Source organism: Oenanthe melanoleuca, chromosome Z (assembly GCF_029582105.1).
Source record: "Oenanthe melanoleuca isolate GR-GAL-2019-014 chromosome Z, OMel1.0, whole genome shotgun sequence".
Lineage (NCBI taxonomy): Eukaryota > Metazoa > Chordata > Aves > Passeriformes > Muscicapidae > Oenanthe > Oenanthe melanoleuca.
In genome coordinates, this window is record NC_079362.1 from 26,265,574 (window position 1) to 26,550,380 (window position 284,807).

Sequence of the window (284,807 nt, forward strand, 5' to 3'; positions counted from 1 at the left end):
GATTTATGTGTTGAGAAATCTGGTATTTTGCCAACAAGCCGCTTTCTAAACCATTTGGGTGGAGATCCAGCTTGCACCACGGTTAAATGCCATGCACTAGCATGTTTCCTCTTGCTGTCAGAAACTAAACTACACCAGCAAAAGCAAAAGGAGGAGCGTGAAGAGGAGTAAAAAAAGATTTTTTACAAAAAAAAGGCTAAAAAGCATGAAGCAGCAAGCTGCCCAGGATAGATGATCCAGGCCTTGCATGGGATCTGCTTGTAATAAAATAATAGAAATCCTAAGCCATTGGCCATGTTAGAGTGCCCAGTGGAACAGGGCTATTTGCCCTTTCAGAGTCTTTTTGTTCCATGTATTTTCAATATGTTGCCTCTCTGCTTTTATCTCTGAATTTCACTTTGCTCCTTTTGTTTCATTTTCGTGTTGTGCAGGAGAAGCAGAGTGCAAAGCAAAGGGAGTAGAAGAGTGGCTGTGACATTCCTGTGCAGCCTTGGTGCAAAGCATACAGGTGGCAATAAAGATGCTGGCTTCCATGAAGGAAGATATGTGTCTTTTTAGTTTGCCTTTGAAAGCATATGGTGAGTGCCTGAGTGGAGTTTGCAGGTTCTGCATTTTCTCAATGTGTTTAATACATTAATTATTTTGATTATTTACTTTTAATTATTTGATTATTTTGAAACACAGTCTTCAAAAACTGTCCTGGTTGGCTTATTTTTTAAGTCAGACATCTGAATAAAGATGCCTGTGGTTTTTGTCACTGTGAGACAGCAGGGATCTGCTTGTTAGTTGGATCATTGAATTATTTTGGCCTTGGGCAAGAGGTGGTGAAGAGGCTAAAGAAGATATTAATTTGATATGTGCACACAGACTTTCAGCCATTTTCCATTTTCACCAGGAAATTATCCTGTTATTTTTCACCTCTCTTGGCACTTCTGCCATGAAGTCACCTGCTTGCTCTTGATAAATAGTAGACACAGGTTTGGGCCCAAGGACCTTAAAGTCACGTCTTGACCAGTCCCTTTTGCTGAAATAAGGTACCTTCTGGCATGGCACCAATATTTTCAGCATCTCCAGATCTTCATTACATTCAGAATAAAAAATAGTCCATTTCTTTTTTATTAATATTTTTTAATTGATGGAATGAAATAAATTGAAACAGTAGGTCTCTGTGATATTCCCAGCTTGCTAAAAATGACACACATATCAGAGATCAAGCACACTCATTTCTGCACCATTCTGGAAAGAACAAAGTTTCAGTCCTTCAGGGTTTTCTCCAATAGCCCTAGGGACTTCTTTCATACTTTCTGCTTTTTACTTTTGTTTCATTTTAACACAATCATGCTATGTAAATCCAGCAATTCAGGTTGCCATTGAGCATGTGACCTTGTTACATCCTTTAAAATCATATATAATATTTAATTTTGACATTAACTTAATTTCTGATTCACTCAATCATCTGATAAGAAAATGAATGCATATATAAATACTTTTTCTGTTCTTCACAAAGTAGTTATGTCACCTCTTTTATTTGGGTCTTTGGCAGCCTCTTTCTTCAGCATTTTGTAATTTCATATAGATGGCTGTTTTGACATAACTATTTGTGTTTAATGAAATATTGTGTAACAGTATATTCAAACCATGAGATGGAGTGAGGGAATATGTGGAGACATTAAAAATCTATGATGTGAAAGTTGGCATTAAAACCATGTGGTGTACAGCTGTGTCTCTAGTTGTGATGGGCAGCACAACCTCTGAGCAGCAGAATGTTCTTGTTACATATTGTTTGAAGGCCCGTGAATGAGTGCATTGCTTTGGCACCAAAGCTTAGCAATAGCTCTAGACTCAAACATCTAGAAGTTGTGGCATTGCATCAGAAGCTACTTATAGTTTAAAACAATGCCTTTAGGGCACTTTTGCTTGTCCCTCCTCTAGAATTTTCCCAGCATATTCCTATCAGCTACAGAAAGGTTCAGAGCGTATGTCCAGACTCAGACTTGAAACCAGCATTTGCAGAATTTGTCATCTGAAATTGAAAAAACAGGGACGCTTATGTTTGAAACCAGATGTTGCTTTGTGCTACTCTTTCACCTGCTTTTTGCCCTATCACAATTAATCTCTGATCACTCAGGTCCCCTGTAGCCTGCTGAACTGAGTGGCCACATTTCACAAGGAGCCTTGAAAAGGCCCAATCTGTGTTTTTAAACCACCTCTTTGCACTTTCCTGCATCAATGGCACCTCTGTGGTAGTCTGCAGTGTCAAATAGAAGTCTCCCTGACAGAACTCATACCTTTGCAGAATTGTTTGTGAACAGACTATCTTTGCCCTCATATTCAGAGGATTTGCAATGGAGTAGCAGAGAGTTTTCCTAAGGTGCTGGCTTGAGACACTCTCTACAGCTTGCAGAGGAGGCATTTACTACTTATTTTCTTAAGGTAACAGCTGCAAAGTTTTGAAGTTTGTAGCTAGCAGCGTCGCCAGAGTTTCCTCTCCTCTCTTTGGAGGCATGCCCATAACTTGCAGTAGTGTGTGGTCCAGAACACTATGAGAGGTGAAGAGGTGTCTACTACTTTTGTAGAATCTTTTCTGACCTCTGGTCTGAGAGAATGCTTTCTTCAGGACTTTGACACTAAAGCACTAACAATACAGGAGTGGATAATCTGAAGGAAACTCTTGTTTGGAATGGAAGTTGATGACTTATTGCTGCCCCTTGGGATTTATTTTGGCTCAGCTCAAGTTCAGTGGTCTGAAGTCCTGAACATCTCCTGCCAGGGATTGGGCCTTGTTTTGTTTTCAACTGACCACAGTGTTTTATGGAACTCCTAGAAAATTCACCCCAGCAATATTGTTTAATTGTTTATTCATAAGTCTCCCTTGGCTGGGGAGCTGAGGACTAGAGGGCATCCAGAGCTGCAAACACGAGCACTTCCACAGCCAAAGCTCTGTAACAGCTTCCATCTTCTATGGCAAGAGACACAGTTCTCCCTTGGGGAGATGTGCTTCCTCTGCTCAAAAGACACTGCCCCTTTTTCGAGGCATGCAATGTCACGAAGGCTGTGACCCTTCTCTGGCATGACAGCCACCTCTTGGCCACAGATGGGACCTGCCAAACAAGAACTGTGAGACCTTGTTCTCTTCACAGTGCTGACTGCAGGAGCTCCAGAGCTTTATGAGCTGGACAGGGAAAGGCACCTTTTTTTTGCACTGAATAATGCAGGAAGATCACGTCTTTAGGGGAGAGTTTCTCTCCCACCTGTAGCAGGATCTCAGCCAGAAATTTATGTGGGATCTTCACTGAAAAAAAAAGGAGTTGGAAAGAGCTTGACCAGGTACATGAGAATGAAAGGGTAGGCAGGCACATGTATCTTCCTGAGTTTTTGCCTGCTGACAAAGTGGGAGACTTCATAAATTACATACACACAACCTGTAATGAAAGCATTTCAGAAATGCAGCACAGGCCTTTGGAAATTATATTTCTGAAAAAAAGTCCTACAATGCCTCTACATTCTATAGATTTAATTAGAGAAAAGCATTGGCTGAAGACCAGGTCATTCTCTTTTGGGAAGTCAGTGCCCATTACTGCTGCAGAATGAAGATATGAGGCTTAAGTGACACCAGATTGTCATCTAAGGACCCTTACCTCTCCCCATTATTTCTTAAGTTTTTTAATAAAAAGTATCCTCTTACCAATGAAGCCTTAAATAGAACCTATATTGCCACCCCTGACTCTTGCTGTTTCCTGTAGAAGTTTTACATTCCCTCTGCAGCATGCATTCTTCCTGTGACTATTGGACAAGGAAGCATTTGAGAAGTCCAGGGATGTAATATCACGAAGAGGTTCATGGACCTACAGCTTTGCTGAGAGAAAAGAAGAAAATCTGGCAAAGGATACACAAAAAGAATACACAAAAGCTTCCTGGGAGTGCTCAGGAAACAAATGGGCAGAGAGCCACATTTCAGCTCCCATTTGCTATTGAAGAGAAGAGCTTGACCCTCACATACAGAAAGAGTCCAACGGGTTAACTGAGCAAATTCCTGTCTCTGCAAAAACCTGTGGGCTAGAGATTTGACAGCTTCCCAAGTACTGGGGTGTCACAGCAGCCCCTGCAAAGGTCAGCTTCTACCATGAGGCAAGGCTCTGTACTGCTCCAGCAAAGCATCTGAGCACAGGGTTGAAATCAAACATGCATTTATTTGTTTTGCTGTGTAGAATTGAGGCCAGTGATAAGGAAAAGGTTATTTTGAAAGGATATTTTGAAGTATAATATAAAGTCATTGAGTATAATATTAAGTCATTGAGTCATATACTTTTTTCAGCCTGTCAGAAAAGCGCTTAGAGAAATTATTTTCTATGTCTTGAAGAAAGTGCATATCTTGCTTACAGATGCTTCTTATTTTTGCAAAACACCTGTTGCATTCACTGTAGTTTTTCCTCAGATATCTAGTTTTATCATCACATATATGGTTTCATATTTCTCTGCCACTGCAAGAATTCTGCAAAAGAAGATACTCTATCATACATACTGATCATATCGTACATACTGATCTCTATCCAGGAAAAAACCTTAAAATGCCTCTATCTCTATTTCAGAAGACTGAGTCTGACTAAAACTAGTGGTATTTTTTTCTTCTGTTCCTCATCAAAGAAGGAGTAGCACTCTAGAGAGTCCTTTCATTCTGTGGCATTGATTTTTGCAGAACAGGTCAGGAGTTTTTTTATCATAAAGATTTTCCATCATTTGTTCTACTTTTAAATTTATGAACAAATCAAATTTGTGGTCTCAGTCCCCCACTTCTGTATTTTATGTATATTATGTTATTATTACGTCAAATAATTTGTATTTTGTAGTATAAGACAAATCAAGAGATGTGAAAAGAACATGCTGGAGTCTGTTTCTTTATTCAGCATCTTCATAGAACCTCATGACCACACATAGGACAGTCATGGGTAGTCTCTATAATTTACCATGAGATTAGAGTATGCAGAGTGTGCACATAGCTTTGAAACACAAGATTTCAGTGGAGATGCCAGTGACTGTCATGCTCTTAGGACTCAGTCCAGCCTTGAGGGTTTAAAACCATGGGAGATAGGGAACTGCATGCCATTACCTCAGCTATGTTATGAATAGGCCCTGCAGATGTTCACCTCTGCAGCATCTGGTAGGATAATAGAGCTGCCAGTGCCGTGATTTTGAGAGTAGCCTCAGGGGTAGACAGTATGGGCAGCATCAAGTAAACTATTGTCATCTTTGGTAAAAATCTGAGCTTTTGTATTGCCTACCTCCATTCCTGTTGCATGAAAGGCTCTGGAAACACCCGGCCTGTCTCTCATGTTGTCTCATCTCACTGGACATCAGAGCACCTCATGTGGTCACTAGTGAAATGTGTGTGTCGTTCTCTCACAGCAGGTTGCAGGTAGGAAGTGTAGTGAGGTTTCAAAAATTCCCCAGAGTGCATGTGGCAGAAAAAATTAAGCAGGACTCATGATTTTCAGTTTCTATTGGCATGGTCTTTTTGTTCGCAGTGCACCTTAAAAGGCGTACAACACCTTGAATTTCTGTGTCTTGCAAGAGCCACAGAAAAGTTAACAAAATTGCTTCTTTTCACACCTTTTCATGTATCCATGAAGAGAGTTGAGTGCCAAATCAACCAGCAAAAAGAGTGGAATTTCAGAATCTTTCCACACAGATCCAAAGATGTGCAGAAGTACTGACCAAAAAACTTGAACATGAGCCATGGCTTAAGACACATAATTACTATACCTAGTGGATAAAATATGCCAATAATGCTCTCTTGCCATTGCTTCTTGACTCCTGTTCCCACACTTTACTGAGGTCACAGATACACAAAGTATGAATGCTGGAAAATAAGAGGCAGGCTCTCTCCAAAAAAGCTTGCCTTTAAGACCTAATCCCAAAGTTAAGTCTATGTGGATAGAGTTTTAGTCCTATTTCCAGCCAGGACAGCGTTAATTTTCTGCAGTAGCCAAGAGGAGGCATGGATAGGACCTGGAGATTATTCTATATTGCTTCACATCATTGCCAGGCAAGAGGGTTTGGGGGTCTGTTCCCAGGAGAAGGGGTCCCTGCCAGGTGGGTGCAGGGAGTGGTCAGGTATTGCTGAGATGTTTCCCTTTGGGTCATTTGCCTCTTTCTTGCACCCTCTGCTATTAGTATTGTTGCCATTGTGGTTTATTTTCCTATCTCACTGCTATTTCCAGTAAATTGTTTTTATCTCAACCTATGACCTTTTGTGCCTCCAGTTCTCAATATAGTCACCTGTAGAGGGAGAGAGAATGGGAGGGAGAACAAACAAGTAGGTCATAGTTTGGAGAGTCTCAGTGAGAGAGCTTAATTAGCAAATACTATTGCTAAATCATTATAGCCTTCTGTGCTCCTGGGATATAATCAGAGCATTGCCCCAAAATATGCCAGTTAGAAAAAGGCCTAAGCTGATGCCACATGCTGGGCCAAAAGGAAGGAGCAGAAGAGAAGGAAGAAGCAGAAGAGAAATAACCAGAAATATAATTGTATATAATATAACCAGAATATAATTTAGCTCTGTGCATTATAGACAGGCTTCAGGCTTTGTCTCACAAAGATGTGGACTTCTCAGCAAACTAGATGATCCAAATTTTGTTCAATCCCTGTTGCTGAGCTTGCTGCAGGCCAATCTAGCCCATACTCCCAGATCATTTGAGTTCTGTTTGTGGCTCATGTGACTTGGATTTGGGAAAAAATGATCATCATATCAACCCTGTAATTTCCTTGTATGCTACAGTCTCACACCTATCCACTGAGGCTCATCTTTTCCTTTCTATGCCCTGGTGGTGCTCAAAACATTGTGCTAAGCCTTCACATCTTTTACCAGGGTCCATTTAAAATAGAAAAATCCTAACCAAAAGAACACCCTAACACCAACAGCTTCCTGTCTATCAACACTATATTACTACTAAAAAATCCCTGACCTTGTAAGAAAATCTCTTTAAATTATTATGAAGACATTACATTTTCCAAGAGTCTGTCTTCCAAGAGTGCCGGTTGGTTCCTTCAGACAAGGATGGGTGCCAGTTTGCAGCAGTGGATTTCTGTTTTGGCAAATGCCAGCATAGCCTCCACAGGTTTCATTAAGTGTCTGCAGATGTGATAGGGCTGCAGGAGCTCCAAGGGAGATTAGGACCAAGCACTCATCCACAGGCAGCAGCACCTTGCTGGTACATCCCTGGACTCCACTACCAAGAGAAGGGAGAGAGCAGCGTGTACCCCTGCAGGAGACCCTAGACATGGCTGGAGTGATGTTCAGCTCTCTCCTGTGGGCACTGGCCTGAGTGGGGCCAGGACTGTGTGAACTGGAACTCTAGCTCATGATCAAGTTGATGTATGAAGGTTTGGCTTCCAAAAGCATGTGAGATTATGGGGAGAAGTTATTTAGTTTCTCTGAAAAAAAAAAGTATACTTGCTAATGGATTAAAAAATACAGCCTTGAGGGTCATGTTTTGAGCAGAACTGGATTTTGCAGCCATCCTGCAATGTACACTAGTATTTTGTGAGGCAGGGGGAGGAAAACTGCTTCACTTATGCTCAAAAAAAATTTTGCAGGGCAACTACCAGACTAGATTAGTCAGGCATGCCGAAGCCCCGTCTCCCCTATTCCAATCAGAACTGTTTTGCTAATAGTTCTGTTACTGACAGCCTTGTAAATATTTATGAGCTAATTCACTGCCCTGAAGTGCAAAGGCTGTTGTTTCTTAGAGTCCATAGATGTTGTGTGTGGCCTGAGACTGCTTGAGATGGCAGACCTTGCCACTGGTTTGAAGGCACACACAGAGACACCCTAAATGTGCAGGCAAAGAGAACTGTGGTCCAGAAACAAAGCATGAAGTAAAAGCTGGAAACCTTTCCTATTCATGTCCTGGAAGCAATATCAGCCAGCCAAGAGTCAGTTTTATCTCCCTTATGGAGCGTGCAAGGAGAACTGAACTGAAGGAGCTGTTAAATGACCTTCAGCCTGGTCTTCCTCATGACTGTTGCTTTTCACAGAATGCTAATTTGGAAGGGACTCACAAGGATCATCAATCTCCTGGCCATCACCAATGGCACAGCACCATCCCCAAGTCACACAACGTACACAAGTGCATTGTCCAAACACCACTGTGACAATTTCCCTGGGAGCCTGTCCCAGTGCCCAACCACCCTCTGGGGAAAGAATTTTTTCCCTAAACCTTCCTGACAGGCCATTTCCCCGGGTCCTGTCCCTGTCCCCACAGAGCAGGGATCAGTGCCTGCCCCTCCTGCTCCCTCACAAGAAGCTGTGACTGCAGTGAGGTCTCCCCTCAGTCTCCTCCAGGCTGAACAGACCAAGTGCCCTCAGCCCCTCCTCACACGGCTTCCCCTCCAAACCCTTCACACCCTCACGGCTCCTTTGGACACTCTCTGACAGCTCAGTGTCTTTGTGTTGTGGCACCCAGAGCTGCCCCAGCACTGGAGGTGAGGCTGCCCCAGCTCAGAGCAGAGCAGGACAATCCCCTCCCTTGCCCGGCTGTGATGCTGTGCCTGATGCTCCCAGGACAGGCTTGTTCCTCCTGGTGCCAGGGCACTGCTGGCTCATGGTAAACTTCAACCAGGACCCCCAGGTCCCTTTCCTGTACTCATTTCTGCTTCCAGCCTCTTGTTCCCAATTCTCTCTGTAAATCCAGGGTTGCCCCATTTCAGGTACAGAATATGGCACTGTGCCTTGTTGAACTTCATACAGCTGATGATTGCCCAGCCCTCTAATTTCTCAAGGTCTCTCTGCAAGGCCTCCCTGCTTTCAAGAGAGTCAACAGATTTTCTGATTTTATCTTCCTCCCCAAAAAAATATTCTGTGCTGTTGTCTGTGCTGTGGCAGCATATTCTTTAGGTGTGACTCGTGTGTGCATCATATTTTGGCAGTCCAGCATCCCCTAAAATACACACACACTTCCTGAACTCTACGAATTGTTATCACATTCCCAGCCCTTTACTCTTTACACCTGTATAACTTGCTGTTGTGCAACCCGACCCCTCCTCACTCCGCTGCACAAGCCGTGGAACTCAGCAATTATAGCTCCTATAGGGTTTTTCTTTTCAAGGGAGAAACTTATTTCTCACAGAAATTTCTTAACTCTATTTGGATAGAAGACCACAGGTGATTTTTATTTGGTCTTTTTTCTTTCCATCCATGAGTTTCTAACTTTCTGTGTTTCCATTTGATGAAGATGCAACCTGTAGCTTTTTAGGTAGCCCAGACCTACTCACTACTCATGTGTTAGCCTCTACATAACTCAGTGCTACTGAGTGCAATGCTTAGTCTTATCTTGAACTCAATTTGCTTCTTTACTGAGGGGGAGGAGAGTAAAGCAACCTGACTTGAACAGTCGTGAGTTATTGCCTTATTTTCTCAGGTTCAGAAAGGAGGATTGGGAAGAAGGTCTCCATTAGCCAGGACTGTGAATATTTTGGGCAATCACTGTGAGAGCTGATTCATCCAGCTCTTCTCTTCCCTTTGCACAGCCAACACTGGAACACAGGCAGCATGAAGTTACCCAGTCAGGACCACTGTTAGTGATCCTGAAACCTGTGTGATCAAAACCATTTCCAACTGTGCAGCAGTATTAATTTTTTTCCATTAATGCTTTGTGTCCCAGAACAACTGCTTTTCACTGCTTTATCAGAGAAAGCCAGGGAACAGCCATTAAAGTGATAAATGTTAGAATGAAAGAAAGGAATGTATATCTTCACCCCCTGCCTCAGTTTCCCAAATACTGTTTTAGCACAGTTTCAGTTTAACTGATTTATAAAGTATCTCTCTGGACAAAGTTTGTTTATTGCTGGAAAAAGGAGCCCATGAAAGGGCTTTCTAAGGGCTATTTTTTTATTAAATAAATTCTCAAAGAAAGGTTCAGGTACATTTTTTGTCTTGACCCCCAGGAATGCAAATACCAGGGAAAAGCAACTATTACAGCACTCCTTATTGCTTTCGGAATGTTTGGATTTGTCTTTAACTTAACTAGAGCTGGCTGCAAAGTGTAGCCATCTCCTAAGTGAGGTCAATGGGAATTGTTCAACTGTCTTGAATGAAAGCTGGATAGATGCACTACACCAAATGTAACAGTTGTAATGATACATAAAGTATTTTTGTCTGTATTTTACCCAAAGAACATGGCTGAGCCTGTTTCAGAGAACTGTCCTGTTTGGCAATAAGGTTTTGGTTCCTAGTCAGATGTTTATAGGCAAGTCACTGTCAAATAATGAACTTTTGTGCTCAGAAAGGGATAAACTGCACACACCCTTAGGGCAAGCTTGCTTAAGTATTCTCACCTATTGACTTCATGGCAGCTCTCAGAAGCTCATACAAAATACACAATAGGGATTAATTATTATCTTGATCTCAATCCATTCACAACAGGAGCAGAGAGTCTCTCCTTGATCACCAACAGGCAGACTATCTCATTTTGTATGAGCCTAAAACAATCAGTTGGATGTGGTGGGTCTCAAAAAATTTCCATTATGCTACTGTTGCTGTACATTTGATGCCTTTGTTTGGACAGAATTAGGAAAACGATTTCTAGACAGAAGAGTGCTTCACTGAGCATTGCTGAGCAGCTCACCATGGCTCTAAGGCCACCCATTTGCTTGTTCAGGAATGCCGGTAAAACTAAGGGTAAAATAAGTGGAGCTCCATGATCTTAGAGGTCTTTTCCAACCTTGGCAATGCTATGATCTCAATGGCCCCAGCACCTGTTGTCAGCTGGGTCTCCCATGGGACTGGGCTGGCATTATACCTCTGGCTGCCCTTGGACTGGCCTTCAGTTAAGTCCTGGGGCTGATGTTTGGCCTGATTGGAGCCACAAGTTACAGCATTCCCCTTCCCAACACTGCAGGTTTGGGTGACAGCTATGGAACCTAGCAAGGAGTTTTGTCTCTTTGTTTTTCCCCTTCGCTCTCCTTCCCCTGCTCTGATTGAGGGGGAAAAACAAAGAGGCATAAAACAAGCTGTGCTGCAAACAACAGGAGGACTTCCAATGCCCTCCTCTCATTTTGGCTTGGGAGACTCATAGCATGAATTTGTACTGCTGTAGGTGGCAAATGGCCAAATGGCCACATTTTTGCCTTATTGAAACATGCATTTAATTTTTAAAGAGGCAAACTTCATAGGAAGGGCACTTCCAGAGCTTGCTGTAAGCTATTAATTTAGCCAGGCAGGGGATACCAGAAGGCTTTTTTTAATGAAAGTACCTCTGAAACAAGTGGAAAGAGAAAAGAGGGAGAAAGGAAATTTTCCTTGTCTGTCTGCCACCAAAATTGTACATCTGGAAGATGTGCCTGGGGCAGCATCAGGCTGTTTGGAGTCTCAGCTTACCAGAAATTTCTATATCTGGAATCTGCCAAATTGTTTGGATCCAATCATATGTTTGTCACCAGAAGATCTCTAATTGCATGTGGGAAACTGCCAGGGGAGGTCAAGTACAGGTCATTCTTATATAACTCCAGCATGAACTTGCAGCAACTCAAAAAACTGTGTTATGCGATCAAAACTGTCCTTATTTACAGCAGCATAGGTGTTATAAATCTTTGCCTTGCATAACTGTTGATATTACAAAAACTTTGCTGTCATAAGCAAGGCTGGCATTTTCAAGCGTGCTCTGAACCAGCCAGTTTCTCCTGATAGTGCCAAAATCATGGGAAGTTCAACTTCAAGAGCCAGCAAGCAGCACTAACAATGCAGGGAAGGGTGAAGAATGAGTCTTATACTTCTGCCCCACTTTTCCTGCCCCAGGAAATGGAGCAGATCAGGAAACGATCCCTGCTGCATCCCACCATGTCTGTTACTCAGTAACAGCATCAACATGCTTGCTGCTGCCTGGCTAGGACAAATTGTGTTCATCAGAAGGACAGAAAAGCCATCCCAGAAGTAGTCACACCCATCCTGGGGTGCCTTGTGGATGTTGTCCTGCAGTATCACAGTGTCTCTGCAACACAAACTCCCACCATGGTGAACAGTGCGTCCCATAAGTCTTTCTCCTTCCTGCCACTCAGCCAAGCATTGAGCCTGAAACAAACAGCAAGAAGTTTCTAAAAATGCAGAGAGGTTAATGCCAGCCCCGGGGTTCACATCCTTGCTGGGGCAGCAAGCACTGGGATTGTGAGTTTTCTTGGCTGTGGGTGGAGCTGCCTGCTGATTCAGGGAGCCATCTGCAGATGAATCACGGGTTTCTTTGGAAAAAGACCGCCCCAGGAGACACAAGGCAGCCAGCTGCTTAGGTCAATGGTTTCAGGGTTTGGAACTGAAGGAACTGCATTTGGCTGCGATCATTTAAAGCCGGGAACTAAGGGCTGCTAGTGACTAGACAGAAAGAGCACTTGCTAAGAAGTACTGCTGCTGATATTGTGCTGGTGTTTTACAAGTTATGGCGTTGCCAAATCTGCAGGAAGAATATTACGTGATCCTGTGATGTGTGCAACCAAATCAGGTCAGTGGAGGCATTGCCTTAGGGACAGAGATGGACTTCAAAATCCAATGGAGTGTTCACCTGTCAGCACACTTTTCCCCATGGCTTGCTCAGAGACAAGAGCTCCAAACGCAGGTGTTCGTGATTTTAACTTGTAAAATGTCTGTGTGCAATCCCAGCTGCCACCATGGGATCTCAGGGTTAGCAATCCCATCTAAAGTGCAGCTGTAGAGGCTTCAGTCTCTGGAAGCTTCCTCTGCAGATGAGCTTGACTTCTTACTCTGCAACATCTGGTCTATTTTTCCTTATGCCTTTCAGTTATTTCCCTTCAATGTTCGATACTGTTCATCTCTGTCAGCTGCAAACATGGTCAGAAGTCATTGACACAGTCAGTGGATAGCAATACTCTGAGCTGTGCAGGGAGTTTGTTCTGATTCTTTTAGCCCTGCAGGTGCACACAGGCAATTGTCCATCGAAGGATGCTCGGGTTTTGGTTCAGAAGGTGTTGTAAGCACTATCCAAGAGAAACTAAAACTCAGTACAAGAAAATAGAAAGTTAACTCTTTTTTTATCCAGTTACAGCCAATGCCAAGGCCAGACCAAAGAGCAATCCTTTGATTTCGTTGATCCTTTGATTTTTATTTACCAAAGAGTAAGAGATAGCTGTCATCTGAGTCCAGATTTTACAGGCCAGGGCCTTCTGCAAAGGAATCTTAGAATAGGATCAGTAAACCAGGTATCAGAAGGATGGATATTTGGTATCATGACTCTAGCTGTTGCCAGCAGATGGTTTAAGGGAAGCACCAGTTTAGGTTATACCTACACCCATAAAGTAGTTTGTTTTGCTCTTTATTCCTCAAAAATGCTCTAGAAAACAGCAGTGCAAAGCACTGAAATCACCAAATGTGATGACAGGCCTCTCCCATATGAATTAACATAATCTGTTTTGTTTTCTTTCTCTTTAAATGTGTTCATACTTTGGCATCTGTAGCCTCATGTGAATGTAATTTTGCCCTGTGTATGATTTTTTGCATCCTTGTTTTGAAGATCGTTGGAAGCCCCTTCATTTCAGCAGAAGCAGGGAATAATTATCAGTCCCACTAATCTCTGAGTAAAGTTAAAGTTGCCAGTGAAGGCAAAGAGGATCTCAGAGTTTTAAAAGGATGAACTGTGCATATTTTTATTGTAGCTAGAGATACTTTTATCTCATGTGTAAGAATTTAATCTAACATTTTATCTCAAGTTATTTTTAAAAACTTCTTGCTAACAGATAATCCTTTGTCTAGATTGGCATAAAAGGGCAAATGTGTAGTAGCAGCTACTTGACTGTGTGGTAACTGTCCAAGGAAAATATTTGTGCAAGTCTTGCTGAGTCAGGGTATGCTTCCAAATAGGCAGAGTATCCCTCTCATTGACAGGATTTATCTCACTCAAGCTAAATCAAATACTCTTCTGTCCCATAGACGTGGGGCAATAGTGCATATTGTTAGCAAAAGACAGCAATCCTCTTCAGCTCAATGTATAAGTATCCTGGTGTTGTGTCTGTATGTGGTGCAGTACACAGTAAAATAGATTAGCCAAAAAATTTATTGTTTTGTCTAGACAGGTGTCACCTGGTTCTCAGACAGTCACAGTTTTTCACGTCTGAGATTAATGAGAGGACAGATCATTAAAATGCTTTGCTGTTGACTTGAGGATCACACATGTAAGACATACCAATACCAAGTCGTCTTGTCCATTCCCCTGCCAGTCCACAGCTGCTGGACTGCAATGTGCTACTGACACTGAGCTATAAATCAGAGCAGTTTCTCTTGAAATGCAGCCGTTCAGCAGCCTAGCGGCATGCAGATCCTCCTGGCACACATCATCAGGGCTGGTAATGACACCCAAACCTGGGCAGCCTTTCATTGCTGGAAGTTTTGATCTGAACATTTTGTACAGTCCTCTCCAGGAGCTCTTTCCAAACAAAATGCAGCCTCCCAGCCCCAGCCCAAAGACTTGCACCTGTATTGCAGGTCAGGTACCCATCCGGGGTGGGGATAGTGCTGCTCTGTGCAAGGGTCAAACAGAGGTGTGGAAACATTCTTGTTTGCTAGTGCTGCCCTGCTCCACAAACAGGCACCTACCTGGACCCTGTGATCTGATGAAAATGGTGCATTGCTGGGAGAAAGGGAAAGGGAGTAGGGCTGTCCTGCTGCTTGCCTTGAGAAGAGCACAAGGTATGGAGAGTTCACAGTCTTATAGAGCAAGCATCAAGAGATCTAATTGTGTTCCAGAAAAAATAACAAAATACTGCAAATAAATCTCAACCAAATCTGAGTGAATCTGGCATGGGACAGAATACATGTGGTATTATATCCCTCAGGCAAATGGTGTGCTCCTCGGCTGAGGAATGCCCTGCTCCTTGCTGCACTTTCCATGTAGCAATCCCGCATTATCCCATCTGTTCACAGCCAGCCACGGGAAGTTCCTCATCTTCACAATAACCAAAGCCCTCCTGTTCTTCAGTGTTGCTGCTTTGAAGTTAGCACTGCTTTAAATAAGAAGTCAAATTTAGCACAGCATGATCTCAACATCCAGAGGGTGAATAACCACCATTCATTCATCTGGCGCTCCTCATTTCTGCACAGATCCCCTCTTCCATCAAGTTTTTTGTTTACATAAAAGTTAGCTAGCCTATATAAACTCTCAAAGTGTAACATCTCTTTTATATGAGAGCCATGGGGGAGGGCAGATAAACATACAAGTGCTTCCACATGTTCACTCATGCCCAGTAGAAATGTGTAGTGTGGTTATCTCACAGTCAAAGTAAGCACACTGACCTATAAATGGCACAAGATTTAAAGCATCCCAGCAGACAGAAGAAAAATATTTCTTCAATAAATATAATTAATAAATTGATTGCTTTTTGGTCCAAATTTCTCATAAAACCTTCTCTATATCAGTTACTGATGAAACTCTTATTTATTCAATACTAAATTTGTGGGATATTATAAGATGCTATGTTAGCACATGAATATGTCAGTGGTATAAAGTATGACCTTTGCTAAGGGCTACCACTCCAGCACTGAAGAAAATTGCTAGTTCTGGTTTTAAGGGCAGCTTCAAACTCCTCATATGTTCCTCATTCTACAGTTACAACTGGCCACTGTACCACTAAGTATGGACAGAGGTGTCCAGGGAATGCTCCTGGCTATGCACAGCAAGACTGTATAAAAAGGTGAGTTTCTAAAGATTTGTCAATGAATGAGTACATAATTTTTCTCCCGAGGCTGGGAAACTTGTAAAACACATTATTACTATAGGTTCGGTGGTTTTGGTGGAATTGGTAATTTTTTTTTTCTTTTTTCTTCCTTTTCAATAATAAAATTATCCTAGTCCTGCATTTGAACACTTCTGAAAGCCTCTGAATTCTTCAAGAAATATGAAAAGCTGCTTCATGTTACTTCAGGGCTCCACACTAGCAGCAGAGGGGCAGCAACTCCCACATCACTGCAATGACAGAAACTTAGCAAAATCCTCTTAGGGGCTAAAGTTTCCTATGCGGAAATGAGATGTCATTACATTCAGCTGAAGAATGCAACGTTCTAGAATGAAAGACACAACAAGGAATTTATATAGAAGGCTGAGTGAAACCTCTTTTGCCCTCCCCACAAAGCAAATTTCCTCACCTTTTTTCCATACACCCATACATATGCACGAGCATATGCATTTACAAAATCACATATAAAAGCCAAGGAAAATTAAATAATCTATTACATGCTTCTGCTTTTCCCAGCCACAAGTTACTCTCATTATTTCCTGCAGGATGGCTGAATTACCCAAAGTACTCAGGGCAACTCAAAGCACTGTGGACATCTCATTGTGCTGTCTGGTTCAGGTGATCTCAGAAGGGAGCTGAAAGGAGGGAAGCCTGGCAAAGACTGTACTGCTGAAGACAACAGGTTCTGTCATAGGGTCAGCTTTTTAGCCAGGCTAGAAGAATGTTCCTCTACAGATTCAAAAGTCTGTTAATTTTGTGGTGGGAAATGAGTGCACCACTTCTTGTACCTTGAAAAACTTGGCTTGTAACAGTCAACCCTTTAATATGATTCAATCTGATGGAGAGGATGAAAAAACAACTCCTTTCCTAATTCATTAATAACTTTCTCATCAAGGACAATATTTACAAAACACTTCTTTCCCTAAGGTTTCTAGCAAGAAGATTTGCAGAAAACTTTAGATTCTAAGGCGGGGGAAGGGGGGACACGAAGGAAGGAAGGATTCCAGGAAAGATTCCAGGAAGGAAGGAAGGAAAAGAAAGAAAAAGAAAGGAAAGAATAAAAGAAAGAGAGAAACAAGGAAAGGGAGAAAGAAAGGGAGAAAGAAAGGGAGAAAGAAAGGGAGAAAGAAAGAAAGGGAGAAAGAAAGGGAGAAAGAAAGAAAGGGAGAAAGAAAGGGAGAAAGAAAGGGAGAAAGAAAGAAAGAAAGGGAGAAAGAAAGAAAGAAAGAAAGAAAGGGAGAAAGAAAGAAAGAAAGAAAGAAAGAAAGGGAGAAAGGGAGAAAGGGAGAAAGGGAGAAAGGGAGAAAGGAGAAAGAAAGAAAGAAAGAAAGAAAGAAAGAAAGAAAGAAAGAAAGAAAGAAAGAAAGAAAGAAAGAAAGAAAGAGAGAGAGAAAGAAAAGAAAGAGAGAAAGGGAGAAAGGGAGAAAGAGAGAAAGAGAGAAAGAGAGAGAGAAAGAGAGAAAGAGAGAAAGAGAGAAAGAGAGAAAGAGAGAAAGAGAGAAAGAAAGAAAGAAAGAAAGAAAGAAAGAAAGAAAGAAAGAAAGAAAGAAAGAAAGAAAGAAAGAAAAGAGAGTATGTGCTGGCTTGCCTGACTAATTGTAGTCAGAAAGTTTTGCTCTATTCCCCATTTCTGATTGTTAAATATTTTCAATTAACTTTGAAATAGTTAAAATTCCCATAGACTTACTGGTTGAGTTAATCTTCAAGGATCATATGCAGAAAAAAGTAGTTGTAGCCTTTTAAGTACACCCATCAGCATGAAACTTTGCTCAGCTGTAATTCTACAGATAGCAAACTCAGTTCCCTATTGATTTTATATCACAGTTTAATTCCACACATCTAGATGTGAGGCCAGAATCCAGGCACAAATACCAGCAGATCTTGGGAGGGGGACAGATGTCATTCCCATCTATGTGAGACATCTTACACCTTGGGATAGTGGTCAAGGAACTCCAATCCACATGGCTGTAAAAACATTCTCATTTCCCTTGTCCAGTCCTTAATGTGTTCTCATAATGTAAAGTTTCTTAATGTGTTCCTACAGCACCCAATTTAATCCACCAAAACAACATGCCTTTGAGCACACATAATAAGTTGACTTATTACTGCAATTGCCTGCAGTATAACCACCATTATATTAAAGCTGTAACAAAGATGTTTTAATAAAATGAAATACATCCATTTCCAGAAAAAAAAAAAAAAAAAAAAACAAACACAAAAACATAAAATGAGAATGAAACAAAGCTAAAACCAAAACCAAAATGAAACAAACATAAAAGGCCCTCAAAACAAAAACAAAAGCAAGAAATCCCAAAACCATACTGGAGCAGGTAGAGAACAGAGAGAACAGAATTAGTATTATCCTTTTCAATGTCTCTTTATTTTATAAAATATTGCACACATTACTTACTTACACAGGTTGAGATAATGAGAAATGTACATCTCTGCTAGGGATGTCTTTCAAAGCCATCATTCATGAAGGTATAACAAACAATCACAGAATAATAATTAGTATATTCCCTTGGGTAAATGAGACAAGACAGTTACGTTTAGCCCACAGAGTGTTTGAGAGGAAGTTCCTCTGAACCAAATTTGATCATGTTGCAAACAGTGTTCAATCAATTATGGACTTTATGCTTATAAAAATGCATTTTAAGTGCAACTGTCAAATAAAGGCACAGGAACATGAGAGGATTTCTGTGCTGTTTGGTTGGTCAGAGTTCACAGTATGTCACCCAGGATAAAGATGTATACGTGCTGCCAGTGCTGGAGGCAGGAGACTTGCAAAGGGAATGGGTACACCAAATGTGCTGCAAATCTTCTTTTTGGGGTTCTCATCCAGTACCCCAGACTGCTGGCTCCCTCTGCTATCAGTGGGAATGGGAACTGAAGCACCAAAAAGGTTAATTTTAAATTCATTTATTACTATGGTCCCTACACAAGGGCAACATGCAAATTCATGAAGCATTCCATATTTTTGGGGCCAGTATGGACAGAATTGAATGTAGAAAAGTGCTCTACATTGCAGCACACAAATATTCTAAAATGAACACAAAAATGGTAATTTTTGATTCATCCTCTCTCTCCACATGAATTATAAGTCCAAACTAGAGAAGCAAAATATTTTTGCTTCCAAGCAACTTTTTTAGTAACAAACTTTTCTTGCTCTTCTACTCTCTCATAATCCCTTTGTTTACTCCCATTCAAAATAATTTATATTGCATGATAATTGTGCAGAAAGTCTAGAAGAGTCTGGCCTAGCACACCGTATGACATAGAATGAAGACACAGAATCTTAAAAATAAGGAGGAGAAAAAAAATCTGTGAAAGAAGGCATGTCATGAAAGCAGTTAACCCCCAGTTCCTAGCAAGCTGGAAAGCATACAGCAGAAGGAAACGGTAAAATCCAGCTGCACACTAAGACAGCAGAAGTCCTGCTACAGTTTAATCCTCAAAGGACAGCACCATTTAGGTGCTAAGCCCTCCTGCTGGATCGGTACGCAGGATGGATTACCATCCCTGGAGAGCATGCTGCTGAGAGCTTCTCTGACTCTGCCTTGAAATCATCTCTTTCCTCCTGCAAGAAAGCAAGATTTTTCCCTCCAGACCTGCAGACACTGACTACCTCACACTTCAGTACATACTTATAAAGCAAAGGCTGGAATGCTGGACAAGGAAGACCAAATTTGCCACTCTTATCCTAAATATGGGGCCACTGAGAGAAGCATTTGGACTAGGAAAATTAGATGAGAAGTGCTACACTTCCAAGTTTATGGAAGTCCTTCTTTCACAAAGAAAGTGAGTGAAAATTTAAAGCGTGTGTACAGGCAGCTAACAAGAAGAAAACTGTGATTATGGTTTTAAAATCATTTTCCTGGGGGAATGGGAGTATGAACAACTGAAGCCAGCACTAGGATCCTAGAAGGCAGAAAGGTAGACTGTCCTCCACACTGTAAGTGGGTGTGTTTGTTTACATTTAATACATGGTGCAGGTTTTACTGTGAGCTTTGCTTAGCGTAAGAATCATTCCAGCTTCAGAGGAGGGACTGGGTACCTGGGCCCACACACAGCTTCTGACTCTGCCCTCTAAAGAGGGTGACAAAATGCCTGATGCCTTGACTACCATTCAAGTATTTTGAATGTGCATCCTCCCTTACAGAGATGATGCAAGTCCTGGGGTGTGTATTTGGGCTTCGCTCAGCATCACCCCCCATCCCTCCAGGCCTGCCTCCTTATCTCTGCCTCCTCAGAGCAGGGAAAACAGACAGGGAACTGGTACAACCTAACAGAAATTTAACAGTGCACACTGCAGGATGGTCAGAATTAAATAATAGGAGCTATATACGGAACTCCAGTTAGTTTTTATTGAAATTGAGGGCTTTGGGATTTTTGAGGGTATTTTTCTTTAGCATCCAAACCTCAGTAAAATGTTGTGTCATAGCAGCATGATGGTAGGACTGCTAAATGGGAAAGACAGCACTGGCCATTTTGTGCTCACTGTGTAGGTATCATTTTAGCACTTCAACATTTTGCAGCCCAAACCTCTTTTCTTGCCACTGTCTTTGGTAATTGCAAGCTCTTTGCTCCAAGTGAAAGTGACACCAGTGGCCAGAAAATATTAAAATATGCAGTTGTGCCACCAACTGTGGTTATATGAAAAAATCCCAACAAAACCAACAAAATAAAAACCCAAACAAACAGGAGAACATCAGAGGAAAGGATGGTCTTTCTAGTTCTGCTCTTTAAGATGGCTCACAGACATTTTCAAGTTTAACTTTCAGAAACCATAGATAGCTGCTCTCTGCAACTGCTTTCTGGGTAAACTAAAGCAGTGTGTCCTGGTTACAGAAGCCACAATAAACACTCATTCAGTCACATTCCTGTTTTTCAGACATAATGCACATCCCTGCCTCAGGCTTTTTTTTGTATCAGCAATGAGGCTCTGCTCATCACTTCACAAGGAGCTAAAAGGTTACACCTGCCACCAGAGGAATAAAATTTTCTCTGGCATTGAAGTATCCATTACAATTTGGAGAACTTTTAGCAGGGAAACCTTTGGTGTGTGGAGATGGGCTGCAGGCTATGTGCAATAGAGGCAGTCTCATCTTTGCCCTGCAGATGGTCAGTTTGCAATTCTTGTCTGAACCCACTTTCTCCACCTTCTCCTAACTGACAGATTGTCTCTGGAGGACACTGGTGGTAGACATCCACCTTGCTTACTTCTCTGTCTCTAAACTGCAGCACAAGGAAAGGTAGCCAGTCAATATTGTCGTGGGACTTAGAAGACTCTGTCAGGAGAGGAAAACCAGGAACAGGAGGCAAAGATTGTTATGGAAAAGGAAATAAACAATACGACCTGCCCCACTTCTGCAAAAACAGGATGTATTTTTTCCTACTTTTGGCACGGTGAGGACCACACAGTAGTAAATAGATACACCTTGGATGCCTACAAGGTCCAGCATCAGGCCTTTGGGATTAATTTCTCCTTTAGCACCAAATTTCTTTGTTGCTTCAGGGCAAGGCAGGAGAGATGTGCTGCAATGCTTAAGGATAGCTTTTAGATGGGATTTTAACAAACATCAAGTGAACATGACTCTGGATTTCCCACATTGGAAAATGGAAAGTGTCATGCTTGACAGGAGTTTGCCTGTCTCTGCAGCATACGATGCAGGTGGCTGCTCATGGTCCAGCAGGCTCCTATTTTGACTCTGTCAGTGTTATTGTAATGAGAGAGAGTGGAAGTTAAAAGGAAGACGAAAGTGGCCTATGGCTTCAGAAACATCCTTTTTCTGCATAAAGGACTGAGTATGCAAAAACAAAATAGTAAACAGTATGCAAAAATAAAATAATAAACAGTATCCCCAAAAGAAGATTGAACTCTGCAATCTTTTTTTTTTTTTTGCTTAAATAATACCTGAAAACATAAGAGAAAGGGGAAACAGAGGTAAAAGACAAGAGTGTAAATGCAGAAGGGTGTGATGGGATCTGTTAGGAAGGGAAGAAAGAGTGGTTAGGAAGAAACGTTGGTTTGCCTTCCCTGGGTAACTGTGCTCCTGGAAATGCTAAATATAAATACTGAGTTAGCATGACCAGCACTCTCACCAACCTGAGGAGTCCTGTCTCAGTGGCTAAGGATCAGCCCTGCTGTTTGGTAGGCACAGTCCCACTCAAGGAAACCATCAGACGGTACAGTCTGTATTTCTTGCTTGGAACAAGCTGTTTCTCCTCTCCCAGTGGGACATTGTGTGAAGCCACCACCAGTCAGGAGTCCGTGGGCTGATCCAAGTCAGTCTGGACAGGTGGCACAGGAGACAAGGAAGGAAATGCATCGGTCAGACAGACATGTTGGCCACGGCCCTGTCGTACATGCGCTCCAGGATGCGGTGGATGCTGGCAAAGCCCGGCCGGTCGGCAGGCAGCTTGCTCCAGCAGAGACGCATCAGGTTGTAGAGCTCCAGGGGACAGTTGTCTGGGCAGGAGAGGACGTTCCCATCCCTCACGTAGTAGATGACCTCCTCGTGAGCCATCCCGTAGTAAGGCTGCATGCCGTAGGAGAAGATCTCCCACAGCACCACTCCATAGGCCCACACATCAGACTCGGTGGTGTAGCGGTTGTAGAAAATGGACTCAGGGGGCATCCAGCGGATGGGGATGGCATCGTTCTCATTTGCCTTGTAATAGTCGGCCGAATACATGTTCCTCGAGAGACCAAAATCGGCAATTTTGACCACCATGTTCTCCCCCACCAGGCAGTTCCGGGTGGCCAAATCCCGGTGGACGAACTTGCGCTCGGAGAGGTAGGCCATGCCGGCAGCCACCTGCTTGGCGATGCAGAGCTGGCTGGTGCAGCCCAGCGCCAGCGGGTTCGCGCGGCGAGGCCTGGCCTCGGGGCTGCCCTGCGCCAGGCTGCACAGGCTGCGCGGCGAGCGGTCGCGCAGGTACTCGTTCAGATCCCCGTAGGCCATGTACTCGAACAGCAGGCACATGGGCTTCCCGACCGCACACACGCCTGCGGAGCACAGAGCACACAGGTCACCCGGGGAGCAGGGAGACTGGGCTGTGCAGAACCCACAGAGTCCAAAACACTTATGCAATTTCAACAATGCCGAGAGACAGGTGACCGTAGCGCCCACTTTGTACGCACCCATCATGCATGCTGCCTCTCTTGTAGCTCCTTCAAGAGGGATATAATGCTGAGCTCTGTGGGTAATGCTAACAAATCACACACATGCCTGCATGCACAGTTTATCTCGACATCACAGGTAAAACACAGACTTTTGAAGCTGTGCTTGATTAGGAGCCCAGTCCTGCTGAAGTTAGTATGAACAAAGGTATTGCCTCTTCCCAGATGCAACTGCAAGGAGCTTCAAGAAGTAACTGTTAAAGTTCTGATAATGTTATTTTTAATTCTTTTATTTGTTGTGATTATTGTATTATTACAATAGTATTGTTGTAGGGATGACACATAAGCAGGAAGACTTCAAAAGCATTCACAAGGCGCATGTTCAAGGGTTCAATGGAACACTTGAATTGCAAGGAAACTCCTGCCCTTATCGATTTTTCTTTTTTTTAGACAACTCATGCAAAAAATGTTGATTGAGGAATTACTTTTGGCATGACAGATATTCAAAAAGGAAAGAAAGACAAATCAAAAAGAGCAGAAAGGAGACATTTACCATATCTGTTAGATGCAGAATGCAGTCCCACTGAAGGGCACATGCTTGGCTCTTCATCAGCTTTATTGGTGGGCCAGCATTAGCCACAGTTTCATGAGTCTTACAGATCATACATTGATATGGTACTATTTGTGCTCCTGTCATTAAGCTGCTAACCAGCAAGGGCCAACATTTAAAATGTATGTGTTTTGCCTTCTTAGAGCTATCATTTAGCAATTGGTGATGCAACTTCTTGTGAAATCTGGAATTCTGATTGATGACCTAGTATTTGAATCTTTGAGGAAAAACAAACGGTTGTTCCCAATCTGATGACATCAGGATCTGACAAGCATGGCAAGTGTATGTGAGAGATTTATCATCTAAGCTGTCTCCAACAATGGGGCTGTTTCTCCACCTCCCCATGATGAGATACTAGTTTGTGCCTGTACCTTTTTTGGCCTAAAATGTGTTAACAATTATCACAAAGTTTAGTTGAGCTTGGTGAATTTCCCGCTTTTCTGTAGCCAAAGTACCTGTGTCAACCCACCTTTCCCAAAACTGTGATTTATCCATTTCAAAATGTTGTGGAGCTTCCTACTGAAATAAATTAAGATCTCAGATGCTCCTGAGAATCAGATCTGCACATAGAAACTTAGAGCAGGATTGCTAGATAAGGGTCACCAGCAGTATTTACTTCAGACAAAAAATGACAGTTCTCTAAAATAATATTTGTCAGCAGCATTCTTCTTAGAAAATGTCTTAACAGCCAAGCTGCAGAGGCAAGATTTTTAAAAAGAATCCAACAAAGAAGGATGTTCTTTCAGATGAGAAAAGGAAGAGACTGTTTTTGTGGCTGGCTATTTTAGTTCATTTGATTTTGGTTTTTTAAATGCTATTAAGACTTCAGACACCACAGAAGTAAGTGGGACCTATAAAACTAGCAAGAATTGTGCTGTTTCTTTTCAGTATCCACAAAATAAATCACAGTTCCAGGAAGTTCACGTCTTCCCTGTAAGACATCTGTGTCAATGTTATTAGACTGGAAGCAGAGCTAGGTAGCAAGATGGCCAGCAGTACACATAGTGCAGCATGGGGAGGTTTTGATGTGGTGCACCATCCTTTAAGGCAACAGGATGCCTCACTGAGATACCTAAAAGCTTGACGATGTTTGGGTTGTCAAACTCTGCCATGAGAGCTGCTTCCCTCTGAAAGTCAGCCTGCATGTCTGCAGATGCTTCCTCCTTCAGCATTTTCACTGCTACCATGGTGAAAGGTTCATATGGCAGCAGCCCTGGGGCCCTGCAAGGAGAGGGAAGACAGGAAACCATCAGTGATGAATACATGCACACTAAATATAGGTTCTGTTTCTGGTACAAAAGGAGGGGCTGACTAAAAAACAATTAAAAAAGGTGGAAGGCCCCAGAATGAACAGAAGGAACCTTAAAGCCCAGTTTCATCTCTTAGGTCTGCAATATGCATTGCATATTATAGAAATGTTTAATTTGTTTCAGACAAGACTAAACTCAATATAAATTTTTTGTCTACTGCAGCTTACAGACTCATTACCATGTCTGGTAAAGACATAAATAAGTACCAGGTTGGTAAGAAGCAGTCTCTCTCTAGGCTGGAGATCACATCATAAACTTAATGGAGGGCAGAGTGGACTCTTCAGTCCAAACAATTCACTTTTGAGGTGTAATGGTTGAGTTAAAATTAAACCTATTTTCCGTGAATGAATGGAATAGCTTCCTTTCACACACAGTGATGACTTTGCTATATCTGCCTACTGTTAGAGTGAAAGTAACAATTACAGTGTTCCCTTGGTTTTGTAAGGAAAATAGCCTTTTGTTACTGCTCTCTGTGAATGTATGTATGGCACGTGTATGCACCTTTAATTCAACAGGTTATAAAAACATTATCTAATTTCAGCTCGATTTAATGTGGTGTAGCTGAGGTCTAGAAAACAATTAATATTCTGACAAGGTTTGTGGAAATACAACAGGACAGAAGGGACAAAGCAAACTGATGCTTTGTCTGAAGAACAAGTTAATATGTAAATACACATATTTTGACACTGGCAAATCTTCAACTAAAGCTTATAGACACAAATACTTAGGAAACCGAATCCTGACATGGAGCAACAAACTTGTTTTCTTATCTACAGGTCCCTGCACCCTTAATTAGATGGGCTTGCCAAAGATTTAGGAGTAGCTGTTGTTGGAGAAGAGTAATTTTCCACTCTTCAAACATGGACTGAACCTCAGACATACATTTTGTTTCCTGGGTGAATTCTTCCCTGGGGCCTTGCAGGTAAAACACATTCCATACAGGTAGCCAGCCAGAGCCCACGGAGGGTGGTGCCCATTTATGTATCATGTTTACTACACCAGCCTGACTGCCATCCCATTGCTCAAATGCCAGGTTATTTTATTGCTCTGTAGCTCCTAGAGGAGACTCCAATTCCCAAAGCAAACTTCCAGCTTCCTTGTCTTTGACTTCAGACACATGGCAGTTGGAACAGTTGCACTTGGATGATGTAAATGTCAAGTGTCACTCGATGGCAGGGTGTCCATCAAGAAAGGAATCACAGGTGGCTGGATCACAGCTGAGACACTCAGGCAAGGAGGTCTGGCATGCCAGAGCAGAGGATCAGACCTCACACTTGTCTGCTACTGCCTCCATTACAGCACAATATCTTCCTTCTTTTCCCCTGTGCTGGCAGCTGTTTCCAGCCTAGTAGGAGGGGAAGAGTATGAGCACCTACCACCTGCTGTCAATTCTCAGCACTAGAGCCAGCAGTAGCAGCTTGAACAAAGCAACAGAGAATTTAAAAGTAAAAATAGGATCCCTTTATGTCTTCCAAATAGTCTCATGGATTGCCACTCATCCCTGACTAGCAGACCTCTCAGTGCCAAAGTGGGTAGGCAGAGCTCAGTCCTGTCTGCTTTGGAGACAGAAGCTCACCCCTGCTGATGTACACCCAATCACCAATTTCACTGAATCCTGTAATGTAAACTAACCTAAATGTAACCGAGTGAGGTTAAGCTGCACAAAGTCTTTTAACTGGTCTTCAGGCAAAAGCCAGAAATATCACCTTTGGTAGCTCATGGTGACTATTCAGTGCAGCTCTTAGCAGACCTGGAAAACTCACTGACCTAGCACAGAGGCAGAGATTTTCTTGGCAGACAGCTATCAAAGTTGACCCCTTTCATGCCCTAAAGACAGTCCTTGAACAAATGATAGGGGCACATCTGCAGGGTAGCAGTGAGAAACCACTGCCTCTGAACCTGGAGAATTCAGGTGGAGGGTCAGAAAGGGCACTGTTTTTCAAAAAGTAGGTTAATTGGAAGCATCAAAATAAATTACCTTAGGTAATCTCTCTTGCAGTTAATTGAAAGCTGAAGAGAAATTTACACTGTTTGTGGACAGGGTGGACAGCAACAGCCCTTTGCCTGCTTCACCACCAATGGATTTGTGCACCAGAGGCATCAATTGGCATTTAAGTACATGCTTGTTCAAAGAACTAACCAGCAGTGCAGTTAGGAATTTCACCCTGAGCCTGTCTAGAGAATGTCTGACTTAAGTTCCCAGTCAGGTTTTCTTTTCAAAGCAATAAATATGTAAAAAAATGAGGAACAGTCTGAATTTGTATTTGGGACTATGTCCTGTCCCCATCTTGCTCACCATAACAGCTTCTCTTAGATCATTAAAAAATGAAATTAACATCTATTGAGTCTGGTGGAAACCTGTTTTTGCCCTATCCTTTGGTTTAGTTAATATGTGAGCAGGAGACTGTTCTGAATCAGCAGGGGCCACTTTTTGAGGAGAAAGGGAAGGTTGGGGAAGGGAAGGTTTTAATGAACACCCACATTATTTTTCAGCAATATATGAGACAGCAGGTCAAAGAAATACCCTTTGCAGATGGAGAGAACATGAGGAGACTTTTGTCAAGAAACTCCTACCTTAGGAACAGCCCTGTCCCTAAGGAGAGACAACAAGTTGTGCATTTGTACTGTAGATCTACCAGCCTACTAGTGAAGACTCCACATCCAGGCTTTTAGGTAGTCCAGAGCTTCAGTCTTAGCCTGGACCATACAACTCCAGCTCTGGGAGAAAACTTGCATGCTGGTCTGCACTGAACTGCACCAGTGCTCTGGTGGCTTGTGGGGCCAGCATGGTCCTCCCAGGAGGAGAATCAGCCACAAGGACCCAGCTGGAACAGACCTGAGCCAGGTCCTGAATTTTGCTTTAAGCGTGGTTACTTCCTTATCCTTCCAAGTGTGAAGTTGTTCCTGGTGAAGACAGCAGCCTTTCAGGAGAAGCTAGTAAAGGATAGCTAGACACTTCCTGTCCTAACATGTTGCTTGACCCAGGAGTGAGTAAACACTGAATCAGAGCTCGCAGAGGCCAACTGGCAAAGGCATCGCTGGCACTGAGTGCAGAGCTGTGTTTACAGAAGAGCAAGAAACATGAGAGCAGGAGAAGTAAGAGGATTGCTAAACTTAGCTCAAGATGTCCGTTTAACACACACTGGAAAGTACATTTTATCCTCTGAGATGGGAAGGCAATAATTTGAGTTTTGATAGTTTCAGTGACCTGGATGGACACACAGCTTGTACTAGTGGATCAGCAGCCTGCCAGCAGTGCATAGAAATGTCCATAGCTTATTATAAGGAATTATAAAGCCCTGGAGGCACTTTTGATAGAGATGGTAAAAAAAGGAGGTCCCTCAGAAGCAATATTTCTGTGGCTCCTTCCTTGAGGCACAGAGAAAAATCATCTCTCAGGATGTGATACTCATCACTTTGCAAATGCTAAGTAAGATGTGATGCCTTTTTTTATCCCAGGTCTTTTTCTCTCAGTTTCCACTGACAATTAAGACAAAAAGTCTTAAATGAAAGACATTGCAGTGCTGAAGTGGATGAAATCCACATAAAAGATTTTAACACCACTTTGGCACTTGCTTAACTAGCACTTTAGTGACATTTGAATGCCCCTTAAGTCTTGCTTGATATCTGTGAAAGTCGTTTTGAGCTCAGCACTCAAATTGTACTAAAGCTCCCAGAGCAGGGCCAAAGCAGGGCTTGGAAAGAAGAATGCTTACCCTGCTCACACACAGGTGAAGACTCCTGCAGATGACCAGGAAGGTGATGCTCAGGGCACCCTGAGCACAGTGCTGAGGCTGGGGCAAGAGCTGCCCTGTGCCCCTGGTGTGCAGTGCCACCAGCACAGCTGCTGTGCAGTTTCAATAGCTTTATTCTTGTTTCAAGCCCAGATGCATTTGGCCATCCAGGCTAACAATTCGTCACAGGCTAGGCATCTGTGATGATCCCAGTGCACACCCTTTGAATTTTGTTAATTTTAGTTCTGTCTGTAATAAAGAAAAGTTTACCTGCTTTTCTTCCATTAGAAATAATTATCTCTCATTAGGAAAAAAAAAAAAAAATATCCATCGCAGTTATTGAAACTGTTTCCCAGCTGTAACACATTTAACCTGAATGGAACTTATTTTCTAGCAGGTACATCAACAGCTTAACTAGAAACATTACAAATTCTTGCATTATGACTACTTTTTGCAAGGATAGTCCTTTGCTTTGACAACAGAAACATTTCACCAAGCAGATCTTGGCCCATGGTAGGACTCTGATCCTTCCCTGGGTTTCTGTGAGGTTATCATAACACTACTCAGATACAGGTACAAAATCAGCCATGCCCCATACTTGTTAACTGCAAAGGACAAAGATAACTGCCCTGACTAAGCAGAGAACTATACAGCCTCTACACCTTCTTCTAGGAATTTGGAGATGGGACTTTAGGAGGAAACCATTATGCCCAAAGGTTGTCTTGCAGAAATTATGGATTCTATCTAGAAAAACTAGACACCTTCCATCCTCTTCATTTTTGGGGTTGTCAGTTAAATATTTTTCAAATCTGCACAATCTTACCTCCCGTGATATTATCAGAAATGGGCTGTCATCTACTATCTTAAAACAGGCAACGATGGCTGAAAATTCCAAAAAATAAAAAGTGACAAACTAACTAAATGGGACACTGTAGAAGTCTAGAGATAAGGAAATTTATGTGTGTTACTCAAACACTGATATTCAGATAGCCATGGAGCCAACCAAAAATTGTTATGCCTGGAGAAATGGACCATGGAGAGGCAGGGCAACATTTTTCTGAGGCAAGTGCCCTTGTTCTGTCTCCTGGAGATAAGCACAATACTGTACATGAGGTGCAGGAATGAGGCCATGAAACAGGCAGGAATGGACTGCAAGGGAGGATCAAGAGCACCCAAGACCCCCAGAGCCCCCAAACAATTTCCAGAAAGGTCAGGGAGAAGGGGCTGCCCTTGATAACTCACTTTTATAGAAAGTAAGATACTTAGCTCCACAGCACAGAAATTTTACCATAAAAAGGTAGTCTCACAAAGCCCCAGGACCCTAAATTTCCTGTCAGCTGAATTGATGGTGGAGGCACGACCACTGATCTCTCACTGATCTTTCTTTCTTTCTTTCTCTCCTTCCATTTTTAATCCATCTTTCTGTCTCCCTTCCTTTTCCCACTACCCTGTTATTCAAAACCCACTGCCCTGTGATTATACAGGAAGTCAGGGCCTATAAAATAGCTATTTCCATGGCAGGTGTGTAATTTACTAATAAAGATTTGCACACTTTTGCAGATACCCGGACTTTTGCTGTTCCTTTCACCCATGAGCATCTACAAATCCTGGGTGTGCATTTCCCGTTAAGGTTGGGACATCACAGACACACAAGAACCCCCCTCCCCCCAACACCCCATTGGCCTATGTGGGGAAGGTTTTTAGGGGACTTTTGGTTTGGTTTTGCCACTGAATCAAACTGAAATTCGGTTGGGACTGAACTGTGGCATGATACAATGTCTTCTGTGGTAATACACAGATGAGTATTGGTGTTATAATGGAGATCACCACACACTGACAATTCATAAATATTGGGAAATGCAAGAACTTCATAATAGGTCATGTCATAGGCAGTACTCTTGGCAAAATTTAGCTGAACTTTTACACCAGACTTTAGTATGTGAGCAAGGCATTACACCTACTAGAGAGTAGAAAAGAGTAATTTGTGGCAAAAGTTAAACAAATATTGACAGATAGCAGTGGAAAACTGCTATAAAACAATTATTCAAATCTGAGTGTTGTGTACCACTTGGTACACATGCCTTTGAGTGGATGGATGGATGGATGGATGGATGGATGGATGGATGGATGGATGGATGATTTCCAGTGCCAACTTTTCACAAGTACCTTCAGATAAGACTCACAAAAAGGCTGCTTACCTGGCTTGGAAGACTCTCCCAAATGCTCCCTCCCCAATATCTCTCACATATTCAATATTGTTCCTGGGATACTCCAGGCTAAGCAATTTTGGATTGAGGAGAAGAGGCATGCGCTGGTACATTGGGTTGGGGTGCAGCCGGTCCAGGAGCAGTTCGGAGGGCAGAGTGGTGAGAGTTGGGGTCTCTGACTCTCTGAAACAGCAGAGCAATTTGGTCAGCGTGTGCTCAGCCTTCAACTGGGAGAAAACTAGCTACAGCTCCTCCTGAGCTTATTTCTTTCAGGATGGAAGAGGAAGGTGCAGCAGGGGTACTGAAGACACCTTGCAGCAAGGTCATGCCATGTCCCTAGTCACCAGGCCACCTTCTGCTCTGGCACAGGAGTTTGACAGAACTTACACTGGGCTGCTGCAGGCAAAGGGAAGGCTGCTGTCCCCTACCAGGTGTTCACAGGACTTCACCCTCAGAAAGAAGAAAGCCCTTTTTTCAAAGCAGCATTTCTTGCACTGAATTAAGTTCCAAGCTTTACCTTTTTTTGTTTTTCCACTGTTTTCGACGACGGCAGCAAACCAGGGTGATAATGCCAAAGATCACAACCAGAGCGAAGCTGGAGATGATTGAGATGATAACAGTCATGGAGTATGTAGGGGAAAATGGAGGAGGAGGGGGAAGATTTAGAGTCTCTTCATTTCTTGTTCCCAGTGATAACAATGCTGTAATGCAAATAAAATCAGAGGGTTATGCCTCTGCTAGTTTATAGAGCTTTCTCTAAGAGGAATTTACAGATCTAACCTGTCATCCTGGGAATTACTGACATTACAGATGCAACCATATGACCACATGAGTGGACTGTACTAGGGAAGTTTGGTTTGCAGGAAGCAAAACCCGTTTTTGCTGGCCACATGTGAAAATCCAACATCTGGTAAGTCTGATACATAGTTCCCACTAATCTGGGAACACAGTTTTGATATAGAATATTTGAAGGAGTTACAAATGGGAGGTCACATCTGATAGTCTCAACAGTATTCAAATATAGTAATGTCTGCAGTGGGAAATATCAATGGTGCACAGTGTAAACCACAATGTATCATGTGTCCCAAAACAAATCTGCAAGGAGGAGTCTAAGACCAAGTAAGTACAGAACGATACTTTCCCAAAATATCCTCTTGCCCCCAACAATTTGCATCTCAGTGTGTTTGTGGGGCAAATATGAAAAACTAGTTTAAAGCACACTTGGTTGTATTATTAGGAAAAAAAAAACCTATGTAACTATCTGTGGAGTAGGTAGAGACATTCTAGAAAATGCTACTATCTGCATGCAATGAGTGAGAACAGAAAGAAATTTAAACTCTTCTTCTTCTTAATTGAAAATTACTTGTGTTTCCTTAAGTCCATACAACTCCTGTTCCCCATGCAGGAAGTTTCCAAATACAGTCTTATTTCCCAGAACTGAAATCCAGAAACAGGGAATCTTGGATAAAATATTTTTCAAAAATTAGTCTGTTCTTTGAACAAGAGGTAGAGAAGGAAAAGGAACAAGAATAGCTAAGGAAGACTTAGCTTCTACATGAAAGAACAAAGATGTTTCCACCTTTTTAGGCTTATTTTTGGTTTGGGGAGGTTTATTATTGAAAAAAAAAAAATCACCCTAAATTAAATTAATTTGGAAAACAAATCCTGCCTTCTAAATAGTGTGACAAATTAATTTTTCAGAATACCACAGAACATTTCACTTCATCTTTGGCATTTATATAAGCTAGGGCAAGGTGCTTGATTTGCCTGTCTTCATTTTCCCCTCTTCATGTGGCACATTAAACCTGCTGGTTAAAGATACTGAGTGGATCTGTGAGAAGACCCAGAATCAGCTGAATCCAGAATGCAAAACAGATTGGTGTGCTCAGGATGCAAACACCTTGCATGGCCACAAAACAAACCACAGTGGCAGAAAGTGTAAAGTGCAGTTGCCTACCGTCTCCACAGGGAGACACGCTGCAGTATTCCCAGGTCACAGCTGGATCCTTTGTGTAGCACCAGGGACGCTCGTTCTCACCTCCTGGATTGCGGCAGTAATTCTCAGCATCAGACAGCTCAGGGAAAACCTGAGGAGTCCTCCTGTGCAAATGGGGAGCCTTGGGGAGGAAGCAAATTGTGTTAGTGTTTCAGCATGATTTTCCCTATTACTATTATTAAAACAAAATGGGGAAAAAAAAAAAAAAAAAAAAAAAAAAGGAGTGAAGCAAGACAGAGCCTTTCTTGAAATAGCCTTTCAGAAATGACAGAGGACGCATCTTGACACAGTAAGGGGAACTTGCAGACTGAAATATGATGAGATTGTAAAACACCAGTGAGTTCAAGAATGAAGGCAGCCTGGTTCCTGCTCATCTCTTTTACTGAGATTGGGCTGCCTGACTGTGAGAACCTCCTTAGAAAAGTAAACCTTGAGCACAGCTCTCCAGGACTCACGCTGACACGCACCTGCTCACTCCACTTCTGGCAGGGAATGCCAGATGCTGTGACATTGGCAGTGCCCTGGTAAAACTGGCCATTGCCGCTGTAGCATGTCCCTGGGAGAGAAAAAAAACATGGGGTCAAGGCATTCCAGACCATGTCCTGCAGCAGAGACTCACAGGAATAAAGTTCGTATCGTTACATGAGACCATCTGACAGCATCAGATCTGAAGCACACAGAAGGACTAGACAACACAGGAAGGGTACTGCTTAGCCTCCTGTTTACACTCTAATGGATTTTGCACTCAATAGAAAGAAATCTGATGAAACTTCAAAGCGGGCCCTGCAGCTCTCAGATGGAGAAAACAGGCCATGTGCCTGTGATAGTTGGGCTGCAACACAGTTCATAATGCAGAAAGTGCAGGGCAGAACCACACTGTACCCACCTGAGCCAAACCAAGGCAGAAAGCAAATCATAGCACTGGTTACATGATTCACAGCCTGCATTCTTACTGGGGCACTAATAAGAAGACACTCACATTCCTCAGGCTGGTAGCAGGGAGCTGGGATTCATAAAGCTGCCCTCCTGCTTCTGTACAGTGCTTATCCCCTTAGATTATTTGGAAACAGCCTACGGCTTTCAGCATGCATGGAAACCATACCCTGAAGTATGATCTGAACTATAATCTAAGGAATGGTATCAGTATAAAACAATGTTCTTTATAATGAAGATAGCCTAGTCACTAGCATACACAGATGCTTGTTCCAGATGCAGAAAAATTAGGCAGAAAATATTGAGATTTTACTGCAGGAATATGCATTAATGTCCTCATAGGATATGTGTCCTCACATACATCTGTCCTAATAGGAGACTTTAATGCTGGTATAATCTAGGAAGCAGAAAGACAGCAGAGGAGATGTAGCCTTACACATTTCTATACATAGTAGCTAATCTCTAAACTCAGCTGAGCCAAGGCTAACATTGTGATAGATGGCATATATTGGGGTCTACTGTATTATTAGCCTTGGTAGAAAAATTAACAAACCAGCAAATTCTTTTGTCATAATTTTGTTTTCTATTATGTTCATAAACTCGCAGCTCAGGAAAAAAGAAGAAGAAACATGATGTGTTCTAAAATAATGACTTTTAAAGCAAATATTTTTCATCTTCCTGAAAGTTTTGCATAAGGGTTGACCTAGATTTGACACAAGGCTATGTGTCTTTGTGGATTGTACTCTTTCTCATGTACAAGGACTATAGTGAACACACCATCATGACTATCCACTGTTTTCTTCTTGCATCACACACTGCACTCAGGATTGCAGCTCTAAATTGTGATAGGCTCAACTCTCTGAAGTTTCACCAGGTAGCACACACCATATACACATAGGTAGACACACTGCCTTTAAAGTGTTAACTCCAGGAGAGTGAGCTTAAACAAAGGATCGAGTTCCTGTAGCCCTGAGGCATCCAAATACTTCAGCAGAGGAATGATTGTGGACTTTATGGGAACATTTAAACCCATCACAAATGAAAAGTAAAATACTCTAATGTGGGTTTCTTTGACTAATTCATAGACGCCATTTATGACTCACATCTGCAATAAGATAGCAGCCTCCAAATGACCAGCACCTGCTGCTCTGCAGAGGTGAAAAAAATCTTGTTAAGCTGTCCTGGAACATACTTGTGTACCTGAACCCAGAATTTTGCTTGTTTCACATTCAAAGGCAAGAAAAGCAGTGCCTAAAACATGCCTCATGACACAGCTAGTAATAAACATAAAAATTATTTCTGCCTGAAATAAATGTCAGTGGAATACCTTAAAAGATGAATGTGGAGAGCTTTAGGGGCAAGGACAACACTAAGAAAGAACTTCTGAATCCTTCATACTCTGGGAATGCAGATGCTTTCATAGATTGTCTTGCTACAATGAGGACAGAGGGAATTATATAGCTGGTCCTTCTGGGCATTAATGAATAATTTGATAGCAAACTAGAAAACAGTTCAGTTCTTTCTCAACAAACCCTTGCGCACATAACAGTGGGTCTGAAGTAAAAAAGGGGGCCAATATTACTAAAATGTTACTGTTATATCTTCCTGGTTCATGATCTTAATATTGCACATCTGGGCAATGCCACTCTGGGAAAATGCTGTGGAAGGTGAACAAGGAAGGTCATGTAAACACAGAAGACAGAGGATACATCCTGAAACATCTGTGGGGAGCCTGCAGCCATCCCATAAATGCTCCACTCACATGCTGACACCCCTCTCTTGTGTTGCCTCCACCAGGGCAGGGATGGCTGTGCTTGCAGGCTGTAAGCACTGGCCCAGAGGGTGCTGAAGCCCTTGTCTCCATAGATGCATCACCAGTCCCCCAGGTCCACAAAATTCTTGATTTCCTTTTTTTTTACTTTCCCTGTCTCTCCGTATAGAAGCTGCCTAGGTGCCTGCCACTGCCAAATCTGCAGACCTCACCTGCTTAGATGCCTGGCAGGAGAGAGATTCTTCCTTTTTCCAATGAGGCGAGTTCATTGGCTAAGCTTGAAACTGCAATTGCACATGAGTGGAAGAGTTGGGTGTGCATGTTTCAACCACAACCAGCAGTGGGGTGGGGAGCCTGACAGAAGTCAAAGCAGCACTGCAGGGGATGTCTGGCTCTCACCACTGGTCATGGGAGGCTCATACAAGGAACAGACTTCAGAGGTGAGGAGAGTGCCGGGAGCTTAAGGTCTTGCAAAGCCAGCCTGACACAGGTAACCATATATTAACATATAAGGCTGGGACAACCTCAGAATCAGAAATACAAATATGGGAAGAGGGGAACGAGAAGCAATGGGTAGAAACAAAAGGAAACAGCTGGAGGGAAGGGCACCATCTAGAACCACCATGCCTCTCTCATAAAAGGTTACCAGCCCATGGTCTCCCCAACCTCCAAAGAGCTGAAAATGTGTTTCCCCATGCCTTGGATGTGGAAACTCAGACATCCCTCAGTAATAAATACAGCCAGCCAGTGCCAGCAGAAAACACAAAAATACTGTGCAAATGGCAACTTCAAGGAAGAATAACATGCCCATCTCTAAAAACATAGAGTCTGGAGCAGTCTACTTACTGGTTATGTTCTCCTTCTTAAAATCTGTAAAAAGACAAGACAAGATGTAAGGAGGGATCGTCCAGGATGCAATATCACTGGATGGTCACTTACAAGCACATTACAGGAAAAAGTTCCCTCCCCAGCAGTGCTAAAACAGCTTGTTTGTTTGCAAAGGCACCTGAGTTGCAACTTTGCTACTATTAAGACTGGTTCATGAGATTGTTATGATGTTTTTAATAAAGATCCAGGCTTTATTTATTTGAGGGATTTTTCCCACACCCCAGTTGCATGAGAGAGACAAACAGCCAAAGCAGCTGTCACAATTCCATGCACAGGTGTTGACAGGACAGAACCCACCATTGGCTTTTACTTTAGCTGTAAATTATGGATCATGCCTTTCCCCTCTCCCTTACCAAGAACACAGCTCTCTGGACAATAAGCAGCATGTGCCACCTTACCAAAGAAAGGGATGCGGGTGCAGGAGCTGGGATTCTGGTGCAGGCTGGGCAACCTGTTGCATTCAGGAAGAGTGAGCAGCATCAGCCCTGGCTTGTAAATCCCCTTCTGAGAGTTCTCCTCCATTGAGAGCCATTCCTTAAAGCAGTAGAGATCCTTTACAGCAAGGCAATTCTCTCTACATTTTTTTGCAAAAAACAGTGAAATACAGTTGTCAATGGCTTGAAAAGAACGGCTGCACTTAGCAGTGATGTGCAGGAGTTTTGCAGGCTGACAGAAATCTATTAACAGGGTGACACTTTTTAAAGCCAGTCTATCTGGCTTACAAACCATGAAGGAATCTGTATGAAATGCAACAGCTTCCTTTTTAAGAAACATACAAACCTACATTATTAAAGAAGCAAGGTTATTCTCAAAACACACCAAGCTATGAGGAGTCCATTCCTATCTTTTTCTACAGATTTTTTGACATCTTCTACTAATAAACATCATAGAATCATAGAATGGTTTGTGTTGGAAGAGACATGAAGGATCATCTAGCTCCAACTCTCTGCCATAAACAGGTGCATCTTCTGCTGGACCAGGTTGCTCAAAGCCCCATCCAACCTGGCCTTGGACACTTCCAGAGATGGGGCATCCAGAGCTTATATGTGCAACCTGTGCCAGTGTCCCACCACCTCACTGCAAAGGATTTCTTCCTAATATCTAATCTAAACCTACTCTCTTTCAGTTGAAGATATTCCCCCTTGTCCTGTCACTACATGCTCTTATAAATGGTCTCCCTCTCATTTCTAGAGTCAAAATTTTTCGGTTCTAAAAATTCTATTCTAAAAATCTCACTTAGCTTCTATAAATTGTACATTGTCATCTACTAAAAGAAAGAGGTGAACTTCAATTCTTAATCTTATATTAAACATTTTGCATACTTTTAATCTCACTGAATAAAAAAATAGTATTTTTTATTGGCTCGACAGACAACTTTAAATCCATTTTTTTCCACTGTAGATGCCTGCAGTAAGAGCTTTAGGTTGCCTGGTAAAAAAGTGACCTGTCTCCCATCTAAGGTATAACTCCATAAAAATGTGAAACATTCACTAACAAAAAAATGGATGCTTTGGATGTTTAAATGGGCTTTATATGAGAACCTTTTTTGTGTAGAAGTCCAAGGCAGAAATACCTGCACTAGAAAAAAAAATTAAAAGAAACAAAAAAAGAAAGCACACCATACTGGGGATTTTGTGGATTTGTTATATTGGCCAATTTATTAGTGATTTGCTTATTCATGTAGTCATTCTTGAGAGCCTGAGTTGCAAAATCAGCGTTAGGATCATGTGCAAAGATTTATTTTGCACAGCTCAACTGAAGTCTTTCTCAGATCCACAACCTTTCCAAACATCACACAATGATGGAGAAAGGTACTTCTGGGGTCTGTAGTGAGGAATACAGCAAAATTCACCACCTGGTGGTTTGACGCAATCTTTTTAATTACACAATGGTTTTGGCAAGAGCAGATGGTCATGAGTTTCAGCAGTGGCTAACAACTGCAAACACTCTAGAACACCTGAAGGATGGAGGTTATTGGGAATTCTCCCAGAGCAACAGCTTTTCTGTGACAGTAATGGATGTCTTTTAATCCAGCACACTGAAGTTATCAATGCCAGCTGCTCTGTGCTTGGTTTTAGCCAGTCCTGGTTTATTCCTTCCTCCCTTCAATGGAAGCCAGAATGCAGCCAGATGGCAAATTTATCTTTTTTACATTAAACAACATGTGGAACAGGAATGACCTTGTGAAGTAAAGAAATACTTAGATAAAGAAATGAGAAAAACTTTTGCATTTGAAGCACTGGCTTGGGAGATCTGGATTGAATTAACTCTGTTCATTCCTGCATACTGGGCATCCTTAAATAAGCCCTTTATTCGATGTTCAATTCCAAAATGCAAAAGACCATTCTTCTGCAATGCTGTCTGCTCCAGGGTTAGAGGAAGGTTATCTGCCCCCTGGAAGAATGGCAAAGCAGCCAGAGGGAGGGATGATCAGTCACCTCTAGCTGGGTTCATAGCATTGGTGTAGCACCTGTGCTGAGCAGGGAGAGTTTGCTGAGGTCACATGCAAAGATTACTTCAGGCTATTATTAGAAATGTTATGTCATGTAAATGACAGATGGACAAAGAACAGTAATGGCAGAAGACAGCAAGTGTGCTAGTAGTGTTTCTAGAGAAATGCAAGAGACTGTGTAAGAGGAAGTGGGGACACACAGAGCCAAACAAAGAGAGACTTTCCCCAACACAAGAGTGTTCCCTACAGCCTGATCACTTCCTATCAGCAGTGATTGAAACAGAAACAGGGGGTACTTCTACTATTCCAATAGCAGCCAGCAACAAGAGGCAGACTTAATCAGACTTAAGAATTATGAGACAAGACATCACTTTCCCTTAAGAACTCTCATTTTAATCAATTTGCATCTAAATTTACATTAAGTGAACTTTTCCCATGTTTTCTTCTCATGCGTCCTTCTGTTTAATTTCATTTTATTTTACCCCCTGATTACTTTTATAAAATGTTTACTTAGCCTATCAGTTGTTATTCTTGCTAGCTAGCTTCCAAACCAAATGAATATTGAAAACCAACGTGGAAAGAGAAAAATTGGTGCAGAAAATAAATAACAACATAAAAATACATGGACACACATTGAGGGCAGTATGTCCCTCAAAAACTGGGAGAACTCCACGACATCTGAGAGAGTTAAATTCTTACACATGAAATATTTCACCTGAAAACTTGTGTAGTCTAGCCAGCTTCTGCAGAAAGCTATAAAGTTGTCAGTAAAAAGTAGTTAAGAGAGTTGAAAAGTAACCAAGACCATGTGAGATGTGTTCAAGAGCCCCCAGACCTCTCTCAGCCATTAAGAAGGATATATTAGATGTCTGAGTTATCAAAAGGAATACTGGGCTCTGGAAGAGCTGCTGTCCAGCTGATGTTCTCTGAGGAATTGGAAAGGATGTTATTCCAGGACTTTTCTTATGAAGAAAGCTACATTAAAATCAGATGGGGGGAGGGGGTAAAGGAGGGAGAGATAATTAATAGAAACCAACATTGACTCATGGATTCAAAGAAAAATGGTTCCAGGCAAGCCCATTGACATTCTGACATATTTGCAAATGTTGTAACTGTTAGCTCAGCTGCATCAAGATCAAGTGCATATTTATGTTGACTGACTTTAGAAGTGCCCCAGAAGTACAGGTCTTCAGTCAAATCACTGAGAGTTCTGGTCCTGCAGGGCCACTCACGAGCAGGGGTAAATGAAGCAAGGCCAAGATCTAACTAAAATAACTTGCAGAGCAATATGCAAAACCCTCAGCTGACTAATGTGCTGCGCATGTGTGGCTGAGATATAAATACTGTCACAGATCTTGAAAAAAGGCACCACGTTCATGTGTTTAAGGGCACAATGACAAAGAGCAGAATATTGAAGTGTCAGGGAGGAGCCTGCCAGGAAAAAGCAAATTGTAGTACTTGGTTGCATGATTATCTCTGGATATTGCACATAACCTTTTATAGGATATATGCTACCCCTGTGTTGATGGTAGAATATTAGGCAGCATAGATATCAAATAGAGACCTAAGGCATGGTCAATATTCAACTGTGGTTTTCCCCTGCGCCTTTGCTTTAGAGATATTAAAGGAGGAGCAAAAAAAAGGTCCCAATTACAAAAACAACATGCTGCTAGTCATCCTAAAAAACCCCTACATAACTGGAGAAATTATTGCCATTAGATATCTGGCCCAAGTCCAGCAAGCAGTGTGCTTGCCATGTCTGTAGAAAAGATTTGATTTGAGACACTAGGGTTGTGGTGACTCTTCCAATAAATGCAAATCTGAATAGTATTTTAAAATGTGTTTCAAGGCAGACAGGAACAAAGCAGTGCACTTTAGTCAGGGATGTCAGCTGCCAAAATGTGAAACTGGTAATGACTAGTTTTTAGGGACTGAATATGTCAGGAAAAAGAAAGCTTCACCCTGATGTATGTGTGAGGGAGGCCGTCCTATGCAAAGCACACCAAGCAATCACAATTCCATTATAGTTAAAAGTAACAAAACTTGCACTGGCCAGAAGAGGAAAAGCTGTGTAGAGAGCTTGGAAAAACCTCTTTTATCTAGTCAGATAATCTGGGAAAGATGCCAAATTTCACTGCAAAGAGAAGAAGAAACTCGCCTCCGTGGCCATGGTGGGAGGACAAGGAACAACGAGGGAAGGACTGCTCAGGAGGTTGCATAGGGAGGGAGAAGCGTCTGTCACTGGGATGTGTTTACAAATACCTGTCAACAGTAGATTAGCTACAGTAAGAGATGCTTTGGACTCCTCAGGATCCCTGTCAGCCCAATTTCTCTGCATATAGAAGGATACAATAACCACATTGGAGTTTTGATATATCAGGTACAATTACACAGGCAACGTCTCTGGTCTCATCATTTTTGTCACATTTTTGTCATAGCAGGAAGTGCTAAATGATTGGTGTATTGCCTAGGCTGGATTTTTTGCATCTTCTGGAGCTGCATTTAGTCAAGATTCCAAAGAAGCAATTACTCTTTTTAGTAATGAAGCATATACATACTGGCCTAGTAAGACTTAACAGAGAAAAATATGTTAATTATTGAAACTACTTCTGTAATTCAAATGGATACTCCTTTCCAGCACTGTCCTCCAAACACCTGATATAATGTAGAGGTCAGGACTTCAAATTCAGACCATATGCTAGCAATGGGCACAGTGAGAGCTGAATCAGTCTGGGTGTACAGAGGAGAGAGGAAAGGGAAAACCTGTGCAAACCTAGAGGGCCCAGCTTCACTCAGTGTCACTTTCTACTGCAAGCCTGGACAGTCCCTCACCACTCCCCTGCTGCATACACATCCCCATGAAATGAAAGTGAAATATGAACATGTTTTTCTTCATTTACCTGCACACTGGTTTTGGAGCTGGCCCAGCTCCCGAGGGATTGCACTCCTGGAAGATGTAGTTACACAGCAGAGACTCAGCAGCCGGTTGGCAGAATGAACTCACCATTTTCAGTTCAGTCCAGGCAGTGTGCACAAGCAGCTCTTGGGTCTCCTCTGGGTCAGCATACGAGGAGTTGAAGAAAACAAGAGCATTCTTCGCCAAGAGAGCACTACACACCTCACCTCTGTATGTGCTGCAGTAGCCTGTGTCACCCTTGTACAGCTTGCTGTCAAGGACAAGAGTACACACACAGTAAGATCACAGATCTAAATAGCTGCATGAGCACAATGGCCCTATTTCTGAATAAAGTGGCATGTGTAAGGCTAACAGAGTGCAGAGGAGATGCTAGATGTTTAAAACCACTAAAACCAGCTAATGTAATCCAAGAACGAAACTTCTGCAAAGTGCCAGCCCAGGTGAGCTCCAGGGATGAGACTCTGGCCAAGGGTTTTAACATAATAAGTGGGCTAAGGATCACATAGAACAATGACCTAGCATGGCCCCTCACCCTGCCCCTAGCCTCTGATGGGAAAATATTTTACTTTCCTACTTCCTTGCAGTAGGGATCAGTCAGGCTGCTTGTTGCAGTCCTGTGATTACTCAGGATTTTTCACTCTGCTGTCTAACAAGAGTTCAATTTAAGATAGACTTGATGAGCAGGAGCCAGGTAAGATCATAATGTACTGGAATTTTTCGCAAGATCAGACCAACTTCCTCCCTGCCCTCCTCAGCTCCTGCAGCACTCCTGACCCTGCCTCTCTTCCACACCTTTAGGTGGGGGTCTCAGACACAAAGAAGGCACAAGTCTCTGTTTTTCTTCCTGGTGTTTCTCTGCAAGGCACATCTTCTCTCTTCACCACATCTCCCATTTTGCAAAGTCCTGTCACATAGCATGGAGACAAAGCTATGCAGGAGCAATAAAAATCACATTAGGGTCAACTTCTTTGAGAGCCATTTATTTATCTTTCCCATGCTATTTGCATCTAGAAGGACATCTCTCCCCCTTTCCCTTCATCCCTTCTTCCCTGTGGCCATCAACAGGCAGCAGAAAGGTAAGGGCAATGCACAGGTCAGCCAACAGCAGCAAGGTCTGTGGGTGAGGAGGTGCCCTCTGCCTGGGCAGCCCGTGGGGTGCAGTGTCCTTGGTATGGGAGGCAAAGCTGGGAAAACAGACTCCCTGTGTGTGGGGGATGGCAAAATCAGGGCAGGGAGGAGGGCTGGGTGCAGCTGTCCCCACTGCTCATTCGGTCAGTGTAACTGGGGTCAGAGAGTTCAATTCACAACATGCCAACCATTTGCAGCAGTCAACAGAGCTATTTGTATCTTTGCCTTTTATTTCTTTCCCCTGTCCAAATAATCACCCATTGTTAACTCTGGGGATTCTTGCTATTTTTTCTTCAGAAATCTGGAGGTACATGGAGAAGGGATTACACAGGATGCTCACATTTCTGTCCTTCAGATGATGTTCTCTGCAGATGACACTCCCTGACCCTGTTTCAGCTGCTCTGTTTTAGGGTTCATGTGAATTTTTTCTTTAATTTCTTTTTCTGCATCACATTGGATAAAATAATACAGGAAGGCACCAATCCCTTGAGGTTTACCAAAAAGGCAGTGGTGCTTTGAACTGCATCATCCCAGGCTTCATGGACACACCTTCATGGGACACAGGAATCCCTCAGCATGCTGCACTGGTCTCACAGCCCATGACATCTCCTGCACACAGCCGGTTTCCCCAAAGCAATGCACCGACCCCAGAACCCTCATAAAACTGTTCTTGGCATGGCAGGGGTCATGGTGTTTACATTTTCCTGATGGTTCCCATGGTGCTTAATCTGAAAGTTGCATCCTTCCTGGGCCCAGGGGCAAAAGCAGGGACATGTGTGTATGGGGCAGCTGTGCTGCTGGCTTCAGGGGGCTGCAGATGCAGACCGAGAAGAGCTAACAGTGTTAACATTAAGTTTCCTTGCTTTTCTAAAATATGTAAGGAGATAGGGACCAAGTTGCAATACAGAGGTAGCAAAAACATGTTTCTCACAATGGTTTGTCACAGAGAGGGAATGTCAGGCAGCAAATGTTAAGAACAGCTATAGGACAGATGGGGTGAGCACTTGATCTCTGTCCCCATGCCTGTCATACCTGCATGGGTGCAGGTGTAAGGCATAAGCCTGCCATCATCATTGGGTGGTCACTTAATCACTTACAAACTTCCTGAATCAATCTAGCAAGCTCCTGTGATGGAGGCAATAGCCTTTCCAGGGAGTCTGTGTCAGCAGACTGGCAAAGCCATCTGCTCAGACTTTCCCAGGCTCTGCTCTTTTCTATAAATGCCAGAAGCCCCCAGCCCATCTCCCAGGCTAACATTCTCATTTTCCTTCCAGACTGATCAGCCAGTGCAGCCTGTAGAAATATGGAAGGATTCTAAAGATAAAAAGCCAGCTAAATAGTCCAGTCTTAAAAATTACTAAGCAGGAGTTAATCTCTCATCACATGTATATGGCTTTACTCATCCATAACTCTGCTTGGAAAAAATATAACCTTCTCTTGCCCTAGTCTGGTGAGCACTAAACCAAATTATGTTTATTAACCATGAACAGGGAGGAGTCAAACTTGCAGTTGAGCTTTGCTGTGAAAATTTACAAGGTCAAGGGAAACTGTGGATCTGTAAGCCAATAGAATTTCCTTCAGAATATTCTCCCCACAGCTGTTTTTCACACACCCTGACTGCTGGTTTGACTCAAAGCTATTGTTATCTACCCCAGCTTAGTCTCCAATTATGCCTCTGTAAAGGAGCTCAGTGATCCCTTTGGGTGAACTTCATCTGCACAGTTGGCATGCAGAAACCCTACTCCTTCATTTAAGCCAAATTAACCAAAGCCTCTTGGTTCATCATTCTTCTTCCTAGCCCAGAAAGAGCCTCCACAAAACCACAGAAAGTCATTCTTACCTCCATTCTGCCAAGTGGCACCAGATCCAGGAATTGTGATGAACCAGGAGAAAGAAGAAATGGAAAACACATCAGTGACACTTCATTGTTCCCTCTGAGATGCATAAGTCAAGATTTCCATGCTAGGAAATGTGTCTGACAAATGTAAGCTGTATGAAAAAAAATGCACCTAAATTCTGTTCCTTTTTTTGTATCTTCTGATGGGGAAGAAAAGTAGGCCAACACTGAACACTGTAAAGTGAGAAAGAATGAGGAGGAGGAATTGGATTGTTGAGGTAGTGCCAGCTGAAGTGGACTGCTTTTTATGCCTTTTATGCTGATCCTTTGGGTCCTATGTAACCAGCAGGTAGCATCCTCTGTTTAAGCCACATAGATATCCATTACTTCAGGCAGCAGCTGTAACAAGTAGGAGAAGCCAGTGCTGGAGATGCAGCACTGGCACAGAGCAGGAGCCACAGGGAGTTGGGCAGTGCCAGCATCGGGAGGAGGCACTGGCCATCAGCCAAGAGCCAGGGCATCTCTGTCCTGGGAGCCTTGTGAGCTGGGCAAGGCCAAGGCAGACTCCTGTTCAGGTCTAGGGTGGTGTTCTCCTCCTGCTGAGCACACACAGCAGCCCAAAGTACCTGTCTGCTCCACTGCAGCTGGAGACAGACTTGCCTGGGCTAAAAGAAGGATGGAAAATACAGTACCAAGTGCTGAGTACCTTGTGGGACGGTTTCCTGTTATTCCTTTGAATGCCCTTCTTTTAAAGGGCATTAATATTTTCTCAAGAAAGCAGAAGCTAAGGCAGAAAGACGAACAAGTGCCTGCCTGGTTAAAAGCAGGACCAGGGCTACTATCCTGTGTCCTGTGTGATTCCTCTTTCCTCTGACTAAATCCTCATGACTATCAAAAGAGTCCCAAGCTGCCACCTTTTTCTATGCTGCTAGTTAGCTCTGACAGAGGCTCTTTGGAGGTTCATTTTCACATTTGAGAGATGTCTCTGAGAGAAGAGACAACTCCAGGCAAGGCAGGGTACTACTCTGACAGCAGCCATCCTGCTTTCTGGATGCCAACCCCTTGTGAAGCTGAACTGCTTGAAGCTATTTTCACTTTGCTGTTAGATGATACCAGCGCTGGGTCACGACCACAACTTCCTCCACATGGATGAACTTACCAAGTGTGCTTCTGGGACACAAAGTACAAGACAGCATCAAACATGCAGGAAATGACAGCTATGCCCGTCTCCAAAGTGTAAGAGTATATGAGGAAATAGCCTGGTGGAGGATGTACTTGTACTCAAATTTAGGCCTCTGGACACTATCATCTCTCCAAGGCTTCCCCTCTTCCTCCAGAGTACTCCACACCCCTTTCCTCTTCCCCAGCAGGAAAGGCTGAAAAAATTGACGGCCTCTTCTTTCCCTGCATACCTGAAATGCTGATGGTTGCTGCTGCTTTTGCGGCTCCAAAGGTTTTGCTGTGCTTGTTTGTGGCAAGACAAGTGAACAGGCCAGGCCGGGTGACATACACCTGCAGTCTGGAATCAACCACTCTGTCCTTGACAGTTTCTGCTACCGACTCTGCCGAAACCTAAGAGAGTGAAAGCCAGTGCAGTAATATTTCCAACAAAGACAAAAAAACAAGCAAACCAAGGAAAAATCTAAGAGACAGAGTCCCAAGCATTTAAATTAGCAGAGGAAGATGTGGTAAGGAGACAAAAGTGATGGAGAGCTAAATCTTCTGGCATTACTTTGGTGCTTTCATACCAGCTGACCTCACACACAAAAACAAATGTTAAAAGATCTCTCCTATATCACACTTCAGCAATACTTTTGCAATTAGATTTCTGTTCAAGAGGGTCATAATCACAATTTGATTTATGTAATTGAGCTGGCTAATTACTACAGGGTTTCTTATGGTAGATTTCCTCTTCACGCCTTAGCAAGGAATGGCACAAGATGACTTTGTGAACATCCATTATACAGAAGAAGAAAAGAAAATAATTTTGAAGTCATTGATTCTGGATTAATATAACCTCTGCTATACTCTCAAAGCAGTCATGAGCAAAGAAAGTGCTCTGGTCCAACACTTCAGCAGATACATGGTAGATTTTCTTACCTCACAATTGGAAATATGAAAGAGGCTGCAAATATGATGATTTTAGCCAGCTCTTTTTCCCAGATCAGTAATTCCCAGTTAAATGAGCATGAAGCCTGCTGATTTTGACCAGTTGGGCTTGATTTACCATCAAGTCTTTCCTGCCAACATGGCATTCATTAAAGTAGGAGACTGTGGTACATACACACTCTGTCTTGCCCAGGCAGTAGGAAGGAGAACATTGCCTACTCTAACCTTATACTGAAAGGAAGCATCAAATGTAATTCAAGTGAGGTATGTTCCTTGTGGATCCCATAGGTGTGGTGTGACTCTAAGGATATTGCAGATTGTCTCCCTGGATCCATCCCAGCGAAGCTCTCTACTCACACATGTAACTAAGACAGAGATATCAATCTGACCTCCCTGGAGGCTGGTAAAAATGTGCTTTCAATGAGATCTTTCAGTAAAATTAAATACCCATAGGTATTGACAGCAATAATTGAAAAAGCAAGAAGGAACTCATCAGTATCATAACATGTCTTGTAAGCAGATTGGATTCTCTATGAAGAGAAAATGCTGAAAAGAATATATTTGTTTTGCCTCACTCAGAGACAGCTTGGAGCTGTGGTGAGAGAATGTTCATGGAAAGAAATCACTAAATAATCAGACCAGCACAGTTTGTAAGTACTGTACCAGGTAGGTCAGTCACTGTGCAAATGGAGGGACCAGGGATATTTTTGGCCTCATAACAAGAAATCAGTTCAAGAGGGATATATGTTCACAGATATCTCTTTGTTACAGAGCTGCTCAAATTTAGTTTTAGAATCCTTTTCTCTCCAGAAACCACTCAGCACTAAAATGGTGCAGGGATATTCTCAGAAGGAAGGAGGTATTTCCTACAGGCCGCCCCTGCCTCCCACATCTTGGTGGGATAGCTGCTTGCCATGAGCAGCTTGTGCTAACCAGTCTTCTCTCCCTGCTCAGGCCTCAGGTGTACCACATAGAGCAGCACTGGACTGTGCCTGCCGAGCACAGAAAACTGGGATTGTTCCTTCCGGCTTGGGGTGCAGGAGGAAGAGGGTGCTCAGGTAACTGCAAGCAGTACAAGCAGTGTGCAGCATGTCCAGTGGAAAACCACAGACAGGACTGTGGAACTAGGACTTCCACACTGGCCATCTCTTGTTTTCTTTACTGGAAACTTCAAGATGTTCCCTTGTGTTAATTGATTCCCCTTCCTTTTCAAGCACATTTCCTAAGATTTTGTTTCCAGGAGTCATCTTTTTAGCCTCCAAAATATCACTTCAGCTACCAGGAAATTAGAGACCTCTTCATATCTTCACACCTGGCTCATTAATTCCTGGATGTGAGGAAAACTACATTATAAGATCCATGATGCCCTGTGGTGCCTAGCAGGAGGAAAATGAATTGTGTTTCTATTTAGGTAAGCCAGGCAGCTGCTGCACAGAGGAGTTTCCCTCTGAGGGCAGCTCAGTAAGCTCAGCAGACTCCTGTTCTTTGAGCCTCAGGACAATTACAAGTCGATGTTCAGAGACCATAATGCCACAGGCATGTTGAATCTTCAAATGATTCACCACTGCTGTGAACCAACTCTCAAATTCACCATCTCCAGTCCACTGGCTTCCTGTTGACTCTCCCAGAGGGCTCTCATTAAGGTTTCCTTGCCATGCTTAAAGTGAGGCAATCTGGAGCACTACCCTGCTGTGACTGGGCTATGCCTTTCAGACACGAGTGGGGCAGAGCAGATGTGACCAGTCAGGCAGTGAGTGGCCCAGGCAGGGGCTGAGCATCATCTCATGTTTCACCTCACCTTTCTGTGGGACCCACCCATCGGGATCTCGGCAAAGCACAAGTCTGTGCTCTGGAAATATACTGCTCTTGCCAGGCACCTCAGACTCCTGCAAAAGGTTTCATTCCCAGTGGGAAACAAGTCTTAAATAAACACTTGCAGTATTCTCAAAATAAATATCATTTGAAACCACCAAGCACCCATGGGTCTCGGCAGAGGCTGATCTGATTCCTTTTCTGCTCTGCCTAGCAACATTGATGGAATATAGAAAAATAGCCCTAATCAGACTGGTGGACACAATAAAGTACCAAGGAGGCAAGAAAGGCAAAACAGCCTTCAGAGTAGCCATAGGGTCTTACTAATGTGTTTTAATGTATGGGAAGAGGATATACAAACCAGGATGATGACAGCCCCCTGAAGTAAGGACCAAAGAGATTTATTGGTCCTCTGGAAGGCAAATCCACAGGAATGGTCAGGATCAGCCTGTGCTCAGAAGGATTGAGGTCAATGAAGGAGGTCAATGAGGAAAAGCAGAGGCAAATTGCCAGCCTGCACTCAGCAGACACTCCACCTGCCTCCACAGAATCACACCCTGGAGCTCACATCCTCTAAAAAGTTGTCAAAAGACCAAAGAGAGTATAAAACGTTTTCATCTTAAGCTCATGAAGACTAGAGGGACCCCATGGCAGGCTTGGGCTGCAGAGCTGCCATGACTGTGGTGTCCTACTCAGTCCCACACAGGCAATACTAGACTCCAAGCAGGTCTTCAGCTCACTGAAATGAAGGTGTTGCAATAGCCTACACACAGGCATGAAAGCCAGGCAAATTGAAAGCAAGCACCCATATTAAATGGTCAGGATCATTAGACCACGGAATCTTTCCTATGAGACACAGTTGATTTGCATCCCTTAGTGCCTGCCACTGAGGAGGGTGTGCCTTTCTTAAGAACATGCTTCTGGCCAGGGATAAATTGATGACATATTTCACATCACCTAGGTCAGCCTAGAAAATTTCAGATCTATTCTCTTCTTCAAGTATGCTGTTCCACGGGTATTTGACCTCAAGACAGTTTGCTTTACGGAACTCCTTGGTTTGTGTTACTTTGCCAAATACACAATTTTGCCTTGTTATTGTTACCACATTATTAAAAAAGGAAAGGAAAGATAGATGCAGAAATACACAGCAAAGTCCTAGAAATTCTGGAAGAATTTCCTCCAAGACATTGGAGGAAGGACATTGGGCTTTCCAGATCCTATCAAATGAAGTCATACAACACCCTGGAGAAGGGGGACAGTGCTTTTTTCAGAGGAGAAAACTGCAGCAGTGAGATGAGCTGGACTCAACCAGTTTGAAAAACAAGGTGCTAAGTTAGGAAGGAATAGAAACCACTGGTGCTGTGTTGTGGTTCCAGCTGATAGCAGTCCTGCAGTGCCAAAAGCAGGAAGAAGAGGCACTTACAGCTTTTCCATTTTCCAGCCAGGTGACAGTAGGGACTGGAAGACCGGTTGCTGTGCACCGCAACGTCACCACGGACCCAAAGGTGATGTTTTGGGATTCAGGAGCCTTCAGGATTCTGGCAAACACTGTAAGAGAAGACAAAGATGCTATTTGAATGATAATGCAAAGCTGAGGCTGGTGCTGACATGGGGTACTCCCTGCCCAGTGAGTCTTGATGTAAGTCACAGATCCATGAATAAAAGCAGAGCACAGAACAGGCTTCCCAATGAGTGACAGTGTTGGGAGAGAGAGGAGTAGGAGAAAAAAGGTGTTTGGAAAGAAAGTATTCATTCTGCACCTTATAGACCAAAAATTTACCTCTGGAAATTTCTGTGTCAAGTCCAAAGCCTCAGAGGAGGTAATGTGCAAGAAAACCAAGAGCAAACTCTTCAGTAGCTTGCAGATGGAACAGCTTACAGCAAAAAAGCAGCAAGCTACCATGTTGCCCTGCCCAGGATGACCTCCTGTGAAACTTTTTCCAAACCATTAAGGACCACCAGTATGGACAAGTGCCATGAAGGTCAAGGGTCAGATAAACTCAGTTTGATTGCAGTGATTAAGACTTGCCACAGAGTGCTGCAAACACTGGCATTTTCCACACCACAACAAGCTGCCCTAAGGGGAAAATGTCTAACATCAAGCATTAAGGTATGAGAGAAAGACTGGCAAAAACTTTAGGAAGACAAGATTGAAGTGGAAAAGTAGCTTTTAAAAGTGGCTTTTCATTTCTACAGCTCCTGCTTCTTTTGTGGAAATAAGGTTACTGGGCACTTTGCAGATAAGCAGAATAAGCATTCCCTTAGCTCCCTCCCGACTTTCTTTCTTTTTCTTTTTTTTTTTTTTTTTTTTTTTTTGTTGTTGTTGTTGTTTTTTGTTGTTGGGGGGTGGGGAGGGGACTGTTGGCCAGAAATAATAACTGAAGTATTCTTGCTGAAAACTTGTTTTGATCCAGAAACGCAGCCCTGATGGTCTTCACAAGCTGCTGTACTTGGACCACATAGAGAAAAGCACAAAAGAGAAATTTCCCACCTGGAACATTTGAGTTTTGACCTAAAATTTTTAATGGAAAATCCAGAATGTCTGTACAGAAACAGGCTCAATAGCACTGCCATTTCTTACTCAAATTTCTCATGCTTAGTGAGTAACACCTTCTGGACCACACAGCAGTGTCTAAAAGTCTCCATCAGAAACTTTACTAAGCAGGGAAGTTTCTCTTGCAGTTGTCAGAAAAGCCTGAGATCTTGTTTGCCACATTTATCTGTATATTTCTCCTTATCAACATACCTCACAGTGTTGCCACCTTCTGTTTGCCCTGCTCAGAATTAGAATATCTGTCCCCCCTATTTGGGGTGGCTAGGCTTTGTCTACAAAATTTCAGCTGAACTGAAAAAACGTTTATGCTTTCCACATAGTCCTACCACCCAGTTCTGAGCTTGTATGCAGCTGAGATTTGTTGACAAAGAGCCTGAGAACAGCTTTTGCTCATAGATAAGTAGCAGTAGGAGTTAATTTCAGCATGGAAATCCCTTTGGTCATTCAATAAACTCTTGGGCAGGGACTTTCAGGAAGATTAATGTCAGTGAAGTGAAAATGGTGAGTGGATAAATACTATATTGAGCTTCTTAATTCTTCTGTGTGCTCCAGGCAATCCCACCTGCCTGAAGTCAAAGCAGAGCAGCATCAGGCTTATGCACCCCTTACCCCTCAGCAAGGCAGCAGGTATGAAACTCCATCAGTAGTAAGCAAAGCTTCAGTGACTGGCCAGAGGCGTTTCTCATGAATAATAAGTAAAATGAAACCTTTGTCTGAAATTTCACTTCAGGCCATTAACACCAGATGGTTATGAATTTAGACCCAAGTTTTGCAGGCTAAGCTCATAATTATTTTTATACTTCATTTGGAGAAATACTAAACTTTGGGACCTGTCCTCTGGCAGCAGTTACTTTCACAAGGCTCCTGCTGAAGCCAGCACATGAGCTTCCAGAGTCAGAATACTGCCCTTAGTGCTTTTCCTGTGCTGCTCAGTGTGCTGCTGGGACCCTTGCCCACCTGATGCTGCTCTCTGACTCTGCTGCTCAGATCCTGCCCAGTTAAGTTAATATCAAAATGAGAAATTACCAGCATCCAGTTAGCTGATGCTGGACGGTGGCACATATTTCCTCCCCTGTACTAGCTGCTCTCCCAAAATCTGCTAGGATCTTTCAGCCAGGAGGAAAAAAGGCACACTTTGAAAATGGCAATAGCACAGGCAGGGTGCAAAGCCACAGAAAGCACTATGGCTGGCCCAGCTCATGCCTGGCAGGGTGCCTATGGGGAGGTCAGAAAGCTGCATTCCTCTTCCCAGGGTCCAACCATCTGCACTGATCACTGCACTTGCTTTAGTAGCCCAGCACACTGCTAGGTAAGCAGTTGTCTCCTAGCATAGGAAAGGTAAAACATCAGGCCATTCTTAAAATCCTAAAACGCCAAATACAGAGAGAAAAAAAAATCCAGCCACAGCTCCTAAACATTCGTGTTTCTGGTGGCAAGTACTGCAGGGAGGGATGGCTAAAGCAAAATTTGGCCTATAAGGAACTAATCTGATTTCCAAAGTGTGGAATAATTGAAATTTCTTCTATTCCCAGTGCTATCATGTGCATTCTTCAAGACCTTCAAATTTGAGGTTATAGATTTAATTCTTTAACATTTCAGGTAATTACATTTGCATACTTTCAAATATTTTATTTAACTATCTTACATACATAGCTGTAGATAGTATTACTGGAATAAACTGGGAAGGGGGAATTATGCTATTTTATTTTTAAATGAGAAATTTCCTGGGACAAGGGCCGATTTTCCCACAGGTTTTGGAGCATGGCTGATTGGCCAATCCAGGGACATATTTTCCAAAGGGCTTTTAATCACTTTGGAAACAGTATTTAAAAAATAGCATCAGCTATTTCTCAACTACCTAATCTATGGGTAGATGATCGACACACTGACATTGCTGTCAGACTTGGGCACTGTGGGAAAGTTAGGAAAGTGCAGCCAGTGTCACCATCCACCTGTGCAAAGCAGGACAAGAACACCAGGATGAGTGCCCACACCTGTGATTTTTCTCCCACTCCCTCATCTCCCCCACTCCCAAATTCCACAAGTAAAAAAGGGGCAAAGGCAAGGAAGAAATGGCAAACCTAGTGGTGGTATAGCTGGCAGGAAGAGTAGGGTGAAAAGCAAGAAGAGGAAGGATCAGGAAACAGCCATAAATGTTTGTAAAGTTCACTTTTTTTCTGTGGGCTCAGGACCTTGTCTTGTTTGCAATTTTTCTCAGAGTGAAAATTTCCAACAATCAGGCGATTCCTAATACTTCATTGCTTGTCTGCCTTTCTCCACATCCTCCTAAATGTGGATTTTGCTCTTGCTTGTTACATTGCCATTACAAGGTTAGCAAAATTCTCATCAATACCCCTGGGCTCTCTGCACTGGATTTACCCACTGGCATGCCAAAAAGTAGTTAGGGAGAGTGGGCAAAGATGGCTTAATTTATTTATTTATTTTAGTGGAAAATAAAACAGAGGAGCTGTAAATGAAATCCAGACAGCTAAAAGCCAAGCCAGCATGTCAAATATCACTCCCAAGCTCCTTAATAAATGTACTTTTTTACAGCCTTGGTAAATGATGGTCTGTGCACTGCAGGACTTGCTAGGAGGTATCTGTACTGTGGCCAGCTGCTCTCGTTTCTGAGAATTACGTAACATCATCCAGTCCAAACAGTAGGGCTTTAATTCAGTCACAAACTTTTTATACTATAAAAAGATTAAAGCAGCATGCCCTCCCCCCTGCCTCCATGCTGAATAGCTAACTCTTTCCAGGTGACTTTTTTTTTCCCCATTGCCTTTGATTGAGCTATGTTTCATTTCCCAGGTTTGGGGTCTGGTCCTGCAGTCCTGGCAGATATCTGCCCTCAGTCTGGGTAAGGCCAATTTTCTTGTTAAAGGAGGCTGGATTTGGCCAGTCACAGCTGTGTAAGTGGCCTGGGGCCATGCTGCTGTTTTGGGGAAAGGACAAAGTGATGTCCAAGCACCAATGATGCAGTTTGCTTTTTGCCTTTTTTCTTTTATATGTTTTCAGTATTCTTCACGCATATATTTGTAGCTCTGTAGCCTATGGTACTAGTGGCTAGTTTTCCCAGCAATTTTCCATGCCCTTTCCCCAGGAAGAAAGACAAAACAAATTCCAGAACTCGAAGCCCCGGGCCCCAGGGCTATCTTGGTTCCTCCTGGAACCAAGGCTGAGAACAACTCTTGGAGATCCATTCTCATGGACAAAGTAAAGCCAGGCTGGAGGGGCTCCAGAGAAGGGGCTTGACCTGGGGGGGAATTACATCACCACTCATCCTCCCAACTGGAGCTTTTTGTGTATTATGTTAATTTCCTAAAACCTACAAAAATGCACTCATCCTTGGGAGGATGGGATTTTGTGGGTGTCTTTCATACTGACCCTGAAAGCCTCCAGATAAAGATCTGCTCTTATATTACCTCCTTACTAAAATGATCTCAAATTTCATCTCCAGGTTGGGAAAAGGGCAACACCAGGACCAGTTTTGGGGTGTGGAGTAGGTTGCTCTTTATCCAGAGGCCACTGTTGCTTTGGTGAACCCTGTATTTAAGAGAATATGAGCAACACTTTCCCATGTACGTCAATTAACCTGGCCTGTCAACATCCACAGGTTTCACAACCAAGAGTCTGTTGCTAGTCCCAGCATACTGTAAAGCACTTGCATCCCCAGTGGTCCAAAGCAAGGCAAGGCCACCAGGAGCTCTGTTTGTGTTGGCAACCACCTGGCAGAGTTCCCATCCCACTGCGGCCAAAGCCTGTCCTGACACATGAGCCAGACCCAGTGTGCCCATCCTGCCAGATCTGATGTTCCAACCTGCATCACTTTTCCAACTGCTTTGTATTTATCAATGAAACCAATAGCTTATTGGGTGATTGAAACCCAGTCTTACGCATAATTTGGTTTTTTGCAGCTAAGCTGCAGAGCACAATACGTAAAGGCAAACCCTGTGTGGACAATGTGTTTTCCTTTGCATGTATTGTTGTGTTGAGATCCAATGTGTCTACATTGCTGCAGCAGCTGGTAAACTACCTATTGTCATGCAAGGTTTCCTGATATAAATACCCTAACAAAGACTTTACACTGTGCAAAATTCATGTGTAAGTACTTAGCTAAATTGCAAGCATTTTTGTTTCTGTTTGTCAGTATTCCCATAGCTCTTTTGTACCCAAAGCGTGAAAGGTCAGAATTATTTCTTGTCTGCAGAGGTGTCTCTGGGCTTGGATTTTGTTTACTAAGCCATAAAAAAAACATTTCTGCTTGCCAGGTCTGAAGAGCCATGAACCTACGTCACTGTGATTTTTGCCAGTGAGAAGTCCATTTGTCTCACTCCCCATTCAGATTTATCGAGCTCATAATCATTCACTCTTCCTGACAAGCCTAAAGCAGGCAGTCAAGGAAAGGTAAAAAGTGGAGTGACTCCATTTTCCTTCCTACTGGTGAGAGACAAGGGGAAGATCTGAAATTTTTAAGTACACAGAAACCTGCAGCATTTGTGTTTTCTAATATTACTTGAATAAAATCAAAAAGATCTTGAAATACCAGGGCCAAGAACAGGCCACACACCATGCTCATGGACCAGCAGTCAGAGACAGCCACACCAGGCTGCGTGCTGCAGATAATCACATTCCAGGAGCCACGGCTGACCAGCCTCTGCAGAACCAAATACCACCTTGGAGAACAAACAAATTCTCCAGCAAGGACAGTCAAACACTCCTATCACAGCAGCAGCAGGTTCTGCATGTGGCTTAGCACATCCAAAATGGGGATTGGTTAATAATTAAATCTCAAAATAAGGTCAGTTTCACTTCAATCTCCAAGTATTTATTACCAAAGTTGCAGTATTTATCTTTTTTGTAAGCCTACCAAGTAAATACAAAGAGAAGCAAAACAGGTCAGGCAAAGCTGATATGAGACACTTCTTGTTTATCTATCAAGTTGCTTACCTATTTTTATTTAATGTGTGTACAAACATGCTTATTGCTAGGGAGCCATATGTATACAAGTTATCCAAACCAAAAAAAAATTAAAAATGTAGTAAGAAATCCATATAATCACTGTATTATTTCTCAAGGAGCAGCATTATTATGTATGGGGCCCAAGAGAGCAAGGTGAGGAAGAGCTGTAAGCAAGCTGTAAGCAAACAGTATTTCATCATTCACTGACCCTCACCCTGTTATTAACCCAGGAGATTAAGCTTCCAGTGCATCTGAAATATCTGCATTTTGTACAAAATCACAAGATGCAAGCTCTTCTGTCTCCTGATATATTAATTGGGAGGCTTTGGTTTTGTCATAATCCTTAAAACACCATGCAGCACAGGCTAGACTCCACAACGATGGAGACATAGACACTCAGTCTGGAGCCTGATATGGACACCAGGGACAATTCACAATCTCTGTGGAAGGAAGATGGAGCAAAGCACATCATCTCCATCCTGAATCATTTGCCTTCAGATTCAAAGCCCTAGTGTCTGATATCAAAGCAAATTTTTCTTAGCAAGGCAATAGCTTTTCAAGGTAACTTTATTTTAGGGTGTACTCCCAGCTTTATAGGTGGTAGAACAATTTGCATTAGTAGAAGGACTCATGCAATGGTAAACGTATCAGCCACTAACTTCTCAGCTGTGAAGGACTTTACACTGCATGTGGATGTCTCTGGAATCCTTAGAGGAAACACCACAAATACGCAAAGATGTAATAACCAGGAGTAAAATGTAAATAGATAGCTTATATCCTGTGTAACTATATAAAACCTGTTCTGTGCAAGTGTTCATCTCTATATACAGAGAACACTAGATTCAAGGACAAGTGAGGATAATGTGTTCAAATTACTTCCCAAGGAAATGAATGAGGACATTCTTTTCATGTCAGTACTGGTCTTATATATGTGCTTGGTTTCTTTGAAGGAAAGACCCTTTTAAGCCTCCCCGTGCTCTGTCTCGTCTACAGTACAGAGTCATATCAGGTGCATTTATGTCTGTCTCTACCCACTACTGCACTTGAAATTGGAAAGGAAGCTCCCAGCCTCCCAAAGTCAAGGAGCAATTCCTTTTCTTGTTCCATTCATGATCACGACCCATCACGACTGACGCCAAGGCTACCAGTTTGTGTATTGAAATCTTCATGGCTATGAGCAATGCCACCCTAAGGAATTGAACAAACAATTATGGGGAATCACTAGGATACCCAAAAATGAGATCATTTATGCATCATCCTGACCTCTGGTCTCCACCACTGGGTAACACAATGCCAGAAATTTAATTGCATGTCATGTGAAAAGTTATTTCTTTCATCTACTTTGAAGTGCTGCTAGCAGTAGCTGCTAGGTTGTTCCTTTGTTTCAGGGATAGCAAGGAGCCTGCTCCTGACTCACCTTATTGATCATGCATGTTTGACTTTTAGTGTTGAAAGCTCATGTAGTTCCTTCCACGTCAGAGATCCATCTTTGTTCCAAATTCTCAACTCACTGTTTGGTATGCCCTTTCCATGAGGGTCTATGAGGAGCTCCAGCCACTTCAGAATACTTGTCTCAGTTTGTTCTGGTCTCCTTTATCTGATAGATATGGGTATTCTCTGTCCTCCACTCCCTGCATTGTTCTGTGGGAAGCTCATGATTTCCAGCTAGCCAAGAGAGGGATTTTAACAGCCATATCTTTTTTCTCCTAAAACCACAATTCATGCAATGCTGTGAGAAGGCCATAAATTTTTCAAGTGTCTTCCCAAGGTCTTTGGACCTCTTGCCCTAAGAGGTGAAAGAGGTTTTTATGAAAGGAAATAGCAGGCTCAGATGCTTCTTAAAGAATAATTTTGTGTATATGCCTTGTCTGAATCCTCATGCTCCCAGGAGGCCTTCACTGCAGCTCCTCTGTGCTAGAGGCTACCTGGGATAACAACCCAAAGGCAGCATCAACCCCCTGCCAATGCCACTGCAGAGCAAGCCTCGGGACTAAATTGAGCAGCTCACACCTATTTGTCATTTGCTGAAGATCTGAAGCTGTTTTCCTCCTCCTGCAGCTTGCCCTGTTGCCCTGTAATTAGGGCCATGGTTGTTTCTGCAATGTCTGAGAGCCTTGGGATGATTCTGGTGAATGCCACAGGTAGGAGGAGATTTAATGAGATATTCTGGGGTTTCAGTTACACCCACGCCACCCCACTGAGGTCAGTCAAATACTTTGGTGTAATTACAGGCAGACTTGTTCTTTCCCAGTAATGCTTCCTCCCCCCAAACCTTTCGTAATTTTAAAATCAAGCTGCTGTATTCACCCTTTACTGTCACAAGACACTGCCTGCAGGTCCTACATACACCAGCACCAACATAAACAGGAAAGTCATCCTTTCCCAGAGTTTCTGTCTCTGCTCAAGGCTGAGCCAAAGACTCTTCTTCAGTGTTGGTATTAGAACTTCTATGAAGAAATTTCACCCAATACTTAAATTAGTACTGCAAACTTCCTTGTCAGTTTGCTCTTTTGCAATTCACCTGACCCAAAACACTCTGCCTCAAAAGGTGATAGAGATAAAAATGCAGATTTCACACTGAAATCTAATCCATGGGAAATGCAAGGTAACAGTGCTGACTGGCTGCTTCAGTGGTCTCCTGGTATCTCCCTTTCCTACAGAATCTATGCCAAGTGCAGGCAAGTCAACACAAAAGTCTGAAAAGCTTTCTGGATGACATATCAGGAGTCAGCTGTCATTTGAAATACAGACCATCTCTGGAATGTGGTTTGTCCAAATTGCTGGAATTTTCTGCACTAAATACATGCTTTATTTCTTTTACTTGAATTTTGGTGTGACTTCCCAGGCTATTGATTTGTCTGTGATGCAAATTTGTCCCAACACTATATAAGGCATCCAAAAAACAGTTGAAGGAGGCTAGTGCTTTTACACTTTACAGGGACAGTCTCTTAACTAAATATCAATGGCATTGCTTTCTATTGTCAGGTAGTCTGCCATCCCCTCAGTGACACAAGATTTAGACTAAATTAATAAAATAAAAATCCAGACCAAATCTGACAGGTCCTTTCTTCTGAAGGGATGATTCTCCAAGGAAAACCTTCTTATTTTTAAGGCTAAGTCAATTTTCAGAAGTGGCTTACAGGGGAACATTTTTGTGGCCTGTGGCAGGGTATTATTTTAGAAGTTAGTAATAAGCAATAAAATGTGGCCAGGAAAAGACTTCTATCTACCAGGGCTGGAAGGCAAAACCAAACAACATCTAAGTCAGGGGAGTGCAAGGAGCCTTGCTCCGGCCCTTGTTTTGATTTGACTGTTTTATGTGCTGCTGCAGAGTAGCACAGATGGAGCGGAGCAGCAACACTTCAGCAGAGAGCTGAATGAAATGGTCTAGTTTAAGAAAGGGTCAGTAGTCCTCAGCTGATGCCTCTTCAGACAGATGGAAACTGCAGAGATTCGAATCAAAAATGTCAATAAATCCACGGAGAATACAAGTAGTTTTTTGTTAACCACAATGCACATTTGCCCGGGCTAATTTGTTTGTTGGTTTCCTTGTAGATCTGTGATTGCTAACTTCTAGACATGTCTGTAGAGTGACGACTTCAAACTAAATGTTATCACACAGTGTACTCCTGAACTCTGCAAGTTTCTGGTGCCACAGGCTGGAGATCGAGCTCAGTTTCATATAAATCATAAGATGGAGTTGCATCTAATTCAGTATACAGCAAACAAGACCATCAACGTGCTCTCGCCTCTCACAGAGCAGTCACTGTACTTTTTGCCTTTTTCTGTACTTTTCAACATTAAAAATGCATCACTGAGCAAACTATAACTTTAGAGGTTTACTAGCTGGATACAACTAGAAAGACAGGAAGTTTGTTTTTTATCCACAGGGTAAGAAAAACCTTTCGCACACCACATTCCAGCAGACTGGAATTCACACCGTATTCCTGTATCAGAAGACTGCCATTCACATGCTGCTGTCAGATTGGAAGGACACCTCTCAGAAGAATATTTTACCTCTGTTGTATTAGTGCCTAATCTGTCACAACCCTGTACATTTCAGGGACAAGAACTCCATTAATTTCCAGAAAATGCTCTTTCAATAATTGAAGCTAAATATAAGGCTAGAGCTGAAACGAGGTTTATGGCATTGTTTAATTTTCAATTTATTTTGTAATTTTTTTTGTTTTGAAGAATGAAGAAGGACAAGAGCCCTTCTTCATGTGAATTCTACCACAAAGTGGCACTATCTTTCCCCCAAGGACAGAAGAAACATTATCCAAAACAAAGAAAACAAACATTGCCCGCGTCAGGCAATGACACTTGTAAATCATCACAAAATTTACTGGTTTGTGGCTGTTCTGCAATAGACTTCTTATTTAATGGTGGAATTACATACAATTTGAATGCTGGCTATAAGGACAATATCTGAAAAATAGAGTGAGAGATTAAATCAGAATCATCCAATGAAATTTGTTTTACATATTAAGAAAAAAATTAACAAGGCAGCTTCACTCTATGTCTGAGTGATAAGCATGCTCATACAAGGAATATTCCCATGCCTCTCACCACACAAGATCTCATGGCTTTAAATATATTCTTTTAACATTACACAGTTCATACATAATGGATATGGAGAATACCATTCTTAATTCACATCAAACCTTGAAGGCTGTGCAGTTTTAGGCAGCAAGGCCCAGAAGCTGAACCTGAAAAGCTCTTGTGTGGCTTTTGTAGAACTGGGCCTGTTAATGGACTGGTTTGATGTCACTGCAAATACCAACAAAAATTAAAATTCCTCCCTTTCTGTGGACTGTGTACGTAAACAGCTATCCAATGGATAAAGAAAAAAACAGACAAAGATCTTACAGACCCTAAAGATTTCAGATTCTCAGAGGAGGCCCAAAAAATACCTTCTTGGCACAGCTTACAGTTTTATACCCTGCCCCAAGTTTTCACTTCTATCAATGGGAATTTCTTCATTTGATGATAAAGCTCAACACTGTTGATCGCAATAGCTGCTTCTTTATTTCCAAAGGAATGATTTCAGATTTCAGATAAAACTGGAACATCTTAGCCATCTCAGTGAACATCTTGTCAATAAACTCCAGCAATCAGAGATCTACGTGAACCACAGATTGGGTAAGCAAGAAAATACTTCTATTCCACCATAGTCCTGAATCTTGGATTTATCCAGGAACCTTTCAGCCAGAGATTCACTTTGAGAGTCAATACAGCAAACATGAAATCTCTGGAAATCCTTTGGCAATGTACTTATTCCCTGAGTTTCCCTACTCTTCTAGGCTTTGCAGAAGTGTACCAAAATTGATAATGCAGTTATTAAAAAGCTGGTTAGAAAAATGCTTAAGATAATAGAAAATGAATACAAAACTTTGGGTCAGAAATGTTGCCTCCAGGAAATTAAAAACTCATTTCTTGACAAACAGACAAGATTATAATATTGTTCCTTTATCTCAATGCACGTGTTACCTTCTGTAGACATCTGTAGATGCAGAGGAACAAGAGGAAATCATCTTCACATGCTAATTTTAGCAGACCAAACAAACTTAGCATTTCTTTTGTTTGGTTCTGCAGAGTAGTGTAGAAAATGCTTGTTTCTGCCTATTGCACTTCTGCTTTCTATCAGTACTTTCCCTAGTCCTTTTTTCATAAGTTTAGTGGCTGTAACTAGAAGAACCAAGTGAGGAAAATACCATACAGCTTCTCCACAGCTGTGAACCAGCTCACTAATGGAGAACCAATTTATAATGACCCCAGCAGATGTCAGAAAGAAGCAACCCTACTCCTCCAAGACATTCCTCAGAACTAAAACAAAGACATGTATCATTTTACTGCTGCAGGATGCACGAAGATCATGAAAATGTGTGTAACACTTCTTCAGGAATGATGCTTATCTTGCCTAGTCACTCATATAGCTCACTTGGCCCATGCCTCCCTCTTGTATCCATCCCTCATCTCCAGAGCCTGTTCCCTGATGTGAAATCAAGGGAGTGCTCCATGGTCTCTTTCTTCTCCTAATACCCTCCAGGCACCCCAGACAGACTTCCATAGACTTTTCAAACAGTTTCCAGTAGAGAACCCTTCCCACTAAAGCTTTTCACACAAACCCAACAATTAGGACCATTATGATCATGTATCTACCACTTGTGGATTATGCATCTTAAGAAAAAAATCTATTTCACCGTCACTTGTCCAAATTCATCTGGATTTGCCCCAGACTTGGAGAAAAGATGCAAAACGGCAGACTTTTTAATGTTTTTAATTAAAATCCTCACCAAGGATTAATTTATTATAATTCATGACCTAAGCCCTGGTGCCTGAAACACGCCTTGGGAAAGCAAACAGTCCTAACTTGGGACAGATCGGTGAAGGGTGAAGAACCCACAGAATCCTTATCTACTTCACCACATTCACTTATGAGAATCAGGAACTGAAAAGTCAGTTCCACTAAGAAAAGCCTTCAGTGCTTTCTTTTTCCTGCACCTGAATTTTCCTACTGCTCAAATTATTTCAACTTTGCTTTAAAGATAATAAAGCTTTAAAAATACTACAGCTGTGCTTTAAAAGTAATAAACAGAGGCCAGTGTTATGAATGTTGTAGAAAGCTGACAAGGAATAGAATAAAAAAATATTGGGAATATTGAAATAGCAGCATTTTTCAAACAGTTCTACCTTGGACCACTGAAACTAGAGATATAGTACTGTAAGGTACCTCAGAAGTCTAAACATTTTGGCCAAGACTGTTAGTTTGAATAAATGGATCCTGCACAGTTCACTCTATGTATTTTGCGACTTGCTGTAATTTCTGGGCCAGCTTGAGAAAGTCATTTAATCGTGTGCCTGACTAAAAGTACATCAAGGAGCCTGATTGCCTGCAGAAGGCAAAGAGTCAGTCTTTCAAGAACACCTCTGCCCTTTGAACAATGCCTTAAGCTAACTGCAGGATGTGGAAGCCCAGAAGATAAGGAGCTAATGTGTGTGTCTCAAACACTGATAGCCACGTAGCTGTGGAGCCAGCCAAGGACTGTTGGCAGCAATGGCCAATCACCAACCATGAAGAAAGGGGCCATATGGAAGTAGGGAAGTACTTTTCTGGGACAATGTCCTTGTTCTGGCCCCAAAGCTAAGCACCACAGAGTGCAGCTGAGGCACAGGAGTGAGGGTGTTGAGCAGGCCTGGAATGTAAGGGGGGATCAAGAGCACCCAAGATCCCTGAAGCCCTACACCCATTTCCAGAAAGGTCTACACATGGGCTGCACATGGTAACTCAATAGAGAGTGAGAAACTTGGCTCCAGGACATGGAGCTTCACTGTGGACTAGGAAGCCTGGGCACACATGCATTCCAGGGGCCTGTATACACCCTCAGTTGGATTGATACTCCAGCCAGGACTGGTGATATCTCCCTCTCCCTTTCTTCTTTTCTTTCTCTCTCCTCTTTAATCCATCTCAGTCCATCTCCTCTCATCCTAGCCCTTCATTCAAAACCCACCGCCCCATGCTTATGCGGGAAATCAGGGATTACCACACACGTTTCCATGCCAAATGTGTAATTTGGTGTAATTTGGTAAGCTTTTGCAGGCCCTCTTACTTTTTTAATTCCTTTCAACCACAAGGACCCGTGATCCTTGGGTGTTCCCTTCCATGTAAGGGCGGGATGCCACACAGGACTAATGCTGAGCCCATTAAAATGGAAGTGCACAACAAATCAGGATCCAGATCATCTCGATCTAGCTACACATAAATATTTACACTTCTCTTTGAATGGGCACTTGCCTTGAATTGAATATTCATAGTTAATCAACCATGCTTATTCAATTTATTTTAATATTAAACCACACTATGCAGGCTGGGGACTCCAGCAAATACTAGGACCAAATTTTTTTTTAAAATATTGTGATGTTATTACAGAGAAACAATAAACAACAATTTGTATAAATTTCCTGAACACAATGAATGCTTAAAGAATACTGGAGTAATTTTCCTGCTTTGAGTAATTTTAGTATATTATTTACTTGGAGTTAATTTAAAATGCAGATACTAATGGGGTGGGAGAGTCAGGAGGGGAGGAATACTAAAAATAGTAAAAGAAGTGTATGAGGGTGATGTGTGCACATACCTACTTGCAGGCTTACACAGGTATGTGCACATGTAGTTATGCTAAATATCCATGAAAATTAATCTGAAATACCATGAGGGGAAGGGATTTGTATGCACACCAAACAGCTGTGTCAGAATTGTGAATGTTGTTGTCAGTTTGAACAAATCCCTCACAGTTCACTCTATGTACTAATTCAGGATTAATACTGGATTTTGGAAGCCAAAAATGTAAACCAAACGTGGGTCTGTCTAACTTGGGTGGCCACCTGAAATTAGGTATATTATGCAGGTGTCCTACCAGGGAAACCAAGGTGAGCCTGGAGGAGAGGATTAATTTGTTCACCCAACATATGAATGGAATGTGAGGGGTTCATTTGTGCGGGAATATTGACCTGCCAGTAATCAATTAGGAAATTATCCTTTTCATTTTAAAAAGAGCACACTTACACACCCCTGATGGGGTATTTGTGATTTATTTTGCCAGTCCTTGAATTAACTGACCACTGTGTAATTCTGGAGATGGAGAAAAACCAAGATATCAACTTTAGTAGCCTGGATTTTTGGTGCAATTCCAGCTTGCTTTTAGATTCCCTAACTCTGGCTCTGGCAGATCTGGAGCAAAGAATTTTAGTGCTGGAGGCCCTTCAGCATTTGTGTGCGTGGCACCAAGTATCTACCATTCACAATTTAGCTCTCAACAAGCCTTTGCCCATTGTCACAATGACAGGGGTCAAATTAAACCCAGGATCTATGCTGTTCACATCAAGATCCAACTGTTTTCAGTTTACTTCATAGCTTTTAGCCTGGGAGAAGCACAGTTCTGAATCTCAGTTAAGAATAGCTGTCTTCCTGTTATAAAGCTATTTAAGGAATTTCTAGTATACATGGTCTCTATGTATAAATATTAAGAAAGGACAAAAAAATCCCTGAAAAATTAATGAAATTTTTAGGAAAATGGCAGATGTGTAATGTTTAGTTGGATTTAATATACCTGCTTCCAGAAGGAAGTTCCTCTTAGAAATGGGATTGCACACTAATTAACCTCTGATAGTTCCAGGCAAAATGTAACTTACAATTGCATTTTGAAGCTTACTAAGCAACCAAAAACCCTTCTCTACTTTCTGCATTACAGTAATCCTGAATTATAAATAAAAATTAGTTCATTCACTAAATCTGTCATTGCCCCACTTACTCCACAAGCCCTTGCCACCAAATTTTCTTACAGCATGCAGGAAGACAGAATGCCTTGTTGCATTCCAGCATTTAGGGACCCCTGTCTACTGTTCTCAGCGCTCTGAATCTAGTGGTGGTTCACACCACAAAGCAAATATCTTCTGTACATAAGAATTGGACACAGAGTACATAAGGACCAGGAACTGAAAAATCAATCTGGTGTTCATTTAGAGGGCAGAAAATGCTCAAGTCTACGAAGGCATAAAACTCCTCTCCTCTCCTCTCCTCTCCTCTCCTCTCCTCTCCTCTCCTCTCCTCTCCTCTCCTCTCCTCTCCTCTCCTCTCCTCTCCTCTCCTCTCCTCTCCTCTCCTCTCCTCTCCTCTCCTCTCCTCTCCTCTCCTCTCCTCTCCTCTCCTCTCCTCTCCTCTCCTCTCCTCTCCTCTCCTCTCCTCTCCTCTCCTCTCAATGGTTTAGATAACGTCACCACAATACTTCAGTTAACTGGATTTGCAAGAGGGGCTGGCATGGAGCTTCAAAAACCACTCACCTTCCACCACCACAGTTGCAGGTTTCGAATAGGCTGTGCCCAAACTGTTCTTGGCTACACAACGATACTGTCCTGCATCTTCTCTCTGAACATTGTGTATCCTTAAATTCCCAGAATCAAGGACAGCAATGCGAGCAGTCTCCTGCCAGAGGAAGGAGCAACTGAGGTGAGGACTCTACATGCAGGCTGCACACAAACAGCATCAAAAATCTGTTTACAAAGTCTGGGCTTATATGCATGAACATTATACATATTATCCTACAGCTCAAGGATTTGAGGCCTGCTCTTCCTGCTCAGTATTGTCACATACTCACCCACTGCTATTTTTGTAGATCAGTGAATTATAGCTTCAAAGGGGCTCTTACTTAAGGGAACACTCAAGAGTGCTTTCCTCAGTATTTGGCCATACTTCGTAGTAACAAGCATATATCACATAAAACATAGATATTCAGAGATTTAGTTTGTATAAAGAATTATTGCAAATGAAGATATTTATGAGATAAGCCCTGGATTTTCTAAATCTTCCTTTCTAGCTACCAGGATTCACAAATATTATAACTAACATTAATACTTAACACGCTACCTTTAGCAAACAATTAGCATTAGTGAAAAACATTCTCTACTCACCTTTACAACTGTTTCTCCTTTGACCCATGAAACAGAAGGTTTTGGATTCCCCATCGTAGTGCACGGAAGAACAGCCTTTAACCCTTCTATTATTTCCACATTTATAGGTGGACGGGTTATTTTGGGTCCTAAAATTTTAAAAATCAAAAATTAAAGTTGAAACAAAGGTAAAAGGTAATATTCAGAAGACAAATTCAGAAATTACATTTAAAAATCTGCTCCTGTGTATTGCTGAAAGATAGCGCAGTCTTTCTTGGTTATGGAGTGCTTTGGTAAGAAAGAACTTTCTTCAGTGCAGCATTCAGTTTCAGTTTATGGATGCAAAAACTTGCAAGGGTTATTTGTTTTCCTGAGTGGAGTATGACAGTCATTTGAATTAGGGCCTGGGCTAAAATCCAAATTCAGATAAGAGCATTTCCAGTATTGAAGAATGTTAGCATTCCAGGTTCTGACATTTTTCACTGTGTAAACACTGTCTTGTCTCAAAGCTCAGATCTGGACTAAATTGAGTTTGAAAGAGTTTTAACCCAGGCTTGCCTCTAGCTAAACAAGAAGGACATGTAACTGCAATTAATATCCTTAAATTAAGGATTTATAACTATGCTAGTGAAAAGGACAATTGAGCCTTAAAGAAAAAGCAAACTCCCTTAAAGTTAATGAGGGATACATTTAAATTCAGTTTACTGAAAGAACTTGGCGTTAGTCTGAGCTTAGTCTGAGAGTATAAAAGATCATCACCTCAGTATTTTGGGCGATCTGACATTTTGAGGCCCTTGCATGATAATGAACAGCAGAAAAACAAGCTTCAGAGAGCATCGCTTCCTGGCCACCACCTGCAAGTGACTGGGATGATGCAGAGTTCCAGAATTACCAGACCCTGAGGGTGATGTCATTAGCACAGACAAATCCTTTCCTACAAACATGCTTTAGCCATAATATACCTCCGCTGCCCTTTAAAGTGTTTGTGTAAATAACTCTGGCCATGTGAGTCCAGCTGTACTGACACCAGTAAAGTTTTGGCACATAGGTAGCTCTCTGCAAGAACAAGTCTTTTGCCTTCTGTGTGGGACGATGAGATTTACAGCATGGTGCTCCAAGCCATTCAACACTGCTATTGACAGCATCTGAACATAATTTATTTGATTTTGCCATCCTCAGGAAGAAACCTGATTGGTGGAATTTTACATTTAAAATTCACCAGGGATGTATGCAGTATTGCCACAGAGATCTAACCTATCAAACTGTGCGTCTGTTACAGAGTTTTGCACAAAGGGCATTCTTCAAAGCATCAGGTTTTGTCTTCTGATAGTAGAACAAGTGTGTTATAAAGTAAATAATCACAGCTGCATTAAATTGTTGTCCCATATGCCATGTCTCTGGCCCAAAGGACTGCACCCAGCTTCACCAGAACATGGGCCCTGCCCTGTACGTGGATCCCCAGGCGCCGTAGGTGGGACACTGCTCAGGCTTTTGATTAAACCCTCACGTGGTGTCAGGGAGCAATTGCGTTCCCACTTACGCATTTTCACCTGGAGAGCCCCACAGCTCTGCGCAGCCGCCCCAACTCCGTTGTCCGCTGTGCAGCAGTACACCCCATCGTCACTGTCCTCCACGCTCAGGATGGTCAGCAGCTGCCCGTTCCTCTGGATGCTGTACCGCGTGTCAAACAGCCTGCAGGGCACAGCGCAGACTGTCAGGGACAGCAGGGACAGGGAAAGGGGGCTGCCTTTGAATACGCTCACTGCTGATGTCACTACAGATGGCAATGAGCTTTACCTCTGATTTTCAGCCCACAAGCAGAAGGGAGGTGCTTGAAATGCTGAGCTCAGCCTTAAGATTCAGGCTCTCACTAGACCATGGAGTTTCTGACTGTCACTAGTGTAGTGGCAATTCTTCCTCCACCCAGACATTGGTAAAATTAGTTATCGTGTTTGACTGTCAAGGGCTGGCATGAGCACCATTAATCTTTTCCAGCCAGGTCCTGTTTTAGGTATAATTGCTCAATGTAAGAGAAAGATGCTTATATAGGAGCGAGAGCTGGATGAAATTGTTTAAAGAAACTTTCTTCAGGGTAAACAAAACAAAACAAAACCCACAAGATTTTTTTTTTAATTAAAGAGATGAAGTTATGGAAATATTTTTGCAGTTGTGAAAAAAGACACAAACCAAAAACCATGAACATTTGTGTCTACATCCTGGAGTGGTTTTGTCTATTTTTCTTGTAAAAAGGAAAAAACAAACCAACAAACAAGCAAAGAAGTGTGCTGAAGCCATCTGAAAGTCAGAGGATTCAAGGATAGTTGTAGTTTAATGACAGCAGGCTTTAACCTGGAAACTGAAGAAAGCCCTGAAGCTGGAGCAACAAAAATATAGGATATTGTATGAAAGTATGTGGAGCAAAGACCAATCTCATATGTGAGCATGACCAAAGTGTGGTATGTGAGTAGAGGGAATTGGTGTGTATCCAAGTGTGAGAGGCAGGAAAAGAAGAAAGAAAGATGGTGAGAAATCTGAGGGCTGAGCTATTGAATTTCATTGCAAAACTGCAAAACTATAATAAATATAAATAAATAGTATAAATAGGCACTACAAATAGTAAATTTCTTTGTGCTTTATTTTCACACATTTGTTGATGCTTTTAGGAAGTACCTTCATGCAATTGGACACTGATTCCAATGAACAGTGGCAAAGGAGTTCTGGCCTGAGTATTTTGTCCCAAGCAGTAACAAATATCTGACCACTACACATGCCAGGTTTTATCCTTTACTGTTAAAACTTGTACAGTAGTCATTGACTAATCTGAATGTTCCATTTATGATGTTTTAGGCATGTATTTCCTTTCAACAGCATTTTGCCATCCCTCCTCTTTTCCAAGGTGGGAAGAAACAGTGCCATGAAGTCACCTGCAGTGTAAAAGACATGCTGACTCTCCCCCTTCTTGTCCTAAGGAAGGTTCATTGTGGGCAGCCCTGCTCTGGAATATGGCACAGGTAACCATTTCTCTCAGCACAGGGTACCTGCTGGTTTACTTGCACAAGTTTTGGTGTCAAAAGTAAAGGCACACATCCAGAAGACTAGTCCTGACTGTATTCCTTGCCCTAGCTCTATTCCCATTGAAGTTGAAAGTTTAATGTTTTGTTTTGGAGGTTAATCTTGCTATCTGTCCAGGATGCTGAGACCTTGACAAAAGAAGAAAATTTTGGAAATTAAATAGCTGATATTTATTGCTTTAACTAGTAGCTAGGCCCTTTGAAGTTCGATACACACACACACAGAGCAACAGAAATACATTTGGGGTTTTTTCAGAAACAAGAGTTTTCTGATCAAATGTTTTTTCATTGTGCAAATATTTTTATCTGAGTTTTTAGAAAGTAACAAATACATTCAGCTTATCTTTCCCACTGTCTTTGGTCTGAGCTTTTGTATCCAGCAGTAATGAATATTAATACCTTGTGAAAGTGAAACACTTGCTGTTATTAAAGCTGCTTCAGAAGTCCCAGTAAAGCAATGAAGTGCATGAGCTCTATGGCCTTACCAGAAGAGGTGTTTTAATATTTATTTCCCATTTTGGTCAAGCACTGTGTCTCAGAGAGAGAGTAGAATGGCTTTAATAAAGATATGTTGGGCTTCTGGAAGAGGGGATTGAGGTGATAAATGATCTGGATTTCAATTTATCTTAGAACACATGGAGAATTATCATTTTAAAGACATGGGGGGAGAAAGACATAGTCCTTCATAGATAGCTTTCTCTCCCTGCCTTGATTTTCAGTCATAGTCACTGATGGGGAGGGGATTAGAAGAAAGGTGACCTGATTTGGAAATAACATCCATGGATGTTCAGACCTCCATGCTAGAACAAATCCAGAAGATTGGGGCCAAATTTTGCTGAGATTGCAGACAATGAAAAAAACCATTCTGAACGCCTATTTTCATAAATGCAACTTTCTGTTTTGTCCTGCTCTAAAGCAGTTTTCCAAGCAGTGAGACCCCCTTCTGCTGCTGACTTATTTGGAGCCTCCTATGCCAGTGGTTCAAAGGTTTTTTGGATGTTTGACCACAACAGAGAGAACCATGCTTCAGGTGACCATCTGCCCAACATGGACATCTCCAGTGGAGGACAGGTATTGGCTGTGTTACACAAAGATTGTGCCACATTTTCCCCCACAGAGGAAGTCACTTACAGCCATTTAGAATGAGAAACTGCTGCAAAGCCATGTAGCAGATGTAATATGATTTTAGAGCTGAATCAAGTACAGTTTACTTTGTAGAAATCCTTTTACAACAAAAGAGAAAAAGCAATGGTAGCAACTTCCACAATACATTTCCACACTTCTAGAAAGCTGCCTTCTTTGTTGACATCTTAATGCCTGATGGTTAATGTCTGTCAGTGCATAACAATGAGAAGAGAATTTCCAGATCCAGAACTAGAAGCAAACAAGAATGGCACAGCACAACCCCTTCCATGCAAAGTTCCCAAGTACAAGACAACAAGTCCTGCTAAGCTCCCTTTAAAAATTATACAGAATTCTCCTTCATAAATTCATAAATTGAGGAAGAGAGCAAATTGAATTGTCTGAAGCTAGAGGGACAACTCCTTGCATAGCTTGCAACAGAAACCAACTCTCTGCAAGCTGAGGAGTGTGAAGGTGCAAGAGCAACCCCCAATTGCTCTTAGCACTCCCCCAGAAATACAGAATCCTATATAATTGCAGTCCCTCAATCTCTTTCCTGCCACAGACCCATTTTTATATTTCCAGATATCACCTGTATCATGAAAGGAAACACTGACAATTTTGGCAGAAGGTGTAGGTAAGGGCTGCTCTGTACCTGATGGGAATGCTGTTGCGTGTCCATGTAATCTCTGGCTCAGGATACGACTCCACTACACAGACGAACTTGGCAACGTCTTCTACCAGGGCATCCACTGTTTCCAGAGGAGTGCTGATCAAGGGAGCTATGTAAAGAGAAAACAAGAACAACTCCTGATGCCTACTGGGGAGAGTTACAGAGCCTGCCAAGCACCTTTGGTGGAGGGAGCCATGTCCCTGCAGGGTCACTCAATGGCATTTTCCCTTGAGGTCTCTCCAAAAGGTGCCAAACAGAGCAAACCAAGCTCCAAAAAGCTCAGTGCATCCTGTGTTTCTGACCCACCTCTTCCTTGAGACTCACAGCAATAGGTGAGCATACTGCAAGGACACAGGAGAGGCTGTCCCACTGCTACCAGGGTGGTGTTGAATAGGCTGGAAGTGCAAGGGGCAGCACACAAATTGAGGCTAAGCTGACCTGTCCCTGGAGTGGGAAGAGTGACTCCTTAATAGTGAGATTTGGGCTTTTTTGTCATTATTACAGGATTTATTCACTCAACTATTTATCTTTAAAAATATATATATATTAAAAAAGAAGAAAAAAAAACCCAAACAAAAAACCAAAACTGATAAAAATACCCAACAAAACAAACAACAAAAAGAAAAAACACCAAACCCATTATAGAGCACTATATTTTTCTAAGCCAGGCTCAAAGACCATGCAGGTCATTCAGATTTGTGTCATGACTAGGCCACATTCTCTTTTTCTCACAATTTCTAACCAAGTAGCATGAGGGTTAGAAGTTGAATAGCTACATCTAATGCTTATCACAGACATGTTGTCCTACATTACTTGAATGTATCTTTAGAAACATTTGCCATTGCTCTGGTGAAAGACTTGAATCACAGCTGGAGGGGATCAAAGCATAAGCCTAGCCACTCACTTTCCCTGCTCATGGTATTCATTGCAGTCACTGCCTCCAAAAACACTTAAGTGTCTTGATCAATGGCTGCAAGAGATACAAATCCATATTGCTTAGACTGGATTTCACTGACAACTGTGCTGAGGTAAACTAGATTTTACCATATTCCTTAAATACTACCTTGAAAATATATCATGGGTTCAGGAGTCTTCCTGTTCCCCACAGAGTGTAGCACTATCTGACCCACTATTTTTTCAGAGAATCCCAGCTGCTGTGTATCTACTGGCCCTCCTTAGTACAATGATATTCAAATTCAGGCAAAAAATAAACTATATCTGCTTTGCCCTTCACCACCTAAGGAATGGGAGAGAGAAAAGACATTTAGATTTAATTGACTGTGAATAATAGTCAATACCTTAATCCTTTTTCAATTTACATGGAAGTCAAAATTAGAATGTCTTTGGAGTTCTGCTGCAATGAAGTTAGAGGAAGAAAGGATCAGTTTCCACTATCAGGTTTATGTAAAACTCTAAACGCTTTTGACGTTTCATTAGAATGAATCTGCCTCAATAATATTTCTAGATTATATGACTTCGGATTGTATCATTGATTAACAATGATTTACTTACATAAATCTCAAAACTACATCTAAGATAGCTCTAAAGATCATGTGGATGAAACTTCAATTAGAACAAGACTGTGACTGCTTCAAATTGTATCATGCATCACTTTATTAGGTCATTTTGGGTCTTATTAAACAGAGATAATCATCTGTATTATTCCCCACATGAATCCCATGCCAGTGAAACTTCTCTAGAGTCTTCATTTTTGCTACTACTGAAGGTTATCTTAGGAGAACAACCCCCACAGATGGTTATCCTATCTACTTTAAATGTGATGTTTCTATTTCGTGACAGTTTATTGGGGTTTGATGGCATTAACCCCAGAGGTTTGCAATCTAATTATATAGTATGTTTTGTTGCTGCTGTCCACATTCCTTGATCTCTGGAGGAATGTTTTTCTAACCCTGAGAAATGTAAATTTTTACAGTAACAATAATTCAAAGCAACCAGTTTTATAACATTTGTAACAATAAACACAGCCACTTCCACGAGTAATGAAGTTACGTTTGTACCACGAGCCGGTATGCCTAATGATAGTATTTTGTTCTTAGGGCAAACAAGACCTGTTCTATATTAAATAAATTTTCTAGAAACAGTTACATACTTTTAAGTGTGTCCTTTATTCAACAGATGGCAGAATATTGCATAGACATGACCTGACCTGGTACCTTTCGAAAGCCGGCCTACAGCTTTTGGGGCAGAATCAGCCTCATGGTTGCAAGAAAATAGTGTCCAAACCGACAGCACAACAGTAACAAGAAAAGAAATTATTTTAAAGCTGCCTTCCCAAATTCTACACCCTCAGAGAGCAACCCTGACAGCAGCAGGGATGTATAATTTCCCCATATGCTCTTTTCTCCTTTGTGATATTTAACCCAAGTAAGGAGAGTGGAACATGCCGCCATTTTCTGAGGCGGCAACAATGTCCCAAAATGGCTGAGGTGGCACTTACATCTAAAACCCAGACTAACAGCTTGGGGCTGGTGTCAGTCCGTGCTTTCACTAGAAGGAACTCTAAACTTATGATGCGTGCTTTACCAAATTTTAACATGGGAAAATAAAATCTGAACAATGTATGGACATATCATCACATAGGAATGGAGCCAGGCCTTTCCATGTACGTATACTGGGGCTTTCTGATCTTTTCAAGGTATCTTTGTGGCTTTAAATAAACTGAAAATTAATTAAAACTGAAAATTAATTAATTCATGTATGTGTAAGGCCACACAGGTGCCATTTTTCTGGATGTCAGCTGTAGTTTCCCGAGATAGAAAAATGACCCAAGGCTGGTCATGGGACCATGAGAAAGCCAAATCACTCTTCTATCCCTAGCCCACCAGAAACTTCCAAATGTCTTGGCTTTGGATTTGGATTCACACTTTTGAAACCAGGCAAACAAAACAGTGCACTAAACAGAATCTGTCCTCTGCAATATTGCAAACACCTGGAGAAAATGCAGTTCCTATGGTAAAATGCAGCTCAGCTGTGATGTCCTTGAAAAGGGAAAGTATCTGTTCATTACACTGTGACACCAGGAAAAAATCTATCCCTATCCTCTTTGTTTTTCTTGTCTTTCCAATACCACTTGTCTTACCACAACATTCAAAAAGCGTAAAGGCCACAAACTTACTTTAGTGCCTTAAGAAAACACTAATATTTTTATTTCAGAACATTTTTATAAAGAAGATACATTATTTCTTTTTTACCTTGTTGGGAATAACCTGACTAACAATCATAAAAGTATAGCCCTGCAAGAGCAGCAATGTTTGCCTAATGTGAATTCTTAAGAGAATTCCCCTTAAGATTTCATTTTATTTTTCTGAAGCTGCTAAGTTTCTAGTATACGTTGAACTTCTCCGGACCATCACCATTCAGCAAAAATTGTTGTCCACAGGTTTACCATCCAGAATGGCATCACAGTTTGTTTTGTACCTCAAAACTTTCCTCAACAGAGTTTTTTACCAATTCTTTTGTTGGCTAAAAGTACATGTGTGTGCATATGTCCATACACACGCGTGCACTCAAGATAGGAAAGGGTAAGATAACTTCTATGTTACATACTATAACAAACACTGCATGTTTGTACTTATATATATATTCCTTGTAAAGACATCATAGATATTTATTCCCTTTGAAGATTTATACACTTACAAACCTACACAGGTGTGCTGAACACAACAAATCTTGGACTCCGCAGCGACTGGTTCTTCCAGCCATTAAGGCTTCTGAGCTTTCTTCCACATGAGAAATTTACATCCCGCCCAGACTGAGCCCAAAGGTCTCCCCTGCCTATTCAATGCGCTCTTCAAGATCCTTCAATTCCCAACACAAATATGAGAATATTGTCACTGCTAAAATCCTTCTAAAAGCAGAGAAATGACTGTTGAAAGCAGACTGGTTTTGTCTTTTTTGGGAATGCTGCAGCACCCACCCCACCATTAGCAGAGACACCTTCCCCTTTGCAGAAAAGTGGGGGAAAAGCCCCTCCAAGCAAACCTTTCAGAAGTGTCTCAGCCAAGCCCAGGGCTGCCAGGGTGAGGACGTGCACCAGGGGCACCTTCAGCAGGTCATTCATGTTTGATCCAGAAGGCATCCAGCTCCTTCAGGCACGGCGTGCGGACTTCCCAGCCGGCTGCATTTCGGAAGCAGTGTGCAAGCAGAGCCTCTCTGCGAGTGACAGAGTGGGGTCCGAGGGATCTAAGTATAATCAGGAATTCTCCCACCCAGTGGTGGTGATGGACATGGCCAGCTGGTGTGTATCCACTTTGGTCAGTGTGAAAGCGTGGGGCTCATGAAACAAGAGAAAGCAAATCCCTTCTGAATTCCTTCTAAGCAAACAGAGAACAGCACAATGGGCAAATGCGTTTCCAACACAGTGCCCTAACCCAGTGTTGCAAAGTCACCAGACCTTTATTACAGCTCACTATAAATGCAGTAGGAGGAAAAAATGCTTGCCACTACCTTTTCCTTCATCTTGGTCACCCTCTTTTCCAGTTTTTCTCCTCTCACTCACACACATTCCCTCTTATTATAACCTTTCAAGTTTGGCTGTAATATGCCACCTGTCGCCCTGCTGATAGTATTTCTTTTCTTAACAGATGCATTTGCTGGAGCAGAAGAAGTCGGTGTTGGTGACTAAAAGTGCCTTTCTGTAGGGAAACATGACAGTGGGGTTTCATCTCCAGAAATATCTTGTTAACCAGCAGGTCTCTGTCTAAGATGAAAGACAAACAGTCAACACTCATTTCCTAGGAAGACTTAAAGAAACATCAGAATCAAGGTATCTTGATTCACTCTGTGTTGCCCCATCCTACCACAAGGGCCTACACCACAGTTTCCAAAAATGTCAAGTCATTTGTACTGCCTGTTTTTTCAACATAAATATTTATATGAAGAGCAAAGAGGCTTACCACTGTGGAAAGGCTGATGCAGGGGCAATATCTCCATGAGCAGGGAAAAAGATGAATAATTAGTTCAGGAAGAACCTAATTGATGATGATCCTCTTGGAACATGACTCCATACACTTTTCATCATTTTATCAGCAGAGTGGAGAAGAGCTTTGCACTAAACCACATAGTTGGAGGAAAGCAAATATATATTGTGGTCACAATATATCACAGTAAAAGGTGCTTCAAGATCTCTACAATTTCCTTTATTTGCTGAAACTCTTGACTTAAACTATTTCTTAACAGTAATTTCTGCAATTAACATGGTTCAGCAGTGCTTCTTCTGAGGTGCAGATGGAGTAAAGCTGTCCAGTGCTGGGAATGTGTAAATCCCCATGGTTTGGCACGGCTTTATAACATGAATGTTACTTTGGGGACATGCCATTTTTGATTAGGAACAAGAATCTCTAGACAAGTGTTCCTCTGAAGATTAATAAAGGCAAAAACACTCATGTTAAAAGAAGACATTAAAAGATGTTCCAAAATTCTGGAGCTAGTAATGACAACAAAGCAAAACAAGAAGACAGCAACAAAACAACAATAATCTTATCAGAGAAATACTGATTCGTGGCTGAATTTACAAGTATTTCTTTTATGTCCAGATGTATCCAATTAAACTGCTTCACAGAAACGTGACTTGCTCTGTTAGAGGAAAATTCTGTTCATGGAGGGACTTGACCAAAGACCTCTACATTGGTGGATTCCTGTTTGGAATGTTTACAAGGGCTTTGAAACTGCACCATTCATATGAGTGCAGAAACTAATATTTCCCTTTTATTTGCCAATTGCAGCATTTAGAAATTACTCAGCCAGCAATGGCTGTTAAATGCTGATAATGCCTTTGCATTTTGGGGATTACCAAAGTACTCTAAATCTCTCATTTCCTCTATTCTGTATATTTTTTATTAAGGATCATAATGAGCTTCACTGCTCTAAATGGAAAATATGTAAATTTGCACAGTAAATGAGAGCAGAGAAGATATACAGGCAAAGGTGCACAAGCTCCAGCTACACATGCCACACAACTAACATAGAATACATGTGGGAAGCTGGTGGTCATCTGTGCCCATCATGGAAAGATGTTTCTATACACAGTGAAACCAGTGAAAATCAAATACTGGTGACACCAAACCTTCTTTGATTCCAAGTATTTTCCAGGCTTATCTTATAAAAGTAAAACATGTCTTTAATTTTTACTCATGGGGTTATGAGCTTGCTGCTTGTTGGCTGTTGTGTTTAGGATTTTTCCTAACAAAGCTGAGATTCATGCAGTTTGCAGATCAGTATATTTACATCTGTTGTTACTTATAGTCATGCCCCAAGGTTTCTGCTGAGATGAGATCCCAGCATCCTACACAATAATGAGAATAAATCCAGTACCCAGCTTTCAGAAGTTGCTGGTGAAGTTTTGATGCCACATCTTTCTGCTTATCTCTCTGCACATCAAACACCCCAAAGAAGTCAGATCATGAAGTTCAGTATACAAGACAAGATGTGGAGTGTCCATTCACCTGGCTACCATTTTTCTCACTGCAAACTTTGTGAAGTGACAAATACAGTATTTTGAAATAAATGCATAAATACAAAGAAAGTAGTAACTTGTTAGAGTTGGCAGAAGAGATAATTGTCTTGCTGTCAATGAATTGCTTGTAATTTCACCACTATGATTACTGGAAACTGTTTGCAGGACAGAACCATGCTGGATCTTTTTCCTGTGCACCTCTGTACACCTCCCTCCTTCTTCCAAGTGTTCTTCTGGACGCTGACAGTTTTGCATGCTAATGTGACATAATTCGACCACTGAATTATTTGAAAACTGCCTTTTCTCCCACATCACCCTCTGGGATGCCTTCTCCCCAAGTAGTCCAAGATGTTCATGCAAGTAGACAAGCTAGGACAGGTATTACCAGCAGAAACTGTCCAGACAGAGAACAAAAGCATCCTACAGAACGATTTAATTAAATTGCTTTGGCAATGTCCCTAATCACCCAAGAATCTGGTGATTCACACAGAAATTATCCAAGTCAGCAATAATCCAGCCTGAGTAGTGATTGGCTTCGCTGACCTCAGGTTGAGGTGAGGCTGACTGACCTGCAGATCCCTGGATCCTCCTTCTTGCCCTTTGACTGGGTGATACTTGCTTTGTTCCAGCTCTCAGGCACCTCTTCTGGTTACCACAACCTTTCAAAGATTTGTTGTTGGTATGAGGTGCAGCACCACACCTTTGTCATTGGCTTCTCCACCTCTTGTACGAGAAAGTCATCATCAACACTTTCCAAGAACCTCCTAGACTGTTTGTGCTTTACTGAAGGCAAGCCAGAAAGTGAGCGTGCCCTAACCTGCCAAGATAGCAGATGTGTACAGACACAGAAGACAAGTGGTTTTCAAATCCCAAGCTGCCATGTCGTGGCTCCAAGCTTTTTCCAGCCAGCAGAGAGATTGAAAAGGATGTGTGGTCTTCCCTTCAGATGGATGCATGCACATGTCCCATGCACTAACTCCTGGGTGTCTGGTATGGAAAAAGCATCTTTGACAATGCATGCCAGCATTAGGGGAGGGGATGAACATCATTTTAGTTCTTTTATTGCACACTGAAAGTCACTTCTTTTACTGTAATCCTGAGTGGAAGCAGCTCATGTAGCCACCAGCTCCAAAGGATTCAACCTCCAAGACACATGTGGCCAGGAAGGTTTTGTTGCTTAGAACAATAAGAGAACAGATATGTCTATGTGTCAGAACAGCAAAACAGTACACTACACTCAGTGTAACATGGAAAGAAATGAGCTGTACTGCTGCTGTTCTTTGCCCTGGACTTGAGACTTTTTCTTTAGTGTGTTAATTTTTTAATTGTCAAGATGAAAAGAAGGCTTTTTTCTAAAGTCCTTTAAGAAACACAGACCCTTCCCAAAGCCCCACTTAGTGTTTAAATTGAGGGTTTGAGACACACTTGACTTGGCCTCTACCCTCAGCTGTGTGGACCAGTCTCTGGTCGCCTACTAATACTTCAGAACTTGTTAAGCTCTGACACCTGAATAAAAAATAATTCTTTTTTCTTTTCTTGAGTTTTTGTGGCAATTGGGAAACCTAAAATTTGCATTAATTTCTTATCTTGCTATAGGCTTCCCTGTAATTTTTCAGCTCACAGAATCTGATGCTACTGACTAAGGACAATCTAAGATGTTGTACCATGTTTTGTGGTGGGGCAAAATTATGTAGAATTCTGAGATGTAATTAGTGAAGCAAAATAATGCAAACACTGTAAAGAAAGGGAAATAACCCTTGTTGTGCATCTAGCTAGCTATACACAGTATATATAGCACAGAGGGTGAGCTGAATGCAGTTATTTTATAACATATAAAGCTAATTCCTCTGCTGAGAGATCTGCCTCCTATTTCATTTGCTGCCAGTGTTATCCAGCCTTACACCATAACACAGGGAAACCCTCAATAACCCTCTCATCTCAGAGGATAATGCTGTCATGGTGCTGAGTTGGAGTGGGACAGAGATTTCCTCTTTCCTCAAAGAGGGTTGCCTTAAAAAATATACTACCCTTGTTCCCCAGCTCCTCATTTCAGTCTTTTATCCTGTGCTTGACAGGAAGAGTGCAATCTGGGGACCAGGATGGCTGCTGACACACAAAACCTGCTCTCCATGACATGGTACCAGAACCCAGCAAGTGAGAAACAAGACCTGCATTTAGATACAATTATAGCAGAGCTCTTACTAACCCCCCCCCCCCAGGGAACTGGGAAAGGAGGGACTCACTGTGGATTTCCAGTCTGTGGGAGCCACATAAAGGAGAGCAAGATTCTACCTACAGAATCTTTTTTTTCAGAAATAAGGAGGTGTTTCACCACAAGAACACATTGGGGATTTAATATATCTCATTGATTTTAATCCCAGAATACTGCACCTTATAATATCTCACTCTCACCAAGAAATAAATAAAACCTCAGCTTGATCTGACAATAATATTGGTAGTCACTGCACAAATACAGTCACTACAAAATAAAATTTGGCTGTTTTATGTCAGAAATCCTGTGAGTAATGTTTTAATTATTATCAACATCTCTTTAAAACAATCAAAGCTAAACCCAAGAAAAGCACAATGAAAAAAACATATACAATATCTTATGCATCAAATGGATAAATTTTCAATTTTCAGGTTTTGTCTGTTATTATTTGCTGCTCTTGATTCTGTTTTAGATATGGGAGGAGCAAAAGGCAAGCAGTGGGAGTTTATAGACATGCCAAAAGCAAACAACCAGCTTGGTTTCAAACATACAGCCTCTAGCACAGCTAGATTTAAGTGAAAGATTGTGGTGCTGTAGACAATGTAGAAATCAACTGTCCTGAGTGATCATAGAATCATAGGCCTGTAAAAATCTTTTCCTTCCATGACTATGACACCTCTGAAACTCATAGCATCTCTCTGCAGCCAGCTGGGACCCAAGAGGTGTTACAACACAGGGGTGTGATATGGGGAAACACTCAGGTTTCAGAAGTACCTGCACCCATGCAATAGCTCTGCCAGAGGAACAGGACACTTGAAATGGAGCTGCTGCATCCTGCCAGCTGCTGGCAGGCTGCCACGAGTGGCTGCGGGAGGTGTGCAGCACTCAGGTCCCAGGGGCATCCTATCCCCTTTCCTTCCTCTGGATGTGGGCAACGTGCAGCAACATGTGAAACAGCTCCAACCTCTCTTGCCAGACACGACTGCTTTTTCCTGTTGCTCTGACAGGAAGAAGAACTTCACAGCACATGTAGCTGAGGAGGTTTTAGACACTATGCTATATGCTGAAAGTAATTTTGGGGAGATATGGCTCTACATATTAAAAATGAGAAATTAAATTCTGCTGTGAGTTCACCCCAGGAAACCCCATTGACGTCAATGGAGTGTAACTGAGAGCAGAATGTTGCCTGTGATCTATTTTACTTAGAGTTCACCTGCTGCTCATTTGAAGCCATAATCCTTGGTGACATCCCAGTCAGAGAGAGGCTTGCAGAGCCGAGATCAGGTCCCAGTGTGAATTTCACTCAATGAGAAATTCTTGTCTATGGTGTTTTGAATCACCTCAATATCTACCTGCTACAGCAGTCACATTGGCAGCTATTTAAACATTGCTGTGTGTTATTTGGGAGCACCATAATTAGCACAGCAGTATTTGTGAGTATGCCTCCTTAATCAAATGGCACCTCGTGGCCCAAAGATGCATCCAACACATCAGCACATTTAAGAGCAAACACTGCAAAAGTGATATGCAGATGACATGAGGCAAGAAAGGCAAGGAGAACCAAAGACAGAAGCCTCAAGGAAACATCCTTAGCAACACACAGTTCTCCATGGGCAATACTTCAGGTTTGTTTAATATTGAGAAAGAACTAGGAAATAGAAAACCTCATCTGTTGGAGTCAGTGAGTCAGGGGTCTCTCTGAATTCTTCAGAGAGTAATCAGAGTGCAGGGATTGAATTAAAGCCTTTGGATGGATTTAAGTATATTAAGCCATTGACACATAATGTAGACGTTTAAGTAGAAGTAAGTTAGTAAGTGTTAGTGTGAGCTCTAATGCTTTTAGTGAGTGAAAGGTTTCAAATGCCAGAGTAGCAGTGTGAGCTCTAGTGAAGGTTGAAACATACTGATATCTTCAGCAAGAGGCTCCAGGCCCACAGTTGTAGACAGGATGTAGACAAAATAGAGCTATAGTAAGAATATTGCTTACAGTTTTCAGAAGAACAAGATAGGTTGTGTCAGTAGTTGTATATGTAACTCAGCATGCTAAGAAACTAGAATTCTAATAAGCTAAGGAGTGTTGATCCGAGCTTGCATATTGGCTTGTTGGAAAAATCCTCTATAAGAGTATGTATTGGAGAGAGTTTTTGCTTTTAGCCATTTGCTTATTGCCACTGCATTTGCCATTGCTTTTTGCTATTACCTGTTGAGACTGATGTGCTTTGTAATAAGATGTGCTTTGCAATAAATGGCCTTTTTAACTAGTAGCTGCTTTGCTTATTTAAGATAACCCAATGAAGTAGGAGCCAAGAGCTCAGAGTAGGAGCCTAAGAGCTCTGAAGTTGGTGCCGTAGAGCACTGGAGATCTGAGAAACTCCTTACTCATCCAAAGTACTGGCATACCCATGACATTAGTCCGTAAACTCCACTGGACTTGACCTGGGTCCTGTCCCTGCATGCAGTGAGAGTAGCATCATTAAATATGTTTGGAGTGAAGGCAGTGTTCACAGTTTGTGTGCCTACCCCTGTAGCCCAGGTTGTGCTTCTGCCATTTCCTATATTGTGGGTAAATAATGAATTGTGCATCAGCTGTATAGCTGGTCAGGAGATGACACAGATGGGGGCCAAGGACTTGCACCTAAACAGAAATTGTCTTGTGACTAACTAAAGTGAAACACTTTCACTTGAAAATCACACTGGACAGAAGACATTTTGAGTAACTCTGCAAGAAGCTAAGACTCAGAAGGTAGGCTTAGAGCCCTTTCCAAGGGCTGTAGCTACTACTGCCAAGTGGCAGTGATTTGTCCTGCATACACCTGCCCTGACAATTTGTCCCCAGATGGCATCTAGAGAGGGAGGCTAGCCTGGGTGAAGGCCTTTTCTCCCCTCCCTCTCTCCCTCTTCTCCATCCTACTCCAGGCGGAGAGGGGGATTCTGGTCACTGCTTCAGCACATCTCCAGCTTGGACCTTCTTCCCTCCCTAGATTGGCTGTGGACTGAGGGTCACTGGAGAGGTCATGTTGGGAAACCTGCATGGACGCAGGGATACATATGTTCCCTAGGAGTAGTAAGGTACCTGAGCATCCTTGCAGCAGTGGCCAAGGTTTCACCCTGTCTTAGAAATCATACTTGGCAAGCAGCACTGAGTTTCTGCCCCCAGAATAGCTTACAGCCTAATCAGCCAATTCTTCCAGTCAGTGCTTCCGTGGAGAGCTTTTGCCTTGGACATTTTCATAGCATTTGCCTTTTTTCTCTGAGTAGCAGTAGCAGCACTGGAGCATCTGGATGAATAAAAAATCTGCTGGGTCAATTTCATCTGCTCTGACCAGTGCAACAGGCATGCAGCAGGGTTGGATTTCCCCCTGCCCAACACAGTTTAATGCAGTGCAGCTGCTGAGCAGTGCCTGGAGCAGGCGGGGCTTTCCCATGGCAGGATCCTCGTGGGGCTGCAGAGCAGCCTGCCAAGCTGCAGAGTCACCCACACAGCAATCCTCTGTGCCCTGCAGCCCTCTCTGTCCCACATCAAGGGATGGACCAGGGCTCCCCAGCTTGAGGACTCTTCCCCATCCATCTGGAGACACAGGGGATGTCCGAGAGGTGTGCAGGGAGATGCTCCTCCCTTAGCAGGAGCTGGAAATTCTGCTTTCATTGACACCAGTGGCCCAGTTTCTAAAGGTGTTGGCAAGATAGCTGAAGATGCAAGACAGAAAAAGCAGGATGGACTTGAATTTCAGCAAAATGTCTGCAAATTTCCAAGTGGTGTAAACTGTTATCATTCCTTTGGCAAAAGTGAAACTGTGCCAGTCTGCCTTTCCTTGAGAACTTCATATTTGATTGCTATCATTGACAATTCAGCTCTTTATCTTATCTGTACATCAGAGTTTCTCTGTGCAGCTGCTCTGCTCTGTGAACTACTCTCTCCCACACCCTACCTTCAGCTGAAAAAGAAGTTGTTTAGCCCATGGACACATTTTAAATACATTCTCTATGAAGATTTGTGACACAGAGGTTGTACAGAATCTAAATTAAAACTTCAGTGGATATATCTTCCTACTTGAAGCCAAATCAGGGCAGAAGCCATACTCTGCATTTTAAATGTGAAGTTTCTGCTAGAGGTCTGAATTGCTCACTTGGTTAGAGCATGGTGTCAACAATGCCACAGCTGTGGTTTGATCCCCATGCAGGCCATTAACTTAAGATTTGGACTTGATGATCCCTGTGGGTCCCTTCCAACACAGAATATTCTGTAACTCCTGTTAATTTTTTTATAATGCACCATGTGTAAGGCAAAGTGCAGCTTCTTTTTACCTGGGTGAAGATGAGAAGGCTTTATACAGCAACCACCATCCACCAGTCTACATCCATACTGTTGAACCACTCAAGACAGACAGCCTTCCCATCACCTTCTGGCAAGGGCTTGTTCTAACATCCAAGCCATCTCTATGAATTGTTTTAACCTAGCCCAAAACTGCATCAGAGAGTTCATAAGCTGCTGATTAGGATGCACCTGTTGGAGTCAGTGACTTAGGGGATTCTCTGAATTCCTCAGGGAGGAATCAAGGTGCAGGGATTGAATTAAAGCCTTTGGATGGATCGAAGTGCATTAAGCCACTCACACATAGAGTAGAGGTGAGTTAGTAATTTTAATGCTTTTAGTGAGTGAAAGGTTTCAAATGCAGAGCAAGTTCTACTGAAGGTTGAAACATACTGATACCTTCAGCAAGAGGCTCCAGGCCCACAGTTGTAGACAGGACATAGACATAATAGAGCCATAGTAGGAATATTGCTTACAGTTTTCAGAAGAACAAGATAGGTTGTATGAGTAGTTGTATATGTAACCCAGCGTGCTAAGGAACTAGAATTCTAATAGTTTAAGGAGTGGTGGTCCGAGCTTGTTGGAATTGTCTTGGCTTGTTGGAATAATCCTATATAAGAGTCTGTACTGGGGAGAGTTGTTGCTTTTAGCCATTGGCCTTTGCCAGGGCTTTTAGCCATTTGCTCTTGCCATTTGCCATTGCTTTGCCACTGCTTTCCTATTGCTTTTCTGTGTGCTTTTGAGAATGATGTGCTTTGTAATAACCTTTTTAACTATTAGCTGCTTTGCTTATTTAAGGTAACCCAACGAAGTAGGAGCCTAAGAGCTCTGGAGTTGGTGCCCTGAGCACCAGAGCCTGAGAACCTCCACATTTTGGTGCCCTGTGTGAGACACTGCATTGGGACCATCTACTGCTACAATCTGCATGCATATATGGAGCTATGACACCCAACCACAGTCAGGGATCCCTTTTCTAAAAGAGCCTAGAATTTTAGTTTAGTCCAAACAAAATTCATGCAGTGTGCTTTCCACACCAGCAGGACTACTCTGGACAGGCCCTTCACAAATGATCATCACTTTCCTTTCCTCACCCATCTGAGCTGGGCAGTTATTGGGCAGCTGTCTACAGCTCTCCTGTAGAAACCACAGCCCTAGCTCTGGTAGCTGTTGTCACCAGTGCCAGCTGGTGATGCTTGTCCCATGTGCTTATCTCAATAAACTCCTTTAAAATACTGTTGCCTATCCTCTTTCTCCAGAGCTACAGCACAAAAATTCAGCTACACTTTAGTGGAGGCATTGTTTCCTTCCCACTCAGTTCTCTCCTTCGCCTTCTGTGAGCAAGGAAAAGCCTTGCACAGTCATGCAAGAGGCAAAATCTCTCACTTTGTCAAGGGTCAGACAATACAAGATGCATTTCCTCCAGGAGTCCCCTCAGGGGGATGAGAGCATGTGTCTGGGTAATACATAACTTCACCTCCCCAGATACTGGGCCAGAAAGAGAAGGAACTAGTTGTGTCTGTAAAGTGACAAAAGCATGTGGGATGGCTGCACAAACAGTCATGGTGCAAACACTGGTGCTGTACAGCACTTGCATGTCTGCTTTCAGCATTGGAAAAGGAAAGATATCTGCTTTCCCTGATGAAATTTACATCCTGAAGAAAGCATCATCACAGAATGATGTCAAAAAGGGACATTCCTATCTGTAAATGACTGTTTTGTTGGGTCTTTTTGTTCTGGTTTGCTTTGTTTAGATTTGGGGTTTTTTGGGTTGCTTTTTTTTGTTGTTTTTTTCCACTTGAGTTTTTGTTTTCTTTTTTGTGGACAAGAATGATTTTGGATCTATTAATGTGTGGTATCACACTTGTCAGGGCACCTCCAACAACAGATGCATGACAGGCTCTCCTGGGGGCTTGCTTCTGGAATGTCAGAAATGCAGTACAGAGCTACAGGGTTCAAAACATCCAGAGAAAAAAAAATCCCCGAATTAGGCAATTCTGTCAGGCTGAGGAAATAAGATAACAAGCTGTAAAACTGAAGAATAGTTGTATTTTTTGAAAATACACTGGTGTCCCTCAGGCATTCAAAAATCATGAGTCAGATCTGAAAAAAACCTTGTTGGCTTAAAAATGAGAGTTGTGGGGGTTAGTAACCTTGCATTGTCTGCACTATTAATGGTCACATTCCTAAACTCTTCTGGAAAAAATGGAAATTGAACTTTATTTTGGAGTAAAAGCAGAGATTCTTACATAATCTACCAGCCCCAGGGGCTGATGCATTTAGCAGAACATCGGATAAAACCCCAGCAGTTGACAATGCTGGAGCTAAAGGAATTTGTGTAGCCCTGGCAGTAGATTTCAGGGCTGGTTCAAGAACCCACATCCACAGGAATGGTGTGCTTTGGCGGAGTCATTCACAAACATAATTTTTCTAGGATGCAATTTTTTGGATACTGACTGTCAGAAATTACATGATATCTCTGTTTCATTCAATGGAAAAAAAAGGTTCTCTGAATAAGAGAAAAGAAAACCCCTGGAGGGACAGACCTTTGCAGTGGCAAATTAACTAAGAGAACAAAGCACAACATTTCAGAGGACCTTCTGAGGTTTTAGAAGCTTTACTCAAGGCAAATGTCTCCTGTTGTACTTCAATAAATGCACTCTGTTGCTCTAAAACTTGTCCCTTGTATATTACATTGTGATGACATTCCTGTGCAGCATTAGGTTTGGCTATAACAGACTTTTTTTATTTGCTAACAACTTAACTTTTAAGAGGATCTAAGGTTTGATTCAAAAGGAAGAAAAACTCAAAAAACTTCCAGAAGTCTTTGCAGATCCCTGGCATCTCCTAGCATAAATCAAAGCTCTTTCAATTTTCAAGCTCCCCATGCTGGGAGGTCATTTGGGGCCCTTGGGTCTCCCCCATCACACTGAGAATGGATCTGGCATGGTTTCCTAGTCTTTAAGGATGTCATCATGCACTTTGCACTGGGAAAAGAACTTCCCATATTTGACTGGGGACAATTCTATATTTAGAAAAAATTCCAGAATCACAGACTTACACTAAATGTCATCTCCTTCATATGTTGGGGTTTTTCCTGGAACACAGGTGATATAATCCTCTGCCACACCTTTCATTTTCCCTTAAGATTCACCCAGCCTTGGTTGTTGCCATACATCACTCAGTGACCAAAATGTTTTTCAGAAAACATGGATCAACATTTCCAGCAAGAACGCTTCATCACAATTTCTTTGCCAAGTGATGCCACATCTGGCCTGGTTCTGTTACAAAAGGCAGAGCACCACATGTATTTGCTATGAAAAGCAATGAGGCTCCCTCATCAGCTGCTGTCCTCAAGAGCAAAGGTGCTGCCAGAATAGCTCTGTGCTCCAGCAATCCTCACAGGCTGCTCCCTGCCTGTCAGAAGCACAAAATTACACAATCCTTTCTGTGCAGCTGCTATTTGAGCAACTGTGGTAATGTCTAGACTCTCTTCTCCCTTGCATGAGCTCAGAGGCATCGCTTTGCCCCAGTTAAAGCTCCTACAAGGCTTGATAAAAGAGCTGTGACCCTTCCTGTGTGCCAGCCAAGAACAAATCCGTCAATGTGGTTCTCCAGCACACGAGGATTTAGAGTCTCTCATGCAGTGCCTCAAGTTGAATTAGGTAAGAGATGCTAGGGTTAATCAAGACCTGCTGTTTTGTGGCAATGACTCTGCTGCTCCCTCTGAGGCTGTGGTACCTGTCTTTGATAACACACAGCCTCTTTTGATGTCTGTGTGGGATGAGACACATTCCTTCACCTCCACCCTGCAACTACCTGGCCTCAACACCAGAGCTGGTGGAAAGGAAGAGGGACATGAAGCCAGAGATGAAACCAGGTGTGTCACTGGTATAGCACAAATTACATGTGGTAAGAAAGAAAGCAACACTAAAAAAAGAAAGTGAGAAATGAGCCTATTCACAGCAGAGAAGGGGAAAGAACCTGAAAGATGTGGAGTTGACCAGGGATGTGGGGAGAAGCCAAGTTTGGCCTTGAAAGATGAAGGCACTACATATGTGGAATGAGGTCTCAGAAAAAGGGGATTGTGCTAATGGAAAAAAAAATCTGTGCTTGATGGTGTTTGGCTCAAAGACATTTGGTATGGTTAGCCCAACCTCACCAGCATATGCAACCAACATGCCTGCTCTGTTAGGAATGGCATTGTACAACCAAAGCAGGGTCACCTAAACTTCTGCACTGAGAGGCTGCACATCTTGTATTTGTGATGCTGCCTACACTAGGTGAGGTCAGGCACCGACTCTGAACACCACTGAAAATATGAGCAGCTTAATTTATTCTCAGCAAGAGTTCAGAGCGTGGTGTTTGCAGGACAATTAAAAAGCATAACCTGGAGGTCTCAAACTGAGGAACTAAGGACCAATCAAGAGTTCCTAAAGTCAGAGGAAAGTCTGCTGGGACAGAATTTACAGTACAACTTGTGACTTTCTTGCTATCTTTGTGCAGACAGTCTGAGTCCACTTCCAGTCTGCTGGTTTAGAAACACTCTTTAACCCCTTGTATGGGGTTAAATTTATAATATGAAAGTATTAATCAATAAATATCCACATCATTCACTGGGCACCAGCAGCAACAAAGAAACTGTGCAACCAGTTTAAGAGGCAAGGAGTAAAATTTGCCAGAGTAGTGGATTCTCTCTATTAGCTGCTGTTCTGTAAGTTATCATGTTAGTCCTAGATCAAGAGTGTGGAAAAAGAAATCTAGCCAGAAAATCCCTGATTGCTGTGGCTCAAGGTGGCATCATTTCCCTAGTGGTACCCAGCACCATGGGACAGCAGAACCAGAGGGCACAGGGCTCACAGAGTGCAGGGTGGGACAGTAGAACAGCAAGGAACATATCTAGTAGAGCTTCATCCTGCAGTAGGTAACTCGTGACCTGGGAGCCAACATGTAGGGCTGGTGCCTCTGGCAGGGTATGAGGCTCTCCAGGGCTACCCTATATCACACACAGAGTCCTCACAGGGAACAAATCCTGACACCCAAGCAAAAGGAGAGTTTTAAAATGTCTGCCAAGGTACCAGAAATTTTTTTTTAGTGATACACCTTAATTTTGAATTTTATATGCATTACAAGCATATTAAACAAGTAAAGTAACATCTGAAATAATTTTTAAAATATATAAACTGTTGATCAGGAGTGGATTGCAAAGATGTGTTCCCCTTCTTTGCATATATATGGATTAATTTCACAAGATTTTGTATTACTACCAGGAGTCATCTACAGAAGCCTCTTCTATGCAGGTTTTGCCCTGCATCAAATTATGATTCTACAGAACCTCATATAAAAAAGCAGCAATGAATGAAAATTTAAGGAAAGTCTCCTGATTTTAAGCTGGATTCTCATTCAATCATTAGCTAATCATTCTATAATACTGTGTTATGCACTTGATTTTATCTAAAAGCTATTACTTTTTTAAAGTCAGTTAATAGAGATCACTGGACATAGCCAAGTTAAACTCTTCCAAATGCTAAGAAAAATAAGGGAGGCCTCAAAATCAAAATGCAGCCTGGGACTTATTCCCAGGAGATTTTTTTAATACAAGACCTCTGTTATATTAAAAGTATTGATAATTCACAGGAATAGAGCATGAATAATCTTCTTCTTTAACTGCACTTATATTTAAAGTAGGTCAAGTCTAGCCTAGTTTGGACTACCAAAACATCTGCAGGAAGTTTTCAGGTTTGAGGAAAGACAAATAGGAGTGCAATGAGCACTAGCCCATCTGAAAGATAACCTCACTTGGAACAAAATGCAACATTCCTTTCAAAGCAAAGTCCCTGGTAATGGTGAGTACAAAGGTTGAAGTGACTTACTCTGTATGAGAATGAGGCACTTCAGGCACATATCTGAAATTGTGCAGCTTATTTACCCCCAGTGAACTCACTCTTTCAGCAAGACATTTCTGCAGGCCATGGCATTAGAATTTCCAGGAAGAGAGGCTCATAAGAGCAGTAGATTGGATATGTGCATGTTACTGGACTAGAGTTTTAAGAAAGGTTGAGGATGAGCTTGGGAGATAATAATCAAGTCAAAAGCAGATAAGAAGTTCATTTATGTTATAAGGTCATTTTGAAATGTAAATTCTATATTGAAAAAGAGTTATTACTGTGTGGGTTGCCTTCTGAGCCACTATACTGGCTAAGGACACATATGCAGAATTACCTGCTACCTTTGCCCATGTTCTCCACTAAAAGGACAGGACTAGGTCTCAGATGTTATTTACTATTAAACTCCCAGAGACTAAGGCATCCATTTCCAATGGAATCAAGCCTGCACTGGCAAAAAACATTTCATGGAGAAGACTAAGAATTAGCCTCATTTTTGTCTCATGTGGAGGATCACAGCCCCTAAGAAATATTGTCACGTGGTATGAAATTCATTACATGCTTTAAATATCTATTTTGAACATGTGGTCTTAAGACCCATCCATAGCTCAAGAAACTAGTATCTGCCAACTGGATAATACTGGGCATTCTCAAAAAAAGGATTAAATCAACATCTAGGGCCTTTTTGTTTCATCATTATGAAGTTTCACCTAGAAAAGTGTTTTCCTGCAACATTTTTTTTGTCAAGGCATGCTCTCCATGAGTTTTTATAATGCATGATCCTGAATGATCTGGTATGAAGGCACGAGGCCATCTAGCCACAGGCTCTGGCAGATAATTCTGTTCCTCAGAGCTGAAGAACCAGAGCACTGATAGCAAAAGAAAAAAGTGAAAAAATTAATGCAGTTCAACATGTCTAACAGGAGAAATAAAATGCTGACAGTAGGGACACTAGGTCCTACCTGTCTGACATTTTAGAGGCATAAAGGAACTTGCAGAGTTGACCTGGACAGAATGAGTCCTACTCCTGTAGTCTTCACCTGTGGTGCCTCTGACAATCAAAGACCACAGCCTTTTTGATGGCTGAATATAATGCTGCTGAAAGCCTTGTGCAGCTCCTCCCTGGGATTTTTCATGGGCTGTTTTCATGCCTCCACCTCTGACTTCCTTTGCAAGGCATGATCCTGTAAAGGGCAGAGATAGAGAAAAAGTCCATTCTTACAAAAGCAGTGAATCTGGTTTGTTTCTATATTACTGTTTATTTTATGACAGTGTAACAAAGCCTGTAAATGTTGTTAAGCCAGAGTCAGTATTAGCAATGGAAATAATTACTACCAATTTAACTGATGTTTTGTTAATGTTACTGTAGAGCTGTCTCATGAGTCATGACAGGATGGAAATTAATTTTTCACTGCTGTAGGTCTCTTTCTTTACTATAAAGCAAGTTTCTCCTCTTATATTCATCTGCTCTAGTGCCTGTAATAGAACTAATAAACCAAAAACATGCTTGCACATCCTTTTTCATGCTGCATTCTCCGTGGCCAAAGCATTTCAAGTGTTGTTTTGCTTAGGTAATGGAACAGTCATGTGAAATTTAGACCCTGGAGAAGGCATCTCTGAAAGTCACATAAAGGCTTTGGACTTCTTCAGCCTTTGAAAAAGTATATTTTAGTGTCTTCACAAAAAAAAAAAAAAAAAAATTTGCTTCTGAGGACTTCAGGGTATAAATTTGTGCCTCCTATCAATCCACAGTGCAGCCAGCTGCTCTCTGTCCCAACTCAGTGGACAGCATGGCAGTGCATGGAGTGCTGTCCCCTTGGCAGCCAGCAGGGGATCTTCATTTTCCAGAAGGCACACAGTAACCTGTTCTAATGGGTCCTGCTTCATGCACCTGAGTTATTCCATGAGTTAATGAAGTCTTTGGAAAGTTTTTTGTTTTGTTTCTTTGTCTGAAGAACAGGCTTCTAATCCCTGTTAAGTTTCCCTACCTTGGATTTAGCAAACCTCCTATGTTTCAAGCAAAATCTTAGAAGAGCTTTCCACATAAGCATTTTTATTTTAAAAACTCCAGTAGGAAAGAAGAGGTAGATTCTGATACAAAAATATAAAAGAAAACTCCTCTCCACTTTTTCATTGCCTGTTAAAGCAGGAGTTTGTTCCATTTGTAGAATAATTTTGCCTTTATTTCTGGATATGTTCAGCTATTCTTCAATACACCAAGGCTGCAGCAGCCTGATCAGTTTTTAGGTGGTGGCTTAACCTGCATTTCCCAGTGTGGATTGTGACTGAGACAGCTGCAAATTTAGCTGACTTCATCTGGCACTCTTCAGATCTTCTTCCAAACTCTCTGAAGAGTGGATAAATAAGAGTCCTAATGCTAAACTATTTCTACTGAGGAGCTTTTTCTCATTTGCAGTGTTCAAAGAAGCCTTTCTCCATTGTTAAGGGATTTTTATTTTAAAAATTAAATTTAGCATTTACTGAAATTTAAATCTGTTGTAAGTTGGAGGCATGTACTTTGGCGTGTTTTGTGATATTTTAATGTCTGAAAGTGATGCAGTCAGAAAAGCTGTAAGAAATTAAGACTTAAAATGTAAAACAACTTTTCTTGGAAACAGACTCCAGCAGTAAGGAAGCCTAAGGCTTTCATCCACATACACAGGAATCCAGCTTTGTCCCTGGGAAGGCATGCTTACTTTCTGTGACCAATGAGGAATCAACCATTAGCTTACCTGCCTTGTGCTTCAGGAGTCCACTGCACACCTCCACCTGCTCCCTTCACCCAGGCTGGTGCACTGCTCCCTGCCCCCAGCACCTTTGAGGAGGTGACAGCTCCCCCTCAGCCCCATCCTTATGCTCTCACAGTACATGCAGCCAACTGGGAAAGGATCTGTGGACAAAGGAAATGTCAGTCTCTTTTCAGAGACTCCAAACATGTAGTTTAACACTCGAATGTTTCATTATGGCAAGATGTGCTTTGACAATACACAGAGGAAGTAACTGTGGGATTTCCATCTGCAAACTCCACTTTTTCAGGTGAAATTTCAGCTCTTGAAACCAAATCCTATTGTGAAACTCATTCCAGAGGGCTTTCTGTGAGACTGATGCATATTCCATAAGCTCTAAAACAATACAACACCCTCTTCATGACACAGTTAAACTGCACCATTTTCCTCATTTCACCATGTCTGGTTTTAAGCACTGCAGAAATACAGATGCATATTTTCAGACTTGAGAAAATACAGGACTCTAATAGTCTACATGATGTATTGGTCTACAACATGGCTCTCTCTTGAGTCAGGCAAAAAAGTCTTATCAAAGAAGGACCTGAGGAGGGAAACAGCTGCTCATCTTAGGGGTTGGGAGGGGTTGGCATGACTTTTTTCAACCTCACTAGCAGTTTCACTTAATGCAGTACTAGTAGAAGATGTTTGGATCTAAGGGCTTGTTCCCAAAATGCATCAAGTTTCTCTAATCATCATGCCAGTATGCTAGCCACAGTATTCAGAGTGCTTACAAGTTAAGACCTGAAGGGCATTTTCTCAGATTTACTGTACAAGACCCCAAAGACTCAGCAGAAAACTTGAAAATATATCATATCCTGTCTATTTCGTGTTTCTTCCTCCTTGTCTTTAATCTTCAATCTCTTGAGCCATGACTTTCACAGTATATCTTTTCCTAACTGAATGGGTCACATTCAACGTGGGTTATTCAAAACAACACAGAACAGAAGCGAAGTAAAGCTACAATTCTCTTTCAGAAGGTATTGCATTTAACATCTGCACTCACCATATGTTGAATGCTACATTGCAATGCTGATGGAAACTGACAGTGCACCTACATAACACATGAAAATTTGCTCAGCTAAGTAAAGAGAGAAAACCTGGATTCTTTTTGTAGATCATACATGATCTCTAGGAATTTGGTATGAATAGCAACAAAGAGCTTTAAAACAAGCAGAATTTGGCTCCTGATAGGTTATTCAGGAATACATTATCTTGTCTCCTTCAAATACAGAGAGAGATCTTTATCCAGCCTTACAGACTGAACAAGTAGAGCTGACCACATGCAGCCTCAGACAGTTCCTAAAGCTCTTGAGACATTTGTTTTTCAGAGTTGCTTTCCTTTTTCATGGGTGTGTAGATTCCATCACTGAGTGACATATTGAAGCCTGTCCAATGTGTGGTTCAGCTTGAGGAGAGCTCTTCTGCTAGTTTGACAGGCAAATAATTAAATTCTATTGTCACCTTTGACCGTATCAACTTAGTAAATATTCTTCTGGGTGGGAGAGAATGGATTGACTGCCTGAGATATAAATAAGGTCTGAGATAGTTCCTGTTGCTTCCTCAAGTTGTCTGTACACAAGCAGTACACCCTTTTTGAGTATCACTTCTTGGTTTCTTTGACATATTTACTTTGTGTGTTTAGCAGCATTGATTTATGAGATGGAGAAAGTCTGTTCATGAGCAATTCCATGGAGGTCATTAAATCAAAGCACAAAACATTTGTCAAATGTTATCACTATTCAACCAATAAAATCTGATACATGGCCATGACTCAGCAATCTAGATTTCATGAGAATTTTCAGTAAACACAGCCCTGATTTTCATCTCTTTTTCCTCTTTACTTGGAGCACTTTCATGAAATATATTATACAGAGGGCAGGAAAAATGCTAAATTCTAAAAATAATGTGGTCACTGCTTGATTCTGCCCATGAGTAAAACACAGATGCATTCATGCTAGTGGCTTTCCCATGTGAATATTTAATTCTCCAGGACGAATCGTTCTCCTAACCCATGTTGCACAAGTGAGGAGTGGCTGGGCTCATTTGGCCTGGTCTGCCTGGAGAAGAGAGGACATCATTGCAGTTATAACTTCCTTGTGAGGGAACAGGAGGGGCAGGCACTGATCCCTGCTCTGGGGTGACAGGGACAGGACCTGAGGGAATGGCCTGAAGCTGTGTCAGGGGAGGGTTAGGCTGGGTATGAGGAAATGGTTCTTCACCCAGAGGTGTTTGGGCACTGGAACAGGCTCCCCAGGGAAGTGGTCACAGCACCAGCCTGACAGAGATGAATAAGAGTTTGGGCAATTTCTCAGGCACATGGTGTCACTCATGGGCATGGTGCTCTGCAGGGCGTGGAGTGGACTCAATGAACCTTGTGAGTCCTTTCCTACCCAGCATAATCTTTGATTTTGTGTAAATATTAACTTCTGATGGGAAAATAAGCAAACTAAGATGGTCTTCTGCACAGTTTTAAACCATCTCCAGTGGTTTGTTCTTTGGGAACATACTGACATCTTGTGGTTCCACCTGAAACTGTGACTGACTCACATTCAGAAGAGAAATTTCTGCAAGGGATAGTCTAATTTTTTACATAATTTACATTATGTTATATTTGCTGATTCCAGGAATATAGGAGGGAAAATAGATGTTAAACTTAAAAATAAGGATTTTTTTTTTAAATCAGCTGTTTCTAAAGTGGGTGAATAGACTCTGAAACTTAAAACACTGAAGTGCAGGAATTCATTGTTGCTAGCAGAACAGCCAATGGTGAGACTCAGCTGTGTGTCCATCATTCACTGCACTGTCTTCAGATAGAGGAAGGTGAAGTGATTTTCAGGGGATGTTGACTCAGGGGGACTCAGCCTTGTCCTTCACCCCAGGCCCCTGGGTCAGTGCACATATGCTTACCTAGAAGATCTATTCTATTCATGCCAGATAGCATTTCCAAAGTTTGGCTAAATCAAAAATGAGGACAGCTGAGTAACACTTGGCATTCAGGCCACAAAACATCACGTTTTTCACTAAAAATCTCAACTTCTCCATACAAGGAGATTCAACAAAATCTATGTTATGGCATTGATGGAAGTTGTAAAGGAAGGGAATAGACAACATGTGGAGAATAAAGGCAGCAGATACATGTTTGGCTCTACATGTAAGAATACTTAGATTATTAATTTGTCATGAAGTTACTCCAATGCAGCCATGCAAGTTGTTTCTTCTGGGCTGCATGAAAAAAGACCTTTTTCCCATGAAAGTGGTAGTCACAGTGAGTGGGGGATACAAGTAACAGGAATGCTCTTAAAACCCACAAAGATTACATGTCAACTTCTACCTCTGTCAAGCAGTGAAAAGTGGGCCAGGTGTTCACAGAACAGTCATACATTATGCAGCAAACTACATGTGACAAGAGCTGCTGTGTCCTTGCGTGGAGCTGGTGGCTGATCAGCAGTACTTGGCAAAGGCAAAGCCCAGGGAGCTACAGTCCCTCCCCACGGGGCACAGAGAGCCCCTCAAGGGCAGTGCGCCCCTGCACACCAGCAGACTGCCACACAGGCAGCTGCTCTGCCCCTGGCCTCCCTCCATCACCAGCCCCAGGGACATTTCCTCCAAAACATGCACAGCCAGAACCTGCTCATCTAGACAGATTGGCATTTCTAAACCCTCTCTGCACTTGAGACAGGAGGAAGATAACCATGTTAGGAAGGTAAGCATCTCAGCATGCGAAGAATTGCTGAGACAGGAAAGGTTTGTCCCTTACAGTCTTTGTTTGGACACTCAGTTTTTCCTTTGCTTTAGAGCAATCATGCTGATTTCTCTTTGGAACAAATTCTCTAGATTAGTTTCTCTGTTGATTCAGCATCACTTCTTTCTTTCTCATGTGATGTCTAACTGATTCTATGAAGGCACTGAGACTAGTCAGTGTGCTGGGAAGCACATCCAGTATTTATCCCCAGCCATCAAAACATGCAGGAATGTCTTGCCTGAAGCCATAGTAGCCTTTGTGGATAATTAGGTATGAGGCTTAGTCTGAGGCTCAGGCTGTAATTACCATCCACAACTCTGTAGTGATGGCTGTTACACTGCAAGTTATATTCCCTCTGAGACACCCTTGTTACTGTGGGGAGCATGCTGCTGTAGGAAAACTGTATGAAGAAGAGGGGCTGTGCAGAGTAGTACAACAGTTACTTGTTCATTTCAGTGCCTCCTGAAAAAGAAGGGAAAAAAAAAAAAAACCAAACAGAGATCTTGTGAGGGAGACTATTCCAGTTTCCATGTGAGCTTAGAAATAATACTGCATTGAATGGTTAGATGCTACTTTCTCTAGCCAGAGGACATTGTCTGCTTCTCCTGGAAAGAACATTCCAACTACAGGCTGCTAAAATTAACTTCCTGGCTGGAAATCTCAAATTATTTACACCATAGGAAAAGGCTGGAGATTGGTCATTTCTATTAATGCTTAGGGTGCATTGCTCTCAATGTCAGCCTTTCAGGAGCTGTGGAGAATGTTTTACTTTAAGTAAGCCCTATGCAGCTGTCCTCAGGAAGATCTGTGCAGTGCCTTAATTCATGTAGGGTCTGCTGCATTTTGGGTATTCTGAGATGGGTTTCCCTTGGAGCACAAGAACTTGCAGCCCTCAAGAAATGAAAGCAACTTTTAGAGGATAGGAAGATTTCCCTCAAAACCATGAGGCTTCACTTTTTTACAATCTGCATTTACAACATGTCATAAAATCCATGCCAGCCTCTCCTCCTGGCTTTTCTGCCAGCTTGGCTGAACCTTAGTGATGCCCACAAGGAGAGGCTCTGGCAGGGAGCACGGCCACCCACTGCAAATGCTGCCGTGTGTGGGCTCCTTTGATCTGCATGGCAGGCTGACTCTGAGACAGAGACAGCAACAAGCAAATGTCAAACTGTCAGCTCTGACCAGGAATAAGCTGTCTAGGGAGTGGAGGACACAGCTGGGTGGAGAGGCTACCCTCCAGGTTGCCTCTCTCAGAGCTCTGAGGTGCCTTTCCCAGGTCCATAATATAGTCTCTCTCATCCTGCCCTAAGTGATCTCAAAGGCTTGTGAGGGAAGGGATCAAAGTAAAAGTATTATAAAATGTTGTTTCAACTCATAAAGTCCCTCAAAAGGGAAAAATAAGAGCAGCAAATAGAAGTCACACATCTTATCTGCTTCAGTGGATTTTGAATCAGCCCTTCAAAGCCCTTCAGAACTATATTTTGTCCTTACTGCTTTCAGCATCATTCTCTGTCCCTTCACCTGAAATGTTGTGATACCAGCAATTCTGATGAATATCTCTCCAAATGGATCTCCCTGGTCCTCAAATAATGGGCCACTTCCTATGGCTTAGCTGTGATGGAAGTGGTAACAAATGCTGCAACCAGGCTGATAGAAGAGTGGTAGAGAAAAGAGAAGGACAAAACATTTTCCTATCTCTTCAACTGACAAGATTGTCATTCTTCTACTATCCCAAAATGAATAGGAAAACTTCCTAAAAAGAGAAACACTGCGCTGAAACAGACAAAAAGTATTATTGATCTTTAAATGAAAATTACTATTGATTCACATTTTATTTGGATAAACATAATTTTAAAAGTGTTGAAATGGCACAGTTTGACAGCTCTTGCTTTCAGATATCTATTTTCTTGCAGTGTCAAGTAGACTAATCTTTCTAGAAAAGACTTAATGGGAAATTGCCACTTGTTTTCTATTACTTTACCCTGCCTCTTGAACTATGAGGACACATGAGATTATGCCAGCAGGCAGAAGTGACTAGCTGTTTGGTTTATTGACTTTCTTTGCCTCATTTGTTCTGCTTGTTTCAAATAACCTATGAGTGTAATGAAAATAGTGATCTCAGTAACTGCTTGTTACTTAGCTTCTGTTCAGAGCTGTTGAGCATTAGATCAGCTTCAAATGCCATTTGTCTTCAAGTGTCTATAGTATATCAGTAATTGAATATTTGCAGACTGCTTAAATTTGAGCCCTTCTTATATCTATCTCTCAAAAAAAAGTTGATCGTAAAATATGCAATAATATCTTGAAACACCTCCTCTCCCCCTGGTAGATGGACAAAGTCCTGACTAAATCCATCTTCACCAGGTGTTGCAAGCATGCTGTGCTCAACAGAATCAGATGGGAAATTTGTCTTTTTCAGGTCTGGATTGCATTTTAAGAAAGCATTTATTTTAGTGACTGTTCAAGAAAACTGCTAATGCTGCAGCAGTTGCACTAGAGCATCACCAGAGGGTGGCAGGACACTTTGTTGAGGCCACTGCTGCTGACTTGCAGTGCTGAGTTTGTACTGACACCCATCTCACCTCACTCTGTGTTTGTTCTTTTGATCCACAAGATGAGTTATCCTCCTGAGACAGAAAATTCTATTCACTATCTTTATCCTCTTGAAAGACAGCACAGAAAATTGTGACTGAAATCTGCATTAGAAGAGCTTTTGTTGTCATTCTTGTATGACAACGTATCTCACTGCTCAGATTTAGTGGAAAGACTAGACTGACTCTTCCCATGCAATTGCAAGAGCAGTTACTGTTCTCTGACTTTCTGCCTTTAAGAGCAAATGCACTGAAATAGGACCTTGTCTTCCATACATTTCAGAGCTGTCTTTACAGAAAGCAGTTGCTGGAGGGCTGGTTTCCAGAATGCACTTCCCACAGCTTTGCATGGTTGCTGCTTAGTTGTGAGTACTTGCAGGACCCAAGGTACTTCCTTCTATACAGCAGACTTCTTTTCTTTCAGCATTGATGGTCTTGGTGGGCTTCCCAGCTGGGACCAAAGAAAAAAAGAAAAAAAACAAGCAAGTGAGGAAAAGAGAAAGACATGTAGGTCTCCCAGAAACTTCACTCTGCTTCAAACACTTCCCACTCATTGGCATGAAGATAGAGAATCACACTGTTCATAGGTGCACTGGCATGTTGTTATTTTTCACTGCTTTGAGCCTGCTCAGTTTGGGAGTGTCTAGGAATACCTCTGCAGAAGGAAAAGACCAGCCTTGGTGGAGACACTCAACTCATCTAGCAGCTATTGCGTACACCAGGCTGTGTGTGGCTTGGCTGGACCAAGTCCTTTCCCAATAACCATTTTCTGCCCCATGTCAAAAAATGCTGTGGGCATTAGTCTATGTTCAGCAACTGGACACACTACCACGAATTGAACAGTTTTGGTCAGTTCCCACTAGATGATGCTGTAGCCCCTCCAGGGAAGAGAGGCTATTGCTGTTACAATGGGGGAGGTACATCCCTAGTTTTAACTACGAGTTTAACTGAAGCACGCTTTCTGCTCATCCATTCACATCCAAACTCTACTCTTCATCTTATACTAAGAGCATTCTAAGCAAGGTTTTTTGCATTGATGACAAGATGATGTGCCAAGATGGCCTCCCACTTACCCAACAGGATATTCTCGCCTGGATGGCGCAGACTTCCAGTGTGAGCCTGAAGTTCCAGCCCTCTTCTGTCTCCCTCCTTTCATCTGCATGGGACATTATTTAGGGTATTTTAACATTGGGGTTTGGTGGTCTATTTCCAGAATATATTTGCATCAATCAAGCAGGGCAGATGTCCAAAAATCTTGCCTCATTTAGCTGGAAGCTGAAACGACTCTTCTGGTAAATTTGTGATGTGGTAGCAATGGGGATCATAACTTTAGGAAAACAAACCTAAATTATAGTCTTTCATGTTGTAGTGGTTGGGGGGAAAATGAGAGGGAGGAAAATTGTCTGCATATTCTCTATGAGTGACTTTCTTAATGACACTCTCATTGAGAGTGACTTTTGCCAAATGCTGTTTACTTTTTGCTGTCAAATCTGTCTGAATTAATCACAAGCAATTTGATTGAAAAGTGAGACTTGTTCCCCTCTGCTTCCTAAGTGACACACAGACTGTGAGAAACAGCCTGCCAATGGCTCCATCAGGAATCCTGTGCCAGTACAACAGCTGAAGAATAGAAGACACTTTGCCAAGTCTCCATCTTAGTCCATGGTCTCTCCTATTGCTCTTCATGGGTGCAGTTATATGGCTAGAGCTTGGAGAAGGCTTTACAAAATTCTTGTCTGTGGAGCTGTTCTTGCACTGCTGGAAACTTCAAAAGAGAAATAAGGCAAGAATCTTATTTCAGCCCAGACTGATTATACACAGCTTACAACAGAGAGAAATGAAGCCTGGATAGCAGTAGATATGAATATGGGAGGGCCCATGAAACCAGACTAGTGGGCTAGAAAAATATGAGGGACTGGTACACCAGATTTAATTAATTGTGCTCATTTCCAGGATCACTAAAAATTTTTACAGACTTTAATGCAATCTTCATGGAGTAGCTGGACTTCAGAAGAAGCAGTCCTCAGTCTCTCATCCTATGAACATATCCTTTTCTGCAATAACCTGTTCAGTATGTATTGGTGGTATTTATTCTGCCCTTGCAGACTAACTAAGGAATTCTTCTTCCTTACTTACGCTTACATCACAAAAAATAAATTTACTCTGGAAACACAGCCATGACATTTGTTTCCTCTCTTCTCAAGACATCTAAGTTACATGTGTTTGCTTTTAAGTAAAAGTACCTGATTTGTCCTTGGATTTCCAGGTATGTCACAAAGAGTTAGATCCATATTTGACCAAGTCACATATTCAGTGCTGTAGCTTTCAAGGTCTAGTTATAGCTGTGAAGATTTTTGGCTGGCAATATTTGATGGCATACAAATTTTTTTCTGAGCATGACCAAAATGGTCCTCCATTTCACACAGCTGCAAAAAGTGAAGAACTCAAGTAAAAGCGAACCATCTTTGGGCTACCCTTTCCTGGATAAGCTGTTGACAAATGGAAAGCATAAATAGTATTTTAAAACCTAAGCATAAGAGGTTAAGTTACCTCAGATTCTTCCACATGAACAGCCAAAGAAGTGCTCAGGAAGCCCTTGCTCTCCCCTGTGGGAGACTAGGCAACCACCACCACTTTTTTATGCCCTTATGTACTTTTTACAGGGCAGAGGCCTGTATGAGGATGAATTACAGGAGACAATAGATTTGTGCCACCCTCTCCCCTCTACTTGATCCCTATAGGGGGTCCATTATTGCCACTATGCTGTCTCTTCACTACCTGCTTAACACCTTTATTCAAGAGACAGGAAAAAGAACACTTCAGAAACCAACATACTAAGCCAGAAACATTGGGGATTAACTATATCATGGTCTTAGAAATCTACAGGATTCTGCACAGCCATCCTTTGCCTTTGCACTGCTAATGCTTTGTCTGAAAAATCCCTGTCAGTTTGACAGAAAGAGCTAATTCTATGCAAAGACACTCCATGATTTAACTGACACTAGAATGGTGAAAATCTGTTTGTTCTCTGTACCTCAGATTCTCTAAGACAAGTATCATGGCTGTGATCCAGCCAAGCTTTTAGTATGAATCTACACTCATGTGCATCATCTTATCAGATGGAAGCAGCAGGAAAAATAAGATCCATCATAACAGTAATATTCACTGTATTGCATATATATAAATTTGTCTCTTTAAAATGGATGTTGAATATCCTCTTTGCATGTGCTTTTCATTGGTCCTGACTTGAACAGAAAGCTTCTTTAAGAAAGATTTTTTTAATTGAGCAAGTGGGTGCAAAGGGAAACAGATTAAGAAATGGCCCTGAAAACAAACAGAATGGCAATTTCAAGTTATCATGAGCTTGTAAAAGTCTGTACAAACCTTCATATGTTTGCAGAATGAGTCTTATTCTGCATTATTTTTGGAATCTGTGTGGGGTTCCTCCACTGCCATTTCCAAACCTTTTCTGCTGTCTGTACAGGCCTCTCAGGCAATCCCATCTCTGGGTGGTATCTCCAGGTCTGCTGTTCCAAGGTCTGACCTAACAATTGTTATGTTTAAACAATACCCCTGGGTGTGAGCTTTCCCTCCCTATTTGTTGTTAGGATGGGTGGGAAACAGACTTTCAGCTCTCAGACATGCCCTGCGCTCTGTTCTTCTTGACTTTGTCCAGGTTAACAGAATGAAAAACACACTCAAGAGCTCAGCTCCTGTGGTGACAAGCTAGATATGGCTTACAACAGAGCATGTCCTGCTGCACTAGTAAATGGCATATTTCATGATAAACTGTGAACTGTTGTACTTTGAGACACCTGAATGAAACAAGACTTTCCATCTTGGCACTGCTGAACAGCTGGTGCTAGATGTATTGAACTGCTTACAAGCAGGGAAACATTCCAGTTATGTAAACAGCAGAGAAGTATTTTTTTCCTCTGCATTCCTAGAGTAAGCTGGCTTTAGCTGAGTCCATAACTTCTGTGTGTGCTGTTCCCTTTGCTGTCTCCACATACACAAATTGGTTTTTTTTAGAACCACAGCCTGTTAAGTAACCCTGGTTAAGCAAGGGGTTTCGATGTGTTCTTGTAAAAGCCAGCAAAAGATTTGGAAAAGAAATTGAATGACCAGTTCTAAAATGCATTTCCAAAATAAGCAAAAACTGCTATGCTAGATGAGGCCAAATGCTGCTCTGAGAAGCAATTGTTTCCAACAACAGTTACTAATGACATTTGAAGAAAACTTTGCAACAGGACAAGTTAAGACCTCCTTTTTTCCCCTCCTGCTCTTCTTGTTCTTGTTCTTGTTCTTGTTCTTGTTCTTGTTCTTGTTCTTGTTCTTGTTCTTGTTCTTCTTCTTCTTCTTCTTCTTCTTCTTCTTCTTCTTCTTCTTCTTCTTCTTCTTCTTCTTCAAGTACTGACTACAATAAAGATTAATAGCCATACATAGTTCTCTTCCTTGAATCTATTGAACCTCTTTTAACCTGTTAATGTCACTGTCCTCTGAGAGATTCCATCCTAGTGATTTTCAGCCCAACTTCTGTAGTGCGTTTAGCAGAGAAGAGGTCAAAAAAAGAGGGAAAGAACATATTTTTGCTGATTTAAATGGGCTGCTTCTCATTTCAAGTCAGTTGCCTCTAACCCTTGAGTTATTAGTAGTAATAATTCTCAATCCTCTACACTTTTCCTTTTTATAGTTACATTCTCAACCATCGTGTTCCCAGAAGAAAGTTATTTCACATATATGGTGGTTTTTCTGTTCTTTTGTTTGCTTTAACTTTGAGATGAGGCAAGAAAACAGGCATATAATGTTACTGATCTGGCTACATGACCAGGTCATATAGGACTGCAATGCTTTTTATTCTTTATCTCTGTAGCTATAAGAGAAAGCTGCATCTTTTATTTTTCCCCACAACACATACAGGGACATGAAATTCATGGAGCGCAAGAATATTGTCACAGCAATGCAGAGTGGGCTCTGGTTTCCCTTCATTTGGATTGGATCTCCACCTTGACCTCAACAACAGAAGGCAGGTGGAAATTATGCTTGAAGTAAAAATACAAATCTGAGATTCTTCTTGTGCAGCTCGAGCTCACTTCTTCACTCATTTATTCAGGAATGTTGTTGGCAGTGTATGTTGCAATCAATCCAATCCTACATTCATCCTACTAAACTGACTTCACCCTATCAACAAAAATGTTATAAATTTTCTGGTTCATTGCCTTTTCAAATTCAGCTTGAACAAATAACTATTTGACTTCTAACATGGAGTGCAACTGCTTCACCTTATCTTGACTCCTTCAGATGTATATCAGGCAGAAGACAGAGCAGAACAGACAGATTAACTTCACCTATTTGATAACCAATATCCACAGAGTCCTCAAAGTAAGGCTTCTCTGGAATGCCAGAGATAAGGAAAGCCCCACATAACCAAACAAACAGCTCAGAACAATAAAGTGATCCATGCAGTTTCCTGTATTGTCTCTCTGGAGCCCATGGCTCATGAGGCTCCTAAGTGAGCAGGAAAAAGACAGCCACTCAGCCAAAAAGAGAGGTACCACCGTAAAACAAACACTCTGCAAGGGCTGTGTCAGCTGCAGTGGGTGCTATTTCACCTTTTTGAACCGCAATCAAAACCGAGATTACCAGGAAAAAGAAACAGCTTGGGAAGTTTGAAAGATGTGTGCATCAGTTCTTGCTCAGAAGCAGTACTTCCACTTTGATGCCAGCATTAGCATTTACAAAGTGTGGAAAATACATTATGAAAACCTAATTTTCAGGGGCACACCAGAGATTCCTTTCATATAAACCTATGGAAATGGGGACCATGTTCTCAAATGTTGCATACTGCCCTCTTTCTACTGAATCCAGGGAGATTTGTGTTGGTGGGTGCATTGTTTTGCAAGATGTAGTTTATCTGAGTAGCATGTAGCATTATGTATTCACATGCTTGCATTAATTATTGAAAAGTTCATGGATTTGTGGAATGACATTTTTTTTCTCCCTATGTCATTTTATTCCTGTTAGATTTTTTTTTTTTTTAATTGATTGGAAAATTTTTTAAAAATTATCTCTATTCCAATTTGAAGATAAAGTAGGATGCTTTTTTAAATAAGTATCAAATGCTTACTTACCACCCTGTGTTTGGTATTTGGGTGTAAAACAATAAAACTGATGTTCAGCTTAAGCTGACTTTAAAGGACTCTGTATACCATGCACATAATTCTGCATCTTCACTAGAAATAAGCTTATAAATAAAATCAGAAGAACAGAGTGAAGCTGACAGACCTGCAAGCCCCTGTTTCTATCAGCAGATACCCTTGTCAAATGTTTGTTAAACTACTATAAAGTTGTTGATCCAGTTTAAAAATCCAGCAATAGTTGTAGAGAGTAGCTAGCCCTGTGAGAGGCACAGCCTTAATTTAGACTAATTCAGTGTGTGCAGCAGGACTAATTTTGTCAGCACTCTTTATTAATTATGACTCCTGCCTCACTCAGAGCAAGCAGCTTTGTCCAAACAGCCAAGAGGACAAGATATCTGTGTTATTTCCCAGCCTCTGAGTAACCACTTTTACAATCTGAATGCATCACTAAAACTTTTCAAGTGGTCTTAAATATATGATTAAGGTAGCAGACAGATATTGCATGTTTCCTGCAGCTCTCTGGAAAAAATGGTGTTCTAGACAAAATGCAAACTTTAAAATATTTGGAAGGAAAAAACAACTGTTTGCCAGAAGATGGCTGTTTCACAATAGCCCTGAAGTTTTCAAAACTTATTTTCAATGTGTGCTAAAGGAAAAACAAAGCTCTTTCAATGCTTTTAGGAGGCAGAATCATTAGAAAATGTCTCTCTCCTGACATAGAAGTCCACTCTTCACATATCTGCAGCAAATCTGTCATGTTTGGCTCGAGAATCCTCTCAAACCATATGCAAGACAAAGTAAGGCTTGGTAAATTAGGATATTTTGAAAGCCTTTGGGCATATCTAGTGGGTCTATGAACCCTAAACCAAATGTCACCTTGCAGATCTGACATATCTGTACAAGCCAGCCAGCTCAAAAGCGAAAGAGACAATAGAAATACTCTAGATAAGCTTTCTAAGATATTTCGATTTTTTTTTTTTTTTGGGGGGGGGTGGGGGGGAGAGGGAGTTGTGTTTTTTAATATATTTTAGTCTTTTCTTAGTCCTACATTTATTGTCTGAATACAACTCTACCCATTGAAAATAAATTGAAAATAAAATTTTAAAAAACAAAATAAAATGCATAAACAAACAAACATACAAACCTGCAGCATGGAGAGCATGTAAAAAATCATATCAATAGAGCAGAGCCATAAGCTTTCCAGAAAGACCCATGTACTTCATGCTGGTTTTATTTGTTCTCACAGTGCAGGAGCACATTTTGTATGTTCTATATGTTCACCCCTAGGATGCCAAAACATTTGCCAGTGAACTTAGCATCTTGCCATTTAACCTTTAGCCACAAGTATGCAGACTATTTAACAAGGCAGGCCAAGGAAGTTAAAGTTTTAAGCATACTTCTGTAGTGATCTTAGAATTTTAATGTGTAAGTGGTCAAATATTTTTATATTCAAAGCCCAGAAAAATAAATGAGCTTTCCCATTTTGCTTCATGTGACTGTTAAATATTGTTTTATGAAACAATAATCAATGTGACTTTCCAAGGTCATGTGCATGTTAGTAACAGAATTCAAATATAGAATGTCAATGCACTCTTAATTAGGTCAAGATGTCTGAGCAAAATTCCTTCTGTCCCTAGCAGCCTCCTAGTCCATGTGCAGGATAATTAAAATAAATTATGCCCATGAGAAAAACCATGCTCTAACATCAAAATCCCATTTATCTAGATAAGTTTCAAATCCTTCCTTGTTTTGTTCTGGTAAAGTTCATCTGTCTTTATTTGCAACTGATCTGACTTTGCTTAAGCTTAGTGCAGTGGGTTGTTGGGGGAATTTTTGCCTCTGTAGCTTCCATGATTAGGTTTAGATCACTGAAAATAGGAGTCCTTCGCCTTTTCTGCTTTCCAGCTCCCCTCATGCTCTTTATCTTAACCTCTGTTAGTGACCTTTAAGGCCTCCATTCTTGGCTATCCTCAAGAAGCAACAATCCAGAGCCATCAACAGGTCCATTTCACCCTGAGGTCATAAGGTGAGGCAATGGTTTAGATTTTAGGGAAACACCACACTTTGGTATAACAGTGGACAGCACTTTTCACTGCATCTGTACTCTGGGGAGAAGGCTTGAGACAGGCAGTCGTGCCAAAGACACAGGAACAGGATGAAATGCTCTAATATTTATTTTTCTAGTAGACACTTCATTTCCTGTTCTTCCTTTTCAGTATTTACATTAGAAAGTACCTCCAGCTCCACTGTATTCTACGGCATAGTTCCTCAGTAGCACTCATACTCACCATATTATACCATAATTGTATCTTCAACACAAAAAGGATGGCTGACCCTAGTCTTTAAAACTGGAAAAGCACCCTCCTTTCCTTCCTTCCTATTACCTGGAGAAAGAAAAGTAGCTGCCACATGTAAAGGGCAGTTGGTTCCCTTACCCCTCACAGCTTCCCAAGGATTAATCACCCTTCTACTCCGAGTTTTTCTGAGGCGTTCTCAAGGAGGAGGGAGGTTGTCCCTGAGTTTTGACACTGCAGAAGGATGCAACTCTTAAATGTGCTTGCAGGAGAAAGAAGCAAAAGTGAACAATGAAAGGGAAAGGATGAAACAAAGAGAAAAAAAGTTTGTCCTTCTGGAAAGGAGGAAGAATGGAGAGGGGGAAATTAACGCTCAACTAGGTCCTGTCTACATTTGTTATTTTGAAAGGTGCTTGCTTGCTGGTTTTTAACATATGCAGCTGATAATGAACTAACAAAAATTTAGTAAAGAAATTAACAGGTTTCAAAGCTCACACTAGTCTTTCATGGAAAGAAATATTTCTGTATTCTTGTAGCCTTCCATTAAGGACAAAAGGCAATTTCCACAATCTTCTCAATTTCAGTTCTGCAAACTTTACTTTGGGAGTAGAAATTTTGTACTCTTTTTTGAAATCCAACTATTTAATTACTTCAGAATTTTAGCTGTTACTGGGCTGGTCTTGATTTCAAGAGCTTTTATCATGTATGTCTTTCCTAACCAGAGTTACATACATGAACTGAAGCATTAAATGAATGTGTATATGTCAATTTTTTATGGCTTTTGGTTGGCAGCTCCTGCAGCTGTGAACCTGAGATGGCATGGGACAAAAAAAATCAAGACAGAAGAAAAATTGAGAATTTTGCTGTTCATAAATCTATGGGAGTGTAAGAAACATTTTCAGTATCATAAGGATACCACAATAGTAAAATTCACATTTAGATTTCATGCAACATTTGGCTTCCTCTTTCCTCTCATCTATATAGATTTTTAAGTGATCAACAAATAAAAGGAACCTTTTTAAAAAGCATATGGCTGTACTTTAAGCATTTTTATATTTTAAAATATATTTTAATATTAATATTTTAGTATGTATTTTTAATATTAAAGCTTCCCAAACTGTAATAAACAATACAGATTTGTGATACACTGTATTCTTTTTTCTCACTTTTTTTTTCAAAAATACAGTAATATTACACTTCTAATCCATATATTTTTACAACTGAAAGATGAAAATCTGGAACCTTGTTGGTCATGGAAAATGAACAATCCTTAGAAGGAACCAGATGCTTGACCTTCTATAATTCTAGAAGGGCTTGTCAATAAAATGAGAAGAAGTTTCTATGGGAAAAAAAATGACTCTTTCTTCAGTGGTTGTGGTAAGAGATCTAGAAATACATCTGGAAATTACATTGCTGTTTCTTAATTCCTCAAATTTTAAGTGAGATTTGTTCCACATTTTTTTATCCAAACCACCATGTCTACCTGTCCATTCTTGAGATAGTAACAGCAAAGACCGTGTGCCCCATTGCTGTTATTAAGTAATAAAATTGCTTCTAAATATCTTAATCTTTGCTTTTTAAATTACATTGTAGGATACAACCTGTAAACACCTTAACAAGCTCCATCTAACAAGGGTAACCCTTGGGCTGACACTTGCACATGCACAAACAAAGCAACACAGCAACAAAAAAACTGAAGCAATTCAGTTGTACTTCTGGAAAAAAAAGGGGACAAAAAAGCATTCTTTGTGGAATTATTTTATTTTGCAAGTGTGTGTAATGAATTGTAAATAAATAGGAAAAATTGGTGTTTGTAAGGAAGAAGCTTTGAGTGTAAAACACTATTTAAATCAGGGTGAAATAAGCCATTGCCTTCATTCACGAAGAGTTTTCAAACCAATTATGTCCTCTTATGACACTTCTGCTGATGTCAAGGAAGACCTTTTAGGGATTGTATCTAACAGGAGATTTTAGTCAGTTCACTGTGGAAATAATGGTATCCTAAAGATAAGAACAGAAATTGTCCCCCTTTTCTTGGTGTGTATATATCATCACAGTCTGAGTCTACTCAGACTTAAAATTAAAATTTAGAATCAGTGTAGAAGCCTGCACAGGTGCCATGTGTATTTGGAGACCTAAATGGTCTGTTTGAAAGATCAGAACACAACCTGATTACTGAATACTGATATCATGGTACTGCACTGATATGTTTAAAAGAGGGGGTAAAATCAAGAGTGTATGTTTTGTGTGTACACTCAAATGATGAGGAGGGAAAATGCAAATACAGAACTTGGAAGGAAAACTGAAACTACTGATACACCAGAAAGAAAAAAGCAAAACAGAGCCAAAATACTTCCACATACAATTCCTGATCCAAGATCTTCAGTTCCTACTTGATAGCTACTAACAAGCCCTAGAATTTCCCTTCCCACATGCAAGTAGGTATTATTTATATCCTGTAGGATAAATAAGCTGCAAGATGATTCCAGTGCACATTTCTGGTGAACACCTGTGCTTAAATCTTCAACTCATATAATCTCAAGAGACTTGATCTAAGCCAACTCCAAGTTGATGATTCTCTTTGAGGTCCATGAGCCATGACAATTGTATCAGGATGCATCAGGCTGTCAGAACTCAAAACTGAAAATGGCTTGTAACATCCCTGATGATGAAGACTGCAAGCTGCAAGAAGTAGATTCTAATTGAAGCTAAGCTTGGTCATGCAGTGCTATTAAGTGCATGGTGCTGATAACAGCTCTGTAACCTGGCATGCTTTAGGATGAGATGCTGCTGAAGCAGAATGAAGTCCTCTCTGCTTAGCTACCCTCAGCCAAAGCTCTTCTCTCCCTGGGCATCTCTTTCCTTGCCCACAGCACTTGCTACAGGGACAGACTTCTTCATTGATGGCAAAGACTACATCACAGCAACAGAATGGAGATTCTTAGACCAAGTCTATGGCACAACCTGCTGTCTAATGCAAAGTAAACCAGCAACTGAATCACAAAGAGTTCCATGAACATGGCACTGAAGCACCAAATGAAATTTACAATTGCTTTAAAATACAGCTTCAGTTAACTCTGTCTGGAGCAAGAAGAGAGTACAAAGGCACAGGTTAGTAGAATAGCTCTATAAAATGACAGAGTAGTACCACTAAGTTGATTAGACATGACTTTTCATCATGACTTAGTTTTTGCACATCTCAGGTAATTTCAGTGGGGAAAAAATAATTTATTCCTGTTTATGACAAAAATAGGCTCTGTACAACATACAGTAATTTTATTCCAAGAATTTATTCTACATCTTTTTCCCCAATATATTTTTATGAATAATGATAGTACTGACACATACAGCAATTTTTTTAAAGTATGTGAGTTTTTATTACTAGTTTTCCATTGACAAAAAAAAACTGTACAAATAATTTTCTACCATACACTTTCCAAAGAGATAGCAACTAACTTTATTGATTGCCTTTCTGGTAATAATCATGATTTTATTTCATTTGAGGATCATGATTTACATGCTAAGTTCAACTAATGGCAAGTATCAAAAACAAGAGAAGTGAGAGCATATGTTAACTGAACTAGATTCATCTATCTCCCTTTTGGTCACGCAATACTGGTCTGCTGACATATGCACAGAAAATCTTTGTGACAAGTAGACAAAATACAAGACCATGGAAAAGGTAAATAGCAAGATATGATTCCAGATATTATTACTGTATAGAGAAGTAGTACGCTGGTACACTTAGTACACTAAGTATAGAGCTGATCATTCTGATGTGTCTTCTTGCACCAGACAGACGGACTTAGGGCCATCAGTTACATGGATACATAGGTGTGAAGACAATTCAAGAGAATACAGGTATGACATTTAGATTATTAGCTTCAGATGCAAATCTGGGTTCTGAAATGGTGACAGCTGCCATGTCTCCATTGGTTTCACTGTTTCCCAAAGTCCATCCAAATTTTGGTGTCTTTCTTAGACCGACCTTTGACAAAATTTCCATCAGTAATAAATACAAACTGTGCCTGAATATGCATGGAAGAATTAGTCCCAGAACACTCAGTTTGAGTTCCTGATATTTATTTATGTTTTGCTGAAATCTTAGTATTATCTAGCCTTCATTAACCAGGGAGAGAAAGAAGACACTTTGGACTGTTAACAATGAGAGGATATAACCTAAGTGTCCCTTCAATCAGGAAAAGGAAAAGAAAAAAAAAAAAAAACCACGAACCAAATAGACTCCTTAAAGATGTCTTAAGATTACTCCAAAGACTTTTTTAGTTTTAACTGCTGCAAACACATAGACCTTTAGTGTGATTTTAAGTGGGCGATGGAACCAAGTGCAAAACACAGCATGTCCTCCTTTCTGTTTGGTTTAACTTCTGATAGGCTGACAAAAGGGACAAGGCATGGTTGTGTGAGTGACTTCAAACAAGGGTTTGTGAGCTCTTTGGGCTCTGAGCGTACCTGCTGTTAGGACAAAAAAGATGCAGCAGATGTCTGGAAGAGTACTGGATGGAGGCTGACACTCTCCCAGCTGTCCCAGCATTGTGAACATGACTTTTGGCTGGGATGCCCCAGTGCTGCCCTCATTAATGTGCAAAAGAGGTAACTGGACCTTTCTGCTCATCTAGCTCTCATTTCTCAGTTTTTGTCTGTTCCCATCCTGAGCTCATTGTTAATTATTACAGCTGTTCCTAAAGTTAGCTAAGGAACTCACACTTCTTTGTGTAAGAGAAAAAGAGCATGTTCTTTCTCAAACCTTGTATATTTTCTTTCTTGTGGCACTGTGGTTGTAAGAGTTCTTTGTCCTAGATGTGTATTATGGCTATTCTGAAATTCAGTTTCTCATGTCTTCGGTCCTGGATTGGCTTAATTTCAAAATCATAATTTCATAATAATAATGTGCATAAAAACTCTTATGCAGAGGAGGAGTGAGGTTGTGTGAATACAACATGAGCCATATCAGACTACAATAAGTCTATGTGGAAGCCTTCTTTTTGACTAACATATTCTAGGAAACAGTTTAAAGATAGGCAAGTATAGTTAGCACTCTTTTAAAATCTGGGGTAAATCACTTCGTATTTTCAGAGATGGAAGAGATATATTTGTACTTCATTGGAGAACACTGGCACTGGAAAGATTTTTATTCCACTGTTTTTCTGCACACAAATGTTTAGGCAGCCACTGCATTACTATATGGCTTACAGTTCAACTGCTTGAATACACACTGATGTGTGAAACATCTCCTTTTGAGAGAGGTTCCTGACATTTTCACTTAATGGCATGCAATTTTTTTATTAGAAATGACAGAGAAGTCTCTCTCTGTTCATCACCTCTGATTTTTCCTCAAAATGTGTTGTTTTTCCTATTCCTTTTTCTGTGTTGGTTTTAACACTAGCTGGAAATTAAACCCCCGGTAAGCCACTCCCCTTCCCCCCATCCCATCTGATAAGGGGAGAGACAAAAGCAGAGACTATGGGTTATAGAAGGCACAAAGAAGTGAAATAAGACACACAGCATAACAACAGCAACATTAATAGCAAAATATACAAAAAGAGAAGGGGTTTTTCCCACAGAAAGGTGCTTACCACCAGGAACAAAACCATAATGGCACTGGGGTGTCACATCCACACGACTTCCCCAGGCAAAGGCACTCACACAACTCTGCAACCAGGACACCATCACACCTCTTTTCATTTGTCTCCACCAAGCTGAAGATAATTTCCTGTTTGAGAGCAGTACTTTCATCATAGTATCTTAAATGCACATCTAAAATACTTCATATTCAAATGCAATACCATAAATTGTGTGAATTTTAATAAAAAGTAGCTGTATCCCTTAAAACTGGAGTCCTTTCTTTAACTGCAGGGAAAAGTCACAGCTTTCTTTAACCAGAGAGAAAAGTCATTCACATGCCTGCGAGTTTCATTTGCAATTGGGAATAACTGCTCTGCATGCCTCAAACCTGCTTTCCCTTACTCCTTAAAACTTCAGTACCTCTGGAAATTACAGAACTGCACTACTCCTTCAGAAAAGCACTTCCCAATCATGTTTGTTAAGGCCATTTCTTAGATGCTTTGAAGCCTGTTTGACATAGGAAAGAGAGTTTAGAAATTTACTCTCATTTTCCCAGAGCACCCCTCTGCTGGGTTAGCACAGAACATCTTGAGAAGGACATATGCACAATCAGTAGTACCCATATGCCCTAAGTTAGAGTGAAAGACTGACAGTGCTTTTATATTCCATGGCTAAAATATACAGCAAGTTTTGAAAAAGCAGCCTGGAATAGCCTGTCTACCCAAGCTATTTTTAATTATATCAACCTATTCAGGAGCAAAAAAATGCCATAAACAGACTTTACCCCAAAGACTTTGTCTATATCTTTTGTCTTGCCCCACTGGAGTTTTCAGAATCTCAAGTTACCTTGAATATGAATCTGTCTTTTATGATCAAAAGTGCCTTCCATGTTTTTCTCACACTCAGTGTTCGCCTGGATCTTCCAAAAATCATACAGCACATACTTCAGGGTGTAGAATACGGCAAAATATACTCACATTAGCATAAATGTTCTAGGCCAAAGACAGACTGTCTGTGTGCTTATGCTTCATGAATTCTGAAGAGCTTAACTTAGGAGTGTAGTGAACATCTGCTGTGCAAACAGAGACCAGCAGATGTTTTGATTTTGCCTACCTTTTTTTTAGTTTTGGAAACTAGCCATATGATATTCTTATTGTGCATTGGGCTTGTCCACCAGAGGAGACAAAATTCATATGACTAAACTTCATCATTGTCTGAATACTGAGAAGCAATACAAATCTTGTTTTTATTTTTTTTTAACTTGAACTAATAACCCATAATTTGGCTTGTTCAAATGCTTGTTTGCTCTGCTGAAGACTAAAACACACAGACCTCTGCCTGAAAGCAGAAACTTTTGGCAGACTGACACTTCTCCTCCTACATAATAATCTTTTTCCAAAGCCATGTGGACAGACATTTTGCTCTCATTTAAGCACTATGTATTCTCTTCAGTCTGTGTCAGAACTCCCAGAAGTGTCAATGGGATTTGTGTGTATAAATCAAAACCGACTGCCTCCTATTTGTGTGTGTTTAAACAATATTTATGTGGAATGTCTGAACCTCAAGTTTCTAGCCCTGGAAAATTTATCTTAAAATAATTACAGCCAGTGAATTACTGGTATTTGAAAGGATTGCAAAGTTTCTCTCCCAACTTTTAATGATAAAACAAGTGATAATTTAAGAGCTTAATCTCCTTTTATGCCTCCTTCTCGAGAATACTCTTATATTTATAGAAAATCCTTTGTTTTCTCCATATGTTCTGTTTATGACTGAGACCTAAAATGTCCAAAAAAATCCACTCAGATTTTATGACTAGGATCTTGATAGCCTAGCTTTGGCTCCTCAGTGTTCAATGTACAATGCATCCTGTATAGTGCTCTCGTCCACTTTCCTTTCAATATCGCCACTGCAAAAAAGCTTAAAATGTTAACTGTCAGAAAGTGCTGAGACTGTTCCAGCAACACATTCTAGCACAGGGAGCTTCCAAGAGCAGACCCTGCCTGGCAGCAGGACTGCAGTCTCGCCTGATTTTTGCTGTAGTCCAGGGCAAGGAATGAAGCTACAAGCAGGTAAGGCACTGCAGCACTGGGAGGTGAAGGCTCTCAGCCAAGAGGAGAGGACACACATCCCAGGACTCAGAACCTGGGCATGTTCTTTCTCCTAAAGGGCATGGGAAGAAAGAGGATGAAGTAGCTTCCCAAAGCCCTTTTTTTCCTCCCCCTTTCCTAGAAGAGCCCTGCTGCTTTCATTTAAACCATGACGGCTGGATATAACCCACCAGGCCTGGCACTACTCTGATACTGTATTAATGCCTCCCTGGTGGCAGATTTCAGAGGTCATTTTCTGACATTGAAAGTATTTCTACCCCTACTCTGTAAATGCTATTCCTGAAAGCTTTCCTCCTTAAACACCCCCTGCTGAAATACTGACTGACATTTGCAAGGGGAAGTGGACAGCACAGAGTAATCCTGTACACTGGCAAAGGCTGAAGGGGAAGAAAGAAGACTAGCTCTGCTAGCTACATATTGTGCTAGGTTTCCCCAGATGGACATCGTGTGCTTGAGCACAAAGAGAGTCTTAGAACAATCTTGAGTTACATCAGGTTTTGATTCCTGTTCTTAAGCTGTCATTTTATCTCTAGCTTGGCTAAAATCTAGAATGCTGTAAAATTCCTGCAGAAGACCTAACATTTCTGTTTCAGCTAGGTTTCCACAATGGCACAAAGTTGCTAGCAGAACATCCTTACTGTAAAAACAAAGATGACCTGAATTCCTTAAAAAATTGTAGGGTATGTGATATTGTGGTGTTGTTTCTGCAGGCACAAATACTGTGTGGGCTGAGTACAAGGATGTGCTCTGTCCAGCTGTATTTGGGGGAACATGGAGGGGGGAAACACAATGCTTTTCTTCTCCGTATTTGGAAAGATGCTTGGCCATGTTTCATTGAGTAATTCAAGCAAAAAGCTATTTGGCTAAATGACAGCAATCCTCAGACTGTTTGTTTGCAGAAGGGTTTTTAACTGGGGGTAAAGATTTCCCTTTTGTTTAGTAATCAGGGTGGTGTTAAATGACCATATGATCTTGTGGGGAGACACTAAAGAATTACTGGAATTCACGAAGTCTGTGGATTTTAATAAGACAATTAAAGAGATACAGTAATGTGATTGTAAAAGCAGCTGAAGTGCAGCTCCTAAGCTTTCCTTTTCATGACCAGCCAGCCCTCTTCTGTCACATGACAAAGACAGTTTATTCACAAGATCTATTTTTTTTTATTACCTGCTGTTTTGTAATGGAATAGAGTCACAGTCCAGCAGCACCTTCTTAAGTACCCTGTCATCAGAAGCCACATGAAACCTGCATTTTTTGTTCAAGTAATGAAGCCCAGGGCAGAAATTTTGACCTTCAGGGACACTTAAAGTGGGAAAAAACTCCTTCTGCTCTCCACCTCCCCATCTGCTACAAATGAGTATGAACCAAAACACAAATAATATGCATGAATACAACAGGGAAAAGACCATCAAAAGAAGAGGGCTTAAGCACACCAACATGGAAAGGATTTGTAAAGAGCTGGAAGGCAATTTCATTACAACAGAGATTTCCCCTGGAAATGCTGCTTTCAGAAAAAGCTTAGTGAACATATAGTGAAGAGAATGCTTGCTGCTTATACATACATACATGACCTTCACCATCTGCAAGATGACTTTTTATTTTGCAACTGTGGCCTGATGGATAAAATGCCTCCTTGAGAATTTTACATGCTGAGTCCAAGCTTTTAAGTTTCAGTTTATTCCAGAAATGATTCTAGGGTTTTGTTAAATCACATCAGGAGCAGGCCAATTCTTTGGCTGCCCTCATTCTTTCCCTCATACCATTAGATTTCGCTTACTACAGATGCTGATGCTAACTTCTCTCAGTGTCTTGTAATGCTTTAGTATCTCCTCTCTGCGCAAATAGGTTGAATGCCAATGAACGTAAAGAAAGATTACCTGCATTATATGCAAGGGAAAATATATGAGGAGTATTATTAACTAAATACAGCTCACTGATTCTTTTCAAAGCCTTTTGAGCACTAATTATCAATGGAATGAAATTTCCCCTCGCCATTCAAATTTTCCTGGATTTTGTTTCACATCAGTACTGTGCTAGCATCTCAGTCTTGCACTCATAGTCAAGTTTAGCCATTCACCTCTTTATTTCTCTACTATTTCAAACTCCCTGTGCAAAGTCATCTTGCACTGATGACTTCACTCTACAGTCCCATACACATACATTTTTTTGTTAAACCAGTAAGAGCTTCTGTGCATCATGACTGGAGGGCCTATGTGACTTAAAAAAATACATACTTTCACATGTATCAAGGATGAAATTAAAATTGCCCCGTTATTTTTTGCATTCATAATTCCAATAAGATCACCAAGAGTGCAATTAACTACTGTGTTTCCACCATAAGTCATTCCTGATTCACAGTGGCAACTGGCCGTTGACATGAATTGTTCTTCCTTTGCTAAAAATGCTTTCAATACATCTTCATCTCCTTCTGAGTCCTAAAATGTGCGGCATTTATAAATATGAATCTGGCACTGTGTAAACGTGGGTGAAACAAAGGAGCTGACAGCATTCCAACAAACTAACTCAGACTGAAGTACTCTTCATGATCTGAAAACTCAGGGGCAATATCCTCTTTGGTTAGGAGTGCCTTGAGAAACCAGAATCCTCTTGCCTGTGCTTTTCCATTCTTCCATTCTGGTTTGTGCAAAGACCAATGCAGTCTACAGCCTAGTGCAATACAGATGAGGAGACTAGCTATACTAGTGGTGTGATCCAGACAACAGAGGAGGCAATTAGAGCGTTTCTTTAATCTTCCAAAGACCAATTGTGCAAATCAACTTGCTGAGGACTTCTGTGGTTATAGCAACTTTCAGTTACTCTTTTAAGACAAGAAGGTCTCATCATGGCCCAAGTATGATGTTGTCTCTTTCATTTCACTGTAACATGAACAGAAACTGATCAGTCCATCACAAAGCACATCCTTCGTACCAGAACTGTTCTTCACATATGCCTCTGTAAGAGTGTCTGATTTCTATTTTCTCTTCAAAAACCGAGCTGCAGAAGTATACCTAAGAAACAGATTTTTGTGAAGTATTTGGACTATTCCACAAACATAAAACATGTAAAAACATGTTGGATGTGTATATCAGATACATCATTTCCCCAATTAAATAATATTTTCTGTTACTTAGTCCCTTGTCATTTGCAGTGAAATTTGAGTATTGCTGGGAAGTCAAAAGGACAGTATTGGATCAATTTTCCATCAGCTAAAAGCCTCAATGGATAAGGAATGTACAATTCAACCAAATGTAAATGGGGGGCTTAACATGCAAATGCATCAATGTACCCGCATATTCCATCACACTGTGATATGTCAACAAAAGTAAACTCGAGAGGAGGAGTAGAAAATGTGTAAAGGATGGAAAATACCAACAAAAGGCCAAAAGTTGCAATCAACAGGTTAACATGGCTAATCTGTCCCAGGGAAATTTTTCCGAGACTAAGTTACTCCTGGAAATGCAGTTGATTAAGTAGAAAACTATTCCATTTGAAACCAATGGCTAAAATAAAACCAAGTTGCCAACTCATAATATTCTTGAGAATTAAATCTGTACTAAGATTGGTTGAAGGGTAGTGGAATCTGAATTTGGCAGGAGGTTTCTTTGCAAGTTTATCTCTCTCCTAAAGTGATTCACAGACAGCAAGACAGCACAGGACCTCTTCCAAGAAATGGCTTGTAGTGTTGCACATGGCAACCAGGAATTTTTCATAACAAGCACAGTTTATTGTCACTATTGCGACATCAGTGTATATGCTCCCGTACACACGCTGATGCACATATGCAAGTGCTGTCCATGTCTTTGATGCACACACCCTTGTGGATGCTCATCCCACATATCTGGACACCTCACTGTCATTTCTGCGAGATGTACACAAAGTATTGCCGCATCTTGAAAGTTGTAAAACTGAGTCCCCAGGCCGCTGAAGTGTGCCCTTGAACAAGAGAGGGAGAGTGTGACAGAGCCAGAAGCGAGACCAGAGCATATGGACCCTCCAAACCCCCCAGCCGCAGGCGCATCCTCCCCGCAAAACAAAGGGCTAAATTAACCACGATTAACTCAGCACGTGTCAGTGCAAGCCCTCGCTCCGTCCCCGCGAGCAGCAGCTCCAGCCCGTCACTTTTCGGGGGGTCCCGCCTTTCCGCTCCTGCTCGGCGCGCTGCCAGCGGCCGCCCCCCGCCCCGCCGGGCGAGCGGGACCCATCGGGGCGGGACGGGGCGTCGGGAGGCGGGGAGGGACCGCGGGGGAGAGCGCTACCGACAGGCGAGGAGAGGAGCACGGAGAGAGGGGCGTGCGAGGGGCAGCGCCTCAGCCGCGGGGGATTAAAGGGCGCGGGTACCTGCGGGGAGGCAGACAGACAGACAGACAGACAGGCGGACAGGCAGGCAGGCCGGACGCCCCTCCGAGTAGAGAAGAGTTGGGGCGTCAGGGGGCGGCCAGCAGCTCTTCTCCCGCGGCTGCCGGCGGCTCCCCGCGCCGCTCCGCGCCATGTGGCCGCTGGTGGCTCTCTGCTGCTGGGGGGGACTGTCGCTGTCCCTGTCGCCGTCGGCGCCCCAGGGCCGGCCGGGCGGCCAGCCGGGCGCCCTCCTCCGCGCCCCAACTTTCGCGTCGCCGTCCCTGGAGGCGCCGCCGCTGCCCGACACGACGGAGAGCAAGGTGGAGAAGCTGGGGCGCGCCTTCAAGCGCCAGGTGCGGCGTCTGCGGGCGCGCAGCGGGCGGCTGGAGCTGGTGTTCCTGGTGGACGAGTCGTCGAGCGTGGGTCCGGCCAACTTCCTCAGCGAGCTGCGCTTCGTCAAGAAGCTGCTCTCCGACTTCCCCGTGGTGCCCGCGGCCACGCGCGTCGCCATCGTCACCTTCTCCTCGCGCAGCAACGTGGTGCCACGCGTGGACTACATCTCGCGGCGGCGGCCGCAGCAGCACAAGTGCGCCCTGCTGGGACGCGAGATCCCCGCCATCGCCTACCGCGGCGGCGGCACCTACACCAAGGGCGCCTTCCAGCAGGCGGCGGTGAGCCGGGATGCGGGGATGCGCGGGAGATGCGCAGAGTCCGGGGATGTGCGGGGGATGCGCGGGATGCAGAGATGCGCGGGATGCAGAGATGCGCGGGGTGCGGGGGATGCGCGGGATGCAGAGATGCGCGGGATGCAGAGATGCGCGGGGTGCGGGGGATGCGCGGGATGCAGAGATGCGCGGGGTGCGGGGATGCGCGGGGTGCGGGGATGCGGGGGATGCAGAGATGCGCGGGATGCAGAGATGCGCGGGGTGCGGGGGATGCGCGGGATGCAGAGATGCGCGGGATGCAGAGATGCGCGGGGTGTGGGGATGCGGGGGATGCGCGGGCAGGCGCGGTGAGAGGAGCCAGCCCCGTGCCGTGAGGCGCAGCGCCGGCGCGGTGCGGGCTGCGCTGTGGCCAGGCGAGGTCCCGGCATCGAGGGAAGGAAGGCGCGGCGATGTGAGTCGCAGTAGTGCGTAGGGTGCTCTGGTGCGATGGGTGCGATGGCTCGGTGTGCGGTGTGCTGTGGTGCTCTGTGCAGTGTGTGGTGCGGGAATGTGGTTTTCCGCGTTGTTCGAGGATTTTCCGTGACGAGGGGTGTAGGGCTGTGTGATGGGGTGTGGAATGGTGTAGTGTGGGATGCAGAATAGTCTGGTCAAAGCAATTAGTCACTATCTTCCCGTGCTGTCTGCACCTGCAACTCACATGTTTTCTACTGCCCTTGCAAACAAAATGTGTGAAATTTGTTCTTTAAAGGGTCATGGAGCCATGTCTTAGTTTCAGAAGTGATACATACGAGTCAGGTCTGGCATCTGAAATGCCTGCCTGGTTTCATGGCAGCAGGACTTGAGTGCCTGCTAGCTGTCAGACATACCTTTGTACTGTTGCCAGGTGTCTGTTTTAATTGCTGATGACTTACAAAGGTCCCATTAAACTGTGTACAGTGTACCAGTACGTAGGAGCATGTCCCCAGGAACATTTCCAGACACTGTAACGCAATCACTGTCATGCTGTCATGCAGACCCATGGCAGAAATTTGGTCTAGGCAGCCCATTTTGGCACTTGATCACACTGGGGAAACTTCCCACTAGATGGTTAATGGACAGCCAGTCTATTCAGGAAGCTTTCTTCACAAGGTTAGGCCTGGCTCTTCATTGTAGTTTGGCTTCTGTGTTCAGAAACATATCACCAAATCAAGTCTCATTTTTGATTATTTTTTTTCCATCTAATTTTTGATAGTGTCCTGTAGCTGAGCATTGGGTGCTCTTGTCTTGAAATACTTACACTCCAAATTCTTCAAATACTGCTTACTCCAAATTGTCATTTGGAGCTGAAGAGTGAGATTGCAAGAGGTGCGTCACTGCTGGGCATATGAAATTGGCAGAGATTATTCTCTTCTTCACTTTTGGCAGGAGAAAACAAGTTCACTGTGCTCAGAGCTGCACATGCCAAACCTGCTTTAGGAAAACACATCACTCTATTAGATCTTCCACTGTGAAGCCATGTTTCAATATAGATCCATCCCAGGGATGTTGTGTGAAAAAGTTAATGATACAAGTTAAAAATAACTACTGAAAACAAAATATAAGCTTAAGAAATACCATCTGTTGTCTTGATATGAAATCTTGACTAATATCTTTAAAGTGGAATAAACAAAAAAATCCTTTCAGAAACCCACCATTTAGTTTCTTGAGCCCTGCTAAACTTCGTGGCTGCAACAGCATGACTGTCATTTTACATTGTGTTCTTCTAAGAATGTGGGAAGAAAAATATTCACATGGTGACAGGGAAAATTAAGATAGAATGACAAGGTTAAATTCCGGTCTGCTTACTAGCTCTTGGTTAGAGATACTGTACTGTGGTTTTCTTCAGCATGATTTCTTCATGTCAGATAAATTAACGTCTTCAAAGAATACTCTCCTTTCTAGACACTCTTCAGAAAATTACTGTTCTAAGTTTAACGTACTACTTTTGGAATAAATCTAGAAAGTTTTTTAAGTATAACAAAACTGCTGTTCTCTCTGGACTCTTAGACTTCTGCGTTGTGTTTTTAACTTTCTTTTAATGCAACCATAATTATTTCTTCTTCCAATTTTCTAAAATGTCTCTTTATTTAATTATTCTTTTTCTTTTACATTCAACTTGGGATTCCTTATGCTTCTGACCAGAATTCTCTGCTTCTTTTCCAAACTCAAAAGGATCTGCAAAGCGTCTACAAAGTCTCTGGGATTGTATCACTTACATGGTATAGCAACAGAAAAGGAAGGGAAGTGCATTGTTAGAATAAGCCCAACACTTAAATCGTCATGCAGAACTCTTCACTGGTAGGTCTCAAAGTGATTAATTCACATCTGTGACTATTCCACTGAAACCAGAAAGGCAGAGAGATAAGTGAATTCTGCAAGGTCATCAGGGCCAGTTCGTGTCTGACCTGGGAACATGAGTGAACAGGAGCAAGATTTACATAGCAGTAGCTCTCTCAGAACTTGAGGCAGCTAAACATCATCCTAAAAGCAGACCTGTTCATTTTGAGAAGCTGTTCCACAACCACACAGTGTCCATCTTCTTTGAAAACATGACAGGGTTCTCCTTGGCACTGCAGTTTTGCATCCTCTCCAAAGGTACTTGGGAGACAATTTTATTGCAGAGTTTCTGTGTTTTGTTAAAGCTGTCCTTACTAACTTTTGCCATGTAGACCACACTTTGGCATTCCTACCCAGCAGATTAAAGATAAATTCTACGTGATTCACAGAAATATGCCAAATATACCACGAGAAACAGTGGCAAGAGGCAGCATCCTGATGAGAATGGCTGAACCGCTATTGGTGTTTGGGTTTGCCACCTTGTTTGTGATTTCGTGCCATGCTTGAGCTAGCAAGTGCTCATTTTTGGAGTCTTTCTTTTAAGGCACATGAAAACAGTCTCAGAAAGGGGAAGAAATGAGCTCATTAATTCAAAACTCTTTGGCTTCAGCTTTTCACAGCATAAGTTAGTGGGACAGCACAAACTACATGCAGCTTATGTTGAGCAGATTGCTTATTGCATTATGGAAAGCCTGAGCTGTTGTGACAGCAAGAAAGAACCAAAGCAGAATTGAAAATACAAACAGGTTTGTGCAAGTGTTGCTCCTGATGCTTAAGGAATGCATCTAAAGACAAAAGACCTCAATGGTGAAAAGTTTTGAGAGACCTTTAGGCAACTGTATTAGAGCTTCTGATCCTGAGAGATAACCACTGCTAACAGCAGCCTGGTGGGAGGGATGTGCATTTGTTACTAGATAGGTTTTTAATTAGAGCTGAGCAGTCATCATGCAATGATGGAAGTTTAGTGGCTTCTTGTTTTAGCAGCTGAGAGTCACAGTTACAAATAGGCCAGCATTGGTGTGCTATCTTTATTGATGGACAGTTTAGATATCCTGAAGCTGTATTGGTTTTGGGGGTCTGAAAAAACAAAGATGAAAATAAAAATTACTTAAACTATTCCACGTGGCAATGTTTTGATAAAATTATATCTCCTAAGACAAAGATAATCTTATTTCTGTATTTCAGTGGAAGTGGGTACAATTTCTCTTCATAATTGAAGCAGAAGTAGTAGGTGTGCATTACTATTGAGCAGAAGTCAGAGGTAGTACTCAGACGGCCTTAGACAAGTCAAATGTTGTAAAAAATCTGGCAAAGCAGAAGGTGAGAGAGCCTTTGGGAATTCTTCTGTGCTATAAAAATAATTGTTGCATTAAAAAGGTAATCTTTTTGTTTTTATAATTCATCTTCACTCCGTTGAAGTCAGTATAAGTATAGGTATATGCAAGTGGAAGGTTTGTCACCTACAGAATAAGGTTACACATTTTCTGAGAATCTGGTCTCTGAAATCTAGTGTTTGTATCTAACGTGCTCTTGAGGAAGCATGACAAATGTCCAGCCAGCATGTCAAATTCCATGCTCTGTGTTACAATTAATAAATATTAAATAAAAAAAAAATCTCTCAAAAGAATGTAAGCACATATCAGTTTAGGATAAACAGTCCTAATGCTTATTTAGTGCTTGTTTAAATAAGTAACAGTTCCTTTGGTTCTTCTGTATGACAAAAGAACGGGAGTGCAAGATACAGTATTGTTACCCACTAGGAAAATTAGCTTTTATTCAATGCATTTTCAGATTCATAATCTCATTTTCAAGTTAAAATGAAAAAATTATTGAAGCTAAAGAAGCAAAAATATTTCCTTATTGTGTACTTGATTTGTTTTTTGATGTATTTATTTATTTGAAAAAAAAAAGTAGTGCCCTCTCACCGAGAATATGAACATTCAGAATCATGTATGTTGTCTGGTTATCAAGAATGTGTTTGTGGATTTTTATTGCTATGACCTCTGCAAAATCTGCAGCTGATAATGAGAGAGTAGCAGATTCTAGGTTATCTTTGGCATCATGCTCTAAATATCTGATGATGGCTGAGGTCAACTAGAGCTAACTGACTGGTTGGCAGCGTTGGGTTTTGACATGACCTTGGGAATCTATGTTAAAGATATGGTGGAAAAAAACCCAAAGTCAACTTGGTTTACCTCTCTGGCCACTTTTGCAATTGCAGAGCTGGTAGTTAGGGATTGCCAAATTAAAAGTAGAGTTCCTGTCAGCCATCACTAGTGTCAGCCTTAAATCTCCAGTTTTAATCAGTGTGGGGTTTGTAAAGAGTGCTGGTCCTGCATACTCCAGCCTTGCATCGGGTCTGTTCACAAGATTAGTAAGGCAAGGTCAGAGTCAAGATACACATCTGCACATTGTTCATTGCCTTTAGACTAAGCCTGAAATATACCTACCTTTAGAAGTTATTAAGTAGCTAATTTTTCTCTGACCTTTTGGCCGGGAGAGGCAAAAAGGGCTCTGTTTAGTATAATATCTGTGGCTGCACAATCAGGACTAATATTTTCTATAGTTGAAAACCTGTTCTTTGGAATCTTCTGCTTGTGCTCACAAAATTATATCTTGCATTTGGTCTAATCAGAAGCATGCAATTTGGAAGTCTGCTGTAGATATTGCTGAACAAAATAAAATTTTGCCGATGTAACCAACAATAAAATGAATGAAATCTTTCACTACTATGTTATCTAGATGATATCATCCTAAATGTCTCAGGAATAGACATTCCTTTTTATGAGAAAACCATTTTTTGTTGTCATCTCAGAGCCTTTTTGGAATGGTCTGACAATAAGCCCCTTCTGATTCCCAGTCCTTAAAAGTTATGACTCTCACAGAGAAATCAGTCTTATCAAGTGCTGTGCTTCAGAGATACAAAGACAAACCAGAAAAGCTGCTGAGTGATTTGTTCTGAGAGAAGCAATAAATCCCTGGCACTAAAATTTTGAAGAAGTCAAGACAAAACAAGTTGGTTTATTTTTTATTAATTTCCTAGGCTTAAAAAAGGCCTTTACAGCAAAATACATCATATTTAGGAGTAGTTCCTGGCATAAGCCTCAGCATTAACCTTCTGAATGTTTATTTTGCATGTTCTGTGATACATATTTTACCCTTTGTCCCCCAATTCCATGTGTTACTGGCATTTGTGACTCAGATTTTGCAGGTGACACAACATGTTTCTGATGCTCAGAATTTTCTGACTTTTCAAGGTGTAGAAATTAAAAGTGCAATTGCTTTTAGCAACAGGTTCTTTCTAGGACCAGCACCCTGCTTAAATTTTGGAACTGCTTACTTCTCTGTGACATTAACACAATGCAAAACAAAAGCTCTTGTTGAAATTATAATACTCCCTCTGGTTCAAGGTGTCACTGGCAGCTTCAATCAGGAAGATGAAAAGCCTCTTTGAATGTAAGCAGCAGTCTGTAAAGAGCTTTAATGTTCAGAGTCATGGTGCTCTGCAAAGCTTACACAGTATGAACAGTTAAGCAGAGATGGATTTCTCTCCCAAACACTCTCCCTACACCCAGTTGGTCTGAAACATCTCTTATCAGTGATAATTTTGTGTTACTGTTGCTCAATTCTAGCAGTCCTGAAGAGAAAAAAAAATATATATATATTCAGATGATAATTGAGCAGTGACAGCTGGCAGTAGATGGGCCAGGTCATGAATTGTGTTTGTCCTTTTGGAATTAATTATTCAGTTCAGCTTTTCTTCTTTTTCCCTGCTTATTTAAAGTAATAAATGTTTGAAACAAACACGAAAAAACCAAATATTTGGCAGATGTACTAGTCAAAAGTGATATGACTGCCTGGTCTGAAAATACATGAAAATCAGTTACGTATTTAGTAAAATATTTTTGAGTCACTATTTTTATTATTAGCAGAAGACCAGAGCAGTACTAAAGAAATCAGATAACATCTTTGTTATATAATGATGGAAACTGCTCACAGACAAAGAAAACTAGTGTTTTTAATTTTTCAAATCAAAATGAGACCTATTAACAAATGGTATTTTGAATACAGCATGCAACATTGCAGCATATAAAAGCCTTCAGCAATTTTGCAAAGTCTTGATAAACTTGTTAAAAGGTTATATAGCACAAGAGCTCAGAAAATACCTGTGCACATAACATGCCCTGGTTTTTAACACCCTGTTTAAAAGAAGTCAGAATGATAGAAGATTAAGAATATGCATGTTAGTTGTTTCCTGGAAACTAGGTTCATTCTGTTCTTTCTAGTTCAGAGTCAGAACTACAGGCCACACAATTTCAAATCACCAGCTCCAACAGTCCTAGCACAGCTGTGTGAGTCAAAATTCTGTATAGTATCTCCTGTCATTACAGCACCAGTGGTGTTTTGGCTTTTTCAGGCTTTTGTTCTGGTTGCTCAGGACTGTGTCTGAGTTGGTGTTTGAATATACTTGGGGATGGAGAAGCCATAAACTTCCAGGGAAACCTGTTTCAATGGTTGATCACTCTTGCAACAGAAATGTTACTTCCTCTCTTTAAGTGGAGTGTTGGTATTTAAATGTGTGCTTCTTGCCTGATTCTACCAATTAGAAGATTCTGTATACATTTTCCCCTCATAAAGTGTTTATATATATATGCATGGATAAGAGGACCTTAAACTTTCTTTTCCTCCATCTGAACATTCCTAGGTCTGTCAGTCTTTGCTCAGATGTCGTATCAGTACATTTCCTGGCTGTGAGCATGCCTGGCTTTTTCACCTGTGTGCTTTCATCCATATATATAGTGGGGTTGTCTGACAGAGTTGTGATTTACTCAGATTTACTCAGGTCATGCCTGCCAGAAAGAATTACTTAAATATTTTAATTATCCAAATTATTTCTATAGATACATATTTTCTCTGAATTAAGAGTGCATTTCTCTCTAGGTGGATATCCAAGAGAAGATTTAATATTAGTTAGTTTCTTCTAGATATGTAACATCTCATTATCTAGAGCCTGTGTAGCAGTGCGGAAAAGAGTGGGAAGGACTGGGAGCCACAGCATCTAACTGTGGAATATCTTTTAGTTCATTTTGAAACCTAAAGAGGGGATAAGATTCATTTGATTTGAGCAGTGAAAATAACAATGGATAGTGACTGAGAGAAAACATGGTGAAATCAAACCTTTGCTGTTTTAGAGAGGGAGCTCAGGAGGTGTAGCCAGGTCTTTCATGTACAGGAATAACATTTGTATTGTTACCAAAAATCACTAAAATAAAACTTCTTAGCACCAATATAACATTAAGAAGTAGACATTCTTTATTCAGTTGGATGTATGAGGGGATATCTCCTCCAAAATGTCTTGCATGCTGAGTGCATAAAAAGCTCCTGTTTATATGCTGTGTGTTATGTACATATTCACAGGTTTTCCCAGAAAAAAAACATATATATGATAATCATTTCCCCAAAGTCATTTACTTACCTTCCCTTCCCTCTGTACATGCTCTCTGCCCTGGGAGACTAGTGATCCCTGGTGGCAGGCAGCCCCAAAGTTGTTGACTGCCTGGTGAGCTGGTAAAAGTTTGCACAGTTGGGCTGGTTGCTTTCCAGTTCTTCTTCCTGCAGAATTAGCATTGTGTGCTTCCACAGGCCAGTGGTTTTTGAAGAGTAAGCATTGTGTTAGCCTGCCAGGTGCAAACAATTCTTCACCTGTCAACAGTTTCATGATGAAGGGGAACTATGTTTGTCACCCTCTAGTTTTGCATTAGTTTTGTGAGATGACCAGGTTCCTCAGGAGTGCTCTGCATTCAGTGATAAAATATCTCAGCTTCACCAAAAGCTATGTTTGAACACAGTCCTGGTTATTTTTTTCTTTATAGAATATTTATTTACATAAAATCTCCTGTCAGATTTGGACATTTTTGCCTGTGGGAAAGGTGAAAAGCAAAGAAACCTTGGAACAGAAGTTCAGCTTGGCTAAGAGATTTAGCATTGCCATTTTCCTTTGTGAACAAAATGCTGGCTGCTTCTGAGGTCACCTATGATAAATTAGGATGTACTGTTTTAATATTCTTATGAATACATGGGGCAAATCTATGCAGTGTGTTTTAATAAACTAACATTTATTCATTTTAGTATAAGTTTACTAACGAATGTTACATCATAGATAGTTAAATTAATTCTATAATAATAGAAAATGAAAATTATTTCTTTTATATTGAGTAAGTGATCAACTAGGAAAAATAATCATTTCATTCTATTCAGAACTCATCCCCTGATGTGTATGTTTTGTATCTTTCTTAAGGTGAAAAGAAATCCAGTGTAAGTGGTCTGGGGTAGCACAGCTAAATGGCTCTCTGGTGGAAAGCTTCCTGGTTTGCTTCTGAGATGCAGTGGTGGTTCTTCCTGATCTATAATGAATGGCATTCACTTTGTAGCCCTTAGGTAGTGTTTTTCCTACAAGGTGAATGTTGGGTAATGTTATTTTGAGGGCTAGGCTCCAACTTAAGCATTTTGTCCTGGGGCTCTATGATGTTGTTGGAGGCTTGGTCTGTAAAGTGAGAAGGGGTAGCCCATTTCAGCTTGTTTCCCTTTACATAGATATAGTAATATTCAACTCTGTATGGACAGAATCTTCTTTAAAATCAAGAGAGAGTAAGGACAGGCATCAGGCCCAAGATCACATGTTTATGGATTGCATGCAGAGGATGTTGTTGAGACAGTAACAACCTTTGACAACATCATTGCTATGGCTGTCAAGTGGCTGAAGAATCTTTGCCCTTCTATCCTTCACCTCTCCTAGTTTTGTGTTACAAGCTCCACATTAATGCTAAAAATGCAGAAGTTAGAATTGAGCTGGTTTTGTGACTGTAGCAATAGGATTTAGTTTTTCCACTACAGTAGTGAATTTCTAGAGGATTTTCTATGATAACTTTTTTGTTGCACAAGACTTCATTTTTTAATTCTAAGGGCTTTTATTGGCACAAAAAATTGGTTAGACTCCCAGATATTTGTACACACCAAACAGTCACTGAACACAATACAGATGGTAATAACCTTTTGCTAATGTAAAAAGAATGTTTTATTTAAGATCTGGAAGAATTACTGAAACTGACTGATCTACCACTCCTCTGAAAGAAGTGTAGACAAGAAAATTGTCACTGAAATGGTAAAAGACTAGGTATTTCTAGTGTCCCCGTGAATTTCTATTCAATCATGAAGAGCACTTGTTGTTTTGTTTCATTTGTACTTATCCCCTGTTAATTTATAGTGGTGACCAAATCTGCTAAATTGTCAGTTTAACAGGCCATTCAGCCCTGTATTTTGAATTATGGCTGGTGCTCAGTTTCATTTGATGGTAAAATCAGAAACAGATGTAGATATTCATGTCAAAGAAATAGGTTCTCAGGATATTTTAAAGTTACTAGTACATTATAGAGGGCTTTAAAACTGTATTTGTTGAAGAACCTGACAAGAAGAGATTGCAAAGCCTTGCCATGAAAAAAAAGTCATCTTTATGTAGATAAAGTCTATGAAGTTGGCAGGGGCTGATGAACAATCTCTGTATGTTCTTAAAAGTTTAGGGGTTAAGCAAGTTTAGGGGTTGAACAAACATTTTAAAATATATGAACTTTATCTTCAGGAACAAAAACCCAGCTTTCTGGAGAGGGAAAGAGAGGGGTTTCTCAGAATAGAGGGATGTGAGTCAGGGTTAGAGAAAACAAAAATTATGTGAAATGCTGCACAAATATTGCAAAGAGGAATGGAGACTGATAACTTGGATTGTCAGCAGCTCTGACAGAATGATGGCCTGTCCTCTTGTCCTCACAAAAAGAAACAAAATACTAAGTGGACCAATGGACATACACAAATTATTTCAAAACAGACTTTTGTCTTCTCCCTCTACCTCCTCCATGACCCCCCCCCATGCTGGATGTTTCTTTCCCTCCCTTGTTGTTTTCCTCTGTTTTTATACAGCAGGGATTCTGTGTCTAGAGTTACAGCTGCAAGACATGAGGGCCAAGCTGGTCAGTCACTTTGTTTTGTTTTGTTTTGATTTCTAGGGGCAATATGTAGCAATCTTGTCTGTCTGTCTGTCTGTCTGTTTCTCTACTCAGATTCCCTAGTGCATGAATATTCAAGTCTTCTGTGTAGCAGGAAGACAGCTTCTTGCTCTCTTACCTGTTAGCTCAATTCATGTCTGTGTGACATGGGTGCTGTCTTGAAGAGATTGTTGTCCTTTGAGATGCAGAGGATAGAAAAGATGTTGGGACTTGCCTTATCTGAGGGTCAGGTAGACAAGGCTTATTTTCACCTCAAAAATAATAATTTGGTCCTCAAAGATGGTCTTTTCCTGATGTTTTCCACTCACTCAAACCCACATCTTTTAAAAAGTCTTTCTAAGCAATTTCTCATGGGACCAGGAACTTTCTTGATTACATGGAAAGTCATGGAGGGTTTGTGTTTCAGGAGCATCAGCAGGCATTTGTAGCAGTCTAAATTTTGTAAAACAAAAATCTTTGCTTATTTGCTAGTCAGAATTAAATCATCCTGAGATATCTGTCATCCTGTCTGGACTCCTGGGGCTCCAGCTCACTTGTTCACTGGCCACGCAGACATGTCTCTGTGTTTAGGGAAAACATGGAAGTTTGATTGCTGCTGATTATGAGCATTAACTGCTGAAGAACCAGGGCAATGTGTAGTGCTGTCCACTACCTTCACATACAAAGTGTGTGAAGGTTTCTGTTATGCACCAAGGGAAACAGGGCTGAAGAATACTGCAGAAATTGCCATCCTTCCAAAATTAAGCTTTGTTCCCCCTTCTGCACATGTTATGACACAATCATGAGTTGAAATCATATTCTGCTAGAGCAATCTGCATGTAGGTGGGATATTCAGAGAATAGCACTGGCAATCTCCATTATGTCTCTTTACCCTCTGTGAGTTGTGTTTTCTTACTCAGTTATGCACATTCCACAACTTGCATGGATTTGAGGCATATTTTTCCACCTTTATTATGTGATTTGCAGATTGAAAGTTATTTTTTCAAAGTTCAGAGATGCTACAGTTGCCAAAACCAAGTAAGTAGGGATGGAACATATGTTTTCCTTGTCCTTTTTTTCCAAAAAAGAGCCATTTTTACTGAAATAGCTTTAAACAAACATCCTGAGTAGAGAATATCAGCCTGAATACATAAGAAGCTGGATAGAAGTTTAAGTTGCTTATATTCTATTTTAAAATAGCACAATTAATGCTAAATACATTAGTTATAAATGTTTATTACAAATAACACTACTGTCTCTGCCTGCAGTCACTTGTCTTAGAGCATTAGTTTCAGAATGCATTTTGAAACTAGGCATTTGTGCATTTTTCCTACTGTTTGTCTTCATGTTGCACATTGTCTTGTCTTTTTCTTCCTGGTTCTTTTCATTCTAGTTTCCCACTTCATTCTGTTTTCCCACTTCATTCTGGTTTTCCACTTATAACTTAAGCAAAATGAGGAACAATAAGTTTGATTTGTGAAGGGTATTTTTGTTTGCAAGAGAATTTGTTTCACTCCCTTTGGGTTTTGCAAACAAGTAGTAATAAAATCTAGCCCAACAGCAAAACATTGCTTGGCAGTCTCTCAGACCACAGTGCCAATGGTATGTGCTTTGATTTATGGTGTGTGTGCTTGTTTTTGCATAGTATCTACCTGAAATCATTGAACTGAAAAATCAAAATCCAGTTATCCTAAAATGTGGCCTGGCTTACCAAGGAGGAGTATAAAAATTCTGGTTATTTAGGCTGACTAGTAAGCTTTTGGATGAGATGAAAGCAAGACAATTTAACTTCCTAAGATTTACATAAAGATTTTGTAATGAAACAGCTGTGCTTGGTTGATCTCTGGTTCTGGAATTTGTGCTTGTTAAAAGTGTCTTAATCACATTTACCTGCTTGTCATAGAATGATATGTCTTTTGGAGTATCATTCAAACATCTATTAAGTGGTCTTTTACATTAATTGTAGCATGGTGCAATCTATTGTTGAAATAAATGGTCAGAATTTGTCTGCTACCAAATTGGAATTCTGCATCTAATTCTACATAAGTTCCCAGAGGATGGAGAAAATATGTCTTCACAATCCCCTGCTTCAGGGCTGTGGACAGCACCTGGCCACTGTTGGGAAGTTGGTAGTCATCCCTTGTTTACTCACACTCTGACAGACAGTGGCTGATCATCAGCATGGTAGCTCCATAGGGTGGCTTTTAAGCCATGGCACAATGGCATCACATTTCTGCTGGTGCTCTGCCTTTTGCCCAAAAACTGAAAGTACTTGGAGAGTAGTTAGCACTAGTGCATTGTCAGACTGGAAGGCTGAAATGTGGAGGAACCTGTGAGGCATGTTCTCACTAGGGCAGTACTTTGTAGCATCACACATGCTTTGTGTGAAGTAATAGCAAGAGCAAGCAGCAGTGTAGAAGGCACTTTTGAGGCCACAATGGACAATCTAAAGTGACCTTAGCAAACTGTTGTAAGGGAGGAACGCATCATTCAACAGGGATGATGGGGAATTGTATTGCTGAGCTTAAAATAACCAGCAGTCCAAATACTTGTTAGGAGAAGCCTTGCAATAAATCAGCAGTAGGGTTTACAGATTAGTGGATCAAAACATAATAGTGCATTAAAATACATTACATACATTACACTGTGTTTTGGGTCTTGCACAAGATTTTCAATGTTTGTAGTACCTCTTTAAACTTCAGTCTGAACAAAGTCACTTAAGCCATGATCAGAATCATTGCTGAATCTGAAGCATGGGGGACTTAATCAATCAGCACAAAAAGTGTCTCATTTCTTATCATGTTATAATCACTGTGGTTGTATAAACTGTGACCAACTAAAGTGTGACTCAGTGGTTGGACTTGTTCAACCACAGGATGTAGGTGAAGATGTTTGACCTTTGTTATACTGGGTGATCTTGCAAGGGCCTTATTATCTGTATAATTCAAATAAAAGGAGTCATGTAATGGAGGAAGTAGTGTACCAATCAACCACTGTTAACCCTCTGCTGAGGTGTGCAATTTCATTTTGTCTTCCAGCAAATATTGCGGCATGCCCGTGGAAATGCCACAAAAGTGATATTTCTCATTACTGACGGCTATTCCAATGGGGGAGACCCGAGGCCCATTGCAGCATCCTTGCGTGACCTTGGAGTGGAGATCTTCACCTTTGGGATATGGCAGGGGAATATCCGAGAGCTGAATGATATGGCATCCCACCCAAAAGAAGATCACTGTTATCTTCTTCATAGTTTCACTGAGTTTGAAGCTCTGGCACGCAGAGCTCTTCATGAAGGTATTAATGTCCTAACCTCAGAAATCTACAGAGAGATCTGAATAGGAAGATCTCCAGTACTGTCTTGCATTTACACTTCATGTAGTGTTGATTCCCTTTTTATTTTTCTCATACTTTCTAGCAGAGGTGTTTGTTCCTCATTTAAAAGGATAAACTTCGTTTGGGTCAACTCATCACCATCAAGGTGTGAGCAAAATTCTCATCAGTGATGTGCATACATATTTACATTCATTCAGCTGTTCATTTTGTCCATCAAGAACACATTGTGCTCTTGGCCCAATGTGTCTTGTGCTCAAACAGATGAACCTTGTGCTCAGAGACACCTAGTGTACACCTTAGAGCTAGACTACCTTCAGGGTGTCTCATACAGCAGCAACAGCCTGTTCAGAGCCAATCTAGATCCCTCTGTATAAGAGTCAATGCAATTTGTGTTTATGACCTTATACATGCAGTAAAACTGGAAAGAGGAGCAGGTGGAAAGAGTTTGGACTGTGATTCCTCTTTTAATCTACTCTAGCCTAAAATAAAAGTTCTTTCTGAAAAATAGGGTAGGTTTAGATAAGCAAGTGAGAACACATGATTAAACATTTGTTTGACAGTGCTGCTTGATTGAGGCTTAGAACAGGCATCAGACTAGACATTTTAATTTATTTGCTATAATTTTTGAAAACATGCTACTTTAGAATAACAGTGTAAAATAAGGTTTTCTGGTGCTTGTTTGCCAGCCTGTTTGTTCCAGGTGAGGTTGGATTAGTCTATGTGAATGTGTCGAAGATTTTTATTTTATAATATGACCAAATGGTTTTACATGCCATGACCAAATGTTCTTCTGATGCCAGATATGGTATCCACCAAAGCTAGGAAAAGCTGTCTCAACAGCTTCTGTTGGGAGTGAGACTGCATTCTGGCAGTGTTAGACTCAAATGAAGAGAAAATCTGGGTAGATTTCAGTGAGCCCTTTTCCAGAATAAGGACACCAATCTTTTGCATGTTGAGCATAGCAAGGCTCTGCTTCATACTCTGCTACTTAGAGCTGGAGCCTAGGGTTTTTAACAAATGTTTTACTAATGGTGTAATGTGAGACTTTGGGATTACTTTTGTTGTGTTGTTTTGAATTCTTTGTTAATAAATCCATACAATTTCAGACCTGCCCTCTGGCAGCTACATCCAAGAGGATATTTCTCACTGCTCATACCTCTGCGAGGCAAACGAAAACTGCTGTGACATCATGGCAAGCTGTAAATGTGGCACTCACACTGGCCAGTTTGAGTGTATCTGTGAAAAAGGATACTATGGGAAAGGACTACAGCATGAGTGTACAGGTGAGTCTCATGTCTCAGTGTTTGGGTTTCTCTGTAAGCTCTGAACACATGGCTAATCTCTGTGGGAGCTGAAAGATCTGTTTGGGATTATGGCTGTGAACCTGGATCAGAATGCATGCAAGGCTGCTGGAAAGCTCTCTGGCTGAAGATATAGTATAGCTCTAGCATCATACTCACCTCATACCTTGTGTTCAGCAGCAGCTCAAGGAGATACATAGAAAAAGGTAAGAATGGGGCAAATGTTCTGACAAAGTAAAGCTTTCCTAAAGCACAGCACGCTGTAAATTTGTGACTATGAGTGTACCAAGTCTGAGGTAAAGCCATTTGCTCTAAAGCACTCATAATGCATTTTTCCCTCATGAGTTTTGCTGATTACTTTTTGGACTTTCGTGGCTGGGAGAGGAGCTATATATGTGGATCTTTGCAGAATAAATTCTGGGTGAAACTTACTGTTATGTAAATGTGTTTTAATTGTCCCATTATGACTTCCAATTAATATAGAGGAAGAAAACATGAGTCATTAAACAGAGACAAGTCACTGTGACATTTTGCTCAAACTGGTTTTGTTACTGCCTTTTGGACAAGCTCTTTTACTTGTATGCATTCAAGGTGTGGTTAAAATAACAACTGTTTACACTTTTTTACAGAAGTTGTTCTGTAAAGTTGTATTACGCTCCCTTTCAATTATCACGTTGTATTTCACCTCGTGCCTCTGGAGCACCTTTCCTTCTTTCAGTATATGAGTTTTGAGTGCAGCATGAGTAGAGGAATGCAGTTAGGAGTCAATATCAGCACTGGCACATTGGATCAGAATCATATTTTATGTAAGTGGTTGCAGTTCCCTTGTGTGCTAGATTAACTCAAGCAGATGTGTTATTCCATTTTGCTTGTTTTCAATTCTAATACTGATTTATTTAAGACAAAACCACATTTTATCATATTTTTTCTTTTGTCATAAAGTAATTTTCCTTTACCATGACTGCCACAGTAAGATACTGAGCAACATATGCACAAAATTTCTGCCTTTATCAGTAGTTTGTGTTATTAAATATTGTTTTGAATTATTCCTAAAAAGAGCAGGACTATTATCTTAGTGTTGCCCTTTCTTCATTTAGAGGTCTTTTGACAGGGTAAGCATACTTTCAAGTGCCACCAAAAATGGTGAAAGTCAGATCTTTTAAAATGGGTACTTTGCAGCTGCAGACAAAAGTTTCATTTTTGCTTTCTTGGTAGGTGCTTCTGAAATAAATTTGTAAAAGGGTCTCATATTAGATACCCTGCAAGTAAGCTGATGATTGCAGCCATCTGCTGTGTATGTGATGGTAATTGAAGTTGCATACATGTGTTTTAGGGAGAATTTGACCTGAGTAACTCAAACCTTTTCTTTATGTATGCTCTGTTCAACTCTTGTATTTTAAAAGACAGATAGAAGAAAAAAAAAAAAAAAAGTTTATATGTGTTCATTAAAGGAAAAATAGCCTATTTGTAAATCTTTTATTCTGAAAAGGATTCCAACCTTTTTTTAACATTTCACATCTGAGCATAGCTGTGGATTTGTAAAGCATAAGGAATCTTAAGAATGCATCTTCACTTTTCCTCACTCTATAGTGTGCGGGAGGATTTGTGGCAAGTTTACAGTGACAGGATTTAATTGAACTATTTTTAGGGGGTTTTTAACAAAACCTGAAGATACTCCACTAGCCCATGTTTTCCTAATAGAGTAAGGCTTTTTTTAAAGAATTTGAATTAAGAGGGAAATAGCTTTTCCATATAGTATCTATTATTTTTGCTATTGTGTTTATTTTCTGTGATTATTTTCTGTATGTTCTGCTTTTCATTATACCACCTTACTCTTGCTTATGGCTTTAAATGTGAGGCATCAGAATGACACATAAAAATCCCTACAGTTTTTTACTTTCATAATTACCAGAAAACACTCTAGAAGTCTTCTGTAAAATAAAATAGCAGCCATGTGCTTTGTGCTGAAAAGCAGAAATTCAGTGTCCTACTCTTGCTCTTTGTGGTATTGTTGATGATGTTCCACTAAAGGAAGAACAGACTGACTGTTCTCTACTTTAAAAAGCAAACCAAACAAAACTTCTTGGCCTGCACTGGGAACTTCTGGCCAGAGATATCTGTGATGATTGTGGCAAAGGAAGGGAGTGAGAGGAAAAACGGAGGCAGGAATGTAACCAGTTCCCAAGTATTGCAGAGTACATAAACACCTCCACTTCCGTAACTTCACTTTTTCTTCTCCTTCTTTTCCTTGATTACAAATTTTGAGGTTCAAACTAGTGGCAACCAAAGAAAAATACAGAAGGCAGCAAAAATAAATCTTGTGATTTTTCATTAGGACTCTTTCTTCCATTTTATCAATAAAAGGTGTGTTGTTTAAATCAACTATACCTTTCATAGGGGAGTAAAAAAATATCCAGATCTCCATTTGTATCTTCTTCTCTCTCTTACAAGATTAGAATGTATGTCTTTGATATGGCATTTTCACAATCTTTTTTATGGTAAGGCTCTCCTTGGAAGGTTCTGTTTTAAGTGATCTCCTGGGTTGGATGACTTCTAGGTTCAAGGTGATGCAACTAAAGATAATACCCATCAAGTTCACCTCATCAGTTACTCCTAAGCACAGCCAGTTATTGGGTAGGTTAGGAAACTGTTGTCCTGCAACCATTAGTTTCTTTTGTCTAACATGTAGACCCCAGTTTTTGCAGCACAAGATATCCATAAAGGTGATGTGCAGCTCACAGGGCAGAACAAATAACTTAATTTCTTCTAGTTATCATTCTTTTGTTTATATTTAGCTCATTGCTCGGGTATAGTTATTGAACTCTACCATCTGCATGAATATTTAAAAGCTTGCCTAAGCTTTTATTAAGGAATAAGCAGCATATCAGTAATCATATGCATAGCTACTAGGGCAACAGTCTTGGCTTCAAAGCACCACATGGATTAGATTTCTGAAGAGCCTTTCCAATGAAACATGAAAACATGTGAAAACTTCCCTTTTTTCTTTCTTTTTTCCACGAATATTAATTCAGAACACATTACTGAAAAGGCTTTAAACTGAGGTTATGTAGGTCCAGCAAGGCAGGGAAGACATGCATTTTGTGGTTTCTTGAACCATGGGCCTAATTTTCATCCGAGCATTTTTTCCATGGGATTTTCGGGATTGTTCCTGTTGAGAATGCAAAACTGAATCTGATGTTCATAAGTTGGATATCTTTCTAATTAGAAAAAACTTTTTAGCTTAATATACTACTAGTAGTTCTTTCCTTAGTCACACAGGAAGAACATTAGTTCCAGTGGCAAGTCCGATCATCTAGTCAAAGGAAAGTAAATATTTCTCCTGCCATGCTGTCTCCTTCCTCCCTTCCTCTTGGTAGGAGCTTCCACTCCTCAGAAGCTGAATCACACTTTCTCAATATTTCTCTATGGGAGGTACTTCTAAAGCTACCCTGGAGGAGTTAATGACTAAATGAAGCTTTGCCAGCCATCTTGGAATTTGGCAGATGGTACTTGGAAATTTTCACTAAGTTTTCAAGATTCCTCCGGGTCCCAAGGCTTAACAACACATATATGCTGTACACTTCAGTGGGTGCCTACCATGGATCTGGAGGAGAACCACCAACGCCAACAGTGTTCTGAGATTCTGACAGACAGGGAGGGAAAAGAAAGCAAGAAAGGGAATGTGAAAAAGAGTCTAGAAAATATCTTCAAGCATAGTAAGATCAGGCTAAATTTCCCTGTTGAATCTGAAGGTTTTAATTAGTTCATGGAACTGCAGATTTTCAAGCCCTTAGCATTTGGCTTTTGCTGTCTCACAAAGCAGTGCTATTTTATGCTTTCATTCATTGATTCTGCATCTTGAAATTAAGTGGAAGTTTGTTTTGATTCCTCTTTCCTCCTTTGATTTTAATTTCTAAATCAGAAAAATTTTCTTAATTTCTTGCACAGCTCAGTCACTAAAGAGGGCTTCTTGTAAGACCTGCAGCCATTGAAAACTGACAAATTAAAAACTGGGCATTTCTTTGAAGAAAGTGTCAAATGGCTGTTAGTGTGATATTTTGTGTCACATAACCCTACAGATCTTGATAAACCAAATCAAGAAAGCAAACAAAAATTCTACATCAGATGATTTCAAATAACTCAGATTACAGCTGTGCAAGGAAGTTGGAATGTATGTATGTGCTTAATGAAGCAATAATGAAATGCTTCCAAAACCTGAACAGTTTGGAAAGACTTAGGAGTTAGACTAACCTACTGTAGAGACAGAAAAACCTTAGTGAAGAGGCCTTTCTCTGAGTACATCTGTCAACTTGTGATTCACCCCATTTACTGAGCACCTCTTTCATCATGATCCCACTTCTGTAACCCTGTGGGGGATGAGATACATTTGTGTACTTTATTATTTGTAATTTAGTCTTCTTTTGTTACAGAGTGACTTTCAATCTGTGGTAGTACTCAGAGGTTCTATTGTGAGTGTGCTGTGTCAAAGTGACTGGCTGTCACATAAGGAGGAGGGAACTAAACCAAGAGGAAGGATGCAAAATGCCTGTAACTAAGTAATGCTGAATTGATGCCTAATTAACATGGGCAAAAATATTCCTTGCTGCCATTCTGTGTATTTTTTTCTGTTTTTTATAAATCTTGTGACTCTTCATGGGTGAGAGTTTCAGGAAACATCATGATGGTTAAATACAAAAGAAATGTAAATGTGTTTTTCTAGTGAGGGTAGAATAATGTCATGATGGATGAGTACAGGAGAAATGTAAATCAGTTTTCCAGTGGTTTTCCATGGAGAGTACTGGAAGACAAGTGGATGAAAAAGGTGGATATAAAAAACCAATGCTATACATACAGCTATGAAATCTTGGTAGGTTAATTATCTTTTTAAAAGTCTTATCTTTTAAGTCTTTAAACACTAATGGGAAAACATTAATAATTATTGGGGGTTTTTGTGAAGACTGGAGAAAATGGCTTTACAAGTGTTTTGTGTGCAAAATAAATGCATATGGAAGCATGCAGACATGCTAATCTAGATTTTCCATGCAGTCCCCTGAAGCCCAGTATTGCCTGCTTTGCTTCTGGAAATTAGGAGAGGTTCTCCTACCTGTTGCTGTAGAAAGCAGAGCAAGGCTGAGGGGAAAGCTTAACTGGATGCTGCAAGATTTTTTTGAAATGCAGCACACAGTATATTCCTTTGGTTTGAAAAATTAGACATATATTGCCAGCGTATTTGTCATATCAAGAGAGGCTTTTGGTTGGGTCTTGTTGTTTTTTTTAATAGAGATGAAGGTTGCTGCATGATTCTACCATAGTTTTGCTGTTGTTTTGAGTGACTTCTGACACCAAAGTAGTTTGTTTCTCACTCATACAACCTGGTCTATAAAGATGGGGAATTTCTGGCAGAGAATTTAAATCTAGATTTAGTCCATCAGAAAAACTCTTTAACAAGCTTTAGTCAGACTCTCCATTGAAAAAAAAAAAAAAAAAAAAAAAAAAAAAAGAAAGAAAAAGCATGAGTTTTAATCGCATCTAACCACAGGGGCTTTGCCTGCAAAATTGTTAAAAAAAGGAGCTTTTCTTAGTCAGTTTGGTACAAATTTTCCCCATAAATAAATGGCACATGAAGCTGCTGGTGAATTTTCACCACATCCATAGTTTTGACATAATAATTTTACATCTGTACATAATATTGAAAAACTTCCATCCTTTCCATCTAGATGTTATCTGAGATGTTATAAAATAAGTTTCTATGCTACACCAGGCTCTTTCCTGTTAAGTGTAGAACTGTTGCTCCAATAAATTCGTTGGATTGTTAGAAAGTGATGTACAGCTTACTCTTTTTTCCTTATCTTCAAAGTGACATGTCTTGGTCACCTCAGAATGTTAGGAAAATAAAGACTCCAGAACATATGTGCAATTTGAGGAGAAAAAAAACCAGCAATTTGGAGGGCTTGAGTGATGCAGAAACCATACTCTGTTTCGAAATAGGCATGACACAGAAATAATCTTTTTCTTTCTGTGTCAGTCAGACTTAGGCTCTCTATTCAGCCTGTCTCCACGTGTCCTTTGGCCACAAGGTAAACATTGCAGTCAGTCATTCTAATAAAAAAGTTTAACAAAAGTGTAAGTACAGTACCAGGTAGGTTTTGCCTTTAGTTAAATGACTGTAAAACATTTACTGTTAAGGCTGGGCTTTGCCCTAAGGCTCTAGACAGGATGAAAAGCAGGCTGTCTTACCTTCACTGAGATTGTGAATGGTTTGAAAACATCCTTTTTCAGTAGTGCAGTCCTGGTAGAAGTGTTGGTTTAAAAGTTTGCCCTGAGCATGCCTTGTTTAACTGCTTAAAATGTTCATCAGCCAGTTATCACTGATTTTTAAACAGTTGAGGCTCAAACCATTTGACAAGGGTCTTTGACAAGACTTTAACTGGTCATGTACATTTGAGAATCTATTTTAGGATTGGGGCTGGCATAATTGCAGGAGCCTGTTGGAATAACTGTCTTCTGAAATCCTTCATCAAAAGGTTTCTACTGCAACATTCTTTGGTTATCTCTGTGGATCATATAGCATTATCTTACTTTCACTAGTTTTTCAGAAACACATAGCCAGGATGTTTTCATAGACATACTGTTCCTGAACTTGTGCCATCTCACAAATTAAAAGCAGACAACTTAGCATTCCGTGAGATTTTTAGTAGCTTTTGTCTTAGAGAAGAAAATATTTAAATTCTTGAAACTGTACATCAAGAACAAAATAAGAAAACAGTATACAGCAAAGTGTTAATTTTTGAAGTGAGGAGAGAGAGACTTAAAATTTGTTTTAATTAACTACTTTGTTCCTGTTGGCTCTCTGTGTCTCAGAGCTGCACATTTAACTAATTAAATCATTCCTGAAAAGTAATTTCTACTACAATTGACCTGCAAGTTTTAGTCTTAGTGCCTGTGAGGTTGTGAATAAGTATCAGGGTTTCTAGCTTCATAAATTGCCCCTGGAGTCTTGTCAAATTTTGTTCCTTTAACTGGACTTAAGCATAAAACTCTTATTGTGACAAAATCAGGCATTCCTTGTATCTCTGCATTTGGATTTTTATGGATTGTACACACTGTATTTGTCACATGTCAAACAAATTTGACTCTCAGCTCTCCAAATCAGTTTCAAATTGAGATGTGTAGGAATATTTTCTCTCTTTTTAAAATTCTTCTCTTGTCTTATACTGTGAAATTCGTTCTACCCAAGCCAGTGTATATTGCAAAGTGCTTTCCCTGTAAGAAAAAGTACTTTCAATATTTTAAACAAAAGTATCTACTTCTCTCTAATATGATAATATGGTGTATAAAATGCAATTTGCAGCAATTGCAAATGTTCAGAGGTTGCCTGTTGCTTTCCTTGGTTTTGCTAAGAGGGAGAAGGAAACATAGAAGCAAAAGTGCACAAAGCTCATCAGGTCATAACCCACATCTAAATGCCACTTTTTTGCAGATTTTGACCTTAGCAAAGGCTTTCAAGGGATGTGTACCCTAAAGGCAATATAGAGGCTTCTTCACCTACTGTCTGTTCACTTGTCTACTATTATCACAAGAGCATAAACACTGTAGTCAGAAAGGCTAAGGTTGTTTTTCTGCTGTCTCTTTGGCTCAGTCCTGTCCAGCTGACTTCTCTGTGCTCTCTGTGGAAAATTGTCTGGCAGGTTCCTCAGATCATTTCACAATTACTTCAGGGAAGAGCCCTCTCTGCCCTCTGCAGTTGTGCTCTTGCTCCCTCCCACATTCTCTGTTTCTTCAGACCCACAGGGGTCCAGAAGCACTTCAGATTCTGGTACCCCTCGAGCAAAGACCACGCACAGTGAGAAGCGAATGGTGGGAAGTCATATGTGATGAAAAGGGTTCAAAAGTCCACTCAGCTTGTAGAAGAACTACAGCATGTGGGTTGCACATAGATAATAGATATTCTATTATAACCTGATTATACCCACCAAGTACTCAGAAGCCAGAATATTTGGATGGCTGTCTTACAAGCAGCCGTGTTTTCTTCTATCAGCCTAAAATCTGCTGCAGGTAGCCCAAATTTCTCAACCTGAAACAATGCTGATTGCATAGTGGAGTGTGATCCAAGACCTAGGGAATGAGAAAGCAGCATCATTTCATCAAACAGGAAATTGATTTTTACTGAATTTGTTGGTAATTTGATGAAAACAGAATCAAGAGTCTGCATAGGAATGGAAACATCTTCAGGCCAAAACCCTAGGGTTTAGTTTGTAACCATGCAAAACAAAGCCAGAACAGCAACTCATCACTTCCAGTGCAGATGTTTTAGTAGAACTAACAACTGAAGTTAATTTGAGAAGTTGAATTTTTTCTCCCTAGTCTGAAATTTGTTGAATAGGAAATGTTTGGGTCAATAAGAGTAGGAAGAATGAATGGGCCTTGGGGTTGGTGGGGAGTTGAGAAACTCTGATGTTACAGAAGTGAGTATAATGTAGTTAAATATATTGTCTAATCTAATATGGTCTATAGCCATGTCATATAGATATAGTTTGGACCTGACAGATTTTAAACAAAACCCAATAAAATAAGCCAGTAAATTGCAGGTTTAAAGCAGTGTAAAGCATAGAGAAATGGCAAAAATCTACCATCTGTGTAGGTATGGGCTGATGCACTGATTTTACCCAGACCTGCACTTACTGTAGCAATCTAAGAACTGGCTCCTTCTCCTGGCCATTGACAAAATCTGCTGGGATTTTTTTCCCCCAACATCAAAAGAAATATTCTGAAGGAGAAAACAAAAAAAATTAAAAAGTGGGACTTTTGCCCCAAAAAAGTTTGAAGAAAATCTGTTCCCTTATAAATGCTAGTAAGTATCCATGCAAAACTGCCATCTTCTTGTGGCATGTAGTTTGTGTCTCAAACAAATACTCCAGAAGATAAAGTAGAAGAACTTTTCTACATTGAGGCTACTAGTACTACATGTCTTTTTTCATGGATTATGGCCATTAACTCCAACCTGTTTGTTGGTTAGTACTTCACAGATTAATTGAGAGCCTTGCTCTGACTTGTCAGGCTCCATGTCAGCTCCAGTTTTTGGTTTTATGGCAGAAAAGTACTTGCTATATTCTCACTGTGTTCCTCTAGAGCAAATCATATCTGGAAATATACACAGCTGGTATTAAAAACTGTATAGAGGTGGAAGCAGTATTCTGGTGGAACACAGAAGCTCCTACATGATGGGCTGGGAGTAACTTATATCACATTAATTTAAAGACATATATTCTGAGTTTTATGCCTGTATAAAAAGTATCTGGAGCTCTGGAAGAAAATTGTTATTGTATTTTCTCTTTCTGTTCCTCATTTCATGCATTGCCCACCTGCTGACTTTAGAGCATACCATGAAGCCTGTGCAGGCATGGGAATGCCAGTCTGCCAAAGCCTGCTGCAGTAACTTCAGCATCACAGGAGTCAAGACCAGTGCATCTGACATCAGCAACACTGCATATGCTCACTTTGGGGCATCCAGTCCAGTGTGGAGGTGCTGTAGAAACTTTAAATGCAGCAGATTGCTAGTCTAAACCTTCTGCATCTCTTACCCCTGTGGCAGAGTGGTGCCTTGAGTCTCAAGAAAGAATGTATGGAAGTGGGGCTTTCTTGCAGGAGTATGCAATACTGCAAAGTCAGTCACATAACTCAGTACACAGCACTAAGGTTTCCTAACACAAGGAGGGAAATGGGAGGCTTGGTATCCTTGCTTTGAGGAGTCATGGTGTCAGCAGAGGATGTAAGTAGTGCTTGCCAAGCTTCATAGCCATATACCAGAAGAGCTACGTGTTGTTAAGCTGGTGTTTCCTTTGGACTTGCATTATTTTCTGTCTCACAGAGGCATTAGTATGTGTGCCGAAACATATCCCGATCCTTTAGGCCAATTTCTGTTGTCAGCTTGGCAAAGAATATCACATGAAATGCAAATGTTTTCCTCTTTTTAGAACCTAAGCCTTTGCTCAACTTTGTATCGAAATGTGCTGTCATTTCCAAATCCCTTTGAGTTTTTATATCACTGTGAATTGAAGAGGAGTAAAACACACAGATAAATTTTGATGTCTTTTGTTTCTGAATGGAAATTCAAGTGCCTTATGAAATGCAATACCTTTTTTTAAACATGGCACTTCTGTGAGCACCCATATTCTTCCTGGTTGGCCCAAAACACTAAAAAATTGTCCCAGTGGCAGAACAGGGCTCCTGGCTAGGTCATGGCACAAAGACAAGGACACTTAGTTTTGATTAGTCGCTTGGCTTCGTCAGTGCCAGTAGCCAAGCTGCATTCATGTCTTTTTAAGTGGGACCAGTAGCTCACCTTGTGCTCACAGTCCAAACCCCTGAGAACAGAAATAATGGGATCACAGAATTTGGACTGAGAAGAATCTTACTTGTGTCCTCTGAGGCACCGAGGGACCCTCTGCCAGTGCCTCTTTAGTGTTACTGTAGCTGAGGGTTCTCTTCATGCTGACCTTCTTCACTACTTAGCAGTGATACTCCTTTTCAATATTCATAGAAATGTGGAACTATTGAGGTTGGAAATGACCACTAAGATAATTAATTCTGACCATTAGCCTAACACTGCCAAGTCCACCACTAAACCAAGTACTGTTCCTACACATCTAGTTACAAATCCAGGTTTGATGGCTTCACTTTTCTGGACAGTCTCTTACAGTGTTTGACCTTCTTTACCTTTTGGTGAAGAAATTTTTCCTAATATCCAACCTAAACTTCCCCTGGTGCAATTTGAGGCCATTTTCTTCAAGCCTATAACTTGCTTCTTAGATTATATTGACCCCCACCTGGCTGCACTCTCCTTTCAGGCAGTTGTAGGGAGCAGTAATGTTCCACCCCAAGCCTCCTTTTCTCCAGGCTAAATAACCCCAGCTCCCTCAGCTACTTGTGCTCTAGACCCTTTTTGATCTTTGCTACGCTTCTTTGGGCACACTTCAGTGCCTTAGTGTCTTCTTGTAGTGAAGGGCCCAAAACTCACCCATGGTGATGGCTCTCCCAGCCCAAGTGCCAGAGGAGTTTGGGTTAGAAGTTAAACTGTGGCCCCAAGAGCACAGTTTATGTGGCCTTCAACTCCAGCTAAAAATTGAGATGTCTTGCTTTGCCAGCCTCTGGGATGCTGCTGTCTTCATTCTCCTGATAGTGCTTCACCATCAACAGCATTTCATCATCGACTGCCTGGGCACCTTCCCCTCTGTCACAGACAAGAAAGCAACTTTGCACTCTGAGAGCCTGTGAGAAGGCCCTTATTGCCTTCTGGTTCCCCTGCTTGTTTTCACCTCCCTGTCCCTCCAGATGGAGGTGATGGATTACAGCTGTTATTTGTCTGGTTTTTGCCTCAAGGCTGTAGCACAGGCAAGTATTAAAGGTAGTAATTTCAAGGTCTGTGAATGTGATGTTTCACAAAGCTGTCTGTAGCATCTTAAATTTCACTCCCAGTGATGTTAGATACTGATTTTTCTCATTATTTTAAGATAATTTTTGGGAGGCCTTCCACATGAAATAGAAAGTGCAGTGCCTCATGAGTTCATAAGCAGAGAGGCAGTTTATAAAATGTCGCTTGCACCCCTCACTGGTTCACAGTCTGCAAAAGTGCAAGAAACTAGCCAAGATTTTGGCTCCATCTTAGGAAAAACTGGGATGTTTTTAGGTAACATTAATTATGTTGTGAAGTTAACTATTTGGAATCAAGTGCAATTTAGAAATACATTTTCTAGCCATAGCTCTGTGGTCTCATAATTTGAAGTCTTGGGTCCATTGAGCAGTGATTTAGTCTGTTTAGATTATTGCTGCTTACTTTTATTTTTTTTTTCCTTTTTGCTTCAGAGTGCAGTTAAGAGTGTTCCCTCCTCCTTATTCTGCATCTCTGAAGATATGTATGGTCTTGTTTATGGCAAAAGAGCCTAGAAAGAGAGCATGTGTTTGAAGGAGAAGGTAGGACTAGAACTGTGGCAGACTTTTTTTCTCCCAAAATATGGAAAGAATCTTGCTGCCCTTTAGAAAGAGAACAAGTGATTCTGCCTTTTCAAGATGGAAAAATTACATTTGAAGCTGAGAAGAGGATGAAGAAGTGGGACACAGAGCACAGATTTACTTAAAAGGTGTTGAGAACCTGACAGTTCTTGAGACAACCTCACTCCAGTGTTTCCCTGCTCATTTTCTGGCAGCTGCCACAGGGTATTTCATTCTAATTTAATCAAATGGCCTTCAGTAAAGTCTTTGGATCTTGCAGGTGCTACTTTAGCACTTTTTGTCAATAGTGATAGCAAAAAGGGGCTTTAGAAATGCATGACTCACTTCCCTGGGATTCCTTCGGTATGGGAGAGCTCTTGCATTGCAGAAAATTAGGTCTTTGAAGAATGCCTGTCTAATGGGGGATAAAAATCATGTTTTGGAAATGTTTTAAATGGCAGTTCTTCACAGAAGAAAGCTGAGGCTGTGATTTGGTTAAGGTGCTGCAACATAATCTTTTTTATCTTTTATCCCTTTTACCGTAGCCTTTGCAGCAGTAATGTTCACTTTGTTGGCACAGGACTTAGTATTTAAAAATCCTTTCTTCAGTTCAGATCTGAAGTGACCCACTTCCTGCAGTAGATACTGCTTTAACAAGGGTCAGATATGTTCTTAAGGACATTTTTACATCTTGAAAAGGAATGAGGGGGGTGGGGAGCGGGCAAAGGACAGTTGGGGAAAATGAAGTGAGAAGCAGTCAGTTTTCCAAATGTTTCTTGAACAAGCAGCAGTTAGTACTGAGCATACTGACTTAGTTGTTATCTTAGTCCTCTTGACTTCCATAAACAAGACTTTATTTTGTTATACATATTTGGATAATATTAAAAGAATTCAGGGTATCCTGATAGCTTCCATAAGAGTTTTGCTTGAGGAATGGAGAATGGGATTTATGGCATTTTTCACAGTAAAACATGAGTATCTGTAGTGATTCCAGGAATTTAGTAGGAACTATAACATCAAGATTACAACAGCGTACTGAACTCTGTGTAGAAATAGTTGGGCTAGTTTCACAATACGTAAAAAAAATAATTGGCAAAACCACCACTTTTTATGGCCTGAGCCATTGCATGTCCTCCAGCCATCTTAAGTTAACCAAAAACTCTGCTTCCTACCCTGGGCTGCTAAGTAAATAAACATGGAAATAGTGACATATGTTCTCCATCTGCACAGTCATGTGCTATATCTTCAGTGCTCAGAAATGTTCCTTAATAGGAGTATAATCACTGTTGTTGAAAAGTATATTTAATGATAAAAATAAGGGATGTGGAAAAGAGGCCAAGTTTGGCACCTAATGCAGTAGTGACAGTTTATTGAGGGTCTGGCAGAAATAGCTTCTCTTTCCTGTTTATAATAACTTTTACTTGCTGCATTCCCCATCTGTGATTGAGCACTGGAACTACTCTGATCTGCAGAGAAAGGAGGCAGAAATAGGTGTCTGGTTTTTTTTGTTTGGTTTGTTTTTTTAAGTCAAGGATCATATGCACCAAGAGCTGTTGGGAGTGGGTGTTGGAGGCAACAGCAGGAAAGGAGTATTTCACATTAAGGCTAATAAAATTATTCAGGGCTCTGTTAATATTTTGCTCGAGAGAGAATTCACAATTTTTGTATCAATAAGAATGAGAAAATCTGAGAATGTAGAGTCTCTTGACTACTCCTGGATTCCCTACACAATTTGCTTCTCTCAGAAAAGCCAGTTTGCTCCCTGAGTTTGAGCAGAGTAGTTTTTAGTTACATTATTAAGCCCCAAGAATCACTGAACAAAATTGTCCAAGTTGCTGAGTTGGTGAACACAGTGGAAATGGATCTGGAGCCACCAGGCATGTTCTTCACTGCATTGACCTATCAGTGCTGTGAAGCTTGAGGTGCATGCCTTGTCACCTTCTAAACCCTTCTCCTTTATTTCGTTAAACTGAGCAATCCCAGGAGAAGGTGATGTGTTGAGCTAGCTGTAACATGAGACTCTTGCTCCCTGCTTCTGGAAGAAAGTGCAGGCTGTGCTGAGCAAGTGCTGGCTGGATTGTGGTAATTTCAGTGAGTCCCAGGGGTCACAGACAGTGGAGATTCTCACTTCTGTCCAGATTCCTCTGGATGTAGCACATTAGTTGTTAAAGAATGAGTTTTTTCATCCCAGCTTAGACTACTCTCTTGCCAAGTAGTCCCTGTTTCAAGCTGTGGATAAAGGAAGTCTATTTCTTGTTTCCCAGTGTGTACCTCTAGCTTGCATAGCAGTTAGCTGAGCAGCATAGCCCACAGCCCAGTGGAACTTTTTCACTCTTCCATATCTAGCAGTCATCACTAGGGATCTAGCCTAGGGATAATTTTAGCCCTTTAGGTACCTAGTTGCTGATTATTAGTCCTTCTTCTTAGGGAAGTAGGTGATGGGTTGGTGCAAATCTGTCCTTTTCTTGTCCTTCTCTTTTCCTTCTTGACCCAGAACCCTTTGTGAAAAGGTGAAAGGACAAGTAGAGTTATTTGAAACGTGGTACAGTGGTTAGACCAGGCCTAGAGAGCCCTGGGCTTCCAGGGCCCTCAGACAAGGGATACTAGAACTCTTAAACAAGTATTTGCTCAAGTGTGTGTAGTACAAATGAAACAAAATGTTTGGATTCTTTTTCATGGAATTTTCTGTACGTCACCCTGTCTGATTTTTGGGTTTTAAAAATTTGCTCTTCTAAAAATGAATGTGCATCTTCACAGCAATTACACCAAAATGGCAAAAAGTGCAGCTAGTGCAGGATGGTGAAGCTCCTTTTCAGTGTTTATATATTTAAATAGCAGGATGCTATCCAGGACACTTAGAACAGTACTATTTAGAGTAGCATGTGCTATCACATCAGCAGTGATCAAGGTTTGCTGAGGAATGTGTGTCTGTGGTTATGATAAAGACCATGTCAAGAGAAGCCTACTGTATAGCAGTGCTGCTCTGAGCAAAGCATTTTCAGAATTTATTATATTTCTGCTTTTGTGTAAGGGTCTCACTCTGCATGAAGTTTTAGACCAAAAAAAACCCTTCATTTGCATGTAAATAAATTCATAAATCATTTTTATTTGCTTAGCAAACTTAACAATATTAACTGAGTTAATTTCCCAGAAAGACTTTTCATAGTTTTGGAATTTGTTTTACACTTCTAGAATGGTAACTTCTAGAAATACATAGGGACATGAGGACATGAATCAATAGTCAAGTTCTAAAAATCAGAACTGCAGGCTGAACTGATATCTGAAGCTGATAGGCATATATATGTTTGGGCATCTCCTCCAATGTCTCCTCCAAAGCTGGATTTTATGTTCATGCAAACAGCAAACCTGTAACTGCCTAAAATGTGCTGAGACTTAAACCCAAAGAGCTTAATTTCATTCCCTGAATGTCACTTCTGTATATAGATATTGCACAAATTGTCAGGATCTATCTTGTGATTTTGTAGTTTCAATGATGCATAGGTAGACTTCCTTTAAAGTTACAATACAGAGCATGGAATCAGGATTTTATTTCTTATTCTTAAGTAAGCCACATGTTTTGAAACAAAAAGAGAAGTTATCCTCTGTAAATGTATATATAGTAATCTCTATTAGTAGTCTTTATTTTTATGATTGTAAAACATTTAAAATACATCTATGTCCTTGCAATCCAAGTATGGTTCAAGTATGAATCTGTTTAAGGCACTTATCATGCTTTTAACATATCATAGTTGGTCTGCTTCTTAAAAAAAGTTTTAAAAGTAAGCATAAATTTATTTCCTATATATTCTCAATACCCTGCTACGACCAAGGAGGGTGTTTTGCATTCAGAGTCATTGCTTTGCAAATTTATATTTGCTGTGTAAATGTACTGGCCCTGAGCCTACCCAGAGATGCTTAGCAGAGCCAGACCTCCCTGTGGAGAAGGTTCTTGTTGGCATCCTAACTTTTACAAGCTGTGATGCCTCCTGGGCTTATATTCTTCAAGCAGGCAGATTGTTCTCCACATTGTGGATGCTTGCAGTACTAGGATGAGATGCTCACCTAAGAACTGATTTCCTTCCAGGCAACACCTTCTGCCCTGTGGGAGGGAATCCAAGATGCTCATTGTTATCAAGAAAAAGTTTTTTCTTCTGATAGTTTATTATGACTGTTTGAAGTACTTAAAAGTCTAGAGCTAAATCATCTCAAAGTGTCATAGCAAATTCTTGGCAGTGGAATATTTCAATTTTGCTGTCTGTAACCTCAACTGTAAGGTTTGAATGAACCATCCCCTATGTATCATGCAGAGACAGCTAAAATTCTGAATTGTTTCAGTCTGCTACCTTTGCTTGAGAGGAAATTTGTAGATCTACTAAGGAGATGAAGGAAAATACATCAAATAGGAACAGAGACATCTAGCTTGTTAAATTGCAAATTGTGCTGCTTTGAGAAGGGTGCTTAAAAATACTGACAAAGAGCAGATGGATGAGCAGGTTCAGTGCCATCTGAAATTAATGCGTGGCACATGCTGGGGATAATAGGAGATATTAAAGAGCTGGAGAACACACTACGACTTAGAAATCTTTCCCTGATCCCTACACATGAAGGCAAGCTCAGGGTTTTCCTTTGCAGTCTTTTCACAAGTCATATGTGTCAAATGTTTAACTGAAGCTACTTCCTTGCCTGTTTTTTGTAATCGCAGCATGCTGCTGCCTCATTTTGTTGTTGTTGCTGCTGCCATTTCGATTTTTGGTTTTCTGGGGGTTTTTTTGATAGCATCACACATGTTGCAAACTGCAGAAGGGTGGATTACTGCATCTGCCAAAAATTTAGATTTGTTTTTCCTTATCTTTCTAAAGGCATTTCGTAATCACAATGTGGGCAACCTGACAAACCTAACATATAGCTGGTCTTAAGAAAAGCCATCTTCCTAGATAATAAATGTGACAACAAAAGCTGTAATTTCTGGAGGTAATCTCTACAATAGAGACTCATGGTGTGGAAAGTCTTAGAGAAGCAAGTTTAGAGATCTTCACGTGCAGGTCCAGTAAAATGTACTTTAGAGACCACGATGGTCTGTAATCCTGCTGGCTCAAGCCGAGAATGGCTTGCAAAGTGTTTGCAGCAAAAGCCAAGAGACATCACTGTGAAACACATGGAGATGGCAGAGGGCTGGGGAGTTCCATGCAGCTGTGGTCTCCATGTTAATCACATTCCACTGCAGAGGTGACTCACCCTTTAAGTGTGCAGCAGCAGCAGCAGAAGGGGTTTTGGAGGCAGGAGGGAGCTTGAGCAGCACTGTGTGCTGTGTGTACTGCTGGACATCCCAAACTCATCCTCTGCTGCAGCAGTTAAGTACAAAAGTGTCAGGGAGCCTTTGATTGCTTGGTGTGGAATGGTGATCTCTATTTCCTACATGGCACCACGGCTTATCCTTATAAAGTTCATTTTATTTGGCAGGCTATTGTCAAAAAAATTCATAATAGCCCCTTGTTCCTGCTGCTGCTTCTAAGAAAGGGTGTGCATGACCCTGAGACAAATCTGATCATGCAGTACTTTGTCATGTTGAGAGATGCAGATATGAAAGTAAAAAGAAGTAGCATGATACTGTACTGTAATTTCTCCATATATCCTTAATTATTAACGTTTTAATTTCCATTTAGTAAAATAACTAAGTTTTATAGTCAGGCCTATTCCTGGTGACAGATTTAAAACATGACTAATGGCAAATACATCTACCAGAGCACTTTTTTCACACACATGAAGTTACAGTGGTGGCTTCTTTTTTTTTTCCCATGGTTGCCAAGAGAGCAATAATAGGTGAAGTAAAGGAGTGGAAGGGTGAAGCCACAGTTCAGACTGCAGTTCTCCACGGACATAAATTTGAGTTAATTTGAGGTTTTGGTTGTGGATCTTCCACATAACTTCCAAAAAATTACTAGAAACACAAGGAAGCATAAGATCCACTCAACTAAAAATCTCTACATCCAGTGTTTGGGTTCCATAATTTTTAGTGGGCACCAGGAAACCAAGTAAGAAGAGGTATTTATGGTGTACTGTGATTCTGAGACAGGTCTGTTGAGTACCTATCCATGCAATCACTGTAATAAAAATAATTACAGTATCATAAACACGACTAGATTAAAAGGGAAACTAGGCTTTCTTTGTTTGAAGATGTATGGAGGCTGAGTTATAAAGACTGTTGGAGATTTGCATCAAGGTGTCATTTCATTTAAGCTTTGCACTTTTGGGGAAAAAAATGAGAATTATAGACTACAGTCATCAGAGTAGCTGTGTATCATTAGAGCTCAAGTTGATGCAGAAGAGAGCAGGATATTGCCTAGCTGATTCCTGCCATGTCCCACAAAAGATAAAACCTTAATCAGATCCTTCATTAGCATAAATTGTGGAAAAAATGGTTCATGCCAGGGATTACTTAGTAAAGGTAGTTAGTGGGAGAAATTATGCATTGAAGAAAAATACAAAATCCCTCAAATTAATCTTTGAAATACATGGAATTTGAATCTCCTCTCTCTTAACACTGGGATAATTGAAGAATAATTCCATTTCAGTGACTTAGAGCACTAGACTAGTTGGAGAGGAAATTGAGTTTGCCTGCTTTCCCAGGATTTTGAAAGTTTTATATTTTTTAAGGCAGAAATGCTTATCTTAAAATGGGTACTTGTACACTTAGAGGAATCCCATGTCACAGAGAAGAAGAACCCTTGTCCCATGATCTCCACATGTTTAAGTCCAGACTGGAGTCTTTATGCCATTGTGGGGGTTCAGTGCCAGTTTGCTTAACTTTGCTGATGACTTTAGTATTTACAGTTTTAAAAAAGCCAAACTGGATAATGCATATTAGTTGTTTGCTGAATCTCTGGAATAAATCTTTATTTTTGTTGTAATTTTTACAATATTATGTTATTGTGTGAAGATTAAAACGTCAGTTATTTCGTAATTGTAGGAAGACAGAACAGAATTCCTACTGAATTTGAAAGTCTGTTCTTTTGTTTTTTAGCAGCCTTTTCTAACATTCCATGTTCACTGTTTAACTTCAAACATCTCAACATATAGTTGTTCTGTCAGTATGGTTAGTTGACTGAAATGCTTCTATGTCTGCCCTGTGAGTTTTTGTTTCTAGCAAACCCCTGTCATATTTCTTTTCTAGTGATTTCTTTTCTGTGTGCAACTTAAGTATAAGAAAGTGCATTCCAGTGGTGGCCCAACATGTCATCAAGCCCAGTGAAGTCCAAAACCAGAAGAGATATGACGGATTTTCTTACAATTTTTCCTAGGAGAACTTATGTGAGGAGGAAAATGCATGAGGTGTGCTGAAGGAACCAAGTATTCTATATTCTCTCAAGTATACCTGATTATCGTTTCTGGTCAGAAAGTTATTGCACTGTCATTAATACAGACAATAGAATCTGCATGTGAATTGTTGATGAGCATCTACCATTTTATGAAAGCAGGTTGTGGATTACAACTTCAATATGAGCCATCTTTGTGTGCTAGGGGAATTTGGGCCTTGTGCTTGTTTGGGTTAGCACACTAATCCCTGCTTCCAGATACCCCCTAACAAAGAGGTAATCCCCTGGTCTAGCTCAGTGTTCACTATTCTGGTCTCAAGGGGAGAAATACATGAAACAAAAAGCATTTCCTTGCTCTTCCCCTAGCTTCTGGGCAGAGAACAACATGGTTCATATATAGAGATTCACATCTTTTGTTGAGGAAATCATGTTTGCAATGTGCACATGAGTTTCCTCTCTCATTAAAGGCTGATACTGTTAAAATTGTTTTCCCATTTTTAAGTTCTTGCTTCTTTTTGTCACTCTTGATGGTTCCAAGTTTTATTTACGCTGGGGTTTATTCACACACTGTTTTGAGGCTTTTTTATGCCCTGACATTGTTGGAAAGGGGAAGCAAATCTTTTAAAAAAATTACTTGTTTTTCCAGATTAGCAGCAAAGAGTATGATCTTTCCTTGTAGTCATTTTGTTGCTGGTACAGTTAATGAATGCATACAGGTGACTAGAATGAAATTTGGCTTTTGAGCTTTTGGGCTTTTGAGATGTGCTTGCCCCTTAAGCTCTGCCTTAGCTTTGAATCCATCACTGAGTTTATGCCATGGGCTATGCTGTAGTGCTGGCTGGGATGGGTCTGCAGTCTAGCTGGGTCCAGTGTGGACAGTCTAGAGCAGATGGCCAGGGCTCTGCTCATCCACAGCTGATTTGGGATGGTTTTAACACGAGCTGTGGCCAGGCTAACCTCTCACTGTTATGGAAATTATGGAAATGCACAGGGTGCTTATGCTCTATTCCTAAACCATCTCTTTGACATCTCAGGATAGGCTGTATGATCTCACACACTTGGAAATATCTCTGTAAGCCAGTGCTTTCTGGCAAAGATTCTGAATGAAACTTGTGTGGAGTTTTGTAGTTTGAATATGTCTAGGGTGTATGTGGGATCAATGAGCAGGGATTAACTTGAAAAAGGTTCCACATAAAATGCCAAGTTAGGATCTAGTTCAACCTCCTGTAAAGGCAGTGGTAAGAATTTGAAGCATACAAAAGTGAGGACATTTGGGAACACATGTTTTTCTCAGTAGAGACATTAATAACCATTTTAACAGTGTTATTTACCTCCTGCTGCTTGACTGGAAAGAGCAAATTGTAAGTGTGATTTCAGAATTAATCATTTTCTTCAAAGCCAGACTGATTCAAAGCTCTAAGCAAATTACTGGGTTTATTGTTAAAAATGCTCACATCATAGAATGGTTGATTACTTTTATCCCATAGTTCTCAAAACAGAAAGAGAAGATTGCTGCTGGCTTTTTATTTAAGGTGAGGTGTAAAGGAAGAGTGAAATTAGATTGCAGGTTTGTTGGTTACGGGGTGGGATTTTTTGGAATGTATCACCTAGTTTAGATGTCATTTTATATGCAATACATGGACAAGAAAAGGCTAATTTACTTCAACTGGCATATGGAGGGCAGCTCTGACATAGAGCAGGTCCCCTGTGATGCTTAATTTTCACTCTTTCCTGTCACCTCTTGGATGCACTTCATCACTTTGTGCTGGATACAGTTTCAAAAAGGATGCACAGAGACCTTCACGAAGTGCCAGATGGAAATATTTCAGAGTAATGCCTCTGATACTCTGATCATCTAAAGCAGGAGAGAATATTTCAGAGACATGTGATGTCCAAAATAAGAATATCTACAAAGAACAAAGAAAAGAAGCAGAAGTTCAAGAAGATTGTCTTGGATGGGAAGAAAAGGTGAATTATATGAAAGGGACTTTTTCTCAATACTTTTCTGAAAATACCAAAACAAAAATTAAAAACTCCCATCTCCAAATCTGATTGGATTTTTCTGCCCTATTTTCTTCCTGAAATGGTTTTTTTGGTACTTATATCCCTGAATAGGCATTGTCATTGTCTCTTTAAAAGTGCATTTAAAATACATATTTGTGAATCCAATTTCAGCATCCAAAATTGCCTCTTAACTGGAAGCCACTCAGCTGCTTTCTTCAAAAAAAGCACACAAAGTTTTCTGAAAAACCAACAAAAGTATTTTCTCTGGAAGCTAGCCAAAAAATCATCCTTCTGGAAAGTGCCACCTGTTCATATTGGCTGATTTTTTGGGGGTATATTCCATAAAACTTGGCTTATGAAAGTCAATTCTCTCATGACAGGTGAGGAGATAGGAGAATGGATTTTCTATTGCTTTTGTTTTTTGCTTTGGGTTTGTTTTTTTCCCAGTTGCCTAGAAAGCAGTGAGTTTTGATTAGCAGGACAAGAGACAGGGTATCTGCCAGAGCATCTAAGTCACAGATCAGACCGAGTTGGTCTTACACCTTCCAAAGAGGAGGTCGATGCTGCCAGAATGTCTGGGCCCTGGGAATACAGCTCCCTAGGAGAGAGCAGCTCCACAAGCAGCACACACCTAAGTGTGTAAGGAGGAAGCCACTTGAGCATGTTCATGGTTGCATAGTTCTTTATTCCATTCAAATGGTACAAACTGGCTGAGGGGAGGATCTGAGAGCCTGACCTGCAGTCTGAAGGAGAAAATGTGGCCATTTTGTTGACAGTTAAGTTAATGGAGTGAGAGTTTTTTGGCTGGGTATCAGTGTTTCTATTGCATAACCTTCTCAGAGCTTTTCCTGGACTTTTCATTAGGAGTTACATTTTTCAGCACAAGTATCTTTGCATTCTGTTTCAAGTGGTAATGTGGTCATTCAGAATTTCACTTTAGCAGCACCTGTTGATTAGTCACTCCTCTAATTCACACGTCTTGTGAAAGAAAGACAAATAATTACAGTAATTTCCTGAAGAATAGAATTCAAGGCAGAGAACAGTAAGAATCAGAACATCAAGCCCATATGAAGTTCTCTGGTGGTAGATGCCTTTTTCCTATGCATTTTCCCTGCCTCAGAAAACATAACCTGAATGTTTTTAAAGCTTGTGTGTGTAGGTACACAGAATTAAAAATATTAAATGCAGTATAAATGAGTGCAAAGGCTTCAGGGAGTAGTTGCTTTGATTAATTCCTTCATTGTCTGTGCCTCTCACATTTTAGCACATCTAGTATATAGATAATATATATCATATGACCATAACATATAAATCAAAGGCAGGGGGTTTTGCTGGCTTGTATTAGTTTTTTACTATGAGTCTGTGTGTATTAAACATCTGTGAAGTTTTGAATGGCAAGGATTAAGTCTGAGCTAATTTCTTACACTTCTGAATCAAGAATGTCTCCATAAGGTATACAGTGGTTATGTTGGTGATAATCTGGTGTGTCTTCTGGGACTGGGTTTCTTTTCAAGATGATTAATCATGGACTTAATGCCAGTTCCCAGACAGTCACTGCAGATAACTCCACCAAGTTTGAACTCTGCAATACTTTAAGTGGAGAATGCTCCTGCCTAACTGACACTGAACATATAAATGAATAATGTAATAAGAGTAAAGCAGCACACCTGAAAAAATACGCTAGGTGAAAGGTGAATGTCCTGAATTCCTTTCTGTTTTCTTTTGCTGAAAGCTTGTCCACCGGGAACATACAAGCCTGAAGGTTCACCAGGTGGAATCAGCACTTGCATCTCATGTCCTGATGAGAATCATACTTCTCCACCAGGAAGTACCTCCCTTGAGGACTGCACATGCCAGGAGGGATATCGTGCTGTGGGACAAACCTGTGAAGGTAAGTGTTTCCATCCAGGAACAGAATATCCCTGGAATGCACAATGCAGTGCTGGGACAATTTTTTAGGTGGTTTTGCACTGTGAGAGACATGTCAAATTGCATGCAATATTTTCTCTGTCATTCAGAACCAGCAAAAATGCCAAGCAACAAGCTGAGTTTGAAATTTTAAAATACTGTTTTCCTTCAGTGGCCTTTTGCACTCCAGCTAGTAACAACTTCATTGTGGTTGTTTAATTATTCAGTTGTTCACTGCCCTGAACTGAAACCCCCTGAAAATGGTCACTTTGTCCAGAATGTCTGCAACAATTACTTTAATGCTGCCTGTGGAATCCGGTGCAAAGCAGGATTTGATCTCGTGGGAAGCAGCATCCGGCTTTGCCAATCCAATGGGCAGTGGTCTGGATCAGAGGCTACTTGCAGAGGTATGTGTTTGAAAAGTACTTTTTGCTGTTGTTCATTCTTTGCAGTGGTTTTCTTTACTCACTACATGGTCAGGTGTGCAATCTGATCCTGTTAGCCTGTGTGTGAAAGGGTGTTCCAAAGGTTGGCTGCCACCCCAATTGCTGTTTCCTTCCTTTCTAAAGCAGAAGGAGGATTTCTACAACAGAAAAAGCAGAGCAAGATTTACTAGATGGGCAGCCTTTTGCAAGTGAATATACAGTCTCCTTCCTTAAACCTCTCTTCACCTCTGTCTACCTAATTTGTATGAATTCTTGTATCTATACTGTATAAACCCTGTGAACCTACCAAGTTTTTCAATATGTAACAAGACCTTGCCATCTGGCTGTTCTAGATCATCCACCACACTCAGCATAGAGGGATGTTGGGAGACACTAACCATGGAAGAATTCGAATTTGCTTTCTTACAATTTCTTCTTACCTGGGGCTTGAACAGGGTCTTCAGAAGAATTTTGAGTGTAATTTCAATAGGGAATGACTGACAACACCCTAGAAGTTCACTATAAAAGGATGTCAGCCAGAAATAAATAGAGGGTGTAAAAGAGAGGAAACACAAGAAAGAGCATCCTATAAAACATTATTTCTGGATTTTCTGATTGGAACAGAGTTTGTTTTGCTATAACAAAACTTCCTGAGATTGGGTTTTTTTGATGATTTAGAATGAAAACTGCAATCCCATGCCTGTATATCTGCCTGGTATGTTTTCCAAGGAAAGAATGAAAAACACTAAACCAGATAGAAGCCCTTATCTCCTCAACAGCCACAAGATGTAGTTCAGCATGTTTAATTTGACTTGAAGGCTGTTATTCATTGACAGCACATATGACAATAATGTGCTGCACTGCAAGCTAGTAAATAAAAAGCCATCAGCTCATTCTGTAACTCTTGTCCTGGCTTTGTGTTCAGGGAAAAAAGGCAGGATTGATCTTTGGAGGAATTAGCACTTTATGACAGTACAGCAAGCACTACAGCCCTGAAAGAAACAGCAACTTATGGTTCTGAAAGGAGGAATCTGAGCTAGAGATCAGTTTCTCAGGACATTCTTCATATAGCAGTTTACTTCACCTTAGATTTGTAGGAACTTTCTTCAAATAAATCCAGAAATCTTAGGTTTCCTTTTTAGCTTCCAGTGACAAGAAGAGAAAGTTTCAATAGAAAATAAATTGCTGGCCAGTACTGTGGGGGTATCTTGAGTAGCAGAACTTGGAGCTGTGGACTTTCCAGCAGTCCAGCAGTCTGAAGATGCAGACTGGGATACTGGGAAAGAGCACCCTCTGTCAAAGCTTCTGTAATACAGCCAGCCTTTCTGCAAAAAAATCTTGGAAAAGCTGCAGTCAGCCACAAAGAAGGGATGCTTCATCTGCTCTTTCATGGAGGAGTGAAAGATTCAGGTTCTTGAAAATCTTTCTGAAGCATTTAAACAAATTCACCTATATGGTGTTGGGGTGTGATCTTTCTTTGACAGGGAATTTGGAAGGTAAGGAAAAAGTCTGCATTGATATACTGTCTTCATATTGAGCTAATATCCTTTGAAGCATTGGAAGGATAGATTTTTGCTTTGTTTGTGCTGTTGTCCATCATACTGAAGACTTCAAATTAAAAAAAAAAAAAAAAAAAATTCAAAATCCCACTGTTACATGTGCTGGGTCTGCTAGTCTTGATTCACTCAGACTCTGAAAGGAAGCAAGATCAAAGGCATGGTTTATAGCTGTCATGTTAATCCTGAGAGTATTTTATCACATAAATTAGGAAGAGGAGAGGAGAGTCAAGGAAAATCCCTTTTCACTGCTTTGGATTTTGACATTAAATACTCCTCAGTTCTTTTGCTAGCTAAAATCTGCTGTGCTATTAGAAAGTGATTAATGCAGTCATATGTCATGCAATTAACAGTAACCCAGGAAAAAAAAACAACTGCAAACCATGTATTTAATCCAGAAAAAAATGTGTTAGGAGAAACCCCAGAGCAAGCAGAATGTACTGTTACTGTTGTTGCTGCTTTCACTGGCTTTACGTAAATATTTCTTGGTCATGGAAAATGTGTTACTGATAAGAGGATGGGTTGGTGTCTAATGCTTGGAGGCATGACCAAGGTAACATGGGCTCAGGCAGGGGTTTCTGCCAGAGCCATGCTGAGACACTGAGTAAGTGTGAACATGAAACACTTGAAGAGGCAGGAGCACTGCAGCTGTGTAGTCCTTTCAGAAGAAATGGCCAGACAGCAGGGAGTGAAAGGATTGCCTTCTCTGTAGGCACATTAACATTGGCAAGAGTCTCCTTTGTGCTCTTAATTCATTCAGGCTTCCTAAGTAGTAGGGTTTGATATAATTTCCTTCTTTTTACTTCTTTTTTTACTACAGATTGGTGCAAACCTTAAAAGAGAAAGGTTTTTTGTGGCTAAAGCACATGAGACTCAGCTGAAAATATGTTTTTCTTACTCCCCCAAATAGAGTTAAGATATAGCACATTATAAAGCTGCTCTGAAGCTCAGAGTGCCTCACAAAATGAACATTTTGAGATCGCTTTTAAATACACTTCCTAAAGAATGTCTGTGTATGTGCACAAGAGTAGTAATACCTTCAGAGAGTAAACGTGAGTCAGTGGTAATATAAAGTTATAGTAGGTACAGCTGGGTGGTTTATTTTGCTCTTTTATCCCATATTCATAGGTTTTGCTACTTTTTTTCTTTTACTTAGGTGCCGCCATAGTTGCTTACAAAAAATACATTATTTAGCATTTGTTGTTTGCAGCTTTCAGAGGCTGTGTAGTTACTGTAATTACAGAGCTGGCTTGCATTTGAAGCAGCATTCAGCCTAATGCCCATTAATTAGTTTGAGGTGTCTAGTGGTGTCCATTTGCATGCAGAGTAAACAATTACTGGAGAAAGGAGAGGTTGCCAAGTTGATTTCCCTTTGAGTGCATTTGTAGAGGAGATCTTGTTTTGCCTCCCACCTGGGAGGAGCAAGATTAGGTTAATTGGCAAAATCAGCTTCCCAAATCACAGCAGAGAAGCTCTCTGAAATCACCCATCACCAGAGGTTGCCCTCCTGCTGGTAAGGTGAACAGAAGCTGTGGAAAACAACTGAGAACAAAGCTCCTCTTGTGAGGAAAGGATGAGGGTCTGGGAGAGCTGGAGCCTGGAGAAGACAGAGGGGATCATGTCAATGTATGTAAGTACCTGAAGAGGAGGGAGCCCTGCTCTTCTTGGTGGTGCCAAGCAATGGAGTAAGAGGCAATGGGCAGAAACTTATGCACAGCAGGTTCCACTTGAGTGTAAGAAAGAACTTCTTTACAGTGAGAGTGACTTGAGTGCTGTAACAGACCACCCAGAGAGGCTGTGGAGTCTCCCTCATTAGAGATCCTCAGAGCTGTCTGTACAATGTGCTCTAGGATGAGCAATGCAGAGCAGGGAGGTTGGATTAGGTGTGCTCCAGTGGCCCCTTTGAACCATAGCCATTATGTGAGTTTAGGGAACAGCAGCCTCCTTGGTTATATTTTTGAGCAATCATACCATTTGCCCTTATGTGTTTTTATCCTTCTTTTGAACATACTGAACAGTATCTGCCAGCTTCAGCTAAGATCAGTTTTAAATCAGTTTTCCTCTCATTTTGGAAAGCCAGTAGCTGGTTACTGGTGTATCATCACCATCACATACTAATGTCCAGACTGTAGGTATGTACACCTTAGCTACTTGAGGGACCCAAAGGCCAGGCAGTGTGTAGGTATTCCAGAGTTTTGTCTGGAGGGGACCAAGGACACAAATGCTGGGGCATGACATCCTAGCAGAAGAGGATCTGCACTGAAAAGGCAGTAAGGAAAGAGGTCTTATTATAAAATCTTGGATTACATTGAATCAAAGAACATAAACCCAGGTCATACCATTGCTATTTCTTTCTATGATCATTTATCTCTTCTGGAATCAGCCTTAATTACAGAGTAGCTCTGTTCTAGATTGCAGCATCAGGATTCAGTAGTAAAGCCATAAGACAATCTGATGATCACTCTTCACTTCCCTGCTTCCCTTTGTGTATACACATCCTGCACAGGACTGCATTCTTCTTGGAATCACACTGCTTTCTGTGTTTGCAAGACATTACAGGAGGAAAGCCTCTGTGCTGAGAAGCAGCCAGGACTATTTCAATGCCTGACACCTGAAAGGGCCTCTTTTGTCTCATTAACAGCCTGATTTGTTCCTTTTCATCTCTCATGGACCTGGTTTACCAGCCATATAAACAGCTTGAATTCCTTCTTCCTGTCTCTCTGTCTCCTCCAGCATGTTGAACATCCTTTCTTCTGGTTTGCTGACACCTGTCTATATTCTGTGAACACAACCAGAGTGCCTGGGAAAATGCCTGTGTACTGGGACACTGTCAACCTGTTCATAAGGTCTTAGCCTGTTCCCAGGTGTATAGTCAGCTCCTACCAGCCTGCCAGCTTGAAACCCCTCAGAAAAATTCTCAGGCATTGTTGGAGACTAGAAACTCCCAAGAACACACGCTTTTTCACGGGATTCCATTTGCCTGCAGCTGTCCTGTTTTGAAGGCTGATAGACATTACCAGCTCAGGCCACACACTGTGTACCAGATGCACAGTTAGTTTGAACTTATGTCAATATTTAGGTGAGCTTGGAAGTGCATGTCCAACCTCATACATTCTATATAAGATAGTTTCAAGAAGAGGAAGATATCAAGCCTTTGAAAAAAATTTACTCTGTACTAGCCCTATTTCCTAAATTCATACAGACTGCTGTAACTAATGTACAAGACAGTATCTCTCCTACCTCTGAAAAACTGAAAAAAAGGTAGTGTAACTCCACTGATACTCAGTGCTGAGAGTGAGCTGGTGGTTTTTTTCCCTTTGCAGTTCGAACATGCCCCAGACTTCGGTCTCCTCAAAACGGACACATTAATTGTTCAACAGCTGATATTTCCTACAAGACAGTGTGTTTTGTGACCTGCAATGAGGGCTATGAAATTGAAGGAAACAGCAAACTCACCTGCCAGGGAACCTCTCAGTGGGATTCAAAGGAGCCAAAATGTGTGGGTAGGTATCTGACCTAATGCTGTTCGTGTTAGAATGCAGCCTTTTCTCACATGCTGTCACATTTTCTTCATATTTTAATAACTGGTGAAGCTATGATACAAATGAGAATTTGTCTTTGGATGTTTTATACAGGTCTTAGATGTTGGGAAAGGGCAAAAGCATTTGTGAATGGAGAAAGTGGACAGATTATCATTTAAATACAGTACGGACTGCTGAGTACTGAAAGGCTGCTGTGTCTCCTTAGTGTCAGACACTGTCACACAGTGTGTTGCAAGAAGCATAGAAGTAGTAGGTCTAGGGATTAAATATGAGCAACCAGCAGTCTGAGTTACCATCATAAAGCTAAAGCTGATCTTCAAAAACTAGCTTATGTTAGCCAGGTGGTATGAGTGCAGACTAAAAGTTGTCACTTTTGCTGGACTCACAGCTAGGAAATAAGAGTTTACACAAGTTAGGAACTAAGCACCTCTGAGTCAGTATTCACAGGTCACACCAGCTATGCAGGGATAGATAGGCATGTATTACTGTTCCAAAAATAAAGGACTGTATATTTCAGAATTGTCTGCTTAGGACTAGTGTCAGGTATTGAATTAACTTCGAAAAGTAAGATGATGAAATGCAGTTGAAGTGCTTCCAAGCATAGACTGAATTAAAAAAAAAAATTACAAGTCTAAAGTCCATCAATACAGAAGTTGATCCAGTGCTGACCAAAGTCAGGGTGAAGAATATGTCACTTGGATCCAGTAAATGCAGTGCCAGTAGGGTGACTTCACTTGAACCTCTGTCTATTTCCTATTTCTTTACTATTTTATTACATTCTTAAAAATGTGGACTTTGTGTGAGACAAGCACAAATTTCTAGCTGTAAGTACATTCTCTGAAATTATGAAAATAATCCACAAGAAATAATTTAACAAGACAGTTTGCTAAGAGATCCTAATCTTTCTTCTGTTAAAATCACTGGAAAAACTTCAATTAACTTCAAAAGGAAGGGACCCTGAAATCCGGTTGGAATATTATAATTAGAAGATTAACCATATTCATCAGTTGAATTCATCCTTCCTAGCTTAGCATTTTAATTAATAAAATCCAGCTCTACTCTATCAGAAGATTTTTTCACACCATTCAATATTGCCTCCATTCCTGGATTACCCGTGGCAATATCTTATTTTTGCTCAGTCTGAAAAATTTAGTGAGAAAGTTACCTTTTACTGTCAGAAAGGAAAGAGTGTTAGCTAAGAGTGAAGCATCTCTTACTGCTTCTTGTGACTGGTGTTTAGAACAAGCTTCAAGGTTCAATATAAATGTGTGGAGTTTTATTCAGGGAAAGGTGTAAATCAGACCACTGATATTGTATCCTCCTCTTGAAGGTTGAAGCTACCCTTTGTACCCATTTTCTGAATGATGATCATTGTCATGGAGGTATTGTTTGTTTATTTTTAGTCCAAATAGCTCCTAAATATTATTTACAGTCTACTATATAAAAGGTATTGGATGGAAATCCTGCTGTATTTCGGCATTTGCAATTGATAATTTATTAATTTCATATCCTGCTGTTAGAAAACTGAAATGGAGTTGTCTTCAGTCGTTACCTTAAAACAGATTTTTTGGACCTCAGGGTATCCTCTAGCTGGTTTTCTGAATGCCTTTCAGTTTGATTGCTCATCAGTGCAAAGTTTGCCCACTGAGACTGTACCTCAGCCACGTGTAACCATAACTGACACTGTACCATAACATTTCCTGGATTGTTTACATTCCCTTCTGTGGGGTCTGTTGTCTTTCCAAGAGACTGGAAGGTAATGCAAGTTTGGATGTTACATATGTTTTAAATTTTTGTCTTTTTCATTAAAGGTGTTGTCATCAATGAGCTGCTTCTGAGGAGGCTACGTATATTTTGTAGGTGGCTGACCAACAAGATATCTGCTGAAAAGAGAAGCTTTGTCATTTGTACAGTTTAGGGGGAAAACAAAAAAAACCAGGAAAGCTCCATAGTCGTGTTCTTGTGCTTCCTACCCATTGAAGAAAGTTTAATATCAATCACTCCAAAATGAATACATTTTGCAAGATGCTTTTCTCCTTTCTTTGTTCAAGGTTTAGTGAAGAAAAAATACAAATGACACCCAGGGTGTTGATGCCATCTAGCGTTTAAAGAATTACTAGTTCACACTTCTGATTGCAGCTGGCCAGTTTTTCTTCCTGAAACAGTCTGGCAAAGGGATTGAAAGAAGGAGGCATGATTTGCTTTGTACTCTTCTTATTTGTCAAGTTCCTTTTGCTGTTGAGAATTATAATACAGTGCTGTGTTTCATCACAGGTGGTTGCATGTGAAAGCAGATTCTGGTGTCTCCTTAGAAATACTTCTATATTAATTCCAAATCGATATGACTAATGTCATGGATATCCCTCCACCCTTAATGACTTCCAGACTTTTGGATCAGCTTGATCAAATTCTGGAGTTGAGCACAGATAAAAAACCTGAGCAATGCTATTACCTTCCTGGTAAAAACCTGTCTTCCTTAAAAGAAATTCCTTGTGCTAGATACACCAAATTTTATCCTGATTTTTGTCAGACATTTCAGGATTGTGCTGTACTTGGATTTTTCTAGTATAGCTGAATGTGTCTCAAGCAAGAGGCCCAGCTGTTTTTGCATCCCAGAGAGCTGCAACTTTCTCTGCTTTCCATGCTTGCATGTTTCACAGTTTCTCTACTTGTTCCCAGATTAACACACATTTTAATGCTTTTACCCTGCCTCTACAAATATTGTTTTTTAAGTTTGTGTTCTTTTTGCTATCTGTCAGTTACCTTCAAGTGGTGAGCAACCAAAACTTGGGGTTTGGGGTTTTTATTCTGATGGATTTGTCCCACCTTGCAGAGCCAACAGTACATGCCTGAACTATGCAAGTGTTAGAAGTGTTTGTAACCTATGTGTTGTATTGAAATGAAGTGTGGTTATTAATTGCTTGGGCTTTTAAATTTCAGCATTGAGGATTTAAATTTCAGGAAATAGAATGCTTAGAATCTCTAAATTATTTTATTCATAAAAATCAGTTTTCAGTTACTTGCTGGTGTTTTGGGAAAGGAGAGGAGGGAAAAGAATGTGAATCCCTTTTCTGTCATTAAACCATTGGTAAGAGCTCAGTACAGCTTCTCTTCTGTGTAGCTGGGTTGGGTTGGTTTTTCTGTTCTCTTGGTATAAAGACCAGTCTGATTTCTATGCTGACAAGTTATGAAGAGTTATGAGTCTCAATAAGGAAGCATTTTTCTTTTGTGCTTGCCTACTATCTGTTGTAAGAAACAGTACTGAAAGTGTACAAACTGCATTCATGAGATACCCCTTTTTGCCTTCTTTGTTCATGTCTCAATATTTGAAGTGAAAATAACATTCCTAAAAGCAAGAGCTTAAGAATGAAACAATGCTTTCGTGAGTCTTTTTAAGCACATCATGGTTTTTTGTTTGATACTAGTGGAAATTCAGGATTTGTAGTAAACCCTAGTAATAAAATAGTTCAAAACTTTCATTTTAAACTTCAAGCAACCATCAACCCTTCCTGGTTTTACAGAGCTCAGCTGCTTCCTATGGTCACCCTGAGTCTTTCCAGCTGTTTTGAACACAGACAAGACCAAGGCCAATTTCATTTGGTTTGGAATGCACTAAGCAAAATCATGTGTCATGTCCCTAACTTATAAAGAGTTCATGGAGAGTATCCTCCTTTTTCTCCCTTTCTTTTTCCAAGATAGAGTACAGAAGATGTAGAAAGCTACAGATACCTCTTCTATCCCTCTCTCCTGCTATGGTCTAGTTATCGTAGAAGCAAGGAAATGCAACTGCAAAGCAATCGTGACAGATGAAGTTGTAAGGAAAAAAAGGAGAAGAAGGAAAAAAAGCAGAAGAAAAAAAAGGCAAATCTAAAGAGTGGGATGTAGTGGTTCTGCATGAAAATTACCATGTTTCTGTTTCAGAGAAGAGCATGAGTGAGAAAACAGAAGACCTGATAAGCTGGCTGCTGTTTACTTCAGTCAGAACTGAAAGTAGCAAAGTTCCATCAGATTGTAATGTTTTGGTGCACTCATACCCCTACAGACTCTTGAAAATACTGTGCATTTTTTGTTCCCATTGATTTTCCATATGACTTTAATTGCAGATTTTTTTGAATTTGTACTTTGTGTATGTCAGTTTTAAGTCTTGTTCTACTGCTGTCTTGCAGAAAAGCGTTGTCCCATCCTCCAGAAGCCAGCAGGTGTGACAGTTCTCCCTCCCAGGTGTGGGCTGGAGCCTGCCATTTCTGGGACTGTGTGCCAGCTGAGCTGTCCCCAAGGATTCATCTTGTCTGGAGCCAGAGAAGAAATAAGGTGCATTTCATTTGGGAGATGGAATGCAAACATCCAGGAGGCTCTGTGTAAAGGTAGAGACCAGCACAAAATAATGTCTGTATATACATGAGTGCAGAAGTGAAGGGAAGCACACAGCAAATAACCGAGTGAGGACAGGCTTGAACTGGGGAAAGCACAACTTAAACAATATGTAAGAAGTATTGCCTGTACCTTTACAGCTTGCCTGTCAGATTTACTTGCAGATTATAATAAAAATGTGGAGTTCAGAGGTTCCTTGAGTGTCATCTTGTAGTGCTCATCCCAAAGTTCCTCTCCTGGGCTCCATCTCTCAGTTGTTAGGAAGCTGCCTGCTAAAAGGCCTGATATGCAGGTAAATTTGAAATTTCAAAGTAGAGGTGAAAACTTGTAGCTTAAAGATATTCAAAGTGGAATTCACACTTCTAATAAAATAATAATGGTAAAACTGTCATTACTGGTTTATCACAAGTTTATGTAAGCCCTGTAGTCAGACCAGAACTGTAAATGCTGTGTGAGTCCTGGCTGATAGACAGACTATAGAGAAATACTCATTTTAGTTGTCTTTGAGTGGCATTGCTGTTGAATGCCCCAAGCAACAGTGCACAAGAGTTAAGGCCAAAATTCACTAACTCCAAGTGTGTTGGCTGACACAGAGTGTAAAGTTGGGTGGAAGATGGTGACACACATTTCAGTATGTCTCTGCCATACTTACCCACCTCTTCTAGAACTGTTAGGCTATTTACTCCCCTACAAACATGCATAACTGAAATGGAAAGGGTCTGGCTTTGGATTATAGTAGGATGAAAACAGGAGTTTGTCTGGGAATCTGCTCTTCACCTCTTTGTGAACTATTGTGCTCTGAGAATTATTTATTTTCCCCCAAACTGGGGCCCTTGCCAGCCACTGGGCGATGGAACAGGACAGAAAACACTTACAGCAGTCATCATGCCAGGTCACTACAGAAAATGAGAATTTTTTACTCTATACAGGCCAGGAAGATTTTGTCTCTCTCTTTAAACATACTGTTTCCCATTTTGTGATGTACCACATTGTTTTTCTGAATCTCTTGTGTAAACCTGGGCAAACCACAGTTTTTAATATTTGATGGGATCCCAGCATAAGCAGAAATGTTTAGATCAAGATAAAACAGCATGGCTTGGGTTCAAGGTTTTAGATATTACCAGTGCATAAATCCCTAATGTAGGAGGCACTGAGAAACTCTGAAGCTTATTCTTTTTGAGTAAAAATGTGCAGTTGTATTTCAATTGCTTCCATTCTTGTTATTGTCTTTCTCTGTTTTGCTGCCAACCTATTTGGCCAGTTCAAAAGAGCCATTTTCTTTCTGACTTATTTATTATTAGCCTTTTTAGAGAATTTCACTTTTAAGTGGAATTTGCCCCAGCCTGGAGGCTGTGGTCAAGAGAGTGTAAGCCATAAGTGGTAGTTATTTATAAGAGTGCATTTTTAATAAAATTTTTATTTTAACGAGTTCAAAGGAAGGCAAAATCACATATATTTATTGCTTTGCATTCTTAATTTTGTAATTTAATTGCCCGAGTTATGTTTTTACTGGAACTATTTCATAATAAAAACATAATTGATATCATTTCTGAGTTGTTTTAAAGCCTCTTGGGCATAGATGAGTTCACTGCCAGATGTGTCCTTGTCTTATGATTCTAGAGACCATTTATCAAGCACTACAGCTATAAAATAACCTGACCACAAATGTTTTGGGAGGCCCTGTGCCAGGGAACTGAAGAAGTACTTCAAGTTTATCAGAGAAACTTGAGGTGTAGATGGTGGTGGTGGTGGTGTTGCCTATATTGTGCCACCAGTCCTCTGGAACCATCTGGCTTTGTTACATATCCATTTGTCCTACATAATACCTTGTAATAGGACTTTATTAAGGAACATTTCCAGCAACTGCTGCCTGAATTTACTATTAAGTCAGCTCCACAGCGTGCTCCAGAGAATTTGAGTCACTATTGTCTTGTTCATAGTATCTATATCATGTCACAGCTACTTTCAGGTTTTTTTTCATCACTGTCTACCAGAAACAGGTGTTTTCATCTGTATGTGTCCTGTGTCTGGACAGGGAAAGAATTGAGGAGGAAGGGGTGGGTAATAAAAGAAACAAATTTATTCTTATTTGTTACATGGGGTTTGATTCTATGTAGAAGCCAGAATATCATTGTGCTCATTGTGAATGTCATTGTGATAAACAAAAATACAGCAAAAATAAGTCCTTTCCTCAGGAGAATTTACTATTCATTCATTTACTAATCTCTAGGCAAAAATTACAAAGGGGTAGAGATAGGAAGTTTACCAAAATACATACATTTGTATTCCAGGCAGTACACAAAAGAGTGGTTATAAGGTTTTACTTCTGTAATACCACATATAAAACCAGATTGTCTCTTTCTGGTTTAGATATTGAAGCACCTCAGATTCACTGCCCAGACAATATTGAGACTGTGACTCTGGAACATCACAACTCTGCTAATATCAGCTGGCAGGTACCAACAGCTGAGGATAACTCTGGTGAAGAGGCAAGTCAAAATCTGTTCTATTTAACTGGAGGCAGTCTTTCTGATTTCAATTAATTTTATGATCCACTAGAATTTCTTTCTTCTGATAAGCAGAGGAAAAAGCTCCTAGAAAGTTTGTATATTGAGAATTCAGCATTTTCTGTCTTGATTAGAGTTATGCAGTCACAGAACTCTGCATGGTGTTTCAGTGCATAAAACCTCATATTTATGTGGTCAAAAGAAAGAATGTGCTCCTGTTTATAATGTGAAGACAGCTGCTTTAAAAATGAGCTTACAGTGTGAAGAAGTTTAATAAACTCGTCTCAGAAGGAAATAAACCAGTTCATTAATCTAAACAGCTAACAAGTACATGCTGTGATAAGTAAAAACTAATTTCAGCTTCCTGAGTGAGAAAGATAAATCTGATTTTCCTTTGCAAGGTTCAGAAATGTGGCCATTGGCTACTATGCATATCAGGGGGTCTGGAAATGGACTTACCAGGAAAACTTGCTCCAGAGCTGTTTCATGAAGAACATTGCCTACAGGCTCAGACAAGTTACTGCAACTGAATTCTTTATAAGGAGTCAGCAGAGGAGCAGTGAGTCTGTGTGTGCCTTTAATGCAGGAGTTTTTTGCACTGAGCTATTTAGGAAACTGAGCTCTCCCAGTAAAAGAGATCTAAGTTCATTACTTTCTGTGACATAGCTCTGGTCAAGTACTACAGCTCTGCTGACACAGGGTCATTCATTGAACTGTAGAACCCAAGTGCCATACTGGAGCATCTGTGGGCTATTGGCTCATACACATACATAGATTAAAACTGTGTATGTAAGTCCTTATACCCCACAGCTGCCTGCTGCACTCCTCTCCCACGTCTGCTGCCCTTGCAGCTGGAGAACTGTCAGCAGACAAAGCTGACAAAAGTTCTAAGCTGACATAATGTGCCTTCAGTGCCATTTGACCAACAAGGGCCAGTATGGAATTTTCTTAATGCACTGTGCTGTAATCTACACCAGGTCAGGGTCCAGATCCTGACTAGGGATCCCTGTTGCTGTTAGGAAGGCAGGCTTAAGAAGGGACATAGAGCACTCCTGTAAAGTCCATCCTCATTACTTAAAGAGTCTATTTGCATTCAGAATGAACAGGCTTGACATGGAAGGACACTATTCTGTCCAGTTTTTGAACAAGAATGTCATGATTCTAACCAGCTTTTGCTTTTGAATAAAGAGTGTTTTCCTGTAACAGGTCTCGGTTCATGTTAGCCCAGCTTTCATACCACCATTTCTTCTCCCAATTGGTGAAGTTGACATTACTTACACAGCAACTGATAAGTCAGGCAATGAGGCAAGGTGCACATTCAGTGTCAAGGTTATTGGTAAGTGCTGGTAAAAATCACTGGGAAGGCTGTCTGTCATGGCTGAAACCTTCTTATTTGTGCAGAAAGAGATTGTGAGTCAGTGTGGCCTTTCTGTGTGCAGTTGTAGGCCCAGGAGTATTGTCATCTCCATAAAGGCTTTGCATATGTGCAGTCGCAACTTGCATGTTCAGTTTGGGGTGTATTTTATTCTGCTGTTCTTTCTGACTGTTAAGATTTCTCCTCACACTTGTTTATTAAATCTTTATTTTGTTGTCAGTTATTGCCTTCATTGTAAATCTCTATTTAATTCTTGAAAGACTCCAACAAATTTCCTAAGTTCACACTGATGCTAATCATTATTCAAATATTTCTGTGAGACAGTTATGTTACTCAGGAGTCCTGCAGATAGTCCAAAGTTTGCTCTGTAGAGGACAAACACTGCAGAAACCATGAGTACAGCAGAAAAATCACTCTTATCCATTCACTCAGCATCTTCCAATTGCAGCAACTTCTAAGTGTGCACCTTTGTTGTATCTTCCAATATGAAATTAGAGCTGCTATTCTGGTTATAGATGCTATTTGAGTGTGGCAGTAGTTCTGTAAGCTAATGTCATGCCTTCCTTTCAAATTCTGCAGATGCAGAACCTCCTGTAGTTGACAGATGCAGATCTCCACCACCCATGCAAGCAGAGAATGACTACCCAGCAATATGGGAAGAACCAGAATTTTCAGATAATTCAGGTGAGATAGTGCTCCCCAAAACATACATGTGACAGTGATGAATGCACAGGTATCACAGCCTAGTTTGATGTATTCTACTTAGATAAATCTCATCAGAAAAGTGCTAGAATGCTGACATGGAATTAAATTTCACAGTGAGGTAGGTGTGGGGGATTTTTTGCATTGAGTAAATACTTTTCTTGGACACACATTCACCATTCAGCTCTCTCCTGCTCCAGGACAGGAGAGCTGCTGTTTAAGTAGTGTTTTTCCTCCACCTACCCAAACATTCATGGCTACAAGGCTGCTGATAGGGAAGGACTGGGGAAAAGAGGCAAACACAGTTAATTTCATATTTATCTCAGAACTTCTTTCAAAAGCATGACAAAAGACTTCCTGCTCCTTTTTCAGATCAAAGCAAGACTTGCTGAAGTTTGTGGGATTTTAAGGGGTTTTTTCCCTCAAAAAGCAAAAATGACACTGACCAGCTGACAGCTAGGCGATTCCACCCTTGATCACCCTTGATCCCTTGGAGTTTGGGGTTTGCTGAGGTTCTTTTTACTTAGCTATTTTTAAGGACACATAATTTTGAAGATCTGCTGCCGTTTCCTTTTCCATTTGTCAAGGTTGAGTATGAGGAGCACTCTTTTCTTTACCAATGCTTTATGTTGTCTTTTAACTCTTCTAGGTGGTCCACTGACTGTCACTAGGAGTCATGCACCTGGAGATCTCTTTCCCAAAGGAGAGACTACAGTCCAGTACACAGCTGTGGATCCTTCTGGCAATAACAGGACATGTGAGATCCACATTGTCATCAAAGGTGTGTTGTCTTCAAATTCTGGCCAAGATCTAGCATTGCTTTAACTGAATGTCATAAAGGATGCAAGATTTCTCCACCTCCTCATTTAGTTATTGACTTTTTATTTTATACTGAGGTAACTTGAAGGCAGTCAAAATATTTGCTAGTACCAACAAAAAAATTGTTTACAACTGAAGCAGCACAGCAGTGATTTGGTTCAATAAATTAAAATTACATACTAAGTTATTGAAATTATGATTCATTAAGCCAAAAAACTTAGAGTTTTTGTAATACCATGTGAAATGTATTAATAGGTGTTACTCAAATCTTGCTTCAAATCTGCAGTTAAAAGGAAAACTTTCTGCCAGTTTTTCTCTAGTTACATGCAAATACTGCAGTAGATAATAAAACATTCTTTAGATTTTGGGATATGTATGTACATATGGATATACTGCTGCATCTTGTTTATTGCATAGACATCTCTTCCCCACAGTTCACTTTCTCATTAGAAGTCCAAACAATAATTTGGAATATAAATTATTAAGAATGAAAAATCTGCTTCATATCTGCTTTCTGCTTTCTGTGTCTCAGTTGGACATTCTATAAAAATATCTGTTAGTGAAGAGAGAATTTAAAATCATGCAAAATGGAATTTTTGTTATAGTTTTCAAGAAAGGTAAGTTGCAAATTAATGTGCTGGTCTCTGATTTACTCTAAATCTTAGCAAGAACCAGCAGTGCTTAGAACTGGCATTGTATGAAGGTCTGTACAAGCTCAGACTCCTTGTGGTTCCTGTTTGTGACATAGTATTTACAGCCATTCACAACTTCCTTCACAGTTGGCCTGAAAAATTAATTATAACTGAGATTATGAAGTTATCCTAAAATTATTCTAACAAATTCATATGTTGTTGTGATGGTGCAGAATGCATAATATTTGGTTTCAGAATTCAAGATGTAATGTGGTTTACTAGAATTCATTGGATAAAGTTCATGGGAAAATTTAGATTGATATTTTGTATTATTTTTGTAAATAGTTTTTCATATGTATAACTTTTTTTTAAGTCTTCATGTTTCTGGTTTTCCAATTGCAATGGCAGTATTTGAGGAATATTTAGCAGTAGCCTGATCCTGACTTTATGGATATAGCAAATAATACTTCCACAAACTTCAACTGAGGCAAGATCAAGTCAATATTAGGTATTTTGAAAACCCTATCAGAGCTGTTTTCATGAAGGATCACTTATTTCACCACATTAATCAGTATAAAAATCTTTGTATTTTTCATAGGTTCTCCCTGTGAAGTTTCCTTTGAGCCTGTGAACGGTGATTTTATATGCACATCAGATGAAGCAGGAGTTAATTGCACGTTGCACTGTGCAGAGGGTTACAGCTTTTCAGAAGGATCAAGTGAAAACTACTATTGTGCATATGATGATGGCCTCTGGAGGCCACCTTATTCTCCAGAGTGGCCTAGTTGCTCTTGTGAGTCTTGCTGTTACTAAAATGAATCTGCAACTCATGAAAGACTATATTTAACAAGAATGCAAATGAAAATATTTTAGAAAATCTGACTTATATTTATTTATAACAAATATTCTCTGTCCTCTGCTTCTGAATTGTTACAAATATTGTGAAATAATGCTTGGAAGTCTGTATATATTATTTCAGAATCTGTCTAAACCACAAAAATAGCAGTGAATTCAATCCCAGGAATTCCACAAAATAATGAAGATGGCAAAGAAGTTGATTGAAACAGTCTGCTGACAAACACTATCAGTGTCTTTTTAATAGGAATACAACAGTCTTTGCAACTTACTGATCTGAATACTGTGTGTGCTGTGCTTACATATCTAATTACAACCAGATTAGAAAAGTTTGTGTTTTCTTTGAGACGGACACATGCAAAATGTCAGTGGTGGAATTTTCCACATTTGGTGCCATTTTTGTAATAAATATATTAGAACTGTGTTGAAGCCAGTCTTGGTGCCATATTGCATCCACCTCCATCACAGTCAGTTTCTTGGTTTTGGCAATAAAAGATTGGTGTTTCAGCTATGAACAAACAAGAGTTATGTTTCAGAGCTACTAATTTAAAATCCATAACTTTGACACTTCCGAACTTTGCTTAAATTCTGGATAAGAATTTTTATATTAATCTAGTACCATTAATAATAAGACTTTTATATTTATTGCTCCCCCCTTAGAAGTTGGCATGGAGTCTAGTTGACAGTTCTTAGGTTTCTTCCATTAAGAAAATGTTCAAGTAGAAAAATGGCCTGGGCTTTAATTTTCTTTAACTTTTCCAGTAAATTTCACGCCTGCCAAAGTGTCATATCATTGGCTGAGATGTGATTCGTTTGGATTGCTGATTCAAAGACTGTGCTTCTTACCTTCTTGTATTTCAATTTTAGCCAAATTATGTTGATAATAGCTCTGAAACTCTTTCATTGATCAGTAAAAATTTATTTTTCCAACATTTTCCAGTAAATCGTTTTGCAAACCATGGATTCAAATCCTTTGAAATGCTCTACAAAGCAACACGATGTGATGACAACAATCTTCTAAACAGCTTTACTGATGCATTTCAGAGTGCACTTGGTAAAATGGTAGGTTAGTAAATCCTCCTTCCCTTTACATGTTTCTTGAAAAATATTGTTACTTTTTCCAAATAACTAGTTTTGTACAAACAAATTGATAGCAGAAGCCTGTAAGTTAAATCTGTGCTTTTTCAGAGGGCAACAAGGTATTTTTAAAAACAAAGATGGTTCACTGGCATTTTAATGTAATTCAATTTAGTCTTCAATGTGGACTTGTATGGGACAGAATCTATGCAAGTGTCCAAGTAGTTTAAGGAGCTACAGCTTGTAGGTTTTCAGTAGCATTCCAAAGGGAACCTGTGTAGTTTCCTCAGTGCTGTTTTTGGAGGTTGGATGTGTCTAACAGGCAGTGTCTAACACCTGGACATAAATATCTCTTGCTTTCTTGCCTTGGTTCAGGTTTGTTCTTTCCAGTAGAGGAATCTTGACTGGTTTTATTTTTGTTTCTTTCCCTGGTACCACCAGGTTCCTGTGCTTGGACCTTTCCTATTGGCAAGTAAAAGATAATAAGGAAAAAATTGGTAGTGATCTTTCCAAGCCTTTACATAAGAATGCTATGGTCTAGAAAAACATTCAGAAAGGCTGTTCTGAATATGGTTATTCCAATTCCCAGGAATTTGAAACTCTACCAGAGATGTGAAAAGTGGGAATGAATGGGCAGGAGCATCTTTCAAATGAAAGTTGATCTAGACAAAACAAAATCATTTCAAAACATGGCCTATGGCCCAATTTGCTTGAAACCTTTCAGGAAAAAGCAAAAAATGCATATTTTATTAAAAATCATGCATTTGTCTATTCTTATATAATTAATCTCCACTGTTTTTGTGGAGGGAAAAAGATAAACAGTACCAGAAAGGTTTATGAGTTTTCTGTTGTGTGATTTGTGATGTGATTTTGGACATGTGATTTCTGTCCTGCTGAGATTTTTTTCCCCTCTCCTCTGAGATCTTTTGGTCCCTTTCCATGGATAGGGAGAGGTGGATATTAGGGGGTAAGGTTTGAAAGCTAGAAAAAAGTGACAGCATTGTTGTAAACCTGACAGAATTCCAAGTAACAGCTGGAAAAAACGGCAGGGAGAAAAACGTCTCCATTTATTTCTGTATTCTGGGATTTGGTGTGCAAGAGTCTTTAATTGTAAGAGTAATGAATTGGCATCTTCTCTTAAAAAAAAAATCTTCTATGATGAAGAGATTGTACTTGTGCAAGTTGATTTCTTATTTCCAAGTTGCTTCAATAAAACATACATCTCCTAGCAGACCTTGCCAGGGTTATAAGAGACATGAAAGAGAAAATCCAGTATCACTGGCAGAACCAGTACTTTACATAGTAATTAGAAGGTTTTATAAGTCAGGGGAGAGGGATTTGTAGTCTTATGTTTTTAAAGTTATTCTTCTTTATGTTGAAAGGTCCCATCATTCTGTAATGATGTCGATGATATTGACTGCAGATTGGAAGATCAGACACAGAAACATTGCTTGGAATATAATTATGATTATGAAAATGGATTTGCCATTGGTAATTATTGATTCCATTTCATATTGATTCTTAGCCATCCAGGTTTAAAGTAGCATGATTGCTGCCACAATGTCTTTAGTGAGATTTTTTTTTTAAGTAGCTATGGTATTCATAAGGTGATAAGCAATTACATTGAAGGTTTTAAAGTGTTACTGTTATTATTATAATATTTTATTACTATTAGTTAGTTAGTTAGTTATTTAAAATAAGAATATTGTTGAACTCTTTGATGTCTTGTATCATTGCTCCTTTCTATATAGTGTGGAGGAGAATTTTCTGGACTGCCTTATGGTGGGGAGGGAAAAAAAGCACACACACACACACTCTCACAGAGTCCTAGAATCCTGCTTGGTTAGCCTAGAAAATAGGAACTTCTTTGCAACTTGCAGTTTAAAACCAAAACATTGAAAAACTACAATAAATAGATTTGGAGATTGTTAAGAAAATGAGGAACGTCTGTGATGCCAGGTGAGATCTGCACAGAATCCTCATGTGTAAAACTATATATGCTGAAATTGGTCCATTTGCTGTGAAAATACTTCCTGCTTGCAAAGACAGAGTTTGCACCATGACTGAGGCCATGTCAGAGTGAAAGCCATAACCATCCTAGTTGTTGCTCCCACTTTGGTTTTTGCCAGAGTAAGGAGATTGTCATTTTCAGTCCAGCTTCGTGTCCATGTTGTACTGCTGTTATTCTTGGCTTTCTGAGTCCCCTAGAGGTGCTGAGAGCAGAGAAGCTGAAAGTGGATAACTTACATTACCTCTCTTAGCAGGAGGCATTTTGGCAGATCCACATCAGAATCTGTCATAGGACTGTGTCTCTGTTACAGATTTATGGTGGAGTTACTTGGCAGAACTTCCTGCTTATGCTCACCTTTTATAATGCTTCACTCTGAGAGCATTTGGTTGTGTTCAGACACAGGGCATGTCTGGATGTTCAGTTTGCCTTTGTCATCAGGGTAAGGATGAATGCTGATGACAGCTGGAACAAATCTGTAAAGGCATGTGGAAAAAACAGTATTACAGACATGGAACGTAGCATCCTATTCCCTTCTGGCTCATGTCAACCTCTTACCAGAATAACTTGCTCTTTTTCAGGAGTTTCTCATAATTTTACACTGTGAAAGCAGGAGAGGAGAACTCTCCTCAAGGTGTATGAGACAGCAGTTTAAAAAATTAGTTGTGAAACACTCATATGATAATAAACTGTGGGATTAACTTGTTAACTTCCTAGTTACCACTGTAAATAAGACAATTTTGGTGATGCTAACAGAAAATTGGCAGATTTTTTTTCTATCTTCATGTCTTTTACAAAATATTCTATATCAATTAAATAGAACCACATCCCTCTAGATTCAGTAGTCATGAAAAAGTAGATTATGTACAGAAAATATTTTCGTTGAAATCATGTTAGAGTGATATAGGACATTAGACAAGGGTAAATTTGACTCACTATGTGTAACAAGAAATTACTGTCAGGGAGTAATACAGGCATAAAGTGATGCCTTTTCTGAGAGGTCAGACAACATTAGAATTGTTCAGGAGTTGTTAGAAGATGCAATGTAGACATGGCATAGACTATGCTGTCTGTAAGTAAGTAAGAAAGAAATGGACCCAAAGGCCATATGGAATTGTTGAAGAAGTTGCTGGCAGGTGAGGGTTCAGCAAGACAGAGGAAGAGAAAGAACTGCAACATGTAACTTTCATTTGCTAGTTCTTTAAAGCTTTGACTAATTTCATCAGACTCAGGGGTCTCTAGGATATCAGTTAGGAGTAAGATTTTGCATTAGTAAAAATGCAGGTACAGTAGCCACTTGTACAGAGTCCAAGTCAACACATACCATCTGGAGCTTCAAATAAATTATATTGGAGTTGTATTTTAGAAATAAGTATGGATACTTATTTTCCACGTGATGTTTTCTATTTGTTTTTTTTTCTTAATGTCCCACAGGACCTGCTGGCTGGGGAGCAGCAAACCACCTGGATTATTCCTATGGTGATTTTGTTGATACAGTGCAAGGAGAAGATTTATCCAAGCATCTCCCTGCCTCTGTAAAAGCAGCACCTGCTCGGGTGAAAAGGCATAAGCTGAATGTTCCAATGACAGACCAAAAAATCAAGTTAATATTTAACATCACAGGTGAGACAAGTCAAACTTGTCTCTTCTTCTAAACTTCTCTGCTTCCTTCTTTTCCAAAACTGTGTCTCTAATACTTCCAGTAGCATTTCTTCAGCTCACAGAAGCCTGGTGAAGATTCAGATGGCAGTTTTCTGGACACATTCATGGTAGCCCCATTTCATCCCAGGTTTCTTCCTGAGGGACAGATCACAGCCTCGTGTTCTTGGAGAGCTTTGTGCTCCTTTGTGCTGCATGGCCTCCTTTTCACTTTCCACTGACAAGCTTGAGTGTTGCACTCTTGATGAATTCCAGAGTACACTGGAAGTGCTGACTGCAAAATCTTTGTGTTTTTTGTGTTTGCTGTTTATATTCCAGCTAGCGTGCCACTGCCTGATGAGAGAAATGATACATTGGAGCTGGAAAACCAGAGACGGCTCCTTAAGACTCTGGAAACGATCACAAACAGGCTGAACAGAACTCTCAATAAGGAACCTATGTATTCTTTTCAGTTTGCATCTGAGCTCATTGTAGCTGACACCAACTCACTGGAGACGGAGAAGGCGTTTCTTTTCTGCAGGCCTGGTTCTGTGCTGAGAGGGAGAATGTGTGGTAAGCCAGATGACTTGTTTCTTATGTGCATTTGAAATCCTTTTGCAAAACAGGATTTTAGAGGATGTTTGCAGAGGGTTATGATTTGACACAGTCCAGTGCTTGTGGTCTCCCATAACAATAAACTGCAAAAATGCTTTGCACAGTTTGACTTCCAGAGGATGTTTATGTTCCTAACCAAGGCTTGTGGAAAAGGGATGCTTTGTACCCAGGATTCTACTCCCAGGGGGAATCGGGCATATCCATGCTTGGCCATACAAAGAAAACAGTGCTTGGTATGCAGTCTTTTAACCCTGTTAGTCCTGTGGATGATGTGTAGCTAAGATGGGGAATGGATTCCATTTCTTGTGCATAATTAAATCTTTGCAGTGTTCCAGAGAGGTACCCTATCTGTTGAGGAACAGAGTCATATTTCATAAAAACGTTGAAAAGATTGTTTGACTAAATGGGAGCTCCAGGGGCAAGAGAGGTATGTATGATTTTTCACTCTGAGGGAAACTTAGGCTTCCAACATTACATTACAGTCAATTGCCCTTTGGGTACCTATTACTCCCTGGAGCATCTTACCTGTGAAAGCTGCTGGACTGGATCCTATCAAGATGAGGAAGGGCAGCTGGAATGCAAAAGCTGTCCATCTGGTAGCTATACTGAGTACCTACACTCTAGGAGCATCTCCGAGTGCAAAGGTAAGAACTTGTGTCTTACTCGGACAGACACTTCTGAATTCTTGGTGACATCCTTTTGGACCCCATGGTGGAAGTACTGGACTGAAGCTAGCCTGTGAAATGAGGAGCAGTCCTAATTGTGCTTTAATGCATATGCATATGGAAATGTCTAAGTTTTCATCTCTGCTGTAGCATGCAGGATGCCTGGGCAGAGGTTCTGAGAAGAGTTGGCCTCTGATGGTTTGGTTAATTTCTGTCTTTCATTTCTGTGTTTCATTTCTGTGACTGCATTTTTCAGACACTGTTGCACTTAAAATAATTCCATTGTCATCCTTGCCAGCCCCTCTCCATCCTACCCTACAGAGCTGAATCATTGAACAGCAGAGAACCACTACCTGCTCATGATTTCTTCTGAAAAGGAAATAGCTAGTTGGATTCAATTTTTATGGGCTTTACTGCCATTACTTTTGTTGATCAAAATGAGTAACTGAGTTTCAGTAAATCATCTGTGGAGCTGATTGGAGAGAATTCACTGGTTAATAATTCATAATTGCTCTATGAGCACCTTACCACATTTGCTCTTTGTACCCATGAAGTCCTTCAGAGTAGAGTATGCTCCAGAAATAAAATTCCTTGTGATGTGTATTGTGATTTCAACATAATTTTTAAAGATCAGGAGCCATATTTCCTGTTGGACATTGCTTAATCTTTCTGAACTCTTTTGCCTTATAGCTCAGTGCAAGCAGGGAACATACTCACCTAATGGTCTTGAGACATGTGAAACGTGTCCACTAGGAACATATCAGCCATCATTTGGATCCAGAAATTGCATCTCTTGTCCAGAAAATACATCAACAGTAAAAAGAGGTGCAGTGGATGTCTCAGCTTGTGGAGGTTTGTTACAAAAAGGGTAATGATTTTTTTCTAAACTAAATACTAAAAATGTCTAAATTGTTGTTTAAACATCAGCTAATGTAATCCAATTCATCTGCCTGGGACTGAATTCCTCTTCTGTTAAGTGCAGACCAAGGAACATTTCCTAGCAAGATGACAGGTCATTTCCTGTTACCAATTACCCTCCTTCTGATTCTTATATAATGAGAAATAAAATGAGATATGTGATGGGTACCTAAATGAAAACAAAATCCTTTTAGTTACAGAAGAGAAAGGGAATTGCTGTTGTTATTTTTCCTTTGTTTTCTGTACAACAATTCTGAATTTTTACAGTTTGCTCAGTAATTTGTTCGGAGAAATTCACCTCATTTGTCTTTGGCAAGCTTTGCCAGAAGAATTCTCAGGAAAATAGTCTGTAAGGGTTCATGGTCCAAAACAGTCTTGTCTTTGTCCTTGCCTGTTCTTGAAAGTGGAAAAAAATCAACAACTAAAACAAACAAGCAAACCAAAAAAACTAAACTAAAAAAAACCCAACCAAAAACAAAGATGTGAGAGATAGAAAGGAAGTTCAGTTTAAAAACTGCTGCCAAAGCAGCAAAAGTAGTAAAATGAAATACTTTCCAGATATTTCCATAATCCTTTGAGAACAACATAGCATCTCACAGAAGATATTAAATTGACATTTCCTAGAGTAGCAGCTCTTGGCAGATTTCATCCTGTTTCTTTCAAGTCTAAGAAGAGACTATGGCAAGAGAAGAGAAAGTAATAAAAAAGGTGGAGGGGAGTAAGGTGGATGTGCAAGAGATCAGGTCACTCAAAAAGGTTTTTTCTTCTTGCAGTGCCATGTCTTGCAGGCGAGTTCTCTCGTACAGGTCTGACACCTTGTTACCCTTGTCCCAGAGACTACTATCAACCAGACCCAGGAAAGTCCTACTGCTTGTCTTGTCCCTTTTATGGAACAACAACCATTACTGGTGCCAGATCCATCACAGATTGTTCAAGTAAGCCAAATTATCGCTGCTGGATAAAGTGAATAAGGGGATCATCTAAAGGATAGCCAGAAACAGTCCTAACAGAAAACATCCCACTTACTCTCTGGACAGATGTAGGACTTTGAATTCAAGCGGTGAAGTTCTCAGCTGGTTCTGCCTACTGGTTTTGCCTCTGTTTTTAAGACTAGCTCTGATGCATGCCAAAGCTCAATAAACAGAGTATACATATGCAGTGTGTGTGTGCTACACACACATAGAGAGAGAAATATAAATATATATATACCCTAATATGTATATGCATGTGTCTGTACATAAAAACATATGAAATGTTTTTATGTGTACAGACAGGTATGTGTTTTAGAAATGGATGTCCTTACAAATACATATTTTTGTAATGGGCACTTAAAGTTTGCTTTTTATTTCCACATACTCACTTTTTTCAGCATATCTTTAGGTACATTACTAACATGCAGTTATAATGTCCCCATGGAATAGGGACCGTGCTACACAGTGTTATTAACAGTGCTTTCATACCTTTACTTTCTAGGTTTTGGCTCTACTTTTTCAGCAGCTGAGGAAAGTATAATGATGGTACCAGCCTTCCCAGAAAATATCAGCAAACAGTACAAAGTCAGCAGTCAGGTAAGGACAAGTGTTATTTTCCAGTGTTATCTGAAATGAAAGAAAAAGCACTTCATGCAGCAGTAAACAAGTAAGACCTTTTTGACTGTAATTCTTTTGAAGACTTTATTTCCTGAAGAGATGAAAGCAATGGTTAAGTGGGGAGCACTCAAATTCTCTTTGTAATCATAGAAGCACTTTCATTGAACAGAGCAAATGGCATCAGCTGTTGACAATCTTAGATTTTGGTTTTGAAGCCTTCACCTGATATATGAAATACTTGCTACATTTGTAAAAGAAAAGTAAACTACATGGAAAAGGTTCAGACAATCTAGAAAAAGTACATTGACTGTGTTCAGTCATCTGAGGTCTTCCATAGCTGAGTTCCAGAAAATGCTACCAGACATCAAAGTGTCAGATGTAAAATCTTGAGTTTACATATTGTAACACAGATACACTTGAGAGAAGGCAAGCAGAGCTCCCTTCTGTTGTGGGTACCCAATCTGAAAGAAAGGCAAGTCCTCATGTGAAAGCAGTCTAGTGACAATGTTTGCTGGAGCTGACTTCTTACCCCACCCTTCACCCCTAGTGTTCAACTCCTGACAAGACTGCTTTGAGTGAATTGGAATTTGGGATATTTTGTAAACTGGAGCAAAGCTGACTCATGACAAATTTGGCCTGAGCCGTTATATTGCACAGGGATGGGTGACAAATTATCTCCTATGGTTTTAGCTGACCATTTACTCAAGGGTTTTGATGAATTCGGGTTTGCAAGAATAAGAGAAACAATGCCACATGGTGAAGTTCCCTGCCAGGTCACCTGATTGCCAGTAGCAGGAAGTGATTAGCTGATGTAGAGGGATGCAAAGTGGAGAACTTGCATATAAATATAGCTTAGTATAAACTGTAAATCATAGCTCAGATAGTTTTGAGGAGATTTGTTAAGTAAAAGATAATTTTAAAATAATATTCAGATTTGTGGTATTTTTCAGTAGGAAAAAAACTGCAAATGATTAGCATGCTGAGAAGACAGAGAAGAAACTAGAAGCTAATGCTGATGACTTTTTATCCCATCTTTCCAAAGAAACTAATGGGGTATAGAGTTCCAAACTAGAGTATACCAGCTTTGTTTTAAGTGTATCATTTGTGTCTTTGGCAGGTCTTTCATGAGTGTTTTCTGGAACCATGCCACAATAATGGAACATGCAAGCAGTTGGGAAGTGGATATATTTGCATATGCCCACTTGGATATACAGGTAAAAAAACTGGGAAGCAGGTGAAGTAGCTAGCACTTCATGATGCACATAAAATAAGGAAGTATAAAGGAGCAAAACATTTCAGTATAGCCTGCTAATTGGAATATTCATCACATATTTAGATTATATAAGAAAAGAGATACTTCTTCATGTCCTTGCTGAATTGTGTTGTGTTTCGCAGAAAAGATTTTGAATAGGATTTCTTTTAATGAAATTTGTGGATGTGAAAATCCTATCAGCTGGCAATATTTATGATTAACAAAAGCTAGAAATTTGCAGTCTTGACAGCTAATTCCACCTGTATGGAGCCTGTACTTGTCTACAGTGTTAGCTACCCAGTTGTTCCAAATCAAGAGATGTCTTATAATTCAGCTGTTACCAAGAAGTTACTTTTGATTGCCACTCTCTGAAGCTGATCAGTCTGTTGCTCAATGTGCATCACACCTTTCTGAAAACATTTGTCTCAGGTCTGTGTTAAAGCACAATCTAATTAAAAGATAATAAACCTGAATGTCTGCTAATGTAGGCAATTAATGATGTTTTCCTTCATTCTGTAGTCATGGCATCCATTTTTCAGAACAATTTTGAATTTTGTCTTTTTATTCTCAGTCCTTTATTTTGCATTCTAGGCTTGAAGTGTGAAACGCAAGTTGATGAGTGTAAATCATCTCCTTGTCAAAACAATGGAATATGCAAAGACGGCATTGGGACCTTTGTTTGCCACTGTCAACCAGGCTATTCAGGTATCTTGTTTCACTTCATAGCTTGTCTTCAGACAGGATTGGTTTCTGTGCCAAATAACACAAAGCACAAAGCACAAGTGCTGTGTAATTCCATATCCAGTTATACCAGGAAAACTATATGATCCACAGGTAAGTAGAGTAAGGTTCTACTGTATGTGAGTAGGTTTTGAAATAAACGGAGAAGCATCTAAGGACAGGGTGTGGGCATGTATGCTTCTCTTTTGTGACGTTTCTGGTCTGAAAAAAGGAGTAAGGTTTAGGGAGTTAGTAAATACTAACAGGGAAAGTGCTTGTGAGGCTGCCTGCCCAAACAGACACAGCATTTATGCAGTTGCTTTACTGCAGCCCTTAGAATAAGTGAGTAGGCTTTTGCTTGTATTTTTTTCTGTGTTTTTAACTGTTACTTTCCAGATATTTCCATAATCCATAGCATCTCACATTGAAGTTATTGAAATCTGCAGGGAAACCAATATGCTTGAGTAGCTGGCCAAAACAGCACCTGATTTCTAAATATAGAAATAAATTGCTGGGGAGATAATATTGTGTAATAAAAAAAAAAAAGCTTTGTGTTTTCCATTAGAAATGTTCTCCCTCGTTGTTTATGACTATACATTTATCAACAGCCGCATTAGCTGGATGGGTTTTTTAACATTATAAAGATACACAATGAACTTTGCAACTTGATCCCAGCATCTAAATAACAGAGATGACCTCTGTAGCTGTTGCAGTAGTGCAGTCAGTCACGTAATTTTGTCACCCACTCTCTTGTCATGCTCATGTACAGTACAGTGCAGTACGGTATTGTTCTGTTGTAAACATCCAGTCCCTGCAGCATGAAGTCTGTGACCATGTCTTGATCATGCCTTGTAATTCTTGCTGTTCCAAGGTCTCTTGTGTGAGGAAGACATCAATGAATGTAGCTCCAGTCCGTGTTTGAATGGAGCCCACTGCGTTGATGGCAAGGACGGGTATCGCTGCACGTGTGCCAAAGGGTTCACAGGTACACCTTGCTCTCTTTAAGCTAGCCTTTACTCTTTCTGACCAAAAAATAGATCTTCCTACCCTACCCAAAGTATTTTCATCTCACTGCTATATAGCAATATGTATAATATATTACATGTTGATAAGAATGTGAGTTATGGATGTTCCTAAACTCTGTCTAATCTCTCAGATTAGTGTGTAGTAGTAGTGTGCTGTAAATGTGTAACTAGTAAATGTAACTTCAGAAGGACTTACTAAGTGCTAGATCTTCAATTACTAATTTTGTCATGAACTTGCTGTGTGATGTTAAAAAACAAATAACGACATTCTAATGGATTCAAATTGTTGTTTTAAATTTTATTTAAAAATAAAAATATTTTAACAGTAGATAAAATATCCCATATCCTACTTCAAATGATTTCTGTAAAAAATACACGTATCTGTTAATTATCATGTTGCCAAAGAGCTCCAAAATCACATGCAGTTTCAGTGCTTGTGACATAGGGCCTCTTTCATGTCATAAATCACATAAAAAACAGAGATGGGTTAATTATCTTCTTTCTTAGGTTAATTCAATCTAGAAGTGTTACTCTCTTCTTTTTTTTTTCCCTCAGGTGATCGCTGTGAAAGGGAGATGAATGAATGCCTTTCAAACCCATGTCTTAATAGGGCTATTTGTGAAGATCGAGTTGGAAGTTTCTCCTGCAAATGTCTCCCAGGTTTTACTGGTGTCTTGTGTGAAAGAAACATTGATGAGTGTCTCAGCAGACCCTGCAGGAATGGAGCTACATGCAGAGATGGTATCAACAGCTTCAGGTGAAAAACAGATGATTGATGTCATACAATGTGGAAAGTCAGACATGTTGAGGTGCCTCAGCATTCTTAGATTTCAGTAATCATATTTGGGCAGCCTGATCCAAAATAAGTGGTCCCTTTATGGAGATCTTGAAAGGCAAGAAAATATATCCTAGTGTCTTGACTCTTAAAAAATTCCAAGGAACACAACAAATAAAATATGCAGTTTGAAATGTAAGCGTGGTAGGATTGCATGGTAGGATCTTCCGAAAGACATCCATTTTCTCAAACTTCAGGGGCTTATCTTGCATTCCACTGATTTTTGACTCATAATACGTGATGACCAATTATGTACCTGGTAATACTAGATTTCTGTAGCTTGGAAAGACAGTGATAGCTGTACATGTTGAGCCTATAGAAGTTAAAATACAAACCTCAGTGGAAACTTCTAGCTATTTAATTTTATGATTTAGGGTATCTGAACTCAGATCAGAAGCTACAAATGCCAGTGGAAGTGTATATGCTAGATCACTGCACAGGTAGATGGGCCAGCTGTTAACATCTATGTTTAGTAAGTTTTTCCTTCCCAGAAATTTTGGTGCCTTTCAAGCATCTTGGTTTTCCAAGTATTAGAGGTTTTGGTGTCTTTATAATGGCTTGGTTTTCCCTCTATATAAAGATGACTGTTTGAAAAGTTGAATAACTAATCATTAATTCTGTGTATGTAAGAGGTATGTTTTACTCATGGAAGTGCAATTGTTATGTCTCACAATTTCATACAAAGAAATGCAGTCTGTTTAAATATTGTATTGTCCCCATCTAGAAGTGATACTATGCAGCTAAAAGGATACAAGCATGCTTAAGAGGAATGACCAGTATAAAACGCCATTAATTCTGTAGTATATAATCTGTTGATTTTTTTCAGTATTATTATATACCAATCTCATTGGCAGATCTGGCCCCATAGTCAGAATTCTTTGTTATGATGGCTGTCACTTTTGAAATGTGCTTCTCTTCCTCCGTAGGTGTCTGTGTGTGACAGGGTACACAGGAGTGAACTGTGAAGTGAACATCAATGACTGTGCCTCCAGTCCCTGCTTAAACCAAGCCACCTGTGTGGATGCCTTGAACTCGTACGTTTGTAAATGTCCCCCTGGCTTTACAGGCAGCAGGTGTGAAACAGGTACACAGGACTAAGTCTCGAAAAAAGGTGGCTTGGCTAAGTCTGTGCAAGATTTGCACTGTCTGGGGTGATTTCATACAGCCAGATAGTACCAGAAAGTAGCTAGGGTTGGGTCTGTGAGAGGATGAGTGAAGCCTGTGTGACTGCAGCATTAATAAGTGCAATTGCAGGCAAGTGGCAGTATGTGTTTGTGTAATTTCTCTTTTCTAAGGCATGGATCTTTTTAATACCCAATAGGTCTGTTGAATTTTTTTTGTATTTGCTCTCTGTATCTGTGTTAACTAAGTCTTTCTAATTCTTTTATTTTGTGTAGGGCTTTGCATCACAGGGTTAGAGATTAGTAAGTGTTAGTCTTAGCTTCAGAAGTCCTAAAGGCATCAAGTTCCCCACAGGCAAAAGGGTATCAAGTTTGTTATGGACAGATGTCATGGGTCACACTCATAGCACAGGTTCCTGGGGGATACTGGAGACATTTGAACCACAAGGCTCAAATCCCTCTCAACAAAAATTATAAAGTATCTGGTGAATGCCTAAATGGAATCCATGTTGATTTCACAAAGACAGTAGAAGACATGCAGGACATTTGCACCTGCCATCCTATGTCAGAGTTTAACACCCACCTTTCAGGAGAGCTCCCCTTGATAATATTACATGTAGCATCCTAGTAAAGCATGTCACTGTGCATTGAACAGCAGCACAGAAGTGCTGTCCCATACCAGAGCAGTGTATTTCAATAAGCCCAGAACAGGAAAAATCTCGAGTTGTATGGGATTTTTTTTCAAAACTTGATTAAATGTGACCAGGTGGTTATACCTCTTTATGTTGTTGGGTGGTAGGTGGTAGGTGGGTATGTCATGTCAGTGATAGAGGACAGAGAAGAAAGGTTCCTGTTTGTTGCTAGATAATCAGGGTCTTTTCTGGATATATTTGTCTTCAAACACTGTGTTCTAGCTGTGGAAAGCTCTGTATGCTGGCTGATGTTAGACTGACAAAAGTTATTTCTACCTCTATTCAATTTAGTGAATAATTTTTGTAGCAGGATTGCATTCTACTTTACTGCATTTGCTTAGATTTCTTTGGATTCTCTTTCCATTTTGTTTAAATATTGTTCTGAAAACTCTTTATCTTTTTTGCAGAACAGTCCTCTGGTTTCAATCTTGATTTTGAGGTCTCTGGTATCTATGGATATGTCATGCTTGATGGTGTTTTACCCTCTCTTGGTGACATCACCTGTACATTCTGGATGAAATCCACGGACACCACAAACTATGGGACTCCCATTTCTTATGCAGTGGAAAATGGAAGTGATAATGCATTTCTTCTGACTGATTACAATGGGTAAATCACAGTTTTGCTTTTCTATAGTTTATGTATGTTTTGGATTGATAAAGGAAGTGTAGAACAGGAGTTTGAATATAACTTTGGGGTAGAAAAATCTGCATCCAAGCTCCCTTGACAGAGCTGTCTCTTTGTTTTGTTTTTCTCCTTGCTTTGTTTCCATCATTTTGTGCCCTGTAGAAGAGTAATGGCAAGAGAGCAGTGAATTTAAACATGATTTTTTTTTTATGTACTACATTCACATCTTTTCTAAATGGCTCATTGAGACAAAGAGTGGAACAAACGGAGCTCAGCACTCAGAGTAATTCTGGCATGATTCTCAAAGCAGAGTATGACTTGAACTTTTACAAAAGCGGAGTATGACTTGTAGTGTGACTCCAAACTCAACAGGAAAATTTAAGAATCCACTGTGCAGCCATGACTTGAGCCTTAATATTCTGTTACAAAAGCATCTTGCTTATTTCACCAGGCTTTGCATATGGTAACCAACTGTCCAAGTTTAGGACAAAGCTGGGGGAAAGCCTCCAAAGGAGCCCCCCAGAATAAACCCCCCTCACAATTCCTTCCCCCACTGGGCTCAGAGAGAATTTTACTCAGGGGGAAAAGTGGAAAAAACTTGTTTATTAACAAACACAAGAAAAAACACTTCCCAGCAACAGGAAAGTACAATCCCAGATGACAAAAGAAATGTTTTCACCGAAGTGAGAGACGGTCGCTGCTGGGAAGGGCGAGAAGCTTCTTGGGCAGGCTCCGGAGGCAGTCTCTGATGCTCAGGTCCCGTCCGGAGCCGGTACAGATCTTGGAGCTGAAGGAGAGAAGGGGGAGGGGAAGGCAGCGGCCGGGGCAGTGCCGGGGCAGCAGCAGTGGGGCAAAAGCAGCGGCCGGGGTAGCTAGCGCAGCAAGCAGCAGCAGCAGCAGCAGCCGGGGCAGCAGGGCAAGCCAAGCAGCCCAGCCCTGGGGCCCCACCCCCCCAGGGGGAAGAAAGGGCACCGGCAGCAGCTCCATGCAGACAGAGAGGTGTGGGGGCGGGAGAGGAGCAGACACAACACCAACCCAGGACATTCCACCCCTTATCCCACATCTTGAACATTACACAAGATTGGGATATACACCCACTAACTACAACATAAAGCTTTCATCCGACTTGCTCAAACCTTCATCACTTACACATTTCCTCTCATTTCACTTACTCAGTCCTTCAACACTTACATATTTCTTTCTGTGTCATCCTACAATCAGTTCTCCCTGTGGTACACATCGTGTTATTCCATCGTCCTGCATTATCCACCACGTGCATCCTGGTCCTTGAGCAAAGACAATCCCACGAATGGGTTTGCCTGTACTCGAGGCAGGATTAACCCATACTGCCTTTCCTAACAGACCTCTAACATGGGCCACTGGGACTTTATCTCCATCCACTGTATTAAGGGAGTCAGACTGGGCAGGACCTGCTCGGTTGATGGAACCTCTGGTGTTAACTAACCAAGTAGCCTTTGCTAGATGTTGTTCCCAGTTCTTAAAAGACCCCCCCACCCAATGCCTTCAAGGTGGTTTTCAGTAATCCATTGTACCTTTCCACTTTACCTGCAGCTGGTGCATGGTAAGGGATGTGGTACACCCACTCAATACCGTGTTCTCTAGCCCAGGTGTTAATGAGATTGTTCTTAAAATGAGTCCCATTGTCTGACTCGATCCTCTCAGGGGTGCCATGCCTCCACAGGACCTGCTTTTCCAGGCCCAGGATGGTGTTGCGGGCTGTAGCATGAGACACTGGGTGCGTCTCTAACCATCCAGTTGTGGCTTCCACCATGGTCAGGACATAGCGCTTGCCCTGGCAGGTCTGAGGCAGTGTGATGTAATCAATCTGCCAGGCCTCTCCGTACTTATACTTAGACCACCGCCCCCCATACCAGAGGGGCTTCACCCGCTTGGCCTGCTTGATGGCAGCGCACGTGTCACAGCCGTGGATAACCTGAGAGATGCTGTCCATGGTCAGATCCACCCCTCGGTCTCGTGCCCACTTGTAGGTGGCATCTCTGCCCTGATGACCCGAGGCATCATGGCCCCATCGAGCTAGGAACAATTCTCCCTTGTGTTCCCAATCTAAGTCTATCTTCGACACCCCTATCCTTGCAGCTTGATCTACTTGCTGATTATGTTGCTGCTCCTCATTGGCTCTCTTTCTGGGGACATGGGCATCTACATGGCGAACTTTCACAGGTAGTCTCTCTAATCAAGTAGCAATATCTTTCCACTCTTCAGCAGCCCAAATTGGTTTTCCTCTGCGCTGCCAGTTTGCCTCTTTCCATTTCTTCAACCATCCCCACAGAGCATTGGCTACCACCCAGGAATCAGTGTATAAATAGAGTTTCGGCCATTTCTCTCTCTCTGCGATGTTAAGGGCCAGTTGGACAGCTTTGAGTTCGGCGAATTGACTGGATCCACCCTCTCCTTCAGTGGCCTCTGCAACTCGTCATGTGGGGCTCCATACAGCCGCTTTCCATCTCCGGTTCATCCCCACGACGCGACAGGAGCCATCAGTGAATAGAGCATAGCATGTTTCCTCTGCCGGTAGCTCGTTGTATGGTGGAGCTTCTTCAGCCCGTGTCACTGGTTCTTCTTCTTCATCCGCGACACCAAAACTTTCACCTTCCGGCCAGTTTGTAATTATTTCCAGAATCCCAGGATGATTTAGTTTCCCAATTCTGGCACGCTGAGTGATGAGTGCAATCCACTTGCTCCACGTGGCACTGGTGGCATGGTGGGTTGAGGGAACCTTTCCGCTGAACATCCACCCCAGCACTGGCAGTCGGGGTGCCAGGAGAAGCTGTGCTTCCGTACCAATGACTTCTGAAGCGGCTTGGACTCCCTCGTAGGTGGCCAAAATTTCCTTCTCCGTTGGGGTGTAATTGCCCTCAGACCCTCTGTAACTTCTGCTCCAAAATCCCAGGGGTCGGCCTCGGGTTTCACCAGGCACCTTCTGCCACAGGCTCCAGGACAGACCATGGTTCCCAGCTGCAGAGTACAGTACGTTCTTTACATCTGGTCCTGTCCTGACTGGGCCAAGAGCTACCGCATGGGCAATCTCCTGTTTAATCTGGGCGAAAGCTTGCTGTTGTTCAGGGCCCCAGTGGAAATCGTTCTTCTTGCGAGTGACCTGGTAGAGAGGGCTCACAGTTTGGCTGTACTCAGGGATGTGCATTCTCCAAAAGCCTATGGCACCTAGGAAAGCTTGGGTCTCTTTCTTGTTGGTAGGTGGGGACATAGCTGTAATTTTGTTAATGACATCAGTAGGAATCTGACGCCGTCCATCTTGCCACTTCACTCCCAGGAACTGGATCTCACGTGCAGGTCCCTTAACCTTACTCTTCTTGATGGCGAAGCCGGCTTCCAGGAGGATTTGGATAATTTTCTCTCCTTTCTCAAACACTTCTGCTGCTGTGTTCCCCCATACGATGATGTCATCAATATATTGTAGATGTTCCGGAGCCTCACCCTTTTCCAGTGCAGCCTGGATCAGTCCGTGGCAGATGGTGGGGCTGTGTTTCCACTCCTGGGGCAGTCGGTTCCAGGTGTACTGCACGCCCCTCCAGGTGAAAGCAAACTGAGGTCTGCACTCTGCGGCCAGAGGAATGGAGAAAAACGCATTGGCAATGTCAATGGTGGCATACCACCTTGCTGCCTTGGACTCCAACTCATACTGCAGCTCCAGCATGTCCGGCACGGCAGCGCTCAGCGGTGGAGTCACTTCATTCAAGGCACGATAGTCCACAGTCAGTCTCCATTCTCCATTAGATTTTCGCACAGGCCAGATGGGGCTGTTGAAGGGTGAGTGGGTTTTGCTCACCACCCCTTGGCTCTCCAGCTCACGGATCATCTTCTGAATGGGGATCACAGCATCTCGAGTCGTCCTGTATTGCCGGCAATGTACTATTGAAGTGGCAATTGGCACTCGTTGCTCTTCTCCTTTCAGCAGTCCTACTGTAATTGGATTCTCAGACAGTCCAGGCAGGGTGTTCAATTGCCGGATGTGTTCTGCCATTACAGCCGCTATCCCGAATGCCCACTTAAGGCCTTTTGGGTCCTTAAAATACCCGCTCCGAAGGTAATCTATGCCCAAAATGCATGGGGCCTCTGGACCAGTCACCACCCTCAGACGTTGGATCTATGGTTTTCCACTTGGTCTGCTGCATATACAGGTCATCGGCACACAGATATCTTTGTGCCACGCTGTCTAAAACACGTGCCCAGAGGCTTTGAGGGTTAGCCTCCCTCATCATACCTTGATCGATGACCGGATCATGAGACAGGGATCCCAGGTGTCTCACCTCAGTGCCATCTAAGATGGTAGCCTCGCCTGCCGCATCCCAAAGCCGGACCAGCCAACTAATTATGGATTCATCAGGCTGTCTTGTATAATCCTTTCTTAAACCCCGAAGATCTTTTAGGGAAAGGGACTCATTAGTAGTCTCTGATCTCACACTAGTTGTTTTAACTCTTGATTTTACATCAGGAGGTGTTGAACGTCCTTCTCCTGCATCCTCATCATCATCCTCCACTGGCCGATCGGTCTTCTTGGTGCACTTTCCACTCCTTGTACTGGTAGCCACAGCCATGGGTTGAAGCTTACTTTCTAATTTCGTCCCTGTCCTCGAGCCTGGGGTGTTAACTACAGCCTGAGTAGCTGGCATAGTAGCTACGTTATCTCCCTGTTCCCTTTCCTTTGTTTGTTGTTCTCCACTATCTAACAGGGTACGATAAGCATACACCAGAGCCCAGCTCACTGCAGTAATCTTTTTTCCCCTGGAGCTATTGTGGCATTTCTCTTTCAAATATTTTACCACCTCAGCCGGGTTCTGAATTTGCTCATGTGAAAAGTCCCAAACCATAGGATCAGAAAATTCCTTTAACATCTGGCCCAGGTCCTGCCATTTTCCACACCACTCAGGACTCCTCACACTTTGTCCTGCTGCTAAATCAGGAGTCGCACCAGCACCTCTAGAAATCTCAGCCCTGATTTTATATAAACTGTAAACCGTGTAGAGGAAGCTTACAACATTAAACATCAGAAAGATGATCTCTTTAATACTAAAGGAGAACTGCACATATCCTAATAACGATGTAAAAAATTCAGAGGAGACAAAGGGAAGCAAAGGCTGAAAAGCTTCCTCCCCTGCTTCTCCTCTAACAAACTGGATGCATATCCATAACCAGGATCCAGAAGATAAATCCCTGGAACCGATTCCAGCATCTTCATAAACTTCTTACAAGCCATTGCAACCAAACCCAGTCCGATCAATATTTTGGTCATTATCCCTCTAGTATAAAAACTACAAATAAGGGACAGTACTGGAGCTATTTCCGGGCAGGAAAATAACCCCAGAGACCAAAGAGGTATTAAAACCTCAAAAAACCCCAGTATCCAGAACCACATACTGAAATCCATTCCAAACAGCATTATATACAGTTACACAGGTTTTTTCCACTTTCTTCGGTTCCCCGTACGGGCCACCAAATTATTTGTCCAAGTTTAGGACAAAACTGGAGGAAAGCCTCCAAAGGAGCCCCCCAGAATAAACCCCCCTCACAATTCCTCCCCCCACTGGGCTCGGAGAGAATTTTACTCAGGGGGAAAAGTGGAAAAAAATTGTTTATTAACAAATACAAGAAAAAACACTTCCCAGCAACAGAAAAGTACAATCCCAGATGACAAAAGAACTGTTTTCACCGAAGTGAGGGACAGTCGCTGCTGGGAAGGGCGAGAAGCTCCTTGGGCAGGCTCCGGAGGCAGTCTCTGATGCTCAGGTCCCGTCCGGAGCCGGTACAGATCTTGGAGCTGAAGGAGAGAAGGGGGAGGGGAAGGCAGCAGCCGGGGCAGAGCCGGGGCAGAGCCAGGGCAGAAGCAATAGGGCAGAAGCAGCGGGGCAGAAGCAGCGCGCAGCAAGCAGCAGCAGCAGCAGCCGGGCAGCAGGGCAAGCCAAGCAGCACAGCCCCGGCACCACCCCCCCGGGGGGGGAAAAGGGCACCGGTGGCAGCTCCATGCAGACAGAGAGGTGTGGGGGCGGGAGAGGAGCAGACACAACACCAACCCAGGACACCAACTTTCAAATCTTCAGGGAGAGAGACATCATGATCTTATGATGATATTATGATCTTTCAAGCCACAGTTATCTTGTTAGTCAAACAACATTTCTTTGAGTCATGGGGTCCAGACCATGCTTTTAAAGCAGCAGCATGCAGCTGAGTATGCCTGTGTCTTCCTTCCATGCAGCTGGGTTCTGTATGTGAACGGGAGGGAGAAGATAACCGACTGTCCTTCGGTGAACGATGGCAACTGGCACCACATTGCGGTGACGTGGACCTGCACGGATGGGGCATGGAAGGTGTACATCGATGGAAAACTGTCTGATGGGGGCAGCGGGCTCTCTGTTGGGTCAAAAATCCCTGGTATGCTCTGTTTATATTATACCACATCTGTTGCCTTCATTCTGCCTTCATTGCAGAATGTGCAAGAAAAAGTTTAGGTTTTTTTAGGATATATTCACGTTTTCAGCATTTCTGAAAAACTCGTGTTTTTGCTGTTCTTTTTCTTGAGGGCAGTTCCTCTCCCTCAGCATCACTGAAGACAAAAAGCGCATTTCTAGGGTATATTGGTCAGTAACTTGTTTTATGGACAGCACTGTTTAGTCCACAAAGGAATCTGTGCAGAGCTGGTTCTGGGATGGTTCTGTGAGAGTAGGTGTCTCACTCAATAAAGTTTATCTGGCATTTCCCTTACATCTGTGTGCTCAGGGGTTGATTGACTTAGCCTTTTCCTGCTCTTTTCAGTCACAATTTGAAGTTGTATTTGTGTCTTTTCCTGAAAAGTTGTTGTTTGCTATTTCATTGTTTCCTGCGGGCAGTCATCTACAGAGTAAATCAGAGCGGGTAAAAAGAAGTATCTTCAGCATTGAGGAGCTATGAAAACCCTGGTATTATTTGGCTGCAAAGAGGTTTTATTTTGATACTGTTTGCATACTACCATCCAAATTTACATAGATTTTCAAAAGATTATTTTATTAAATAAGAAGTACAATATTGGAGCACTTTAATCCTTGATCCTTATATTTGCCACTTAAATTGGAGTTTTCTCTCCTGAGACAAAACCTTAGGAAGTTGGCTGTCTCCATTACGTTTTTTACCTTGTCCACATACCCTAAATGTAGAAAATGCATGTTCATATGTTACTGGTCAAGGAGAATAAATTTAACTTGTGTGCCATGTCTCGAGGCATTGGCTACCCTCAGTGTGCTTCTGAGGCTATGGAATCACATTTGACTTGTATGACTTTGTAAGCTTTTGTTTAAAGCAAGAAGTGCAAGTTAGGATTGTGAAATACACCCCACCTGGTCAAAACTGCATTTTACACTGCTATGTGTTGTGCTTCAACTACTGGCCTGCAAGTGATCTCTTTGAGTCAGTATCATTCCTGAAGCAGCCACAGGTGATTTCTGCTCCCATGTGCATTTGACAGGCACTTCCAAATGCTGTGTTGGCCTACCTCAGTCCAGCATAAGGCTTTCCAGAGGTTTTGCTGAGAGTTTGTTGAAGGTGGCTTTTCTTCACTGCAAAATCCTAGCGACATAGGGCAGCAAAATTTTTGTTTAGCTTAGTTTTTAATCGTCTTATGGGATCCCTTCTGTAAGGCTTTGCTTCCTACCCCTCTTCAAATTCTGAGTTTAGGTGGAGGTGCACTTGTGTTGGGTCAAGAGCAAGATCAAAAAGGAGAAGGATTCAACCCAGCTGAATCTTTTGTGGGCTCCATCAGCCAGCTCAACATTTGGGACCGTGTACTTTCTCCACAGCAGGTAAGTGTTTGAACACAGGGCTCTGAACACAGGATGAACATTTGAGAAGGCATTCTAGGTTAGCATATTGGGTAGACCCCTACTTCCACAGAAGTCAGTGAGATCAGATGGAGTTCTGGCTTAAGGTAAAAAGCTTAGAGTAGTTAGTAAAGTAGCTTTAAGCAAAACTAAATCTGGTAAAATTAACACTGAGTCCCCTTCTATTTTGATTGAGCTGTTCTGTAGTATGTGGCTTCAAAACAAGAAGGAAATCATGCATAAAAATTAACAGTACTGCTAGAAGAGAGAGAAATCCAATGAAACAAGCTAAGTTGTTGTTTTACAGACTAGTTTCTCTCCTCATTCTGCTATTAAAACTTGAGAGGGGAGACATAAGAATTCCTGTCAATGCATTAGACACTGAAAAATCTGGGAGATATAATTTCAGGAAAAGTCTGAAAGGGCAGGAAAGGGAGTTACACCTACTCAGGTGCCTAAAATAAAAGCTTGGCAGCACCAAACTTCCACTGAGTTAAAAATTAATAAAGATTGAAAGATGTCTGCAAGGACAGCAAAGATCAGCTTTTCTGGGAGACAAGCTACAGTGCTCAGTTATTCTCTATGCCTAGCTGGGACCTCCCACTTCCATTTGTGACTACTGATTGTGTCTTCCACCATGCACTGCTGTGCAAGCCTGACCCTGTGCACCTGATCATTTCCCCATACACACAGGGCTGCTGAGAGGTGTCCCCATAGCTGTTTCTGCTCTAGGCTGAACCAAGCTCTCTTCCCAGGGCAAATGTTCCATCCCATCCCTGAACTTGCTCCAACTTGTCAATGTCTTTCTTGCTGTGAATAACCTGAAATGGAATGCAGTACTTCAGATGTGATCTAATCAGCACTGAGAGAGAAAAATTACTTCCTTGGTTTTCTGAGGTAACCCTATTCACATAGCCAAGGATGCTGTGGGTCCTCACTATTTGCACAGTGCACAGCTGGCCACTCCTCAGCTCACTGCCTGCCAGAGTCCCTAAGTTCTTTTCCACAGAGCTGCTCCTGCTCTTGGCTTTCCTCAGTCTATATTGTTCAGAAGATTCTTCCTTCCCATTTTTCCTTGTTGAATTATTGAAGTCTGGGTTGGCCCTAAACTCCAGCCTGTCAAGGTGCCTGTGGATGCAGCTCTGTCCTTGAGCACACTGACTGGTGGTATTATCACCATCTTGATACTATCTGCAAATGTGATGACAGTGCTCCATCACCATGTCCTCCTGCTCATTAGTTTTTCTATCCTGAAGGTTGGAAGTTAAACTGCTGATAACACCTGAACAACACAGAAAAATGTTTAAAGTTACAGGCATTTCTCTGGGGAGAAATCTTTGGATTAGAAGGTTTTGCTCTTCTCCTGATTTCTCTTAAAGTTGTATCACTAATTGGTTTATAGCTGTTTGTTATCCATGATCTAAATAAGAAATAATAACATGAATAGAACAAAACAGTAGAGCAGAACCTTTGCTTTCAGCATCCAGACATCTCCTCTGTTTATTTCTTTGGTTTTTTCTACTTTGCCTCTTTGATAGGTATAAAACTACCCAACCATCTGCTACTGTTCTTGGCCTTTAGGGTCACCAAGTGTTGCATTGCCAAGTCAGATCTTCAAGATTTTGTTCACTAGCAGTTTTGAAGCTGATAAGAATACACATGATTCTACAGGGCACACGGGTGAAGAGTTTTAAGTGCAACTTTATGAAACTTTCTCAGTTGTTGCCCCTCCTTAATGACAGATCTGATTTAATTCCCACTTGCTTCAGATGCAATAGAGTTTGAACAAGGAAGAAAATCCTGCCATTCATTTATAATATCCATATTGCTCATCTGAAAAGACAGATGTGTAAGCTTCCTATACAATTTTTACCTCATTCATTTCATAGCCTGGAATAGTGAAGTGCTATTGTAATCTGCTATCATTATATTTGTTCTGGCCAGCTGGAACAATTCATTAAGTCTTACCTTTCTATTCTCAGCCATAAAGGAAAGCAGGGTGACAGAATATGTTACCTAGTGAATAAAGGAAGGTGGAATCTAGTCTTCCAAGACTTTTCATTGCATGTTTTAGTTGCTCATTCACTTACACATTAATTTTGTATAGGTAAACTATCACTCTGATAGTGTTGTTGTTGAATAGACAGCAACAGAAATATGAGTAGTGTGTAGGGAGCTGTGAGATTCTTTCTGGTCCTCCATTTTTCATCATATGGCTTGAAAGGGCTAATTCCCAAACTTGTTTTTCCCACACTGGAATTTTTTTTTTTTGTGCAGTTCCCTTGCAATTTGTTTGCAGCCTTTGGCCTAAAGAGTTTCCATTGGCATAGATTGCTGAAGTGGGAACTTAGAAATGGCCTCAGAATAAACAGAGAACAGTCGATTTCTTCTCCAGCTATGCTGATTCTAGAAAAATCCAATCTGCCTCAATGAGTTCAGAGTAGGGACACTATGAGAACAAATCACTCCAAGTTCATGACATACCTTTCCTTCTCACAAGGATAGACAGTGTAGACATTATTACTGGTAGTTAATTTCATCCACTGGAAACTTGACAGAAGCCAATCACCCACCTGAGAAAACTTTTTCATTAGAGAAAAACTTTTCCATCAGACCTTCTCTCAAGATACTAATCTGCTGTTGGTCTAGTAGTGTGTTCCTTTATTCCTCCTGTACTTAGCTGACCTGTATAGTTCTTGTTTCTATGCTCCATTAGTTATGTCCCTGTCTCACTTTGGCTTGGCCTTGCCTACAGTGTTTTAGAGAGTCTAGTTAATTCAGTTCACAAAACCTGTGTTCTGGAAACAGCTAATTGCCTTATTAAGCTGCTGGTTTTTTGTATTTCTGTCCCTTATATGTGGTGCAGTGCTAGGAGTTTTCATAATACAGGTCTTGAACATTAAGTTCCTTTTGGTTCCTATTTGACATTTTCTGCAAATAGATAAGTGTTCTCTTCAGCTTGTATCCTCATTACTGTCTTTTTCTGTGACGTAGATGTGTTTTTCTTTTACACTAACAAATGCAATTGTGTCTCAAGAACTGTGTCCAATACCTTGTTTGTATGTCAAGTAGTCCTTCAGGTAGTGACTCAGCACAGGCTGTCCATAGCTAGATGAATTATAAGAACAGAATAATAAGTACTTCAGCCAGGAACCTCTTGTGCTGGAAAAGATGAGCATTGCTCCCTCAAGGATCTGTTCTAGTGCATGCACTCATGAAGGGAATTTTTTTTTTTTTAATATTCTTCTCCTACACTGTCCGTAAACATCACCTAACCAACTGTTTTAAATCCTTAGGTAGAATCTCTGGCTACATCCTGTCCAGAAGAACTGCAAAAAGGAAATGTGCTAGCCTGGCCAGACTTCCTGCCAGGAGTTGTTGGAAGAGTGAAGATAGATTACAAGAGTATATTTTGTGCTGGTTAGAACTTTACTTCCTAGAACCCATTTTTTTCTGAATACTACTGTAAGACTCTTTTATGGGGTCAACTAGCTTACTTGCAGCCTTTGCTTTTCTAACATTGAATAAATTATTTGGATCACTTGACAGTTAGAACAGTCCTTCATTCTTCAAATTCCAGAGCTTTGTAACAAAAGTTCATTGAAATCTCTGACAAAAATTTATTGCTTCCTGAATTGGGATGGGAAAAGAGTGAAGATGGTACTGGATCAGAAAAAAAAAAAAAAAATTCTGCCTTTTATCCTAAGAATAATTGTATAGTATTAAAATCCCTGCTGCCTCCTTGCTTCTTTTTCTGTAAATTCCTTTTCTGATCTTATGTGTTGATGATTCTCAAAGCCCTTTGGACCCATTCGGGAAGTAGCATGTGTAACATTTCCAAAAGCTTTTTCATGGATAAACTTATAGAGGATCAAGCAATCACATGAGCTATTTTTTTCATTTCAGCTCGTAGCTTTACCTCTTACTGTATGCATATATTTTGTCCACAGATTGTCCATCTCTGCAAGGATCTATACCACATCTGCGAGCCTCTTCTGCTGATTTAAAGCCAGGGTCAAAAGTGAGCCTTTCCTGTGACCCAGGATTCCAGATAGTGGGAAACTCTGTTCAACACTGCCTTAACCTGGGACAGTGGACACGGCCCTTTCCCCGATGTGAAAGTGAGTTGTCTCAGTGGGCTGGCAGGATTAGGAAACTCTAGTGTTTATCTGGATCCTAGCACTATTCATGGCCTGGGTTTTTTGCAGCTATGATGCACTTGGATCCATCTGTGTTATATGCTTATAACTAAATTATATATGCTTAAAACTAAATTCATGTTTTGCTGAGCAGAAACTGTATCATGATTGGGTTCTTACAAGTTTTCAGTTTCTAATACCTATGGATGTTAGAGAAATTAGTCCATTTGGATCAGCAATCTGGTACTTTCCTCCTCAATGGCATCAGGAGTGTGGAAGATGCATAGGAAATGCTAGAATATCTCTGTGATTTTTAGATGTCACTGAGAATGTCTGCTTTGAAGTAGAAGCCTTGACTTGAGTAAGTCATTAACTAATTTCTTTAAAGGCAGCAGATATTTCTATTAGGACTTGGAAGTGCTCCAAGATTTACAGAATTTCCTCTGAGACTGAGCTCTATGCATTCAGGCTGCCAAGTTTCTTTTGATTCTGATTCCTGCTTCTGTTTTCTCCTTTCCTTTGCTCCTCCTCTGTTGTGATGCACATGTGACTTCAGTTGGTTGTGGTGGAGCTGATTATATTTTTTGTTTCAGTAGAATAGTAAATTAACTCCAGAAGCAGATGTTGCACAATCCTAGAATTTTTATATAATTTGGAGAAAATCATCAAATTTGTTACCAATGCCTTTAAAATCGTTGGATCAAGATTTTTATGTCTTCCTCTTTATTCAGTTGTATGTAGCAGAAGTCCACAGTCTGTCTCATCTTCTTTGTAAAGAACGGCATGCCCGTGAGGATTTACCTAAAAAAGTCCTGCTGGGCAAAAGGAAAGTTCACTGGCTGAAGCTTTGAACTTTCTTGGTGTAATATCAGTGGCAAGCCACCAGAATCTCAGAATTTCTCTGCATTGGGCCAAGCAGTTTTACCTGCTGAGCACAGAATGAGACAGAGCAGGGCTGACTTGCCACAACCAGGCTGAGTGGATGAAGCCAGACTCACCCACTGGCCTGCACTCTCAAGGTATCTTTTCCACGAGTACCTGATGAATGGAAGTTGCTTGAAGATACCTATTTCCTACATAATGAGCTACAGGTTTATGCTAGTGGTGTAGGCCTGAGAAAGTACTGACTGAATCAGGCTCGGTGCAACCAGCGTCTTCACCCGCAGGATCCTTTCTCTTCCTGGTGCTAAATACCCCAGAGCCACAGATGCCTGAGAGCCTGTCTTTGTTACAGACTCTCCAGCTCTATTCCTTCACAGCAAGACTTGGCTTCCATTACTACAGGCTTTAAATTCCTGTTGTGTGATGCTTGCACACAGCCAGGGGACTCAGACTTGCTATAGCTCATGTCGCTACAAAGATGAGCTGTGCAGCTGTTGGAATAAGTTCAAGCCTTTTTGATTGAGACAAAGATGCAACTCTGCTAGCATAAATAAAAACCTCTGCCAGGCAGGTAGAGGGATGCCTTCTGCTGGCACAACTGGGATCAGATGGGCTTATTTACTATACTCAGGGTTGTATGTGAGGTCAGTTCCAATCTCTCCATTGTTCATGCACTTCCCTGTCTCAGGCCAGTACTGTAACTCTGAGCTGTCTCTGTTGGTTACTTTTGCAGTGTATAAACATCACAATCCCAAGCTTGCTTTTCAGCAAAGGGAAATAACAACAACCTCCAGCAAGGCAATTCAGTTTTCCTTTTTTCTTTATCACTCATCATGGAATGTTTCTTATCAGAAGTGTTCTGTGACTGAAGGGCATCTGCTCAGATCTCAGCCACAGATGTCTCCTCCAGAGCTAGCAAAATTTTGTTAGCAGGAGCTGGAGAGTCCTGCTAAGACTCTTATTGAGAAATGCCCAGAAAACAAGACTCTTCACTAGGCCCGGAATTGATTAGCTACTGGAAAAAAGGACTGGGCCCTCTTGCTAATGGGATTGTACAGCTGCAGAGATAAAATATGTAGTAATGGCTCTCATGTGGAATTATTCTGAAGATGATCTGTGTTTGCTCTGCTAATGCCTGTGCCCTCTTTTCGCTCATGTCACAGGAATCAGCTGTGGAGTGCCTCCAACTCTAGAAAATGGATTTTATTCAGCTGAGGACTTTTTTGCTGGCAGTACTGTTACCTATCACTGTAACAGCGGCTACTACTTGTTGGGTGACTCCAGGATGCTCTGCCTGGACAATGGAAGCTGGAACAGCATTTCACCCTCTTGCCTTGGTAAGATGTGCCATACATTTGGCTGCATGCACTGACAGTCTTACACTTCTCCTGTGCCCTTAGGTCTGAGGGGACATGCATTCCGAAATTGTGGAGGCTAACCACAGTCCCAGAGTCATAATCCAAAATATTTACTTTTCTGAAATACCACTTTAGTCTTATGTGAAACCAAGACTACATTCTGTCACCTTTTTCTGTCCTCTTGTATGTCCCACAGCCTGCATTTATCAAACATGTATATAATTATTAGGCCTGCATGCACTCCCAGCCTTTCTCCTTCCACATCCTGCAATCCTTGCATTCTGTGCTTTTGACCTGTGCATTTTGTTGTTCTCCAGCATGCTGTCAGTGTCCCATGCTCTCTGACCAGGTTCTTTTAGATATTTCACACATGGACATTGCAGTACTTAGTACCAGATTTACTCAGCTGAAACAGTAGATGTTGCACAGGATTTCCGATCAAGCAGAGTGATACAAAATATACTGCATAGCACAAGAGAAACAAATTGAAGTTACTTAACAAAATACAGCAATTGTAATACACAATTTAGGCACAATTTCAGTGTGCTTCCCATTATCAAGCTCTATAATATATTCACTATCATGACCTTGCAGATCCCCAGTATCTGGGAATGAATGTGTGGGTTAAGGTCAGCTCAAGCCCATTGGTATTTGTCAGACATTTATACCTCTTGTTGACTATGTATTAATTTCCACTCCTCCATGAAGGTCTGGCTGATTCAGGAAGACATTCACACTCTCTAATGAACTCAGGGAGCACCATTTATACTGCCAGTTAATCCACTCAACTATTAATTGATGTTTACCTGAAGGAAAGGCCACCTCACTGTCTCCTTAGTCCCTAAGCCTAATGGGCAGATCACTTCTGCCAGTGTTCTCTGAGCCTCTTTCCAGTGTGGGGTTTTTTTTGGTGAGTCACACATGCCTGTCAGCAAGCAGCTACAGTGATGAGAGGGATGGGAGTGCACTTTTGGACATAGATCACACAGTTGCCACAGTGAAAGTACATGCTGGTCAGCTGGCCAGGTGCAGTGACACAAAGGTGAGACAGGCTGGCATTGAACTGTGTCCAGAGGACTCAATGTCACTGCTCATGTAGGGCCATGTCTCCAACATACCCCTGCTGGAATCCACTGGCTGGCTGTACTTGGATTGCTGCATCTGGTTGTGTTAGATCTTAGCCATGCCTCAAATGGGAGTTGCACGGTAAAAAACTGGCAAGATTTGTGTTTGATTTAACTCCTAATTCTTTGTAGGTGCAGCACATAATTTTTCCAGTCAAGGCAAGCAAAAGAAAGGCCAAAAGTCTTTTAGTTCTGCCAAAATTCACTTTGGAGTTGGATCCATCTGGTTCATAGCATCCTGTCCAGCAGCACTCCTTCAGAATCTACAAACATCATCACAGGTGCTTCAAGGCTGTCCAGATAGTTCAACTGCTATGCAGTAGGAGTCACAGTGTTCAGAAGCAAAAAGCCTGTGCCCCACCTTCCAGCTTGCCTTGTTTCTCTTAAAGCAAAGTAATGGGAAAATGAAAACAGGAGTGGATTTGGCATCCTGACCCACCGTTTACCTTTCTGACTCATGCTTCAGGGAGGTGCTGACAAAACCTGGTACACCTATGCCCTGAAGCATTCCTTTTGTTCTGTTGGGCTCTGATTCACAGTGTACTTTCACCCCATTGGAAGCCTCTTGCCTAACAAGATATTGCAGAAGAAGCAGTCATTCCAGTTCTGCTGTGGTAGCACTTAGCATTCTCCTGGCACTTGTGTAATTGGCAACTGTTTTGGTATTAATGTGCAGCTGTCATGCTGAATATCAGAAAGAAACTCCTTTTCAATATTTTTTGGTCTTTTCATGCTGATCAGACTCATCCAGCAATGAAGAATGAAGCTTCCAGTTCAGTAAATTATCTTGCTTTTTTAACCAGTGGGGTTTTTTTTACTGGAAATGGGCAAAGGACCCAAACTGTGTGTATGCATGGTATAGCTAGATCTACAGGTGTCCTGAATTGATGAAGAATTGTTCTATCTCTCTCTCTCAGTCTGAAACAAGAACATTTATAGAAAGAGAATAATCCCTGGTACCAGCACTTTTCTATTAGATACTTTGAAATTGACTCCTTTCAATTTTGACTCATTGTTTTCATACCAAGGACATTTCCTTACTGTCAAGGTTAAAAGATTTTATGAGTATTCTGGAGTGAGGGATTTTTTTATTTTATTTATTTTTCTGCATAGTACCAAGCTACAGAGATTATAAATTAGGACTTTTAGGTGCTGCAATCATGTAAATAGTTAATTATAATAACTTATATATTTTTAATTAGTTTTTTACTTTTCTGGCAACTGCAGGCTCTTCTTGGGCCTAGTCTAATTCTCTTCATCAAAGATGGGGCTCTAATGTTTTTATAGTATTTCCCCTCTTGGTTAAGTTTTCCTGTCTTATAAGTAGGAAGGATGAGATATAGACGATTTCCCAAGCAAGAGCCTTTCCTTAGAGTGTCTACCCAGACTAGTAGAAACAATAGTAAAATATCTGTTCTTTTGCAGTTTGGAAACCAGGCACTTTATGTGGAAGTAGTGACTGAAGGTTAATCTCTTTTGTGCAATACTGTTGAGAAAATTAAAATGATAATAAAACTTTACAGTGAGTTATAAATATTTTTTTACATATTAAGTATTTTTCCTAATGGATCAAAAATGTGATTGCAGTAAGTGATTTTTAATTTTACTACTTAAAGTAATTCCTCTTGAGAGTAAGACAGTGAGTTTGTTGGTGTTGATGAGTGTTTGTTGTTTTTTGCAGATGTTGATGAATGCGCTGTTGGATCAGACTGCGATGAGCACGCGTCTTGTCTCAACACAAATGGATCCTATGTGTGCACTTGCATCCCTCCTTACACAGGAGATGGTAAAAAATGTGCAGGTATGGGAAAGAAAAACGTCCCACTAGCCTTTCCAAGGCTCTGTATAGGCCAGTATCTCCTTTCCAGTTCCTAAATAATAATTGATATCTAGAGCAGCTTGCTTTCATCTCCAGCTCAGTTTAGCCTGGATGAGGCACTGATAAAGTGTCTCCTTTTGTTTCTTGGAAACTCACCTCTCCATATGGATACAGCTGTCATTGGGATGCTGCTCCAAGACATACATAGGTGCAAAAACCTTATTGCACACACTCCACAAGGTGTGGGAAGGCCACAGTGTTTCAGTTCTCAGAGCAGAGCTGTGCAGCAAAGAAATATTTTGAAACAGGCTTCTGAGTAGGGCTAGAGGAAACATTAAACAAGGTAACTTTGGATGAAGATAACAAGACAGTGGCATAGGTTGGGATAAAAGGTAGCTGGGTAGTTTTCATGTTCAGGGATGGACATGCTGAAATGGGCTTTCCCTTACAGAGGAAGAAATGACTGTAAGATGTGTTTGCATCTCACAATGAAGTAAACTCAGTTGGAGGGGGCTCTTCCATATCAAGATTAGCTTACTTGCATGAGTCTTCAGTGTCTGTCACTTACATATAAAACAGAAAAGGCTGTAAACTACTTATGAGCATTTTCCATGTGCTTTGCCTTCCTACTTTCAGCAAATTCCAAGGATGTCTCCTGCAATTTGTTCATAAAACCTGACACTTAATTATATTATTCGTAGTTTCCCTCTTCCTCCTCAGAACCCGTGAAATGCCATAATCCAGGAAATCCAGAGCATGGCCATTTATCCGGGGATACTTACAGTGTTGGCAGTCGAGTAACATTTTCCTGCAAAGAAGGGTTCCAGCTGACAGGAGCGACAGAACTTACTTGCATGGAGTCTGGAGAGTGGAGCCACCCCGTGCCCTACTGTGAAGGTGTGGTTCCTGGGGAGGAGGCGTGCTGAAATGTGATTCTAACATTAGAGAGAGGAAAGGCAAAGTAATAGTGAGCACTCTGTAGACAAAACACTAGCAGATCTGGATCTCACTGTTGAAGTCTTTGTCTTCTTAAGACGTAAGCCCAGTTGTCATATTTGTAGGGGTGCTCTCTTAACACAGATTCTCCAGTGTGTCAGAAGCATAGACTCACTCTAATGCAAGCATTAGAAGTGTTCTTCTAATTCTAATTCTTTTCTGCTCAGCCTTCCATTTTCAAGGAATTAATGACTTAAATACCTTTAACTGTGGATAAAAAGGGACCAGAAAGGACAGGCTGATGCATGTACGTAGTCATGGTGTAATAGCAGAAGTTGTTTCTTTAGAAAATCAGAACAAATGTGGTAAAGCAATAGGTAAAGTGAAGAGTTGACAAAGACTGTCTAAGCAAAAAACCAATTACTTTGTCCTTTGAGAGAGGTAGATATGGAGTCTCTTGATAGTCAAGCATGTGGTTTGTAGAGTGGTTATAACTACCTTCTTCCAAATAGTTCAGTTCCTTAGTAAGGTGAATTCAGATGAAGAGTCTTAAATGTCATTTACAGATTAGGCAAGAACTCATAGGCTTTATACTTCTTCAAATCTTTTCAGAGAAAGCAAAGCAAATCCTAATTTTCTGTTCATTTTTGTTTGTGTTATATCAACCTCTCTTGTATTCCTGTCTTTTTAAAGCTATATCCTGTGGTGCTCCAGTTATTCCAGAGAACAGTGCCATTTTTGGCTCAAATTTTACATACCATAATAAGGTGGTGTACAGGTAGGAATTCAGTATGTGTGAAGTGCTGTATTAATAACTGATTGACAATCTGGCAGCAAATAAGAGTATGGCTGAATTGAGAGATTGGTTGAAATGAAGGAGAGGAGCAAGATGGGCTTAAAATAATGGAAAGACATTTGGTTACAGAGTGGTTGTTCATTAGCAGAGCTGTGTGTTTACTCCAATACTACTTCTCTGTTCCCTGAAAAGAAAGTTGCTTTATGCAGGTGTGGATGATGAGAAAAAAGGGATGGCTGATTATATTGTACATGAAAGGCTTTGTGTTTGACAGCACTTCTTTTCCTCTAATGCAGATGTAATGATGGATACAACTTAGTGGGTGAAAAGGAAATTCTGTGCCTTGCTAGTGGCATTTGGAATCATGCTCCCCCCTCCTGTGAAATGGTGATGTGCCCTAGCCCACAGGATATCAGCAATGGAAAATACACACTCAGTGGCACAGCCTACCTTTCCTCTGTATCATACACCTGTGACAATGGATATAGGTAAATGCACAAAACATGCCCAGGTCAAATGCAGGTGGCATGCTAGTTAGAAGGTCTGACTTAGGTTTGAAAGACACAAAGCTGGGATCATTGCTCAGAATAATAAAATACTAAAACAAAATTGAAAAGGACTCCTTTGTACCTGTATACCTATACTTTCTGTATTTTATCTTGAGCTGGAGCAGTTCAGAAAAGTCACTCAGGATTTGCTTGTATACATATGTAATGCTTTCATTTTACCATCAAACTCATAAAAATATTTTGAATATTCGGAAAATAGTTTTAATTATTTCTGAAAGTTCTCATTTGTCTTTAAAGATCATTATATCTCTACAGCTGCAGTTCATATTATTTTTGCTGTTACTTTGCAACACCTTTTGTGAAGGAACTTTCTGGAAGTTATTCATTTACTCCTTGAACTCTTTGTACTAGTAATTTATTCTAAGATTTTGTTCTGTTTTATTTTTGTAAGGAATTATACACATTTTTAACATGGTGCAGTTAAAAATTAACACATTAATGCTATATCCAAGCATGCACATGCAGATTTCTGCCTCCCTGATATCTGCTTGTGACCTCTAGCAGATGTACTCTGACATAAGTTGTCCCATATGGACCTATTTAGGGATGATTTTTTCTACATTTTTCTTGTCCAGGTGCTGTCAGGTAGGTGAGTTATAATCTTTTGGTGAATGCTTTAATTGTGTTAGTACAAATGGGTACCTCAGCTGCAGTTCAGTGTAGTGTTAGGTCACAGATTCACACTGTGGGTTATCTGTACCCCACTAAACCAGACAGTGCTTTTATCAATACCAATGAGATTTTGACTGTGGACTTTGGACATACAAATGCAGCAAATGTCACGTCAGTTTTGAGTCTTTGTCTTTTCCTGACTACCCTAGCTCGGTGGTTACCACACAGCTCCTGTGGTTACCTGTGGCTGCCACTCCAGTGGTAGCCCTCTCAAACTGTGTCCATCTTGTGCATTATTTCTGGACCCAGTCTCTTCCTTCAAGCACCTCTTAGGTGCTTCCAGTCTTAAACATATTGCCACAGGTAGGCAAAGCCCTACTTCCCTGACAAGGGCCTGTGCCAAATTTGTAAAAGCATTACAGGTCAGTGTTCTTTTCTATTAACTTATTTCAGTCAGCTAGACATGGGGATCTAGTACCATTTGAGACCAAATTGCAGGGAATGAGGCACTGCTCTGTAGGGCTCTCAGATGTGATGTGGGCCCTACAGGGAACCACAAACAGCTGACATAGCAGCTGGAGACCAGGAGTTTCACCCAGGGCATCTCAGGGAGGTGTTGCACACTCTGTTCAGACATCTGAGTCACATTCTCCAGACTAATCCTGTTTCCCCAGCTAAGGAAACCAAAAAATACCATCGACTTCAAATGGATATGGCCATTGACTCAAGCAAAATCCTTTACCTCCTGAAGGAACTGAATGTCCTTTTGTGAACAAACTTGAACTGGATCATTTCAGTGTCCTGGGTGAAGATAGTGTTTTAAGTTCTTGAGTGAATCAGTCTCAGGCAGGGCCTAGTTGCAAGTCTCAAGACTGGCATGCTGATGGCACACAAGTAAATTTTTAAGCTTAAACAAATATTTATTTCTTTTGTGCTCAAAGATGGGCAAAGCTACAGCAGAAATTATGTGTGTCTACACAGAGCATTGAGGCTCCACTAGAAATTCAGAGCTTGCTCTTCAAAGTGATATGAAGACCAGCTCTTTTTGATAGCATCAGATTGTTTTTCCATGAAAAAAGGGTGATTCTGGCCTCTACTGAAGTCAGTGAGAAAGACTCCCTAGGGTCACTGGGGCCAGAAAAGAAAGCAGCTCTTACACTCTGTGTCCCTCACCTGGAATGAAATGGCAGCTTTAATAATAATCTTTGTGTCTCAGCCTTCAGGGACCTTCTGTGCTTGTCTGTGCATCTTCAGGGAACTGGAACAGCACACCACCAGCTTGCAACATCGTGTCCTGTGGATCCCCTCCTGCCATCAAAGATGCAGTCATCCATGGAGATAACTTCACTTTTGGAAACACGGTCTCTTACACGTGTAAGGAAGGGTATGTAGATTAGCCCTACTGGATTAATGTTCAGGTTGAGTAAAACTGATGCACTGTTCAACAAGTCCTTTATAACTGCACACTAATTAATTTTTACTACTTTCTGTCTTAACTCTTTGGAAGTTAAATACAACAGAGATTTTTTTTTGTGGGCTGTCAGGTTAGTATAAGACACAGACATTTCTTAAAGTAAGTTTTGGGGGAACTGAATGCGATCAGGAAGAGAAGAATAGAGAGGAATCAGGGGAGTGATAGCACAATTCAATAGGAAACCCTTTTCCCTGGAGTTACTACAGAACCAGTACTTCTGTGTTAGACTGAAGGCTCTGATCATAGCAAATCGTTTATGTCTCATCAGGGTGTAAGGATGCTTTTGGTGCAGTCTGACAACTCTCTGTTGTGGTGTTCTAAATTCTATTTTCTTAAATTAAGACTCTTAGTTTATTGAGATATATTATTTTAAATTTATTTTTATCTACTCTGCGTAGAGAAATTTTCAGACCTATTTCATCAAAAAAGAGGCTTGGTTTTGATGATACCAAGCATGAAAGTATAATGTTGTACTCTGATCCTGCAATAACCTTTGCACATGGTAATCTTTACAGCCTGTGAGCAGTTCCATAAAATATCTTGGAATTGTTCTGTCTAAAAGGCAGAGCGGGTAGGCAGAGTTTTTGCCAGTTTAGGTCCAAAGTGACTGGAGGATTTTCTTCCTTTTTCTTGGTGTAAGAGTGTAAATTGACAAGTTAGCATTTTTCTTATAAATTGGCTTTGTGATGTTATTTGAAACATAATTGAAACAAAGCATCCTTATTATGTTTTCTAGGCTATATTATGATTTTAAAAGTTGTTTTTCTTTCCTGTTCAAGCATTTTAAATGGGATAGGAAAGCAGCATTTAAAAACTGTCATAGCTGTCTGTCTGTGACAGTGGATCATATTAAACATTGGCACATAATTGGCTCTTTTTCTGGGATCCAGTCATGAGGCCTTGAAAACAAATCCTGCAAACAAGACAAAGCAGTTTTACAGGTGTTGCTTCCAAATGCGGACAGCCTGCAGTTGGAAAGTCACTCTGGACTTTGCAGTAGTTATTGTTTCTTTGCTTTTTGTGAGAGCACACCACAGAGAAAAAAAAAAAAAAAAGGAAGAAAACAGTCAAAGGTACTGTGAGTACACTGCTGTCTGTTACATATTTAAGCAGCAGGGGTTTAAGTGGGATGATGAGCAGCACAGACTGATGCCTATCCCTGCATCCCAGAGACAGACTGGAGAACTACAGCTTCACTAACAGTATTTGTGTGGTAAAATTTTATAGTAAACTATTTCATTGGGGTTTTTACAGTCAGCATTAACTTTTTACTGGCTTTCTAATATTTTTAACAGTGAGTTTTTAGGAAGAAGTTATTTTAAAATTGCTATATGCATTATTGGTAAGAGCATCTCTCTGGGTAGCTTACTAAGAAGTTTCACTTTGCTTGCAAGTGTGAAAATAGATTGATAGGGCTAATACAGAAACCCAAAAGTCCTTTCTGGGCTTTTCATCTCTTTCTTTTCCAATCAGCTTTGCTTAATAGAAATGGTTTCTGAGTGGGATCATTTCCTTGAGAATTGCATGGACCATCACAGCACAATACTAGGTTTGTTGTAGTAGTTTGAGCCAAAATAGAAGTTCAGAAATGGTAATTGGATGGACAGATGAGATGTCTGCACAAGCTGTGCTAGGATATCCACCATTGTGATACCTCACCCATGGACATGCAGGGTTTAAGATTTCCTTTGGAAGTTGATCATAGCTTTTTTAAAGGATCCTGTTCTTCTGGGGTTCTAGCAAACAAGCTCATACTGCAAGGGCTTCAGGAAACCTTAGGTAGAGTTTGACAATGCTTGTCTTTTTTACTTCCTATGTGGTTTCCTTATCCACAGTTACACATTAGTTGGCCCTGAAACCATAGAGTGCTTAGCCAGCGGCAAGTGGAATGTGAGCCACCAGCAGTGCCTGGCAGTGTCCTGTGATGAGCCACCCCATGTGGAAAATGCATCACCAGAGAGTGGCCACCGCCTCTTTGGTGATATAGCTTATTACTTCTGCTTGGATGGTTACAGCCTGGCTGATAACTCTCAGCTGCTTTGCAATGCAGAAGGGACGTGGGTGCCTCCAGAGGGCAGGGACATGCCCCACTGCATAGCAGATTTCTGTGAAAAGCCATCCACCGTCTCGTACAGCATCCTGGAGTCCATTAGTAAAGCCAAGTTTGCAGCTGGCTCTGTCGTGAGCTTCAAGTGCATGGAAGGCTTTGTTCTGAACACTTCAGCCAAGATCGAGTGCCTTCGAGGGGGCCAGTGGAATCCTTCTCCTCTGAGCATCCAGTGCATCCCCGTTCGCTGCGGAGAGCCTCCCCACATTAGCAATGGCTATGCCAGTGGGGCCAACTACAGCTTTGGAGCAGTGGTGGCTTACAGCTGCAACAAGGGGTTCTACATCAAGGGAGAGAAGAAGAGGACCTGTGAGGCCACTGGCAACTGGAGTGGCAGTTTGCCCACATGCCACCCAGTGTCCTGTGGAGAACCACCGCAGCTTGAGAATGGCTTTATTAAGGTACAGAATGAGTTTCCTCATCTGCCTGGTACCATGGCAAACTGAATATATCTCCACAACTGTTGCTGTTGGGGTTTTCTTTCTTCTGTTTTGCTCTTCTGTTAAAATTGAGGAAGTACATGATTGGATAGAATGAGAATAGAATAAGTGAGTGCATCAGAATCATATCTGAAAAGCATGAGTACTTCCATGGGATTTCCTATCATGAAGTGGGTTATCAGTTAGGAGACTCAAGATGCCATATGACATTCAGTTGATTTCTTTAATATCTTATTCTTCATTTGTTTGGTTCTTGAGTAGCTTTCAGGTCCGGAGATGTTTGAAGTTTGATGCCAGTTCATAAGCCTTGCTCTTTTCACTGCTATAAAAAAAAAAACTGATATGCAATAGATAAATCACCTTGGGATAATTTTTCTTCTTTTGATGCAAGCACATTTCTTTTCTGAAGTCAGAACTTGCCTTTCCTTATCAAATTAAATTACAACAATGTGTTTTGCTTTGGTGCATAAGAATAATACTGTGGTAAGGAAGATCAAAAATGCTATTGTAAAGATTTAACATTTAATTTTTCAAGCATTTTTTCTTCTGAGCATCCCTCTTCCTTCCTTAAATCCAGGGATTTAAGATGCCAGGATACCAGATACCAGGGAATCTACATGTACCAAATTTGGAGGGTGGAGGTTGACATTCCAGTTCCTATATGGGTTTCCAGCAGTAATAGCAGCAATTTCTGTTCAGACTCCTACATAGATGCATCTTCTAATTAATGCATATCACTCTATTTTGCCTTACTTAGGTAGGATCACTCCTTCATGAATTCCTTACAGTTGGAGAAATTTTTTAATACCTCAGTCAAAGCCCAGACTGCCACTTTGAGGTGATCCTCAGCTGCCTGCTCAACACCCTGCAGCTGCATGTGTGACATTTATAAATGTCTGCTAGTAGCAGTAGATTTGAGGGCTCCAGCTTTAATCCACCTAGAAGCTACACAATCATGACAACAATAAGCCATTTGATGGCAGCTTCCCCTGATCCATTTCTTTTCCATCTTCCTTTCCACATCTATTTTGATCTCATGGGTCAGGAAGGGAGAAAGCAAAGGAATTCTTTTCTACCTTTTATCTTTTAAGCCTTGAATTTTCTGTTTTCTTTTGGAAGTGGTCTCAGATTTCCTGAAAACAGAGTGCATCATTTGAAGCAAGGTATTTTGTACCAGTTACTTGCTTTCATTCCTTTTGAGACAGGCTTTAGTGCTGTCAGGGATTCAGCTAGAAGCTAGACCATGAGAACACAAGAAATAAAATCAGTCTCCTATTCCCCAAATCGTGTATCTTCATTTCAGAAGTATCTCTGTCTTAACTGTTTTCCAGGACACCACTGGACACTTCTTTGAAAATCAGGCAAATTACCAGTGTGACTCTGGTTACCAGATGGTCGGGAGCCCAGTGTTTATCTGCCAAGCAAATCGCCAGTGGTACAGCGAATCTCCTCCTTACTGTGCTCCCCTCAGCTGTGGAAAACCACCATCCATCCCGCATGGCTACTCCAAGGGAGAAACTTTTGATATGGGCTCCAAAGTCGAGTTCTTCTGTGATGAAGGCTATGAACTGATTGGAGATGTTTCATGGACGTGTCAGAAGTCTGGGAAGTGGAGCAAAAGGCAAAATCCCAAATGTGTGCCAACAAAATGTCCAGAGCCACCCCTGGCAGAAAATCAGCTGGTCTTGAGAGAAGTGTCTTACCAAGTTGGTGTTGTACAGTTCTCCTGCAAGGAGGGTTATGTTTTGCATGGCTCCTCCGTACTGAAATGCTTGCCCTCCCAGCAGTGGAATGATTCCTTTCCCTTCTGCAAGGTTGTACAGTGCTCTGCACCCCCCTATATCCCCTTTGGGGACCCCTTGACTTCATCCCTTCATTTTGGCAGCACTGTGAAATACACCTGTGTGGATGGGTTTTTGATGAAGGGTGAGTCCACCATCAGATGCCAGGCAGATGGTTCATGGAGCTTGCCTTTGCCAGAATGTATTCCCGTGGAATGTCCTCAACCAGAAGAAATTCAGAACGGCATAGTTGACGTGCAGGGCCTCACCTTCCTTAGCACAGCCCTCTACACATGTAAACCAGGTTTTGAACTGCTAGGGAACACAACTGTCCTCTGTGGAGAAGATGGACAGTGGCTTGGGGGAAGACCGGTTTGCAAACCTATTCAATGCCCAAGGCCTAACAAGATCCTCAATGGCAAATATTCATTCACAAGTTTCCATTATGGGCAAACAGTTAGGTATTTCTGTGACAGAGGTTTCCAGCTCCAAGGGGAGGAAACACTGAGATGCCTAGAAACAGGAGAGTGGAGTACAGAGGCTCCCTCTTGCAAGGCCATAAATTGCCAGCCCCCTCAGCCCATTGAGAATGGCTTTGTGGAGGGTGCAGATTATAGCTACGGGGCCATGGTCATTTACAGCTGTGTGCCAGGCTTCCAGCTGTCAGGCCTTGCCATGCAGACCTGTGAAGAATTGGGGTGGTCTAGCTCCACACCCACTTGCCTTCCAACAGACTGTGGCCTTCCTCCTCACATTGACTTTGGAGAGTACGTGCAGTTGAGACAGGGGGAAAGACGTTCTGACCAGGAGAGTGTTACAGAGAATCCCTCCCTTTCACATGTGTTGCTGGCTGAGAATGTGAGAGGCTTCAAAAGTGCCTTGAAGGAGGACAGTGCAATGCAGCTCACCACTTTCTTATTTGGAACTATAATTTTGTACACATGTTACTCCGGCTACGAGCTGCTGGGAAACCCTGTTTTAGCTTGCCAGGAAGATGGAGCTTGGAACGGCACTGCCCCTGCCTGTGTTTCAATCGAGTGCACCCTGCCATCCGCCCCGGAGAACGGGTTTTTGCACGTCACGGAGAACACGCTGGGCAGTGCCGTGCTGTACACCTGCAGGCCAGGATTCACACTGGTTGGCTCTGACACACGGCTGTGTTTGCCAAGTCGGCAGTGGAGCCATACTGCTCCTTACTGCAAAGCAATAACGTGCGGTTCACCTGCCCAGCTTTTGAACGGGAAGGTAAGAGGGGAAAACTACACATATGGCAGTGTTGTCTACTACGAATGTGATCCTGGTTACCAGTTAAACGGCCCTGCAGAGAGGAGATGCCAAGAGAGCCAGAAATGGGATGGCAGCGAACCCATCTGCATTCCTGTTTCCTGCAGCCCACCACCAGTTTTGGAGAACGGTCAGGTAACTGGAGAGGACTACACGTTCCAGAGACACACAGAGTATAGCTGCAACGAAGGTTTCCTGTTAGAAGGGGACAGGAGTAGAGTCTGCCTTGCAAATGGAAGCTGGAGTGGAATCACTCCAGTTTGCAAAGCTGTGACCTGCCCTGCTCCACCGCCACTTCCCAATGGGAGCACTAGTGGCTCAGATTTCAGCTTTAATAAAGAAGTGCACTATCGCTGCAGTGATGGTTATAGCCTGCAAGGAGCATCTACACTTACGTGTCGGAGTGATGGTACCTGGGACTCAGAAGCTCCACACTGTGAACCAGTCATTTGTGGACCCCCTGAAGACATCTCCCATGGCTTTCTGAATGGCTCAGCCTTTACTTACGGGGAGTTTGTCCACTATATATGCTTCCCTGGTTATGAGCTGCACGGCAGTCCCTTACGGCAATGCCTGTCCAATGGCTCCTGGAGCGGAAGCCTTCCGTCTTGCCTACCCTGTCTGTGTCCTACACCTCAGATTCAAAATGGGGTCGTTCTTGGTACAGATTTCAGCTGTGGGATAAGTGTCCAGTTTCAATGCCTGGAGGGCTTCAAACTGCTGGGGCCTTCTGAAGTTACCTGTGAGGCAGCTGGCAAATGGAGTTCTGGGTTTCCTCGGTGCGGACAGATTTCCTGTGGTGCTCCACCCATCATCCCCAACACATTTATCAATGGGAGCAGCTCTGAAGACGAGAACACGATCATCTATACCTGCTTGACGGGTTTTGTCATGAAGGGGGGTCCAGAACTGACTTGTGTGGAGACTGGTGTGTGGAAGAAGCCATACCCAAGCTGTGAGCTCTTAAGCTGTGGCCCACCACCATCTATCCCAAATGCAGAGGTTCTTGGGAACACTTACACCTACGGAAGTAAGGTCCAGTACAGGTAAGGATGGTGCTGTTATTCTGTTTTCATTAAAAGTCCCTGAAGGAATGAAGATGCAAGCTTTATGTTCCCTGAGTTAGTGCAAGTTTCTACATACTCAGATTGACAAAGCCCACATTGCCATGCACTTTATAAAATATTATCTGGACCACTCATGAAAACTCCAGAAAGACATTTCAGCCTGTTGGGCTGATGCCTCCACTGACTTTAATTTCCCATTTCCATTTGCTTTCTTATTCTCCTCCCCTGAAGCACTGGTTTCAACATACAGGTTTTGTTAGCGGGTGACAGCAACAGTCAGCTTCTCTCCTCTTGGCATTGCATTTATGCTTTCCTTGTGCTTCAGGTGCCTGTTGTAATACAAAAGAGCTGATATCCTTCTTGTCCCATGTTGTGCACTGCAGCACTGTGCTGTCTGGAGCACTGTAGCAAGTTACTCCTTTTTCAGATATGAGAAACTGAGGGTTTTTTGCTAATTTCCTGAAGTATATACACTGCAGAGCTCTTTCTCCAAGATGAAGAAAGCCTTGGCCAAAGAGGAGATGTATGTTCGACAGTAAAAGCAAATAATGGTATGGAATAAAACTGGAACAGAGATGGCAAGTGTGTGAATTGAACAGTATCAGTCATTCCTATGCAACTTTAACAAGATGAGGGAGTACTTTTGCTGCTGTTCTACAAGTAACCTCACTAGTGCAAGCCAGTTGAGTTGTTCTTGGTGAAGCACCATTGAGTCAGCCTTAAATGTCTAAGCAAATGGTCTGTGGTCAGGCTAAGGCTTGGTTTGTTCTTGGAAGAAAGTGAGATCATCTTTAGAATTGCTTGGCACTCACACATTCTCTTTACCTCACCAAAGGTCCTCCTAGCAAAGAGATGGGCAGTGTAGGAACTGCACTAAAACTTCCAGTACCCTCTGAGTACTGAAGCCACCAACTCATGTTCCATTGTGATGCTGCAGCAGCATGACACAACTGGAAATTAAGTCTGAAGTCTCCAGCTCTTGCAACAGAGTGAATTCAGTCCTGACGTACATCTTACAAGCTTACCCTGAAATAGTAGAGAAATCTCAAGATGTAATTGTTAACAAGTAATGCTGCAAAATTACTGTACTGACTTTTTAATTTGTGGGTTAGCTCATTCCCAGCTGTGTCTCTGTGGTCAGGTCTTCATGCTGTGTTGCAGATGTCTGGAAGGCTACACGATGGCGACAGACGTGGATGTATGCACTTGCCAGGAGGATGGACAATGGTCCCCCAAAAGTATTTCCTGTTGCCCCAGAAAGTGTCCCCTTCCAGGAAATATCACTAATGTAATTGCACTTGGGAACAACTTCACTGTGAACACAAGCATCACTTTGTCATGTGTAGAAGGCTACACTCTGGTGGGAGCAAGCACATCTACGTGCAAGGTATAGTTTTATTATCACTGTTTTATTCTGCTGGCCTCCTTGAATTCAGGAGTCCTTCTCATACCTTCCTTACCTTTTGGGCCTTAACTGGACACAATTAAAAATTCAAAGCATACTCTGCAAAATATAGTATGTTTGGTTGTTTCCCGATAAGAACAATTGTTTGTTTTCTATGTGTAGACTTTCAGAACTAGAAATTTTTTATTTCTTTTTCCACCAAAAGCTGAGGCTTCCTTTAGAAAAGCATTCATTTTATCATGTGCCAGGCATTAAATCATGCCTGAAATTTTGTAAAAATATGTCTAAGATTTCTAATGTATTTTGAGTATTGCATGCAGGGATTTTTCTTCAGAATAACAGGCAGTAGACATTTTAATCTGCTGTACACCTGTAGAAACTTGAATCCTCTGTTAAAGACCAGACATCTTTATCAATTCCACTGGTAACCTCCTCTCACATTAGCTTGTGGACAACTTCATGTTAAGTTTGTAAATAGACTCTTAAAATATGGTATGCTCATATGAGAAAAGCTGAGCATGTGTGAGTTTGCAGAGTATGTCTTTCTTATGAAATGTTTTCCTCTCATTTTGCCGTTTCAAATATCTGTGGAAGTAGGAGTAGCTGTCTTTGACAAGTGCTTCTTCAGGTATCAGACTTCCCTTAGTGAGTCGGAGAAGGCTGCTGAAGCACTTAGTAATGGTGTTAGACATTCAGCCAGGAGAGAAATACAAAACATTAAATCAGGCAGATGCAGTTTTCATTCTTCTGATGAGTGATTAGGTGACCTTGCACTAGTGAACTTGCTTTTCCAAGCTTCTTTTCCCCATTTTACTTTCTGTTCCTTCTGTCTTTTAAAATGTTACTTAAATTACCAAATTTTACAAAGGATTGAACACATAGTATTGTATCTGTACACCCACGGCAACTGGGTGTTTCTACTATGATTTTTCTTTATCAATTAGATATGAGTTGCACATATAAGGTAGTGCTATTACATTTCTAATTACATTTATTTTTCAGGAAAATGGTGTTTGGGTGCCACCATTTTCTGATGACATCTGCAGTCCTGTATCCTGTGGAACTCCAGAGTCTCCAGAGCATGGATTTGTGGTTGGCACTAAATACAATTACAAAGATGTGTCTATTTATAAATGTGACTCTGGATATGAATTACAAGTAAGCAAGCTCAAATCTCCAACACTCGAAACTTTAAATTGTCATTTTCAGTTCCTATGTGATTGCTGTGGACTGTCCCAATCACATTGATGCCATAGGAGCTGGGTGTCTGCTGTTTTTGTTATTGTCTGTAGAGAGTTTGGGGCAGTCTTTGAAGGGCTTAAGGGAATAGTTGAAGCAAATATAAGAATCCTGTTCAGAGGATATATGTCTATGTCATATGTAATGTCCAGCAAGTATCTTGCAGTATTTGAGTTTTCTTAACTGAAGTCCTCTGCAAATACAGCATTACACATGCTTGTGACCCTAAGTCATGGAGGAGTTAATTTCTCATGTACCACTCCTTTGACCTGGTTCTTTAGCCAGAGTTAAGTTCCGGGCTTTTTCTTCCATTTCATATTGTCCCAAGCATTATATTATATTATATTATATTATATTATATTATATTATATTACATTACATTACATTACATTACATTACATTACATTACATTACATTACATTACATTACATTACATTACATTACATTATATTATATTATATTATATTATATTATATTATATTATATTGAAGTGATAGATCAAAGGTATTCCATTTTGTTCATTGGCAGCTTTATTCCCTGATGGAGGAGGAATCAAAGTTCTTTCCTGTCCATTGTTTTTATTATGGCTTTTATGCCCACCTGAGCTCTGAAACAGCATGCTTGCCTAGTATCAGGATTCAGGCCAGCAAGTTCAGGGCTGCCTCAGCAGTGTTTTCAAAAGCTGCAGTAGGTTGCTGAGGCACAGCATGATCTCCACTGTCCCCAGGTGATGACAGAGTCAGACATGAGGTGGCGAGATACCTCCAAGACAGAGGCTAGCTCTCAGTGCTGGTTCTGTGAGTGCCAAGCAGACTGCAGGATTGCACTTCTTCTGTACTGTCGTAACACCAGTAATTAGTTAAGAATTCATGCACGTAAAATCACCCAGTCAGAAGTTAATTCACTCAGTCAAGATAAAAATAAGAAGAGTTTGGAGAATGCTTAGGTCACAAAGACTTTAATTTTCCTTATTTCCTTTCAAATATGCAGTATCACTGGGGATGAAAGTGTTGGTATTTAGACAAAAAGATAGAGCTGCTGTTTCCAATAATTTTAGGAAGTAATAAACCAGTGTTGTTATACAGTAATGAGATCTTCCAAGCTTCGCAATCCAGTTTCGCCACCTAGTGTCAAACTGTGTCCCCACTGTAGAAAACAAGTCCTGCTTTTCTCCTTTGGGAAGCAAAGTCCATTGGGTGTGATGCCATGCAACATGTCAAACAGCTGCCCTTTACTGATGGGTCTACTTTGTAATGAAGGTACATTACAGCAAGGGACAAACTTATATATTGTTCTCCATGTCTCAGAATAAAATAAGAATTAAATCCTGGGCTATTAGACTGTTTATAAAACTTGTATGTAAGAAAGAAATAGTGTAATTTATAGGTATATATAAAGAATGAGTGCTTGGGATCTTGTTAAATCAGCTTATCGTGTCTATCAAACACAAGCTTGTACTGTTCTTGAAAAAATTACTAGTTGAATTTCCTGTAAGTGGGTCCTGAAAGGAGAAAATTTGTCATCACAACACATTCCTAGGAACAAGAATGATAAAACTGACAAAAAAGAGTATATTCCAGAGATATAAGGACTAACTAATTGGCTCCATAGACTTTTGGTTTATAAAGAACACCCATCATTTTGCAGAAAGTTCTGCCATAAACTCTACTAGACTTGGGCTGTAGCACTTCATTTTCTCTTTGCATGGGTGGCACATGGAGAAAAAGCCTCCTCACCTTGCTGGATACTAAAGCTGACGGGAGAAAAGAGTTAACTGAAACAAAGTTGTTCTTTGAACATTTTCTATTGTTTCTGTTATTTTCTATCATTTCACAGGGTGATATAGAACGGACTTGCCAAGAAGACAAGCTTTGGAGTGGCACTGTGCCAGTGTGCAGAAGTACGTTTTACCTGAGCCTATCACTTAATGTTGGTCAAGGGTGGTATCAGACAACAGAGATCACTAATGCTCGTTTTTCATTATAAATCATACTGTCTGCATTTACCTAGACAGTTTTGGTAAGTACCACTGGTAGGCAGAACCTGGAAGGGCAGAATTGCTGGTGTGTGCAGGTAGTAGTGTGAAGGGGATCTCTGCACCTTTCTACCTTGCTCCTCTGCAGAGAGCTTCCAGGTTTAAATAGTTCTGATACTTGAGGTCATGGGTTCTGGGGTTACTGAGGACCTCTGAACACGTTAGTTCCCAGGAGTCACAGGTATTTAGCATCCTCAAATGCAACTCTGTGGATATCATTCTAAAAGGTACTTCATTTTTCTGAGATGTCACTGACTGCAGTGCTGAAAGAGGAGTTACTACATAACTTTCGTGAATAATGCTTATGTGAACTTCAGCTGTCAGCTGAAAGAGGAAAAAGTTTCCTGAGGCTTCCTGCCAGCACAGTCACAATAGATTTTTTACTTTTAGCATTAAGTGGAAGCTCCAAGTATGATTCTGCTCTGCTGCTCGCGGGCAAATTCCTGGCAAGACCAGACAACTGCTGTGTTCTTTCTTGTTTCTCAGAGTAAAACCTGTGGAGGAGCTGTGAATAGGACAAACCATATACATGTTGTTTGATTGGAAAGTATTGCTTACATTACAGGAATCTCATGTGGACCGCCAGATATGATAGAAAATGGATCTGTTCAGGGAGAGGAGTTCCTGTTTGGCAGTGAAGTTTTTTACAGCTGTGACCCTGGCTTTGAGCTACAGGGGCCAAGCAGAAGGATTTGCCACGTTGACAAAAAGTGGAGCCCTTCAGCCCCTACGTGCATGCGTAAGTAGCAAGCAGAGCAATGTGATGTCCAGGAAAGCTGGGGCAGGAGGAGAGTGTTTTGTCTGGCTTCCTCCCTCTCTTTCCCTCCAGCAGAGGGACTGTAGCAGGAGGAGCCAGAGGAAAAGCCAGCAGGTTTCTCACTGGCAGTACCTCTCTCCTTTTGGCACATTGAAATGGCATAAACATAGAAGGAGTCATGCTGAGGTCAGTAGGGTAGGAATGTGGCCTGCTGTATCTGACTTGCCTTGAATTATGGTGTGCAGAGCTTTGGACATCATGTTCATCCCTCCTGTGCCAAAGTATATCCTGGCCACTCAGCATATCTGGATACCACAGCTGTGCTCTCTAGGATCAAATCTTGGCTCTCTATCAAGAAAATAAGTAATTGACGGATCTTAGAAAGAAGAGTTTATTACTTATTTCGTACAGGTTATAAATAAAATGCCAATATTTATAGTCTTTACCAATAAATCATTTTCCACCTTTTCTTGCTGATGTCATAGTCCTATGCCTTGCATCCTTCTCTCTCACCTTTGATGAATTTACTTGGTCTCCACAGTGTAGGAACAGGGGTCAAAATTCTTCTTAGCTACTCCCATTGTTCTCAAGCACATATTGAGATAACCTTCCACTGTAGAGGCACAAAGGAGACTGAAAATGCAGCCTCAGGCCTGCACAGAAGAAATAGTCTGGATCCTCTCTAGATTTGAACATACCTCATAACATCACCAAATAGATTTGGATACATTTTTAGGTGTCTGCAGAACGAACGCCAAGAGAAAGGGCAGGGAAGGAATTGTATAACTCTTCTCCGTGTAACAGTTCACAACTTCTTTCTTGCTGTCTTTCCATTAATTCAGGGTGAGAACAGAGCTATCAGATACTGTGTGACTCGTAGATAGAATAGTCTTCAATGTGTGTATAAAACCCAAAAGTTTTCTTCTCTCCTAGAAATTACTTGTGGGTTGCATCCCTCCATAGAGAAAGCAGAGGCCTTTTCTACTGGAAGCACATACAGAAGTAATGTAACCTTTGTGTGCAGCTCTGGATATCATCTTGTTGGGCCCCAGAATATCACATGTCTTGCCAATGGGAGCTGGAGTAAACCCTTGCCACTGTGTGAAGGTAACTCCTTCCTTTCTATTGCTTATTGCTGGGATAAGCAATAGCTCCTCCCTTATGCATGCATTCATATAATCCAGAGACTGAGTTGCATTTGAGAAATGATTCTGTAATGTGGAGTTTCTGGAGAATCTATCATGGCAAGAAAGAATGATTTCCATCTTTCTGCCCTACTGGCCCTGGTATGAACTCATAAATGTATCCTCACTTCCCCATTCTGGGGCTTTTCTCTGTCACTGGGAGGAGCTTCTCTTCTACATTTCTGGCTACATTTCTTTCCCAGGGCTACTGAATCAATATTCTTCATGATTTTAGTGGTGACTTTAAACATATTGTGTTATTAATTCAGGAAATGTTTGAAGTCCAGGACTAATATCAAGCTGAATTAATAAGACCCCTTCCTTTGCAGAAACCAGATGCAAAATTCCAGTTTCCTTGCTGAATGGGAAAGCAATTTATGAAAACAATACAGTTGGCAGTACAGTAACTTATCTCTGTGAGAGGGGATACAGCTTGGAAGGAGAAGCAGCAGCAGAGTGCACAGGAGATGGAAGATGGAGTAATCCCTTGCCTCTCTGTAAACGTGTGTGTTCTCTTTGTAATGGAAAAGTCTTTGCAGAGGAACAACAGGAGCAGTTACTGATACAAGTTAAAGCATTAATCTCTCTGAATGTATTTTTGTGACAGTAAAAAAACAAGCTGTCTTCTGCATAGGTCCCTCTCACTGGAAAGATGACATAAAATGGAGTTATTATAGTCAACCGCTTGATAGATATAGAGCAGGTGAGAGAATCATTAGGTGGAGAAGGCAAAAGGGAGACTTTATTGTTGTCCACAAGTGGCATATTGACAGGGTGTAAAGGAAGAAGTGCCAGACTCTTCTCAGAGTTGTACAGTGCTAGAGTGAAAGGCAATGGACACTAGTTGTTGTAAAGGAAACTCCAGTGAAGTTTTTGAAGAAACCTCTTACTATCAACAGAGTCAAACAGAGGAACAGAGACCCAGGGAGGACATGAGATCTCCATCCACAGAGTCACTCAAATTTAACTCAAATTTCTGGTCAGATTCCAGGGCAACTTCTGACCTAGTTGGCCTTGCTTGGAGAAGCAGGTTGGACTTATAAATTCTTCTGCAATTCTGTGAAATAGCACATTATGTACATGTGCACTATGCCCACACACCCACAGTAGCCTTCCTTGTTGCTGAATGTGTCTGTAAGTAATTTTAAGACCTAGTGTAGTCTTAGGATAGTTAATTGAGACATTTAATTTTTGTATTATGAAGTATTTATTCATTTTGGCATCAAGAAATTGGCATAAATTTCTGCTCTTTATAGAGCCAGTATTTTTCACATCGGTGATGAGATCAATAGACCATGCAAAAATAGCCCAGCAAGCTTGCAGCCAGCAATAAATAAAATTAAAGAGGTTCCAAACTCTAACAAATGTCACAGGAAGTCTCTAATCAAACATCTGAAATTTTGCTGCTCTTTGTTGGTCCAGCCCCTCTGAACATGAAGTAGGATATGTCTGGTTCTCTCCTGTAGATAATTTATGATAAGCAGGAAGGACAAGAGAGAATGGTTTTACTGTAACAAGTAGGATATTTCTCACTTAAATCCTTAGTATGTCCTCTCCTGGCATCAGTAGAGAGCATAGGAAGCCATGTGGCAGCAGTGAATTAGACTTTTATTATTATTATTATTTTATGACCCTAATCTCATAATTTTAAATCAAATTACAAATTGGACTCGTATGCAGCATCCATTTCTATTTCTATTGCTTTTCATATGTTTTGGGTTTGAAATTCGCAGAAACTATTCTAAAGAGGTCTCCCTTCCTTCCATCTCTTTCTTTTCCCTTCTTTTCCCTCACACCCTTGCTTTGAGCAGCAAACCCTTGTCCTGTGCCTTTCGTAATCCCAGAGAATGCCCTTCTGTCGGAGGTGGATTTTCATGTTGGCCAGAACGTATCCATCAGGTGCAGGGAAGGCTACCAGCTGACAGGGCAGTCTGTCATCACCTGTAATGCTGATGAGACCTGGACTCCAGCCACAGCTAAGTGTGAAAGTAAGTATAAGACACACAGTTCCTCAGGGATTGGTACTTTCCAGAGGGCTCTAAGAAGCTCTAGAGAAGAGCTGTGTCTTCTTTCTTTCCAACAGAGTTGTTCCTTTAAAAAGGTTCAGAATACGTCTATGTGGGTTGGTGTTTCAACACTTTTCATCCTACTATTTTCTATTTACTATTACCTTTTGTAAATGTATTCTTAATTTATCTTTTGCAAGCCCTGGAGCTGGGATTGGTTGTTGGATACCAGAAATACCCTAAGAATGATTCCCATGAGATTATGGGTGATGAGACAAGAGTTGCAGGAAGAGGTGCTGCCTTTTATTGTAGTTATTGATACTGACAGAAGGCAGTGTCTTTTTGCAGGCATGTTGGAAAGGCTTTTGACTTCTTGCAAGCAATATTGTTTAGGTTCATGAGATCACAGAATGGCTTGGGTTGGAAAGGATCTTAAAGATCATCTAGTTCCAAACCCTCTGCCATGGGCAAGGATGACATTCACTAAATCAGGTTGCTCAGTGTCCCATCCAACGTGGCCTTGAACACTTAGAGGTATGGGGTATCCACAGCTTCCTTGGGTACCCTGTTCCAGCACCTCATCACTGTCTGGGTGAAGAATGTCTTTCCAATATTTAAACTAAACCTGCCTTCTTTCAGTTTAAAGCCATCGCCTCTTGTTCTGACTCTGTCTTCCCATATAAATACTACCTCCTCTTAATAAGACCCCTTGAGAAACTGGAAAGCTGCAATGAGGTCTCCCTGAAGCCTTCTCCTGGATCCATGCTGAATAATCCCAGCTGTCTTGGCCTGTCTTGGTAGGAGAGATGCTCCATCCCTCTGTTCATCTTTGTGGCCCTTCTCTACTCTAAAAGATCAATATCTTTCTTGTACTGGGGACCCCAGAGATGGATGCAGCACTCCAGATGGGGTCTTACAAGGGCAGAACAGAGTGAGATAATCCACTCTCTTACCCTGCTGGTCACACTTCTTTTGATGCAGCCCAGGATAGAGGCTTTCAGGGCTGCAAGTGCACACTCATTTCCAACCTCACCAAAAGGAACTCCCAAGACCTTCTCAGGGTTGCTCTCAGTGATTTCTTCTCCCAGTCTGTATTCATTTTTGGAATTGCCCTGACTTGAGTGCAGCACTTTGCACTTGGGCTTGTTGAACTTTGTGGGGCTGTCATGAGCCCACTTGTTCAGTTTGTCTGGATCCCTGGACACTGCTGCTGATTTACCCCCCGAGGTGTGTCTGTGCCACCTGCCCCGGACGGCGCTGTGTCCAGGGTTAAAGCCTGTATCGAGCAGCCTCTGCAGCTCACCAACATCTGGATGGTTTCTTTTGTTTAGAGATCTCTTGCGGTCCCCCCGCTCACGTGGAGAATGCTCTGATCCGTGGTAGCTCCTATCAGTATGGAGACATGATCACCTATTCGTGCTACAGTGGGTACATGCTGGAGGGGCCCCTGCGGAGCATTTGCTTGGAAAATGGAACATGGACAACACCACCTACCTGCAAAGGTAAGTCCTTTTTATTAACTTTATTAATTTTTGCTAGTTTAGTGCAGTCATAGTTTTACTCAGGGCATATAATTCCAGGTTATTGCTTTATTTCTGAGTTAAAGAGAAGGCTTCCATAATTTTTCTCTTTGATCCTTGCTAGTCTTACAGTTTCTTTTGCTACGGTGTTGTATCCCACAGCTAGGATCTTTTCTCCTAACATCTTTTGCAAGAAAGTGACAGAACCAGTCATCTTCCTGACAAGCTGAGCTGTTTCAGATAAGCATTGCCTGTCAGTTTTTCACAGTCAAAAACTGAACACTGGAGAAACCAAAATAGAACAAATGGCTGCTTAGTCCCTCACTATGTTTAAAGTGTGGCAGCTCCTGAAAATCAATTTGCATAAAGAGATAGATTGGTATGGTTCACTAAATAATACACACTGAGCATTACAGAAAATTCATAGATTTAACAATATTTAGATTTAACAAAGGGTTTCTACACTTGGCATACCAGCAGGTATTTGTAATTTCTTGATCTGTTGAGCTAAAACATTCACTTTTTTAAAGCAGAGTTAACCCTTCCATTTAGAAGATTCAAATAAATAAAAAGTTTTGAACAGAAAATGGGGGAAACAAATAAAAACCTGAAGAGATAATAAACTCAACAATAAAAAACATATGTAAGCATATTCAAATACTAATTTAAAGCCATGGATGAGGCATAGCAAAAGAGTTCAGGGTCATCAGGCTTTGGTGGAAGAGATCTTGCCATCTGCCATTTCCATGTCAGAAGCTTGGTTTGCCCTTTACTGCTGGATAGCTGTGGAGCAGTGAGTTAGTTGTATCCTGAGGTCTTATTTCAGATAGTGGAACAGCCACCATGACAAATTGAGCTTTAGGTATTCTATCTGGAAAGCAAAAAGTCTTACAACACAGCAGTGGCCAGTCACAAGCAGCCCCATTCCTCTTCACACATAAGAAGAAAAGTTCCAGGACACTCACCTGGGAACATTGGAGCCATTATCAGAATTGTCAGGTCTGCCTTTCCTCCTACAAGTCTCAGCTCCCCATGTCAAAGTACAAGCAGCAGTTCTTCCTTCCTCAGACACTTTTTGTTTAGATCAAAAGCCATTTGGAGATAGAAGATTCTATATATACTGTGCTAAGCCTAGAAAATCATGGACCCCTCATCAGTTTCCTTATATGAATTCTGACAGCAAAATATTATGAATGATGACATCTCAACAAGCTAAGTTTCCCTACTCTATGAAAGCAGGCACTCACCTAAATTCCTGTATCTGATGGTTATGATGTCTTGCATAAAAATCATGGATCAGTAGAGCATTTTGAGAAGAACTGGAACCAAAGAAGAGGGCTTGCAGCTCCTGAATATTTTGGGAATAGAGTAGTTCTGGGTTTGTCTTGGGTTTGTGACTGTGGCTTGCCCCTGGCATGAAGAATTACCCATCAAGCAGCCAAGTAGAGAAGATTTGAAGGAAAAGCATCTGAATTACTTCAGTTGCTATGATGCATCCAAAAGTCCTGTTGGAAATCTGCACTCCCAATGCATCAGGCTATTTCTGAAAAGTTTGTATTTCTAAACTGTGATGGCTACAGAGTTCAAGGGATCTCTGCATAATAGCTACTTTACCTATGCTAGAATTCATTAGCAGAATTATTTGGATATTATCTGTTCCAATTGTAACACTTTGGATTGTTAAGCTGTCCCTTTAATATCACCAGCTTTACTTTTTATTCTTATTTAATAATTATTCATTATGAAGAATCCCTCTGCTTTATGGCAAGGGATGTAATTGTCTGCTAGGAAAGGTTTATGCACTGATTACCAACAACGAAGAAGAGCTGATCTTTCAAACCTCCTGTTTGCAACACTGCAGTGTCTACTGGGACTGTTTAGAGGAGTAAATATTAGGGAAAATTATTTCCAAAAAATGCAGTCAAGAGGTGGACAGATGATGAGGATGCAAAACAAAGCAGGATAACCTGTGTATTAAGGGAGGGGAATAACAATTTCCCTCCTCTTTTCTAAAAGAGGACTTTAAAAGAGCTAAAGATGTTTCTGAAAGGACTGTCCTGCATTTTCATGACACATGTCAAAGTGATCTTTCAAAACTGCTTTATAATTCATGTGAGTGATTTTCCTAACAAAAGTCCTACAGGACCCAAGCCTTTGTGGTCTACATCAGAAACAACATGAAAGCACTCTTTGTAATGACTCATGCTGCATTTCTTGTTTATGGCTGTGTGAGTTGATTATTAATGTGTCCTAAGCCTGCTTGAAACATTCTGTCCTGGTTGAACAGGTTAGTTAATGTAAATATTATAATTAAATAGCTGACTTCTTTAGCTTCTGGAAGAGCTCTCACCACAGCTGCACTTGGCTGAATCACCACTGGTTAGAGGTTGCTGGCCAGATTCTGATCTCAGTTTCAGGGGTGAGAAGTATTAGCTGGATCTGCTGATTGTAAATATCTGCATGATTTTTTAGGCTGCACAGATGCACATAGCTTACCTGACTCCAGTTTCTTCTTTCTGAAGTGCTGCTCTAAAACTGTCTGTTCTCTTCACATCTTGCTGACTGTGAGTGGTCAATGTGGAACTGTCAGCCAGGAGGCTTGTGTCCTATCAGGAAACAAGAACATTATGAGAGGGAAGCTGAGGCCTGAGGAAATTGTTCGCTTGCAACCACAGGGAAGCTTTTTGCAAAGCTGAGAAAAGATAACAGAATTTTTTTTTCCCCTTCCGATACATTTGACTTGCAGCAATGTAATGCTTTTGTGTCCTGTGTAGATAAATTTAAGGGATGTCAAAAGATTGAAACCATAGACGTGAGATTTACTGCCATTAACTAAAGTCACAATTGATCATTCCTATTCTCTCCTCAGCAAACTGGACAGTATTTGCCTTGCTTGCTTTTACTATAGCAATAAAAAAGAGACAATGAAATCTCACCTTAACTTCCCAAGCATTTTTCTGGTCTTGTCCATTTACAAGAATAATCCTCATAGCTAAAGACAAGTAGTCCCTGCTTGCCTGAATTGGTGTGTAACAATTGCACACCTAGGGATGATACATTCTCATTCAATTTCACAACCAAGACCTGGGCAGAAACCCAGGAAAAGCCTATCTCTACCTGGCATCTGATTTCTGAGCAGCATGGAGTTGCCATCCAAAGCAATTTTTGTAACTCATGAAATATCTTCATCTTCTACATTGACAGAAAAGAGAAGATGCATTTTGGAGACCTTATTTCATGGGCTTTGAATTTAATGTGGGATATCATTTATGCATTAATCTTTTACCTCACATCCCATTATACATTCGTGGAATATTGTTTAAGTGATTGAGATCACACAAAGCTCTAAATGGTTTTTTCATTGCAGAAAAGAAACCTGTTTGGCACACTGTTCTGCTTTAGTCAACACTCAGAGACAAGCTGTCTGTCTAGTAACAGATATTTTTACAACAAAAATTCTCAAAATCACTGTTAAAATATTGCAAATTATGTTAACCTTTCAGAGGTCTCTTCCCATTCTCATTATCAGCTGACACTTGATGGGAAAGCTCTTGAGATTGAAAGGTAAAATGGCAGAGCTTTGGCCTCATTTCAACAGACCCCAAGCTGTAGCTTGCATTTTGGCATGGCTTAGCTCCAGGAGTGACTCAAGTTTGTGTCTCTGAGGGAAAGATTTGCATTCTTTCCAATGTGGATTTCAGGTCTGAACAGTGTTTCAGTGTGCCAATCCACTGTTTGTATTTAATGCTAATATTGAACAAGATCTGAAACACTCAGAGCTTAAATGCATATTATGCTCACCTAATAACTAATTAAAGATAGTAGTTCAAATGCAATTAGCAATTCAGATTGAATTTCCTGAGATTACTGTCAGTCTGATTACCTACTTGTTCAGTAGTATTGTCTCAAAGCCAAAATTTTTCATTTTCTCTGTATAGTACGTACACCAACATGAGAAAGATTGTGCTCCTTCCAATGATCTTTAAGCAGAACATGTTTGTGCACAGCTTTCACCTGATTTTCTGAGTAGTCCTGGTTTCCCCAGATGTATGAGACAAGATATGGTACAGTGTCATAGAAGTGACAAAGAAGTCCAAAGTCTGTCCAGTCCAGGCAATATATTGGCCCAACATGATAGACTCCACTCCAGATTCCTCACTTTTATGATCAGGAGCTTATTGATAGGAATGGAAGCCAAGGAGCACCAGTCAGCATGAATGCTAGGTGAGGTTTATAGTCACACCTTGAGTTCCAGAGATGAACACTCTCTGTGCCACTGCCGCAACCTTTTGGGTCACTTCTCATTATGCTGGACGACAGTGCAGTAAAAATTCCCTGTTTTATCACACACCCTAATCTTACTTTAGACACATGGTCTATTATGCCAGATGGCATTATCTTGGTGCTTCATACCAAAGTTAGAAGAAAGCTTGATTCTTTTCCAGAGTCAATTTAGAAGGCCTGGGGGAAGGGATGAGGAGGGTAATGGGTTTTTATGATGTGTTGTATGGGTGTTTTCATTCTGTTTTACAAAAGGCTAGTGGGAAAATCAGATAAAGAATAGTGTCAGCCTTAAAACACTATCCAAATAATTTATTCAACCATAAATACGTTTACATTTTTATTCTTTCCATGGACAGTTTTTTTGTTATCTTAATGATTCCCACACTCTTGCTTACAGTACCTAATCAAACACACAGAGCCACGAGATGATGTAGCCCTTGAAATCAAAATCAAAATCCAGCAACGTTTCTGAACTTCACTGCATTTGTTTATTCTGCTCTAAGCTGTGTGGCTGCAGAGGTCTGTGCAGGAGGCTGAGGTGCTAGGCTTGTGGCTCACAGTGCTGGGTTTGTAACGAGATCGCGGTGTTTCCAGCTGTGTGCCGGTTCCCGTGCCAGAACGGCGGCGTCTGCGAGCGACCCAACGCCTGCTCGTGCCCGGATGGCTGGATGGGCCGTCTCTGCGAGGAGCGTACGTATACCATCCCTGACTCCAGTCCTGGCGGTGCTCTGGGTAACACCAATGCATTTGCTGCAGAGAACCAGTAAAGGCATAAGAGCTGAAACCATAAAAATCGTTAATACATTCTGCTTGACAAGTGAAAGGGAACAGGAAGGTATATACTTGGCTTGTTTCTAGAAGAATAGCTGTTCCCCTACATCTTCAAAGCAAAACAAGCACTTTTTGATTTTGTTTTTGGTGTTCCTTCACTGTGGTTGAAGAGCACTTTGATTTCAATTCTCCAAAGTCTGTTTCTAATAGCAATACCTGATAGTTTTGGGGAATGAACAGGTATTAGAACAGAAGAAATGTGAGTGTTCTACTGGTGACTGCATTAGTTTGCTGGGCTTGCATTTTTATCAGTCCTCATCAATTATGAACCTCATCAATTCACATTCAAATAATGTAACATGTCACCTTTTCCATGCTGTCACTCCTGAGCTGTGTACTTGTGCCTCACAAATTCTAGACTGGCTTTTCCTGTCATGGATATCTGAATAATCTGAGAGGTGGATCTGTTCTTACTGAAAAGAGCCAAATCTGACTCTTGACTCTGTCAGAGATTCCCTGGGTAACATTGGAATGCCATTTTGGTCCATGTTTCTCTTCATGGTGGTCTTAGCACAAGGTATTTGGGAGGTTTAACCCTTTCAGGCTGGCATAGCTGCTTATTACTGTACACATAGTAAGGCAATGTGTATAGTAAGGTCTATGTGGATAGAAAAGGCAAGTGTCCTTATTTAGCATTTAGTATTCAGTATGGCCCTGATGTAAGGCTTAATGTGTCCAAGATCTACCGTAGAGGTGGTGTCACTGCCCCTGACACTGAGTATACGTGGAAACCTAAAAAAATTGTGCACATTCTGTCTAGTTCTCGGAAAAGAATATGGTTCAAGTATTTAAGATGTATCATATGCTAAAATGGTTCTCTGAATCTATCTCTGCAGATAGTGACAGTGTCAGCTGCACATGGCACAAATAAGTGGTAGATAAAGAATGAGAAAAAGAAGTTCAGCAAGTTTTGTCTTTTTGCTATTATGGAAACTCCAGCTATGTGGTACATTCACACAGCCTCTCATTTTCTGTCCCTGTGCCTGGCAGTATCACCACAGCCATACATGCAGTTTAGCCCTGTAAGTCTCACAGTCTCAGCAGAAGAGCATTGCATCCTGTGTCTGACAAAATTGTGTTTGGCATCCCACAATTTTGTTTATTAGTTTCATCAGTTATGACACTTGAAGCACTCTCCAGAGCCAGCCATTTCATTTATGATCCCAGCCATTTCAATTATCATCCCAATTCAGACTGGCAACTGACTAGCCAGGTCACACTTCATGCAGGTACAGGCACTAGATTGTTTGTTTTGTTTTGACTTTTTTGTTGTTGTTTTTTGTTTTTTTAAACTTTGACATAGACAGTTATAAGAGGGGGAAAGAATTCCCACAACCGAAACACTAATTTTGCCTTGCTTGTCAAACAAGGTGCACCAGTGAGCAGAAAAAACAGGCTTATTCTTTGAAGCTGAGGATTCTGGAAGCCCAAGGAATTTTTGAGTGCTAGCACTGAGCACTGATCTGTCAGTATTAGGCCACAGTAAGGCCTAATAAGAGAATTCAGTCACCTTGTAGTGCACGGTATATTTCACAGAAAAGATAAGATGAGAGAGTCCTGACCATTCTAAAGAACTAGGAGGGTACTGTAAGTTTAATGATAGAAAAGTATTTCCCAGTGATACAGATTATTCCTGTGTGGCCCATGTCACAATTATTTTCTTATCCAAGAGGATTGCACCTGCTCAGCTTGACCTCTGCTGTGCAGCAGGAGAACTTCTACCTCAGTCTTCTGTAGCCCCCATCCACCCTCCTAATATTAAACTATACTGCAAGTGCCACTTGAGACCCAGCTCAACTCTTGCTCTTCTTAGAGTATGTCTGCTCAAGAACTTGTTCACCTGGCATAGTGGAGATGATAGTTTTGTGAAGATACTTAAAGCATGAACACATGGGAGTTTTGCAGATCTGCTCACAGGAGCAGGTAGCTGGATCGTTGCTCTGTCCAGAGGTTATCAGCTGCTTGGTATATGCTTTGTTTCTTCCCCAAAGCTTCCAGCCCTTGCTTTTTTCACCCAAAAAGCCTTGTAGTTAAGCTGCCTTTCCCCAAGGGGCTTGGTCTCACCAGTGTCAGCATGCTTTTACTGGCCCAGAAAAAGTGCTTTTCCATGAGCAGGGCATAGATTAACTTCTTTTGGATGCTACATCTGCAAGTACAGGAAGTTCACAAACAATCCAATTTTTTGTAATTAAAGCATGAACTGGTTTTGTTAGCACCATTACAGAAGTGGCCAGTGTCTGTGGATATTACATGTGAGATACAAATAGCCCTGGTTCATTTCCCATGAACACAGAGCCTACAAGCATCTGAAGGACTCAACTGCTCCAAATATGACTGCTCCAAATATGCCAGTCATATTTGCTTCTCATGCCTGGTGGGTAGATCCTGCTCAACTCTGCTGTTACTCCATGCAAACACTTCAAGGGGCAGTGGAGTTTCTAGTTAAACACAAGTTTCATATCTTGCACACTCTATTCTTTGCTTTCATGGGAGATAATTCTTTTCTCTGTCCTCTCCCTTCTCCTTAGCAATATGCATCCTGCCATGTCTCAACGGAGGTCGCTGTGTGGCCCCTTACCAGTGTGACTGCCCCCTTGGATGGACTGGATCACGCTGCCATATGGGTAAAACTTCTCACCTGCATTTTTCTTCTCACTTTTTGGGACTCTACTAGCAATGCCTGCACAGTTCTCCAGGGACTCAGAGAACTTGACACAGGGAAACCCAGGCTACAATAATATTCCTGGAGGATTTGCTGTTATCATCTGTAAACTACTCTCAGACTAGTCCCTCCCTGATAAGTCTTTAGAAGTCCCAGAAAAGTGTGCTCTGAAAAGGACAGACAGTATTCACAAAAGTACTGTCTGCAAAAAGCAGTGCAAAGGAGAAAGGGTTTCCAAGGAGAAGAATAAAACTATTTTTCTCAATTCCAGGTGCATGATTTTCATTTTCATCTTCAGGAAATGCAGGTCATCCTTAAATTCACAAACAAGCTGCAGGTATTATAGAGGTTTCTCACCACATAGCTGTCTGGTTTGGTGTATTCCCACTAATTGCCTGGGTGCTGAATCAGGAAGGAGAGCACACGAAAGCAAGGATTTAAGGGTGATTGAGTTTAATGGATACATCATATATGGGTACCTTATGTTAGGTATCATCTGATTCTCTGAAAAAATTCAACGTGCATTTGTTTTTACTACATGTCTTAATTGCACCTAACCAAAGGTGAAGGTCATGGAGCACACAAGAATACTGAGGGGTAGGAGGGGAGTGATTCTAGTGTCCAGGTTTGTGTCCTCACCAGTCCATTTGTGTGAGATGAGGCTGGCTGCAGTTATGGAAAATATTTGAACCTGAGTTTAGAATATGGGGTTCTATATCAAGACTGAATAAATGTTAGGTTTTGAAAGACTTTTCCCTGTGAAAAGGCAGTAAAACTCAGCCACTGAGTAATTACTGAAACATCTTTCAATCATTATTAAATCTTAAACATTTACAAATATTAGCTATTTCTAAAAATATATTTCAGTTTCTTCACTGTATTTTTATTGTCCAGGTGCACATTAACTGATTTTTCACAGGGACTTAACATGAAAGCCAGTTTTGCCTTCCTGCAAGACTTTGAAGTGGCTGATGGGGTGAGCTGGGAAGGAATCCATGCCTCTGTTAATGAATGTTCACACTATTTGTTTAACTGATAAGAAGAGTGAATCTGGGGGATAAGCTGTGTGATATACTGCAAACCCAACCCTTCTGCAGAGAATTGAAATACCAGGGAGAACGTTTTAACTCTGAACTATTGTCTTTTGAAGTGACTCTTGCCTAACACATGCATCATTTCCTCTCATATTTCACAAGCTTTGTAGCTGTAATTGGTGCTTGAGGAGGATAGATGGCTCCTTCGCTTTTTGGTCAGCAATTCAAATCTGTACAGGCTTGACTTGCTTTTCAGTAGCTAAAGGGAAAATTATAGTGAACAACTGCATCTGCATCATAAACACTGCTTATGAAGTTTTTTAATCACTTCTTGTTTCAGCTACTGATATTGACATTTTGCTGTGATGGAGAAATACTTCAGTGAAGCTAAAGGTGTTTTGGTCATATGCTTCATTCCAAAATCAGAAGTAATTTTCAACATTATGTGCTTGGTTCACTTAATTGTATATGGGTGGCCTATCACTATAGCCTCCTGCCATTGTTTGTTCTTGTTTGGCCCAGAGGAATTGGCGTAGGTTTTTTGCATTCCTGTGACTACTCATTTCCATTTCCTGTAATTCCATAATAATCAGTGCTTCCTGATGCATATTCCTTGCAAAAACATTACCCAACCTTTGTCCTCACTAGTATCTTTAGGTTTGTCCTCTCCATATGGCATTATCTGCTTTAAAGTATTCACATCTTACCTGCAATATAAATGTCTGTGTTTGAAGGACCTCACTAAGTGTATACCTAAACTGGTTCTACAAATTGTGTGGTTCTTTACCTTTCTATCTCAAAATTGAGAGGAAGACTTGAAACTTTGACTTTTGTTTGGTTACTTGATACCCTTGGGTTAGACTGTCATACAAAAGCATGTTCACTAGGCTCAGCATGACCTGTAAGGCAGACAAGGTTTTTTCTTTAATGCCCTGCTGCGCCTAGTCTAACCTCTTAGGGTTATCCAGTGTCTTCTAGGACCTTACTGTCATTCTCTGCTTCTTTTCTTTCTTTCCATACAGGTGCCATAGCTTCCTCTGCTTATGCTGTCTCTTTCTATACTTTTTTGTCACCTCTGGTGTCTGCTTGTTCTGGCTAGTGTTAAGCTGTCACATTTCTGTTTTTAAAAAATAATCTACATTTTATTCCTGTTCTCCTGTTCATCTTATGGTTCTTCTAATTCTCCTTCCTGCTTCTGCTTGTGTTCCTCTGTTGTCTTAATTGGAATCAAAAACAGCAGAATTTTTAAGGCAGTTTAAAATTACATACTGGCTGTTTCATGCAGCTCATACAATGCATCAGACAGTAAAAGTAGTAGAAGGAGTCAAATCACATTTGGCAGACGTATGCTTCTCAGGCTGCTCTTCCATTCTTAACAGAATAAGGCAGGGCAGATTTTCAGTGCCCTGCTACTAAATCAGTTTGTTGTGGATGTGCTCATTAATGCAAATTTGTGTGTGTTTGTGTGCAGCTGTTTGCCAGTTGCCTTGCTTAAATGGTGGGAAGTGCATACGACCAAATCGGTGCTACTGTCCCTCTTCCTGGACTGGCCCTGACTGCTCCAGGTAAGTGTCACTGGGCACTGTCCCAGGGCTAGGCTGAATCACACCCTACTGAACGCTAAATCTGAAGAATAAGCAAATAATTTTAAGGTTTTGAGCATCTCTAGGTTCTGTAAATTAGCAGCCTTTAGATGCCTCAAGATTTATGGGCAATATGTAAAGACTTTAAGAGAGTACTTAGCGAAATCGTTGCCAAACTTGCAGAAAACTCCGAAAATTGTATCTTTACATGTAAGCAGACAGGTAAACCCACAATGTTTAGACTGGTTTTTCATTATGTAAATGGAAGTGGGGTTCTGACATGTAATACAGAATGTTCTTTGTGAAATTTTGGTGGCTTACTGTTTACTAGTATTCATTTTGAACTGTATATATATCTCAGCTGGGTCCATGTTCAAGACTGGGGTCATGCAACAGTTGTCATAAATACTAAGTCATCTTACACCCAGTGTTGAATGAAGTAATCTTTTAAAGAGTACAACTAGATGCCTCTGAGGCAAGTCCCAGTTCAAATCTCCTGGCAGCTCTAAGGCCATGATAGAAAAAATGTATATACCTCAACTCACACAGGCTCCTGCTAAGCACAGTGGTCATTATCCTGGAGAGCTAAATAAGAACCACATGAATATTAATGTTTTTCTGCAGGGAACAGATGAAACCTGTGACATTGTAATTTTTTTCTGTTCTTCTTTCTGGATGGATAGTGACAGACATTCCTTCCTATCTCTCTGATATACAGTTCATCTTAAAGCTGTAGAAGAGATGCTTGACTGAGAAATTACATGGTCCAAATAATTTTCATTTGTCAGCTGTGATTATATATGCCTTAGTGAAGCAACTTAAATGTATTGCAAACAAACAGTATCTTTCAGCTTCAGGCTGGAAGGTATACATCTGAAGTCTGGTACTATTTCCATTTAGGTCATGAAGCAGAGAAGCCCAAATCTAGTGGGCATTATAGCCAAAAGTAGTAGAGTTTATCTCATGAGAGGCAAAGCAAAGTTTCAGGCTATTTCCAAACCAGACTATTCTTGGCTTCTTTATTGGGCTTTTTTGTCCAAGTCCATAACTCCGTGCAACACGGGAAGTCTGAGAGAAGGTGGGTCATTAGCCCTGCAGGATTGGGGTCTAGCAGCTTGTCCCTTCCAGAGCTGTTTGAAAGGACAGACAGAAACAAGCTCTGAGATGTTTCACATTTTGTTAAGCTTTGGCATCAGTTACTTGTGGCTCTTTATGGGGTATGATACCTTTCTGAGAATTCTAAAATAGTACAGGCAAATGACATGATAGCAGAGATTCTCTGCTGCAGGTTACCAAGGTGTGGATTTATAAGGGGAAGCTGAAATGTCCCAAAGTCTTTATCAGCATGCAGAACAACACTAGTTGCAAAGTACTCTCTGATGAGCCCTGACTTAAATTAAATGTCAAGTATCTCTATTCCCCATGCCCACCTCTCTCCCCCTCTTTGAGCTGAGGCATTCTAATCCTTGGTATACTTTCAGACAGCATCCTCTTGTGCCTCACTGTTGATCATTCGGTATGTTCAGCACACCACTGATTTTATTTTGTTTGGGTTTTTTGATGCAGGAAACGGAAGGCTGGATTCTATCCCTTTTAACATCAGAGCAGCAGCTCTACATTCAGATATCTTTCTTCAGCCTAGGCACCAGGGCTTGGATTCTAATGCATTGTAAATCAAATCCATTGTTTCCCTTCCCCCACCCCTCCCCAGCTCCCTTGTTTAGTATTTTATTTTGTGATACATCTTTCAATTTTTAAAGAAATCCTCTGTATTTTTCATTTATAAAAGTATTATTAAATATATGCTGCTATACAGGTGTCATACACACATACACATACAAATGTAAAGATTCCTACAGTCCACTGAGGAAGTGGTTGTTTAAAGTGAAGTCCCTCCCATTTCTTACATTAAGTCAGCTAATTAAACAGTATTATACTGCCAACCATGATTAAACAGAGTATGGCAATTCTGCTTACCAGCTGCCAAAGCATACTACTGTCCAGCAACTCAACAGTAAAGAGTGTTACACTGAATGAGCCACTAAACTCAGCATTGGGCCTATCTCTGAACTTCAGTTGATAAAATTGTAACAGCATGTGACGAGGTCTATATTGTAACCACAATTTCTGATGAGCATAAGAAGAAGATTCTGTAGTGTAGTTTATGTGACATTTACTTTCATTGGAGAGCGACTTAATGGGAGGCATCAGCATGAGTTTTACCTGAGATTTCGTAGTAAAAGAGATGAGGGAACATTATCTCATTCAGAGAAGAATGGATCAAGTCTAGTCAAAAAGCACCTTTGAAGTTTTTGACCTACAGGCTGTTCAAGTGTAGCTCTAATCTGGATAATCCAGGATCCAGCAGTAGGAAACAGGTGGATCTCTGAAACTTGCACTTTCCATTTGCTATGGAACTCACCATCTGCCTGTAACCACCATCCCTTTCCTATATAAAGGAACTACATAACCAGCAGCTATCTGCTAGGTGAATGTTTTTGATATCTGAGGTTTGGGTCCCAATATTTGACTGCCCCTGAGATGGAGAGAGAACGCACCAGCTAGGTTTACAGGTGAAAGTTTGCATCTGTTTGCCAAAAGGTTGCAGTGTTGTTATGCAGAATCCTCAAAAAACTGGAAAAGGCCTCTCTTGAGAACACACACGGGCAGAAATGGTCAGCTGACTGAGAAATACTGAGAGCACACATTATCAGATTTTTCCTTCTCAGAGTGGTAATCCCATTTTGTCTGAGGAAAACACACACGAGAGCCATCATTAAGTCATGCTCTGATGAGTTAAAATGTTAAAATTTATGATTAAGTAGAGTGGTGGAATTACAAGGCAGAAATCACATGCATTTTTCAAAGTCACGTGTTTGGTAATTGTCACCAGTTAGCAAAAAGTCTGATCTGTGAATAAAGGTCTTAAGAGACAGAACCTGAGAGTCATTGATCAGAATCTCTGTTTTTCAAAAAAATAACAGAAAAGTGTAATTTGTAGTTATCATTGGGAAAGAAAAAGGAGAACTAAATTTTACCTTCTGTAGCTTCCTATTCCTGCTTAGCGACCCTCCAGACTAAAAGTGTACACAACTGCCCCACCCCCTTTCATGGATGTACCTTCCTTTAATGCATGAACCTTGATACAGGAAAGTGATTCGACACCAAAATGAGCTCACAGTTACAGTAACAGGGCTCTAGTAAAAACTGACACATAACTAATGGCTGTTAGCGAGACCAGAATAGAGGAAGAAAGAAACAAGCAAAGTTGTCAGTCATCAGAGCTTTCAGCCAATTAAAAGGAAAAAAAAAAAAAAGAAAAAAAAAAAAAAACAGATAGTAAAGAATAGGAGTCATTAGGGGATCAGATTAATGTGAATGTAGATTCCTTCCCAGTGGGAGCTGCAACCAGCAGAAGAGTTGTGGTTTTAGCTCCCACAACCTTCTTTTTCTAATGGACTCTGCTAACACGTAGCAAATATCTTGTGTCTCCCAGCTGCACAGCCATCGATGTTTCCAGCTTTGACTGAAGTTTAGTGTTCAGTGAGTAATGTCCACATTTCAACACACAGTCACCACCGTTTGTAGGCACTTTGTTCCTTGACTTCCTTGCTGCCTTAATAGCAAATGAAGGGAAGCTGCAGTGAGCAACACGGGACTTCTCAAGGGAAAGAGTGCATAGGTGAGAAAAGCAGATCTTTATTTATATGTGATTCTCATGTTTTTGTCCCTTTTCCAGTGTGCTTCTCTGGTGTGCCCTCTGACTCTGGCCATCTCCAGAGCAGAACAGCAGTGGTGAGGAGAGTGCTTGTGTCTGGCAGGACATTGCTGGAGAGTTTAGGGCTGCAGAACAGCTTTTAGCACCCCAGCTTCTCACTAGTGACTAGTACATGGAGTCCCGGGATAACCCAGTCAACGTTTTGTAAGGAGATGTGGTGTTAGGACAGAATAGCTGAAACTAGAGGCTGTCATATTAGTGCTATTGATGATGTTTTGATACTTGCTGGAATATTTTCCCCTCCCTACCCAGTACTGTATTGTCATTTATGTCACCGCTTGTTGTGTGTTTTAAACGACTTCCATGTGATGCACTTTACACTGTAAATAAAGTTGCACCCGTTTAGTACCTATACAGAGGCAACATTGTATTCTTTTTGTAAACCCTCACAACAATGACATTAAACTACCCTTTAGGATCTGCTGGCGAAGACTACAGAAATAGATTTCCACTCAAGCAAAAAACAAAATTATTGCCAGCAATCTTAAAAGGTTGTGGTGGAATAGTCTAGGTTTGATCTGCAGATAAAAATGCAGTTAGCACCACATTTTTCTAATCCTTTTTTTGGCTAGGGCATATTTTTAAACCAGTAAAGACCAAATTTACCACTGACAAAAAGAGACAGATTAAAACCTGCTTCTCTCACCACTGATGGAGATACTACTTGTTTTATTCTGCACCAGTACTGGAATTTTTAAAGGTATGGAAATGCTTATATTTCTAGAGAAAGGAGGTAAAGAATGACTAGCAGAAAGGAAAATTTTTAACTCAAACACCACTCCTCCAAACAAAGAGCTCAAATGATTTAACAGGCAAAAATTTAGGATGTGAAGTTTTTGGAGACAATGTTGTAAGCCTGTCGATATCTGGATACACAGGCATAAGTGGAGACTTAGAAGTGCAAAATGTGGGCAAACTCTGAAAGCCTTCTCCTTGGCCAGCAACTCAAAAAGTGGTGTCAGGTTTCTGATAGTGTTGTTAATGAAGCCCTGAAACTTAATGTGTGACTTAGAGAAAAGAAACAAATTTGTATCTCAGACTTGCAGTACTTGAAATATGGGTAAAAATCCTGAGTGGGAGCAGCTGGGGTGCCTGTGCACATGGACTCAGATCTTGTGCATGCTCTAGAAACACAGAGAACTGCCTTATTTAAAGGGAAGTATGGTGAGAACAGGCTCTTTCCCTGGCCCTGTTTTCCTTGATGTGACCATTGAACAAGATAAAACTCCAAAAGGAGTCTGCTGACACCTATGTCTCTCTGCTTGGAAGTGCACTGGGGAATGTTTGAGTGTTGATTCTGGTCTCATGGGGGGGCACTGGACAGGGTTAGTGTGTGCCAGCAGTTGTCAACATGAGGAGTCCCCCTTACACTTTGACAGCCTGACCAGAGGTCTCTTTTGCATCTCAGCACAGGAACAGTTTGAGCATCTCTGAGATGTCTTAGAGCAGTTTGGATCCTTGCTGTGGAAAGGATCCCTGCTGCTTTTACCACACTGCAGATTCTTTTCTGGGAGAACATACCCTGACCACACATTTCCAGCAGCAAGAGACAGAAATTGCAGTACCCAGTGGCAAGCCAGGTGGAATATGCAGTATCATTATTGATCTGTTTTTCTAAGTTATTTCCACTCATGTACATGATGCAGGGCACTTCTTCAAGTATCCATCCCATTTACAGCAAGCTCCTCTCCCAGGAGCAGGGCTGACTTCCATTACCCTTGCTTTCTAGCCTGATGTGTTGCTAGTGCCTGCCAATGTCAAGATCTGTGGGTGTGCCACCTCTCCCTGCTGAGCTTGGAGCACTACAAAAGGTGATGCTCTTCACAAGCTGATGGACGTGATTCTTCAGAGCAGGCTTGTCCATCCTGCCAGATGTCCCTGCTGGAGATGGATCAGTGTGACCACTTTGTGCTGTAAGAAATATCATGCACAGCCTGGTGAAGAGGATGCTTGAGTTTGTCTCAGCCAGTGGCAGATTATGCCACCACAAGAAAGTCACTTCAAAACTTCCCATTTTATGGGTCAGGTGACCCTTCTCCCCCAAGGTGCTTCAGATTTTAAATGATTGAGATTTAAGCATGATTATCATCTTTATAAATGATAGCCCTTCTGCAGATGTCATCTGCATACCTAATTGATAGCTCAGTGTATCAGCACTAACCTTGATCTCTTCAGTCTAGTATCTTGGCTGAATGTAAATCTTCCTCCTTCAAATTTTCATTTGCAACCAAACTGAACAGATTGTCCTCAAGTTCTCAGTCTCTGTCTCCAGAAACTTTGAGGCTCTGACAGTGTCATCAAGCCCAGACCAACACCAGTACTGTTTGGACCCAGAGCCTGCATGCACGGCAAAGGCCAGGAAAGGAGGCTGCTGGGCAGGGACAGGCTGTCACTGTGATACTGCACCACAGAGCAGGCCAAGAGCATGGTGAGGACCCTGTATCTCCTCTCAGTGCTCTCCTCTCCTTGATGACAATTTTTCCATGCTTTATCCCAGCAGCCGCAGGAAATCAGTCTGACATTATGCAACCAGGTGGCAAAGAACAATCACAGCAGTCACCACTCCCAGCTCATCTATTCCCCACAAACAAATCCAGGGCTTTCCTGGCTGCCTCTTAGTCATGCCTTCCCTTCCTATCCCCTCCTAGCTGTGTCCATTTATTTCACTTTGTTTTTAATAGCTTGGCTTTAGTATTTCCATCTCAGTTGAGAGTGGCATGATTTTTTTGCAGCTAACTCCAGAGTCACCAGGATTCATTGGATGTGAAGCCAGCAGCCTCACTGGCTGGGAGGGAGGCACAGTGTGAAGAGTGATGAAGCTCTGCAATTGCCAGTGCAGGCAGGGCTGGCAGCCTCTGCAACACACACAGTGGCAGCCCTTCAGAGCTGCTGCTGCATCACCTTGCCTTGCCATCCCTTCTTGCACTCCTTGGCCATGCTTTTCATTTTACAGATACGGGTTATGCTTGCAGGTGCTGGGGGCATATCTGCATTTTCCAGGCAGAAACCAAAGACACAGATCAAAGGCACATCCAGATTAGCTTGCAGTAGCTGGGGAGAAGATGCTGTTGCCTTCTCTCACTGCACTGCAGCAGCGTAGTGCTACTGTATAAGGGTTACGGTTATGGAGAGGCAAAAGGACACAGTAACATGGCACTCTCTTGCATGGTGCAAGAAAGAACAGAAAGAACAGTTTATTGAAGGAAGCCATTGCTTTAAATAAGGCACTTCGTGCATAACAAAATACAGACAGTTCATTGGTCAGAGAAGGAAACACCGCTTGATGCAGGCTTTCTCACAGATCCAGCAGGTGTTCATCTTTTGTTATAATTCTTTCTCTTAGGTTTACAGTAGAGAAAAGCCTCTAGCTTGGGAAAAATCCTAGCTGAGCCTGAGAAAGCTAGACTGGAAAAATCCTTTAAGATTCCCCCTGGGCCTGTTATGGCCACAGCGTAGGGTTGCCCTTTTCCCTGACATCTGCTCCACTGCTGTGGCTCACAACTGATTTCTTCACCTATCTTTGTGCAGCCCTGTCCAGGAAGCTGCAGTTTCATAGGCTAGGTCATGAGCAGGGTCCTAGGCTGGCACACAGGACACAGGAGTCCAGCAATATGCAGAGACCTCATCTGCCTCATGTGTGCATACCTCATGAGATATCACAGGCAGGTCCCAAATGTTGTTCAGTGTCAAGGGCGTTATTAAGGTATTAAGCTCTTGGCTGCTTCTGGAGGGTGCAAGATAAACTGACAGCCTCCAAGCCACGCATAGCATCAAAGCCAGGCTGCACGCCCATCCCTGGCTCAGCTGTGGAGGCAGACAATTCCTCAAGGAAAAGGTAGGTTCACAACACCCTCTGCAACAGCCAAAAACCTTGGAGATGGACCTTGTCCTGGCTCAGCCACTGCCTGTTCACTCTAGAAGAGGGTGCAGCCAGGCAGTAACACCAGGAAACAGACATGGGAGCCCAGAAAGGAACATAGTCCATCCCTGGCAAGTAGGATGGGGGCAGAAATACCCGCAGTGGTTACTGGTGGTGCTGAACAGGGACTGTCTTACAGCTCTGCCCAGGGAGAACCTGGACACAACTCCAGACCCATCTCACATAGCATGGGGCATTTGGAGAATTCCTGAAGGTAATGGGAGGTTTTTACCTGCTGGGAAAGAAGGGGTGGCAAACTGGGAGGCTGTGTGGTATGACAAGAATGGAAACCTCAAGAGAGCTACAGTTTAGAAAGCACTTAAGTATATGGTCATGTCATACAACCATTAAGGGTACTTAATTGCACCTATGCAGTTAAAAACATGTTTAAGCATTCTTTTAGGCTGCAGCATTAGTCATTACAGGATTATAACAAATATGAAAAACTGTGTCTGCCCTGCAGACACTGGTGAGATGGCTGCTAAGTGCCTGGCACTGAATATTTGCCATCAGCTGAATGTAGAAAGTTGAAAAAAGAGATGGCTGCCCAGCCAGGTATTGCTAGGCCAGATGTCTGGTTTGATTTTATTAAATAGCTTGATTTACAGTGTAGGGTAAGGGATATACAACTCATTAATTAATCTTGTTTATGCATGGAAGTACTATAAGCACCTATCGTATTAAAGGGAAATGACATGAAATTAAAGTTAGAAATGACAAGTCAGTGTTTCCTGAGGGGGAAAAAGAAAGCAAAAAAACAACCAACCAACCTAAACAAAAAAAAATTTTAAATAATGTGCCCCTGGGGAGGGAGGGAAGTGTCAGGGCAGGCTGGTGACCTGGCTATTCCCACCCCCACTTGCTTTGGGTTTCATGCTTGGGAACAAGCAACACTGGCAGAGTCCTGGGTGGATGGGAAGAGAGCAAAACCAAGACCAGCCCACAGCACTGGGGAGATACAGCAACAGAGTATGAATTGTATTAATTTTATTTCATCTTCATTTCAGTAGTATGACTTCTCCCTGGCCAGCACCAGTGAGATAAAGTTGCTGCCATTCCTGTGTCTGCTGGCATATGAAGGTGGCAGCTGGTGTCCACATGGGAGGAGGAATGTCACAATACTCTAAAATAGCAGATAAATAAGGGAAGATAAACACAGCCAGCCAGGGGCAAGGGGCAAGCAGACCCTGTTCATGCCACCAAGGATCACACTGCACAGCACCTGTTCAGAGTGTGATTTCGCAACCTAAACGTGCCAGAAGCATGGGGTTCTTCTGATTTCATCCCTGGTAAGATTACCAGATATGATATAAACCAGATAAGAGTGGCTGCCATGTATAAATACCTCATTTGAGGTATTTATTCTCATTCTGAGAGGAGTCCCTGATGGTAACTATGGGGTTCAATAAGACAAAGGATTGAATGTAGGTGGAGCAGATACCCCACTGCACCAAGAAGCATATGAGTTTTCTGACTTACCTGTGGGCTGGGCTCCCTCTGAGGAAACACTGGACTTAGTGAGTTGAGTTAGTGTAAAACAAGGCAGGATACAGCCAGCATAAGAAGCACACTGTACAGCCAGAGAACTCAATCCAGAAGGTTTCCTATGTTTCCATTTTCAAGAAGCTACTGGAGGTTTTTTTGAGACTTTCAGGTTATTCATTAAAAGATGCAAAAGTAGTATAGAATACAGTCTGGGGATAAATGACTCAGTACACAGACACCAGCACTCCAAAAAGCATCAAGCACTTAAGGACCAAGAATTAGAAGAGGGAGCCCTGTCCATCCACTGACATTTCCCAGAAGATGTGTAGTTGAGCCTTAGGGCAATAAAGGTAAAAGCTATGCAGCAGAAGTGAACCACAGAATCACAGAATTGTTAAGGTTGGAAAAAGCTTTAATAACATCGAGTCCAACTGTTAATTTCACACTACCAAGACCACCACTAAACCAAGTGCCACATTTACATGCCCTTCAAATACCTCCAAGGATGGTGGCTTCTGGGCAGCCATTTTCAATGCTTGGCAACTCTTTCAGTGAAAAAAAAAAAAAAATACTAATATCCAATCTAAATCTCCCTGGTGCAACTTAAGGCTGTTTCCACTTGTCTTATCACTTGTTATCTGGGACCAGACAATGACCCTCACCTGGCTACAACCTCCTTCTAAGTAGTTTCCTTTTGTCCAGGCTATACATCCCACCTCCCTCAGTCACTCGTCGAGAGACTTATGCTCCAGAACCTTCCCCAGCTCCACTACCCTTTTCTGGACATGCTCCAGCACATCAATGTCTTTCTTATGTCAGGTGTACAATGTCAGGTGTACAAATCTGGGCACAGCATTCAAGCTAGGTCCTCACCAGTGTCCAGTGCAAGAGGGACAGTCACTGCCCCATGGTCCTGGTCCAAAACTATTGCTGATACAGGCTAGATTCCACTGTCCTTGGCCACCTGAGCTCCCTGCTGGCTCATGTTCAGCCAGATGTTGAGCAGCACCCCACAGTCCTTTTCTGCTGGGCAGCTTTCCAGACACTCCTCCCTTCATCATGTGAAGTTACTGTGACCCAAGTGCAGCATCTGTTGCTTGGCCTTGTTGAACCTCATACAATTGGCCTCAGCCCACCATTCCAGACTGTCCAGATCCCTCTGCAAAGCCTTCCAGCAGATCAGCACTCCCACCCAGCTTGGTGTCATTTGCAAACTGACTGCAGGTGCAATCAGTCCAGATCATCAATACAGATTTTAAACAGAACTGACTTCAACACTAACCCTGGGGTACACCAGGAGGGACCATTTCCCTTTGAATTACAGGGACTTCATTCTACTCCATATCCCTGCCTTTCAGCTCAACACCCTGAGGACAACCGATTTTAGTATTAGAGACTGAGGCAAAGAATACCTGAAGTAGGCTTGCACAAAGACTTGCATTCACTGGTGCCAAGTTCCCAGCCAGACCCAGAAAGGCTCAGGACCCTATCACATTTGACATGTAGCTGGGGTACTATCTCTCTCAGTCTCATCCTCATTGCCAGCGGGTGCCTTTGAACACAAAAGCAGCTGCAGATATCCCCAGGAATCAATATTCATAGTTGGGCAAACACCCTTTTGTGTAGTTTAATGAAATTCAAATCAATTCAAGGATCAGGAGCTATATGAGGCACAGGAAATAACAGCCAGGGTGACTACCTGTAAAAGGACAACAAGACCACAACTGGATCTTCCACACAGTCCAACATACCAAAATATTCCATTGGGAAACAAAGTGACATCACTTAATCCAGTCAATCTCTGCTATCAGAAAACTTTTGTTGCCAGTATTCCCCAAGAGATGAGTTGTTTCTGTACCTCCCTCATGCACACACACGTGCACAGGGGAGCCACTGTCTGCTGCCTGTGGGGAAGTAGTGTGCCAGCTCCACATCTCCCTAGGCATGGATGGAGAGTGGGCTGCAAGGGTCATACCAGATCAGCTGCCCATGGTTAAGGTGACTTCCCCTAATTTAGGAACGCCAAAAGCCTGATGGTGGGAGATTTAGTTCTGCCCTGCCTTTGCAGGCAAGGTGAGGCAGGCAGGCATCTCCAGGACTACAAAGCAGTGAGCCAGAAGCACCTCAGCCAGTGCCCTGCAGCCTGACAGCCAGACCCATTCCAAGGGGTCTGCTCCAGGGGTCTGCTGTGCTCGGCAGTCAGGCGGGAAGCGATGCCCGTGTGTTGTCCCGGCTGCTTTGGAGGAGCTCTATCCAGGGTGTTTGTCTATCTCCACGGTGCTGGGTGCAGTCAGCCCTGCAGCAGGATGCTGGAAGGCCAAAAGGGAGTGCCACACCTCCTGTGGGAAGCAAGGGTGCTTTCACCAGGCCGCGAGCAGGGCAAACGGGACCCTGAGCCTCTGGGGAGTCTTGTGAGGGAAAGTGAGTCTCCAGGGCAGCTAAGCTGTTGTTCCTCTGCTGTCTGACAGGGAGCTGCACTGGCCCCTATATCTCAAACAGCTGTCATGTCAAAACCCAGGCCTGGCCTCCACAAGGAATGTGTGGCATCCTGCTGTCCTGTAACAGGGCTACAGAACTCCTTGGTCCCCTGCACTCAGGGCAGAGCTGGCTTTTACATAAAGATCCCAGAAACTCAGGCTCCTCTGCCACCCCTGCCTAGACATGGTGAGTTGATGGGATGGATGCTGCTCATTTTCTGCCTGCACCTATGTGTTGCTGCAGCTGTGTTTGTTTGCCACACTTCTTCTGACAAGGGGAGGTGTGGATGTCACTTGGTGTGATGCCAGGCTGGTGTCCTGAGTGTCACAGGGCAGATCCTCTGCAGATGGGTGTGAGCTTGGCCAATTTTCAGACCACAGCCACATGTAATTAATTTCCATAGCAAGACTTGCAGGTATTGATGTCATCTACAAAGATGGAGAAACTAAAGCACAGGCATCAGGTAATCTGCCCAGCCATGCACTGGAGATAGAGAGATAAAGTCTGGGTGGGAGCTGGGAGACTTCCCAGTTCCTCCCCCAGGGTGTACTGCCGCCAGCCCATGCCTCCAAAGCAGACCTTGTAGTCAGTGGCTGCTGGGGCTCTTGGAGATGTGGTGAGCTGTCTGAGGATGCAGGAGGAAAAGTGCCAGGGTACCCTCTGCCTCAAAGGCAGGCAGAGGAGTACTCAGGAAACACTGGGAGAGCCACATGTCCAATCAAATAGTAGATCATCAGGACCATGAAAGCAGCAAATAACTGGAAGCACTGAGAAATAAAAAAGATCTGAGTGGGCAAAAAGCTGAGTCTTAGGATGCAATGGGTTTGGGCCTTCAGGCTTACCATTATCTTTTTGCAAGTGTGTGAAGAGCCTTGCCTGCTGTAGCTCTGCAGGGCTCTGGGCTGCTTAGCCCTCACAAAGTTTCTCTAGAAAATGGCAGGATTTCAGTTTCCCTCTGGCTCTAGCCACTGCATCAGCAGCACTGTCCACCAGATCAGCTTGTGAGACTGACACAACCAGCTGTGAAGTGCTGCATCTGCATATCCTCTGCTGAAGGTGCCTGCTAGAATAGAGGAGCAAAGGAAGAGACAAACTCCAAGAAAGCCAGGCATGTTGTTTCATGGTGTTCAGTCTTGTGAAAGATCCAGGTCAGACTTGATGTATTCCTGCTTGCTGGGAGGAGGCACTGGGCAGCAGTGACCCTCACTCCCAGCTGCCTGCCCAGGACAGAGACAGTGGAAGCCTGAGAACAGGCTTTTAGCCCACAGCCACACAGCTCCAAATCTGTCTACCTGGCGTAGCCACCTGTATTTTGCCTGCAGACAAAGCTCCTGACTCAGACCAGCCTGGCAGCCCCACATGAGAAGGTCCCCATGCTGGGATTTTTGTTGGGGGATTGGATCCTTCATCCCCACTGAGCAACGCACAGCTCCTGCACCAATGTAGAAAAGAGGTCTATATTGCTTCTCTACCATCTCCCTGAAATGGTGCTTACACTCAGGTACCTGAAAACCTTTGCTATTATGCGTCAAACTGTCCTTGAGGATCCTTTTCTGAAGGAATTTTGCTCCGCTCTTGATGAAAACCAACATTTAGCTGATGTCTTTTTCCTAAAACAGGTTGTTTTCATTGGTCTTCCTCCAAAGCATCTTTAGGAGGAAGTACTGCTTTTGCCATATGAGCAAAGCAAGTACATACTGCTCCTGTTTGGCCAAAAAAAAGGTCAGATGTAGATGACTGTTTCCCTGCCAACCTTGTGATGTTACAGCCAGGATTTGATGCAGTCTGACTGATATGTCCAAATAAAATTCTCCTATGAGCTGGCCACATTCCTGAGCTCTAGCTTAAGTCTTACTATAGGACAGTGATTCTCCTGGAAGTCCAAAACTGCTGCCTGTGCCCTGACACTCTCTGCAGAAACCAGACCTTTGCCCCCACACCTTCCCACATTAATCTCTCCATGCCAGAATTGAACTGGCAGCCACAGAGGGATTGCCCAAGACACAGTTTGGCTTTCTCTGTGCTGTGTGCAGCTGTATCTTTCTCCCATCTCTGTAACATCTCATACAGCTTTTTAGTCCTTTCTTCCCCTACCTTTATCCTGTTTGTGTTTTTCTTTCCCTTGGAGATGCAGCAACCATGCCCAGGCAGAGCCTTTTGCCTTTATACATGTAGTATCAGCAGTTGTGCATCCCCACTAAGTGCTTCAGCAACCTCTGCTCAAGGCAGTGATGTATCACAGCAAGCTGGAGCAGGACTCCTGCCAGCCCTGCTGTGGGCTCATGGTGTGCTCCTGAACAAACCACTCATCCCCCATCAGTTGCCTTGCAGACCTCGGACAAAAGCTGCCTTTGCTGGACAGGCATAGACCAGCCCACATCCAAGTGTGCATTGCACAGGGACTTGCACTGAGGGAAAAGCCTTTTCCAGCCCCAGGTACAGGCTGTAGTCTCACTCACAGTCCCAGTCTGCAGCTCCATCCATCCCATCATCCCAGCAATTTGACTGCAATGCTGGTGTGCCTCCATAGCTGCCATGCCCAGAGCCCACCAGCCCTGGTTTGGACATAGAGCCTGTTCTTAAAGGTGTCTGTAAACATACATTTCCACTTTCTACTGCTGTTGTTTTGGGGTTTGTTTTCTGCAGCACCCAGGAGGCTAGTACTTAAAAGCCTCATGCCCCTGCAGAGTACAGTGGGAAGTATCCTGATCTCATGTACCCCTCCAGTGCACTGGTCTCTCTGGAAAGGAGGATGGCAGAAAATCCATGCCTTCCAAAATAATCTGCATTTGTTACATCCTTTATCACATCTGTTCATGGCCCCCCAGGGTGTTTTGGTTCCTGTTTGTCCTAATTTTATTTGTACAGAAACAAGATGCAAGGAAGGAGGAGGGAGAGGTAAGGAGACAGGGAGAAGAGAATAATCTCTGCTCTTCCCCTCTGCAGTGCTTGCCTCCAAGTCCAGGCATCTCCAAGGCCGTGTCTCCAGGGACTCAGCATCCAAAGGTGTTCTTGTGTGTACCCTTTTCATGGATGAGGATTCCCAACAGGCACCCTCATGTGGCACCCCCTGCCTCATCCACCTCCTAGACATCTCTGGTCAGCACGACTGAGCAGTATGAGATAATATCTTTCATGTCTTGTGCTGATGATGTTCTGGTTTATATTCCTCCTTTTCTATTTATGTGTCCAGGAGCAGCTTGCCAGCTATGAGAAGGGGAAGAAGTTTCCCAGACATACTGCAAGGATGCAAACGAGTTGTTTGCACAAACAAGTGTTTGCACCTGTCCTTTTTCAGAGTAATTCCTTTTATTAACCAAACCACTTTTCCAGTTTGCCAAGATCATTATCATTATTCCTGTGCTTCAGGGCAGTGCATCCCAGTTCATCATCATCTGTAGATGTCAGAAGCACATGCCACAGTCCAGCATTCAGGTCAACAATAAAAGCACTTATTGGGACCAGACTGAGGAAAAAATAATAACAATAAATCAAGAACTTCTGAAGTCTGTTTGAAGTATCTCATCAGTGTGGCCAGAAGACATTGGCTCCAGATGCAATCACCCAACAAAATCTGCTCACGCCTTCTAGTAATCTCTTTTAAACTATGCTCTGGAAAGCCTCACTAGAGAAGGTATAAAAAGCCTCAGCAGTGCCAAGAGATGTGCCAGGTGTCCTGCTCCTGCATGTCAGCATCACCTCTTACCTCCTTTCAGGAGGTACAATCTGCTGTGCAGGCTTCATGATGCACTTTTTGAGTCTTCTGTTACATTTCCTGCCTTCATCAAATTTTCACTGGTAATTAGAAATAATTCTGGGATTGACTGAGCCAACTCTTGCATTGTTCGAAAATTAATTTTGTCAGGTCATGACAACCTGTCAATGTCTCACAGCTGTGGGCTCTTCTCCTCCCCTTGGATGAAATCTCATTGGTTGCCATTACAGTTTAACAACTAGCAGCCTGCACTTCAAAATTAAGACTGATACAAATGCAGAATTAACCATTTTAGCCCTTCCAGTGCCAAACGTTGCTGCCTGGTTTTCCACTTTGAGTCTCACAGGCAGCTACCACTACATGTATTTACTGGGGCTAGCAGTATATCTGCTTTCCTGTCACATTGAAACCTTGCATTGGGGAAAAAGGCAAAAATAAACAGAAATATTTTCCATTCTTTTCTTAAAAATTCGTTTTCTCTACAGAAAATATACTTATAATGATCAATAACAAACTGTTGGGTTTTTTTCTTGGCATGCCCACGAACCCCTAAGAAGAAGAGAAAGCAGAAATTTAAGTTTTGGATCTACCTGAGGCATCCTGCAATGAAACAGCCTCAAAGCACAAGTGCTACCCACCTGATCATATTCTCTGCACATGCACTTCACCTCCAAACTCTGCATGAAGGTGCAGGTTGTAAATGCCAGATATGTTTCAGCTGTCACTACTTCCCCATTTCCATTCATCCAGCTCCTGCTTGATTCAAGCAGCCCACTGCAAAGGAGATCACTTTGCAGGAAGTGGCTTTGCTTATGAGAAAAAGGGTGCTGGACCTTATGCCTTACACTGGCAATACAGCAAGGACAAGGTGCTATGAAACACAGATTTTGGTCTTTACTGAAAAGGTCTGTTTGGGAAGAGGTATTAATTTACAATGCTCACCCAATGTATGAATGTCTTGCTGGTACTTTTTCCTTCAGACAAGCTGCAAGCATGAGCTTCATTAATTAGCCCTCCCTCATTGATGTTCACAAAGCTGGCAACACAATCAGGGCAAGAGCATAATCACTGCTGCACTTCTGGCAGGGAAAGCACTATGTGCAATGTGCATTTAATGGAGCAGGTCAGGATGTGAACACCAGGCTCAATGGAGAGCTTTGGGATTTGTCAGATGGGCAAAAGCACTCCAAATGCATCGTACCATCAAAGCACTCAAGTGGGATGGGCACTTTTTTTTTGGCAGGTCATCACCACCATCACACTCAGCAGACCTCTCCTTAGCCCGTGGACAGAAAAGTTCATATGCCCTTCTCTCTTCTGGACAGTTGTACTGGGTTTGCATGGCAACACTTTGGTAGCAAGGCGTGACTTCTGTGAGGAAATGCCAGAAGTTTCTCCTGTGTCTGATGGAGCCAATGCCAGCCAATTCCAAGACAGAGCTTCCACAGGCCAAGCCTGAGCCCATTAGTAAGGATGGTAGTGCCTCTGGGATAACAAGTTATAGAAAGGGGAGAAACTGCTGCACAGCAGCAGCTGAAGAGAGGAGTGAGAATATTTTAGAAGGACAGTTCTGCAGACAACAAGGTCCATGTAGAAGAAGAAGAAGATGCTCCAGGTGCCAGAGCAGAGATTCCCCCTCAGCCCATGGTGAAGATTATGGTGAGGCAGGATGTTCCTGGCAGCCCGTGGAGATCCACAGTGGAGCACATACCCACCTGCAGCCTGTGGAGGACCCCATGTCAGAGCATGTGGTTTCCCAGAGGAGGCTGTGACCCTACAGAAAGCTTTCCCTATGTTTTACTTTCTCTAACAAATAGCAGCACTAGCATGGAAAGGTTGTGGGACCCTAAATGCCCATCACAGAAAAGCCTTTTCCCCCCAGACCACCACCACCACAAGCAGCAGGGTCCATCCTCAAAGTTCAGTCTGCAGGTGGGGTCTGGAATGCATCTTGGTGAACCTTCCCATTTCAGGGGCTTTGGTGCAGTTCCTCTCATTTTTGCAGTTTGTCAGTGCTTCTTTGAAAAAGGAGCAATACGTTAAAGCAACAGAAAAGCTTTAGGCTTTAAAAAGCATTTTTTGCCTGAAAAACTCTTCCTGAAGCTGTTAACTGATCTTCTGGATCTGTTGTTAGTAACAAAGCAGTGGAGGTGATGCATTTAAAAAATTATGCTATGCTTAATTTCCAAAGATTTTATCCAATGAAACTGCATCTTTTGAGCCACTCATCTTTTAAAGGAAGTGGTTTTAAAACACAAGATAAATTCACTTTCTGCACTATCTGGGGCCCCACTCTAAGCCAAATGTTTGGGCTTATTGTGACCCTTTGGCACTGCTGAAGTCTACCTAAAAACACTCCCTGCGTTATGTAGTAGTAGTAATAATAATAATAATAATAATAATAATAATAATAATAATAATAATAATAATAAATGCAAATAATACCTATACAGGTGAATATATATCACAGAAGGGAGATGAGAACTATTCACCACCTTGACTTCAGCTTGGGGAGTTTCTACTGAGTGAAAGGGGATGATGATGAAAAGCACCCCAAACAGTGAGTTTCACCTATTCTTTCAGTTTCATGCCTTGTTTACCCAATGCCCAGTTTTGTACACTGGACAGGTTTTGTGGTATTATCATGAAAAAGGTTATTTTAATTGCCAGTTTTCATCATGGGTGGCATTGGTACCTTTCCTTCTCATTCAAGTTAACTAGCCCTGCCTCCTTAAACATAAAATGCCAAGAAGTATATCTAATTTCTACCAAAAGAGAAGGCGCTGGGTACCTCCAGTCAGACCCCACCAATAGGCTTAGTACTACAAGGAACTCCAGTGGACCACTGCTCCACTGACAAAAGTGAATGGGATCATCTGCAAGGACCAATCCTGGCACTGTTCTCCTCCCCTGATGCATTAGGACTCAGCAGCTGGCCTGAAGACAACGAAACGCATTGTCCTTTATTTGCATCATCTGCCTCTGGCAGGTGCAAAAATATTGAGCATAGTTTAAAAAAAGAAATAGGTTGGCCTCTCACACATCAAAACCTCTTGCACAAAAGCTTCTACAGAAGACGGAGCTCCCCTCCATATGGCAGAGCAGCTATTTCTTTCCTTAAGAGTGGTCAGAGCTGCACCTTTGGGTTGACTTATTTTGCCCCAACCCAGGCAGCAGGAGAACCAAGGAGAGGAGAGCTGTCTGCAGCCACCTTCAGCAGCACAAGGCTTGGGGCCTTCACTTTTGCAATCAAAGTTGGAGGGGCTCAGCGTCTCCATCAGTTAGATGGATTCCTTCTCTATTGTTTTTAATTTCTCTTGTTTTCTTGAGGGTTTTTGTTTTTACATCTCTACTATAGGATTTTCAAATCTCCACACTGAAGTGAATTTCAGCTGGATGGTCAACAGCAAGTTTTCCTCCTGCAGACCCAGGCAGACCATCCTGTAATACACCCCATATCTGCTGGATCATGAGGGCTTGGAGTTAAAAATTAGCTTTCACCTAAAACCTTTGGTGTTGCAGCCATGAGGTGAGGGGAGAGCTGGACTGGTGCATGGCTGCTGCAGCAAACTTATCTCATGCTGCACTTGGAGGACTTAATTTAGACTGATTTTTCATCTGCCTCTGCACCTCGGTGGCAGAGAGAGGTCCCTAGACGTGATCCACACTGCAGCTGGCTAGGCAGTACCAGGAATCCAGCCTTTTCCTGGGTGACAGCTGAAGCACCAATGGCTAAGCCAGCTAGTAATGAAAAAATGATTTCCACAGCTGCCTCTCCTTGCAACAGCAGCCCCAAGGTTCTACAGAAACCCACAGAAATACGTGTAATTGCAAAGGTACACCTGCCCCCTACTCCTGGTCCAGCACCAGGACAGTCCTGCTCTGACCTGCTGAGGCATCATTGCATGGGCCACCTGCAACCACCCCTGGGCAGCACTGGCAATAACAAGGCCTTGAGGTAGCCTGACCTCTGGTCTGGCTCAGCATGGCCCTTCCTGTGCTCCTGTCTCAGGTAAAGGATTGCTGCAGACTCCTATGAAACCCCCCTTCCCTGTTATTCAGAACTCCTAGGGATGAAGAAGCCACACACAGTTTTCTAGTGAAAATAATATGCCTGTCTCCTGTTTGCTTCCAGTATTCCCCTATTTAATACCCTTAAAATACTTATTTCCTCCTGAAGAACACAGGACCTAAGTAAAATCAAAAATATTAACTGATCACCCCCATATCTGAAGTCAGAGCTAAGAATTTTCCATCCTTGAGCTCTTTTCCACTCACACCATGTGATTCTGCATTTAAGGAGCCTTTCTCATTGTTATATTCTGCTTGCCAGAGATTATGATCACACATCCAAGAGCCTTAAACAAAGAGCAAGCCTGCCTAACTTGAACTCTGCACTGGTTGCTAATGAAACCAGCTTTTCATTTGACTTTTACTGGATTCAGTTTTTCCTTCTGTTTCACAATCAAACTGGATTTCCAGGTGAGGAAGCCCCCTTGCTCTGATGAAGCACTAGAGGAGGTAAGTCCAAAAAGCCCTTTATAGCCATGCACCAGCACCATGCATAGTTTTACATTTCCCCTCATGTAAAACTGATTACATATATACACCCACACATATATATGTATATTCACACATGCACTCTCATAGGCATGATCAGATGAGGAGGTGGACCGGTCCCCAGCAGACCCCCAGCTCTCCCAAGGCTGAAACTTGGCAGGAAGGCATCACACACCTGGAGACATCATAGCACCATGTCCCACCATCAAGATGTGCAGAATGGAGTCCACATTAAAGAAAACATCCCTAGGAAGTTTGCTAAATAAGAAAACAAAAATGTTGAACTGGACCTGTTTTGCTGAGTCAGGATGATATAAAGGTGCATGAGAAGAATAAACACTCCCACTTCTGAGTCATCTGATAAAATCACTTCCTTTGACTATCTCAGCTCTGCTGATACGAATGACTTATACGGAAAATACTCAGTAGTCTGCAGATTACCAAGTTCAAGAAAACTCTTGGGAATACACAGACTGCTTGGGAGATGGGTGTGTGCTGCATGCTGTTTCTGTGGATTTACACAAGCTCTCCTTCTGATCTCACTCGTTGACAAAGGAGGAGTGCCACAGCATGAGAATAAAGCTGAGCTAGTATAAAAATGATGTACGAACAAAGCCAGACACCTCAGATTTTGCAAGTCCAAATAGCACAAAAGATTTTCTACCAGGGCACCTTTTTCAAATTTGAGGCACTGCCCTAGGAATTTGCTGCTTCTTGTAAGAGCAAACTCAGCCTACAAATACAGAAAGTTCCCTAAGAGCCAAGGTATATGCTAGCAAAACTCTTGGGCTGCTGGAGTGGGAGCAGGTAGAGGCTGGGGAGCCATCCTACATGCCCTCAGCCAGTGCCCAAGAGGCTCTTTTACCCTCGAAGATACATGGGTGACACTGTCACCTCGATAGCACTCACAAGCAGAGAACTGGCTGTGGCAACTGCATCTGCTCTGGCAGGGCTTGTGGATTTGTGTATTCGAGTGTAGAAATGGAGAGGGATGAAGGAGGATCTCTGTGCCACTGTATTCACTTTGTTCCAGACTTCTCTTTTGTTCATCTAGTGTGGATTTGATAGCCATTTTTAGTGAAAAGCTACACTGGCTTTTAGCATCCTTTTTTGTTCCACAGGAGTGCTCATTACCCAGTGAACAAGAAGGTTTCTGGGTCAGAATGACCTGCTGGCTTGTGCTTTAGGATCAGGCATCTTAACTGCAGTGGGGAGGCACCCAGCAGAGCACCTCCTTGGACTCTGAGAGAGAGAGACTCTTGACCCCTTGTTCTCAGGGCATTAGCCAGACACTGCTCTGGCTGCTTAGGATGAAAGTGAAGCAGAATCCCAGCTCTTGGGACTTAATAACCACCTAAAATAAAGACAACTACTGCTACAAAATAGTAAAACAACCATCAGGCTGAGAATGTCACTAATGGATATTTTTCCAGCCCTGCTTCCAAGCACACTGCTGGGCTTTCAGGAGAGCAATTAGAACAATGCCTAGAGTAATATGCCATATGAACCAAGTCCTTCTGGGTGGTCTGGCTGCAAACTTTGCTGATGCTTAAGGTTCAATGGATGTGAAAATTGTTCAAAAATTTGGGGAAGGGGGATGATGCACATTTTAAAAAAATAACCTCTGGCTCTTCTTAAGAGGGACAGCTCAGGAAATACAGTGTTATGGCATGCCAGAGAGGTCACCTTACCTAAAATTGGTGTCCAGAGGAAACAGACAAAACTGCTTCATCTTTGTCTCTCTGTCCCTGAATACTGCTGTGCTGTTATTGCTAATTCCCATGAAGAAGAATGTTACCCTTCAAGCATCCCAATAGCTAAGGGAAGTTTGGGGCCTGTTCACCTTGCAGGAGGTGGAGGGCACCAACTGGACAACCCAGACCCCTGGGAGCACCTTGTGGTGCTGGGGTGTTGTGCTGCACTGTGTCCTGGTGCTATCTCAGATTCAGGCAGAGAGTTGCTAATGCAAAGTAAGCAACAGACAAAAGTCGAGGTCAGGTGAAGGGAATGACATTTTCTGTTCTGGAGGACAAAGCAAGAGAGCACTGTTCAGCAATGCTAATCCCAGCAGCAGGGGGACCCTAAAGTAGTATCCTTGATTATGGAAGAAGTGACCAGGGTTATTGCTCATGGTGACAGCTGAGCAAGCCTCCTCAGTGCAGGTCAGCCCTCAGCACCCTGTGGGTCCACTCACAGGCAGCTACTCTGATCCTGAAACAAACCCCAAACCCTGAGCACTCAGCTCAAGTCATGCCATCTCTGGAGCTACAAGAAGTGCAGGGTGAAATGCAGCATCTGGATTTAGGAGTGAATTCTGAAGTTCCCCAAAGCTTTGGAAGATACGGTACAAGATATTTTGCTTGGCTTTCTTATCTTCTTCACTAGTAATCCCTCCCCCACCCAAAAGCAGGCCATTTGTTTGGACTTAGGTGTAACATTCACAAAATAAAACCTTACTGGCAGTGCCATAAACCTGCAAGGATCCTCTGCCTTTAGCAAGTACAGTGGAAATCTAAAGAAGCTTCCTGACTCTGCCTCAGTAGCTTGCTTTGGCAATAAACTGTTGCAATCATGTCTCTTCTGCGGAGGAAATAAGGTTCATCTCTCAGCTTCAAGGGAATCAAGAAAATGCACTTCAAAGGAGTGAATGGTTTGTAAGTGCTGTGGTTTAATTGCAGAAGAGCAGCCTGTCCAAATGTATCCACACTGAAGGACATTCTACAGCTCTTCTCTGCCCATGTACTGAAGACAGCACAGCCAGGTAAAATTGCACAGTTTCTTTGCTGCAGAGCGCTGAAAAGTGCTGGGCTTGTTACTTGTCATGATGGCAAGTTCATTTATTCTACCTAATCCAAATGACAAAATGTTTTCTAAGTTTGTAGTCAGTCTGATATTGGTTAAGAGCTGTAAAACAAAGACCGAGTCACCTCCATTTATAAGGTCCCATTGTCAACTCTATGTCTTGAGTACAAAATACAAACTAGTAAGATTCCCTGCCCAGACTGCAAGAATTTAAAGCACCACCAACTCAACCAAGTAAATCAGTCCCATTGACTGCAACAGGCTGCCTTTCAAGGGTCAGACCAATACATAAACTAATACTTGCATGTAATATTTGGCAGCTTGGGTACAAAGGAGATGTGAGGCATCAAGAAATAGGCACTTCCCCTTCCTAAACTCTCTTGTCTGTACTCCAGCAACTAAGGTTTGCTATAAAATGAGAAAGGAATCAAACTGCTCCTAGATTTGATTCTTGCACAACCAAAGCTTCAGGTAGATTGGAAAATGAATCCAGCACCAAACACCCAAAAATACCCATGGATTCAGGTTTGTTGGAAATATATACTGGGCATCTAATGCAGTTCTAGTTTTGCAAGATGGATGTCACATCAGGTTAGGTCCTACTCAGTAGGGAACTTTTCCAGTAGAGATATGCATAAGAAAGGGAGTTCCAATGTATAATTCTAATATTTTGCCAATCTTTGCCCATTTTGTTGAGTGCTAACAGAGTATACAGCAACAAAACAGGTGATATTAACATACCAAATATAAAACTCACTTTTTCCTTTGGTTTTCTTTAGTTTCTGGAAACAATCCTGTTCTGCTCAAGCTACCAGATCCATGCCAGCTGATAAAGAGAGATGAGCAAATTCAAATCAAATACAGACAAATAAATCATGTTTTATTGCTGAAAATAGGAGAGGGTTTCTGGCCATCTGCCAGGAAGATAATGAAGGATTAGCTGGACATTTCTTATTTCAAAACCCCCATCTTTTATCACTGTTCAAATTTCCAGCTTGGTATACAGTTTGGAGAGGTGGATGCTTCTCATGATGAACAAATCTCTTAACTGTGACAAATACTTAGGAAAAAAATTAGGAAGAAGAAATCAGGAAAAAGCAAATCTCCTCCTGAGAGGGAGGAAACAGACTCTGTACGACAAAAAGCAAACACATCTTGCATTCCAGGAAGGTGGTGTATTTTCTCAAAAATATGCTTCAGAGCAATCTTTCATGGTATCTGAATTTAGTGGCCACTTATTTCTATCTGTCACTAAATAACTGGAGCCCCAACTTTTCCAGGCCTCGACCTGGCTCTCTTGGAAGAAAACTGAATGCAGCTCTTTTGCTTCTATTTCAGTCCTGAGGGCCCAACACAGACAGGCCATGGGAACAAAGGACAGGTGCATTTTGAGTGAAATGGGAACTAGAAACTCAAAATTTACACTGTCATGAGTGAATGGTTTAGGTCATTTAACAAATCACCGTCAACAAAAGCAGGTTTAATAAAAATTTGTAAAAGCATAACAAAGTCCAGTGGCAGGTCCATTCTAGTACCTACCGCCTAGATAAATCACACAAAGGAAAATTGTATTAGAATCACTTTAGAATTATTTATAAAGAGGCTGGGGACACAAAAGGGTAAGAGGGAGACCCTTCCATTGAGTAACAAGGTTTGGAAGAAGAAGACCCCCTCTCTTTCTAAACTCTTGATGAAGCCTAGATGTGACTGCACCCAAACTTAAGCTAGAACAGTCTACAGCTTAAGGATTTAACATCCCTTAATCACTGACTAATTTAACACCTACAAAAATATTCAATAGGATGTACTGTAACCATAGCAGTAAAACTGAAATGGCAACATTCAGGCTACACTTGCTGTAGGCTGTAAGGTGTGTGAATAAATTCACATATGCACACACACATAGAAGTATGTACAAAGTTATACATGCCTGTTTAAAAATCCCCCTCAAGTTCAGTAAAATATGTCAAATGCCCTTGCATTTCTCAATGGGCAAAGGACTGACCCTTCAGGAGGCAGGGGTATCAGTCCAGTCCCATAGGCAACTTTTGGCAACCGCTCCCAGAGTCCCTCATGTGAGAGTTTGTAAGCTCCAAGAGGCATCTCACTCAGAGAATGTGGTGAGTTGACCCTGGCTGGTCATCAGGTGCCCACCGAAGCCACTCCATCATCAACTGAACAGGGGAGGTATCTTCATCGTTTGAGAAGAGGACAGGAAGAGATTACTCCTCAGTTACCACCATGGACAAAACAGATTTGACTTAGGGAAATTAGTTGAAGATATTACTAACAAAAAATCAGAGTAGGAAAATCAGAAGTAAAAAAAAATCTTCAAAACAGCTTGCCCACACCCCTTCCTCCTTCCCAGACTTAACTTTATTCCTGAATCTCTATCTCCTTCCCCACGTTGATGCAGGGAGACAGGGAATGGTCAGTTCATCGCTTACTGTTTCTGCCGCTGCTTCCTCCTCAGGGAGAGGTGCCTTTCCCTGCTGCACAGTGGGATGCCTGCCATGGGAGACAGTCCTCTGTTAGCTCCTCCAGTGTGAGACTTTTCCACAGGCTGCAGCTCTTCATCACCAGTGGCTTCCTCTTGGATTTGCAAGTCCTGCCAGCAAACCTCCTCCACCACTGTCTCCTCTCTCCAAGGATCTGCAGGTACCTGCCAGGAACCTTCTTCAGTGTGGGCTTCTCACTATGGGCCTGTGGGATGGTGTTTTTCCAGCATCCCCCTTTTCCAGCATGGGATTCTCCATGGGCTGCAGGAGAACAGCCTGCCTCACCATGGTCTGCACCATGGGATGCAGGGGAAGCCCAGCTCTGGTGCCTGGAGCACCTCCTGCCCCTCCTTTTCCACTCGCCTTGGTATCTGCAGAGTTGTTCCTCTTATATATTCTCACTCTACTCATCTTTGGTAACAATTGTTCCTGTGCAATAACTATTTTTCCCTTCTTAAATATGCTCTTATAGAGGTGCTACCATGTCACTGAAGGGCTTGGCCTTGGCAAGTGGCAGGTCCATCTTGGAGCCAGCTGGCATCGGCTGTGTTGGACATGGGGACAGTTTCCATCAGATTGTCAGAGAAGTCAAGCCCATAGCCCTCCTGCCACCAGAGCCTTGCCACACAAACCCAATGCAGACAGAGATGCTGATCACTGCCCACTGTGGTCCAGGAGACCTGAAAGTGCTTCAATCAAGACCATCATTCGTAGAGTTGTTAGATGATTTGCTTTAGTCATCTTGGTCACAATCAAGGAATTTTAACTCAGATTTTCCTCAAAAAAGTCCAATAGCAATAACATTATTCTGCTTGGGCTGGTATTTAGACAAAAATAAGGTTTTAAGGCTATTCATTAGAAAACTGGAGCTCATTAGACAGCAAAGGTTCTTGGGAGCAGATAGTTCTTTTGATAAACTCAAGGGTAAATTAATTGCCCACTAATCAAGGTCAAGGCTAACAAGAATTCCTTAATTGTAGAGTAGCCAAGGTAGGGAGGTAAGTGGGGGATGTGCACTACCACATACTCCCAGTTTCATGCACAGTCTTGGGATATACTTCTCCAAGGCTTGTTAGTGTTTCATTTCAGGACCAAATAGATAGAAGCAACAGATTTGGGGTTTTCTTAAGCACCTTTCATTGAGAGTGCATCCCAACAAATACCATTTACCTAGTGAAGGCTTGAGCTACGGTCTTAAGGCATTACTAGTGTTTTGGGTTTAATCTATGCTAAACAGAGTTTTAATCTGTGCTAAAAAAAAAAAAAAAAAAACTTAATAAGGACTGGGTTGCTTTTATAGGCTTCTGAATGGCTGTATAGTGTATGGAGGCTACAGGAATTAGAGCCCTGAGAAAGTGTTAGAGAGATGCCCAGTGCTTCTCAAGAGAGAGGCCCAAGCTAACATACATCAACTGATTCCCAATCTATATAAGTGTGTCAGTTTGGCACAGCCTAATTTTTTGGTAGCAGATGGTGCCACAGAGGTGGCTCCTGTGAGAGGCTGCAGGAAACTTCCACCACATCTGACAGAGCCGATCTCTGATGGCTCTGAAGATGGACATGTTGCTGTCCAGTTAGAGAGGTTAGTAACACCTCTGTGATGACATATTTAAGAAGAAAACCAAAGCAGCAGGGTCAGTTTTTTCCAGAGGTAGCAAAGCGCCGCCGCAGGGCCATCGCCAGCGTGGCACTGGTGACGCGCCACCACGGCCACCACCACTCGGGGTGGCCCACAGTGAGCCTTGCCTGCTTGGCTGCCCCCAGCAGCCATGCTGCAGGCCAAGAGGGCAGGGCAGGGCAGTGGCTGCCCCTTCCCCTGCCCCAATGAAGAGAGGCATTAAACAGCACCAGCACCGCGGTGCCACCGCTGCCCACGGCCCCGGGGCCGCCTGGCCGGCAATAGGAACACGGTGAGCGACTCCCTGACGTGGAACCCAGGGGAGATCAACCTCTCAGCACCCTGGGGTCCTGCAAGAATCTCTGAATCAGTGGAACTTGCTGGCAGTGATACCTACAAACAGCAGTTTTCCTTCCAGTCAGAGAAGAGGAGGAAGGGAGGACATGCGAGGGGAAACAACACAGTGACACCAAGGACAGTGGCAAAGGAAGAGGGGAGGAGCTGCTCCAAGCATTGGAGCCAAGATTCCTCTGCAGGCCTCTGTGGTGAGGAGTATGACAAAGCAAATTGTCCTCCTGTAATGCATGGAGTCCACAGGGGGTGCAGAGATCCACTTGCAGGCTGTGGGAAAAGTGCTCACGTTGGAGCAGGTGGATGCCAGGGAAAGGTGTGGTCTGGTGGGAGACCCGAGCAGAGAGAGGGCCCTGGCTTCCAAACTAGAGCCTATCCTTAAAAGATTGCACCTGTGGACCAGTGACCATGCCACAATGGTTTTGGGAAGACTGTTTGGCTGTGGGAGGAACCCCATGGCATAGCAGAGAAAAGTCTTCTGTCTCTGAGCGAACAGAAGAAGATCTTGAGTGACAAACTGACCAAAACCCCCACGCCCTGTGTTACTGAACTGTCCGTGAGAAGGAAGGAGAGGCTGGAGGGGAAACGAGGTATTTTAAAGACTTTTTTTTACTTCTCATCATCCTCCTCTGACTTTGTTAATAATATATTTACTTTATACCTTTAAATTTGAACTTTTTTTTTGCCCTTAGATTATTTTTTCTACCAATGCTTATCTCAATTCATGAGCCCTCTGTTAACCTTTTCCCCTCTCTCTGCCCAACTGTAGCAAGAGAGGGTGAGTCAATGACTCTCGTGGGTACTTGTCATTTGGCCAGTGCCAAACCATGACAAAGGGAGATAAAAGCAATGTGAGCCAGCTACAATAAAAGGGATGCACACACACACAAAAGGCAGCATACATGCAGTTCAGAAGCCTTTCCCTCTGCTCTGACCAAAAACACCAAAAAGCCAGTGACCAGTCAATGTAAATTAAGACAGAGGTCCTCTTGGAAACACCATCTTTGTTTGGAGTCAAGAGACAGCGGGTGACTGGTGTCAACTGCCATTGAGTGCGTGGGTGAGGTCCAAGACGAAACAACTCCCAGGTATTGCAGCTGTCAGTAGCTGCCCAGCCCTGAGTGCCCTCACAGTCTTGTCCTCTCCATTTCATCTGCCTTAACAAACTTCCTTTGGCTTCCCTCAGCCAGCCAACCACTGGCCTCGCTCTTAAGGGAAGCAAGCCTAGGCGGGGCCCAGACCAAAACCCAACCCCGAACTCTGGCTTTCTGTTCGCTCCCCCTCCTGGCCACCTGCTGCCAAATGAAGTGTGTTTGCAGTGACTCAACAGTTTCAAGTGCCTTGCTGAATTGCAGCCTAAAACCAGTGTCCCAAAGCTCACGGTGCAAGCTGGCTCCCAGAGAGGTACAAAGCTGGAGAATCCTGGTTCCTGTCTCTGTATGACTTTATTTTCAGCAGATCAGGAGCAAAGCTTTCAAGTAACAGCCCTAGGGAATGGGTCTAGGCTTCTCACTGGGCCACTTCTTTTTTGGCATACAGCCCTCCCCCAAAAACAAACCAGTTTGTTGCAATGACAGCATGCTTTCTGCAAGAGTTTGTTGACAAAATCTGGGCCTTTATTCCAACGCTGAAAGGAGAAATGAGTCAAGGGAGCCCTTAATCTTGTTAAGAGCTCAGAGGACTCTGAAACATTAATTGGCCTGTCTAGACCAGCTCTGTGTCTAGACCCAGTTATTGTAGCCTCTACTGCAACTATTGAAATTAAAGCTTGGGACCACACACACACACAAAATTTAATTTCTTTTCTTTACATTGCATACTCTATTTCCTGCTTGCAGCCTCTTTTCTTTCAGTTCTTAACAAAAAGCCTCCATTTTAATTGGTTTTTGTATTGCTAAGTTTCTGTGCTTTGTAGCTGCTGGGAAAAAAAAGCTAGGGCTGTGATTGCTTTAGAAGGAGAATACGTAAATATGATGTTAAAGAGTAAACTTAGAACTGAAAAGACTCATCTGACACAGACGCCATTGTGCAACACAACCTCAAGGGAAGGGCCCTGCTGAGAGCTCCACATCAAGTTTACACCCCAAATTTGGGTAAAATCTGAAGAAAATCTCCAAATTTTAAAAAATTTCTCATTGAGACAGGATTCTCCCCAGATCACAGTCAGAGAGGACTCTATCTGGAAGAGAGGATGCCTCATCTATCCCCATCCTTTGGTGCTTGCCTGGTGCAGTGCTGCAACACTGGTGGGAAAAGCCAGGATTTATCAGAAAGCAGATGACCAAGAAGAAGCCCCCAGCACATGTGAACTGCCCAGATGTCCCCCTGCAGAAACTCCCACTGCTCCAAGAGTATGCACAGACCCCAAACACAGGGTAGTCAGGGAAGAAATTGATGTCTGTGTTGCACAGACACCTGCACCCAGGGACTGATGTCCAGCCCATTTGTCTCCAGTGGAAGGCAGCAGTAGTGCACTCATGCAGAAGCACCTCTCACAAGGCCAGGGGTGCCCAAAAGCTGTTAATGAGTATCACACTTCTCAGAAATGTCTCATAAGTCATTCTGGAGTTGCCATGAGAGGAAATTGCATGGCAATAAAGCAGAATTATTTGGTTCCTGTTAATTAACCAGAAAGGTGGTAAACATTAACTATCTTTGAGAATCATGTGATGCATACAGATGTTTGAGTTCACCTCTCAGCTCTCCAAAACACTGGCTTGGTTTATTTTCTTTGGAGGTTTCTAGTGGTGTGCTGTCTCAAGGATCCTGTAGGATACGACAGTGCTCTGGAGTGAGTTAAATGTCCAGCACAGGAAGGAAAAGCAGCAGCTATGCCTTCCTGCATCATCAAATCCTTTGTCCTACAACTGTTCAGGGAGCTGGTATGACAGCACTGGCTGCAGCTGCATTCACCTTTTCAGCAGAGCAGAAAATGAAAGGAAGATCCACACATTCCCCTGTGTCTTCACTAGGCATACAACAACACTGGGAGGGCCACAGTCTGCATGTGACATAGCCAAGTAACTTGATAACCTCTTCTGGCTGGAGGCTGAGGTTCAGCCTGGCTGTAGAGAGGGTGGAAAGGGACCCATTGCTCCTATGTAGTACACAGAAAACCAGTTCAGGTCTTCTCCTCATGCCTACTGTTGGTAGGAAAAGGTTCCCTTGTACTCCTCTACTCCAATAGACAAAACTGGTGCTGACAGGTGCCTGGAATGCATCACTGGCACTCGTGTGACCTGTAGCCAATCATACTCTTGGGTACCATCTGTCAGTGGTCACCCTGGTTATATGGACAGACCCACAAACCACACATATATGTTGGCCAAACAGCTGTGAAATCCTTATGAAACAGGTGACACCTGCCACCAGCATGGATGTGACATTTACACCCAGATGTAGCAGTGGCTTGAGATGTCTGATGGATAAGACTAGAAGGGAGGCTCCTCTGTCCTGGGGCTCTGGCTGTGTGGCTCCTCAAGCCTTGCTGTCATTGCATGAATCACAGCCACCTCCAAGCTTGTGGAAGGGGCAAGAGTGCATGTCTCATGAGACAGCCAGCTAGTTTTGTTTCTTCCTGTCTGCTCTAGGTCATCTCAGCCTTGTTTTTTCAAATGCTTTATTACAGATGCCTTCAAGGATCCTAAGTTTTTCCGGGATGTGGTGACCATCTTCCTACTCATCCCTGCATATTTGCACATCCAAAAATATAATTGCTTTGAAAAATGTCAGCTGGACAACTTCTGCAGTGCAAGCATGGGCTCTTGAGCATTATTTGTTTGGGCACAGAAATGCAATTGTATGTGTAATGGGAACTGAAAACTTGGACACATCTCTCTCCAGTGGATATCATGGTTCTGTTAAACAAGCATCTAGGAAATCACAGATTACACAGATCCACTGACCTGAGCCAGCAGAAAGAGATGAAGAATTGCTGGTTTTGGGTAAGAAAATGAGACAGTGATGGTTTATGAATGCACTGCATTTGCAAGGCAAGTTTTTCATAGTGTGTGTGGAGGGGTAGTCTATAGGGGTGGCTTCTATGAAAAGCTTCTAGAAGCTTCTTCCATGTCCAATGGAGCCAATGCCATGCAGCTCCAAAACAGAGCCACCACTGGTCAAGGCCAAGCCTATCAGCAGCGGAGGTAGTTCCTCTGGAGTAACAGAAAGAGAAGAATTTACTGTGTAGGAAAGGAGAGAATATGTGAGATGTGAAAGAAGCAACTTTGCAGACACTAAAGTCTGTGAAGAAGGATAAGAAAGAGACGTTCCAAGGACATGGGGTGAAGACCATGGTGAAACTGTTCTCATGCAGCCCACAAAACTCCACAGCAAAGAAGAGATCCACCTGCAGCTCCTGGAGAAATCCAAGCCAAAGAAGTGGAACTGTGAGGAGTCCTCCCCCTGGAAAAGAAGGGAACAGCAGAGACAATGTGTGATGAACTGACTGCAGTCTTCTCCAACTCCCTGCATTTCTGGGAGATGAGGTAGAGAAATTGGCCAAGAAAAAGGGAGAGATGGGGTGGAAGGTGATCCTTTAGTATTTAGTTTTATTTCTTATTACCCTATTCCGATTTGATTGGTAATAAATCCAACTGATTTCTTCTCCAAGCCAAGTCTGTTTTGCCCGTGATGATAATCAGTGAGTGATCTCTTCCTGTATTTATCTCAATCCACAAGAATTCTCTCCTCTGTCCAGCTGAAAAGCAGAAAGACAGAGCAGCTTTGAGGAGCACCTGGTGTCCAGCCAGGGCTGACCCACCACAAGAGGCAGCCATACAGCTGCATTTTAAGAGACTTGTGAACCTCCCAACCTAGGGACAGCCATGGGTGCAAAGACAGAAAACAGTGCTGAGGCAGTGCTCTAGTGTTCTGAAGTCCATCTTGTGGGAGGGATGTGATGCTGTCCCACAGATACGACACGAAGGCTTTGAGAGACCTTGGGATGCAGCCTCAAAGCTAATTTGCGTTTCTCTTTCTATCATTTTTCCTCCACACTGCTGACAGCTTCTTCATTGCACTGCTACAGTGTCTCCAGACATAGATGACTCACTTCAGGTTTGCGAGTGGAGCATGAAAGTAAGAGCTGCATGGAGTCCTGAGAGAGATAATACACTTGCTCTTCTGAAGTCAATTATGACAACCCAATGCCCAACATCCATTCTAGTTTTTGGAGCAGAGAGGAGCATAGATGTACTAAGTTTAGGGACCCTGGTGCCAAATTTGTCTCTGCAGTGGTCCAGGCAGTGCACAAAACAGGAAAGAGGAGGCATGTAAGCCCTACACCTTCCCAATAAGGCCATGAACAACTCTCAGTGTACAAACCACATCATGTGTTTTTAAACCAGACCTGACAAATGCATCACTGCTGAAGGTCAAAGTCTGTGTGGCTTATGCATATGGGTCCCTCAGCCTGCAGGTAATGCAGGAATGCAGAGTTTTGTGAAACAGATTCAGAACTATAGAGAAGTGTAGTATTTTACTTCCAGAAGTAAAGATGCAGAGCATGGTGAGAAGAAAAAAAAAATTAGGAGAGGTCAGGAATTAAGAAAAGAACAAGACAGGGAAGAGGGTGAAGCTTAAGGAGAAAGAGAAACAAAGCAGAACACCTCTGGGCAGCAGATAGTGAAAAACAATGTTTGTCATTGGCACTGGTTTGTAATTTGAATGTGATGCAAAGAAAAATGAAGAACTGAAACTTATCCCAACACCCCTTCTCACACACTGCTTCTTGCAGGCAGCACAGTGTGGTCTGCCATAGCCAATGTCAAAAGGCACTGGACTCCTACACATTCGATCGGGAGATCAGAGCCAGGCTTGACGCAAGGACACCTGAATGGTGGCAGTCAGAACAAACACTTCAGGACCACAGGAGTCTACCTCAGGTGCATAAGAACGTTTTTTGGTCTGTGAACAAGTTTTGAGAAGGTAGCTAAGTATAACTACAGCTTGCAATTTCTCTATTACATAACAGAACACCCATGTGTGATGTCAATACTGTGAGCGTTAGTTCACCGGTAACACACAAACTCAGTGTATTTCCTTCACAAACTTGCATTTAAGATGAAGAAAACCAAGAACACCTAGCAAATTGTGTTAGTGGAAATTGGCTGAGCCCTGCTGATTTCCTGGAAACTCTCTGATGAAAAGGGGCCTACCCACACAACAATGAGCAGACTCATCTCTGGTGAAATATGTACATTAGTCATTTCCAGGAGCAATTGTATTTCAGATAAATTCTAAATGAAAAGTACTGGACCAAATCTCTAATGAATGGGAATTATGCATGAAAGTTTTGGTAATCGCAGGCCTGCAGGAGTAGCTTCTGTGAGAAACTGCTAGAGGCTGCCCCCATGTCCAAGGGAGCCAATGCTAGCCAGCTCCAAGATGGACCTACACTGGCCAAATGTGAGTCCATCAGCCAAGATGCTAGCACGTTTGGGGTAAAAGATTTAGGAAGACACTGAGGTCAGTGAAGGAGAACGGGGAGGAGGCGATCCAGGCACCAGAGCAGATATTCCTCTACAGTCTTTTGTGAAGACCACAATGTGTCAGCTTCTGCTGCTGCAGCCCATGGGAGTTCATGGTAAAGCAGAACCCACAGGACCTGCAGTCTGTGGAGGATTTCATTCCCAGAGCAAGTGGATGCCCAAGGGAGGCTGAGACCCCATGGGAAGCTCATTCTGGAATAGGTTTCTGGCAAAACCTGTGGACCCATGGAGAAAGGAGCCTGTACTGGCACAGGTTTGCTGGTAGGACTTACGAGTCTCCAGGGGACCCTGGCTGGAGCAGTCTGTGCCTGACGGATGGCAAGGCTTGGACACCAAGCAAGGAACCAACACTGGAGCAGTTCATTAAGACCTGATGCCCATGGGAAGAACCCACACTGAAGAAACTCATGGAGGACTGTCTCCCATGGGAGGCATCCCACAGCGCAGCAGGAGGTGGAGTGTGAGCACTGCCCCGCAGAGGAAGGAGTGGCAGAGACAACGTGTGAGGAACTGACTGCAGCCCCCATTCCCCATCCTCCTGTGCCACTGGGGGACAAAAGATAAAGAAAATCAGCAGTGAAGTTTTGCCAGAAAGAAGGGAGTGGTGGGGAAAGGTGTTTTAAGGTTTGTTCCTATTTCTCATTATTTATTTGTGATTTTAACTGGCAATACATTTATTTCCCTAAGCTGAGGCTATTTTGCCTATGACAGTAATAGCAGTTTGTCCTTAAACCATATACTTTTGTTATAATTCCTCTCCCCTGTGCAGTTCAGAAGGGTGAGTGATAGAGTGGCTTTGGTGGCCAGCCAAGGTCAACCCGCCACACCTGGAAGCAAAACACACACCAAGAATTTCGTCCTCTGCATAGACACCACAGACACATTTACTCTGCATGACCTACTTCCTCCAAGACACCTCCACATGTGTATCTCCACATGTTCTGAAACACCAGTGTTTGCCTATGATCAGGCCAAATCAGCAGATACTGTCCCCCAGAAAAAAAGTTATGAAAATGCACATGTCCCAAAAAAAGCAAAAATACCTTGTCTCCTCTCCAGGAGTCTCTTGGTCTCCCATTCTGCATGGGAGAATACCCATCACAAGCACAGCAACCACAAAGTGCTGAATTTCAGCTTTATGCTTTGGCCCAGCCTTGAAATTCTGTTCTCCTCTTTGTCCAAGGTCAAGATCCTTGTAATAACCTCCTGCTCCCCAAAGAGTGTTGCTTCTGAGTAGCAGCAGGGGATATTTTGCACAGACAGATTCAGCAGCATTCCCTAGGAAAAATAAGGAATCCCTAAAAAAAAGATGCAGCTCTCTAGAAAAAAAAGACACAACATGTCTCATAGGAAAAATGCAGGTCTGCTTGCTCCAGTCTGATCTGCTACCCCAGAAGAACAGAGGCAGTGAGCATGGAGGAGGTGACGGAGTTTGAGACACTTAAGGCAAATACACAACATGGGTTTGTCATGACATAAGACTTGAAGTGCCTCAATACCAGAGAGTGCAGATGAGCATTCCCATGTTTGCAGACCTCATGCCAGGGTACCTTCCTTTTTGGAGACCTGGAGCATGCCATAAACCCAGGTGAGTCCACAGAAGCCTTCTTTAAAAAAGAAAAACAGGTTCCTTCTAATACAAGTCTCAAAAGTAGCATTTTCATCAGCTCTTGAGTGTTTTGAAATTCTTTTCTCCAAAGAACTTACTGAAGCTAAAATTAGTGTGAAGGAAGCAAATTTTTTTGTTAATCAACATCCTCTTATGGTCAGAGGACATGAACCGTGGCCAAAATCTTTATTCCTCCCCACTTTTATTTTTCTTTTCCTCATATTTTACTCAACTTCTCCTCTCATTTTTAACCAGACACACTACACCAAGCATTCAAAAGACTGGGCAATTACATCTGTAATACGTCAGCTTGGGAGCAAGAAAGAAGCATGTTTTCTCTGTGACTTATGGTGGCACAACACCAAGCACACCTATCCAATTATTAAACATTTATTGCACCTTTAACAGGTCAGTTACAAAAGTAAAATCTTCCAGAAGGGCAGGATGGAAGGAAAGGGAAAGTACAATTAAAGGCTGCTGTTCTGTTGCAGTGTCAGGTCCAGGTGTTACACTCTCAATTTCCATTGTAAGACACTGGCAAATAACCTGCTTTCCTATGGTAAAATCTGATGCTGCTATGGCAGGAGTTTCGTTTTGAGCAGCTTCCTCATTCCTGCAACTGGATGCACCATTTCTTCACATTGGACACAACTGACCATCTGTGCCATGGCTGTAGTAATGTTATCCTTGTACCTATGCCTTTTACTGAACGACACATTTGAGTGGTCAGGAGACTTAACAGAGGTTTTAGGAGGCAGAAGTTTGTCTTAGATATGCTCATGGGAGCTTGGAAAGGTTAACTTGCGAGAAGTTAGCACAAGCAGCTGGATCTGATTTCTTGCTCTCTTTTTCCTTGTCCATTTCCTTTGTTCTTCCTCTTCTTTTTCCAGCTTATTTTCATGTTTCCTCACTCTCCATTGCATGCCTATGAGGAAATGGAACACTGTGTGCCAGAGTCCAAAGCCTGCCAAGAGGACTTTTTTTTGGTTAATGCTTTTTGACACCACACTCAGGATGTCCAGCTGCAGACCTCCAGCCTACCTTGGGCCACTCCATGGCATTTCTTCCATCCACCAACATGCACTGGCACACATAGAATAAAAGACAAATCAAGCCCTGGAAAGCATATTCATGGCTCCAAAGCCTTTAAACTACAGATAGGTGAACAGATCTAGAAAGCCATGAGGAGCTTGGGGGTATCACAGCAGGACCATGTGTCACAGCTCTGGCTCGTTTATTCAGATGGACACCACGACCTGCCTCACTAGTCATTCTGTCAAGGATTACTGCTGCCCACCTTTCCTACCCTGCTTCCCTCTCCCAGCAGCTCAGAAAGAACTGAAACTGTAATTTGCTCAGCCTCCCAAACATACTCCAGCTCTGAACCTGAGCACATCTGAGTTCACCTCCAGCTCTGGGTGAAGCTCTTCCCTACTGCTGCCACATGTTGCTCTCACCTAACAGGTGACAGAAATCAGCACAAGCAAAGTCCAAAAAATAAAAAGTATGCTTTCCATTACAGAAGCTTTAAAGGTGACTAAAACAAGGCAAACTCAATCCCCACCTGGATGTTTGTGAGGATCATGGCACAGCATGAACTCTCAAAAAATACAGTCCTTTTTACTGGCCTACACCTAAGTGGTACTGATTAATTCTCTTGAGGGCACCTAAACTTAGACCTGCTGACTTCCTCTCCCACACTTTTTCCATTCATCCAAGGAGTGTAGCAAATATATACTTACTTATAGTGCATAGGTGGTTCAAGCATTTGTCTACGTCTCCAGACCTTTTGCAAAAGAAAGTATCTGGGGACTGATTTTTGAAGCGTTGCCTTTCTATTCTGTCCCTCCTCAGGCCACATTTTCTGACTTTCAGAAGCAAGAAAACACATATTCCTCAGTGTCTTTAAGTGCTCCTTGGTCCTGTGCCACCCCACATTTACCGAGAGCCATCTATTGCCCACCATCCTATCCAGTGGATCCTGGGTATGACACATCATTTAGCAGTCTGATGAAGCATGAAATTCACGTGATTTTCAACTTCTCCACAGCTGACTTGCATATTTTTAACATCCACTCTCTGGCAGCCTGGGGGAGAGAAGTATGTTGCATTTGTGGTTGTAAGGAGGGTGTGTGGGAGTGAGGGTACATGAGAAGCTGAGGCCTCTGTGGCTGAGTGACTGTATACAGGGGACAGCTACAGATTTATTGAGCTAAACAATGAGACATTCCACAGTTAAAAACAAAAACAAAAACAAACAAAACAAAACAAAACAAAAAAAAAACAGGATATGTTTTCTGGATGTGTAGATTTTCTTCGCCATTCTGCACCATTTTTATTATGTGCTATCATGATAGTAATTAGTAGAGTCTAAGAATTAAGCACAGATCATATAAATTATGCTGCAGTCAGTTATTTAGGCATCCATACAATAATCCTGCAGCAACATTTTGGACTTCAAGCTGCTGTATGCCTAAGCCAGTACTTGACTTGACAGCAGGAGGCAAGTGGCCATACACGGCACCTGAGGAGGGACACACCTCTCCCTCTCTCCTTCTAGCTTAGCCAGGCTTTACCCACACACACTTGCCTATAGGAAGCTGTTGGTTTCTAAGAATTTATTATCTGGGTGGGCTGTTTCCTGCCTTCGCTTGCACTGGCTTCTGCAAGAGCCACAAGACGCTAAGCTGAGATGGGGCATTCAGGAGTTGGACTTCGAAGGTTGTCTAGGATTCTTATTTTATCCTGCCAGGCAGCAGGTGGTAGAGCAAGGTGCCTTAGCTGATGAGGAATTTCCGCTTTCTTTTGAGCCAGCGGCAGCAGCTGCACCTCCCTAAAGCAGCACAGGGCAGATGTACCAACTGTGTCTGTCAGGCACAGCACAATGGACACAAAGGCAGCAGGGACCAGCTGGAGGAAGCTGAAGAAAATATGAAAGCCAGCAGAAACCACCAAACTGGTGCTGCTTCTCACCCACAGGCATCCTGACTCCTCTAGCGATGCTACAAAGAAAAAAAGCATCTGACAGGCAGGGGAAGAAGCAGGAAGAAGCAGCATCTAAAGTGTTTCAGGCAGACAAAACCTATCAGGTCTGGAAAGAGCTAGACAGGAGGTGGCCTGCTGTGGTGCAACTGAAGTTGAGCAAAGGGGATGCAACCACAGGGCCAGAAAAGAACTTACTAGTTCTGCCGCTGTAGCAGGCCACACACTTAATAAACTTCCAAAATAAAAAGTTACTTACTCAGTTTTCACCACAAGCAAAGCAACATATGAGGACACAACCTGTTGGGATGGGTTGGTACCTGTATCCAAGCCAAACTGTCTTTTGTTTTCGTTTTCAAGGAAGAAGTGTATTTTTTATCCAGGACCTGCACTAAGTCTTCCCATCCTCTGCTCAGCTGTGCCCCAGAGCAAACCTTTCACATGCTGGTAACCCAGCTGCTAAAACCTGAAGAAACAGCCTATTCATGACATGCCTGGCACCAATATCCCAAAACCTAAACTTTCCTGTGTCCCGTGCAGTGGGAGCTGCAGTCAGAAACTTGCAGAGTCGAACATTAAATCCTACCAGCCCAAGAGGAGGAGAGGAGGGCTGTGGCAGACCTGTTTTGCACTGCGGGCTGGGCAGTGGGGCAGCATGTGCTGAAACAAAGGACGTCTCCAAAACACAGAGAAATAAACAAGGTAGATGGGAACTTAAGGTTCCAGCACACAGTCCCCTGGGATGGGAAGGCTGAGTTGTTCCCGTGAGGAGGCTTTCTGGTCCTGGCTGAGTCCCTCCATGAGGGGAGCTAGGCAGTGTTCAGCCCGGGCAAGCACCGCTAGCGCCGCTGAGCCTCCTGCGCTGCAGAAAGGCCCGCATCCCACAGAGAAACGGCGCCACTCCGTGCTTTGGGTGGTGGGAAGGGAAACAGCAAAGGAAAAAAAAAGGAAAGGGAAAAAATACTGCCGTGATATATTCCCGCCTTCCAGAATCGCAGCCGCCCTGCGCTGCCCGCATTACGGGCAACACCAGCTCCCTTTCTCGTAAGGCGTGCAAAGAGCCGCGTCAGACAGAGCCGCTCCGCGGGGGCACGCGGGGGGAGGGAGGCCGAGCACTTCCTGCTCATCGTTACACAGCACTTTTCCAGCCTTCCTGGGCTTTCCTTTCCTCCGATGCTGCGGCTGCCGGCTCCCCCGGCAGGCGGCAGCGACGCACCCCCCGCTCCCGGCCGGGGCTGCGCGCCCCTCGCCGGCCCCCTCAGCAGGGCCCCGGCGACCCCGGGCCCGGCGGCGCCCTGGGCGGGGGCGCGGGGGGCAGGGGGCGGGGCGGGGCTGCGCATGCGCGGCGCGGCGCGGCGCTGGGGATAAAAAGGCGGCCGGGGCGGCGGAGGAGAAGCGCTGGGGCGGCGGGAGGCGAGGGAGGAGACGAGCCGAGCGCGGGGACGAGTTCTTTGGTTTCGTGTCTTTACACCACCGACCCTCCTTTCCCAGCCGCCGCCATGGTGAAGATCGTGGGCAGCCTGGTGAGTTCGACGGGCGAGGCGGCCATGTCTTTCGCCGTGAGAGGGGCGGGCGGCGGGACGAGCATCACTCCCCGGCCGGCGAGCGGGGAGGGAGCGCTGGCGGGGGCAGTTGGCAGCGGGGGGAGCCTGCTCGGGCTGCCCGGGGCTCCCGGGAGGGCCCGGCCTGCTGCAGATGGCGGGTGAGAGCCCGAGTGCCGCCCGGGCAGGCGGAGCCTGCTCCAGCCATGCGGCGGAGCGGGGAAGCCGCGCGGAGGGCTCGGTCAGAGCGGAGGGAGGGAACAAATTACTGCGCGACCTGGGGACTCGGAACGGGCAGGGAGGTGATGCAATTTCGCGTTATGGCACGTTGCTGGTCATCGCACTTGGAAGTCTTGAGGAAAAAGTTTCGTTTCTCAGGCGGATTGCAGGGTACTACAGCGACAGGAGGAGAGGACAGTCTTAAGCTTCGTCAGGGGAAATTTGGGTTGGACATTAGCAGGAATGTCTCAAAATACAGGGTGACTAGGCGTTGGGCTTCTCAGGGAGATGGTTGAGTCACCGTCCCCGCAGATGTTTAAAGAGGAGCTGGACGTGGCACTGGGTGCCATGGTGTGGTTGACAGTATGGTGTTGGGTCACAGATTAGACTCGATGATCCCAAAGGTCTTTTCCAACCTAAATGACTTTGTGATACAGTACCCTAATTTAGGAGCCCTGATTTGCCTTATGTGCTTCTAGTGTGTAGGGTACCAGGTGGCTTTCTTAGAGTTTGGCCTAAGTTCTGTAGCATTTCTGGGCAGGACATCATGGAAAAGTTCAGCCATTCTTGACTTGAACTGCTAGAGCCCATTCCCCATACTTAATCAGCAGGTGTTGCTGGCATAAGAAGTATCTTCCTTGTTATGGTGCTGTATGGCATATTCAGAACCCTAATGCAGCACATCATTGTTTGGATGATTCTGTGAATACAGACACATATGTGGCTCTGAGGTACAGAGTAGTAATGAAGCCTAGACCAACACATGGAGAATGCCCTGCTGGTGTTGAAATAGCATGTGGTCTTGTGCACAGCAGCTGATGTGGTTGACAGATAACAACAGAGTATTTGTTAGCTGTAAGTTGGGAACCCAAGTCTCAAAAATATTCTCCATGCAAACTTAGCAAGCTCTTCATTTCTGGAAAAATCCTGTTAAACTAGTCTCACCTTTTGAACTTGAAATTTGGTGCAAATGTCAGTTTGATCTTGTTTTGGGGCATCTGCAAGTAATGCCATGTGGGTGTCCTGTAAGGCCCCAGAAAGTCACTCAACAAGGTCTCTAACAGGGTTTACAATTGTTCTTGTACTTTGAGTTAGACATAGGGGAGAAATGCCAACAAGATTCTCAAGAGGTCAAAAGAACAAAAAATACTTCAATGGCAATTTTAGAAAATCAGAACTTTGACAAAAGGTTTAGTGCAACATTCAGTCAACATAAAAAGCTTCTCAAAGCATTAACTAAGCCTGTTCAACTTAGCAAACTCTAAGCCTGTTGATTTCAAGTTACTCCAAAATTCTGAGAAGGGGGAGTTAGAAGAATTCCAAGAACAGACAGAAAGGACATAAAAAGGGGCACATAGTAGCTACTAACCGCTGGGTCCCAGCGGTGTTCAGCTGATAGACATTCCAAGAGGAGGTAGGGTCAAGACACTTGCTAGCAGCATGTTTGGCCTTAAATACTCCTTGCCTCCAGGGTGCCCGTGATTGGCGGACGCTGTGTGTCTGGGATACAGACTCTAGGGATGGGAGATGCGCTGTATCACCAGAGCAGGGCCTGACCTGCCCCTTCCCCCACACGTTACACCCCAGAATGTTTTGAGACCTTGATCTTTCCAGCCTCTCACACATCCAAGTTTGTTTCTCTAGCCTGTGCTCTTCTACAGTCAGTTCACTTTATAAATGAAAGGCATGTCAGAGGTCTCCCACTAGACTGCAAAAGTGTTGACATCTGATACATAAATATACAAACTAACATTTGTGACCACAGTTCGAAAACCGGTGAATGCAGGAAGCTCCTTAGGATGAACGAAATGTCTTACCATTCAGGACCTGGAGAGAGAATGGTGTTTGAATGCAATCTGGAATTGTTCTGCTTTGCAGCTCTTATCCCATCTAAGTTTATGATGGCACAGGAAGGGCAAACTTTTGGTGTAAGATTTGAAGTTTTTGTTACACAGAGAAACTGATTAAACATGGCAAGTCAAACCTGGCTCTGGAAGAAAAGTGTGTTCCAGCTAGACTTCCACTTATCCTCATAGCTATGAGCATTGATTAATAGTCTACTGTAGTTAAATTCCAGTTAAAGCAAACTTTTGTTACTCATTCACGGAGAGTATGGACTCAACAGTCATGCTGACAGCAGCATTTTAACATCAGTGACATCCAGAGTATTCAAGCACAGTGCAGCTGGGATTTCTGGATTAACTCCGGTTTTCAGTAAAGCAGGTTTGTATTCTTCTCTGATACAAAGGGAAAAACCCATTCTTGCACTGTCTGCAAGAGCTTCCATGAGTGCAAGCTAGCTAGGTGTGGCCCTTCACCCTGCACACCTCTTCAGAAACAGACTAGCTTCTGAAGAATGGCTACTTTCAGGGTGCTTGACTGATCCCTCTGTAGTACCTGCTGTAGCACAGAAGGAGCAGTATTTTGATCGTTTTGTAGTGAATCGTTTTGAGATGAGTAACTAGTGTAACTTGTAAGAAGGTTTCACTATGGGACATGCTGCCTTTTATAGCCAAAGCTAATGGGGCTTATAAACCTAAAAAGCTGGTGCTGCCAAAGCTTTCCTCTTCATTCTAGCTGCCTCTCTTGTTATTTGAGTTAAAGAAATTGCTGAAAAATTGCAGCTTTTGCTAAAAGAGGTAATTTTAGAAGTTGTCTGTCCTAGGGAGTTTAAGCAGTTGAACCTTTGGTCTGTTTATGCTAGCTTCTGTATTTAAAAATCCCCACAAAATTGCATGACTGGGCAAGTTCAAGGGTGACTTGATATGTGTTGAAAATGTTTACAACCAAGCTTTAATCAAATCTGCCAGATAGTATAGACCTATATTATCTATTGCTGAGAGCAGCAGACTCCTTTCAGCACCATTTGTGGCCAGCAGCCTCTGTTTTGAAACACTGCCTGGTGCTGGGAACCTCTGAGGCACTAGAGGCTTTTATTATTGGAGCTTCTTACTTGGCCCTTGGGAACAGATGCCTGCTGCCAGTATGTTTGTTGAAGGTAGCATGTCCTTTTCTGCTGGACAGAAGTACAAGTAAAATAAGGTCTTGTGCTCAGGAAGGTTGTAGTTAAATATTTAAGAAAACAATGACAACAAAAAAACCACACCACCACAAAGAACAAACCAATATTGACCAGCATGCTAGCTGAAGTTTCCCCAGTGAGCTGCTACCTGGAGAAAATGCTGTTTAACCAGGCTGTAAGATCCTCTCAAAGCATGACAGAATAGTCTTGTGATGGGAGGTTCCTCTTCTGGTAATAGAGATTATTTAGTTTTTTATAAAAAAGCTTGTCACTTTACATGAAAGTAACATGAAAGACAACTAGTGAAGTCAGTCGGACAGGTCAAGCAGCTTGTTTTCTGTTTTGTTCTTGCTACTGTCTTCCTTCCTCCAGGGAAATTAGGCTCAATAGAAAAACTTACAGAACTTCTCACTAGTTTGATATTTTTTTAACTTGTGGGGTAACACCTTTGGACCCAGTAATTTTGACTGATAGTAGAGATGATTTGCAGGGTAGCACTTGACTTAAAGCCTGGACCAGGTCACCGGTGGTGAATGGTATATATGACCAGCTGTAATTATGATGCTGTCCCACTTTCCCTTTGTTCTGTGCAATAGCAACCCTGAGGCATGTGGCCATGTGATGAATGCATTCCAGGGCTGGGTTTCCTTTTGCAGAATACAGTAATTATGTTGCTGGAAAGGAGACTTAGGGGTTAAAAGAAGATGGTCTAACTGGCAGCTGTGGGAAGTGAAATCAATAGAGTGGTGATGTTAAACGGTAGAGGTCTGAGAAGCTGTACCAAAAATCAGCGGTAGGATTTCAAGGCCAAAAAGGGTGAGGCATAACTGAGGAACTGATGGTATGGAGCAGCAAGCATGGATTGCTGTGTACAGGGACACTAAACATTGTTGGTGGGAATGGGTGCAGGATTGCGTACTACATTAGTACAGGAGTAAGGAAATGTAGGGAGGTGGGAAAATTTAGCTGTTCCTATCTCTTTCAAAATGAGAGTACTCTTGAGAGTAGGTGGTGTGGAGTGTTGCTACTAATCTTGTAGCAGAGTAGACTGATTGTCCCAAGACGCAAGGATGGAAAAACCAACATGGATGCTGTGTCTCTGAAGAGAGCTATGTGGGGAGGGAAGATCTCTGTTAACAGGGAGATGTAATCCTGAGTGTATTTGAAGTTACAGGAAGCTGTGAAGAGCTTCATATAGGATTATACGTACATAAGTATGCTCTTGCAGGATCTCTGCTTGTTTGTTAAATACATTCATGTCCAGTTTGACTTTTGGGTCCCCACCTGCATGACATTCTTTAGCTTATTAAAGTTGAGTTGCAGTTTGTGGCTGATTGCAGAAGCAGGTAGGAATCAGTTAAGTCCTGCACTGCAAAACCAACCCCTGTGTACATCTGGCAGTAACTATACTGCTTTCAGTCAGCTGTTGCTGACAGGACTCCAGTGCTTTACTCCATTAAGCTGGTTGGGACTAAAGCAGCTATCTTTTGAAGTTTATGCTAACAGCTCTCCTGAAGCTTGATTACCAAGACAACAAAGTTGAAAATTATTGAAGTGGCTTGTAGTTTCTTTGACAAGGACAGTGTCAGGAAGTAGGTGATCAGCACTTTCTGCTTCTGACTGAGATATTTGCTTGCCTTTTGCTAGCATGCAAGCTTTTTTTGCTTTTAATGTTTTTCAGTTCTACTAAAGCATTTACTTTCTGACAAGCAAAAATGAGTAATGGCATGTAAGGAGTTTAGTTCCGAAAAATATTGTCCAGAGATTTGTTTAAGTGCAACACACAGACTTGAAGGCTCTGAATAAGTATTGGGCATTTACTTGTGTAGTCTGTATGTGTAGCATTGCTTTGACTAATGATGTCAAATGTGGGTTCTCTTGGTAAAATAACTATCCTATGAGGTTGCCTTCAGAAACATGCTTTAGAGTAAAACACACAGTATCATTTTAATGTTAGCCATTGATTGGGAAAGTCACCAGAGTGAAAGCCTGTACAAAGGTTTATATCTGTCCTTTTCAAATTCTGCAGAGGAAAGTCCATCCCAGAGGAAAATTAAGGTCTCACTGCCAAGACAGAAAAGAGAATGTGGATTATAAAAAACTAAGGATCATATTTTGGGGATAACACAGAGCTGTCAGAGTTGAGCATCATAAATAGAGAATTTCTAGCTTGTTTCCACGATTTGGGGAGTTTGACTGAGCATTGTGGCTGTTTTCTAATTGATGAGTCATAAGACACTGACTGCTGCTAGCACCAGTGAAAACAATTCATACTCCAGCACTTACATGACGGTACAAATTACCCAGTTAAGTGTTTAAGACTTGCCATAATGATTAGTGTGTTAAGTCTGAGGACAAACTGGCATTGTGATTAGTCTTATTTAATTTAGAAAAGGAGGAGGAAAATCATCAATGTGTTAAATTTTTTTTTGTAGGTTGAATTTGAGGCAGAACTGAAATCTGCTGGTGAGAAGCTTATAGTAGTTGATTTCTCTGCCACATGGTGTGGACCATGCAAAATGATCAAGCCCTTTTTCCATGTAAGTAGTTTTTCTGGTTTTATTTCTGCATTCAATTGTATATAAATGTCTGTGTTCCTTCACAATTACATGGAGGAAAATTCCTTTGGCTTTATATGATTACTGGCATTT

The 284,807-nt window shown here is 41.8% G+C and overlaps 3 protein-coding genes across 9 annotated transcripts in view; 2 read left to right on the forward strand and 1 right to left on the reverse strand.

Moving 5' to 3' along the window:
- Positions 1 to 18,107: 18,107 nt before the first annotated feature.
- On the reverse strand, positions 18,108 to 75,483 carry MUSK (muscle associated receptor tyrosine kinase). 4 transcript variants are annotated; one of them, XM_056513648.1, is made up of 17 exons: positions 75,387 to 75,483; positions 71,367 to 71,493; positions 68,059 to 68,210; positions 66,540 to 66,667; positions 65,913 to 66,054; positions 49,980 to 50,104; positions 46,048 to 46,207; positions 45,657 to 45,660; positions 41,654 to 41,920; positions 36,700 to 36,875; positions 36,260 to 36,283; positions 33,177 to 33,265; positions 32,671 to 32,830; positions 31,231 to 31,414; positions 30,705 to 30,896; positions 24,535 to 24,683; positions 18,108 to 22,738 (listed from the first exon to the last, which is right to left on the reverse strand). In XM_056513648.1, exons 1-17 carry the CDS (start codon positions 75,481 to 75,483, stop codon positions 22,062 to 22,064), a joined length of 2,853 nt encoding a protein of 950 aa, XP_056369623.1. In that variant the 3' UTR covers positions 18,108 to 22,061. The 4 variants fall into 4 exon arrangements, with proteins under 4 accessions (XP_056369623.1, XP_056369624.1, XP_056369625.1 ...); XM_056513649.1 differs by lacking the exon at positions 45,657 to 45,660 and adding an exon at positions 44,639 to 44,645 and having other exon boundaries at positions 75,387 to 75,465; XM_056513650.1 differs by lacking the exons at positions 32,671 to 32,830; positions 33,177 to 33,265; positions 45,657 to 45,660 and adding exons at positions 33,517 to 33,541; positions 44,639 to 44,645 and having other exon boundaries at positions 31,231 to 31,382; positions 36,256 to 36,283; positions 75,387 to 75,465.
- Positions 75,484 to 119,093: 43,610 nt separating this feature from the next.
- Positions 119,094 to 243,218, forward strand: SVEP1 (sushi, von Willebrand factor type A, EGF and pentraxin domain containing 1). Of its 4 annotated transcripts, XM_056513625.1 has the most exons (50): positions 119,099 to 120,515; positions 133,939 to 134,194; positions 135,340 to 135,516; positions 158,572 to 158,730; positions 158,975 to 159,154; positions 164,052 to 164,231; positions 168,437 to 168,634; positions 171,012 to 171,130; positions 172,355 to 172,484; positions 173,103 to 173,207; positions 173,875 to 174,006; positions 175,275 to 175,469; positions 176,472 to 176,593; positions 177,991 to 178,099; positions 180,051 to 180,239; positions 180,594 to 180,827; positions 181,352 to 181,513; positions 182,225 to 182,386; positions 183,226 to 183,387; positions 183,926 to 184,020; positions 185,159 to 185,255; positions 185,885 to 185,998; positions 186,885 to 186,998; positions 187,594 to 187,795; positions 188,800 to 188,957; positions 190,094 to 190,295; positions 196,567 to 196,742; positions 198,018 to 198,142; positions 201,457 to 201,580; positions 202,111 to 202,281; positions 204,345 to 204,518; positions 207,345 to 207,464; positions 208,203 to 208,379; positions 209,112 to 209,196; positions 209,511 to 209,702; positions 211,612 to 211,779; positions 213,705 to 214,377; positions 215,748 to 218,527; positions 219,710 to 219,935; positions 220,956 to 221,111; positions 223,029 to 223,092; positions 223,793 to 223,966; positions 224,918 to 225,091; positions 225,498 to 225,671; positions 226,980 to 227,156; positions 228,506 to 228,676; positions 233,573 to 233,668; positions 236,338 to 236,433; positions 238,977 to 239,070; positions 240,655 to 243,218. In XM_056513625.1, exons 1-50 carry the CDS (start codon positions 119,997 to 119,999, stop codon positions 240,683 to 240,685), a joined length of 11,070 nt encoding a protein of 3,689 aa, XP_056369600.1. In that variant the 5' UTR covers positions 119,099 to 119,996; the 3' UTR covers positions 240,686 to 243,218. The 4 variants fall into 4 exon arrangements, 3 of the variants coding, with proteins under 3 accessions (XP_056369602.1, XP_056369600.1, XP_056369601.1); XM_056513626.1 differs by lacking the exon at positions 225,498 to 225,671; XR_008842534.1 differs by lacking the exons at positions 225,498 to 225,671; positions 228,506 to 228,676; positions 233,573 to 233,668; ... (1 more) ...; positions 238,977 to 239,070; positions 240,655 to 243,218 and adding an exon at positions 226,153 to 226,302 and having other exon boundaries at positions 119,096 to 120,515; positions 226,980 to 227,056.
- A 35,333-nt stretch (positions 243,219 to 278,551) lies between these two features.
- Positions 278,552 to 284,807, forward strand: part of LOC130264863 (thioredoxin) — a 9,315-nt gene continuing 3,059 nt past the window's right edge. Inside the window, exons 1-2 of the mRNA XM_056513461.1 lie at positions 278,552 to 278,897; positions 284,592 to 284,696. Coding sequence (XP_056369436.1) covers positions 278,874 to 278,897; positions 284,592 to 284,696 — 129 coding nt within the window. The 5' untranslated portion in view covers positions 278,552 to 278,873. The remainder of the gene's footprint in view (positions 278,898 to 284,591; positions 284,697 to 284,807) is intronic.

Bases quoted from the DNA above. Each gene is read 5' to 3' on its own strand.
- MUSK (XM_056513648.1), bottom strand. From the start codon at position 75,483: ATGCCTTCTGGATCAAACATGAATGACCTGCTGAAGGTGCCCCTGGTG. The intron at 46,208-49,979 runs GTAAGTGCCTCT...TCACTCTCTTAG, and splicing joins GGCTGGAAAATGGAAAAGCT to GTTTCGGCAGAGTCGGTAGC. The intron at 33,266-36,259 runs GTAAGTAGACTG...TTTCTCTCCCAG, and splicing joins TAAGAAGGAGAACATAACCA to GGACATGCTACAGCGGCAAT.
- SVEP1 (XM_056513625.1), top strand. From the start codon at position 119,997: ATGTGGCCGCTGGTGGCTCTCTGCTGCTGGGGGGGACTGTCGCTGTCC. The intron at 198,143-201,456 runs GTAAGTGTTTGA...TTAAATCCTTAG, and splicing joins GTGTACTTTCTCCACAGCAG to GTAGAATCTCTGGCTACATC. The intron at 221,112-223,028 runs GTAAGCAAGCTC...ATCATTTCACAG, and splicing joins ACTCTGGATATGAATTACAA to GGTGATATAGAACGGACTTG.